The 288,358-nt window shown below is 36.7% G+C and overlaps 1 protein-coding gene, 1 long non-coding RNA gene, 1 other non-coding gene and 1 pseudogene across 11 annotated transcripts; 2 read left to right on the plus strand and 2 right to left on the minus strand.

Annotated features, from left to right (window-relative positions):
- Nucleotides 1-14,560: 14,560 nt before the first annotated feature.
- Nucleotides 14,561-214,706, plus strand: PRDM5 (PR/SET domain 5). Of its 9 annotated transcripts, XM_035702131.2 has the most exons (18): nt 14,561-14,911; nt 36,006-36,089; nt 79,630-79,752; nt 105,644-105,818; nt 108,066-108,240; nt 109,405-109,497; nt 109,770-109,891; nt 113,669-113,748; nt 117,778-117,862; nt 119,155-119,312; nt 140,432-140,525; nt 144,482-144,642; nt 147,360-147,401; nt 147,987-148,080; nt 168,641-168,726; nt 188,679-188,806; nt 201,431-201,535; nt 212,754-214,706. In XM_035702131.2, exons 1-18 carry the CDS (start codon nt 14,819-14,821, stop codon nt 212,776-212,778), a joined length of 1,923 nt encoding a protein of 640 aa, XP_035558024.1. In that variant the 5' UTR covers nt 14,561-14,818; the 3' UTR covers nt 212,779-214,706. The 9 variants fall into 9 exon arrangements, with proteins under 9 accessions (XP_035558024.1, XP_035558023.1, XP_048953152.1 ...); XM_035702130.2 differs by lacking the exon at nt 188,679-188,806; XM_049097195.1 differs by lacking the exon at nt 147,360-147,401.
- Nucleotides 115,015-115,119, minus strand: LOC112642812 (U6 spliceosomal RNA). The gene has a single exon (XR_003125470.1). It is a non-coding gene; the product is annotated as a U6 spliceosomal RNA (small nuclear RNA).
- Nucleotides 165,183-194,587, minus strand: LOC112642724 (uncharacterized). Its single transcript, XR_003125389.3, has 4 exons — nt 194,452-194,587; nt 166,983-167,125; nt 166,650-166,856; nt 165,183-165,403 (listed from the first exon to the last, which is right to left on the minus strand). It is a non-coding gene; the product is annotated as an uncharacterized LOC112642724 (long non-coding RNA).
- Nucleotides 214,707-228,902: 14,196 nt separating the features above from the next.
- Nucleotides 228,903-232,305, plus strand: LOC112642707 (WASH complex subunit 1-like; annotated as a pseudogene).
- The last annotated feature ends 56,053 nt before the right edge of the window (nt 232,306-288,358 follow it).

Below are 288,358 nucleotides of genomic sequence, written 5' to 3' on the forward strand. Positions count from 1 at the left end.
GGATTTCAGGGAGTTGGCAATGGCCATCTGGTTTCGGGGTATGATCTCCCCAAAAGCTACCCAGTCAGTGGTTTTTAGAGCAAGTTTTCACGCCAGCCATCTTGAGATCCTTCACCGACCCCGGCAGCCCACAGTCCACAGAAGCCTCGAGTCAGGTGTCTTTTGTAAAGTATCTATTAGGCTTATGTTATTGTTGTTCTATTAGGTTTTCCATTACTTCCAGTTTTGGTGATTTGTATCTTCCCAGAAAAATTATCCAATTCATGTAGGGGATGTCCAATTCATTGGTGCCAGATTACTGATGGTAGGAACTATAAATCTTGTAATTTTATAAAGATCTTTGAATCACTAATGGTCCTTTTTATGGCCCTTTTGTTAGTTGTATCCTCACATTTTTCTTGATTATAATTGCCCTTAATTTGTCTTTTTTATTAGTTTTTTTTAAATATCACTTTTTGTTTTAATCAGTTCTATTCATTTTTTGTTGTTGTTTTCTGTTTTATTAATTTATTCTTTTACTATTGTTGTATCTGTCCTATTACTTTCTTTGGGTTTATTTTGCTTTTTCCACTTCATTGTTTTTTGGTTAAAAGATATGGTTCAATTATTTTTAATACTTCTTTTTTTTAATAATCAAAGCTATATATCGTTTCAATTAAGTATCACTTTGTTTCCACCCTGTGGGTTTTTGTTTTGTAGGGCTTTCTTTCTTGTTGACAAGTTCTAAATATTTGATCATTGCTGATTTTTTATTTTATTGTTCTGTTCAATAAGTTCAGTCTTTGCGACATAATTTCAGTGTTTTCTTAATTAGTATATATTCTAGTCAGTTTAGCTCGTATGTTCTTGCAAGAGAGATTCTGGGAAAGCTGTGCTGTAGAGGACTATGCTTTGATTTTTATCTTTTGAGTCCAATCAATGACTCTATCTCTTAGAGTTTTTTTCTTCTTTTTAATAATTAAAAAATTAATTGTGATAAAACACATAACATAAAATTTACCATCTTAATTGTTTACAAGTCTACAGTAATGTTAAGGATATATACAGTGTTGTGCAACAAATCTGTTGAATTTTTTAATCTTGGAGAATGAAACTCTATACCCATTAAACAGCAACTCCCCACTTCTCCCTCTCCCTAGTCCCTGGCAACCGCCTTCCGTTTCTAGAATTCAACTATTTTAGGTAGGTCATATAAGTAGAATCATATAGTATCGATCTTTCTGTGACTGGCTTATTTCATTTGGCATAATGTCCTCAAGATTCATACAGGTAGGAGTTATCAGAATTTCTTTTTTTAAGTCTGAATGATATTCCATTGTATGTTTATACCACATTTTTTTTAACATCACCTTTTGGACATCTGCTTTGCTTCTATATCTTACACATTATTTTAAACCCATTTATATTGATTGCAATTATGTCTACGTTTTGACTTTTCCTCTTCTTTGGTGTTTTCTCTTTATTATTCTCTCCCCTTCATTTTTAAAAATTCTTCTATTCTTCAGAATATCCTGAAAATTTTAACACATATATCTAACTTTTTCCTAAAACAATATCTAGAGCAAACTAATCAAAATTAGATCTAAACCTTAACATGTTTTTACTCACCTCTGCTTTCCTCTGCATCCTCCACAAACATATATACACGCCCCTCTTTTGCCGTGTCAACCATGCCAAGAATTTTAAGTCTAGGTTGAAAATCTTAACTGGTTTTTGAAGTTTTACAATCCATAATGATGTAAATTTACTTATTTTTGCTTATCACTGTTAATTATATATCATTGCCTCAGCTTAGTTTTATTTCTCTTCTTGCTGGATCACATCTTTCAGTTTTGGGGGCAATAAATGTTGTGAATCCATCTATATTTGAAGATGTTATTTGCTTTTAGGTTTGATGGTACTTTGGTTGGATATAAAACTCTAGGTTCGGTTCTCTTTTCCTTTATCAGTTATCCATTTGTAGATTTTGTTCATTGTTTTTCTGTGTGTGATATTGCTAATGAGTGGACTCATGAAAACCCGATTCTTGTTCCTTTCTGAACTTTGTGTTCTATTCCTTTTTTAGTATTATTTCTGCATTCATTTCCTTCTGAATGTAACAATGATGGTGGCAGGTTCCTTTTGATGTGAGATTCTATGGCATTTACAAGATCATCCTCTTAACTACTAAAGAAATCAACTCTCTTGACTCAGTCTTGTGCTTCTTATAATAGTACCATAGTGAAAGAGGTCTTACAGCTTTAATGTAAACATTTTAGTCATGAGACAGGCACAATAAAAAAAAACCTCACTAGTTTATAAATAAAGAACAGTTGTATCCAAATTGTGTTTCTGGCAAATGAAATAAGCTGAAGCTACCTGCTTAAATGGCTAAAGCTTTTTTACTAATATTTGTGGAGACTTTGATTTTCCATTTATTTAGTATCCAAATAGCCCTTCCCTTTCTTTCCTTCTGATGTGAAGCATCTCCCTAAAGTTTGCATTTCCTAGAGATGGTTCTCAGGTCCTAGAGAAGACAGTAGAAAACTTATCTCAAAGGCACAGAGAAAGGATGTAGTTTCCTTCAAGGAGTTTTGGGGCATATCAGCCTTTTATCTGAGGTCTAGGGTAATTGCTATCTAAAGTTTCCTTCTTTTTCTTAAGTGCTGGACAGTTCTGTTTCCAGTGTCCTGTTCTTTTACAGTATCTGCAGTCTGAATATCAAAGAGCTGACTCCACTCAACTACATTTTCTTCAATTTCCTTCTTTCATAAGGCCAAAGATTTTCAACCAAGATGGAAATCAAAAGATTCTCATGTTTTAGATTTAGAATTGTGTGTCTTTGAAATATTTTAATGAATTGTTCCACAACATTTCAGAATGTTTTCTTTCCTTCTGGATATATAATTCCATTTCAGCTTGCAAGAGAAGCCCCCCCTCTTGCCTCCTCAAAAATTTCCTATCAGGCTTTGAATATCAACTTCCAGTTAGGCCAACTTCTAACCGTAGAGCTTCTTATAAAAAAATCCTTCCAAATATCTATTATCAGGTTTCAGCCAAGAGAAACAATAGATATTCCTGATTAACACTGACCCCAGTGCTAAAAAAAATTAAAAGTTTTTTTTTCTCCCTTTATCTTTTAAAACAAAAGTATACCTACAGGTGACTCAAAATCAAAACCAAAAATCTTTTTATGACTTAACAATGGATGCAAGCAAGAGGCATTTCCGAAGAAGGTACAAAAGATGCAGTCCTCCCCAGATCCAGGGACACTCCCAAGGAAAACTAAAAGAAAGCAAGACGATTTCTGAGCTGGTAACAGTTGGTAGGACACAAATCTAGACAACAGGAAAGCAATAGCCATTCCTGGGAGGGAAAGGAATAATACCCACTGGGCACCCCAAAACCAAATTCAGAAGTCAGAATTCACAGACCTAATTCTTACAAATGTTTTTCTACTGCTAATTTGAATATGAAAAAGAAAGGTCAAAATGAAATTTAACCTTTCTCTGTGGACTGCACCCTACAGACAGTGATCTCCAACAGCTGACTTTGGTAAGAATTCTTACCCCTCACTGGTTTCCCAGGATCCCATTGTTAAACTAATTAAACAAGGAGACCATTAGACTGATGTGGCTCCAATGCCCTGGTGACCTACATAACCAAACCAAAAGCTAAGCCAGTGAATGCCTCAAAACTATGAAATCAAAACACCAAGGATAAGCAATCACAAGCAGTCGAATAGGCTTTAAACTATTCCTAATCAATGATTTCTTTACTTTGTGTCTACCTTTTCTCTATAAAAATTTCTCCACACCTGTCAGTGAAGTGCCAGTCACCACTTCCTGTTTGGAGCTGCTCAATTTGAATTGATTTTTGCCCAAATAACATCTTAATAATTTCAGTATGTTTCAGCTTATTTTTTAACACTTATCTGCAGGCTTTGGAGCAAGTGGGGTGTACCTATGGATTCCTTCCTTGTTACCAGAATTGAAGGGGAGGAAAAATAATATTTTTCTGAGTTCTTGGCTGAGACCCCCAGTAATAGAAGATAGATTAACAAAAGAAAAACGAACAGAAGTTTATTAACATATATGTACCTCACATACACCAATTTTGGGAGGTTAGCAGGAAAAGCATGGTAGGGAATAAGTTTCCTTATGTGGATTTTAATCACTGTTTCTCCATAAGTAAGCTTCTTGTGATTTAAAAATCACCCTTCTCTTCCTGTCATCTAAAGGGAGACATCTTAAGAATGAAGATTTCCTTTATAAATGTAAATTTCCCTTGCAGAGGATAACTTCTCCTCTATTTTCAGAGCTTCTCCTGTGTCTGCTGTTTCTCAAAAATAATGAGCTTAAAATAATCTTTTATGCCAGGAAAGCATATTTTGAGGTGGCATATTCTGCTACTCCTCAATAGTAAGAAGTCAAAGGAGTCTGTAAACTATTGAGAAACTTTTGTTATAAAGAATTAGAGAAATGGCACAAAAATGGTAAAAAAAAAAAGTATAAATATTAAGTTTATTCCACGTACCAGCCAGTTGCCATTTATAGACATGCAAGTTGTACACTGCACAACCCCAAAGGGAGTCATTGTCACCGACTCTGCTGTGATTGAAGCCCTTAGAAGTATGTAATGTATGACGTGGTTCACTCTGTACTGTGGCACTACCCTTAAAGTGGGATGCTAGATAAATAAGGATATAAAATGTAAGATATAGTATCCACCTTTGAGTATCTGCCTCCCTGCTAAAAATATGATTAGGTAACTATGAGAAAGAAACACACACGCGCACACACACACACACACACACCTCACAATATAAGATAGTGTTTTTTAAGTGCCAAATTAATGAACAGACAACAAAAACTCTGGCACTATAAAAGCAGGAAAGATCACTTCCAATTTTGGTGATCAGAGATATTGTCACGGAAAAGATGAAACATAAACTGGACAGTGAAGGATGGTAGAAGGTAAATAAGTTAGTAATGAAAAGGACATTTCAGGAATGGAAAGAAGGTAAGCACAATATTGAGCTGGGTATGATAGAATTTGAAGAAAGTGACAATGAGTGAATTTGATTGAATGAGGAATCTAAAAGAATACTTTGAGTTCAGGTTAGAACGGTAAGATGGAACAAGGTTGTGGACAAGGTTGGAAAATTTTCAGATTTGCATGAGAGCTACTTGTCATATGGAATACTATTGAGATAGGAAATATTTATCCTTTGAGAGTTGTGATGTTGGTATGAATAAATATTTTTAAATGAAAGCATAAAGCACTCTTTAATTGGTATGTTCTTTAAAACAAGTCAAAACTGTTTAAAGTCAGTTAAATTAGTTTTTTAAGTAGGTTCCACACCCAGGATGGAGCTCAACTCAGGACTTGAACTCGTGACCATGAGACCAAGACCTGAGCTGAGATCAAGAGTCAGATGCTTAACCAACTGAGCCACCTAAAAACTTACTAATTAAATTTGCTATATTATGCTATATTTTCAATTAAATTTATTTAATTACATTATGCTATATAATTAATATAGATTTGCTATATTTTAAATTAAATTTGTTGTATGTATTATGGATTTTTTAATGTCTTCCTTTTAGAAGTTCCACAGCTACTATATAATCATAAGCATAAGAAATATTTTACTCAGCCTACAATAATTTTAAGTTTCATGGGCCAAATTCTCCCCTCAGATGTACTTTTTATAACTCACACTGTAGTGAGTGGAAATTTAGTTAGACTATCTGAGAGCAAAATTTGGAATCACATTTGCAAAGATATTGACTTCCTGATTCATGTTTTATTGAGAAATTGGACATTTAAATTGGCTAGGATTATCTGTAATAAAGGATTTGAACTTGATGCCTTTTAGACATATAGGAAAAAGAAGGAAAATACTGTTTTGCTGCAAGTTGCTATTTTTCAGATTGTGACTTTCATTTCCCATGAAAATATATAAACTGGAGAATTAAACACCTCCATATTTCTCCCTACTGAGCTTGAAAGCTAAAAAGCATTGCAACTGCATGAGTAAAATGTTTTTTATAGCATACAATAATACTGGAACTGCAGGGGACCGTCAGAAAAAGGGAAAGGAAATAAAAGGGTGGAAGAGGAGCATGTATGTGAAATATTGGACCCAGGTATCCAGAATAAGTGAACCATACTTTAAGGTTAACTCACATTATTTCATCTCTACAATCTCACTGTGCAATCATTACAAAGATTTCATATGGTTCTATGTTTTGTTTCTTGTCATTTTTTTTGTTGTTGACCTTAATTTTCTTGGCTAAATATTAGAGTAATGTAGAGTACCCAGGCAAAATTTGGTCGTATGTAGACAGAACGCTGCGAGGGATCTGCTTCTCAAGCTTTGCCCACTCTGGGCACCAAGCTTTTGACAACAAAGCACAGATAGAAGTCATTCAGTTTTACTATTGGTATTTAATTAATCTGGGAGGAACTTTTTTAGTTCTTAATGAAAGATTTAAGATTGTAGTGCCCATCCCCTTAATGAGAAAAACATGCAGTTTCTTCCTCACATCAATTCATAATTTGCTAGGTGTGTAATTTCCTACATATATGTTCCGTTTTGGTACTTGTGCCATATCTCCCCACTTCCTAACCTTGTGTGTAAAGAATCAGTATTGGCCCTTGTGAGTCCTCCTCTGCGTCTATCATATTTACTATGTCCCCACAATCGTTTTCCAAGTTAAAATGTCATATCAAGTTGTACTTTCAGGAACCTCATTGCTGAGTTTCATCTTTGCTTATGCAGTTCCCCAAACATATTGTCAATAGATTATTGACTGCTATCAATTGGTGTTTAGGAAAGGCTTTGTTTTTTCCTGTGAGAGCTCATAGAGAAAGATGTTTTCAGTTTGTGCAAGACTATAGCATTCTGTCTCTAATGTGACTCTTCTGCATTTGTGTTCCCTTCCTATTAGTAATATAAATGCTATGGTGACAGAAATACTCCCTGCAAGAAATACTTTATTTCTCCACAAATTCACTCTACTTCCAACTGGGCAAAAACACAAGATTGCATGGACAACCTTTGAAATGCATTAACTAGGCTCCTTTTCTCTTCTCCTCGCCCTAAAGTACTAGTAGGGTTTACCATATTATTCTCATGCACTGTTGAATTTACAAAGCCTCATCACTTATATTGCTTATTCTTCATGCTCGGCACATTATGAGTTCTATAACCACTTGTTACAGGAGTCTATGATGATCTCAAAGATTTATCTTTTAAATTGGTAACATGTACTTTGAGTTAAAAACTGAAGACTTCTACCAACTTTTAATTGGGAGTATAATCAAGGACTTCAAACTGATAATATTAATAATACACTTTAACTTTTGGAAGGCTTGTTTTCTTTCCCATTGGGAAACACTAGTGGTCTATGAGCCCAGGCAAGAACCATCTCCTACTGGTTCTCATTGGAAAATTTTAGTCCTTTATCTTTCTGGAAGCATCCTTGTCTTAGAGCCAGAATTATGTAGCTGTTACACTATTCCTGTCCTGGGAGGGTGACCAAGGGCTGCCACGTGCCACAGTGCAGAATAGACTCACTTCTGTGTAATTACAGAAAAACCTAGATGCCTTGGTGAAGAACACTAAAGTTTAGAACACTAAAGAACGCCTAACACTAGGCGATTAAACATAGTCCTAATCCATGGTAATAATAATAAAAAAAATAATTTCTGTTAATTTTGAACCAATTTTGTGTCTGGGTTTCTGCAAAGTTAGTCATATGATTCTTACTGTAGTTGTAGGGTAGCTATTAACCTTTCCTGTGGTCTCATGCTAATACTTATCAGCTCCGTGACTCAAACTCATACTCTGATTCCCAAATCCTTGCTGTTTCCATGGCTCCTTACCACTCCAGCAGAGACTGGGAAGCACTCCTAATAGAAAGGAGTTCCCTATGGTAGAAACAAAGGAGGGGGACTATTTTGGCAATTGTGTCTGGGCAAGAGGTTTCCAGAAGCTGTTTTTGTGGGTAGCCTATATAATTTACTACAGATTCTAATATGGTCTGTATGATTTTTTTAAAAACCCTTTTGGCTTCCTTCTGGCCTAAGATTCTTTATGGTGAAATTCTGCAGAAACGTTCAGAGCTGATGACTTGAGGAATCAGCATGATGCCAATTTTTTTTTTCACGGCTACGTAGTGGCCTTCAATGGAGACTTATAATAACTGAATTCCTCAGACAAAGGGAACAGCAGTGCAAAGGCTGGCAGGATCATAATTCATGGAGGAAACATGGTATAAGAGTTTCTGTTATTTTTGCCAGATTATTTACTTTTTTTTTTTTTTATCTTTTCTCCAGAGAATATACCTGTCACATAGCCAGAAGTCTTCCATTTTGGTTTTCCATATGTAGACAAGTTTCTTATAACAATGAATTTAAGTTACCTTTAGGGCAAATCGTATTGGTAACTTTGGGGATAATATATTATTTCTTTATTTTGGTCTTGTATATAATTTAAATACTACACTTCCCAAATTAGGTTTGGCTATAAAAGCTTAAGATCTATAGGCCTACTTGAGCTACAGAAAATTTTGTTGGTGTGTTAGAAATAAGTGACATTAATATATAGCTGCCTAAACGTAGACTTAAAAAAATATATTTTATTTATTTATTTATTTGAGAGAGAGCAAGAGAGCACAGAAGCAGACACCCCTAGACTTCTTAAAGCACGGAAAAACAACGTCTTGAACTCACCTATGGGACTAAATAAAAAACAATATTCTTCATTCATGTGTAAAATATATTAATATAGTCCCTGATTACAACTGGAAACAAAGGAGAGAAATTTATTTTTTTTAATTTTTATTTATTTATGATAGTCACACACACACACACAGAGAGAGAGAGAGAGAGAGGCAGAGACATAGGCAGAGGGAGAAGCAGGCTCCATGCACCGGGAGCCCGACGTGGGATTCGATCCCGGGTCTCCAAGATCGCGCCCCAGGCCAAAGGCAGGCGGTAAACCGCTGCGCCACCCAGGGATCCTGAGAAATTTAATATTAATGATTGCCAGTATTAATTTGCTATGATCGCACACTCAGCCTGATAGGATGGAATTAGAAGCTTACCTTTCTGGTGATGAAATACTATGTGAAACTTCCAGCTGCAGAACATAGAAAGAAATGGTAGAGGGGAAGCCTTACGGAGATCCCGATTCAGAAGAATTACCTCATTGATTGTGTATGTGCCCCTTTTGATGGAGAGAGGTTGACAAGACATGGGCACTCAATTGTGATGTTTATTTGAAATAAGATTTTCTAAGGAAAAGGATGGTCCTTGCCTCTCTGTGCTAAATAGAAGACATTATAATAATAATGATTATTTTACTCTCTGCATTGTTTTAGAGAGTTTATAGAAAATGATCACTTTAAGATTTCTCCTTACTCATTTGGAATGGTATGCTATGAAGGTGCTCCCCACTCTTTCAGAGTTGAGCTCTGAAGTCACCATTTTATTTCAATAAAGGAAGAGGGAAATCAGTAGAACAAATTGTGAGGTTCTAACAAACATAGGAGCATTGGTATTGCTTTTCACTTAATTATTGGTTCTTCTTAATATTATCACTTCTGTGGATTAGAAATGTGTGGATGAGCTAGGCTGTGGTTATAAATAGGCCACACTTCAAAAGACTTTCCAGATTCAGGGAAACTTTCTGTAAAAGCAGAGTCTTATTATACAGTCGGTCACTCTTTGTAGAGGAAAGTCCTTGGAGAATCACAGGACTCGATCTTCTCTTTGACATGATTGAATCCAACTGGAGCATCTGACAACAGAGTAAGTATTATGGACTTTGGCTAATCAAATTTTCTGCCCAGTTCTAGAGGAGGAGTTGGATAGGGCATTGGAAAGGGAGATGAGGGAGGGAGAGTAACAGAGAGAGAGAGAGAGATAGAGAGAGAGGGAGAGAGAGAGAAGTGGAGAGTTCCTCCTCTCCTAAGGTCTCATGGGAAGTGTAACTGGAAAGTGAACCAGACTGCATCAGCAGGAGACAGAATCAAGGGCATAGGAATCAGCCAGTCCTGGGTTTGAATTACCTCCACCACTTCATGGATGTGTGAAAGTGACTATGATTGATCACTTCTCTGGAATTTACTTTCCTTGTGTGTAAAATGGCACTAATAAAATCTACTTTACCAAATTGGTATGATAGGGCTGTTGGGGCTTTAAGACAATGGATACCAAGAAAGTCCAGTTTCTGGTATATAGTAGCCTCAATGCTCGGAAACTATTATCCTTTTCCATTTCTTCCTCTTTCCTTCAGCTTCCCGTTTCCTTCCATATGCTGCTCAGTGAACAGCATTGATTTTGGGGGCCATGACCCACGGATTTATCTTTTGGCTTTCCTTTTCTTTCTTTCTTTCTTTCTTTCTTTCTTTCTTTCTTTCTTTCTTTCTTTCTTTCTCTCTTTTTTTTTAATGTTTTTCTTTTTCTTTTTTTTTTTTTTAAGATTTTATTTACTTATTTATTCATGAAAGACACACACAGAGAGAGGCAGAGACACAGGCAGAGGGAGAAGCAGGCTCCATGCAGGGAGCCCGATGTGGGACTTGATCCCGGGACTCTAAGATCGCGCCCTGGGCCAAAGGCAGGCACTAAACTGCTGAGCCACCCAGGGATTCCCTGGCTTTTCTTTTTACAACATTACTCACTCTGGTCCCAACAGTTTCTAGGTTTCTTCATGTTTTTGGTTGTTGGTGGTTGTTTCTTTGTAATCTCTACACCCATGTGGAGTTCAAACTCCCAACCCTGAGATCAAGAGTTGTGTGCTTTACCCACTGAGCCAGCCAGGTGCCCCAAGGTTTTTTCTAATTAAAGGATTTTATGATTATGTTCTGTTACTGCATACAAATCTTTGGTATCATCACTTAAAACCAAGAGATTAACGAAAATTAAATATGCAGGCTCAGGTTTCAAGGTCATCTTTTTATGGTGCTATTGCTATTGTAGAATCAATGCTAAGGAGAAATGATTTTATTTTATTTTATTTTATTTTACTTATTTTATTTTATTATTTTTTTTAGGAGAAATGATTTTAGAGCAAGAATCTGACAGCCCCACAATGGATTTTTCAGGATTCTTTTTTTTTTTTTTTTTTTTTTGAGTCACACCAAATAAATCTTTATTCTTTTCTTCTCAGGAAACTTGGTTTTGTATTCATTCGCTACAAAATCCTTCTGACTCTCAGGAAACTAAAGACAAATAACCCTCAGTGTTTTTTGTTTGTTTGTTTGTTTTGGTTTTTGTTTTTTTCCTATCAGGCTTTTAGTCTACCATGGCAGTTGGAAATAGTCATTAATAACCAAGACACAATCAAAAAAATTCTTCAATATGTGTGGTAAAATAATTGATTAATACAGAATAATAATTCAAATCTTTCCTTGTAATGAGAAAACAAGGCCTACAGCAGCATAGAAGTTTGAATTCGACAAGTAGAGCTGGCTTTAGGCATATCAGTGAAAAAATTTTGCCTCCCGAAGCACATTTGAAAATAAGGAGAGATGTTTTTTAGAGTCATTCTCTTATGTCAAAATAGTGCAAAATTTTCTAGAATAAGTAAATCAGGTGCATGTAGTACTTTGATGTCACTATTTTGATTTTCTTACTTATTTTTTCAAGACTGGATTTAAACTCTTGATATAAAGCAGACTTTTAATTTCCCATTTTTCAAAGATAATATTGAAAGGTCACTTTTCTAGCTTTTAAAGTTCTAAGAAGTGACTCATGGTACAGTTACTGTCTTACAGGCTTCAGAATCAAATTTCCGGTCAGTATTATGCATTTTGTTTTGGCAAACATGTGTCCTTTTTTATGTGTTGTAATAGAGATTATTATTAAGAGCTTTTTATTACTGGTTTCCATGTTTGAAGCACTAGATCTTCTGGACACTCTATCACACAGATAAAAAGAATGTCATAGTCTTTAATGAAATCTATTATTTGTGTCAGTTTAACAAAATCTCTGACAGACATTCATAAAAGATCTGGAAAGTTTCTCATTTTATTAATTTCAGACTTATCTACTCAAGCATTTAATTTTTACTATATATTTATTAATGAAGATTCCTACATTCAGAAAGATGAGCATTTGCAAGCTGGCGACTTTGCTCCCTAGAAACTTAACACACAACAAAAAGGGAGGTATGCCAAACAAGGGTCATCAGTGAATGAGGGTTGTGTCAGATCAAGACCAGAAAGCATTCCTTTTCCTAATGATCGAAAGCTGTGGAAACTTCTGTGCCCAAAGAGACTGGCAAAACTTTTGATTGAAAAGCCATTGTGGCTTGAGGACCAGAACTGAAAGGCTGTGTCTGACAAAGAACAGTGCTCTGGGGAAAATACCATGAGCCATGCTCTGGATTGTGATCTGGTTCCAGTTGGGCTCAGGGACCTGGTCTGGCCTGGGTGTAGCACTGGTTTAAAGGACCCCAGGGAAACAGACTTGGCCCAGATTCTTTGGAGCACGAGTTTGACCATCTCAGATTAGACTCAGAATTGACTTTTAATCAAGAAATATTTCCTCAACACCTTTGATGTGTTTCAAGGCCATCTAATTCCAAATTCCATTCAAATGAACTGTATTTATTTATTTAAAATATTATATTTATTTATTTAATATTTATTTTAGAGACAGAGAGAGCATGCACTTGCATGCATATGAGCAGAGGAACAGAGGGACAAGCAGACTTCACACTGAGTGCAGAGCCCAATGCCAGACTTGCCCTCAAAACCCTGAGATCATGACCTGAGCTGAACCAAGAGCAGAAGCTTAACTGACTGAACCACCAAGGTGCCCCAAACTGAATTTATTTATTGACTCATTTCCCCCTACAGAAAGTGAAAGAGTTCTTTCTGGGATGGGTCAAAGGGATCAAAACTCAGAGAATAATTAAGGCACTGTTCTTCTCACCCCTGACAAAGCTACTTCTACATGTTTCAAAAAGAGGGTCATTTATTCTATTCATTAAAATCTCCAAGCATTGTTATTATATGATTTTAATAAAATTCTTCTACTTAAGAAATTAGGAACTATTTGTGTTCCAAGGCTTTTCTTAGTCCTCAAGAAATAGAAATCACTTCCATGGTGTGTGTGTTGCTAAAAACAAAACAACAGGCTCAGAATGGAGTCACTTATGCTAAGCCTCATGTTACCAAACTGAGATTCAACTTAATTACTTTTGGCTCTTGTAGAAATGTAATTTTAAACCAATCGGGAGTTGCCTGATGAGCACTAGATAGGTAATCTGCCAGATGGATATCTGCCATCACCTAAAAGAGAGTAACCTTGCGACAGCCAATCTGCATTTTGTTTAGTATAATTTCCTTGTTTCTGCTTTCTTGTCTGTAAAAGTCTTTCATTTAGTACAGCTCCTCAAAGCTCTTTTCTGTTTGCCAGACTGCATGCTGCCCCATTCACAGATTGTTGAATGCAGCCAATAAAATCTTTAAAATTTATTTAGCTGATTTTTTAAAGTGTGGCCTTTAATGTTGTCAGAATTATTATTTTTAATGGTTAAAAGCAACATCAAATGTTTATAGGAACATTACATGAATTCCAAAAGACCTCAGAGTAGAAAACTATCAAGAATATCCAGAGAAATGAGTGGAAAGCTCCTAGTTTGTCTTACAGGAGAAGAGTCTTATAAAATTTCTTTTGAGATGTACCAAACTTTATTAAAAAACACTAACACAAGACGTCTGTTGTTTCCTTGCTGTGATACTGGATTTTATGGTTTCAGGGTTCCCTCCCATCTCTCCTGCTTATGGGCTGGAGATCTGTGACAGGCCTGGTGATTTCCAAGCAAGGTAAGACTCAGGAACGGTGTTTTCTTGGGAAGTGTAAGAACTTCCCTTGGGTTACAGCACCATACAAGAACTAGTTTCCAATGGACTTAAATCGACATTTAAATCTCTTTTTATTGAAGATTTTATTTATTTATTCATGAGAAACACACAGAGAGAGGCAGAGACAGAGGCAGAGGGAGAAGCAGGCTCGGATTTGACCCCGGGTCTCCAGGATCACGTCCTGGGCTGAAGGCGGACGCTCAACCTCTGAGCCACCAGGGCTGCCCTGAAATTTAAATTTTGAATTAACTTGAAATATGGATTATTAGTTGCAGACTGTGTACACCCCCTTTCTCTGGACGTTAATCCCCATACTCACCGATTCCCTATGAATTCAAATCTCTGAAACAATAATTAAAAAAAAAAAAAAGAGGTGCCTAACTGAGATGTGAGAAGGCCCCAAAGTTCCTAGTCCTCAGGGTTGGTTTGCAGTCGCCGGGCAGTGAGCACGCTTTGCCTTCGGAGGACGCCCCCCGCAAGGCCCGTTTCGTTTTGCACCTCCGAAGGGCAGGACTCCCCGCCCGGCAGCACCCCCAGCTCTGCGGAGCCGGGCCGGGGGAGCAGCCGGGGCCGCTCCGGGGTTGGCGGCCCCGAGCTCCGCCGCGCTCCCGGCACCGCTCCCGGCGCGGGTCCGGCCGCCAGCGTCGGGCCAATCAGCGCGCGGCGTCGCCCAGGCCGCGGCGCCCCGGCCCGCGCCCCCCGCGCCCCCGCGGCAGCAATGGCAGCGGCGGCCGCGGCCGCTCCGGGCTGAGCCAGACCCGGGACGAGGAGGGGCCGAGCCGCGGGGGATCCTGGAATCGGCGGGGAGGTGGGGATTCTGGGAGGCCACCTCCATTTCCTCCTTCCCGCCGGCCTCTCCCCTCCACCCCAGCACCCCCAAATGTCGATGTGTCGCCTCCCGGGCGCCGAGCGCTGGTGCTGAGCGGGGCGGGGCGGCGGCGGCGGCGAGAATGCTGGGCATGTACGTGCCGGACAGGTTCTCCCTGAAGTCCTCCCGCGTCCAGGACGGCATGGGGCTCTACACGGCCCGCAGAGTCAGAAAGGTGGGTGACCGGCGGCCGCCCCGCGGGAAGGAAGGCCCCGGCCGGCGGGGCGGCCTCCCGAGCGGCTGCGCCACGTCGGTGCCGGCGGGGCGCGCGCGGCGGCGGGACGCCTCTCCTCACGCCCGCAGGAAGTGAGCCCGGACGCTGCCGCCCTCTTCCTCGCTTCAGGGAGGGAGCGGCGGCGGCGCGTTGGCGGAGCCGCGCGTGGGCGGGTGTCCCCGCGGCGCGCACGCAGCCCCGCCGCCTCCCGGCCCCTCGCGTCTTCCCTTAGCAGGAGGAGCCGCGGCCCGGGGCGCCTCGCGCTGCGCTCCCTGCGTCCGCAGCGCGGCCCCACACCGGCCTAGGCTCTTGCCCTCCCTCCAGCGTTCCGTGGCTCCTGGGCGGTGCCACCTACAGAAGCTTAGGGTCTTTTTCTTTAAGATTATTTATTTATTTACTTACTTACTTAGGTGAGAGAGAGAGAGGCAGAGACACAGCAGAGACCGAAGCAGGCTCCGTGCAGGGAGCCCGACGTGGGACTCGATCCCGGGACTCCAGGATCACGCCCTGGGCCGAAGGTGGTGCTAAACCGCTGAGCCACCCGGGCTGCCCAGCTTAGGATCTTTTTTATTTTTACGATCTTAATTAATTAATTAATTAATTAATTAATTAAGAGAGAGAGACAGAAACACAGGCAGAGGGAAAAGCAGGCTCCATGCAGGGAGAACGCCGTGGGACTCGGTCCGTTTTCTGTGGCTCCTGGGCGGTGCCACCTAGATGAGTTTAGGATCTTTTTTTTTTTTTTTTAAAGATTTTTATTTATTTATTTATTTACTTACTTACTTATGAGAGAGAGAGAGGCCGAGACACAGCAGAGACACAAGCAGGCCCCATGCAGGGAGCCCAACGCCCTGGGTCTCCATCAGGCCCTGGACTGAAGGCAGCACTAGACCGCTGAGCCACCGGGCTGCCCAGCTTAAGGCAGCTTAAAAAAATCCTTATTTTTAGGATTTTAATTTTATTTATTTATTTATTTATTTATTTATTTATTTATTTATTTATTTATTTATTTATTATCTATGAGAGAAAGAGAGGCAGAGGGAGAAGCAGGCTCCATGTAGGGAGCCTCACGTGTTCTGTGGCTCTTGGGTGGTGCCACCTAGATAAACTTAGGATCTTTTTTTTTTTAAGATATTTATTTATTTATTTACTTACTTACTTATGGGAGAGAGAGAGAGGCAGAGACACAGCAGAGACACAAGCAGGCCCCATGCAGGGAGCCCAGTGTCCTGGGTCTCCAGGATCAGGCCCTGGGCTGAAGGCGGTGCTAAACCGCTGAGCCACCCAGGCTGCCCAGCTTGGGATCTTTGATTTTGATTTTCTCTGCCTTAGGATTTTCTCTGACTAGATCCACGTCCCTTCCAGAAATGTGGAGGCGGATGAGCCGGGCAGGCACGTTGCGCTGTATGTACAGGATGGCCTGGAGATGTTGGATGTTGAAAGCAAAGGCCTAGGAGGAGGGATGACTGGAAGTTCCAGACCTTGGAGCTGATGAGAGACCTCTGTTACAGCCCTTTCACAGGATCTGTAAAATCTGGAACCATGAAGGAAGTGGTTAAACACTCAGGGTCAGAGCTGCTGTTTATTGAGTAGATACTTTGGGCTAAGGCCAGAACTTGGAATTTTACCCACGTTAGTCACGTCACCAGCACAACTCCCTGGAGAACGGTAATCCTCATGTGAGAGATGAAAAAAACAGAAGGTCTGCAGGGTTAAATTTCCTGCTGAGTCAGTGAGTTAGGCTTCAAATCCATGGCTTCTGGGCTCCCAAGCTCCTGTTCTTTTCAGCTCTATCCCTGCCAGGTATCCCCACCCCTCCCTGTAACAAATATTTTGAGAAATGCAGGTTTGGGCAAGAGCAGGCTTGTTTCGGAAAGATTCACAGAATGCACCCAGAGACACCAGGATGCCTTTCATCTGGATGTAAATCTCCCTCCACCCCCTCACCTGAAGAGCAGGTAAAGAAAGGTGGACCAGTGCTTCAGGGGCTTCCTTGACAACATGACCTATAAGTATCTCTTAGGCTTAGACTGGAAGAAGCAAACCCCATATTTAGTTTTTCAAATGCGAGTTGGGAAGAATGTGCAGAGGTGAAAACCAGGAGGAAACGCTTGGTCTGAATTCGAGATGAACCGAATAGATGCTTTTGCCAAATAGGTAAATGTCAAAGTCAACATTCTTTCAAAGCAGAAGTTGAAATTCTGCTTTTACTCTTTCCTCACAGGATATGAAAATACCCAAATGGATTTTTCTTGAAAGTCTCAGGCCTAAGTGTAATTACTTAAAAATGAAACATAGTTCTTATTTTTATTGTTATTCATAGATATATATTAAAAAGTTATACAAATATGAGAATTATCACATAATCCCTGGTTTTGGTCTTATTATTTAGGTTTTTGAAACAGCTGGCCAATGTACTTTCTTTTGATACTTTTATAAATTCCAACTTATTTTTCCATGTACTTGGTTACTTGGAAGTTTTTTTTTATTATTATTTTTGGATATAGAATGAACAGCTTCCCAAATCCTCATATATCATATTTTTTTTAAAGATTTTTTAAAATTTTATTTATTCATGAGAGACAGAGAGAGAGGCAGAGACACAGGCAGAGGGAGAAGCAGGCTCCATGTAGGGAGCCCGACGTGGGACTTGATCCCGGGTTTCCAGGATCAGGCTTGTGGCTGAAGGCAGCACTAAACCTCTGAGCCACCTGGGCTGCCCATATTCTTCTATTTTATTATTGCAGTAGTGAATTGTCACTTACCTTTCCCTGGCTCTTAAAATGTCAACATGTAAAACATAGAGATTTTTACCCACATCACATCTAGAATGCTTATCTATATTTTAGGTGAATCTGCAGATGTTTGCACTGCATTCAAATGACATACTATTAGTGACGTAATTTAGTTAGGATCACAAGATACTCAGTTATTGATCATGGATGGGGACACTGATGCCAGAAATGGCCCTGAATTAGACTTCGGCTCCTTTGCCTTCAAAGGCTGAGGACCAAGATGAAGCTGATTTTAGCTGAGTGTTGAGGCTGAAGCTGAATGTCCATGCATTTCATACCTGTTTGGACATAGTTTCTTGATTCTTAAATACTTTCCAGGTTACCTTTAATAGGCCTGTTAGCCATAAATCAAGGATCAAGGGACCTGAGAAGACAGTATTTCAGCAGTTAAAGACCTTACTTTAAATTTTTCATGTTCTTTATTCTAAATAAAATTTGGAATTTATCACCTTATATATGTATGTTGGGAATTATAAATTTTTGTCACACTTTTATAACATAACGCTCATTTAACAATTCTGTTTTTTTTTTTTTAATTTATCTATTTATTTATGATAGTCACACAGAGAGAGAGAGAGAGGCAGAGACATAGGCAGAGGGAGAAGCAGGCTCCATGCACCGGGAGCCCGACGTGGGATTCGATCCCGGGTCTCCAGGATCGCCCCCTGGGCCAAAGGCAGGCGCTAAGACGCTGCGCCACCCAGGGATCCCAACAGTTCTGTTAAAAAAAAATAAACAAACTTGTAGTTCAAGCTATCTATTAATTTCAAATTCAGAGAATCTAATCCAGACTGGTATTGAAGTTGGCAGATCTTTCTAGATGCTCTACTCCCACTATCTGGTTGATTTGAGATTTCCTTAACAATGAAACCCCTTAATCCTTGTTTAGGCCTACCCCCTCTGTTTTGCAGTGATTTGTAAAATGGGGTTCCTGCAGCAAAATCACCCAATGCTCTGGCTTCACACTTAGACCTACTAGGTTTTTCTGTGGCAATGATCTTTTTTTGCAGGCCTGCCTGCTGCCTCTGTCTTTCTTTCTCTCTTTGGAAGAAAGTTTGCATAGTGACAATGAGGTGAAAAGGAAAGGACCTCCCTTCCTTTTCTTACTGTAATGGAAATTAGGGGTTAGATGAGGAGAAGGTCCTTTGGTAGTAGCTATTTCTTTGTAAGCCATGAATTGTTCTTAGAGAAAGAATGGATGAGACTGTTGGAAAGCCTTTGAGTAGAAAAGGGAGGCCTGCCTTCCTTCATGGTTATACACATTGCGATTGGCTAATGATGAGAATAAGGTGGACGCTTTTGCATGCCATGTGCCAGACCCTGTTCTAAATGTCTCCCATGTGTTACCTCCTGTGAGCACAGTTTTAATGCTTCAATAGAGATGTGGAATTTTATATTGTAAAGTACTATGCAGATTAAAATTATTACCCAAAGGTAGTACATTAAACGTACATACAAAAAAAAGTTAAGCAAACACATACCTCACTACATTACATTTTTTATATTGTGACCCTTTTCCCCCTTGATGGCTAATGAGATTAATCAGTGGATGTTGGTGGTTGACATTATGCTTGGAACCCAAAATGTCGAAAGATGAACTGCAGGGTTCCTCCAGGCTCTCGGATTTTGTGATTTTATGGAAAAGGTTAATGCAGGAAATACAGTACTGTAGTTTTATTTCCCTTCAGCTCTGTTGTAGGAAGTTGGTTTTTCTTCCCCTCTGACTTTCAGCCCTTTATCCATATGTGGCAGGCGCTGTGCTAGGCTCTCGGGGTACACAGGTGGGCAAGACAGACTGGGTCTTAGTCCACAAGGAGCTTGTTTTCATGTGCAGGGAGATAGGCAGTAAACAAGTAAAAAAGTAAAACTTATCATGAAGATTATTGTGTTAATTTCAGCCTGTTTATATGGATTGATTTGCTAGGCACTAGATTAGGTGGATGGAATTGCTGAATTAGAGTAGTTTTTAGTCTGGTTGGTCAGCAAAGGAAATAGTTTCCATCCGATCTGAGAAGTGCTATAGACACCAAATGAGGTAGACAACCAAATGAGGTGGTGAAACTGTGTGAGATAAGAGTTGCTCTAAGAGTGCAGAAGAAGGAAAGACCACCTACTGTCATTTCAGTAAGTGAGCAGAAAATTTGGGGGGAATCAAAGAGTGCTTTATGGAGGAGTTGAATTTCTTGGGGTCAGATTATTATTGTGAAAATTGTCTTTATTATTGATCATTTTAACTTCACATATATTGGTGTGACACCTCAAGTATTGCTTGGGTGACAGGCTAGGTGGTGGTCCCGTGATACCGATCTCTGTGCATCTGACCAAATTTTGTGCTCTTAACCTGTTTGTATGGAGTTGAACAGCTTGTACGTAGAATTAAAAAAAAAAAAAAAAAACAAAAAACCCTGAGGCAGTCCTTTCCAGGCTAGCCCTTGTGGCAGACCATATTATAGACAAAGGAAGTTGTTTAAGCATCTCTGCGGAAGCACCACCTTGGACACTGTGGCAGCCTGGAAGTGTCACACACAATCACACATGAAGTCTGGGTTTTCTGTTTACTGTGTACTTGTGTGCATTATCTCATTTTATTGTATATCGGTCTTTGAAGATTTATTATCCTCATTTTGTAGACTGTATACTTGCTGGATCATCATTATTTTTTGTCAAAATTTTTGCAGTTGTCCTATGCTGACCTTTAAAAGTATTTTTATTTTTTGTTTGTTTTTACTTTCCAGTTCATTCTTCACTAGCAGGGTAAAGCTGTACCTGATTGGATATGTAGTTACTTTCCTTTATATCTAGAATCGATTTAACTTGCGTAAGCTGAGCTGGGTTTGTATTTTTAAAAAGAACCAAAGACTAACAGGAAAGCTGAAGAAAAGCCGAAAAGGAAATGACTAAATATCAGTGAAATGAAATTATGTCTCTCCCAGATTTCTAGTCCCCCAGTTCCAGCAGAAGCAGTAAAAAGGATTGCAGGGGCCTATCTATACTGTAGCTGTAGTGAGCTCCAAAGTATAATTCTTCTTTGCCTAGATGACGTGGACCATTTTACGATGACTAACTAGTGAGTCCTTCCCTACCTACTGGTCCTGATAAAATGTACCCATGGCAAATCTATGATGGATGAGTGGTTCCCTTCTAATGAGGAGGAAAAAGTATATTCATAGAAGTAGAAAAAGAACTTGAGAAGTAATCTCATTTGCCCATTCTTATTTTACAAATGATGACACTGAAGTCGGGAGTAGCTTTGCACAGAGTTTTTTTGCAGCTAACAGCTGCCTCTCAAGCTCCTTTCATAATATCAACTCCCTCTTTTTCAAATCAAGGCAAATACCTTGATTGTCTTTGAGGGATTTGCAATAAAGACATTTAGCAAGGTCAAATCCCAAGTGAAAAATACCTGAAATAAAGGTTCAAATCTGAGTTTAAGAAAGGAAAATAAGCGAGAGAGAGAGAGAGAGAGAGAGAAAGAGAGAGAGAGAAAGCAAATTGTATAGGAAAGAAGTTCCCTGAAAAGAAAAGTAAGTAAAAACATAGAGGAAAAAATCACCATGCATAAATGTTAGTATAAGGAGACTGGATTTTGTGGAGTAAAGTGTTTTGTTAATCAGCTTGGAAGGTGAATCTAATGAAGAGACAATGGATCTTTATGCTAGGGCTAAAATTCTGCCAGCGAATGTTTGCTTATATTTCCTGCTGGCTGATGATAACTAATCTGGAAACATAATCAGAGGGAAAATCATCACCACTGATGCCTGCCATATGTGCTATCTCTTTTTTATGTTTACACATTTACACTCTAGGATAGTGACTCAATGCAGCTCTGTATTTCCTGGTGTTATTCTAGATGTTAAGTTGTATAACCCACTTAAACTGAGGTTTTCTCAGAAACTTCATGGTTTGTTTTTTTGTGTTTGATGATAAAAGCGACAATTTTTTCAACAAATATTTATTGAGCAACTGAAGTTGCTACGCACTGCGCTAGTTGCTAGTAGTAGAATGAACGAGGCTGTAGTCTCTGAATGTGTCACACAGTTCATATGCAAGTCCTACAGCAAGTCTGTAAGGTAGCCATTATGATCCTTGTTTTATAGGTGAGGGAACTGATTTTGAGGAACGTTATATCAATAATAAATGGATTTGTCAGAATTTGAACTCAGATCATTCCATATATCCATCTCACCGATGACTTGGCAGAGTGTGTGTATTTGAGTGTGGGGAAGTTACTGTAAATAGGTGGTCTAGTTAGTCCTCACTAAGCAAGGGAGGTTTGGACAGTGACTTACAGGATGGGAGGAAAGTTGACTTCTAGGGGAAAAGCATCCTAGGCAGCAGCTAGAATGAAGGCTAAGATCGGAGTTTGTTGTGTCCCAGGACAAGGAGGCCAGTGCAGTTAGATGAGAATGAGCAGGAGCAGACTATTAGAGGAGGAGGTCAGAGAGCTAGTGAAAGGAAATGTGCTAAGAGCCATATTTCTTTCAGGCCATTGTAAAGATGCCATTTTCCTTTGAATGGAACAGGGAATGACTGCAGTGTATTGAGCAGAGGAATGACATGATCTCACTTGAGTTTTTTCAAGGGTCCCCTCTAACTGCTGTGTTGAGAATAGTCAGCCACAGGACAAATGTGTAACCTGGAAGACTTACTAGGATTTTGTTGCAGTGATCTGGGTGAGAGATGATGGTGGCTTAGACCAAGATGGTTGCAGTGCTGAGTGTGTAGTTTGAAGATAGCAGTAAGGGAGTATGTTGATGAGTTAAGGCGGTAAGAAGGGGAAGGATCAAAGATGGTTTCAAGGATTTTAGCCTGAGGAGTTGGAAGGGTTGACTGATAATCAACAACTGAGATTGGGATAGATTGTAAGTGGAGCAGGCTTGAAGGAGGAGGATCAGGAACTGAGGGGAAAGCAAGTTGATTTTGAAGTGTCTGTTAGACACTTCTCTCTCTGTTAGACAGGGAGAGATGCCAAAGACGATGTGAGATACAGTTGTTAAACTTGCAAATCCTCCATCCCATCCTTTACGCTATTATATTCATCTATTTTATGTTATAAACCTTACGTTTTTACTGTGTTCCCTTTAGATCATCAGTTGACTTTTAGAGCAATTAAAAATAAGACAAATGGTCTTCATTATGTATCTATATATATTTTAACATTTCTGGAACTCTTAATTTCTTTGTTTTGAACTAAATTTCTGTCTGGTTTCATATTCCATATGCTTGAACCATATTTTTTGAACATTTCTAATATTACAGGTTGCTAGCAATGAATTTTCTAAGTTTTCGTTTGTCTGAAAAAGTATTTTGCTATGTTCTCGAGGTTGACAGTTTATTTTTTCACATTACATTATAGATGTTGCTTATTTGTTTTTGCTTTTTGACTTACATAGTTTCTGACAAGAAGTTTGCTCAAAGCCTTTCTGTACAAAATATCTTTTACCCCTCTACTTTCAAGATTTTTCTAGCTTGAGTTTTAAAAGTTTAAATGTGATGTGTCTATGATTAAAAAAACTTGCTTCTTTAATATGTGGTTTGATGTCTTTTATCATTTTTGGAAAATTCTCAGGCATTGTCTATTTAAATATTCTAATGTAATCTTTCTTCTGAGACTCCGATTACATGTGTGTCAGACCATTTGATATGTACTGTCTCACAGCCTTTATATGCTTGGTTCTGCTTTTTCTATTATTTTTTACTTTGTGTTTTAGTTTAGGTAATTTTTATTGCCTTATCAAGTTTATTGACTCTTTTCTCAGTTGTGCCAAGTTTCCTGGTGAGTCTGTCAAAGGAATTCATCTTTGATACCCTATTTATTTCTAATATTTCCACTAGACTCTCCATCTTATAGTGTACATGTCTCAGCTGAAATCTTCTCTGTATTAATGCATGGTTAACTGTCTGTTCTAGTAGATTCTTTGACAAATTAGACATAGTTATTGTTGAAGTCCTTATCTGATAGTTCCAACATCTGTGTCATCTCTGAATCTGGTTCCATTGATTGCTTTGTTTCTTCACAATTGGCTATTTTCTCCTTGCTTTTTTGTATGTCTTATAGTTGTTTTTTTTAAAAAGATTTTATTTATTTATTCATGAGAGACACAGAGAGAGAGAGAGAGAGAGGCAGAGACATAGGCAGAAGCAGAAGCAGGCTCCCTCCAGCGAGCCCAATGTGAAACTTGATCTGGGGATCCCGGGATCACACTCTGAGCCAAAGGCAGAGGCTCAACCACTGAGCCACCCAAGTGTTCCTGTCTTATAGTTTTTTGTTTTTTTTTAATTTGTATTTATTTATGATAGTCACACACACACACAGAGAGAGAGAGAGAGAGAGAGGGGCAGAGACACAGGCATAGGGAGAAGCAGGCTCCACGCACCGGGAGCCCGACGTGGGATTCCATCCCAGGTCTCCAGGATCGCGCCCTGGGCCAAAGGCAGACGCCAAACCGCTGCGCCACCCAGGGATCCCCTATAGTTTTGATAGAATGTCAACATCATTGTGAAATAATCAAGAGTACTGTAAATAGCATTTATGCCTGGAAATATGCACACAATATGCACACTTTTAATTTATTTTTTAATTTTTTGTTGGCTGGGAATTTGGCTCAATCTAGTTAGGAGCTAAGATGGAAAAAAAATAGAGCTAAGATGGGTTTGCTTGCTATTGTTACCTGCAGTGCACCACAGGCTTCAGATTCTTCTAGAATCCCCTTGTATTGGGCATGGCTCGGGTGTTCAAGGATTTTCTCAATGTTTACGTTCTACATTCAACTCTTCTGTCCCTGAATACATCATCATAGAGGCGTTCCTTCACCATGCTGCATTGTTCTTGCCCTTCCCATGGTAGTAGACTGCTGTGTTTTTTTTTTTTTTTTTTTTTTATAGATTCTTTTTCTTGAGATCTCTGTCAGCTTCATTCTTATCTAGGAGTTACCAGCTTCATCTGTAGAAGTTGGGCTTTCTTAACATTTCTCAGTGTATTCTCCATAGGAGCCAAATTTTTGCCTTGTATTAGGTTGGTGTTTTGCCAGGAGAGGGTTTCCTGTCCCCTACCCCAAGGTAGAAATCCTCTAATGGTTATGGTATAAGTTCCTGAGCCTGTATTACTTCCTGCCCTTCTAGAGGCAGTGGATCTTTGTGTCTTTGGTCCTTGAGGTGATAGTGTGCTGCTTTTCTTGAAGTGGCTAACGGCTTCTTCTCATATGGGAGAAAGGGCGGGGCAGGAGGTGTGAGGTGTTGTACCATTCTTGAAGGAGCTGCTATTCTCCTCTTGCATGCCTGCAGTACTGAGGAGTCTCTCTGTCTCCTGTCTGTCCCCCAGTCTTTCTTGTATGGGAGGTTCTTTGGAGAAGAGCCTGCAAATGTGTGTGAACTCCTCTTAGGTCTGGGGCTTCGCTAGTTCTATATGGTCAGGCTCTCTCAAATGCATCCTTTGGCAAACCATTAAAATGTTAGTTGATTTCTTATCTGCTTGTGTGTTGGCTGGCAGTGGTTCCTTCCATGTTCTGTCATGGGTAAGCCAGTGCTCTCCTCAAGAAGAGTTATGATTTTGTAGTTTATTGGCCTTTTGTATTATTAGGATAGGAGTGATACTCTTTTTAAATTCTTGGTGGATATTTAACTTAAAAGTTTTAAAATTAATTGCCTTAAAAAAAAGATTTATTTATTTGCTAAAGACTGCATGAGCTGGAGGGGCAGAGGGAGAGGGAGAGAGAATCTCAGACAGATTCTGCACTGAGGATAGAGGCTGATACCGGGCTTGATCTCACGACCCTGGGATCATGACCCGAGCGGAACCAAGAGTTGAACACTCTTAACCAACTGGGCCACCTGGGTGCCCCTAAAATTAATGGCATTTAAAAAAATTCTTACTTTTATTTTTATTTTGTTTTTCAAGTTTTCATTTAAATTCTAGTGCCTTTTTTAGTGCCACCGAAAGACTCCACTTATTATTATTTTTATTACTTAATAAATCTGTCCAGTTTCGAAAGAGGGGCTTTAAAATCTCCCACTTTAGTTCTTCATGTATGTATATTTTTTGGTGAAAAGTTGATTGATTTTTAAATTATTTTGATAAAATATACATAGCCTAAAACTGGCCATTTTAACCATTTTTTATTGAAATATAATTAACATACAATGTTAGTTTTAGGTGTACAGCATATTGATTCAACAATTCTGTACATTACTCAGTGTTCATCACAATGCGTGTAGTCACTGTCAGTCACCATATGGCATTATTACAGTATTATTGACTGTATTCCCATGCTGTACTTTTTATCTATGTGACTTTTTTTATAACTGAAAGTTTGTGCATCTTTAGTATTTTTATACTTTTCTCACTCATATCTTCTTCATAAATATGTTTTTATTAATATATAATGTTCTGTTTAATACATTCAGCAATTGATTTAATTCTTGTCTGATATTGATGCTATTGCCTTTCTTTGCATCTCTGTGTCTACTCACTTAAATTCATTTTTTATCATTTTGTTTCATATTTTATCATGTAGTTAGATTGTATTTCATAATGCATAATTCTTATTTAATGAGAAAATTTATCTCCTTCATATTTAGTGTAATGGCCAATATAGATAATTTAGTTCTTTTTTTTTAGTTTTTTTTAAAATTTTTTATTATTCATGAGAGACAGAAAGAGGCAGAGACATAGGCAGAGAGAGAAGCAAGCTCCATGCAGGGAGCCCAATATGGGATTCGATCCTGGGACTCCAGGATTACACCCTGGGCTGAAGGCAGGTGCTCAACTGCTGAGCCACCCAGGCATCCCATAGATGATGTAGTTCTTGTCATCTTTCTTTATGCTTATTACTTCTTTTATGTTGTGACTTATTTTGAAATTTTCCTTATTTTGTTGCCTGTTCAAGTCACTGTTCATTCTTTTCTCCCCTCTGATTACTTTGTTAATTCTACTCTTTTTCTTTCTTTCTTTCTTTTTTTTAAAGATTTATTTATTTATTTATGATAGACAGAGAGAGAGAGAGAGAGAAAGGCAGAGACACAGGAGGAGGGAGAAGCAGGCTCCATGCCGGGAGCCCAATGTGGGACTCGATCCCAGGACTCCAGGATTGAGCCCTGGGCCAAAGGCAGGCGCTAAACCGCTGAGTCACCCAGGGATCCCCTCTACTCTTTTTCTTTAGTGATTTACTTACTCTCTCCCTCCTTCACAATATGATGGACATGCTTTTTTTTATCTGATAGCTCAAGCTCAACTGTTTTTCCCACAAAAACACACAGTTTCTTCTACAAGATGTTCCATTACTGTCTTCTTCCCTCCCTGCTGCCACCCCATGCTGTGCAACTTTTGGGATGCTTTTGCCTTCCTGTTGTCTTTCCCCAACAACCCTTGGGTTCTGATTAAATGGTGTCTTACTTAATAGAACTTCTAAGAGTATATCCCTGATATACTTCAAGAATTGTTAGTTAGCCTATATAGTCTACACACCCTGTTAATTGTCACTGATTTTGTGTGTCTATAGGCCAGCTATTCATTTTCTTCTGCCATCCTCTTTCCTTTGTTCTGGTTCATTTGTTTAGCTAGAGACTTTTTGTGATTCCTTTTCACATCATCATGTGGATAATATTCTCTCTGAGTCTGTGTATATCATTGAGTAGCTCTCCTTCCACCTGACTGTAAAGGACTTCCTGACTGGGTAAGTGATTTTCAAGTTAGTGTATTTCTCTTTCAACTCATTCTCTAAAAATATTTAGTTGGGAAATGATGTTTTTTTTTTCTTTTGCCCCACTCTTAGCAGTATGTGTGTATGTATGTGTTTGAGTACTCTACTTGAATTTCTTTAAATTTCCTTGTGCAATTGAGGTATTTCTTTGAATTAAAGCATTCTGTCTCCTGTAGAAGTTCAGTTTTACAGAGTGGTTCTCATTTTTCTGCTAATCTTTCTCTCTCAGGCAGCTGGGCCCCTTTGTATAGGCAGTTTGCCTCGGTTGTTTTATCGAAGCCCAAGATCAGTTATTACAAAACCCTCTGTGGTGTCAGTCCTTCCTTACAGGCAAAGGACTCTGTATCGCCATGGGCCTGCACTGGATAGGCTGTCAATTCTCTGTTCCTTAGCTGTCTGGTCTCCTTGTACTTTCCTGGACTGTAAACATGGAAAAGAATGTGTAGGCTGGAGCCCTCTCCCCCATCTCTGACTTGCAAAATTTTCTCAGCATTTCCAGTCTTCAGCACTGGCTCTTCTGCTGTTTTACAGTTTATTACTTACTCCCCTGCAGAAAATGCTTCACACCAGTTTTTTGCCAGAAACTAAGGCTTCACTTACGTCCAGTTGGCCGTATACTCTAGTTGCAGTTGTTTTGCTCAAGAGAGGCAAGTAGCTTAGGGTTGGAATTAACAGAGGGTGCTATATGCAGGTCATTGTATGTCCAAAATCACTTTTTCCTCATAATTTTCCTGCACTTCCCATTTCATATTTGTTTTATAAGGAACTCCTTTCATAAAGAATGATTCTGGGATCCCTGGGTGGCGCAGCGGTTTAGCGCCTGCCTTTGGCCCAGGGCGCGATCCTGGAGACCCAGGATCGAATCCCACGTCAGGCTCCCGGTGCATGGAGCCTGCTTCTCCCTCTGCCTGTGTCTCTGCCTCTCTCTCTCTCTCTGTGTGACTATCATAAATAAATAAAAATTAAAAAAAAGAAAAGAATGATTCTGTTATATTTTGGGCACTAGTGTATTTCTTTTCCTTGACATTTGCTGTGGTAGCTGAAAGTATTAGAGACAACTACAGTAATCTAAACCTTGGGGATTAGGTTCTCCCTATAACAAGAAGTTGGCATGTAGGTATTTGCTGCTATCAGTTTGGTGGCTTAAGATGTTGAGGTGGAAGTCTTTGCATGCTCTTGGCTTCCAGATGGCTGCTGTAGCTCCAGGTATTATGCTTTTACTTCAGGTGGGGAGAAAAAGAAAGTAACCAACGCCCTAGGGTGTACCTGCCAGCTGACTTAGCCCTCCTATAAGAGCCTTTGTGGTTGGTTTGTATAATGATTTCTGCAGGTTGTTAGCTCTCTTCCCTATTTAAGTGGGAAGCTGGTAAATGTAGTTTTTCTACTTACATACATTACTACCCTCAATAAGGTCAGCATTCCAGTACTAAGGAGTATGGATCTAGCAAGGCAATTGATCTCTGCCCCCACAATCATAGTAGGGACTGGATATTTTTCATACTGAACATAGTAGAGGATTGGATCTTTTTCATACTGAACTTTTTAGAAACACACTTTGTTGAAGGCCTAATTGTACTGCAAGAGCAACACATGCACAATTGTTTAATGTTGAAAAAAAATTTGGTTCTAAGTGGGGACCCTAGACTCCTTCTGTGAAAAATTATCATTAATTCACATATGAATGATGCAACTGCAGATTGATTCACTTCATACAATTTACTTTATCTACATGTATATATTTTTTAATTCACTGAGCCAGTTTAAAGTAAATTCAGACATTATGACAATTTTTCCCCTCAATATTTCTTTAAGAGGACGTTCTTCTAAATAGCCATAATATCATTTTAACATTCAACAAAAATAACAGTAATTTTCTAACATCTTCTAATTCCAGCCCATATTTAAATTGCTCCAGTTGCCTCCAAAATGTTTTTATAGTTGCTTGTTTTTTGAACCAGGATTGAATCAGTGACCACCTATTATATTTGGTTATGTCTGTCAAATCTCTTAATGGTCTCCCTCTTCCTGTTTCCCATATTAACAACAGTGACTTTCTGAGGAGATCTGGCTAATTGTAGAGTATCTCACAATCTGGATTTATCTGATTATTCTCCCAGGGCTTCATTTAATGTGTTTATCTTCTGTATTTCTTCAATTCTGGAAGTTAGCTATAGATTATTTTACTAATTTTTTAAATTTCTCTGACATTGTGTATTAAATATTTCTCTCTACCCTCAGGATACTTTTTACATTTCAATAAATAGTGCAGTGTTAGCAGCAGGAATCGCAGGAAACACTTGCCTCTCTCTCATGTGTCTTTTATCCATTTGCTCTCTTCCTAGGTAGCATGGATCTCCCCAGGTGCTGGGTGAGAGACAGGACAAAGGGGAAGAGGTCCATTCATGTTCGCTTGCCCTTTCGCCCTGGAAGTGCCTGTAGAGTTCAGCAGACACCCCTCTCAAGGTCCTATGGCAGACACTGAGGAATGAAGGGTTAGAATGGTTTACTTCAGATTGCATTATAGTCGCGGGTATATAATGTCTGGTTTTCCCACTGTTAGTAGTGCCAACACGTGGGTAATGTCATTTTTCCATTTAAAGGGACCTTGTGCTTAAACCAGTAATCTGTGAGCTGATACTGTATGAATATATTTCACTATCAACCTGTATCTACTGATTTTAGCATCCATTGATAACCCTTGCCTGAATCAGTTACATTGTTAGGGCTTTCAAAATGGTGATTTCATTCAAATGAATAGTGCTCCTTTATTTACAAATTAGCAGTCTTCTGTAGAGAAGAGTTTTCCCTCTATTTGCTGTTGTCTGGTTTTCATGAACTAGGGTATTGAGAAGGTGGGACAAAATGTTAGTTCTTTCCCTCTACTATTTTTTTAATATTTTATGTATGTATGTATGTATGTATGTATGTATGTATGTATTTATTTATTTATTTATTTATTTGAGAGAGAGAGCACGCGCATGGTTGGGGGGTTGGTAAGGGCAGAGGGAGAAGGAGAAGCAGACTCCCTGAGCAGGGAGCTTGATGCTGGGCTTGATGCCAGGACTCTGGGATCATGACCTGAGCGGAAGGTAGATGCATAAACAACTGAGCCACCCAGGTGCCCCTTTCCCTCTACTAATTTTAACATGTTATTACCCTCTGATGATGGCAAATGAGGTTTAAATTTTTTTCTCTTTCTCGGACAATCATTAAGAATTAATGTGTTTATGTGCTAATGTGTTTCAATCAGTAACTCTTTTATTTTCTTTGATTCTCAAATTGTTCTAAATTTGGCCCCTGGAAGCTCTTTCTAATAGAATTTAAGAGCTGGAAGGAATCTTAGAAATCAGCTACTCCAAATTCCTAAGTTTTATAGATGAGGAAACTAAAGCTCAGAAGTTTGTGACATCCGAATGTGTCCCAGCTAATCAATGCAGAGCAGGGATTAGGATCCAGGTCTCGTGAAGCCTCAGCTAGTGTTCTTTCCACTGTTCTAAGGAAGATATCTGCAGTAAATCTTGCTTTCAACTTCTTACTAATTTTAAGCAAAATGAGAGAAAATGGCCCATGTTTATAAGCATACTTTTTTGTTTATTAAAAGTTAATGTCCAGTGCCTCAGAGGCTGAGTCAGTAAAGGTCTGCCTTCAGCTCAAGCCATGATCCCAGGGTCCTGGGATCAAACTGCTAGTCCAACTCTCTGCTCAGTGGGGAGTCTGCTCCCTCTTCCTTTGCCCCTCCCTATCCTGTTTGTGCTCTCTCTCTCCCCTCTCTCTCTCAAATAAATAAATAAAATCTTAAAAAAAAAGTTACCATCTAGTCCAGTGGGTGGCAAACTGAATAGATTAATTATTTGCTCTGTTTAGAAACAGCAGAGAAGCACCGTTGTAGGCTGGGCAGTGGGCCAGTCTGAGAGGTGAGTTTGCCTGAACAGTTCACTGTCTACACAGTTCATTTTGAATTGTCTTGAACTCACATTTTATTTGACCTGCAGAGTTTTGAAAACTTGGAGTTCATTGCCAGCATGGAAAAGTAGTGATTTCATACACTCGTTTGAGTTGTCAGAGTCTCTAAAACCACTTGCAGATATCTAGCAATGTGAGGTTTCCATTGTGATATAGCAACATTCAGTTGCCCTGGAAAAGCTTAAGTGGGCATGCCCTTCCAGCTTCTGAGTCACTGCCTAATAGGTCCTTTACATGTTTGCTGTTGGATGTCAGATGTTGTGCTGCTTTCTTGCCTGACCTTGTAAGCATTTGAGATAGTGACCCCTTAGATAGCTTGATGGGAAGAATTCTAGGAAAATTCTTGCAATGAAGAAAACATCAATAATGGAGGCACACAGGAACAGCAAGAAAATAGTACGGTTGACAGTTTTCTTGCTGCTAGTAGATCTTCAGCATCTTAATCACAGAGGGTAAAACCAATGAAGACAAGAAGTCAGCCAAAAAATTTTGAAATTTTCAAGAAGACAGTTTGAAAAAGTGGTTTTCTTCCTGTCATTAATTGTGAACCTCAGCTTATGTTGATTATGGTAATGTATATGTATATATAATTTATATTGTAATGAATCATATGAAAAATGTTCATTTGATATTTGAAAATGATAAAATATTGGCAGTTTCGGGATCCCTGGGTGGCGCAGCGGTTTGGCGCCTGCCTTTGGCCCAGGGCGCGGTCCTGGATATCCGGGATCGAATCCCACGTCAGGCTCCCGGTGCATGGAGCCTGCTTCTCCCTCTGCCTGTGTCTCTGCCTCTCTCTCTCTCTCACTGTGTGCCTATCATAAATAAATAAAAGTTAAAAAAAATTAAAAAAAAATATTGGCAGTTTCATATGGTTCAGCTAAAAAAGTCATCACATCTATGTGGGGTGTGTACCCCAAATTTTCCTTTCATAGGTGTGTTACCCAAGCAGTTTTGAAGCCCATTGAGGTAGAAGAGACTTACTCTTAGTTTAGAATTCCTGTGGGAAATGGCTAATGAATAAAGCAGAATATGCAGTAAAATCACAATGATAAGAAAGTGCTGTTTGTGTAGTAGAAACAAGGACAAACAAGGAGTTAGAGAAATGGGGGTAGCAGGTGCTAGGATCCTCAGGGGAAAGCTTCACAGTGAGATTGGGCCCAGTAACTACAAAATCTTCATCTATAGTCAAATATAAAGTATTTTAATTATCTGCAGTGTTTCATACTGTAAGTGCTAAGGATAATTAAGAGTTGGCTATTTATATTTCCATAATCTTGCAGCTACAGAAACTCAAGTGTATTTGATCAGATCATGCTAATATACTCACTGGCATACTTATAAATTGGCCTCCTATATGTTTGTTTTTAATGTCAGTGTTTTTCAAACTGGATGGCAAGCCATTAATGAGTTATGAAATTAACTTACTGGGTCAGAACTAGTATTTTTTTTTAAAAGTGAAGTGAAATAGAGTATAAAATATAGGAGCATGTTGTACAGAGTAAGGGTAGCATTGTTTAAAGACATTTGTATTTTAGTTTTATGTGTGTGTTTCTATGTGTACGTGTGAATATACCAAGCTGAGATATAAAATTTATTTCTTAGTATGGGGTGGAGAAAAAAATTGAAAGCCATATTATTATAGTTTGGTATTTTGAGTTTATGATAGAGTGCTCATTCACTATTAACAGTGAGGCTTTAAAATCAGAGTCCTGATTCTTGTGAATTTTCAAAGCTGCAAGTCTTTTAAATAATCTTGCTAGACATGCAACTAAGCAGTCTTTTTTTTTTAAATATTTTATTTATATATTCACGAGAGTCACAGAGAGAGAGGCAGAGACACAGGCAGAGGGAGAAGCAGGCGCCATGCAGGAAGCCCAGTGTGGGACTTGATCCCGGGACTCGGGGATCACACCCTGAGCCAAAGGCAGATGCTCAATCGCTGCGCCACCCAGGAGTCCCCCAAGCAGTCTTTTAAACTGATTCCAATGCATTTATTTGGGTCTCCATCCTTCCTCTTCAGTCCTTTGAACACTGCTGAATTGATTGATTCCTTTCTTTCCCCCCTCCCAATTTGAACTGCAGAGACAACCTGACTGGCATGGGTAGATCTGTTGCATTGGAAAGTGTGTAACTTAGATTATTACATTCTGCAGTGGTTGATAAATGCTAAATATGTGGATACGTGGAGTGGAAAGGTGAACTTCATGCATTAATACCAAATCCTCAGTTTTGTTACCAAAAACACACCTTATTTTCTGGTCTGTCGTCCTGACTGGCTTTCACAGCAGCCCATCAGTTTCTTCCGGCAGTTCAACAGCCCACATATGGAGTGACTACTATGAGCAAGGCATGGCCAACAGAGTTACTAAATGTTGTAGTTAATGGAAAGTGAGAAGAGGAGGGTGAGCTGCCTGGGCACTGGGTCACATGGTTATTGTGAGGGTTTTGAGTGCTGGCATGGTGAAGCAGATGGTGCCTGAGCAAAATAAACCACTGGTTCCTAAGCCCTTCTGTGATCTTTGCTAGGTGGTTGACTTTATTTTTTATTATTTTAAAAATATTTTATTTATTTATTTATGAGAGACAGAGAGAGAGAGAGGCAGGCAGAGACATAGGCAGAGGGAGAAGCAGGCTCCATGCAGGGAGCCTGATATGGGACTTGATCCTGGGACCGTGGGATCACACCCTGAGCCGAAGGCAGATGCCTTCGGTTGATGCCTCAACCGCTGAGCCACCCAGGCATCCCTAGGTGGTTGACTTTAATCCAGCAACTTACTTAAACTGTTTGATTCTCAGTGTTTTTGCTGTTAGATGGGGAAATTCTCACATATTGAGAATTCTAACATTTGCAGTGTGGCACATAGTGGTTCAATATATATTAATTCCACCCCCTCTTCTTTCATTTTTTTAAAGACTTTATTTGGGGGGACCAGAGAGGGGCAGAGCAGAGCGGGGAGCAGAGGGGGATAGGGGCAGAGGAAGGGGGAAAGAATCTCAAGCTGAGTACCTGTCCCCACCCTGAGTGCCTAGCCTGAAGCAGAGCTCCATCTCATGACCCTGAGATCTTGACCTCAGCAGAAGCGGAGTGTCATACCCTTAAAGGACTGAGCCCCTCCAGGTGCCCCACTTCTTTAATTGCTTGTATAGCTTTTCTTAACTACCATTAAATAATGGTAAGGTCCCATGTTGAGGTGAAAAATGATTACTTTTTAAAGTAAAGCCATCTCTGGGGTTGTCGTATCTGCCTGAGAAGTGATGCTCAGAACCTAGTTTTGGCATGAAGTGGCTAGTGAGGCGTGGAAGGAGGGAAGAGGCAAAGCTGGCTTCCAGTGTCTGAAATTTGCTTGCATATTCATAGTAACTCTGTTACTATAAATAGCAGTCTTATGCTTGTGCTTGGGTTATTTCAGATTATGATCTGGATTTGAGGAATCTCTGTAGCTATTTTTTGTTCCTAAATTAACATTAAAGAATAGGTCTTTTGGGTGCTGCCATTATTTGTAGCTTTTCGGAATCTTTTTATTTGTAAAATGAGGGGCTGGGTTAGTTAGCTCTAATCCCTTTAAGCTTTAACATTTTACTATTTTTCAGGAGTTGGGTTTTCTGCTGTTCACTAAGTAACTTATATTCCTCAAAATGTGGCATTGGTTGGTGGTTGTTTTTGCCTCCAGCAATGTTAATCAAAGTTCCTCTGGCAATTTTAGTTGGCATTTTCTTCCTCTTAGGAAGGGAAGGGGTCTCCTGAAGACTAGGCACAGGCAGGCTTGGAGGACTCTTACAAAGGCATCAATGGCCCAGTGTCCTCTCTGCATATGTTTTACGATGGTCTGGCTGGACGAACTTGACTCCATTGCCTGTCTGTCCAATCTCTGCTCTGGTTGCCTTAGTTGAAAAAACAAATGTCTCTTACCCTGGAGCCTTCCTCACAACTGCGGAGGGCCAGCCACCAGTGCTTCTCACCTGTGAACTTGTCAAAACACAGCTCCCCGCACCCTATTCCCAGAGATTCTGATTTTAAGAAGCCCAGAATTGTGAATTTGAAACAAGTGTGGTTGTTGATTCTCATGCCAGGTGGGCTCTATGGCATATACTGTGAGAGGCTCTGGTTTACAGTGTGCTGCCTCTGCTGTTTGAAAGATTGGCAGGGGAATTTAAACTTTATTTATGAACAGTCTTCCTCTAAGAATGGCAGGCCTACTTTCTTTCTTGTTCATAATTGGGATGAATTTATGATTTTTATGGAAACCAGGTGATTTTCTGCCTGGTGGGCTTGTCTCTCAAGTCAGGCAAAACTCAATGCTTGTCACATTAAGACCACTTGCCAGAGGCCTTGTCAGAATTTGAATGTTAAGCAATTTAACCCTTTTATGTTGGCTCCTGTATTGTGGACTTGGGCTCTTAAACCGAAAACAGATTAAATTGGATTTTAAATATGTAAATATTTTGTGTTGCGTAAATTAGTTAATACTTTAAATGTGTCTCACTCATTGGGCATGAAGGTTTGGAGAAAAAAAAAATTTCCAGAAAAGAAATAAGTTTGTTTTAGTAACTTGATTATTACACTGACCCCTTTTAAATGTAATCATCACTACACAGGGTGAAAAATTTGGACCCTTTGCTGGAGAGAAGAGAATGCCAGAAGACTTGGATGAAAATATGGATTACAGGTTGATGTGGGAGGTGAGGATGCCATTGTTATTTTAAATATTTAATGTGTCTCTTTATACTGTTTAGTGCATTTACAAGGCTAAGTTAATAGGTATTGATTCCAGTTGGCTATTTACACACTGGAATGTTTCAGTTTTAGGGGATCTGAGTAACTTGAAAGTTTAGCATTAAAAAAATACTGTTGAAATATCTTATTAGACAATTCTAGAACTCTGAAGTTTATAGTTGATCATTGAAAAAGGAGTTTTTCATGCATCAGGATGTTTGGATTTTTAAAGAAGCATGTTCTGGTACTGGATTAAGAATTTGATTCCTGTAAATGGAAATTATACTTTCCCTTTGACTTTTATTTCACCACTGCAGCTCTGATTGTAAAGAAACAGTTCTGTGTTCTTTATTGGAATGAAAATACCACTTTAAAATGTACCTTACATATAGTTCAAGAACTGTGACTCTGTTAACAGTCTTTTGCAGTCTGAAATTTCCCTAATGCAGGGATCTGTACATGCAAATATACATTTGTATAAGAATTTTCATCCTAGTTTAGGCCAATTATATTTATTACTGTCTTTTCTAATCATTAGAAAAAGAAGGGCCTGAGGGATAGAAATAGAGAAGTAAAGATACAGAGATTATTGAAGCAAAAACTTGGAAAAAAAAAACCTCAGTTCCAAGAATTGTATTTGGTAGGTTCCAGAGTGGAGTGGGAGCTGAGCTCAGTGTAAATGAGGCTGAGATAAGGAGGATCAGTAAATAAGAAAGGTGTAACATAAAGGGGTAGAGAGTTACATAAGTCTCTGAATGTGTATTTATTAGTTCGAGTCTGAAGAGCAACAGAACCAGTACGATGGAGGTGTATATATATATATATTTTTTTTTCTTTTTCTTTTTTTTTTTTTTCAAAGAGTTAGCTCATGTGATTGTTAGGGTGGCAAGTTGGGATCAAGTTAGCAGTCTTACAGGCTGGAAACTCAGATAAGAGTTGACATTGCAGTCTTGAGGCAGAACATCTCTGGCCAGCTTCAGGTCCAATTAAGGCCTTTGACTAATTGGCTGAGGGCCGGCCATCTGCAGTTTTGGCAGTAATCTACTTATAGTCAACTGATTGTAGGTATTAACGACATCTGTGAAAAAAACAAAAACAAAAACCCACATCTGTGGAATCCCTTCACAGCTACGCTAAGAGTACTATTTGATAAATAACTGGTTACTATAGCCTAGCCAACTGGACACATAAGGCCATTATAGTCTATTATCTGCAAACAAAATATTACTGAAACTGCTGGTGGTGGGGAACAGTGCTTGAGGAAGATTCTTGAAAGGTTTCAACAGTGTGGATGATAGAAAATGGAAATTCATAATATTGTCCTCACCAGAAGTGGAAGATGGAAAATGTTCCTTATTTGCCTAATTTAATGTACTGTTTTGTTTATTTTTATGAATGTAAACATATTTTCAATGGCTTTCATTAGTTTTCTATAAGGTCTTAATTTTCTCAGCAGTTAATTTTTTTAACCATGCAATTTTCAGAAATCAAACATCTGTGTGACAAAAATATAACCGAAATAAGTCATAAATATACAAATATCAACTATTTAGGAGGTTGTTAAGGGCTTTTGATACTTGTTCTGAAAATTTTAGTGTGATGGGTTACTGTTTTGCACAGCTGGTTATGAGATATTGTGAAATAGATAATGATAATAATTTCTATTTTGAAGGAGACACTTGCATATCAGAAACTTAAGTAGGCTGTTTCTGAACTGTTCTGTAGTTGATAGTGTAGCAGCAGATAATCTAGTTTTACATGACCTATTCTCATGGATCTGTAATGTCTTTATATTGGTACCTGTTTTCACACACTGGTTTCCGCATCCTTTCACTTTGCTGCCCAAAGAACTATTGATTTTATGCGTTGTAGGTTCAGGGGATGTTCCATTCACTTAGTGATTGCTATGCTCTTATTTTATTTTTACTTCTTATTTAATATCTGGGTTTTGAATAAGTAATATTTGTACTTTTTATGCAACCCCGAAGAGAAAGAAGAGTCTCCCCTTGATGAACCTGCTTTTTTTCACCTAAGACCTTTGATCCTTTTAGCCCCTTAGTTCATGCGTCCTTCTACTCCTTCCTCTAGGTCTTCCTCCTAATCGGGTTTTCATTTTGGATTGTCAGCCAGTTTTTGCTGTGCTGCTGGGTGGGGCAGGGCAAGGGAACACCTCTCTCAGTGGTTCACCTTTTGGGGGGGGGAAACATTTAAAAACAGTCAACACCTTTTGAATTCCAAAGGTTTGCTGCCTACTAGCTTTAATCCTATAATTTATGAAGTTAACTGAAAGAACTCCTTCCCAGCCTTGAGTTATACTAGTAAAGTCTAATTTTGTTATTTAGCTGTGGAGTTGCAGATTCAGAAGGAGTAGAGGGGGAGGAGGATGACTGGTCCTCCTGCAGTCTTCATCTCATGGAGCCCTTTGAGTCCTCTTAAAGGGAAATAGGAAGCTTCGCCTCTCTGGTGGGTACTTTGAGACTGGTTATTGAAGTCATTTCTAATATGGCCCATAGCTACAAAGTTAACCATGTGCAGCTCCCATTAGGTTGTTCTTCTCAAGTCAATAGTTAACCTAGTCTGTGTATGGTTATGGAACACGAATCAGATCCTTAGGATATTCTGGAAAGTGATACCATGTGAGAAACCATGTAGCATAGCTCTTTCTCAGTGTGTATTTGCACTTTGCTTATGGTGCCAATAGTTCTAGTGGACAGGGCCAGGACCTGTGAACCCTGTGGGTGGCCATTTCACACCAAAGAACTTGGAGGCACCAGGAGCCCACTGGTGTGTGTGAGTCCCTGTCAGTTTGGGATAGGATATAAAGGGATCTAATGGGATCAGTGGGGAGCATTAATACCATCTGCTACAACCTTCTTGGAATAGTTTGGAAATTTATTGATGCCCACGGCTTCAGAGAATTTACCAGCACCTCAGCCTCTTTTTGTGTTGACCACCAGGATTTGAGATTCAGGTCTGAAGAGAGTCAGTCTCATCTGTCCTTAAGACTTGTTGATAACCTCAGATTTTTGTTTTTCTTTTAGAATTAAGTGCTTTAGCAGAAGATCTCTTTATTTCTTGGACCTGAGGCCAATCAGAGCTTGAGGCTATAAACCAGTGTCTGATAAATGCTTCCCATGGATAATTTAGTGGAATGAGCCCAATTGTCTGTATTGTATTCTATTCTGTAGAACAGTCTTTTTGTGTACTTTCTTCCAGGTGGTTTGGAGCTTGAGAATTTCCTTCTAGTCTATACCCGCTCAGACTTGTTCTAAGACCAAATTCCATTCATGTGTGGCTAAAACTCTCAATCATCCTTTGTTTTTAAATCTCTAAGAGCAGGCAGCCCAGGTGGCTCAGAGGTTTAGCGCTGCCTTCAGCCCAGGGCCTGATTGTGGAGACCTGGGATTGAGTCCCATGTCAGGCTCCTTGTATAGAGCCTGTTTCTCCATCTGCCTTTCTGTCTCTCATGAATAAATAAAATCTTTAAAAAAAAATAAATCTCCAAGAGCTTCTTTTTCTATAATACTTTCTTCAGTATTTCAAGCCACAGTTCAAATACCTCCTCTCTAGACTCTAGGTCTTTATGCTTCATGTACATGCATTCCTTTAAATTTTGGCACATATACAATACTATACAGATTATACTTTTTCCTCTCCCAGCCTATTACTCAGGCATTCTAAACTAGCCACTGGTGAATCCAGTGTGTGCTTGAATCCTCCAAACTGCTCTTGCTCTGTTTGCAGTGGGTCTTCCCTTCCTTTTCCAAAGCATCCTTTTGCATCCTTTGGCATCACCTGTAGGAAGTTTTGTCTAGAAACTAGCCTGGTAAGTTCTCAGAACTTGGTGTCATTTGACATTTCCAGTGGAGTCATTCATTCCTAAAATTTACATCACAGAGGTCTCAATCCAATCCCCCTCTCTCTCCTACTCATGCTGGGTCCATGTTTGCCTCTCAGTCTTTGAACAGTTCAAGGTATAGTTGGGTATTTAGTGGTGTGATCTGATGCAGGTTGAGCCAGAATACCATTCTACAGTTCAGTAATAGTGGATGGTCCTCTGTGGACAAAACGTTCTTGCTGTTAGCTAGTTAAAAACTCACATACAGAATCCCAAAGAACTAGGTAGAGCCTGGAGAGTCAAGTGAAATATTTAAATTCGGGGTGATGTTTTTATAGGAAAAAATAAAATCTCTTTTACTTAGTTACAGTTTGATTTCTTGCTATTAAACCTTAGAAGAAAAGTTTCTACAACTTGATAGAAAAGTAATCTCTATGTGTTAGAAAGACAACAAAACAGGGCTTAGCTTTGTTTTTTTAAAAAGCCCATGCTCTTACCCTTAAGGAACTTGTGGTCTTGGAAGGGTGCCAGAATTAACACATTGTAGGGTACATAAAGTATGATGAGAGGAGTCAGCTTTACTTGTATGATTGTGACTTATTGGCACTTAAGGAGTTTTTACATTTGTTTACTTTTCTAAATCTATTGCCTTGAAGATTGATTAGGAAAACATCTTTCATGTCTGAGGCTAGTAGAATTACCAGGGCTATTGGTCATTACATTCTACTAGGTAGCTGCATATCACAAAATACAAAATATCAAATAACCATTGTTTTATTTATTTTTGTCTGCAGAAAAGATTTTATACCTCTGGGTAAATAACATGCTTTCAAAAACATAGCTAGAGAAATATGATTACAAGATTTGTAGGTGTTTGTAAGAATTGTTAATCTCTTGCAGTTATAGTAAATTATTATTTCAAAATCAATGTACATACCAGGTGAACTGGGGCGCCCCTCTGTGATTGAGCTTTAAATATGGTTTATTTTTGAGAACTTTTTTCCCAACCCCCAAACCTTACATACTGGTGATATTTCCTAATTAAAAACCCTTTTCTGTATCTCTCTTTGTTTCTAACCAAGGAAGAATAGATAGGAGCCAGTTGAAGATGAAAATATCTACCTCATTAATGAGCATAACTCTCTTAATTAAGTTCATGGCTCCAGAAAAGCTGTATTGGAGAAGGTAACTGGAACCCCCTGTTAGAGTGGTGGGTTCTTTAGAGTGGTGGGGACTTTATACTCCTCTTCTTAAATCTTTATCTTTGCACTGGCAAGAGTTGGGCCTGAATAGTAGGTTCTGAATATATTTGCCTGCCAACTGTGATGAGAACTGTGGCCTGACTCACAGGCTCTATTTGAGGCAAAATTGGAATGGAGGATACCAGAACGCCTGGACAGCAACAGACAGGTCTGCAGTCTGCTGTAGAGGGCACATCTGAGCCTGAGGGTAGGTCTGCTTCTTACAGCAGAGAGTTGAGCATAGAGAGAAATGAATGTCAGGGTCTCAACAGCCCAATGAAAGGAAGGAACCATGGAGGAAAGAAACAAAAATAAATATATCTTGAATTTCTCTCTCTTCGAGAGGGGAAAGTAAGGAAACAGAGTGAGGGAGTAAGAGTTTTTGATTAAGAATATGTACATGTAGAATTGGTTTTGCTCTTTTCTGATACTGCAAAACAATGAAGCCATTGGGAATCTTTACAGAGAAAAAAATAGGCATTGTTTCTATATAACAAAAATAGGCATGGTAAGTGAAGTATGGTAGAACAAGGAAGGATACAATGGTTAGGCAATATTCAGTCTGATTTTATCCTGAGGGTACAGAAAGCTCTTGTTTTCTTGGGACTTACGTTTTAGTAGGGAAAGTTAGATGTAAAACACCCTTTATAAGTAATACAATGAGAAGTAGTGATGTGGATATAAAGAAAACAAAATAGGGCAAGAAAATTTATGTCAGGGACTCCTGGGTGGCTCAGCGGTTGAGTGTGTCTTTGGCTCAGGGCATGATCCCAGAGTTCCAGGATCGAGCCCCACATCAGGCTCCCTGCAAGGCACCTGCTTTTCCCTTTCTCTATGTCTCTGTCTCTGTCTCTCTCTCATTAATAAATAAATAAAATACTAAAAAAAAATTATGTCAGATAAGAATTTGGACATATTGGTATTCCTGCTGAGAATTACAAAGACAGATTGAATATAAAAATGATTCGTATAATGTCAGAGCTGTTATAGCAAGGAGTACTAGAATGTCTGGGGTTCCAGAGAGAAAACTTGGAGAGGTGAAATGACAACCTGCAGTCTCTTTATACTTGGAAATTGGTCAGACTTTTGCTGATCCTGGATTTTAGACAAGAGTCTAAAAATCTGAGCTCAGCCCATGTTGTTTGAGCATAGAGGAATAGGTAGAGCTTTTGGCAGGCTTGTGAGGTTGGAGTGACAACTTTGGAGATCTAGAAGAACTAAAAACATTCCCGATTCCTCCTCAAGACGTTGGCAGCATTATGAAACTATGTGGCAGAATGTTTAAGTTCAGCCACACATTTTCAAAAAGTGGAGTGTTTTGCAGTCTCATGCTGCTGAGAAGTGGCCCTCAGTGTGTACTGCTTTTAGTTGGAAGCACTACAGTGCTATGCTGTGGGAATATTTTCGATTGAGACTGGCTGAAGCCTGCCACAACCCAGCTCACTCTCTAATTAGTTGGTGATGAACACTTTCTACTCTGCCTGGCAAAAGTCAGGGTAAACGTACTGTGGAGAAACACAATACCTGGATTTTCTAAAGTTTCTTAATATACAATGTCCAGAATTTAATTAAAAATGACTCGATGTTAAAAGGAGCACCTGAGTGGCTCAGTCAGTTGAACATCTGACTCTTGGCTATAGCTCAGATCATGATCTCAGGGTTGTGAGATTAAACCCCACATCAGATTGAGATTCTCTCTCATTCTCCCTCTGCCCCTCCCCCTGCTCTTTCTGTCTAAAATAAAAAAAATTAAATCTTTTAAAAAAATGACTTGATGCTAAGAGATAGCACTATTTGACTAAATCTGAGAGAAAAGCTGGACAATGGAAACTAACAGAGGATAAATAATATTTCAGATATTGATTAGAATTAGCAATTAAATTTAAATTAATTTAAATTAGATTTAAAATGATCATGATTGATATGCTCTAGAAAATGAAGAAAAGAAACATGAAATAACCAGGTGGAAAATTTTTTTACCATAAAAATTGAGATGTATAAATGTCAAATGTACATTCTAGAATAGAAAAAATATAATAACTGAAGCTGAGAATTCAGTATTTGAATAGATATTAGATAGGACAGAGCAAAAGATAGGTTTAATGAAGAGGAAGTCAATAGCAAATATTGAAAATGCAGCACAGGGACTAAAAATAGATACATGAGACAGTGAAAATATCTAATGTATCTGTAATGTTATGACTTTTTAGGATTTGAAGGGCAAGAGGAAGAATATGGGATGTAAGCGAATCTGATAATGACAAATTTCTTGAGTTCTGGGCCTCATGCAGCATCTGAAAAAAAGCAAAATTAAAAAACAGGCTACCTAGATATAGCTTCGTAAAACTGTTGAAAACTAAAGCAATCTTAAAAGCAGCCAGAGAGAGAGAGAGAGAGAGAGAGAGAGAGAGACAGACACCTTACTTTTGAAACAGCAACAATAAAAAGGTGGTAAGACAGTCAACAACTGAATAATAGCTTTAAGGTGATAGAAAATAATTGCTAATCTAGAATTCTATACCCAGCAAAAATACTAAAAAGTGAAGGCCTAGTTCTCTGAGCATCTTCAAATGTGAACAGGTCCCTGTGTGACTGGTTCTTGGGATTTCTCTCCTAGCATTAGACCTAACCTTAAGTCTTCGTCTTCTCTTCAAATGAGCAATGCAAGACCACTTCCAGATCCCAGCCAGAGGAAAAATTTGCCACTCTGGATTCTCTGAAGAGAGGGAAAGAACAGAAATAGGCATTTACATACATAGATATGTAAATTGAAATAGATTTTACAAACAAGCCATTGAGGACGTTTTCAAAGTAGAACAATAGTCTAACAAAGTTTGCAGACCCCTCAAAAGAGGTCATAACTGATCTCCCAAATCCCAAATTTTGTGGTAATGTTTGTCAACCATGTGCAAATGACTACCCTGCTTAGGGATAAGAAGGAAGAGATGCTGAAGTATTTTCTCAAAACTGAAGTGACAGAATATGAAAATATTGAATCATATTATAAAATAGGTTTTATTTTGCTGAAAATCTTTACTTTAAAATACATTCATCTCAATAAAAGTGGGAACCCAATTTCAGTGTTGACTGAGATCAAATAGGAATCTAGGAAAGACTTGATAAAATGTTTATGTCAGATACAAAATAAAGATTTCTTGAAGAGATGCCACGAAAAGCCTCCAACCCTTGTCACCTGGTTCAACCGATGATTTGGATACAGGAGTGGGTGAATTAGGAGACTTCATCAAGATGCTATGTGGTCAGATCTATTAAAGGACAGTTTAGCTTCTTACATGGATGACAGAAAAGGGGAAGGAGAAGAAGCTGATGTTCATGCTGGTAACTAAGACTTGGAACATATCGATAATGAAGAGGATGAGGATAAAGGAGAAGGAGATGAAAATGGTGATGATGTTGAAGAAGAAGAAAGGTTGAATAGGAAACAGGAAGATATATATGTGTTAACAGAATACTACTAGATTCCGACCTCCCTTTTATTTCTTAAAATTTTATATTTTCTGGGAGCAAGTTGCCATCTCCTCTTTTTTCCTTTTGTGTTCATTGCTTTGTTCTAATGAGGTTTCTTTATTTTTTTTTAAATTTTTGATAGTCACACACACACAGACAGGCAGAGACATAGGCAGAGGGAGAAGCAGGCCCCATGCACCGGGAGCCTGATGTGGGACTCGATCCCGGGTCTCCAGGATCGCTCCCTGGGCCAAAAGCAGGTGCCAAACCGCTGCGCCACCCAGGGATCCCTCTTTATTATTTTTTTATCTTTATGATATGATTCTCTACTTATTTTATGGAAGAATATCTTGAGCAAAATACAATGGGAAAATATCTCTATCCTTTTCTGATCCAAGTTACTTGTTATCCCTTTTTGTCTCAAAAATGTGAATCTAGTGGTGTGGAAATAACACATCACCATGTTATTATTGGTGTTATTTCCCACCATGTGGGAAAGAAGACAATTTTTCTCTTTGCCCTGCTGGAAGCTAGAGAGTGTTCATCCTTGTGCTTAAAATCCTTGGCTTTTACTACTTTCTCTAAAAAGCTAGGATATTACATTATGTCTCTATATAAATATGGACATTTAGCATTATCACCATATATAAGCACTTTGTTAAATTTAAAAAATCTAATAAATTGCATTATACTAAAGAGGGAAGGGATGAGTTTGAGATGTTTGGGTGTTTTAGTATTAAAAGGACAGGGGAGAGAATGGGCAGATGCAAGCTTGAAAGGATAATGGCAGTAAGTTATTATTTAGACAACATGACTTGATCTTGGACATGCCTAATTGAAGCTTAACATGATACCTTTAAAATAAAATTTTCTTCTAATGATTACTTGAGTTCTACCACTTGATGAAAAATCATACAAATTGTGTAAGATTTTTTGGAATTGACACTTTCTGTTGTAATTTTGTTACTGTTTATTTTTATTTTTATTTTATTTTATTTTTTTTTAAAGATCTTATTTTTTTTTAATTCTTATTTATTTATGATAGTCACACAGAGAGAGAGAGAGAGAGAGAGAGGCAGAGACATAGGCAGAGGGAGAAGCAGGCTCCATGCACCGGGAGCCCGACGTGGGATTCGATCCCGGGCCTCCAGGATCGTGTCCTGGGCCAAAGGCAGGCGCCAAACCACTGCGCCACCCAGGGATCCCTTGTTACTGTTTATTTTTAAATTTGGTTTTTCTTTTATGGAAAAGGAGAGAAAATAGCTCTAAATCTTAAAAGTATATATATATTTCTTTATTACGGTAAAATTGCATATATAAAGGATTTGATACTTTTCCCTTAGAACAAATTTCAGACCTTCCAAATTTGATTTGCTTAATAAGTAGTTTTGTAAAAAAATTAAAGACAAATAAAGATGTATTCAGATAAACAAAACCCAAGAGACCTACACCAAAGAAAAACTAAAGTAAAGGTAGCTCTTCTGGGAGAAAGTAAATGAATTCTGATGGAAACATGGAAATGCAGGATAGAATAAATAGTAACAGAAGGTAAATATATGAGTGAATAAATATAAATGTTGATGGTACTAAAAATTATAGTAATGTTTTATGGATTTAAAAGTATATACAATTTGGGATCCCTGGGTGGCGCAGCGATTTGGCGCCTGTCTTTGGCCCAGGGCGTGATCCTGGAGACCCGGGATCGAATCCCACGTTGGGCTCCTGGTGCATGGAGCCTGCTTCTCCCTCTGTCTGTGTCTCTGCCTCTCTCTCTCTCTCTCTGTGTGACTATCATAAATAAATAAAAATTAAAAAATAAATAAATAAAAGTATATACAATTTATGTAATGATAAGAATAATTTGAAAGGCAGGAGGGTAACAAAAGGAATCTAAGAGTTCCAAAGTTGTAGCATCATCAAATAAATTGAACTAAATTATCTAAAATAATAGTAAAGGATTGTTTTAACTAACAAGTTAATTAAAGGAAAAGAATGGATGATTAAAGAATTTTCTTAATGCAAAAAGTCAGGCAAGAAGTGAGAAAAAAGAAACAACTGGGTCATATAGAAAGTAAATATTAAGATGGTAGCTATCAATCCAATTAGATCAATAATTATGTTAGATTTAAATGGACTTCAATTAAAAGATTACTATTAATAGATTGAAGGCAAAAACCAGCCTCATGTCCTTAACAGACAATTTTAAAACATAATGACACAGAAATCCTGGAAATAAAAGCATGAAAAAGATATATTACGCAGATGAAAAGAAATCAGATGTAACTAGTATTTGACAAGTAAACTTTAAGGAAGTGAACATTACTAGAAATGAAGAGGGTCAGTACACTAGAGGATATGTATATTTCAAGTGTGAAAGCAAAAACTGAAAGAACTAAAAATAGAAATAGACAAGCACAATTCTACTGGAAGACTCAACACATCCTTCTCAACTACTGAGAGAGTAAGCAAGAAGATAAAACTGGGAAGGATAGAGAAATAATTTGATCAATATAATTAATATATGTACCCTAACTGATATATGCAGAACACTACCCAATGACAATTGATCAAATGCACAAAACATTTACCACAATTAACCATATGCATAAAGCCAGTAGATTTCAAAATATGCAATCCCATTAAAAGTCCTAGAAAGTTTTGATTGGTTGATTGTTTGATTTGGTGGAAACTGATTGTAAAATTGATGTGAAAATCCAAAGGGATATGAATTACCAAGCCAACCTTGAGTGAAAGATCAAAACTGGAAGATTTACACTATCAGATATCAAGACTTACTGTAAAGGCATTCTAATCTAATACAGTAGTATTGACATAAGGACAAGAAAAATAGACACTGTATTTGACAAAGATGTCATCAATACAGTGGGGAAAGGATGGAATTTTCAATAATAGTATAGGGTCAAAATGCTATTCTTATGGAAAAAGAATATCTAGACCCCTTATTCACATTGTATATGAAAAGTCAGTTTAAATGATTATAAATGTAAACATGTCAGGTAAAAACAACGAACCTTTTTGGAAGAAAATGTAGAATACCTTTATGATCTTAAGGTAGGTGGGGGTTTCTTAAACAATAAACACCGTAAAGAGGAAAATGACGCATTCGATAACAGTAAAATTAAGAACATACCATAAAGAGAATGAAAAAGCAAATCACAAAGGTGAAGAAATTTTTAATGCATATGTCTGGAAAGGAATTTGTATCCTGAGTATATTAAGAACTACATTTTGTTTAAAAAAAAAGAAAAATGGGCAAACACTTGAACAGGCACTTCTTACAAGAAGATATCCAGATAGCCAATAAACATGAAGTGATGGTCGGCTTCATTAGTCATCTGGGAAATGCAAACCAAAGGCATAATGAGATGCCATGATATAGTCATCAGAATGACTAAAATTAAAAAGACAGATAATGTCAAATATTTGCAAAGATTATCTGAACCTCATTTACACTGATGCTGAGTTTTTTAAATTGGTACAATCACTTTGGAAAACTGTTTTGTGGTACCTACTAGAGCTGGATATTATACAATGTGGCAATTCCATTAGGCACATTCCCAGTAGAAATTTGTTCATATATTTACTAGAAGCCATATACAAGAATTTTCTTAGCAGCATGATGAGAAGTTGTCCCAAACTAGAAATAGTCCAAATGTCCACCTATAAGTAAATGGTCAAATGCAGTATGGTATATTATAAAACTTTGTATTACAAAAACGTAACATTGAGTGAAAGAAATTGGAGGCAAAGAGTACATGCTGCATGAACTTGTTTATATAAATTTCAAAACCAGATAAGGCTAATTTATGAAATTATAAATCATGATTGCCATTACCTCATTGTGAGGATAGTGACTTGGGAGCAGGAACCTGGAAAGTTTTCTGGGTGCTGTTTCTTGATGTGTCTGCTAGTTATATTGGTGTGTTTACTGTGGGAGATTCATTAAGATTCATTTAAAGTCTGCATTTTTTTTTTTTTTTTGGTAATTATGTTACATTTCAACAAAAAGTTTACTTTAAAAAATAGGGCAGAACAGTGAGCTAAAATGCCTAGCTCATGATTTCTACTTTCTCACTCTGGCAGGGCTGTCAGGGCTGTCAGGTTGTGCTGAGCCCTAAACATTGAGAGCACAGCCATATGAAGAACACCTGGATCAAGAACCCAGGATGAGCACTGGTGTTATGCTAAATGTTGGCAAATCAAACTCCAATAAAAAAATATACACACACAAAAAAAAACCCACCTTAAAGAACCCAGGGAGGAGCAGAGATATCAATACAGTGGGCTGTTTGAAGGCCAGAAACAAAGCCAGCCTGGCTAGTGGTTAGTGCACAAGGGGCCAGATGTAGGGCATGGAGTTAGAGAGATAGTCATAGGTCAGATCACAAGGTTTATTCCAGCAGCTAAAAGATTTGATCATGAGAATGATGTGATCCTATTTATGCCCTGGGAAGAATACTGTGTCTGCAGGGTGGAGAACAGGCTCCTGGAGAGAGGCAAGAGTGGAGCAAGGAGACCAGGTCTGCTACTAACGTCCAGGAGTGATTTGCTGGTGGTTTATACTTGGGCATTAGCAGTGGAGTTGGTAAGAAGTGGTGGGCTTCTGGGTGTATGTTGTTGGAGGTAACTAACACCGAGAAGACTTGCTGATTGATTGTGTGTTGAAAGGCAAGAATTCAGGATGACTTTTAAGTGTTTAGCTTGAACCATATGGGTGGAAGGTGGCGATGGGTTTGAGATACAGTAGGTGGAGAGTGAAAGTGAGGGGATGGGGGATAGGTGGATTACTACATTGTAAACTTTGGAAGACCGGATGTTGTCATATTAATCTGTATCCCTTAGGTCTTAGTACAGAACTAAAACTAATGAATAAAAGTTAAATTCATTTAATAGTATTGAATAAATTATTCATATTTCATAAATATTTTTATTGGGGTATAATTGATATATAACATTATACTGGACTCAGGCGTATAACATAATGATTCTATACTTGTATATATTGCAGATTGATTACCATGAGTCTGGTTAACATCCGTATTCAGTAAATTTATTGAATGTCAGAAATATATTGAATATCAGAAATATATTGAGTGATTACTATAAGAAGTCTAGTTAACATTGATATTCAGTAAGTATATTGACTGTAAAAATGTGTACACCATTTTTACCATTGGCATTCTGAGAAAATATGTAATTTAAAGGATAGAAAAGAAGAAACTGACTCCCCTGCTATTACTGTGTTGGGTTTACCTACTTTGTGGACATTTTTATTTTCACTGTTGTGAATATTGTGGTTTGACTAAAATATGGTTTTCAAAGGAGGTGATTGGTTGAATATTAAACTGGACATTCTGTTTAGATGTTTTTTTCTTTCTTTGCAGTTATTTTGTGATTACAGCTGTTCTGTTGATTGGGAACTTGATTCAGCACCAGCTTTCCAATGTGTTTTAGTTTTTGGAAAAAATGTTTTCAATCATTTAAAATCTTTTATTTTTCTTTAATGTTTATGGAAGTCCTTTTAGGTGTTTGGAACAAAGAAGTTTCTTTACCAAATGTTTTTCTTTTGCAGACGATAACATTTTGTTTTAGGTTCCAAATGGAACCACTTAGTGTCAACATTAGTGGGAGGATACCACCTAGAAAGCCTTGTAGAATCCTGGGAATCCTAAAACAAATGTCATAGTGCATCCCTCCTGATGCTAGTCCTCTAATAAGGGATAAAGCAAGAACAATTGAATATTATATGTCTTCTGGAAATTCTACTTCTGGAAGTCTCTTTTGTGGTTGTCATTTGCCTGCCCTTCACAAGGTGGCTCCTACCTGAGCTTGTCAGCCAACTTATGGCCATTCATCCAAACCTGAGGTATGATTAGAATGATGTTGGGAATCTAGGCTGAGTAGTTTGTTTCAGAAGAAAAACAACAACAAACCCATCCAAACAACTCAATATCTGTATTATTGGAGTATTTTCTCCATATTTGTGATTCTGATCAACTTACAGGACCCCAGGAATTTTGTCCAAAGAGATGCATTTGGCTACAAACAACAGCAACCCCAACTTATTTGAATAATGCGGAAAGTTTTTCAAATGAAAGGAAACTCAATAATAAACAGGCTTCAGGAATAGTTGACTAGGATCCCTGGGTGGCGCAGCGGTTTAGCGCCTGCCTTTAGCCCAGGGTACGATCCTGGAGAGCCGGGATCGAATCCCACGTCAGGCTCGCGGTGCATGGGGCCTGCTTCTCCCTCTGCCTGTGTCTCTGCCTCTCTCTCTCTCTCTCTCTCTCTGACTATCATAAATAAATAAAAATTAAGACAAACAAACAAACAAAAGGAATGGTTGACTAATTATCTTACTGATGTTACCCAAGTTCTTTCCACTTCTTGGTTCTCTGCTTTGCTAATCTTGGTAGTGGCAGGTACTGAGCAGTTTTCAGACAAGGTAGTGTTCATAAGGAACAAAAATACCTTTTCAAGAACCCTCTTTTGGTAGCAGATCCCCCCTAATATGTTACATATCCATTCTTGACCTGTCAGAAGGAAATGGGACTGCTATTACCCAGTCAGGCATAACCTGGAGCTAGGGTAGGTCAGCTTTTTCATAGACTTCATAGGTGAGGGTGGACATTGGAACAAGTTTAATGTTCTTTGAGGAAGGAGAATGGAGGGACTGTGTATTCCTCATGAGAGTGACCACATTCATTATTGGTTCCTTCAGCAGCTGTATCTTGAATGCTTACACCATTCCAGATGATATATTAGGTGCTGGATTTACCTAGAGATATAAAAAATATCTGGCAGAGAAGGTTAGAGCATAATATCTGATAGGGAGTGCACTATGTATATTTTCCATTATTTCCGTATTCTCCAAATGTTTTGATTGGGGAGGCTTTAAAGTCTTTGATAATCAAGTTAAAATAAAAATTCTAGAGTTTGGGGCAAGTATTTCAAGTAAAAGGTATAAAGTAAGGGAGGAAAGTGTAAATGAAGAGAGATGCATATATCAACCAGGTTATGTTTTCAGACATTTTTTTTTCATTACACATTAAGTCACGTGTGACAACATGATGTAAAAAGAGCAATTTACATGAAGTTAAAGTACCATATTTTCTTTTTCTGTGTATCTTCTCTTATAGTCATTTCATGTGCATTTCCATTCCTAAAACTAGTAGGAATTACATACATTTTTATATCTATCTTATTTTAACATGTTCAATAATAATATTGCATATCTGAGATATCATTACTGAGAAAGCCTTGTCTTCTTCACTAATAGTTTACACACAAATGTAGGAGGCATTTGTGAATGTTTTTCTAGCAGCTTTATTGAGATATAATTCACATACCATAAAATTCACCAGTTAAAACATATGATCCAGTAGTTTCCAGTATGTCTATAGAATGTGGAGTCACCAGCATTATTTGATTTTAGAATATTTTCATCACCCCCAAAAGAAACCCTGGACCTATTATCAATCATTTTTGACTATTTTATGTACTCATCAATATCCTATGTAAAATTACATTTTAAAAAGTCATGTTGTCATGTTTCTCTAAATAATTTTCTGAACACTTTTAAGTCCGTATACTGAATGTTCAATTAACTCCTTAGGACTAGTTTCAGGGAAGATATTTCAGGTCCTTAGAAAGATTTCTGAGCAATGGAAGTAGAACTTTTAGCAATCCCAGGAATTTTATTGGGAATTGGTATAAACTTTGGTTTTATTACATAAATAATAATTTTAAAAAATTCATGAAATTAGTGATAATCATATTTCCTATGTTTTTTAGATTATAGCTGTATAATAGAAAAATGAGACATTTGGCAAAATAAGAGAAAATCAACTTTAAGAAAACGCAGTGCTGGGTATTAAAGTAACTGATGTTTGCTACCTACCAACCCTATATTAGAGTTAATAATTCAATTTTCTTTATATTGAGAGCTAAAAAATGAAAGCCAAGGTGGACAACCTGAATAACATGCTTAAATTCAAATCTTTTATATTTCCTCTAAAATGACACTTTAAAAATAACCTATTTTTTTAAATACCCTATTTAACCTTAAGTGTACAGACTTCCACTTTTCAATGTGATAGCAACTGGCTACATGTGGCTATGAGCACTTGACTGCTGCCTAGTATGACTGATATACTGGTTTTTAATTTTACTTACTTTTAAATAATTATAATTTAATTAAAAAAAACTAAAGCAGTGTAAAATATTTTTCTGTTCAGCACTGCTTTATTTTTTGGTAAGGCTACATTTTACTTTATGTTACATCATGTGAGATATTATATTGTGGGTGTGTGTCAGGCATGTGCATTGTTTTTTAACATTGTATAGAAATATATCACCAGTTTATTTAATGTTAGCAGAATAATTCAAGTGGTTTTCCTACATACCTGTGGAACATTGTAATGTGTTTATTTGAATATTTTATATAGGCAGCAAGAGTTACAATGATCTTATAATTGATAACTTTATGGAAATATTTGTTGTGCATTATGTGGTGTATGTATTTTATATATTATATATTTATAGATATCACAATGGTTATTTTAATTACTGTATCAGTACGTTAGTTTTCTAGTGTAAAAAAGTGTGGAAAAAATTTAAGTATATGAAGTATACAACTGAAGCAGAATTGAGTGGAGATGCAGAAACTAGAACAAGAAAAGTTGGAATAAGAATGGAAGAACATATGCCACAAATTTCACAATAATGACAATTTTATTTTCTGTGAATTAAAAAAAGCTATTTTCTTGTAAAGAAAGACAAATTAAAGGTAGTATGAAGAGATATTTTCAGCAACTACAGAATGAATTTGATGACAAGTTTCTTCTCAATATTAAAAAAAGAATTTATGAAATTGGTTGCCAGAAATCATAATTAAGTGTATGATAAAAAAAATATGTTTGATTTCAACAGTATCTGAGAGTGTAATTTTGGCTACTCTAAGGGAAAAAAAAAAAAAACATTTTCAGTTAGATTATAGGAGAAATTGTTATCAAAATTTTGTTGGAAAATTATGAGGAAAAGCCTAAAAGTGAAAGATCAAACAATTGCCTGTGGAATCCATGGCCATTCTGACAATAAAGACCAATTGAGCCAAAGTTTGTGAAATTGTAGATATTTTTCTTTGGCTTTAGATGAGTCCTGTGACATGAGGTACCACCTAGTTAATACTTTCCACAAGTTTGTTTCAAAGAATTTCCAGTTTACAAAGAACTATCAATATGTGGCCTAAAAAAATGAACTGGGGTGTAGACTTAAAAAAATGTTTACATGTTGGTTTTTCATGGAGGATGGCACTCCAGGTTATGATAGATCAAAATATCAATATTATGGAATTTTTAAAAAGAAAGATGAATGTTTCCCATATGGTCTAATTCTACTATATGATATATATTGAAAATATTTGCCTTCAGTTTTCTGAATTAGACTCTATGAAAAGTATTATGGATTCAGTTATTAAATTCATTCATTTATGTGCAAATGATTTTAATCATTGCCAGTTTAGAATTATTAAAAACAGTAGAAGACAATGAATATAATGATTTTGTGCTCTTTGTCAATATTCAGTGATTGAGTTATTGAAGAGTTTTACAAAGATGGCTGTACTACTAACTGTTGAAAAAGGAATACTTGACAAATACTCAATAATTAAAGACAACAGTTTCATTGTTATTTACATTTTCTCACCAATATCGCACTGCATATAAATGAACTAAATTTGAAGCTCCAAGGAAAGAAGAGCATTTTTATAACCTAGCTGGTTGTTGAAATTGAAACTTTCAATAATACAAAACAATAATGTCTTTATATGTCTTTAAAAGTTAATAAATATGCAGATGATTCTAATTGTAACATACAGTGTTAAGTAAACTTGCTGTGTAAAACCACAAGAATGATTTGATAAATGCTTTATTGATAATGATAAATTTAGGCTTTTTCACTTATACAGTCTCTTTGAATTCAGTTTTATGAATATCTTGTTGATATAAAAAGCTAATTTATGTAACTTGGATAAAAGTGGTTTTGAAACGGATACGCATTTTCTTCAAAGTCAAATCAATTCTTATAAAAATGTTGAACCAGTTTTGTCATGTGGATGTGCACATATTTAAAGGTCAATGACTTTTTGGAATGAAAATGGATGTAAAATGTCTTATTAATAACTTTTATGTTGATTACATGTTGAAATGATAATATTGTGAAATGTTAGGTTAAATAATATTTAGATCATTACAATTAGTTTAATCTATTGTTTCAAAGTAACTACTATTAAAATTGCATATGTAGCTTTTAGTATATATTTCCTGGATAGTACTGATGTAAACCATGTCAGGAGTAGCTCATGTAGCTCATGACAGAATTGGATAGTAGCATAGATCATGTTTATGGGGAAAGTTAAATTTATTTTATTAATTTATTTTTAAAAGATTTTTTATTCATTTATTCATAAGAGACAGAGAGAGAGAGAGAGAGAGAGAGAGGCAGAGACTCAGGCAGAGGGAGAAGCAGGCTCCATGGAAGGAGCCCGACCTGGGACTCGATCCCAGGTCTCCAGGATCAGGCCCTGGACTGAAGGTGGCGCTAAACCGCTGAGCCATCCTGGCTGCCCAAAAGTTAACTTTATATTTTAGTTTGTATATCCTTTACTTGAGGATATACATTTGACACTTGATCTTAGCTTCAGCTTATTTCTTTTTCTGTTTTGTGTGTGTGTGTTTAATTAATAGATCTTACTTTTAGGGAAGTTTTAGATTACAGGGAAATTGTCAGAGAAGTGCAGAGAATTCCCAAGTAGCCTCCCCTGCCTTGCCACATACATAGTTTCCTTCCTTCTTATCTGGCTTTAGTGTGGTTCACTTGTTACAATCGAGCCAATATTGATACATTATTATTGAGCCCTGTAGTTTACTTTTGACTTCTTTGCAGTGTACATCCTTTAAGTGTTCTGAAAAAGATGTACGTTCTTTTGTACTGTACATTCTTTTGTGTTTTGACATATGTATAATGACGTGTGTCCATCATTAGTATCATACAGAATAGTGGCACTGCCCTAAAAATCTTGTGTCCTGCTTATTTATCCCTTTCTTCCTTCTATCAGTCATGATAACTTTACTGTCTCTAGAGTTTGCTTTTTCCAAAATGTCATACAGTTGGAATCACATGGCTTTTTCAGGCTGGCTGCCTTCATTTAATAATGTGAATTTTAAGCCTCCTTCATGCCTTTTTGTGGCTTGATAGTCTATTCATTTTTATTGCTGAGTAGTAGTCCATTGTATAGATAGTACCACAGTTTATCCATTTATCTCTTGAAGGAGACATTGCCTCTAAATTTGGCAATTATGAATAAAGTTGCTATAAATATTTGTGTGCAGATTTTTGTGTGGATCATAAATTTTTGACTCATTTGGGTAAATACCTGGTAACATGATTCCTAAGTGTATAATGGGTATGTTTAGTTTTTTTTTTTTTTTAAAGCTTCCACACTGTTTTCTAAAGTAGTTGTACCATTTTGCACTGCTATCCTCAGCAATGAATGAGAGTTCCTGTTGCTCTGCATCCTCCCAGCATTTGATATTGTCAGTGGTTTGGATTTTGGCCAATTCTAATAGATATGTGGTGGTATCTCATTGTCTTAATTTGCAATTCCCTTAATGACATATGATGCTGAACATTTTTTCATGTTATTTGCAGATTATACATCTTGGTAGGTAAGACATTTATTGAGTATTTTGCTTATTTTGTTTTCTTTTTTTAAAGTTTTAAGAATTCTTTGTATCTTTTATATACTAGCAAAGAATTTCTCCCAGTCTGTAGTTTGTCTTTTAATTTTCCTCACAGTATCTTTTCAGAACCGAAGTTTTTAAATTTTAGTGAAGTTAAAATAGTCAGATTTCCCTTTCATTGATTGATGCTTTTGGTATTGTATCTAAGAAAGCCATCACCAAACCCAAGGTCACATAGGTTTTCTCCTATGTTATCTTCTAGGAGTTTTATAGTTTTGGATTTATATTTAGGTCTGTAATTCATTTCAAAAAATTATTTTTTGAAGGGTATAAGGTGTATGTTTATTTTTCTTTATATACTCTTGTTCCAGGGCCATTTGTTGAAAAGAATATCCTTTCTCCATTGTATTGCATTTGCTCCTTTTTAATGAAAATTCTTGCAGATTGCTTTCTAATCAAGAAATGACTTCAATGAATTTGTTTCTTGTGGAGTCATAGGTACAATAAAGTACAGAGATAAAGTTCTACAGAAATTAGCTGCTCAAAAATTGTATTTGTTGAAAACAAATTATTCTACGCTCTATGGAATGTTTAGTTACCATTATGGGAATTAAAAATAAATAATAATATAATATAATCTGGTTTAATATAATACAATACAATAATTATTACAAATAAGTACTATTTATTTGAGATTTCAAATATAACTAAGTGACTTCATTGACATCTGATCTGAAAACAAGGTTGCCAGGCTTTTTTTTTTTTTTAATAATTAAAAACTATTTCCTTATTTTATATTTCTTTTGTCTTGTCATGTGGCCAGTAATTCTAACATAACACATTTTATGATTTCCTGGGCATTAAACATGGAGTTAATATAAATAAGACCATTTTCATTGAAATCATTCAGACAGCCTGGAGTTAAACTTTGGTACCTGGAGTGGAAAAACAACTGAATTGCTAAATTGGAAAGTTATCCCAGGAACAGAATATGATTATCACGGCAGCTGGCCACATAAATGACTGCTAGGCTAAACAAATGTTATCTTGATTAGTTCACTGGCAATTCTAGCTTGAATGATGTGGTATGTGAAAGAAGCCATGATCAGAAATATGGGTGTTTGGGGAGAATACTATTTGCTACTTGTAAAGGTCACGTGTATTTCAGGCACAAAGTCCTCTATTTATTTGGTGCTATAAAAATATAGTTGAACACACCTCATGCTCTCTTATTTATTAAGCTTACGATTCTGAACTCTGAGTTGCTGAACCTACCTTGAGTTAGAGTTAGGATTGGAATCATTTTCAGAAAGCAAGTCTTTATGCTTCTCAAAAAAAAGTATTTTTCACTTATAATGAATTATATATGATATTTCTCAGACGAGGTTTTTCTGGATAGGTCTTGATGACACAACTATTTTGAGTCTTACAATGAATGCCCTATAAGAGTTTGTTTTGTTTTTAAGGATTCCTCTGGATTTGACTGATTCTGCATGACATTGTAAATTCCTCCCCAGTATTTTACTAAAGTTACATAAAGCAGAATGCATCCTAGTTCCTATAGCAACAGACAATGAAGGTGGTTTTTATTTTTCTAAAATTTTATATGCATTCCTTTGTGTCCTGGGGATTCCAAAGACTTGCAGTAAGTAGAATACTTGGATTTTTCAGCAGATGTATCTCCACTAAATAAAGCTTAGACAATTTTAATTTTATCCTGAAATATACATCAGACCTGGAATTTATTTCATGGTCTTAAGTGTGTTCAACCTTTTTTATTTTGTTGGGTCTTTATGTTTTTAGATCTTGTTTCTCTTTAGCTGTTTGACCATATAGTCAGTCTTGCTATAATGTGATGTGTGTGTTCCCACAATTCAATGTGCTATGCAAAATGCTCAATAAAAACTATGAGGCTTATGGGAAAAATGAGGTTAGGGACATAATGTGAAAAAGTGCTCCAGTGACATATAAAATAATATATAAGAATCTAATAAAAATGGTAGTAGTTTTACACATATTAAATGGTTAGGCAATACATAAATACTGTAATAAATATGTCAATTTACTTTTAAAAAGATCTGAAGTTTGCTTGTGGAAGTATTGCAACTGTGAGTTCCAAAGAGGTAGTGGGAGGAGGGTTATCTGAAATTTGGTGGAAGGTTGTAAAACCCAAAATGGATGTGTATGTCTCAGAAGACATGGTAAACTGAAGTAGGTGGTAAATATTTGAGGTAGACATGTTTTGTGTATTTCTCTGTGGCTTAGTTCAACTAGGTGCAGTTTTCTTCATCCACTTAGTGTTTCTGGGAGACAAAATTTGCACAAGCAATTACAAAATTTGTGTTATGCTGAAATTTTTCGCTAGTCACGTTGGAACCCAACTGACATTTTCAAAGCAAACATCATAGCTGAACAAACTGTATATACTTGAAATACTGATGGTTTTGTAGCTTTATGAAGGTGTTTTAGAAATAACTACTTAAATTACTTGTCCAGTCCAACATGGTACCTACTACCCTTTGAACAGCTAGTCCCTGCAAAAAGAAATATCTGGAAGCATTTTCTTATTTAAGGAGTAACTACCAAAACACCCATTTGTACTTTGCTCCTTGTCTACTACTTTTTACTGAATCTGTCACTAACCTCATTGCTCTGTCCACATCACACTTTCCTCTTGCCCTTAGATTAATCATTTCCCAGTATTTCCTTTGATGTTTAACTTCGGCTCAGTTTTTCTATATGGCCAGTTTTCTCATGGACACTTGAGTCCCATTCCAACTTGACTTAGCCACCAGAAACCATCTTCAGCCTTCTTAGTTGCTTTGCTTCTTGGGCGCAAGTAAAGCTGTGGTTTCAGGGTTACCCTTTGAGATATTTGAAGTATCATCACTGGCTGACAGTGGCTTATATTTTTAGTTCTATACCTGGTAAAGACAGTGTGGCTGCTTTATCTCAGAATCTTATTTATTTATTTATTTATTTATTTATTTATTTATAAAGATTTATTTTAATTTTTTAATAGATTTTATTTATTTATTCATGAAGGACACAGAAGGCAGAGACATAGGCAGAGGGAGAAGCAGGCTCCTTACAGGGAGCCCAATGTGGGACTCGATCCCGGAACTCCTGGAATTATACCCTGAGCCAAAGGCAGATGCTCAACACCCAGGGGTCCCATCTCAGAATCATTTTTAGCACAGTGCTCCAAGCAGCCACCATGGATCGGTTGGAATTGGCATGCAAATTGAAAGCTCTTCCCTATTTTTGTTTTGATCATTTTCTGTGTTTGTGTGGTATAGGCTTTGACTTCCAGGATGTCCTGAGCCAGAGCCCTGGGTAGGTTAACAGGTGGATGCAGAAAGTTGGCCACATGCCTTTGGTTACCAGATTTGGCCAAGCAGCCCACTTCACTTATCCCAGTCATCAGGGAGGGCCGGGCCAGACCCTCTTTATATCACCATAGATAGAGAACACTGTCCATGCACTGCCTGCTAGAGAGGAGAGCCTTCCACAGCCCAGTGGTATGACTTGCTGCCTGGGAGCCAAGCAGGTGATTATGCTGCCTGTTCCACTGTCCACACTTAGAGCAGGAGCCCTCTCCTACTTCTTCCTTACAAGGTGCTGCCATTGCCTCATGAGCAGTGGCTCTCCTCTCAGGCCCTAGGCAGTATGTGTACTTTCTGTCAGGGCCAGAGGCTCATGTGCTTCAGAAAGACTTAGAAACCTACAACCAGGAGTAGCTTTCTCAGGTGTACTACAATGCTTCAGTACTAGGCAAGAAAAAATAAATTTTAAGAACAGTGTTAAATAATAATGGTGTAATAAGAAATCTTGTCTTATTCCTGATTTTAGTGTCAATGTTTATGTGTTTCACCATTAAGTATATTGGCTATGATATAAATTGGCTATTATTTTCATTTTGAAATATCCTTTATTCTTAGGAACGTGGGGCCAAAGTGAAACCAGTCAAATGGAGTTAAGTCAAATGTTTCATTTTTTAAAATCTTCTCTTGAGATTTGGAAGCATTTTTTTTAATATATTTTTTAATTTATTTATGATAGTCATACAGAGAGAGAGAGAGAGAGGCAGAGACACAGGCAGAGGGAGAAGCAGGCTCCATGCACCGGGAGCCCGACGTGAGATTCGATCCCGGGTCCCCAGGATCGCGCCCTGGGCCAAAGGCAGGCGCCAAACCGCTGCGCCACCCAGGGATCGCATGGAAGCATTTTAAATTCTACATATTTATTTATCTCTTTTTCATCTAGTAAGTAAAGACAAAGAAAAGATGACATTTTAGTACCCCTGCTTCCAATTCCCCCTTTCCAAGTTTTGTTGATCTGGGATTAAGGTCATTAGTATGGACTTCATATATCAATCTTCTGATTCAATATTAGAATTTTTTACTGTTGGATTTTTGAGTTCCTGATTTTGGTTGTTTGGTCAATTGGGAAAATATTTATCAATGAAAGTAGCTCCAAATCTGGATAAACATTTTATAAAGTGTGGGTAATAGCCCAAGATGTGTGAGGAGCTAATAAGAAAGCACCTACTTAAATTAGATTCTGTCTGCAGTCCCAGAAAAAATAATATACTTGGCGCTAAAAGAAAAGCTGTTCTTGTAGAAACTGTTTATTATTTTTCAAAAAATCATGGAAAATAGGGCAAGTGAAGTCTCCAGTGAGGAAAAGGTAGATTTTGGAAATTATCAGGTTCTTCAACTACAGAGTTTTGGAATGAAATACCAGACACATTGCTTGAGTTAGAAAAGTTGCAAACATCAGAAACCAATGGGGTATAATAGAGCTTGAGTTAGGTCAGGTGTGGTTTTTAATGGTTATGTAAGCCCAGAAGAGGCTTGCAAATCTGAAACTCTGTACCCATTAAACAGCTCCCCATGTCCTCCTCTCCCCAGTGCCTGGTAACTACCATTCTACTTTCTGTTTCTATGAATTTGGCTACTTTAGATACCTCATGTAAGTGGATTCATACAGTGTTTGTCTTTTTGTAGCTGACTTCTTTCAGTTTGCATAATGTTTTCAAGATTCATCCATGTGGTAGTATGTGACAGGATTTCCTAACTTCTTAAAGCTGAATTTTATTTTATTGTATGTATACAGCATGTTTTCTTTATCCATTCATCTGTTGATGGACATTTGGGTTGCTTCCACTTCTTGGTTATTGTGAACAGTGCTGTTATGAACATGGTTGTGCAAACCTTTTCTTGAGATCCTGCTTTCTACTCTTTGGGGTGTATACGTAGAAGTGAGTTTACTGGATCACACAGCTGGATTGATTGATTTTTTTAAGGAACCTCCCTAGTATTTTCCACAGTGGTTGCTTGCATCATTTTACATTCCCACCAGTGGCGAACAAAGGTTCCAGTTTTTCTACATCCTTGCCAAAACTTGTTAGTATTTTTAAAATAAAAGCCATTCTAATGGTTATGAGGAATAGATAATATTTTAAGATTTATGATCAATATTCAAAACCTGTTGGTAGCTAGAGTGATGGACCAAATGCTTATGTGATGAAGTATGGTGAAATGTAAAGTCAATTTTTGAAGTCTGAGGTGGGTAATATCAGACTGGATATTGACTCATATGCAAGTGGCTTAAGGGTTTACTTGATTTATATGGAAATTGTGGTTCGCCGTATTACTTGGCAGCTAGATCAAAAACCCAGACTGCAATAAAAGAAGTGGAGTGTTGAGATCATGGGAGAGATAGTGCTATTGTACTGTGCACTGGTCAGACCCTATCAGGAGAGTCATGTCATGTTCTGGATGTTAGCTATGGGTCTGGAGATTGGTAAACAACGGACATTCCACAGAGAGCAGCTGTACACAGAAGGGGTTTGGAAACTGATCTGTCCGTCAGTCAGTTGAGAGAACTGGAGCTCTTAACCTGAAGACGACCAGAATCAGACTTGTCTTCATAGGACTTAAAATGTTGTCATGAGGAAGATGGTAGAGGTTTAGCTTTCCTGTTTGAGAACAGAGCGAAAAAACAAAACAACACAACACATGTGGGACTGGAGTGCAGCATGTTTCTAATGAACCTGAGAAAGACTTTTCTGACTGTCAAAGGGGTAGAGTTCCCCTTTCAGGGAAGTGTTTGAGCTTGGGTTAGGAGGGGTTCGGAGGCGTACTGTGCAGGATAATCCTCTGCTAGGTGGAAACCTGGCAAGATGGAGCTATGCAGAAACCATTTGTGCCTTCTTCTATGAGCAAGAGACTCTGAGAAGCTAGAAAAAACAGCTCTGTCCACAAAGGGCCTGAAATCCAGTAGTGTCCATTTTTGCCTAGAACTCTGAGCTAATAAATTTTTTCCATTAGAAAGAGTCTGGACTACTGAGTGTCCACTCTGGGGTGATGGTGAGCTATAGTCTTTTTCCAAAGTGCCGCCAAGTGCCCTAACAGAGCCCAAGACCTGACCCACTGCTAACCTCTCTACACTTGTCTTCAGTATTTCCTGCTTCACATTTAACTCTTTTATTATAATTTTACAATGCTTTTACCCCACATGTGTGCCTTTGCTTTTGCTAGTTTAATTGGACTGTGCCCTCCTTTATCCCCACTCCTGTCCCTTATTCCTGCCAGACTGATGTAGGGGCATCTCCTCACTGCTCTCTGAATTCCCGAGGCAGACTACTATTCTTGAGTATCTGTCCCCACATGCTGGACTGTGAGCACGTTGATGGGGACCACATGTTACTGATCTGTGTACTAGTGCCTACTATAGTGCTTGACACGTTGTAGTTGCTTATGACTTTTAGAATAATAGAAGAGTTGAATATTTGTGTTTTTTTTTTTTTTTCAGTTTAGGTCATAACAGTATGTCGTTCTAGAAACCTTAATCTGATTGAAATGTGCAAGTTGAACCTCTCCCTTCCTTTTCCTTCGCTTTCCTCCCCTTTGCTCCTCTTCCCCTTCATCCTCTCCACTTCTTCTTCCCTCTCCAACTCCTCTTTCAAGACTATGCAGTCCCCTTACACCGTGTTCTCATGCAGAACTTGGCAGGCCTTTTCTATTCTGTAATTCATGCATCTGGTAACCAAGCCTGAGTATTTCCAAGACCTCAGATGTATGTGGACCCTAACAGAAATTCCAGATCACTTGTGTGTTGACGTGAGGGTTTTTTTTCCCCAATATCCCAAATGAGGTTCAAACATACCTTGTTCAGTTTCTACACATTTGTCTTTTTATTTACTTGTCTTTCTAGTTTTTTTTGTATTTATGCCAGTCTCCTGATGCCAACCATCTGTTGATTCTTTAATATTATAGCGACGCAGGCTCTGTTTGTATTTAGAGTAGTTTACATTTTTATGTTTGCCAAGACCTTTTGCTGTTATTATGTGGTAAATTAAACATGAGAACAACAGACAGGCTAGAAGTCTCTATGAGCAGCTTGATGTATTTGTATCTGAGTATATAAGTTGTTGTGTGGGTACTCAGTTTTTGGTCTGTTTTAATTAATTGTAGCTCTGATTTAGGTTTACTATAAAAAAGTAGATTTAATGAATTTTTCCGTTAGTTAGATGTGGTATTTTTTACAAATCAAATTGTACCTGAGGAATTCCATGTTTTCTTTTTACATAAATGTGATTAATGTTCATGGACTTGTGTAAATTCCATCTAATGATTTGATCTATAATTTCTTTACTGTATGATAAATGACTATTCTGAAAGTACATTGTTCTTTGAAGAAGTTTTAGTACAGTTTAGATAATTAACATTTTGACATGCATATATGTTACTTTTTAACTTTTGATTAACGGATCATGTTTTTCCAAAATCTTTCCCTTCTGTTAGGCCCTAGAGGTTCATTGAAAGCATATATATTCTTTTGTCCACGTTTAAGATGGCTTTGTACAAATCTCATAGATATTTCAAAACCCAAAAGGGCTTTGTTGACATATTGCCAGAATTTACAAGTTGTCTCCAGTTGTGTATTAATAAGTAGATTGTAGGTGACCGGGAGAGGAATATATTCTTATGTACAGTAAAAACTGTAGATCTTGGTATTGTGTCCTGTTTTTTATCTGTGGGCATCACTTTCAGGTTAAAGGGAGTATGGGAGTAGGTTTTCCACAAAGAAAAATCTGTTTTCTTGAGAGTTACAGTGCTGAGCAGAGTTTTTTAAGAGTACCTACATTCTATGCAACTGTTTACAGATTTAGCATGTTAAGGATCTCTGTTCCCACATAAGTTAGCATGTTTTTCTTTAATTCCATGGTATTATGTTTTCTTTTGGTACCGTTGCCAGAGCACCTGTCATCATTGTAATAAAGTTATCACAGCTCCATGGAGAAAAAGGACTTCAATGGGTAGTCTAATCACTCAGTTTTACCTCTATTGAAATCTGAACTCCAAAAAGCTCTGAAAAATTTGGTTTTCAAATTTATGTATGTATCTTATTTAGCAGCAAAACCTGACTTGAACCTCTGTGAGGTTGTTTGTTTGTTTGTTTGTTTTTTTCTGGAAGGTTGTATTGTAGCCTTTTATTTTTATCCTATTTAGTGACTATTCATACATTTTGTGCAGAAATACAAATGTGTCTGATTATGGGATAGTGTTCCAAACTCTGTAGAAAATGTTATGTGAATAGTGTATGCATTATAGTATCTTTCTAAAATAAATGAAAAAAAAATCATCTTTTCAAAACATGTGGTTAAAGAATTGTGATGTTGTATAGGAACATTTCCAATTTTCTGTTTAGGTAAAAGCTCAAGAACTGTAGGTATTTCCATAGGAGAAAACCGTTAAAGTTAAGTATAATAGGCTAATAATATATGAGTAGAGCAGTAGGTTTTAGAGTCAGTAAAGGACTTTTATTATTGAACATAAAACATTATGTGTGTTTGGGAGTTAGAACATGATAACAGCCACGTGTATAAGTGGTTCTGTCTTGTAGGAGTTCATTACTTCCGACATCCCGATACTGTCTGTTTCACCCAGGAAACGTATTTGGAAGGTGAAGTCATGGGTCTAGTGAGCTGATGGTTAGAGTTTTTGTGTATGTATAGAACAAGTTTTTCTCACTTTTGTGTTAACAGCTGCCAGTGAAGTGAGATATTTCTGGACAAAGAAGGTGTTTTTGTCACTTTGTAATTTTAGGTGACTTATCTTTAAAGGTAGTTTGTTGCAAACTTAAAAACATGCCCTCAAAGAAAAGCCCTAGATTTGTAAGCACACTTTTATAAACTCAAACCAATATTACGTAGTACTTTTAGAGCATCAGTTTCCCCCGACTTCTTCTCTTTATTGTGTTCTACATCTGTATTTTTTAATGGTTTATTGTGCCTTTACAAGGTGGAAAAGTAATAGAAAAATATTTATGGTCAGTGGTTTCCTTATGTGTTAAATTCTTGATGTAAGTTTGATATATCTGTTATATTAATGAAAGTATACTGGAGCTGTATAATAAATATAAAAAAAAACAAACCCGTAATTGAAGGTTTAAGATTTGGGGAACTGATGAAATGGGAAATGTAGAAAGGTTTTTTTTTTTTTTTTTTTTTTAATTTTTAAAGAGGAACTGATTATCTCTGTAACCCAAGAGTTAGCATTAACATTTATAAATAATATATATGTAGTAGGACCTTCCTCTATTGTTTTTCTTCTTTCCTTCATTTAAGACTGAATCCTTTACATTAAACATGTTTATATTATGCTTAAAGGCATTTGCATTATTTTTATGTAACTAATATTATGTAGATTGTCAGTCACCATTTATCATCTCATCTAAAGTAAAAGAAGCAAGACAGTGAGGATCTCCCTTGGTCTGACAGCTTCAAGGAGCTGGAATTTGGCCGACAACCTGAATGATCAGATTGCTACACAGTCTTCCCATAAACTCTAAGCAGAGAATCTAGGCCCACCCATCTAGACTTCTGACCTATAGAACTATTGGATAAGAAATGAGTATTGTTTTAAGCTATCTGTTTGTGGTAATTGTGGTGCAGCAGTAGAAAACTAATACAGATCTTTGTACTAGGAGTCGGGTATTAGTTTTCTGTTTTGCCTGTAACAAATCACCACAAACTTAATGCTTAAGACAGTACCCTTTTCTTTAATCTGTTTGGCAGGTAAGACATTTGAATGAGTTCTCTGCTTAATTAAGGGTCTTACAAGGCCATATCAAGGTGAAGCAAGGCTGGGTTCTCATCTGAAGGTTTCAATGATCAGTTTGCTTCCAAGCCCATTCTGATTGCTGGCTGAATTCTGTTCCTTGAGGTATAGGCCTGAGGTGTTTGTCCTATTACTGTCCCAGCTGACTGCTGGTCAGAAGCAGTGTGTAGTTCCCAGATCTTTTAGGATCCTCTATCAGGCCACCTTGTAGCCCTATCATCTCAGGAATGGAAAATCTTCCTGTCAAATCCTTCTCATGCTTCCTGGTTCTCTCACTTCTCTGTTTACCAGGCAGAGAAATTTCCCTGGTTTTGAGCAGCTTGTGTGATTAGTTAGGCTTCCTAAGGGTATATCCTCCCTTTTGTGATACAACATAATCATAGGAGCAGTGTCTCACTGTACTCACAGATTCTAGCTACACTCAAACTGGAGAGCATTCTCAAGGGTTGAGGAGTCACTCTTAGAATTCTGCTTACCAGTTGGCAACTTGGGACCAAGGTTGTAAGGATATTGAGTTAGTATAATGTGGTGGGCTCTGTCTTGGTTTGAACCCTAGCGTCAATTCTTAACTAGCTGTGAAACCTTGGATAAGTTATTCTGAATGTCTCAGTTTCCTTATCTGTTAAATGTGGTTAATATGTAGCATCCACCACATGGGGTTGTTTTGAGGAATATATTATATATTATGTGTAAAGGTGCTTATTAGCAAAGTGTCTGGCACATAATAAACACTCAATAACTGCTAGCTGTTATTACTACTATTATTTTTTCTTTAAAGCAGGATCCTTTTATGTTTCGGTTTTCATAGAATGAATTTGGCTAAATACAAAGCATATGTTCAGTAAAAGTAACTTGATTCTGATCTAAATGGGAGACTTTCATCATTATGGACTCTGACTCACATGAGCATTTCTCAGATGGAAGTGTGATTGCCATTCCCCTGCTCCGGACAGGGGATATGTGCTTTTAGATGGCCTGGGCCAGGTGTGTGTGAGTGTGTGCCTGTATTTTGGGTCAGTCTCACCCTGTGGATAGTAGTACTAGGTATCCCAGAGGAATGCCTGGGGTCCATGCTACCCCATAATTGAAGGTTTAAGATTTGGGGAACTGATGAAATGAGAAATATAGAAACTTTTTTTTTTAATTTTTTTTTTTAAATTTTTTAAGAGGAAAATTGAGTCCATGCTACTTTTTGGCTAGTCCCCAGAGACATTTCCCCGACTGCAAATAATGTGACTGGACTGGTCCTTATGGTTCTTACGATTTCAAGATGAACCTCAGCAACAACCATTAGAAACTTTGAAAAAAATGTTTATTAATTATGGGCCCTGGAGTGTACATGGCCTGCCCAGGGCCACACAGTGAGGTCACGGATAGAGAGAGAGAGAGAGAGAGCAAGAGTGTGGACCTGGGGTTCTGCCTTTATTGGAGTTGATTGAGGGTGGGATGCCTAGGGTTTTGTGGGTTCACTCTTACTGGTGAATTTAAAACATAAGAGTGGGTGGGTAGAAGTATGGGAAGAGAATAACAAGTGATCACAATGTCAGTTATCTATGTCAACCAGAGCTCTCTAAAAAGAGAACTTTAGGAGTAGGGCAGCCAGGTTCTTTATCTAGCTATGTGACTGTCAGTGTCTTCATTCAAGATGGAGGTCTTTGAAATAGAAGCCGAGACAATAAAATCTTAATGTCAGGCATTTACATTACAATCAGAAAAATTAATTGTTAGGTGCTCACACTGAGACCTCAGTGCATTGGGAAGCGGGTAGAGTGTCCTGAGCTGAGACAAGTTAGCATGTGAAGGCCTTGTATGTCATGCTAAGGAGTTTGGACATTTGACAGGCAATGGGCAGCTTTTTAACAGGCAGTGGTATGAGGAGATGTTGAATTACAAAGAGAACTCTGATGGCAGTGTGAAGAATGAATTTGAAGACAGATTTTGCATCAATGTGGAGAAATACTCAATTACAGAAATTCTATTCGAAAAGTTTAGGAAGCTCTGGTGAAGGTGAGGGTGGAGCAGACTAGGGAAGTCTGGATCAGGTGGTGGTCCTGGTGGATGCTTTTGGCCAGGAGATGTGAGCGTCTGAGCCAGAAGCAGATCTAGTTTGAGTGAGATTGGGGTTTAAGAGTAGATGGGAATCCAGGAGATCATTTGATGAGGGGTGTCTAAATTGATGCCTGGGGAGTATAGTCCACCATTCTGGTTATGCCTCCCAGAAGAAGGAGACTGATGGCATGTAGAGGACCAAAGAGTTCCAGCTGGCAGGGCAAGACTGGCCTTCAAGGGCTCCCCTCCAGGGCGAGTTCTTAGTTCCATTGATTCCCTGGGCCTGGATATATAATACCAACTGCAAGAAAATCAGATCAAGGGAAAAGCCCCAGCTTTTTTTTTTTTTTTTTAATCAGAGAGTATACACACTACTGAAATATTTGTGTCCAAGGTTTGGATGGCATTCCTTTCCAGGCTTTTTGTTGCCAGAGCAATTACTGATGCCAGACATAGCTTGGTCTGTAAGGGGGAGATATTCCAATTCCAGTGATCTGCCTCCTGGCAGCATGAGACTTTTGGCAGCCTAAAAATGAGCTATAGTAAGAGAGAAGCATCTTAGTACAATATAGATGTGTGGCCTCTTTTGAGCCAGTTCTTCTGTTCATATTTGGATGATAGAAACTAAGACCTTTAGCTAGAAATTTTGAGTGAGGGACCTAAATGTTTCAGGAGCAAGTAGAGATCAGCTTCTTGAAGACTTTTTTTCTGAACACTCCTTAACTCAGGTGGTATGCTGCAAATTACCCTTACTGAGACTGTTCTGTGACGTTTGAGGGCCTTCTATGAATTATATGTGAGGGTCATATTTTGCCATCTTCCCATGTGTCATTATATGACTCGAAGATGGAGAGTTGCAAACCATTGGCCAACCAACCTAATAGACTAGATGTATGGACGGAAGATTTGAGAAAAATTGTCTACTTTCCTCTTTGATGCATATAACATATATAGCATTTAGATTTTGTGTTTATGTTCCTTCCTGTAATTACCTGAAATATGCCTGTCTGTATGGTTTTGTCTGCTTTAGATTCAAAGCTTCTAGAGGGTTAGTCTGTTAGATATTCTCCTTTTATACTCTGTTTCTCTAATAGGTACCAATGTTCAAAACTTCCAAATCAACACTTACCATTCATCTTTCATTCTCTCCTTAACTTTTCAATTCCGAAAGGACATTTGTTTTTTAGGTCCCCTTTTTTTATGTGAAAGTTCCCAAGTTGAATGCCAGGTGTATCTCTTACTATTTACTATTTCTTTCATGTAGACATTGGATTTTCAATTTCTGTTAGTATCAGTGAGACTAATCATTCAGGCTTATAGGTTTGGAGTATTTTTAACTTTCACTGGACTGTACCTCACATCGATTTCAAAAGAAGATTATACCCAGGTACTTATTTTGTAGTTACCCATTGTTTTCACTTTTAAAGCCACTACTTCTTTCCAGAGCCTATTGATTCACATCAGAACCAGTCATTGGTATAACTTTTTTCTATAGTACAGTCACATTTTAGGCAGGGCTCAGGTTCTGAAACTATCTCTTAAGGTAAGAGTCTCATATAATTAAGATTGTGGGCCTTGAAAAGGAATGGTCTTTACTATTTAAATTTGTTTTCTTTCTTTGGTATTTTTCCTCAGTTCTTACTTCTTTTGGTTGCACAGATGTAGTTTAATTTGTGTAAGTTAAATATGTGTGCGGTGAAACTATAGATTTTGAAATGACCTTCCGCCTCTTCTGTTGATAAATTTGTATCCCATACGATCAGCACCTGGGCTGAACTCGAGTATCTTGTGTGCTGGGGGTTTCCAAGACTACCCCCACATTTGGAGATTCACTGGAAGCATTCAGGGGATTCAGCATATAGTTTTACTCATGGTTAAGATTTTATTGCAGTGACCTAGTAAGGATAATATAGCCAAATCTTAGATAGAAAAGGCACGAACAGAGTCGAGAAACCCATGTGTGGATTTCCTTATGTTCTCTCCCTCCCAGAGGGCATTCTTCTCTCAGTAATGAAAATGCAGCCACATACATGCGTATTTCTGTATAAGGAACTCCATTAGAAATGTAGTACCCAAAGTTTTTATTGGGGAATTGTAGGTATTTTCTGCCTCATGTGTAGCAGAATCCCAGATTTACAGAAGGAAAGCAGATGTTGAGCATAAACTAAATTGTTTACAATGTCTAGCCACAGTGAACCACCCTTGTCCACTGGGGTGGGCTACGGACACTCTGAGAACCTGAGTTCCCATGTACCAGCCAAGGGCCAGTCTTAAAGGCAGACTTTCTAAGCCTGATAGTCTCATGCCTGCTAAGTTTATTCTTTTTGCACATCTTCCTGATTGGAAGCTTTTTGTAACATACTCTGCTCTACTCTGACATTGACATTTCATGTCGGTCCATTCTTGGAACTTGGCACTGTGTTTTACTTTACACCCGTGTATACTAAATGTTTTTAAATGAAGTTTATATATATATATATCGTGTGTGTTTTTATATGTGTGTGTATATATATATGCACACTTTGTAATAATCAGTATATTGATTTTGTGAGTTAAACAAATATTTGTTTTCTGTTTCCTCATTAATACTGACGATGTTGAGGAAAGGAACTGTCTTCTAGAATTTCATTTGTAGCTTTTTGTAGCACATTTTAAAATAGCCAATAAAAAAATGTACAGGAAACGTTGTTTAATAAATATTTACTGATAAATGTTGTCACTTTTTAGAATTCTTCATCACACAATTATGAGAAGGGGAAAGGATAAACATTAGTAATTGGGAAACATTTGTTATCTTGGGTTCATTCTTACATGAAGATAACTCATTTGGTCTGAATTAAGTTATATATGTTTTAAAGACATGAATAAAGAGAATACAATTAATTTAAATGGATTGAGTAGATTTAGTTTTAATAGCCTATAGGAAAACCATTCACTTTAGAAAAAATCTGAAAACATGATGACTATAGTAGTGGAACTTGGGTTAGAAGATCAGCGTCAAAGGGAAAGTAGATTTTTAAAACTTTTTCTCCCTGTGGACTGCACTCTTCCCTTTGTTATTTAGTGTTTCCATAACCTTTGTCTAGAAGTTTTCAGATACAATGCATCTTATTTTAAAAATACCACCAACACTGTGATCTCTGGATCTTAGAGATTATCACTGTTTTCAACCATTTCCAATGATTTCATGAAATGTCTGATAATTAGAATTTTACTACTTGAATTTGTCTATTATTATTTGGCACATTTTGTATACCCTTTCAATATGCCATAGGGAATGTTTTCCAGAAGCTGACTTCATGGCTTTAGTCTGTGTGAGTTTCAAATCTATATTAAACAATTGGGCAACACTATAATCTCATAAAACTAACTAGATTTAAAGTTTTGTGAATTGTTTCTGATCTGATGGATGTTATCAAACTGTCAGAAGACTTTGACTTTATTAATATGGTTTTCTAATTTGTTAATGAAATGACGCTTATAGAGAAATCATCTGCCTTATGATACTGAAAAAAATCAAAAAGTAAATAAGTCACAAAGTAGTCGAAATAGATGCCACAGTATTCACACAGTAACCCTTGCATATTCTTTACAGAAAAGCCCTAAAACAATGGTTATAATAAGCTAATGTCATGAATTTACTTTACTTTTTTTTTAAAGATTGTATTTATTTGTTTGTTTGTTTGTTTGTTTGTTTATTTATTTATTTATAGAGTTGGATGGGCAGGGTGCAGAGGGCAGAGGGTGAGAATCCCACCAGGCTCCTTGCCTGGAGCTGACGTGGGCTGGATCTTACAACCCTGAGATCCTGAACTGAGCCAAAATTAAGAGTTGGACACTCAATGGACTGAGCCACCATGGTGCCCCTACTTTATTCTTTGTGCAATAAAAAACTTGTCTATCCAGAAATGCCACTGAAATCTGAATACCTGAACATATTTGTAAAACTATAGAAAGGAGCAATGACTACACTGTGAAGTCTGTTTCAGAAATTTAACGTGGAAAAGATGGTGCGCTTTTGACTGTATCTTTCAGTTTATGTCAGTTATTCCATCTTTTAAAAAAATAGCTCAATTTTCAAAATACTTTGAAAGGCAAGGCAAGGCTCAACAAAGGAACACCTTTAAAAGTTTTACATTAAGCCTCTCATTACACTCATAAAATATTTTTGAACTTTAAAAGGAAATAAGGGTAATGGCAGTTTTTAAAAAAGACACATTAACTGAGCTTTTAGTGGATAAAATATTAATTGAGACCATCACTGAATCAAAAGTTTCAACTTCGGAGTGGTCAGTTGAAATCCTATCTAAGTATAGATAGGATTTACTTAGCTATATAAACTTGACCAAGTTCCTCAGTTAAACTTGCCTTGGCATCTGACCCTATCTCGAAAATGTGTTTGATATATACAGGTTAGTTAATTAAAAGGCAACTTCAGCTAAATCTAAGGTGTGGAGCCTAAAAAGCCTTTGTGATTTTAAGTCGCTTCAGTAGACATAATGCCCAGATCACAGATCGTATGGCCCTTTCTATGCCGGATTATGTCCTATGTTAAGATAGCTCTAACAGACCGGTGTGCATCCGTAGAGGACAACCAGGGTAGCGAAAGAGCATAAATCACATCAGAGAAGGAAAGCATTACTTGTCTTATAGAAGACAAAACAAAGACAAGGAGAGACTCTTGCTTTCAGAAATTCGAAGATCTATATGTGTAAGAGAATTGAAAACTACTAAAAAGGGCAGAGCTGGAATTGATGACAGTTGGTCATAGAGCAGCATGTGTCAGTTTGGCAGAAAGTAGAGTGTCGATTCAGCTGAAATGGTATCTGGGTTTGCTACTACCTTAAAGTGGCATCTGCTCTTTCTTCGGGTGTTCAGGTAGAGGCTATTTGAATAGATGTTATATTTTTTTTAAAGGATTTTATTTATTTATTCATGAAAGACACAGAGAGAAAGGCAGAGAGACACAGGCAGAGGGAGAAGCAAGCTCCCTGCGGGGATCCTGATGTGGGACTCGATCCTAGGACTCCAGGATCACAACCTGAGCCAAAGACAACCGCTTAACCACTGAGCCACGTACTTGCCTCTGTGTTTGAATTTGGATCGTGGTGTTTACGATCCTGTTCATGTTTGTTTCTTACAAGAAGTTAGCATTGCAGAAAAATGGTACGTATGTTTCCAGCTCTGCCATTGAAAAAGCAGTGTTTGTGTTAAGGCCTCTGTTGGCCACTAGTGAGCCTCCGATTCCTAATACTTTGTGATTACAGATATCCATTGGTATACAGTACCATCCTGCATCTTCCCCCATCCGATGCTCAAACAGTCTCTGTGAGGTCATGGGGCAGAGTCTGTCATCCCCATTTTGGAGTCAGGACTCTGGCTCAGCTCGGTGAGAGGGAATGACTCACTCGAAGTGATATAGTCAGAGCCTGGGAAATAGCTCACTTTTTGATTCCTAGTCCTGCATTTTCTCCAGAATACTTTTCTGATGTTCTTTCAGCTACACATATTTAGGGCACTAATGACTTGTAATGAAAAACTGACTTAATTTTTCACATCAACCCTTTTAAGTTATTTAACTTCCTGTGTATTATATTCTGAATGCTGTTCAGTTAAAGAGTCTGTGATCTGTAAAAATCTGTGTTTTCTATCGGCTTTTCCGTCTGGAGATAGGGGAGTCCATGGGTCGGGGTTATTAGATAATATGGAGAGGGAAGATATAAACAGATAGGCCTCAGTGATATGTGTATACGTGTGTGTGTATAAGCCCAAAGCAGGCAAGAATTTTTAACAGAATCCTTTGAAAAATCAATAGAAAAAGCCTTGTGCCCTTTGCTGAGAAAATGTAAATCACTACTTTCCTAGTGATGATCTTTGCTGATTTCTGAAAATGTGTCTCTCTTTGGTTTAAATCTGACAACGGTGTGCTGTCAGAATTGATTACGTGAGCAGACTTTTTTTTTTTTTTTTTTTTTTTTTGTGCTTCTAAAGATATCCTGAAATCTGTTTAATTAGACACTGAAGGCAGGGCATCTGGCCTAACTTCAGTTAAAAACAATCAAAGGAAAAAATGCCTGTAATTTAATATAAAAATATGATGCCATCAGATACTCCAAAGATATCCATACCTTAAATATTAGTGCTTAAAACTAGCTTCTTTAAAAAGCCTTATTGAAAGACAGAAGGGAAAATATATTTTATTTAATAAATAAATCATACAACATACTGCAACTTCTCATTCAGGATATTATTGCTATATTTTTTGGAACTGACTGTACTTCACTGCCATTAAATTTTGCCATATGTTAAATAAAATTCTCTTGATTACGTTTTGCCATGTCCAGAGACAAACATGACTGATTAGCTTTGCTGATGTCCTTTTATATAGGGAGTAAAAAATTCCTCCAACATTCGGAATAATTAAAGGAGAATAATAGAGTAAGTAACACTGTAGAATTTTTTCCTGTGAAAATTATCCAAATAATAAATAAGCTCTTCTGTCTATAGTTGACCCAATTTAACACAGAAAATGTTTAAATTTAAAGAAAGAAAATTTATATTGGTTATGTATAGCCATTTTTTTTCCTTTTATTTGCAAGTTAGGATTTTCTCTTATTGAGCTGAATCTTTTTTTGTGATTTCCTCTGTTCTTTACTGGTGGGAAGACAAGATCAACTGTGACTTATATTTAGTACTACTAATCTTTGGTCTGAAGAAAGGGACAGGTCCATAGTAGCATGTCTTCTTGAACACTTCAGAAGTGATGTCAGTAGTATTTAACAGAGTCGAATCTGCGAAATCCCTACACAATGACAATTTTCATTTAATGTAAAGTGGCAAATTCATAGAACTAAAAACAACTGTATGGAAGTGTGAATGTTTTCATTTTTATATGAGGGTTTCTTTTCTTTTCCTTCCCCAACTTAGCTAACCTTTTTTTGTGTAACTAGCTTGGGAGGTCTGTGCAAATCAAACAGGGTTTGGGATCTAGATGTTTTTTACTGCAAGATGAGAACATTCACTTCATTACAGGCCCCCAGGCATGTGGAAGATGATCCTCAGTAGGACAGTAACCAATACACTTCATCTTCATGAAAATTCAAATAAAAGACGATGCTATTTGGAAGACCAGTTTTGACAGGAAAAAAAAAATACACTTTGGCTGCAAAGGTTAGTTAGATGCTGGAACATGATACTAAGAGGAATATCTTCCTTATTCCTTAGACTTTAAAAATGTTCAATTTATTACCTCAGGGTTTGGTATCATTAAAAATAGATAAATGGAGACTTTAATAGTAGCCATCTGTCTGGAGAGTTTTTATTTGGTTTGTCTGGAGAGAGTAAGGATGGCTTAGATTATCTTTGAATGTCTCTTTTCGATATTTCATGAGGGGAATGCTGTGGGTAGGGTGGGAAGATACACATCACATGAGCAGATGATCTAACAGCTTCAGTGAAGTGTTGAAGACTGGGAAGGGGAACGAGGCACTTCAGAGTTGGAGGGAACAGGTAGCCTGCAGAGAGGAACTCAGAAGTCATTTGGTTCAGGGTGTTTTGAATAAAATAAATAGTGGTTCTGTTAATGGACAAAAGAAGTATCTCAGCTATGAATATGTAAGCAACTATATAATACATTGCTGTCTATGACCTTGTTGCTATGAGAATATAAGTAATCGAGAATCGATATGTAAATTTGGATGTATTGAAAGTGACAGGTTTCATCAGAAGTTTAATATAAAATTAAGTGGTGCTTGTCTCCCTAAGCTGTGATGTGGTGTGAGATGGTTATAGACAACCAGAGTCCATACATCTAATGGACCGAAAATAAGTCACTAATACTGAATAATCAGACCTAGTTGGAGGCAAAGGGCCTGGGAAAAAGCTGAAATATACAAAGAGCAAACGATGCCCCTGGTCGAGTGTGCTTACTCTAATAAGTCACAGAGCAATCTTTGTTATGTTTCACATGTTTGAGGAAAGAATTCCAAATGTCAGACACATCTGATATATATTGTACTTCCTACTGGGCGACAAATGTATGACTTAGAAGTAGTTTCTGTAAGTAGTGCTATCCTCTCCAACGGAGATATGTCACTGACAGAGCCATTGGTGTTTCCCTACATAAAATAAGTTGGATTGTGTGGATTCCAACAGTAGTGGTGTTACGGATGAGAGCATCTGTTTATGTGAATGGAGGTCTCAGTCCTCGGATTCCCCAGAAGATTTATGTGGGGATCTGCACTCCAATAAAGATAGCCAGAAAGAATGTAGTAAACGCAAAGCAGTTCATTAAAGCAAAAAAAGTACACCTCAAGGTGGGAGAACAGGCAGGTTCTGAGAAGTGGGACTGGCCCCTAGGTTGTTCTGGGATTGGGTATTACTGGGCCTCTCTGGGCTCGGAGGAGCTGTGATCTGCAGTGAGGTGGTCTCTTAATGGAGGCTGCCTCCAGTCATTTGGGAAACTCCTCCCACAGGTTGGGAGTGAGAGTTTGACCCTCTGAGGTTTGGCAGCCTCTCCATGGTGGGGGGTGGGGGGGAATAGAGGGTTGTACCCATTATGCAGATACATTATAATGAGTCTAGGTGTTACCTTGGGGCAGGGGTGGAAGGGGAGAGAGCATGCTCTACACCTTGTCATTTGATCTGCTCACCCCAAGGTCTTGGAAACTACAAAGGCCATTGTCTTCACAGGCTTTTAATGTGTAGCTTATTTATCACCAGCCTTGCCTCTGCTCCTCTTCCATCATTCCCCTTGAAAGACTGGGGATCCTGCCTTAGGGTGTTCCTTCCACTGCTTCAGTCACCCTTCTGCTGAACAGTTGTAGATTTTAAAATCTGATTCTAAGAAAATTTTTCTTTCAAGTATCTAATGGCATTGCTGTTCGTTCTGCTTAATTTAGCTCTTTGTCAAGATAAAGAGTTTTGTTACTGTAGCTACAGAGGAACCGGGAAAGGAGACTTTATACCCAATTATCTAACGTGATTTATTTAATGATTTATTCACTGTCCTTAAAGAAAAGTGAGTTGATGTCCTCTTTGAGGAGGGGTATAGAGGGTTTTTTCTATCTATCCCAGCAGTGTTTCTGGACACTTCTGACGTTACCCAGTGGGCAGTGAGGGGTAAGCAGCAACATAGCACAGTTTTCAAGTGCCTCCCAAAGGAGATCTCAGTATGAGCTTTCCTAGTGAGAAGTTACAAATTCCCATGGCTTCTCACCTAAACATATGAGATATAAATAGTAGGTGTTTATAGTCCTGAGTTCTTCTTTTAGCAATTATAATATAAAAAATTAAATTTATGCTTCTCAGTGAGGTCTTGCATTTTGTTAGCAAGATTTTAAAATGATTATTGAGGATCCTTTGGCGTTTAAGAAAACAGGAATTGTTTGAGAAACATGGCAGTGAATGTATGAAGACAGAACAGGCAAACTGTATTTTTTCTGGACAATATATGCTAAAATCTTGACATATCAGTGTTTGGAGCTCATGTAGCAGATGTTTCAATGTAACAGTTTTTTGGAGGTAACTTGACCTCTGTAGATGGCTTCCTAGTCTGTACATCAGTATGTGGCTGGACCAGTGCAGTCTGTTTGATGTCCATGCCCCTCATTTTCTTGGTTGCTTCTGTGCCACTCCCGGGGCCTTTCTAATTGCCTTCTATGTGCTGTTCTCTCTGGGTAGGAGCACTCTATCTCCAGCCCTTCACTGGCCACTGGCCGGTGCCTGCCTTCTATAGAGCTCCTCTCAGGTCAGAGAGGCTGTATCATCTCTTCTGAGATTGCTCAGCTCCCCTCACTCTGCCTCCTTCTACTCTGCTTGAGTTGTCTTCACAGCTCTTACCTTTACCTGAAGTTATATCCTATGCTTGTTTGTTCTTAAGTGCTGCAACGATGTCCAGTTCCAGCTGTCTTGTTCACTGAAAGATTCATAGTGCCTTAAGTTGTACCTGGCACATGGTAGGGACTCAATGAACTATGTCCAGTGAATGCATGATTGTCCAAATGGATCATTGGAAAATTCAGACCTTATTAGGCTGACGGTGCTTTATTTTATTAAATGAAGTTTTGGAGATCTAGAATTTGTTTATCCCCACCCCAGGTCTGCAAAGGTGAATTTATATTCTTATATTTGTGTTACTTGGTATTAGAGATCTGAAGTGCTAATCACTCACTCCTTTCCTTCTACCCTGGATTCCAATGGAATTTAAACACATAGTGAGTTGGATGGAGATTGATATATGCATTATTAAACTGAGCACCGCCTGATAACCTACAGTGCAGGGGCCTTGGAGAAGCTCGATTTGAAGCAACTTGGATTCCAGAATGTCCAATGGACTACCCACTCCTTTGGCAGTTACCTCTCTTCCTCCAACTGAATGTTGAGTGGTTCTGACCAGGAGGCCTTATGGCATGAAACAAAAGACAGAGGGCTCACAGACCTCAACAAGCCATGAGCAGGCCATGAAAAGACAAAATGGAACCTATTTTATTTATCTACTAGTTAGAAATGTGAAAATGTGGCTCAGTGGATGTCAGATTCTACTGGTTTCATTAGCAAGTTCTCCTCATATGGAAATGATTCAGGAAACAGGTGGAGAGTGAAATTGAAAGGATTGCTCCAGCTCCACCCCCCTCAACTGGGAACCAAGCAGTATCACCCTCTTCAGTGGGAAAAAGGGGACAGGTTGCAATTATGGTTGTCCCCTGGGTAATTGCAGTTGCAACACGTATATTAAAATATACCTACTAACAAATAATTTTAACCAGAAAAGAGCTATCAACACAGGATGTTTCTGAGAGTTGCTTGCGATTGTGAGTCATCTAGACATCTGCCAAATAAAATAGGTTCTATTTGTACGTATGTTTAAGGGGAAGAATGGATGTTAATCCAGCATCTATTCAACACCTGTCAATAAGAAATGTGTATCCTTATGAGAAAATATCATATCCTACTCTTGATAGGTTTAGTATGACTAATACTAACTTCATGTACAAACTCAGGAGCTTTTTATTTTTCAGGTTCGTGGGAGTAAGGGAGAAGTTCTATACGTTTTGGATGCTACCAACCCACGACACTCCAACTGGCTTCGCTTTGTTCATGAGGCACCATCTCAGGAGCAGAAGAATTTGGCTGCCATCCAAGTAAGTTTATTTGCTTCTTATTTGTACTATGTACTGTGAGAGGAATGAAATAATTTATAACTGCACTCCCTGTTTTAAATTTATTCCCAATGACCTGTATCAAATAACAGTAACTAACTCCTAAAGCAGAGAAATCTCATCTATTCAGCATATGCAGAAAAGAGTCAAATCTAGTTGTAAATTTACACCAGATCATTCTCTTTATGAGAATTCTTGAGGGAATGAATTACATGGTCTGATATTGTCCTTGATAGATCTTGTTTTCAAGTACTTTTGATTCATTCAGTGAACATTTATTGATAGTTTCTTTATTTGATGGTTTATTTGGCTCATAGTACAATATTCTTTGTTATTATTTGGGAAAGGCTTGATGGAGAAATTTTACTTGGGTATATACTCATGACTAGATTTTGAGCTTCTTGAGGATAGTGTATTAGCCAGGGTTTCCCAGAGAAATAGAACCAAAAAGATCTATGTATCTGCCTTTCTGTCTATTTATATATCTATCTATCGAAAGATGTATTCTAAGGAATTGGCTCACGTGGTTATGGAGACTGGCCAAGTCCAGAATATGCAGAGCAAGTGTCCCACTTTGAGTCTAGAGACTACGGGCTGACGTAGAAGAACCAGTGTCCCACTTTACACACTGTTAGGCTGGAAGAGCAGATATTCTAGTTTGAAGATCATCCAGCAGGAGAATCCTATTATTTGGAGGAGGATCCCCCTGTTGTTCTGTTCAGGTCTTCAACTGATTGGATGAGGCTCACCCACACTGGAGGACAATTTGCTTTAGTCAAGTCCATCTATTTAAAAGTTAATCTCATGCCAAAACACCCTCACAGAAACACCCAGAATGATGTTTGAACAACTATCTGGTGATCCTGTGGCCCAGTCAAGTTAATACATAAAATTAACCATCCTCAGTAGGAATCGTATTTTATTGAATTCCATATGCCTGTATCCTAGTCTAGTACTGCACATTACATTGGGCTCTGATAGAAACTGTGAGTTGAACTTAGGTGATTCCTCAGCAGAAATTCAGCCAAGATGAGAAAAAGTTAAGCAAAAAGTTTTTAGAGGAGTCCTCTAATTAAAACTCCTTGATCAGATGGTTAACAGAACAAAGAAACATTGCAATTTATTGGGAAATTGGTTGATTGCATGTGAAAGCACAGCTCCTGGTACCTAAGCTGCAAAAAGAAAAAGCAAAGCTATGGTTGGCAGAAGTGAGAGAGAAGGAAAAGAAAAAAGGACGTAATATTTCTTTAAGAATTTACCATGTGTGGGGAGCCCCGGTGGCTTAGCGATTTAGCGCTGCTTTCCACCCAGGGCGTGATCCTGGGGACCTGGGATCAAGTCCCATGTCGGGCCCCCTGCATGGAGTCTGCTTCTCCCTCTGCCTCTCTCTCTCTGTCTCTAGTAAATAAATAAATAATCTTTTAAAAAAAGAATTTACCATGTGTATTGTTCTAGAAGCTTCATTGTACATCATGTCATTTACTCTGATCAGGAAGACTCTGTAAGTTTAATAATTTGCTGAGAGTTATGCTGATTTCACTCAATTCTGAGTGTAAAACCCACAGTCACAAGAGGCAAAACTCACAGAATTAGGTTTTTTTTTTTTTTAATTTTTTTTATTTATTTATGATAGTCACAGAGAGAGAGAGAGAGAGAGGGGCAGAGACATAGGCAGAGGGAGAAGCAGGCTCCATGCACCGGGAGCCCGACGTGGGATTCGATCCCACGTCTCCAGGATCACACCCTGGGCCAAAGGCAGGCGCTAAACCACTGCGCCACCCAGGGATCCCCAGAATTAGGTTTTAAAGTAACCAGAAAGGATAGTCATCTAGAATATTCCATTTCCTGATGTTATTAGCTAACAAAAGTTTTCCATACAGATAAGCATTGGATAACCAATGTAATTACTATCTTTTTTTTTTTTTTTGTCTAGATAAATGAGAGATGCCTCTTACCAAAAGGCTAGATTGGGCTGGAAAATAGGATCTTTTTGGCAGCTGGAGATACTAAAGCCACTTTTAGGTTATTCATGACATACGTTGATCCAACCACAAATTTCAACTGATCTTTTTAAATGTGTATACATTAATTTTTTTTAAGCATTTTGTATTTTTTATGGCTTCCTGATGCAGTCCTCTTACAGCACCTCCAGCGTGACCTCACAATTTTAATTTACAAACTCAGTTCAAGTGTCTCCTTGTGAATGTTACTGATATCAAAAAGCCTACATGTAGACACATGGAATTTACTTTAGGCAAACCCACTGTTTTGTGTTCTTTCTTTATTATGTGTTTTAGAGAATGTTATTCTGTTTAAACTACATTTTTTTCTCCTTATGCTTAAATAGTAACTCTAACCTTTGCTCAGATGCCTTTTGTTTGTGACCTTTCTTCCTATTGGTGGTTATTTCTGTATCATCGATAACACTCTACATTTGCCCAGACTCCCAAGGTATTGCCTGCTCAGCTTTGAGTTCCCTTTAACTATATATTTTGCTTGCAGTGATCCCTTTAGGTAATGGAATACTATGTCGGTAGGTGTTATCTCTACTTTTTTTTACCCACATCACTCCTCGAGGCCCTATTTATGTATTTCTTTATATGGGAACCATCTGCACGTCTCTCTTGTTCAGTAGCCAGTGTTGTGAAGACTCACACAGTTCTCCCGGTCATTCGGTCATTCAGTGTAGTACCTGTCTTCTGCTATGTCAGGTGCCCTTCCTTCCTTGAAATAGAGTAGGAATCTACAGAAGATGACTGTTGGCAACTTTGATACTCTCAGAAATTATTGTTTGATTTAAGAGGAGGTGAAGTGGGGGTGGGATTGGAATAGGATTCATAAACTAGAAGATCTGTGAAGTTTCATATTCAAATTAATTAGAATCTGTTCAGAGGCCACTCTGAGAGTCTTTTGGTGCACAAGTGATGACAGTGTCTTTAATTCCTTTTAACGTTATTTTGGCTTTTCCTTAGAGTGGAATTGAGTACACTCTGTGTTACTTGCCACAGAACACAGTATGGATCTTTGTTCTCTCCCTTGGTGGAACGTCTTTTTTACTTGAACGGTAGCTGGAGTAGCAGACTGTTCAGGGTTCAGAATCACATCTGAGCTGGGGGCAGAGGACATTATAGTTGGGTCACAAGGCTGACAGTGATGTCAGCCTTCTGATTCAGCGGAATAATCTCCTGAGGGTTGCATTCCAGAAACATTGAGTTGGTAGGAGAAGATCATAATGTTTCCTGCATAACATTATGAATCACTTACATTCCAAATTGTATCTGAAATTTGGGGTATTCAGGAAATTTTTTATTTGAGCTGTATGTCCCAGGAGTAGAGTAAATGAGAAACATTTGTGGCTATGTGGCTTGCTTGGTGGAAAACGTCAATAGTTGGTCCAATTTTTTTGGACAAGGGATTAAGAATTTGAAGTCTGTTTTGGCAGAGCATTGGAACTCCTTTTTGGAGACTTAGTTTACTTGTGTTTTGCAATTTATTTGATTTTGGAAAATTTGCTTTGGAGATGATGATTTAAATATATGAATTATTGAAGGGTCTCATAAGCAAAAAAATTCTTCCCACATGCACACATTTCAGAACAATTAATTGAACTGTATGTTCAGACTTCTGAAAAGTATTTCCAACTGAACCAGAAAATTCTGAGTGTGAAAGATGTGGCTTAAAATGAACCAAAAGATTTCTTAGGCCCCATAAAAAAATGGGTGATTCTTATTAAGTATTAATTTTGTTACACCAAAGGAAAAAATGTTATATTTGAGGGAATATTTCACCTCCTCAGTATTTTACAGGCTTTTAAAAATTTCTGATCTTTTCATAGAAAATTATTTAAGTACAGAATTATGTTATATAAAGTCAAGACTTTGAATTCTTGGAATATTTTAGATATATTGCTACATCTCATGTTCTTAAGGACATAGTTCCAGGCATCCCTTCCCTGGGACTTTTTTGCAGTATATTATCAACATAAATGAAAAGGTGGCTTGGTGTTATAAGAAAAAGGAGCATATGGAAAAACATTTGGGTTTTTGGTACACCTCATGAGGGATGTCAGGTTGTGGGGATGGACTGAATATGATGAGAGAGTACTAGGTATTAAGCCAAACTTGTGATGTCAACGAAGCTTTGTCCCAATTCTGATGTCAGTTTAGTTTTCCCATTACCAGGAGAGCTATTTTATTACATATTATTTTCTCTCCTTTCTCTGCCTTGTGCAAGGATGGATAGTCTTAGGCAGTTTATCCTGGAGTCTTCTGGTGACACATGATATTTCAAAATGGCACAGCTGAGAGATCAAATGTGGATTTCCTGTGAGAGAAGCAACTTAAATGTTTTTGAAGCATAGACAATACTTTCTCCATTGTCATCCAGACACCGAGATCCACGATCATATTAAATGATTTTGATGCAGCATTCAGATCACAGGGGCACCAACCTAGCAACCAAAAAAAAAAAAAAAAAAAAAAAAATTATCAAATGGATTTTTCATTTATATCAAAAATTATAGTTTTCTCTAAATCAGTTTCTTTTCTGTTTTTTTGTATCAGATTTATATAAATGTTTTTTTATAATATTTTCTAGACTCTGTTACAGAATATTAAGGAGGAGCTGTCTAAAGATTTCTTTAGTAATACCATAATAATATCAGTTAAATAACTTCCAGATCTTTTAATGGATTATCTTATAGGAAAGTACATATTTGTCTTTCATTAGGTAAAAGTTTAAAATAAGTTCAATTACAAGCAGTTGGTCCTATGAAATTTTAAGTACTAGCCCTACTATGGCTACATATTCCTCTGGGAAGTAGAATTATTATATTACTTATAAATAATATATTTTTTAATTCAATTGTAGTTTATCAGCAAGTCAAATGAATATTTATAGAAATATCCTTAAACTGTATAAGTGATAACCTTGAAATACATCAGTTAATCCTTAATAATGATGATGGTGATGACAGCTAACACAGAATATGTACTATGTGCCAGTAAGTGGTCATGTGTATTATAACCTTAATATGTACCATGAATATGTGAGGAAGGCGCTAGAATCGTCCCCTCCTTTGTCAGGTGAGGTTGCTGATACAGAGTCTAAGTAACTTGCCTGAGCCACAGGGCCATTGAGTAGCTGGATAGGAACTGAGGCCAGGTGCTTTGTCTTCCCTGTCCACCATGTAAACCTCTGTGCTCTAACACCTTAGAGTTAATTTGCAAAAGAGCAAACACAGATTTTAAAAGCCTTCCATGCTTCTGAATTTACTATTTAGATATTTTTGAAACTACTGTACATTTGCAAAACAGTTTCATTTAAGAATATACATATTTTAGAGTTATTTAGAACTTATGTTCCTTGATTTTTTTTAAGTTCTCAAAACATCCTGAATTCATTCAAAAGCATTGCACCTTCTTTTATCCAAAAGTCATGCTTAGGCAATATGTGTTTTAGCCTCTTTTTCCCTTTGGTGAGGGAAATTTGCTTTGTAGAAGGATGAGGAAAGGTTAGAATCAGTGGACAAAACAAACACATGATATAGAAGTAGAAAGAATGCATAACTGAGCCCAGTTTGGATTCTGTTAAGAAAGGCAATTTAAATGCCCAATTTCTGGCCCTGACCCTTGTTGGCTGAACACTTCACTTGATGCATTCATTCAACTGATAGCTCTCGAGCATCTGCTGTGGGCCAGAGCCTGTACTGAACACTGGATATGTTATAGTTCAAAAGATAATCTAGTCACTGTTTCCATAGTGGTAAAAATAATCTTGGAACTTTTCCTTTTTTTGTGTGAATTAATGATGATAATATCTACCTCATTGGATTTTGTGAAGATTAAATAAGATAACATAAGCAAAACACCTGGCCCCTATGTGTGCCAATGTAAGTTAGCAAGTATTTTTATCACAACTCTGCCATGTGTATAGTTTTTGTCTCTGTAGCTTTGTTTCTATATAAAACAGAGCAAACTCTGTTTTATTTCTCTAACATCGCAAGGTAGCTAGTATAAATTCCAAGCATGGCAAAGACATTTTAGTAAATAATCACCAGTCAAGGAACAACATGCTATGTGGATGACAGTCTTAACGGGCCTGCTCCCAGTTATGACAGCAGCAGCCTGTGCCCTGCTCCTGGGCTCCTCAGTTGTTGGATGCACAGGGAAGCATGTGTTTGCTTAGGCCACTTGAATATTGTTTACAGGGGCCATCGTACTGGCTATGGCTGGGTGGCCTGTCTTCTCTTTGGAAAAGTTACTAGGACTTTATAAATGTTAAGAAATGTCCTGTAGGAAAGATATCTTGTGCTGTGCAGAGACCTTTATTAGATATGGTGGTTTGGCAACCTTAGAGATAGGTTTAAGATCATTATTATGCTAAACCACTTTCAGCTTTTTAAGAGAAGCAGGTTTTGTGCAGGCCGATTGTTTCTTAGTCAATGTTGTGCCTGCTGTAAGCTACCTTTCCAAATGGGGAATGCTGGATGTTAGTAGGTAGGGTCTTTAGAAATCATTTAAAGCGAGCCTATGCTTTCATAATTTTTAAGCCGGTAAAGTCTACTGCTGTGGCATCAACCAAAGAGAAGCTAGAGTGTTTGTTTCCTAACTGAGCTGTGGCCTTTGTTGACAGGATTGGTGATACTGAAAGTATGAAATAGAATTTAAAGTAGGAATTCTGCGAAATTCTGGGAGAAAAAGTGCTGAGTTCGATTTTATATTTAAATTTATTATTATTACTGATTTAAAATTAAATTCTATTTAATTTCTTTTTTTAATATTTAATTTCTAATTTAACATTTTAAGTGAATTTGAAACAAAATTGTTTAAGATTTTCCCAATACCTCTAGAATAGAAATCTAGACTGAGTAATATATCCATGGGCTCACTTAGAGAAATGATTTACTTATATATGTGTTTTTGTCACTGAACTGAGTTCCTCAAGAACTGAACTGAGGAGCATAGAACAACTGCTTATTTTCCCACTGCCCACCCTGGCAGTCGGGGCTCAGTGAATGCTGGGTGACCTGGCCTCCTCCGTTCCCTTTCGTTTCTCTCCTGATGCAGTACACCTAGTCCAGTGTGCCTTTTCAATTCGGAAGAAAGCTTATGTCTCTTTCCTTGGAAATCACAGAAAGCAAATGCTTCCACTTGAACTCTGGTCTGCTGTTCATGTGCATGGAAGTATTTGGTCTGGCAAAGTGTTACATTTTTACCTTGGGATTGCTGAGTATGTCCTGGTATGTGTGTACACATTTTGGTCTACTGTGTAAGTATCTTATCTCTGAGCCAGAAAACTGTGTGGCCAACAGCATCTTGTTGTTAGATCGTAGATCTTTTTACAGTTATTACCACAGATAATCAGAGCCTTCGATTAAGATACCCCATTGACTAAGAACCTGGCAGTCCTGTCTGGACTACTCAGAAACCTGGATATAGAACGGTGAAATGACTAAGCAATGATGGTATTTGCTGCGAGGTTCTTTTAAATTACATTTAACAAATGTAATAATGAAAGATTAGTATTTAAAAATTAATCAACATTGCATTAAATACACTGAGACTGTGCTTTATTGTTACAAGGTTTAAGAAGAGATATGGTAAAAACTAAAAAGGAGAAGGTTTAAAATCTTTTGTTGCTAAAAAATATGATGAAAAGAGGAGGCATTTGTGTTAGATTCAGTAAAGCAAATAACATGAATACCTCACTTATCAGAAGAGGAAATTAAAATAATATATATACTTTTAAGTGTTAAATCTAATATTTAGACAACTAAATTAAGCATACTACTCGTTTCCAGACAGAATTTCTTTGTGTTTGAACAGAAAGAAGAAAATGACTTTGTTTTTGTTTTTTCTTAATTAGAGATACATTTTTTGATGAGTTTTAGATTATTTTTTAATGATTGGTATTAAAATATTCAATAAACAAACTGCAAAGTGAAGTTAATTTAATGCACATAACATAAAACACTTGAATTAGCTAGATTTAGTTCTTTATGAAGGAAAGTTGGGTTTCTAGGGAAATTTTTATTCAAAGAAAAATGTATTCCATGTAGTAACATGAGTGGATTCTCATAAAAGATGCAGCCACTACTTAGCCATACAAAATAAATTGTGAAGTTCTGCATTCCATCACTGAATTAATAAAATATTCAAAAGAAGGTTTAAAGTTTGTCTTATAATTTATTTTTATATGATTTACATTTATAATTTATATAATTCAGTTAATGTAACCTGCACAATAAAGATATATTCAGCTAAGTATATTAAATTATGAGAATTTGAGAAACAAGCTCACAGAACCTTAAGAAAAATGTTTCTTAGAACCTTAGGAAAAATGTTTCCTAGAGCTTTAGTCATCCCTAATTGTGTCTTAGCCCTCTTTGGAAATCTCACATGATTCAAAAAGACTGCTTGGAGAAAGGAAAAAGGAAGATGAGTTACTGAGTTGTAGGCCACTGTCTGTGGTGCTTTATTGCATCAAGAGGGTAGAGAGTTTAATAGAAGAGTTCTAAAATGTGGCCTTCCCTTTTTTGGAGTTTGTTTAACAAGAGTCTAAAAAGTAATTAAATATATTATTATCGTGGCTGACTTATGTCAAAACTATATACACTATTATACTTAATTAAATGCATAATCAATTGACTGATGTGTCTATTATTTCTTAAGTTGGTATTTAATGGACGTTTTATTTAATTCATCTCAGTGGGCAGAGATTAAACAACATTTCCTTATTTCTTTCCCTTTGGTGAACCAAGTCCTTTGATGTATGGCTGTGCACAGTTAATGGCGGTTTACATGTCTGTCTGTTCTATTAGTTTGTTTTCCTTCTTTCTTTCCCTTTCTTCCTTCCTTCCTTCCTTCCTTCCTTCCTTCCTTCCTTCCTTCCTCTTTCCTCCCTCCCTTCCTTCCTTCCTTCCTTCCTTCCTTCCTTCCTTCCTTCCTTCCTTCCTTCCTTCCTTCCTTCCTTCCTATTCTTTTTGTTTTTCAGAAAGGAAAAAGGAACAAAAAGGAGTATGGTCATTCTTGCTGAGAGTTTACCTGACTCTTCCTCTAGCAATAACATGTAAACCAAGTAGGCTTTTGAGAACTTTCCTTATGTGACTTAATTCCATGTGCCCATTTGTAGACTTTGGAATGTAGTGTGCTTGTAAATAGCTTTCCTGATCTTTCTTCATTTTTTTTTCTTTATTAAATTTAAATGCATATTATTGGATATTTATATGCTTGTATTAAACTTTTATAAATATATTTTGCTTTGTTTCAATTCATGGTAGGAACAATGCCATATTGTATACAAAAGTGATATTTAATAATCCCTTGAAATACTTTGTACCTTGCCATCCAATAACACATATGATTTTTTTTTCTTTTTTTTAAACTGTAACAGGAGGAAGTAGGTTAGGTTCTTTTTTTTTTTTTTTTTTTTTTAGGTTTTATTTATTTATTCACGAGAGTCACAGGCAGAGGGAGAAGCGGGCTCCTCAAGGGGAGCCCAATGTGGGACTCGATCCCGGGTCTCCAGGAACAGGCCCTGGGCTGAAGGTGGCGCTAAACCGCCGAACCACCCAGGGATCCCCAACACATATGATTTTTAATTCTGTTGAGATCATCTAAATCCCATAGGAAACCCTATCATAATTTTAACCCTAAAATGTCAATAAACAACTAAAAAGGTAATGTAAATAACACTGACACCGCACACTCACACTCAGTTATAGGTGCACTCGTTCTCTTTCCTTCCTCCCAGCAGAAGTGTCTGTCCCCTCCTCTTTCTAAAGATCAAGCTTGTGTACCTCCTTCTGATGAACATAAGTGATGAACACTTATGATGTAGAGCATCCCCTCTCTTCACTTGATATTCACCCTCTGACACTGATTATCATTGTCATTGATATTAAACATTCAGATTTTTTCTTTTCAAAATTGTTCCCTCTTGATTCTACATCCCCTTTCGTCAGGGATCCCCTCTTTCCTTGAATATGCAGGGTCTCCAGTTTTCTCACCTCCAATGTGCTCCTCTGCCCACACTGACCTGGCTTCTGCCCTGAGCCTTCTAGTGACTCTCTCCCTGGCCACCATGCTCTTTGTGTCACTACAGGACTGTAGGCTTTTTGGACCTCCTTCTGCTAGATCTGCTCAGTGGCATTAGGGGTTGTTGACAGTTGACAGATACCTCCCTCTTGAAGCACTCTCTTCCTTTGACTTCACTGAAACCATCTCTTAGCCACTCATTTTTGTTCTTTTTGTTTTAGCCTATACTCTTTTTTACCCAGCTATTAAATGTCTGAGTTCCTTCCACTTGCTCTACATTTGCATTTTCTCTTTTTCCTTTGCTAGATTCCTCTGTTCAGTCATCACATGGCCAAGAAACCATCCTTGAACTCCAGATGAGATTAGCTCTCTCCATTATATACTCTAGTAGTAACATGTTCATCATTGTCCTTGAATTCATCAGGTTATTTTCTATTTATATGGTGGTTGATTAATGGCTTACCCCTAGTCTGTAAGCTCTTTGAGGTTGGGTACTGTGCCTACTTTATTTTACTGTGTTATACTTAGTCCTAGCATTACTCTTGCACATACAGGCTCATTTTTTTTTCTCAAATGAATTATTTATCTACATAAGAAGTATTTCTTTCTTCATTAAAATAAAAAGAAGTAAAATTAAAAACTGTTGATATTGAGTGATTATTGCTCTGAAATTATCTGAAGGTTATTTAATGTTACATTTTTGTCAAGGTTAACATGTTTTCATTGACTAGAAGGTATATCAAGTGTCCTTTAGTTTTTTATCAGATAGATTCTATTGTAGCAATATAACAGACATCTGAAATTTCAAGTTTGATTGTATTAGTCTGGGCTCTCCAGAAAAGCAGAATCAATAGGATGTGTATATATATGTGTATGTATGTATGTAAAGACTCAGTGTAAGAATTGGCACACGTGATTATGGAGGCTGACAAGTTCTGAGATCCGCAGGGTGAGCCAGCAAGCTGGAGACCAAAGGGAGCTGATGCTTTACTAGTTTGAGTCTGAAGGCCTAAGAACCAGGAGAACTGAGGGTATAGCTCAGGTCCAAAGACTCTCAAGCTCGAGACACAACCAGTGTTTCAACTTAGGTCCAAAGGCAGAAGAAAGCTAATGTCCCAGTTTGGAGGCAGTCAGGCAGGAGGAATTCTCAGGGGAGGGTTAGTCTTTTGTTCTGTTCAGGCCTTCAGCTGATTGGATGAGGCCCACCCATGTTGTGGCTAGCAAGTTCCTATAGTCAGTCAATGAATTCACATGTTAATCTTATTTGAATATATTCTCATGGATACACTCAGAATAATGTTTGACCAGATATCTGACACCCTATGATTCAGTCAAGTTGATACATAAAATATACCATCATATTGATCAAATGAACAAAATTTATTATAGATTTCTACTTTTTTTTCTTTTTTTCTATTTCATTAGGGTGAGGTGGTTGCCTTATAATTTTCTTCAAATGCTGCAATTGACAAGGCACATTTAGATTTTTTTTTAAAGATTTTATTTATTTATTAGAAACAGCAAGAGAGAGAGAGAGAACATGAAGGAAGGTAAAGGCCGAGGGAGAAGCAAGCTCCCTACTGAGCAAAGAACCTGATGCAGGGCTGGATCCCCGGACTCCAGGATCATGAGCTGAGCCAAAGGCAGGGCATATTTAATCTGTGCTTGACTTTTCAGTCACTCCACACATCAAAGCTGCTCTTTCAGTCTCCTTTTCTACAACTTTTCTGCAATACCCAGTGTTCTAGCTAGGTTTGTTGCTTACCATAATCTAAGCTACGCTTTGTAATACTGTGACTTTGCTGACATTGTTTACCCTATTTTAATAAACCCACTCCCTCTCAATCTTGTCTTGTCCCAAACTTACCTAGTTTTCAAGGTTCAGAGTGAATCTCAAACAGTATTGTGAAACTGCCTCTAAGAATTCCATAGCTGCTGCTCTCCATGTAATTGTTTTGGTCCCTTTTACTTTTTATGGTAATTTAACCAGTTCCTATTCTGTTTCCACCAAAAGCATGTCAAGTCCTGCAGAGCAGAAACTGGTATTGACTTTCTTGTGAGTGGTGGGGGATGGGGGGGTCCTGCAGGATGGTGCACATGATGTGCTACAATAAATGCATTGAATGAACATTCAGTTTCTCTCATAGGTTTTTGAATTGACTTTTGGTATGTGAGTGGAGTGTGCTTGGCCTGATTCTGGTTCTCTTTCCAGGAAGCACATCTGCTTATCTAATCTGTCCTCTTATTTCCAGTTGGTTAAAATACTCTCAATTATTGGCTAACTTTTGAATTCTTAAGAATTTGTTGGGAATGGGAACTTGATTCCTCAATCCTTTTTCTAGCAAGTTCCACTTTCCTGAATGACATTCTTGCCTTTATCATCGTATTAATTTAAAAGAAAATGCCAGTTATTTTTCTTAGTTTTTAGTTCATTGGGTTCTTTGTGTCTGGCCCTCAATTAGCAAGGTGTTGAGTCAGGTACTGAGATTTCTACATAGATGAATATGATGTAGTGCCTGCCCTCTGGGAGCAAGCAATCTTTGGGGAAGGGAGGAGGCAAGGGGAAGGAGAAGTCTGTGTTTAGTGAAGTCTCATGCCATTTAGAATAATGTATATTTGGGGAATGATAATTTATATGTAATTTGAGGATACAATTCCTTCCCCCATGGAGTTTACAGCCCAGTTGGGGGATGCATCTAAATAAATATAGATCAGGGTGGTAAATACTTTGATAGGGATAGCATAGTTGGTTAGGGAGGCATGTTTGGGGAATCTGTTGCTCAAATTTGGTTATATAATAATTTGGTTGAAATTCTCTTTTCTGATGTGATATGGACCAGTACTTGGTCAGGTAATAGAGAAAGTTTGTGCTAGCAGGGAAAATAGAATTGATATTTCAACCATTTAATTAATTTAAGTTTTATAAGTATAGTTTCATTCTTTAATTTTTAAAATTTATGACCTAAGACTTCTTGATTCTGACCATAGGTTTTCTCACTAGAGTTTGCAACCATATATTTTTTTATAACTACTCCTTATAGTATTCAGTTTTGCTATTTTTAAAGTAATATGAGTAAAGCCTCTTTCTTGTAAAGCAACTGGAGTGCAAACTCCTTCCAGATTTATGATTTTCCCCCGTCTTTTATAATTGCTTTGCCTTCTGTAACTTGTCAATTTTTTTTTATAGATTTACCTTTGAGTCTTTTTAAAAATATACAGCTGATTTTCTTAGAAACAATTGAATTTTTTCATACTCATATATCTTTGGTTTATGTAATATTTGGTTAAGTTATCAATTAAAATAACTAGTACAAATGACATAAACATATATGGGAACACACACAATGGACTCTTGCGACACAAGCATGCTAGTCAAGGGATGAGGACAGAGGTGTGCCAGTAAAGCAGAGCGCAGGCTGCTAACTGAGAAGACTTTGCTTTGGACATCATTCGGCTGATTTGATGCAGTGTCAGGTAAATCTGGGAATGAGTTAAGTGGAGGCCAGTTAAAAAAGCTTCCGATGTAAAATAGAGCAAATATGCTCTGGGAACACAATATGCTCTCTAATTGCTTGTCTATAAAATAGCCACTCTGTTCTCTGTGACATAATCTTATTCTAAAGTTTCTCGGCCTCTCAAGATTGATAATTTATCTAAGTAAAATAGCTGAAGTATACTTTTTTTTTTCCTGTGAAGAGTACCTGTTTCCCAGGATCACATCACATGTTTTCTGTGTAACAAAATTTTCTTTTTATTCTTCTTGTCTTTTTTGTTGACTTTTTTTTCCATGATGTCAGATTTTTTTTTGTAAGATGCTTTAAAGATTACTATCTTTGCCTGAGCCCATCAGAAAAAGATAGCATATATGTTAGTGATTTGTGATTGTTGTTTTTTAGTTATGGACTTAGTTTTTTGTCTAATATAGTATCTCATTCCTAGGAATTCTATTAAATTGTTTCCTTGCTGTGTGGCTGATTATTAGCTGTGATTAGAAACCATCAGAGACCATTTTAGTGGCACCTAAGTGGCTCAGTTGGTTAAGCATCTGACTCCTGATTTCAGCTCAGGTCATGATCTCATGGATCCTGAGATTGAGCCCTGAGTAGGACTCCACACTCAGCAGGGAATCTCCTTCTCTCCTTCTTGATCTCCCTCTTCCCCTCCAATTTTTTTTCTCTCTCTCTCAAATAAATAAATCTTTTTAAAAAAGAAAGAGAAGAAACATTTACATTTGTTTGAAACTTCATTTTTTAATAGGACCTGATGAATGTGCTGTAAATATGAAATTAACTTATTTTGCACAGTTCACTCTTTTAAATACACCTGTCATTTTTCTGCTTCACGTGAATTTCCTTGATTTCAAGATGTTTAGTTCTTACCAAGAAAATAATTTTAAAAGTATTACTTTGCTTAAGTCATTGTATCAGCCAACTTTTGCCAAGAAGACTGCTTAAACAAATAACCTTAAAGTCTTAGTGGTTTATTGCAACAAAGATTTAGCTCTTGTCCATGCAAGTGTGGGGTACAGGAGGCTGTGACTCTTCCCAGCATTTGGTTCCACTTGATGTGTAAAGGAACAACACTTATCAGAGACATGCATTTTTCTGGCAGAAGGGAAAGAACAGTCACCCAAACATGACGACTCTTAAAGCATTCTCTTGGACATGATTCACCTTGCTTCCAGTCACATTTCATGTGTCAATACAAGTCACTTGGTCAAGCCTGATACAGTACACACCTCTCACACACACCACTCTGGGCTAGATCACAACTTGGTACAGTCCCCCCTCCTGGGATGGGAGCAAATAAATAGGAATGCAATGTTCTGTTACAGTTAGGTCTTATTTTAAAGATTTTTGGTTTTGTTAGAGGAGTATTAATAGATATATTTTGTGAATCTTACTGTGGAAATAATTTTTTCCTGCTATTTCTCAGCTTTATATTTTGAACTCTGTGGAACTGATGTTAATATACAGGTTGAGGGATCCCTGGGTGGCGCAGTGGTTTGGCGCCTGCCTTTGGCCCAGGGCGTGATCCTGGAGACCCGGGATCGAATCCCGCGTCGGGCTCCCGGTGCATGGAGCCTGCTTCTTCCTCTGCCTGTGTCTCTGCCTCTCTCTCTCACTGTGTGCCTATCATAAATAAATAAAATAAAATAATTTAAAAAAAAAAAAAAAAAAATATACAGGTTGAGAGTGAATTAGGATTTTTGTAAGGAAGAATTAAGTGAAAGGATATTAAATATGGAATTCTTACTTCCTACTTCATTATATTTTCTTTTCTCCACCTTTATCACTTGTCTCCTTCTCCTATTGATAATTGAGTAGGAGTTTAAACTTTTTTCATCCATCTGCTATAGTTTCAATTTTTAACTTTAGGAATTTTGAAGATTATTTCCTATTGTATTGATTAGTCATTAGTCATTTTGGCTGAATAATCTGACGCTATTTACTACCTTTTCAATACACTAAATTATGCCTTTGCCAATTTCATAGTCATGTTTTTTTTTTTCTTACAGCATCCACATGTGGACAACAGTCTGCCAACAAGTAAACAGAAACCAAGTTAAGTCACAGACAGGTGCAGCTGAAATACCAAATCACCCATGGCCTTTTCTAGAGTTATATTTACTTGTGCACAGTGGGGACTATATTTCCTTACAAAACAAGAGATAGTTACATTTGCTGTTTTGAAATAGCAGAACTGAACCTCAAATGCATGAGATCATGAAATCTCAGCGGGGTATGGTACTTGAAAAGGGACAGTGGGCAAGTTGTCAAAGAAAGTGGAGATTTGTGAGTGATGCTGGATGTTGGAAGGAGATAGGAAATTTGAAAAGTAGATACATCTAGATATCCAGGAGTAAATGTTTTGTGATAGTGATCGAATCAGAAAGAATTAGACTGGAAGGCATTGTGAGTTTATTTGGTCCTAGCTATTGCTACAATACAGAAGCAGTTGCACTGGTAAAATCTTATCAAATGGTGGCTTACATTATTCTGTGTAATTTCAGAGACGTCCTCTCCCCCAGTCTTCCAAGATTGTGTATTCTACTTTTTCACTGTCATATCCCACTTAAGTGTTTTTCTTAATTCCATACCAACTGTCCTTTTCATAGGGTGAGGTCTGAGAGGGGCAGCAATGATCACATCATCCTGTATATGCATTTCTCTTTAACTTCGTTAAAGCTCTTGGGAAAGATGTTTTTTCACCTGTGATTGAATCTAGTTCTGTAAGGGATGAGATGATAAAGTCTACCTACACAATTTTACAGATTAAGTGAAAGAGTTTCAAAGATGATGAGACTCGCCCAAGGTGAAAGGGCCCAAATGGGAAAGCCAAAGCCAGAAGAACAATCTTGCCTCCTAATTAAGTGTTCTTACTTTGTATATGGCATATAAGTGGCAATTTCATGAGTATATTAATATCAGATGTACATAACAGAATATAAGTTTTTTCCTGCACATAAGATTGAGGTAGCATAGTAAATAATAGGTGTCTGGCCAAAGAAAGGAAATTATTTTGTGAGTCATTGAAAAGTAAGCAGAAGAAATAAAAGAAATATATGAGGACAAATTCCCTTTAGCTGTTAAATGCATTGGGTTGTTTTAGGCTCCTTTAGGAAATGTTTTATCCAGTAAAATTGAAAGCTATATAGATTAACTCATTCTACTTCACTCCTGACCTCACCATGCCAGTTCTTCTCATGGTTCTAGTTCTAGACTGGCTCTAGGATTTGCTAAGTTTGAGCTTTACAATTTATTTATCATCACTTAGTCTCAATTTTCACATCGGTAAAATGTGCACTGCTTGGAGGTGTTCTTCTGGGAGATGGACCCAGATTTTTTTGGATTTTTTAATCCAGAATTACTCTTTTAGGTAGGTGCTATTGATCCTATTTTTTAGGTAAGGTAATAAATGAAGTTAAGATAACCTTTCCTGAGGATACGTTGCTAATAAGTTGTATACCAGAATCCCAAGTCAGGTCTGTCTGATTCCAAGGCAGAGTCTCTCTGTCCAGTGTACTTGGAAATGCACTTGACATTTCCATCCATCTCTCACAAGGTTACTATGATAAAGTACGTGAAATTTTTAGAAAATTGCCAAGTGCTATATTGATGCGAGGTATTGTTGTTTCTTTTATGTGTTCTTAGCCACTTACTGGAAAATAGCAGTATGATCCAAGGCATAAATAAATTTTATATTTTCTGCTTTATGGATGAGGAAATTGAGGCCCATGGGATAAGGAAGGATATCTACATAGGCTGAAAGTAGCAGAGTAGTGTCAGTTCCTAGTCTAGTTCTAAAGCCCATCATCCAGTCTCTCTCCTTATTCCTCTCTAGACCTGAGTTTTTATTCTAGCATAGGGGTGGATTCCATCACTATGTACTGATCCTGTGTTGGAACTTCCCAATCAGCTAAGACACTCTAGCGAGGTAAGAATAGGTTACTAGTATGGAAAGAGGTAATGACATTGATGATAGTATTGTTTTTAGACTATATGCATACAGGTAATCATTCAAACTTCATGACAGTTGGATATAACACTATATGGCAACCCTTCTGTACTTTATGGATTCAGAATTGGTTATTTTGGTGCATTAGGATTTTGGCAGAGCACCCGCCTCAAGAGAATACTCTGTAGCAGCTCTACCATATGGCACTATCTCCAGTTTTCTTGTTGAATCATCCCAGTGAGGTTACTACATTTTTCTGGGCTTGTTTATCTTCATTTTCTAAGTTTGTTTCAAAAATCCTAACAATTAAGATATTCAGAGAAGCCCTTGTATGTGTAAATTTGCCTGTAAATCTCAATTCTGCATGAGATGTTACTACCAAAATGATGAATCTAATAAAACTGTAAGCCACCATGATTTTTTGGTGTCATTCAGAGAAACAGATCAACATTCTCCTGTTCTTTACTTATTTGAATAGATTATCAGTCCAAAGGAAGAACTTTGCAAGTAGTTTGTTACCTAAAATGATATCTTTTTTGGTTGGGAATTATGAATAACTCTTTGTATATTTGTTGAAGAATAGTAGTTATCTTTAAAAATGGCTGAATTTGGGTTATCCGGGTGGCTCACTTGGTTAAGCTTCTGCCTTCAGCTCAGGTCAAGATCCCAAGGTCCTGGGATCGAACCCCACATGAGTTCTCTGCTCAACGGGGAGTCTGCTTCTCCTTCTCCTGCTTGCCCCCAACTCATGCTTATTCTCTCTTGTTCTTTCCATCTCAAATAAATAAAATCTTTTTTTAAAATGAATTGATTAATATTCTTTGGCACCTGAGTGAAGGACCACGTGAAAATATGTTGAAATATACAGAGAAGATAAAGATTCAAAGCAAAAATCTGTAGTTGGTGTTTTATTTTGAAACTTAAGAAGAATTATTATTATTTTTTAACAGGAAATTTTCCTTTCTCTTTTTTTAAAAGATTTTACTTATTTATTCATGAGAGACACAGAGAGAGAGAGAGAGAGACAGAGACATAGGCAGAGGGAGAAACCGGCTCCATGCTGCAGGGAGCCCGATGTGGGACTTGATCCCAGGACTCCAGGATCACGCCCTAAGCTAAAGACAGACACTCAACTGCTAAGCCACTCAGGCATCCCAAGAATTATTATTAAATAGTGTAACATCTGTGAGTGCTTGAGGGAAAGCTCTATTACCTTGGACTCATCCTTGAACCTTTTACTCTCATGCTGCATGTACATTCTGTCAGGAAGTAACATCTGCTTTCTCTTCAGATCATACTGATTACTTCTCACCATCTCCACTGTTTCCCTGCCATAATCTTCCCAAGTCATCACTATCTGTGACCTGGCTTATTGTAATAGCCTACTACCAAAGTCAAATAAAGGAAAATATCAGTAAACTTTTATTAATAAGTGTTTTTCTTCTGTAGACACAAACATCTTAATATGCTTTTTTACTATCCATTGTTTGTAAAATGTTGAGCAACTGTTATGATACAGCTAATGCTGTGGGCAACACATGTTAATTCTTTTTTTTTTAAATTTATTTTTTATTGGTGTTCAATTTGCCAAAATATATAATATCACCCAGTGCTCATCCCATCAAGTGCCCCCCTCAGTGCCCATCACCCAGTCACTCCCACCCCCCGCCCACCTCCCCTTCCACCACCCCTAGTTCGTTTCCCAGAGTTAGAAGTCTCTCATGTTCTGTCTCCCTCTCTGACATTTCTCACTCATTTTTTCTCCTTTCCCCTTTATCCCCTTTCACTATTTTTTATATTCCCCAAATGAATGAGACCATATAATGTTTGTCCTTCTCCAATTGACTTATTTCACTCAGCATAATACCCTCCAGTTAACACATGGTAATTCTTGTTTGTTGCCTTGAGGAAATTATCTTTGGGAAGATGAGATCAACACATATTAGAATTTCACTGATCATATGAATTAAATGAAGAAAAAACAAACACTGAAACAGATTATAAGTGCCCATCAAAGTTAAGGCATTTTATATAGAAAAACCCCTGGAACCTACATGCATTTAGTAGATTAGAGATGGTTTCATGGAAAAGTATGAAAATGAACTGTGCCTCAGATGATGATGATGAAGTGTTGTAAGAGAGGCCAGGTGGTATCTTTGCAGTTGTACTAAGGCAGGAATGAGTCCAGTGTTTTTGAGAGGAAGTATACCAATTGGACTGAAAAATAGGCAGGTTCGTTTGAAGGATATTTGAAGATGAGAGGACAAAGTGAGTTCAGATTATGGGAGTCTATTTGATAAGCTGTTGGAGCCATATTTGGGTTATGGCTGATTCTGTCTATTGAGAATCTTGAGCTGGGGCTAGAGATTGGGGGATGGACCCAGTAAATATTATTGATAGAAATTCTTAAGTAGTGTTAAGAATGTGGTTTTGGAGAACATGATGGGTATAATTAGGGTGACCAACCATTCTGTTTTGCTCAGAACTCTTCTTAGTTATAGCTCTGAAAGCCCCGTGTTCTGGGAAACTCTTCAGTTGCAGACAAAGCAGATGCCTGGTCACTTTAGATATAGTTCAGACAAGTGGTTGGGATCAGAGGTTCAAACCAGAGTGACGCATTAGTATGTTAACAAGCGAACAGTGCGTGACAACCAGAAATCCAAAGCAATTCAAAGCTCTGGGAGGCAGTCAGTAGAATTGAATTATATTTTGGCTGAGATCAATTTGGCCAAATGAAATTTAGTCAAAAGCAGCATTGTCAGAGGAACTTTATTTGACAGTTGGGTTGAAATAAATTTGAAAATAAAATGAATATTTTAACCACGGGCTTTCAAGCTTTACATCATGATGATAATAATAATAGCAGCTACCGTTCATAAATGTTTATCATGTGCCAAGCACCTTATTCCTTAAGACCAGTCTATAAGATAAGCACTGTTATTTTCTCTATCTTGCAAATAAAGAAACTGGTGTTTTGAGAGATGAAGCTGTTTGCACAGTTACACAGCCAATTAATTGTAGAAAGAGACATTGAACCCTAGCCAGCCCAAAGCCCAAATCTGTTTAGTCACTATGTGGTACCACTTCTTGCATCAAGTTTATTTATCAAAGTCTGTTTATTATTTATTATTTTTTTACTGCAAAATAACACCTGTTAATTCTAGAAAAATTGTAACATATGGACTAGCAGAAGAACATAGTAAAATATGTACAACTGCTTCTACTTAGAAATAGGCTCTGCTATTTGCAAATGACATATCAGATAAAGGACTAGTATCCAAGATCTATAAAGAACTTATTAAACTCAACACCCAAGAAACAAAAAATCCAATCATGAAATGGGCAGAAGACATGAACAGAAATTTCACCAAGGAAGACAAACGTGTGGCCAACAAGCACATGAGAAAATGCTCCGCATCACTGGCCATTAGGGATATACAAATCAAAAACACAGTGAGATACTACCTCACACCAGTGAGAATGGTGAAAATTAACAAGACAGGAAACAAATGTTGGAGTGAATGTGGAAAAAGGGGAATCCTCTTTTTTAAATTTTATTTTATGTATTTGTTCATGAGAGACACAGAAAGAGGCAGACATAAGCAGAGGGAGAAGCAGGCTCCATGAAGGGAGCCTGATATGGGACTTGATCCCAGGACCTTGGGATCATGCCCTGAGCCAAAAGCAGATGCTGAACCGCTGACCCACCCAGGTGTTCCCAAAAGGGGAATCCTCTTACACTGTTGGTGGGAATGCAAGCTGTTACAGCCACTCTGGAAAACAGTGTGGAAGTTCCTCAAAAAGTTAAAAATAGACCTACCCTATGACCCAGCAATTGCACTACTGGGTATTTATCCCAAAGATACAGATGCAGTGAAATGCCGGGACACCTGCACCCCAATGTTCATAGCAGTAATGTCCACAATAGCCAAACTGTGGAAGGAGCCACAGTGTCCTTCGAAAGACGAATGGATAAAGAAGATGTATGAATGGAATATTACTCAGCCTCAGAAAGGACAAATACCCACCATTTGCTTCGATGTGGATGGCACTGGAGGGTATTATGCTGAGTGAAGTAAGTCAATCAGAGGAGGACAGTCATTATATGGTTTCACTCATATGGGGAATATAAGAAATAATGAAAGGAATTATAAGGGAAAGGGGAACTGAGTAGGAAAAATTAGAGAGGGAGACAAACCATGAGAGACTCCTAACTCTGGGAAATGAACAAAGGGTTGCTGAAGGGGAGGTGGGGAGGGGGCTGGGGTAACTGGGGTAACTTATCTAGGTTGTATTCTGTTTACCAACACAATGAAAACCACTGGTTGAAGAATATTTGCTTTTCGGGTGCCTGGGCGGCTCATTCCATAAAGCATGGGACTCTTGGTATTGGCTCAAGTAATGGTCTCAGGGTCGTGAGATTGGCCCCCCCTCCTATGGTGCTGCTAGCTCAGCGGGGAGTCTGCTTGAAGATGCCCTCTCCTTCTGCCCTCTACTCCTCTGACTCCCACTCATGCTCGCTCTCTCTCTCTCCCTCTAAAATAAATAACTTTTTTTAAAAAAAATTTGCTTTTTGAAAGATCATGTTGAACAGCCTTCTTTCAGCTAAGGCAATTTTATTTTTTTATTTCTTAAAAATTTTACGTATTTATTAGTGAGAGACACAGAGAGAGACAGGCAGAGACACAGGCAGAGAGAGAAGTAGGCTCCATGCAGGGAGCCCGATGTGGAACTCTATCCTGGAACTCTGGGATCACTCCCTGAGCCAAAGGCAAATGCTCAACCACTGAGCCACCCAGGCATCCCAGCTAAGGCATTTTTTTTAATGTTTTTTATTTATTTATGATAGAGAGAGAGAGAGAGAGAGAGGCAGAGACACAGGCAGAGGGAGAAGCAGGCTCCATGCACCGGGAGCCCGACGTGGGATTCGATCCTGGGTCTCCAGGATCGTGCCCTGGGCCAAAGGCAGGCGCTAAACCTCTGCGCCACCCAGGGATCCCTAAGGCATTTTTTTAAAAAGACTTTATTTATTTATTTGAGAGCGAGAGATTAAGCAGGGGGAGGAGCAGAACGGGGGAGAGGGTCAGGCTGACTGTGCTGAGCACAGAGCTTGACAGGAGAACCTAATCTCAGGACCCTGTGATTGTAACCTGAGTGCAAACCAAGAGTCTGATGATGTTCAACTGACTGAGCCACCCTGGGTGCCCCCAGCTGAAGCATTTTCAACAAAATCACCTGGAGCCCATAACAGGAACCATAAGCAGGACCCCAGACTCCAGGCAGAGTTTAGGAAGGGCTTAACTCCTAAAATGTAAATGGAAAGGGTGACTCTAAGGGAGGGAACTATGTTCCGGAGAATAAGCCACAAACTCCATGACCAGAAATTGATAGCTAGAATAAGAGAGGTAAATGTCAGGATCAGAATACCAAAATAGTCACCAAAGCTGGAATACCAGGGCAGAGCCAGGCTAATGACAATGGGGACTTGCTGAGTTCCCAGGATGTTGGGTCAACACCCTTTAAATCCTTGCCAAAGGGCACAGAATTAGGCCTGGGGGTGAGCCTACAGGTGAGGAATATTGCCCCAAGAGCTGAAAAGAGCTCCAGGGATTAGGAATCTGGCAGGTTCTGACAATGGGAAGTTTTGAAGGTGAACAATATAATGAAGAGTTGTTATGTGATTAAATTAGAGAAGTTTAGGGATATTTCTGAAAGCTATTGTGGTAGTGAATGAAGGGGGAGATTTTGGGCAGTGGTAGGAATTATATTTAGAAAGGTACCTAGATATTTCTATTAAATAAATAGATTGGAGAAATATCTGTAATGACATTTCTCTTCTTACCATATCTTGGCAAACAGACAAAACATGTGGTTGGTCCTTGGTGGCTATAATGCTATTATTACTCTTACTAAATTGAGGTTTTAACTGGTATATTAAAATTTTCTTTTGTTATGGAGCCCCTAAATAGGCATGCTGTGTCTTATGATTGCAGTTTAAGTTAATGTTACCATGTTTTAAAATTAAAAATTATTATCTTTTCTTGCTGCTATGAAGGCCATCATGAAACTAATGATTAATATTCTGGAAAGACATTTCAATTAAATTTCTTGGGTATTGATCAGATAAGTATTAAGATTTATGATTGTCTTCTGAAATTTTCATTAGGTGAGTCCTTTGTTGCTTTGGGTAACTCTTAGTAAGTGGTTTCCAAACCCTGGAAATTACCACTTTGAGTTAATTTAGAAAGAGACCTCTCTTTTGCTGAGTGTCTGTGTTGTTTTTTGCTTATTTTTGTTGCACAAAAAAGTAACAATTATATAGAAGTTAATTATATTCTTAATTACAAATAACTTTGTAGTTTCTGGAGGTTTGGAATTAAAACACTTCCAAGGATGCTTTAACTATTACAGGAACATCCTTTAATTAAGTGTAGCTGATGGTTAGATTTGCTTCAGTGCTTTGAACTTTTACATCAAGCCTTTCTTGCCCAGAAATGATGATTATGATCATTTCTGTCTCTTCCATGGAATTTTCTAATATATATTGTTTTAAAAATTACTACAATTCTGTTAATTGTAAAAACCAAAACAAAAAACCCTAAAACCGTATTGAATATAGACTACTTTTTCTCCCAGCCTCCAAATGATAACTGTTAACAGTCTGATGCATATTTTTCCAACTTTTCACAAGGATTCTGCTTGTGTACACACACATACACACACACACACACACACACACACACACACACTATAGGTTCCTCTTCCTCCCCTCCCCCTTCTCCCACTCACCTTACCTCTTCCCCCTCCTCTGTCTCCTCCTCCTTCACAGGAGTGTGGAGTGTGGTGATAATGCCAAGGGAGAGAAGGCTTTGTTCTGTGTTCTCTCCCTTATTGAATCTCACTCCTTAGTGGAGCTTACTGTCCTTGTCCTTTCCTCCCCTTGCCTACCACCAAGGTTCAAAAAATTCAGGCTATGCTTTGCTTCTCTTTATCCTCAGCAGCCAGACAAGGAACTCCCAGAACAAATCCTCAACTATGTAAAAGACAGCCGTTCTGGGTGTTTCTCTTGGGGACAGCAAGCTAAGCAGCCCCAGTTCTGGCCTCCCTGGTGATTGGCTGAGGGCCCAGCGGGGTTTTGTGTACCAGTTCATTCCAAGTGTGAAGTTTCTCTGGGGTTTCCTTGGGAAGTAGGTTCTTCTTTGTAACCTTTTTCTTGTGTCTGTTATGGGTTGAGATTTCTTCTGCAGTGGTTATCTATCATTTCAACCCCGATTTCTAATCTTCTAGACTTTTCTAAAATTTTTTGTGTGTTGATAATGGAACTTCTTTTCTGCTCTCCTGTCATTTTAGTGGAATTTAGGTACACATGATGATTCAGTCAATTCTTTGAACCTCTCAGGTGCCTGATCTTTGTTCTCTTTCTGGACCAGGGTTTTGGAAATTCTTTGAAGGTTCGTTTGCAGTTCCCCTGTCTAATAACGTGAAAGTTCTAGCTTAATTTTAATATTCTAGTTTAAATTTAATATTAATCATAATTAGATCACCGATAGCATATTGTTCTCTAGATGCAGAAATGACACCATTACTTAATAAACTTCTTTTTGCTGCATTTACAGGCCTTGTCCACAAGATGTTACTGCATTGGGCAAATTAATGATGTGAAATTCACTTTTAGAAAGTTAGATAATTAGCCTTTCCTTTGATATATATTAATGTCACTATTTGTAATATATATTTGTATTTTATTTGCCAGGTAACTGAATATTGTCAGTTTCCTTTTTCAGTATCTAAATCAGTTGGAAATGTAAAAAAAATACCAATAGTAATTTTTAATGGGCACCTGGTACTCAATGTATCTTAAAGTGATTTCTTTTTTTTTTTAATTTTTTTAAATTTTTATTTATTTATGATAGTCACAGAGAGAGAGAGAGAGGCAGAGACACAGACAGAGGGAGAAGCAGGCTCCATGCACCGGGAGCCCGATGTGGGACTCGATCCCGGGTCTCCAGGATTGTGCTCTGGGCCAAAGGCAGGCGCCAAACCACTGCGCCACCCAGGGATCCCTTAAAGTGATTTCTTAATCACTATTAGAAACAAATGAATAGGGCAGCCTGGGTGGCTCAGCGGTTTAGTGTCTGCCTTTGGCCCAGGGCCTGATCCTGGAGACCCGGGATCGAGTCCCACATCGGACTCCCTGCATGGAGCCTGCTTCTCCCTCTGCCTGTGTCTCTGCCTCTCTCTCTCTCTCTCTGTGTGTCTCTCGTGAATAAATAAATATATAAAATCTTTTTTAAAAAAACCAAATGAATGGTTCAGCATTTTTAAAATTATCGAGATATTTTTGTCATACAACAGCATATTTCTTAATTTTGTCTCAGGAAGGAGAAAACATTTTCTATTTGGCAATTGAAGATATAGAAACAGACACAGAGCTTCTGATTGGCTACCTGGACAGTGACATGGAGGCCGATGAGGAAGAACAGCAAATTATGACAATGATCAAAGAAGGGGAAGTTAAAAATTCTAAAGGACAATCAACAGCTGGCAGAAAAGGTATTGCCTCTAACTGGGATTTGAGAGAATGGAAGTTGTAGGGGAAATAAAGTTTGAAGTGGGGTTGAATTATATAGATGCATTATAATAAGGTGTTGTCAAGATAGTTTTTGTCAAAACTACTGTCAGAGAATACCCAGCTGTAAGCCCATCTTTCTTCCAGCAGGAGGGGAGAGCTGGGCGAGGGTGATAGATGTGCCTGCAGGACTGCTATGGTCAGCACCAGCTCCTGGCTCTCACTGTTCCTACTGGTCTGCTGCGGGGGCGAGTAAGGAGGATTTTTGCCCTCCAGCACTGAATCTGCCACTAATCAGGCTTGTAACTGAGCAAGTCACTGACTTTTGGAGACTTTACTTTCTCATCTGCACACGGGGAATGGCGAGTGCAGAGGTATAGAGAGAGCACTGCTGCATGGGCCCTATGGGATTATTCCTGGGCCCAGGATCCTTAGAAAATCTGTAGCTTCTGGAAATCTCTCTCTGTTCTGATTGTAGAGGCCTGCACTATTGTTAGGTTGTTTCAGTCGGGTAACCAAAAACAGTGTGTTGACTCTAAGTTTGACTTCCTTGGATCAGTCCTGCAATCCAGGAGATGTCTCTTGTTTGCCATCTGCTGGGGAATAATCAATTATTATGGAGATTTGTTTCTGTTACGTGGTGTTTTACTCCTGATGGGGTTTGAAAGAAATATGAATGATGTTATAGGTATTGAGATTTTGTAATAGGCTGAAATTTACCAGAGAGTATTTTTTCATTTTGTGTAGTGAAGCCACTTCAGAAGTGACACCAGTTTCTTTAGTCCTCATGGTAGTAATGTCTTTCATATGAATTTTCTCTTCTAACTGTATGTTACTGCTGGCTGAGAAAGTGTAAGCATTCCCCGTATTGCCAGCTTATGCTTCTGTTTCTTTATTTTACTTGGATTATGTAAGGGGAAGATGTAGACAGGCTTTTTCTTCTTTCAAATATGCATTTTGCTGTTTTGAATTTCAGACTTTGGGTGATGTGGATTATTTCTGTATTTCCTTTTTTGGGGTATTTATGCAAATTACAATATTATTGACTACATTTCCTATGATGTACTTTTTGTATTCTAAATACTTTTTGTATTTACTTTTTTAACGTCACCCGCCCCCGCCAGGTGTGTTATTATTGTGTCCACTGTTTTAGCTTAAAAATGAGTCTCTTGCTTACCTATTATCCCAATTTTTCTTTAGTCAACAAATATATAATTCCATTACTTTTGTAAAAACAATCCACAGAAACTTAAACAGATTTTTAAAATATATGAATTAGGTACTTACATTATTGTTATTTTTATTTTAGAAACCAGTTTTTATTTAATAAAAGCAACCCCCCAATAGAAACCCAAAACACAGAACAAACTGACAACACAAAAGAAACAAAAAGTGCTCAAATGTCAAACAATAGAGAGTTTTAGTTAAGTAAATATAGTACCTTACATTTTCTTTTTTGAATTGAGAAAATGTCAAATGAAAAAAAATAGCAACAGATGAAATTGCATAAAAAGTATGATCATAACTGTAGTTATTCTTAGACTGTGTATACAATAGAAATGGACAAAAGACAAATCGGATGTGAGAATATATTAAGTGGTTGTCTCTTTATTATGAGATTATTAGTCATTTTTACTTTCTTATTTTCTAAATCTAATTTTATTTAATAATCAGAAAAAATCTGTAATGTAAATAGTGCACTTTGAGAGATTTGGGTGAAGCTGTGACAGTCCATAGGGACTGACAAGCTAGAGACACAGTAGAGCCTGACTACACCTGCCATAATGAGTGCTGTTTTTATGACCTTGGTCTTTTTCACATATATGTGAGATTCCCCTTGGTAATTCCACATAGTTTGCCTTGGTTGGATTTTTTTCTCTTTGTGTACTCAGTGAACTCAAGATGACCTGTTTAAGGGAAAACTTTTGCTTTCTCATTCGACATTTGTAATAACTCCTTGATGTAAAAAGTTAACATGACAGGGCAAATTAAAAATTGATTTTGATTTTGTATTAATTTGTTGACACACAAGAGAAATGAATTAAAAGATAATGCATTTTTCTTTGGTGATACTTCTATTACTTTTCGTGGATAACATTATTAATACTGGTAGAGATAATAAACATTTACTATTCTGATACTATTAAACACAATTAATTTTGTTTTTAAAATGAGGATAAAATTGGCTCTTAATTTTTGTCTTATAAGTCTGTTTCCTTGTAAATGTGCAGATTGCCTTGGCTGTAAAGAGGACTATGCTTGTCCCCAGTGTGACTCGAGTTTTACCAGTGAGGAAATTCTTGCTGAGCATCTTCAGACATTACACCAGAAACCTACCGAAGAGAAAGAATTTAAGTGCAAGAACTGTGGGAAGAAATTCCCAGTTAAGCAGGCTTTGCAAAGACAGTGCGTACAGCAAAGAGTATCTAAAATTCTAAGTTAACACTTTTTTAACTATTCCATTTGATTCGTTTTAGTTTCTAACCAGTGCGTGAGTGCGTGTGTGTGTGTGTGTGTGTGTGTGCTTGTGAAACAGAGGGAGAGAAGAAAATGAGCATTCTGTATTGTCATTGTCATTAACTTCTCTTTTCTTCGTATAACATGTTGATTTTTGAAATCTCCTGATTATGAATTTCAACAAGTAAACATTGTTTATGGTAATAACTCTTTGCCCATTTAATTACTTGCCATTAAATATCAAGCTCATTGGCTTCCTAGTCTGAAATTCAGTTATGCATAATTTAGTTAGTGCTTGGAGGCTGCAGATCAAGTTTTAGTTTTCTGCATATGATATCCCTCTGAAATCAGTAAAAGAAAAGTTTAAGAAATGGAGAGGGTTCAGAGTATAAAGAATACAGCGACATTTTGGGGAAGAAGCACTGTTTATTTCATAACAGTGTAGGAGGAAGAATATTAAGATGAATTAAATGATACCACACATTGCTCTGCACACATTATTTTGACTATTTTTATTAATAGCATAGAGTTATCTTTTTACTTAAATATTTTTACAGTGTCATTAATAATTGAAAGTGAGTAAATAGATACATGTAATTTTATTTTAAGAATATCACCTTGTGTATGAGCAAGAAATCTTTCATAGAGACTTAATGTTTCATCTTTTTAATCATTAAAGTAAAATTCTGAAACATGCTATATTTTATATTAAGATGATTTTCATATATGCATCTACTTGGATTATGAAATTTGAAATGAACAATTCCTGCTCAAAACTTAAACTTTTATAATAACAAGAGATTCAACATTTGGAAATTCTGTCCTAGGCTCTTGAAAAAAAAAAAGCAACAGGCTATATACTTTTCAGTGAATAGACTTTACAACTGCATTCTAGTCAGCTTTTATTGAAGATACACCAAAGATTCTTTTGCTGAGCTGGGTCTTACAGTTAAATGAGGTACTACTAAAAATTTCAAAGGCCAAAAGACAGAATGAAAACGAGATCACAAAGAAAATTTTATTTAAAGTAGATTTTCATAGGTTTTTGTCTTATGCTTCCAGTTTTTATTTCTTTTTGTTTCTTTCTTTTTTTTTTTTCCTATTTCCCCTTAGTGTTCTTCAGTGCACAGTGAAAAGCAGTTTGAAGGATTCTTCACGAAGTTTTCAGTGCTCTGTTTGCAATTCTTCCTTCAGTTCAGCATCGAGGTTTTGTGTCTGAGTTCTCAGATGGCTGTTATATAGTTGTGGGTCATTTTTAGCATGCGTGCTGTCCGAGCTTTGTTGCGATTTAGTATCATAGGGCTGCTGGGGGAATTTAAGTACTTTCCTTTTCACCTGCTCAGGTAATGCATGAAATGACCCACAAACTCTGCTAGAGAGCATGCATTGCAAAAGCCTGCCATGATTAGGCTTAAGAATTACTTCGATAGATCTTCACTGTCTCTTCACCCTTTTCCCCATTCCTGGTTGTCTTGCAGTTTTGAGCAGCACCAGGAGACCTGCCGGGGGGATGCCAGGTTTGTGTGCAAGGCGGACAGCTGTGGGAAGAGGCTGAAGAGCAAGGATGCCCTCAGAAGACACCAGGAAAACGTCCATGCGGGTGAGAAGTCCCTGCAGGGTCATTTTTAAAGGGGCCTCCTCTCCCCAGGCTGCAGTGATCTGTTTATAATTCTTGTTCTTGAGGAGAGAGCTTGCTTTTGCATTGTACTCACACAGATGTGAGGCTCTGGCTGTCGACTTTTTTCTTTCACTGAACACTATTTCTTTTTCAAGTTGATTTCAGTAGTATTTGTCATTTTTCCTTGTCTGAAGTCATCAGAGCCAGAAACCTAAGCTAGAACCTACTTGAGCTTGGTCGGCAGGTGTAGTAAGAATTAATATTTTTAAATAACAATTTAAAGGTGAAATGTGAACTCAGGGTACTCTTGTGCCTTAATATTTTTACAGTGAAATTCCATTTTTAATTTATATTTCTCCTATATTGGAGAAAATTACTAACTGCATTTTGACATGGGAATTGAATGTATTTGGATTAATAAAGCAGGTACTCTGTGACTAATGGCCAGCTAAACAATAAAACAAATACAGATTTGACTATCACTTAGATTGTATCTGTTTAGCACATGGTAAAAATGTAGTTTGGTTTAGGGATAGAATCTATTGCCCTGAGTTCAACAGATGGCTGTATCATCAGAGTTAACTTTTTACTTCCTCAGTATCTTTTCCTTAAAGGAGGCTGATGTTTGTGGAACTCCTCATATCCTATGTGTTTCTGGGAAATGTGTGGAAAAATGTTTTTCTGGATATGAGGAAAGTGGGTTTCTCTTCTTCCATCTTACTTACTCTCACATCCAGAACAGGATAATCAGTACTCAGCTTCTGTATGCTCTGTTTGCTCATTTTCCAAAAAGTATCTCCTTTAATGTTAAAGTTGTATAGAAGCCAGTATTAGTGTGACTACTGGCTCCCACCTGACATCACTGTTTGGGCTGCATATTAAGTCTGAGCTGTATATGAAAGCTCTAGGTGGTAGAAAGTAAGGCCTTGCAAAATATAGCTTCACAATGATATCAGTAGGACTTTGTAGTGTTCTGACTTCTTTTTTCCCTTTAGAAGAATGTGTGGCTGATTTAGGGAAGATGGCATTTTTCTGAATTCATTATACTTGGGCCTTTCCTATGCTTATAAAAGGCAAGCATAATTTTTTGATAGACTTGTCTTGATCGTTTTTTTTTTAAGCTGTTATGTTTAAAATGCTGTTCTTAATTTTCTCCATCTCTGTCTGCAATGTATTATAACAAATCTTTCATGTCATTTTTAAAGTTAACTTTGCTGAACTAAGTAAAAAACCAGATGCATATTGAAACTCTGGAAACTTGCATTCTTGTTATTGAGCATGTGGTTTTCAGGCTATGCTATAAGCATAATTTCTTTGAGGCTTCTTGTAATTGGCCTTGGATATTATAATATTACTGATTCTGGAAACTCATGTGACATTGTAGGAAATAATTTATAAAAGGAAGTTTTTAATATTTCTGTTTCTATGTGGAAACATACAAAATATGGAACGTACATATTTGATCAGGGATTACTATACATAGCTTTGTTGGGATTAGTACACAGTCTGTCTCTCATTCACAACTCTCTCTTCTCCCCTTTCTTCTGTGAGATACACAGACATTTGGAGAAAGAATATTCCACCTTCAGAATAGCAAACAAAGCAGTGTTCACATGCATGACTGTAGAATGTCTGGGAGCATACTTAACACACATTGTACTGAAACTCACTCAAGTCACTTAGGTGACTCTGTATTCAGTGCAATTGTATTAATTTCTCATATGTCTCCTACAGTTGTAAATAATGTGTTCCCGCATACTTTTGTAAGTTGAATCTGAAAGTAAAAAATTCAGACTTACCTGAATATAGCAAAACTAAAATAGTACAAAGTCTAGTTATGGCTTTGTAGGTGCTGTTGTTTTTCAACCTAGGGAAGCTGGAGTCCTAAGGACCTTCACAGTTACCCAGGAGGAAATAGGAAGTGAAGGGCTGACTTCCTTTTTTTTTTTTTAGGGCTGACTTCCTTAACCCACTTCCATTTTTTTTCTTTTGCTTAGATTCTGTGGATGCTAGAACTGAGAGTTTTTGTATTTATGGGAGATAATATCTATCTACACTCTCAGGCACATTGTCATAAGCTTTTAAAAATTTTTTTTCCTCTCACAGAAACTAGTATTTCTGTTCTAGGATGAAAAACAGAAAGGCATGAGGAGAGAAAAGGTTGAAGAATAGGGATGGGGTTATGATGTATTTATTGCCTCTGATTCTGGCTGCAGGGACAGTGGCAGGAAGATGGAGCTAAAGTAAGAGATGTGGTTGAGCATGTCTCAGTTCTTTCTTTTCTCCCTCAGGCTCTCACTTAACCATTTGGTAAGGATAGGGTCTAGTCTCAAGGACAGCTGGTACGAAGGATAAAATAGAGCAATAAAAGACTATGGATTGAAGGAAGTGACAGCTAGTGGGAGCTAGAAAATATTCTTTCTCAGTGCCATGTTGTGTATTCAGTCTATATGTACAGAGATACTCATTTTGCTTAGGAGAATTTTCTCCTTTAATAGCCATATTTGCTTGTCAGTCACAAGGAAAAATTTTCTTGGTTCTAATATTCAGTATGCTAAAAATAGTGTATTATATGAAATAAGTAACTTGAAGGAGACAAAAATTCATAATTTTCTTTTTCTAGAAGTGTTTTTCTTTCATAAGCACAGTCCTATGATAAAAGCATTTTGTAATACTTTTTAAAACTTATTTTGGATTTTTTTCAAAATAATAGAGAAATGGTGGAGTAGATGGGGTTGAGGTTGGGGCAGGGATAGTCCTCGACTTGTCACTGTTGGGGCCAGGTGATGGATACATGGTGATTCATTGTATCATTTGTTTACTTTTTGTATATTTAAAATTAATTAAAAATTGAAAAAACATTCTAGTTATTTGTGGTAGTTCACAGATAATACTGTTATTACATCATATTTTAAAAACTGTTTTATTGAGTCTTCATTTCTAGAACCACTGTTGAAATTTGAAATATGAAATAAGCTACTATAATCACTATGTAAGAAAACAAAATTGTATTTTAATTTGTATACTGATATGAATACCAGTATAATGTTTTATTTTACTTGATTAGATTTTATTCTGATTTTTAATATTAACACGAGAGTGTATGCTCATAGATTCTATAGGAATCTAGTGTTAGAAAGAATAATCTATGAATTATATCTTAGAAAACCCAGATGATTAAATGAAATATTAAAATTTAAAGCAATTAGCAAAATCAACTTGTAAGTTAATAAATCCACATTTGTATAAATATATTTGATTAATTTCAAGTGAAATTTTTCATGTAATTTGTGCAAAACTCTTTTAATTTTACATTAGTTTATGGAAAAGTGAAAGACCTATTTTATCTATGTAGAAGGTGGTATATCATGGTGAATATTTTTCAAATTTAAGAAGAAAGAATTTAGGGGCACCTGGGGCGCTCAGTGGCTGAGTGTCTGCCTTTGGCTCAGGGTGTGATCCCGGGGTGCTGGGATTGAGTCCTGCCCACATCAGGATCCCTGCAGGAAGTCTGCTTCTCCCTCTGCCTATGTCTCTGCCTCTCTCTCTGTGTCTCTCATGAATAAATAAATAAAATCTTAAAAAAAAAAAGAAGAATGAATTTAAAATTCAGTTTTAATGGATATAACACTGAAAGTTTTGGAATTCTAAGAGGATGAAATACCTGTTTAGAAATTATATATCACCTAGAAACATTGTATCTGATGTTCCTCTTAATATTCTCATTTAAATCATGATGGCATTTTATTTGCATTTTAGGAGATCCTAAGAAAAAGCTCATATGTTCAGTGTGCAATAAAAAGTGTTCTTCACCATCAAGCCTACAAGAACATAGAAAGGTCAGTAAGATAAAGATTAATGCTCATCAGAGTATAAGATCTTTTAGCCATTTATAGTGTCAGCCATGAAAATTTTTAGTTGATTTTTTTATTGTAAAGCCAGTTCTTTGTCATTAATTTATACAGTAACATATTCTAAAATTTATGACTGATATGCAGAAAAGTAAACTCTTGTAAAAATATATTTTGAGTTGTTTCTTGTTCAGAGTTAGTAGAAGTATTTCTCCAGTGCAAAGTATTAGGTCTAGCTGAGCCTTTCACTGCAACATGTCACTTTAGTTTCAAGCTTTGTTAGTTGCTGTTTGCTCAGGAAATACCATATATTTGATGAAAACATACAGTTTTGTGTATTTATAATATGCTCTGCAGTGGCATTTAGCTATTAAAATGGATGCATAAAAAATAAAATGGATGCGTAGTATAGTTAAGTCTGGCAAAACAAAGACAAGAGCTTCATTATTTTGAAGAACTTAAAATAACGTACAAGTATGTCAAAGTGTTGTTAGCAGGGAAAATGAATGCTTATATTAGCAGAAAACTAATTTAATACATTTTGTAATAAGCATAAAGCTTTTAGCTATTTTAATGTGGAAAGTCAACCTGAAAAATACATTGTAGTTATTAACCCTAACAACATTAGTTAATAGAATTTATAATAGAATAGAACTAAAGTAGAATTTAGATTTTTGTTCTTATTATAGCCATTTAGAAAAATTAGTATTATATCAAACTATCTTATATTGTAATAAATATGGATGATTATTTTTAATTTCACATTTTTTTCAGAAGATCTATGAACATATTTTCTTTTAGTGACAATATTGAAGAAGAGAGGAGATGGTACTAGTGAATGTAAAATTTTACTTTTCTTGTGGTTTACGAAATGAATTTATCTCTTTATTTGTATATTGGTATATTCCAAAGTAATCTGATGGGCTTTAACATTCATATGATATTCACTCTAATAGCTCTAACCATGTGGCATGGATTTAATCTATAAACACATGAGATAGTTAGATTGTAAAGATGTCTGAGGTTATATTTTAAATGTTGGGTGAGTTTGATTCTTGGGAAATAACGTAACAAGTAGTGGAAAGTGAGGATTTTGGGTGTCATCTTTGGTCCCTAACATTCCCTTTAACATTGGACTCCTGTTCTCTCTTTTATTAAATGTGACTTGGGATGATCTGTGCCTTTTAATTTTTTCTCTAAGTGCCATGAGACTTTTTTTTCCAGTTTCCAAATGGTTTTCTTATAGTTTTGTTTAAAAATATGGAACACTTGAAGAATTTGTGTATAATTCTTGTGCAGGGACCATTGCTAATCTTCACTGTATCATTCCAATTTTAGTATTTGTGCTGCTCACTTCACCTGTATGGCTTCAGAGACAAAAAGATTTAATCCAATTGAGTAGATATTTTCTAAATATCTTCTTACTTGTATGTATTTCTGGTCTGTTTAAATTTTAAGAAGTTAAAAATGTTTCACCAAATAAAAGATTTTACCAAATAGGATGTTTCTGCAAAGTTGGTTGTGGGGCAAATTTCTGAAAAATGTTCTCTTTTCCATTTATTTTTTTATAACATAAGAACCTTTTCTCCAAGGAATATTTGGTAGCTATTACTTGGTGATGGTAGAACACAGTACTCCTGTTATCTCTGCAAAATGCAAAAACCTTATTAGCTCAATGCTTCCTTCATTACAGAATAGCTCCTCTAACTTAGCCTTTATGAATCCATAGGAAGCTTTTACTGACTCCCATTTTTGACTGTATTCCTAAGAGTTGAGGATGTTGAATGTCTAATAGAGCTTGGATGCAGTATTTACCCTTGCCAGTAGAGGGTGCCCTATGAACATGCCAAATTACATTATAGTCTAGAAGAGTATCTTACATTGCTCTATACTATCCTATATTATAATAAAACATACTATGATCCTTTTTGAAAAGTATTTAATTAGGAACTTCAAATTGTAAGTTATTACCCTCCATATCAATTAGTAAGCTGGACATTTTAAAATTGTGCTTTATTTAACATTAGGCATAAATAAATCATATTATCTATCATTTTCATTTGAAATTTGATTGCTTTATTAAGTTTTTTTTAGGATTTTTGAAAATAGTTTTGGCCTTAATTTTCCACTGTAAGTAAGGTGGTCAATGCAAAAATACTTTCAGGTACAGTGAAATTTTATAATGATGAAAAAGTCCATTCAATTGAATCTTTAAAAATAGTTCATGTTTCAGGAACCACTAGAGTTAAGAAGTGAATGGTACTATTCTGCAGTATTTTATTTAACAGTTAACATTTTATATATGGATGAATGATTTAAAAAATTTTACATACTAACATAGACTTCATATTAAAATGAAAATAAACTAAATATATTTTCATTTATGTATGATTCAGAAGGCATATCATCTTTTTAAGGGCATGTTGTTATAAAAGGCATATATTACAGAAACATAAGAGTTTAAGAATATAAATCTGTTCTTACTATCTTTAAGTAAACATTACATATAATATCTTGCTCCTTAAACATAGTTGTTCAACCAAAGCCACAGAGAGGGTCTTTGATGACTGAAGAGGCTGTCTTTAAAATGGCTCAGGCTGAAAGTTTTTCTTTTGTACTCTGTAGTGCTTGCTTTCTGAGTACTAATGCAGTTCCCACATTATTTTCTGAGGAATCATAGTACTCTCTGGACTCCATATATTCACTAATTGAGATTAGGTGGCACTGTATGTAAGCAGAGGGCAGACATTGTTCTGCTTCTGCCTTGTTTATCTCCCTTTTCTCTGCTTTTCCCAAATGAGTTTCCTGACTCACCAAGAATCAGATCTCAAGGAAGCAGAAGATGGGTTGGAAGTCTCAGACTTGCCGTATGGTTGGCCGTAGAATTAAGGCACAGACTGTAGACCTGGGATCTGTTAACTTTACCCTAGCTTTTGTTCCCCTGCCTTGTCTCCTCTTTTCACCCTCACTGTCTTGAGTTCATCCATGACCACTTCTATCAAGGGAGCCATTTACCAGGATACCACTCAGTCCTCCACTCTTTACTCATTGCTGTACCAGTTTATAGTACTCTGCCCTGACTTCAGTCTACAAGGCCCTAGTTATTCTGCAGGAATAAGCATAGTACCTTGGCTTTCTGCAAAAGGGCCTTTGCTTGTCTGGTGTTTAGTATTGTGAGCTTTACTTTTACTTTAATGAGGTTGAAACATAAATGTAACTTTACTAAAGTTCTTTTTGAATCTTCTGCAAAACAGTATGATGCTCTTGTTCATTGCAGTGATCGACATTTCTAATATAAGACTTCTTGCAGTACATTCCTCTTAGAACTTTGTGCATTGTTTCTGATAATAAGCTGGGCTTCTACTTTTCATACCACCTACGTGATTTCTCTGATTTAGTGTATGAGAGGGAAAGAGCTAAACTTAATATCCAGGTGTAATAATTATTTAGCCAGTTGTTTGTTAAGATTATACTCCTCCTCTTCTTTCTTACTATGGTTTTTGATCTTTTCTTTTTATTGTGGTCTTCCTCTCATGGAGGAATTTCACTGTGAGCTAAATGTTTTTCAGAATTATATATCTTCTTGCCTTTCATGGTAATTAAAGTTTTGCTCTGCATTGTATACATTTAAATTTAAAACCGTTTAACTACTGTAAAGGTAACACTATTGCCTAGAGGTTACATGTTTTCAAATCTAAATTTATGTCTAACAAAAAGAGTTAATGTAAATTAGGTAGAAATTTTTACAGAGTGTAGAAATTTAACATGCACCAAATAGGTCAGCTAATCACATATTTAAATAGTGTGCTACAATCTTTATTTTCTTTTAATGATATGTTTTTACTAGGTAACATGTTCATTGCATTTTCAGCTAATATACAACAGTGTGAACAAATTAGAACTGAATTATAATACATAATTTTTACAGTAGAAGCTACCTTCGTGTTTATACTTTTACTTGAGCTCTATCTAATTTATTTGGCTTTGACAGTTAACTGTCCACTTAACCTTTTACAGATTCATGAGATATTTGATTGTCAGGAATGTATGAAGAAATTTATTTCAGCTAATCAGCTAAAACGTCATATGATCACTCACTCAGGTAAAATATTTATTTTTCCATTTGTATTAAAATCACTATGAAAGATTCACTTTGTCATTTTCAGGAGCTCTGAGAGTAGTAATCAGGAGACCTGGCTCTTAGTTCTAGGTTGGCCAAAAACTAGCTGTGTGATTTTTTTTTAATTTTTTTATTTTATTTTAAAAATTTTTTTAGCTGTATGATTTTGAACAAGTTACTTATTAGCCTCTCTAGAGTTCTATAAAGCCAAGGTGGTTGAACTAAATGATATCAAAGTCATATCATTCAGATGACCTTCAGAGTCACCATTTAATTTTTAATCTTTCTGAGCCTTAGATTCTGTTCTTTATCTGTGAAAAGGTATCTACCTTTCAAAATTGCTGTGAAGGTTAAATGAGATCATTATGTATTGTGCTAGTGTAGTGTCTGACTTTTTAGGAGGAATTCAACAATTATAGCTTCTAAATTTCTAAATTGCATTCTAACTAAGGTAGCAATAAGTGTTCGTGAGAAATTTATAAATACATTTTGAGAATATAGGTTTTTAAAGCCGTAGTTTCATTTTAAGTCAAGTTTGAGTGATAGGTCTATTATACAGTTTAAAAAAAATAAGATCTGAGAATAAATTTTGCTCTGTGAAATCTCTAGGGTTTAGAATGTCTATAATTGGAGGCCATTGAAGTCAGAGTGTTTTTGAATATCTACTTTGCTTGGAGACAGATAAAGATATTTTGGCAAATTAATATAGATCACACACCGGTGGTCTGTTCAGATATGCTTTGTTTGAAACAAACAGTAATTTTTAAGTCTAATGGTCAACATTACATGAACATTGCATAAATATGGATTTTATACAACTTAAGTGTGTAGTCTTTGCTGAGAATTGAAGCTGTGCCTGTATCGGATCCACTTGTTTGAGTAGGAGGCAGGTCTGTCGTTTACTTTTTTATTGCTGTCAGGCTACTCATGGCGTTTGAAGTTGTATCCCTGGTTTAAACTCATGCCTATCAGCAGAATTTTCATCTGGAAGTAAGATTTTTTTTCCTTGAATTTAGTTTTCGTCCTCACATTTAAGCTATTTTATACATGTAGTTTACCATATAGGTATATTAAAGAACTAGCTCACATTTCTTCTGTGAATAGGCCCACATATCTAACATAAATGGATTGGTAAGTAGATTTTTTTTTCAGTTGTTTCAATCATGTCTTAGTTGACTTATCCATAAGAAGTAATATATGGTAAGGGTATTTCCCTTTTTATCCCTTACCTTTATATAGATGTGAGATTGTCTCCACTCATTTTTTTTTCACAGAAAAACGACCCTATAATTGTGAGATTTGTAATAAATCTTTCAAGAGGCTCGATCAAGTGGGCGCCCATAAAGTGATACACAGTGAAGATAAGCCTTACAAATGCAAGCTTTGTGGAAAGGGATTTGCCCACAGGAATGTTTACAAGAATCACAAGAAGGTAAAACCTTATTAGTATTAGTATTATTATTTTGCTGATCTGATTTCTCATTGTTTATTTTTTAAAGAGGTTTTCGTATATCTGGACATGCTGTACACGTGGAATCCTTAGAGGACGATTTTGCTTATATTTTCTACCTCCTCACTCAGGCCACAACCCTGTCTGGCCTTGTTTCTGTCTTCCATACTCTGTTGAAACTGTTCTTTTTTTTTTAAATTAAGATTTTATTTATTTACTTAAGAGAGAGAGAGAGAAAGTAGGCATGGGGGGGGGGGGTGCGGCAGTGAGGGATAGAGGGAGAAGCAGACTCTTTGCTGAGCAGGAAGCCCAATGTGGGGCTTGATCTTCGGACTCCGGGATCATGACCTGAGCTGAAGCCACCCAGGTGCCCCTGTTGAAACTGCTCTTATAAGCAAAGAGTCATCCAGTATTTCCCAGTATTGTATTAACTGCAAAGTCTTTTCTTCTTTTCCTTTTTTCTATAAAATTTGACACTCTTGTTCATGGTACCTTTCCTGAAATTCTCTTTATCTTTGGTGTATAATTTGCTAGGTGTTGCGCCAATTTCTCTGAACACTTTCATCTCTCCATCCCGAGGAGGTTATGCTGGATGCGTTGGCTGTGGACCTCTTCTGTGTTCTCTGTGTCAGCTACATACATGACTTCTGTCATCAACTCTATACCAACAAATCCCAAATGATTTATTTCTTTAACCCAGGCTTCAAACTCACATTTAGGTTTTCTTTATTTGATACTTAACTGGATATCTTTCTGACTTAATGAATTCAGCATGTCCCAGGATGACCTTTCATTCTTTATGCCCAAGATAACCTCCGTTTTGGAGTTTCCTCTTTCTGTTGATGACAGAAGCATATACCTATCCCTATCTGTTTTTTAAGTCTTAGACCCTTTCTAAGATTAGTAGCCAGTTCTTTTTTAAAATTATTTATATTTTTATTTTGAGAGAGTGAGAGTGAGCAGGGGAGGGGCAGAGGAAGAGAGAATCTTAAGCAGGCTCCATTCCTAGTGTGGAGCCCAACTTGGGGCTTGATCTCACAACCCTGAGATTATGACCTGAGCCAAAATCAAGAGTTGGAAGCCCAACTGACTAAGCCACACAGGCATACCTAGAAGCCAGTTCTTAAAGATTCTACCCTCTACATTGCCTCATCACCCTCACAGTCATTCTTTCCTTTACCACCATCTTATCATCTTGGTTATTGCTCACCTTCATTACTTTAATACCCATTTAATTAGATTCTTATTACTTATTACTTCCCACTTATCCATCCTCCCAGATATATTGTCCCACAGTGCATCTCTGTCACTCTTGTACTCTAATATTATAAGTAGATTTGCAATGGTTATGTAAATTATAGTATATGCATGTTACCCTGTCATCAGAGTTCTCTCCCCATGGCCTCAGCTTACTTTTCTAGATTTTTATCGTTTTCTCTGCATTAGTCATAAGACAACTTGACATTTGCCTTCAGTCATCATGACCTAACTTCCTCTTTTCTTTAAACTTTTTATTTTATTTTATTTTATTTTATTTTATTTTATTTTATTTTATTTTATTTATTTTATTTTATTTTATTATTTTATTTTATTTTATATTTTATTTTATTTTATTTTATTTATTTTATTTATTTTATTTTATTTATTTTATTTTTTTATTTTATTTTATTTTATTTTATATTTTATTTTATTTTATTTTATTTTATTTTATTTTATTTTATTTTATTTTATTTTATTTTATTTATTTTATTTATTTGTAACTAAACTCGATGTTCAATGTGGGGTTTGAAATCATAGCCATGGGATTAAGAGTTGTAGGCTCTACCAACTGAGTCAGCCAGGTGCTCTACCCCTTGCTATTTTCTGATAGGACTCCAAGTTATAATCTCTTTAGTTTTCTTTATTAATTCCTATTTGCATTTCCTATGCTTTACCTTTACTCTGGTTCTTGTTTCAGAATGTATTAGTTTTATTTTATTTTCTGTGCCTAAGTAATATTCTATTATATACATAGTGTATTTTGCATGTTCTTTATACATTCATCTATCCATGGTCACTTAAGTTGTTTCCATTATCTTGGCTATTGTAAATAATCATGCAATGAATGTAGGGGTGTGTGTGTGTACATGTTTTTTAAATTAGTGTTTTGTTTACTTTGGATAGATATCCATATGTGGAATTGCTGGATCATATGGTAGCTTTTAATTTTTTAAAGAAATTTAGTAGTTTTCCATAGTGGTTGTACCAGTTTACATTCCCACCAACAGTGTATGATGGTGTTTTTTTTCTACATCCTTGCCAACACTTGTTTCTTGTCATTCTGATGATAGCCATTCTGATAGATGTGAGGTGATATTTCATTGTGGCTTTGATATGCATTTCCCTGATGATTAGTGATGTTGAACATCTTTTCCTCTTGGCCATCTGTATGTCATCTTTGGAAAAATGTCTAATCTGTTCAGATCCTTTGCCCATTTTTAATGAGATTTTTTTTGTTATTGAATTGTATATGTTCATTACATATTTTGGATATTAACTTTTTATCAGACCTACGGTTTGCAAATATCTTCCCCCATTCAATAGGTTGTCTGTTCATTTTGTTGATGGTTTCCTTTGCTGTGCAGATATGTCTTAGTTTGATGTAGTCCTCTTTATTTTGCTTTGCTTATTTCTGACTTCTTATCTTTGGAGTCAGATCCAAAAAACATTGCTAAAACCTATGTCAAGGAGCTTACTGCTTATGTTTTCTTTTAGGAGTTTTATGGTTTCAGGTCTTATGTTCAAGTCTTTAATCCATTTTAAAATATTTTTTGAGTACTGGGTAAGATAGTGGCCCAATTCCATCCTTTGCATATGACTGTCCAGTTTTCCCAACATTATTCATTGAAGAGACTATTCTTTCCCCATTCTATATTCTTGCCTTGTCTCTTATAGATTAACTGCATGGGTTTATTTTTGGGCTGTCAATTCTGTTCCATTGATCTCTGTGTCTATTTTTTTGTTAATATCATACTGTTATAAAAAACAAAAAAAATCATACTGTTATGATTATATAGCTTTGTAGAATAGTTTGAAATTTGGGAATGTGATAACCTCTGACTTTGTTCTTCTTTATCCAGATTGCTTTGGCTATTTGAGGTCTTCTATAGTGCCCAACAAATTTTAGAATTATTGTTTCTACTTCTGTGAAAAATGCCATTGGAATTTTGGTAGAGATTGCATTGAACCTATGTAAATTACCGTGGGTAGTATGGACATTTTAACAATATTAATTCTTCCAATCCATGAGCATGGCTTATCTTTCTACTTATTTGTGTCCTCAGCTTTTTTCATCAATGTGTTACAGTTTTCAGAGTACAAGTCTTTCATCTCTTTGGTTAAATTTACTTCTAGGTATTTTATTCTTTTTGATGGAATTGTAAATGAGATTGTTTTCTTGATTTCTCTTTCTGGTAGTTTCTTATTAATGTGTGGAAATGCAATGGATTTTTGTGTGTTAATTTTGTATTGTGAAACTTTATTGAATTCATTTTTGTTCACAGCTTTATTAGTGAAGTCTTTAGAGTTTTCTGTATATAGCATCACGTCATCTGCAAATAGTGACAGATTTACTTCTTCCTTTCAATCTGGAAGCCGTTTAGTTCTCTTACTAAATTGCTTTGGCTAAGACTTCCAGTATTATGTTGAATAAAAGCAGAGAGAGTAAACATACTTGTCTTGTTCTTGATTTTAAAGGAAAACTTTCAGCTTTTCATCATTGAGTTTGATATTAGCTGTGGACTTGTTATATATGGGCATTATTATGTTGAGCTACATTCCCTCTATATCCACTTTGTTGAGAATTTTTATCATAAGTGGATGTTGAGTTTTGTCAAATGCTTTTTCTTCATCTGTTTGAGATGAGTGTATGATTTTTTAAGTGATTTTAAAGATTTTTTAAAAATTTATTTATTCATGATAGACACAGAGAGAGAGAGGCAGAGAGACAGGCAGAGGGAGAAGCATGCTTCCTGGAGGAAGCCCAATGCAGGACTCGATCCTGGATCCCGCGATCACACCTTGAGCCAAAGGCAGATGCTCAACCACTGAGCCACCCAGGCATCCAGAGCATGGGATTTTTATCTTTCATTTTGTTAATGTGGTTATAATATTGATTGATTGGGTGACCATCCTGAATCTCTGGAATAAATCCACTTGATCATGTATATGATCTTCTTTATGTATTGTTGAATTCAGTTTGCTAATATTTTCTTGAGGATTTCTACATCTATTTTTTTCTGTATATTGGCTTCTAATTTTTTTCTGTCCTCCTCCTCCTCCTCCTCCCCCTCTTCCTTTTTTTTTTTTTTTTAATGGTGTCCTTGTCTAGTTTGGGTGTCAAGGAAATATTGTCTGTGTAGATGGATTTGGAAGCATTCTCTCCTCTTCAATTTTTTGGAAGAGTTTGAGAATGATAATTATTAAATCTTACTGAAATGTTTGGTAGAATTCACCATTGATACCTTCTTGTCCTGGACTTTTGTTTGTTGGGAAGTTTGGGTTACTGATTCAATCTTCTTAATGTAATTGACCTATTCAGATGTTTTTATTCATGATTCATGATTGAAAGATTATTTTGGGGAATTTATCTATTTCTTCTAGATTATCTAATTTCTTGGCATGTAATTTTTTGGCATGTAATTTTTTGTAGTTGTGTGATGATTTATATTTCTGTGGTATCAGTTTTAACTTCTCCTCCTTCTGATATTGTTTATAAGAACTTCCTTGGTCTCTTATTTCACTGATTTCCGCTCTGACCTTTATTATTTCCTTTCTCCTCCTAACTTTAGGTTTCATTTGTTCTTCCGTTTTTTTTTTTTTTTTCTTTTTCTAATGGTTGATCTTTGTGTTTGATATTATTTCAATCTTTCTGGTTTTTTTGAGATTTGCTTTGTGGCTTAACATGTGATCTATACTGGACAATATTCTGTGTGCACCTGAGAAGAATGTGTATTTATCTGCTTTTGGATGAAATGTTCTGCATCTATTAAGTACTTCTATATGTAATGTGTTGTGGAAACCCGTATTTCCTTGTAGACTTTCTGTCTGGATGATTTATGCATTGGTGTAAGTGGGGTGTTAAAATATACTACTGATCTAGTATTGTTATGAAGTTTTCCCTTTAAAAGGTCTATTAATATTTGTTTGTATATTTTGGTGCTTCTGTTTTGGGCTCCTATTTATAAATATTATACCTTCTTAAAGGATTGGTTCCCTTGTCCTTATGTAATGCCTTTTTTGTCTTTTATTACAGTCTTTGTTTGAAGTCTATTTTGTTGGATATCAGTATAGCTATACCAGCTTTCTTTTCATTTTCCATTTGCATGGGATACATGTATTTTCTGTCACTTCATTTTAGTATGCCTGTGTCCATATTTCTGAATTGAGTCTCTTATAGATAACATACACCTGAGTCTTATCTGTTTTATCCATTCAGCCACTGTATATCCTATAATTACAGAATTTAGTCCATTTCCATGTAAAGTAATTATTGATAGGTATGGACTTATAGTCATTTTGTACTCGTTTTCTGGCTGTTTTCACAGATTTCTTCTGTTACTTCTCTTTCTTACCCTCTGGTTTGATAACGTTTTTTTAGTGTTATGTTTAGATTCCTTTCTCCTCCTCTCTTTGTATATTTGCTATGATATTTTCTTTGTGATTACTGCGAAGTTCACATATATCATCCTATGTATATGATAAACTCTTAAGTTAATAGCTAATTAAATTTGGACATATCCCAGAACTCTACATTTTACTCCCCTCCCTTATGTTTTATGTTCTTGATGTCACATTTCACATTTTTATGTATCCCTTAAGTAATTATGTAGTTAATTTTATTTATTTATTTATTTATTTATTTAAATTTTATTTATTTATGATAGTCACAGAGAGAGAGAGAGAGAGAGGCAGAGATATAGGCAGAGAGAGAAGCAGGCTCCATGCACCTGGAGCCCGATGTGGGATTTGATCCTGGGTCTCCAGGATCGCGCCCTGGGCCAAAGGCAGGCGCCAAACCGCTGCGCCACCCAGGGATCCCTCCCTTAAGTAATTATGTAGTTAATTTTATTACTTTTGTCACTGCTAACTCTGGGAAATGAACTAGGGGTGGTAGAAGGGGAGGAGGGCGGGGGGTGGGAGTGAATGGGTGACGGGCACTGGGTGTTATTCTGTATGTTAGTAAATTGAACACCAATAAAAAATAAATTTAAAAAAAAATTTTATTACTTTTGTCTTTTGACCTTCATACTAGCTTTATAAATGATTAATCTATTTTTACTATATGTTTACTTTTTTCAGTGAGATTTTTACTTTTATATGTTTTCTTGTTCTTAATTAATGTCCTTTTCAGCTTAAAGAAGTCCCTTTAACATTTCTTTTAGGTCAGGTTTAGTGGTGATGAACTCCTTTGCTTTTGCTTATCTATAAAACGCTTTCTCTCTTCCTCTATTCTGAATGATAACCTTGCCAGGTAAAGTATTTTTGATTGGAAGTTTTTTCCTTTCAAACTTTGAATACTTCATGCCACTGTCTTCTGGTCTACAAAGTTTCTGCTGATAGCTTTATGGGGTTTCCTTTGTATATAACATATTATTTTTCAGTTTTTAAGGTTCTCTCTAAAACTATTGACATTTTAATTAGAATGTGTGTTGTTTTGTATATCTCACTGGGCTTCATAGACCTACATGATTGTTAACTTTGCCAGATAAGCAAAATTACTAGTCATTATTTCTTCAAAAAGTTTTGTGTCACTTTCTTTTTCTTCTCCTTCTAAGGCCCCAATAATGTGGATGTTTTTTCTGCTTGATGATGTTCCATATGCCGCTTAAGCTGTCTTCACTTTTTTAAATTCCTTTTTCTTTTTTCTGCTCTGTCATGGTGAGTTCTGTTACTTTTGTCTTCTAGCTTGCTGATCTGTTCCTCTGCTTCATCCAGTCTGCTATTGAGCTCTTCTAGTATGTTTTTCAGTTCAGCTATTATATTCTTCAGTTCTGACTTCTCTTTGGTACTTTCTTATATTTTCTATCTTGTTATTGTAGTGTTCATCTATCCTTCTGACTTCAGTGAGCATCTTTATAATCACTATTTTGTTTTCATACTTTCACCTCTGATTTTATTTGCTTTTCCTCTCTCTCTCTTTTATTTTGTTTATGAGTCTGAACAAAAGTTCATCAATTTTGTTTTTTTTTTTCAATTTTGTTAATTTTTTCAAAGAACCAGCTCCTGGTTTAATTGCTCTGTTCTATTTGTTTGTTTGTTTACTCTCTATTTATTTATTTCCCCTCCAATCTCAATAATTTTCTTCCTTCTATTGGCTTTGATTGTTCTTTTTCTGGGTCCTTTAGGTGGAAGATTAGTTTGCTTATTTGGGATTTTTCTTGCTTCTTGATGTAGGCCTGTATTGCTGTAATTCATGGGCTCAGAAGTGTAATCCCCTTGATATTGAGATTACACCCCTGCCCCAGACATTCAAGAGGTATTCCATTTTCGGGCTTTGTGTGCTTACTGGCTGTGGTAGGAATGCAGTGGAGGCTTAGGCATTGGAGCACTTGCCTGGCTGGCTGCGGCACTGCTTACTTATTGATTTGGGTTAATTTATTTTAGCATGCTGTTAGGTAACCTGTATATAATATGTTTTACAATAACTTGTTACTTATTTTTCTCATATTATTTCATTGTAATTATAGTTATTTCAATATTTATTGAGACTTCAAAGCATCATTCTTTCTCTTTTAAATCATTTAAAAAGTTATGACATTATTTCAGCGTTAGCCTAAAAGGAAAAAAAAAGTTAGATTTACCAGAGAATAAAAAGGGTTGATTGATAGTGTCCCAAATCGTCTCTGCCTAATTTCTTGCTGACTGCCCTTAGGTTTAACTCAAGCATTAAATGATCAGGGGCAGGACCACATTCATTACTGCTGCTTTGGAATTGCATGACTGTAAAAAATTATCTGGCTAGTTTCCTGCTCAGTCTCTGGAACTCTCCTGCTCCATTCTTTGATGAAACTGATCTACCCACATTTACGAGTTTTTCAGTTTGGCTTATGTTATATGCCATATGGGAATTTGGCACAGGATCTTTGCACCATCTCTCATACATTCAGCCATAAATCATATGAAAGTAATAATGATGTCTTGGGAAGGATAGAGATAATGATGCCTGTAATTTCCAAAGTGGAAAGCACATTTAATCTGTTTGCTATAGACAAGTGTGCTTCTCACTATTAGGATCCTAGAATGTATTTGGTATGGTTAAGTGAAAGAGTCTGAAATATTCTCCAAGAGTTAATGTGAAAAAAAGCAAATAAACTTTTTCTTCCATCATTATTCATTGATGGCCGGTTGGGAAATTGAAAAATAAGGATATGCAAGGAAATCAGAAAAAAAAAAAAAAAAAAACCAAAAGCATTTGAGTTCAACTAATTTCCATCATATATATAGCAGTACCAAAGGTTGTTATTTTAAATGAATTAATTACTGTTTTGATTTCTATGGTTATGTAACTTTTGTATTTTTAATATACTTAACTTTATTCATTTTAAGGTCAGTTCTGCTCTGAGCATTTGGATTTGCCTGAAAAACCTATATTATCTTTCAATCTGATTATGGCAATATCAAATTTAGAAAGGGTGATTTTGTTTCTAAAACTTAATTACTTGTTTCATCATTTTGCCAATTACGTAGGCTGAATAGGTCAAAATTTCCTCTCCCTAATCCTTTCTGACAAATATTTGACCTGATTACTAGTTTAAATTTTTGGACCTAGCTAAAATAGTTTCTGTTTATCTAGATCTAACTAGATCTGTAAATCACAACTGGACAGACACTTCAGAACTACAGGTGCCAGAAACTAGTCAGTTAGTCTTTACCTTCCATTTTGTTCCTTATCAAATTTATTGCAAAGCAAACTTGAGATAAGGTTTATAGTGCTTCCCTCCTCCTGCTATAGGCAGGATATCTAGATGGACTCAGTCATCCTGGATCATGAAGCTGGCACTATAGGCTTGATGATGGAGATGAATATGAAGAAGTTTTGTCCTGATGAAGTCATAAACAAGCTTCTGGGGACAGAGGTATGTCTATTCAAATAAAAGACTTCTTTCTGACCATTTACATATTCCTTCAGAGATGAATTTTAGAGGCCTATAAGGAACTCTGTTCATACCTTTTCCTATAATAATTCCATTGGGCCTCCTATACTATATCTCATCTAGTGATTTCCAAACTTTGGGCCAAGACCACTTTGTGTCTTGAAATCAATTTGTCATGAATAGCTATTAAAAAATACAATAGAAAATATAAAGGTGAGGGCAATCTAATAAAATAATACATGTGTTTGTGTGTGTATGTGTATGTGTGTTGAGTTTCAATATAGAAACTACTTTTTGGTCATGGTCTGTTTGACACACATTGCAGATCAGACTTTGCCCATGTAAAATGTTATTAAACCTCTTTAAAGCAAAGGATAACTCTCTCCCTAAGGAATCGTGGATTAGATTCTAAAACCATATAATATATAGTATAAATTTTATATAGCAAAAAAACTTTAAAAATCTTCCAAAGACGGTGCCATGTTGTAGACTGAAAGAATAGTTCTTTCGTGGTTACTTTTTCCTTTAACTTTGTACCAGATTTCTCTTCTTTAGGCATGCTGTACATGAAGTAGTGACTCATTCATTTAAGGTGCTTTTTGATAACAAAATTATCTATTTTTGTGTTCTGGAAGCACATTCACAATGATGAGGTGCTCACACCAAGAGTGGCATGCAGGAATTGAACCTGACAGAGGGAAACAAGAGATGGATATTTGTTTGAAGCTTATTTAGCTGATGGCAATTGCTTATTCTATTTAAACTATTTTTTCTAAAGTGCATGATGAGATAGCACTGTCTACATAAGCACTCTATTTTCCATATTAAACTATAAGCTTTGAAGATAGACGCTATACTTAAAATTCATAGCACTTATTGACCACATTGTGCTTTGAATGTGGCACATGTTTTCTGAATAAATAAAATCCATGAAAAGATTATCACAAAAAACTAAGATTTAATGTTCTTAGTTAAGTAGTTATCAAAACATGAAAAGTGGTTTTAAAAATATGTATACTTGCAGTACATTTTGTCACATTTGCAGTGTTTTTCTGTACACTCTTCCTAACTTTTGATTTTATGAGGATCTTGGTGGTCTAGTGATACACTGGGAAATCTTGATTGTATTCTTTGTATACTAATTGAGTTTACCCAGTCTGAGATACCTAAGTACTACTCTTTAAACCTTTAATTTGAACTGTTACAATTCTGAAATATACTTGACTTGGTGTTCAGTTACTGCCAAATCAGTGTCCCCCTTTATTCTTGGACTTCAATAGAGAAACCTCCCTCCTAGCTTGATTCTACTCCCTCCATTCTCCCCACCCCCAAATATTAACTTAGGAGTCATCAACTGAAGACTGTACGTCCTAGTGTTTGCCAGAACCATATCATTGCTCAATGCCCTTCAGAACTTCTTCGCCCCCAGCTCCTGTGGGCCTTTGCCTTCTAAAACCTCTGGCCTCTAAGTCTTGTCTCTCTGCCTTAAAGCTTCAGACTAACACTTACCTCCTGAGCTCATTGTTCAGTGGATATCTGCTTTGCTCTCTGCTCTGCTTTCTACCAGCCCAGCCCAACCCAGTCCAGGGTTTTGAACTCCTTTCACTTGACCTGCCTGGTCAAATATACATCCATAACACTCTTAAAACCACAATGCTAGAAATAATCAAGGAGAGAAAGGTGACTTTTTTTAAGTTAATTTTGTTTTTTTGATAGTAGATATCTTAATTTATTAAGAAAATACATCTTAAAATCACATAGGAATGCATGGGTCTTCAGTTATACAATTTAGATTGTAAACCCTGACAGCACCCACCTTCCCTAGTCCTCTACAATTCCAGTCCCCTCCCCAGTGGATACTTTTTGGGACTTTCTTAAATATATTAACTAACTATACCCATTATTTGTACAAATTATTAATTATGACCACATCTAATACTATATTCAAACACTGATGATCCTAATAATTGGATATTTTGTACACTGAGTAAAATATAATTTTTATTCTCAGCATAATGCCGTTGACATACTTTCTCACTGTTTATAATGGGTCAGAATGTGGAAAATTAGAAACGAGAAGGTGGGAATTGTTTGTGTTTGGGTGGCAGAATTGGAAAGATGAGGCTAGAAACTGGGAGGAGTGATTATTGGAAAGAGATTCCAAAGTGTTAGATTAGATGTGAATTTTTCAAGTGCAATGCATACTAGCCATCTCCTCCATTGCCCCAGTCAGATCTTCAGTAACTTCCACATGTCACTCTGATGTTTTGTATAAAAGGACATTCTTCTGGATAGAATATGGAGAAAAGCACAAGAGTTTAGCTTTTCTTCTGAGAGATAAGTATATTTAAATGTAAATGGTTTTAGGACATAGATGTCATTCTGGAACCACTTCTTTGCCTTAACATTATGACTTGGAGAGTTTTTCAGGTAGGTTCATGTAAAGCTACTCATTTTTGTATGACTATTACTATTTTGAGGAGTAATTCAGTAAACATCCTTTTACATAAAACTTGATAACCATGTCGAGTATTAGTGCAAATCTTACTTATGAAATTTATGTAATAGTTATTATTAGCAATTAATGAAAACTAGTTTTCTTTAATAAAATAGTAGGTTTTCTTTAAGTTTGGATATCTCCTGCCTGACTGCCTTCTGAAAAAGCTCTGCTTTCATTTAGCAGGGACTAAAGTCCCCCTTTATCTGTACCATCAACATTTGATTTCGTTAGTTTTTTTTTTCTTCAGTCTGAGAATTGAAAAGTGATATTGCATTTAAGCAATTGTTAGTGAAGTCGTGTTCTTTTTACAAATTTATGTTCCATTTACATTACTTTTGAAAAATGCTTGTAGGTACTCTTTATCCACTTTTCTATTGGATTATTTGACTGTTTTCTCATTGGTTTCTAGGAGCGCTATATGTATTATGAATGTTAATCCTTTGCTATGTTTGTTTTTAATATTTGTCCCCATTTATCAACTTGTATCTTTTGAATAAAGGATTTACATTTTTATGTTTTGAAGTATGACATGGATTATGAGTTGTATGGCTTCTGAGTATATGCAGCTTTTGAGTTTTGTGTCTTATTTAGAAAACTTTCTTATTCCAATACTATGGAAGCATTCCTCTTTAAAAGTTGTATTATTGGGATCCCTGGGTGGCGCAGCGGTTTGGCGCCTGCCTTTGGCCCGGGGCGCGATCCTGGAGACCCGGGATCGAGTCCCACGTCGGGCTCCTGGTGCATGGAGCCTGCTTCTCCCTCTGTGTCTCCGCCTCTCTCTCTCTCACTGTGTGCTTATCATAAAAAAAAAAAAAAAAAAAAGTTGTATTATTTTCTTTTTAAATCGCACTTTAATCCTTGAAGAATTTTTTAAGGTATGGAATTAGGTCCTGATTTATTTTTGTTATTTATTTTTTTAGGATTTATGTATTTATTTTAGAGACAGAGCACGAACATGTGCTGGGGGAGGGGCAGAGGGAGAGGAAATGGATCAGAAATGTTTTATTCTTTCCCCTTTTTGGTAGAAAGAACAGGAAACAATAACATAACTCATCTTCCTCTATAATTATAAATTAATTCTCCACTACTGCTAAATTTCATGTTTTTCATGTATTAAAATATATTATTTAGCCATAACGTGGAGATCCTTTCTTTATCATTTCCACTTTTACCCTACCTGAAATTTTACCAAGTTCAATTGACTCATTTCCTAGCCCACAGGACCTATTAGATGAAGATTAAGTGAAGGAGGAATTAAAAACAAAAGCAAAACCAAAACTTAGATTAGCAATAGCCAAAAGATGTGTGATGGCTCGTTACAGCAAGAGAAGATAAAACATAAAACTCTGTGACTTATAGATTATAGTATATAGAGGAAATTTTTTATGAAGGCAAGAAGTATACCTGTATCAACTCTCAACACATAGGGCAATGAATTTTTTAATGATATCAACAATTTTAGTGAGTTGGTAATATAAATTTGGAAGCTAAGTTAAATTAAATGGGAAATTATATATTTTTGAAAAATACTCCTCATACAACAACTTTTACAAGTCAAAACCACAATGAAATACCACTTAATACCTGTCAGAATGGCTAGCATCAGAAAGATAAATAACAAGTGTTGGTGAGGATGTGGAGAAAAGGGAGCCCTATGCACTGTTAGTGGGAATGTAAAGTGGTGCAATCACTATGGAAAACAGTATAGAGGTTTCTTAAAAAATTAAAACTGAAAAAATACCATATGATCCAATAATTTCACTACTGAGTATTTACCCAAAGAGTACAAAAACATCAATTCAAAAAGACATATGTTCCCTGTGATTTACACTAGCCAATATTTGGAAGCAATCCAAGTGTCCATGGAAGTGTCAATTGATAGATAAATGAATAAAGGAGATGTGGTATATACACAATAGAATATTACTCAGCCATAAAAGAGAATGAGATCTTGCCATTTGTGACAAGTCCTGGAGGGCATTATTCTGAGTGAAATAAGTCAGACAGAGAAAGACAAATACCATATGATTTCACTTATATGTGGGATCTGAAAATAAAACAAATGAACAATTTGTATTATACCAGCAAATGCCACAAACCTGAATCAATGAAAACTAAAAGTGCACAAATGAGAACTGTATGTTATAATTAAAATATGCTGAAGTGCAGTATTTTCAGTAGAAAATAGGCTTTGAACCTAATATCCATCTTAGATGTTTTATATTTAAAATTAGAAACTAACTCTAAACTCTGATCTTTTGATTTAGTTTACATCTGTATTCGTTGAAAATTAGATTAGTCTTTATAAGGGTTTCATTGAGAATATGTCCTCTGGTGATCTTGACACTTAGATGATTGGACGGTGGCTTAAATATACATACACAGCACACACACACACACACACACACACACATGCACACACACATTTTATTCTCTGTCCATCCAACTATCTATCCATCTTGTCTAGACAAATATTTGAATCTTGTTATTATCTTATTATATGTTAGTTTTTTATCTTATTATTATTATCATTATCCTATTTGTTAATTTCTAGGGATTTATATTTTAAGAAGACAATTTCTAATTCAATAACTAGTATTAATTTTTAGATAGTGTAATTTTATATAGGATTAGAATCTATAAAATCCAACAATTTATTATTGTCTATTTGTCTGTTTGTGTTTTAGGTATCTACACTTGTTTATTTTTGGATGGTGCATAAAATTCAATGCAGAATTATCAATTTATTTAGCCATCTGGCATACCAAACAAGTCATCCACTAGAGAAGCTGGTATAATAGCTGTGAATTATTCCATATGAGTTATAAAAATTAGGATGCCTACTTTTATTCAGGAAATTCTGCTTTACAATTCCTGTGATGTGTCTGAAAGCCATATTTTCATGAGGGAAGCTACAGGTGTCTGTTACCTCAACAGTTCGTGAAAGAACATGGTTGCTGTTTCCATATATTCAAAGAGCTTCGTTGTGGTAGACAGAATGTACTTGTTCTGTGTAACTCTAGGCTTGCTGTAATAAATGGTGGCCATTGTAGAGGCAGAACTTTTAAATTAATGGTCAAATCGGCTAGCCTGAAGTGTCATATGCTTGAAACAGTATTGATTAGAAGCATCCTTGGTTAGAAATATGAGATAGCATGTTTTAGCAGTGATATAGAAGGGAAGACTCCCTTAGTGGGAGTCTAAATTGCTGCCCTCCAAAGAAGAATTCTGCAAGTCTATGATTATTCCTTCTTTTAGCAAATTCTTTTGCCTTAATCAGGGTATAAACTTGAGGCTTCAGTAGTTGGCTCTGTCGAGTTAGGGCTTTGTACTAATGGAATTGTGGCTTTCAAGCAGTGGTTGTGCTTGGCTATGAAAGACTATACTTCTGTAACAGCATAACCTCAATTTTATAATCTTAATTTATCTGTGTGAAATGAGCTACCTTTTCCTGTGCTGAGCTGATTTCTTTGATAGCTTTCTAGTTTCCATTCATTTTTGTGAGGAGGAAGCCCTTTAAGGAAGCCAGTTATAAAGCTGACAGTAAAAATTTAATCCACAGACCTTGTAAACAGCCAGATGACACAAATTTTGTGCGGCCTTAGGTTTATTATGTGACCCAGTGGGATAGTAATATACTTATGATATGCAGACTTTGGATTTCAATAACAGGACTCTTAAAAAAAAAAAGAGTAGTTCTGACCTATGTATCTCAGGAATATTTTCTCCAAATTTTTATCTCTAGTTATTTCCTCTGAATTTTGAGAGTTTTTTTGCTTCGTGCATGACCCAAAGAAGAAATATCATTTCCAGTAATACTGTTACTACAAAGCAATATATATTGGTATAGGGTTATAATTTTTAATTGTGAATGGGTCTGATGAAAATTTTATTCTGTTCTCATGAAATTAGTGTTTGGCTTGTGTAGCTGTAAATGTGCTAATTTGCTGAATATTGTATAAAAATTATGTTGAAAACCTGAAGCATTCTTGAGACATTTTATTAGGTGTTATAAATAGTGCAACACATTTCTTACGTATTTTCTACATCTGCAACAGCAATCAGACTTGGTGCATAAGAAGATATATGGTACAATGCATAAAATGATATATGTATAGTTCATGGACGAGTTCATCTGTTATATCTGTGTCATCAGTGACTTGGCATTTAAGTAGGAGAATGTTGAAGTTGAAGGATAATACAATTAATAAATCAGTGAAGGAACGCCTGGGTGGCTCAGCGGTTGAGCGTCTACCTTCGGCTTAGGGCATGATCCCAGGTTCCTGGGATCGAGTTCCGCATCGGGCTCCCTGCAGGAAGCCTGCTTCCCCCCTGTGCCTGTGTCTTTCCCTCTCTCTGTATCTCTCATGAATAAATAAATAAATCTTAAAAATAAATCTTAAAAAAAAGTCAGTGAAAAGTTTGGCACCCTTTATAGATTAAAAATTGAAGCATAAGCACCTTGTAAGTAGCTTAATTTTATCCAATACTTGTACATTATGCTGAGACTTTGACAAGTCATGCCATCACAACTCAGTTGGTGGTATTGGAATTTTTTTGACAAAAATATTTATTCATCTGGCTATCCACTAACAGCTTACTACTTAAAATAGCTCTTGACTTCAGGCCATATCTGATCATTGTGGTGTTGATTTGATTAACATAGGTGTTAATGCTGCCCCACGTTATTTAATCATCAAGCTACTATATCATAACCACAGGTTGCATTGTCCTAGATTTGGAAAAAGAGCATGAATTGACCAGGGTGGAATATCATATTTTTGGAAGACTAATGCAATCCTTTGTTCCAATATGGATGCTCTAAAAACATAAGAGTTTTTTTCTTTTTGTAATAATATCATCTACTCTTTGTAGAAAATTAAAATATCAAAGAAAGGTATAAAGAAGAAAATGAAAGCTCTGTCAAATACCACTTTCCACTTTACTATGAAAAACCTCCCATGTTTTGTAGGACATCTTCCTACACCCTCTTCTATAAGTGTGTATATATGCAGCATATAGTATTCTATATATGTTTTGCATTGTGCTTTTGACACTCTAAATATGTAATAGGGGTTTTTCCATATCAAAATAAATATACAATAGCTACTCAGATTTAATTAACCAGGTTTATATCTGTTGATGGGCATTTAGGAGATTTTTAAAAAACATTTTATTTATTTATTCATGAGAGACACAGAGAGAGAGAGGCAGAGACACAGGCAGAGGGAGAAGCAGGCTCCATGCAGGGAGCCTGATGTGGGACTTGATCTCGGGACTCCAGGATCACACCCTGGGCCGAAGGCAGGCGCTAAACCACTGAGCCACCCAGGGATCCCAGGAGATTTTTTTTTTTTGAAAAGTTTTTGCTTATGTAAAAATTTGTCAGATATATGTCTGTAAAGGGAGTTGGCTAGCCAAAGAGTATATGCATTTGTCATTTTTGTCACTAGAGCCACACTGTCACTCAGAAGAAGTACCTTCCTGGTTACAAGATACGAGGTTGCTCGTTCTTACCCTTTTGTCAACAATGAATGATATCCCTTTTCCTCACCTTTGCAAATCTGATACACCACAGAGAGTATTTTTCTTTAATATTCATTCTCTCATTGTATTCACGGCTTTAAATACTAACGCTATATAATCTGACATCCCCAAATGTTATACACTATAATGCAGACTTGAAATATTCCACTGTCTACTAGACCTCTTTTAATAGTCATTTGAACCCACTCAAAACTGAACCCCTTACCTTCCATCAAACATTTCTTGCTTGCTCTTTACTTGTATTAGTTAGTGGCTGATCCATCCTACCATTACTCCCATCACAATCTTGAAGGCAGGCTTTTCTGTGTCTCGTGCTTCAAATTAAAGCCTCTCTACAAAACTTGTTAACTTTCATCATATATCCAGAAATATACTACTTCTCTCATGTTGGTGGCTACTGCTCTGATATCGGCCTTATTTATCTCTTGTTTGGTTTATTGCTATGGCTTCTCTGGTTTCTCTACTTTCCCTTGTCCCCCTCTGTCCTGTTCTCAGCACAGCTACCTTAGCATACTATTAAATGGCAAGTGAATCATACCACTCAACTGCTCACAACTCATTTGACATTTTTTCTCTTAGTCAAAGACAACATTCCTGCAATGGTCAACCAGGCCCTGCATTATATTCTTCTCCTTCCCATTCTTTTCCCTTTTGACCTTATCTCCTCACTTCCATGCCTCTTCCACTCTCTCCAACCACCCTAACCTCCATGGTGTTTCCTGTCCAGATCACTCAGAGGGAGATATGTCCTTACTCCCTCACTTCCATCAATTCTTCTCTCAAGTCATCTTCTGAACTAGAATTTCTTTGACTACTGTTTAAAATTGCTGCCCTGTTCTTTGAAACTTTGCTATCCCTTTACCTTGTCTATGTCTCTCCATACCATGCATTTCATATTTTATCATTTGTTAATGTCTTTCTCTCCTCAGAGCTCCATGATAGCAGGGACTTAGTCTTGTTTTTACTGCTATATCCTCAGTGTGTAAAATAGGACTGGCACGTGGCACATAGGGGCATGAAGTGCATAGCATGGACTGGGCACAAGATAAGTAATGAGTGAAATTTCAAGAGTGCTATTTGGAGGAAAGCACTTTTCTCTGGAGTGTTCATCTTTTCTTATTAATGTGCTGTGACTCTTTATATTAACGGTTTATGTTGCATATATTTTCTTTGTCACCAAACATCTTGCTTTGCAGTTTTAATTTTAATGCTTTCTCTCATCTAAATATGAGTTTCTGCCAGGAAACTGTTAGAAAGTCTTTCCCTGCCCTGCAAAGTATTTAAAAATTCTCTCATATTTTCTTCTAGTATATTTAGGGTTTTATGCTTCACATTTGAAAAAAAGCTGAGTTGAAATGGCATTTATCGAAAGAAAGAAATGATAATATATCCAGCTTAATTTTTTCTAAATGTCTATACAGTTGCCTCAAAACCATTTACTATACAGTGCATTGCTCTCCTACCAATTTGAAATGCCAAATTTCCCATACTAAATGTCCATATATTTTATGTAATGGAAGCAACTTTTTCTTTGTTCTATTTTACTCCCAGCTGTCATGTTCGTTTATGTGATTAAATGCATTTGAATAAGTGTAGTTTATCCCAGATTTTAAATATTTGTTCCCCGTATCCTTTCTCTATATTTTTTATAACTGAAAACAGCCATGATTCCTTTTTCACCAACATTATGTTAATAGGTAATACTTAGATCTTGAATATTATAATGTACATTAAACTAAGAAAATGTTTAAATCTGTATGCTCTAGAAAGTAATTAATAGATTTTATATACAAAATTGTTGACAGTATTTTCCTTTGGTTTGTCAGAATATGGGCTTTTTTTACCCTTTTGTTGTATTTTTGGAAAGTTTCTAGAGTAAGTAGTCATGTTATTAATAATATTTTTTGGAACTTGAAAAATGTGGTAAGTCATATGTAAAGGGAAACTGGTGAAATTGTAATAAAGAAGCCAGGAAATAAAAGAGACAGTTTTGAGACAGCTCATGGAAGAGTGGCATTTCAATATATGGACACATGTGACAGAGGTAATTCCATGCTGTGTCTAAAAAATGAAGACTCAAAAACCATATGAAAAGTCCAAGGTTGAGTAAGCCAATATGAGGTATGATTGAGTGTATTGATAGAAAATGAGTGTAGGTTATGAGTTTGTAAAGGTACATTAGGACCATGTTATCCAGCAGGATATCTTAAATCATGTAAAGTTTGCTGAATATACATGCCTAAGTCACTTCCCAGAATTTGGTTTACAGGGCCTCTAACAGTTAATTTGGTTAATATTGTTAAATAGGAACTCCTTGCCCCATTGCAGTATAGTACACACTACAAAAATTCCAGAAGGAAAGAAGTATACTTTTTGTAATGTGGGTTGAAAATTGAAGTCCAGAGTTCAGTTTTTCATAATATTATTAGCATTAACTAGGAGAACAATAAAGAATCTGGGTGTTTGGGACTCCTGGGTTGCTCAGCAGTTGAGCCTCTGCCTTCAGCTCAGGACATGATGGCAGAGTTCTGGGATTGAGTCCTGCATCGGGCTCCTGCATGGTGCCTACTACTCCCTCTGCCTATGTCTCTGCCTCTTTCTGTGTCTCTCATGAATAAGTAGTAAAAAATCTTTAAAAAGAATAAATAAATCTGAATGCTGTGAATAAAGAGCTTTATTTATTTATTTATTTTTATAGCAAATGTATCATAAAAACATGAATTAGATGATTTTTTTATTATAATTAGAGAATATAGTTCAATTTTGGTATTTTGGCATTTATGAGCATTGTTATCTTGCCATGCATTGTAGAATAGGATTTTATACACTGACTTGTGCCAGACAGGTTAATACTGATGTGTAATAAAAAACAAGTGAAGTGAATAAGCATAGTGTTTTGTTGTGTTTTTGTTTTGTTTTTGTTTCTAAGCCTTAGATCTAGCAGGTAGTTTTCTGATGTTTATTGCTTATCAGTGAGTTTTTGTTTGTTAAGTGTTTAAAGGTGCTTGCTGCATCAATGCTTTTTGATCCCTGGCAAGGTGCTGAAACTCTTTGAGCCTTACTTAGTTTTCTCGTCTGTAAAATGAGGACAGTAATAGTGTTTTGTTCATCAAGTTACTGGTGGAATTAAGTGAAACAATTCATGTAGTGTTGAGTGTAGCAGTGAGACAAAATAAATGTTTAATGAATGTTACCTGGTTTAATTATGAGTAAATGTTTTAGTTTAATTTAGGGGGAAAACTATATCTAGGACTAAAAATCATTGGAAATTATTCAATGGAGTTGAGGGGAAAAGATGGAAACTCTCCTTTTTACCAGTTTCCTTTCATTATGTTGAAAATGTTGTACTAGCAAGAAAGTTCAGTCTTCAGAGAAATTGTATATCATTTTATTCTGCAAAGTAAATCTCGAGAAGTCTGTGTGTATTCAGATTAGCATTTTGAGATTATAGAAACAATTTCCTTTATTTTTTTGAATATTTTCTTTATTTATTTGAAATAGAGTGAGAGCAAGAGAGCATGTGCGAGGGTGGAGGTGGGGGAAGGTAGAAGAGAGATAGAGAGAGGGGGAGAGAAGCAGGCTCCTCTCTGAGCAGGGAGCCCAATGTGGGGCTCAATCCCAGGACCCTGGGATCACACCCTGAAACAAAGGCAGACACTCAATTGACTTAGCTACCCAGGTTCCCTCCTTTATTATTTATCAAATTTATAATTAATGTGAGAATTTAAAAATACAGTGATTTTTCTCCTGTGAACATGGCATATTTGTGTTTACAGTTTTATGGTGAAAGAATGTCACCAGAAGAAAAAAGATATTGTCTACCTTCCCTTTCCTCTTCCACATCATGAATACAGGCTCCATTTGTTGTCATGACTAGAGGATTCCAGACTCTCCTGACTCACAGTTTCTTTCATCTGCAGACCCATTCTGAAGAGAGACCATTCCAATGTGAGGAATGTAAAGCTTTGTTCCGAACCCCATTTTCTTTGCAGAGACACCTGCTCATACATAACAGTAAGTCACAATACAAGCAGTTGAGGAGAAACTGAATGATCTCAAACTTCATTCTTATAACTTTTGAGAATCTAGACATTATAGAAGTGGACCCATATGTAGTTATGTGATCTGCTTTTGCATATAAAAGGGCTGGTAATTCTGCCTTTTGCCTTTTCTTCCTTTATTGTTACTTTATTTTCCTATATTAAGATAACTCATTTTATCAGACATTTTGTTTTATATTAGTTCTTTCCACTGTTTAAAGTTTGTATATAAAATCTTGTCTTATGTTCAGTAAGGTATCTTTGAAATTTGTTCTGAAATAGACATTTTTGTTCCCTTTTAAATAAAATGATTAAGGAAACATATCTGACCCTTTAAAATATGCAGATGTCTGGCATGATTTTATTAGTTCACAGACTTTTAAAGTTGAAAAGATCAGAGTGCACATCTAATTTAACCTATTAATTGAGGGGAATAGAGAAAATTGAGACTCAGATAAACACGGTGACATACACAGGGTTCTAGCTCTGGAGGTAACATCCAGGTTCCGATAGGTGCTTTTCCTAATACTATACACTGCCTTTGGCTTCTTACTTCTTTTGGCAAGAGCATTTCTTTTATTTTGGGGTTGAGTTGTACACATACTCACCATGCAAATTTGTGAGGCAGTTACACTCGGAGCTATATTTAGAATACCACACCTTATACCCACATCATGGCAGGATACTTTCCATCACTTTATTTCAGAGAACATGCTATTGCTAAGCTGAGTTTTAAAATGGGTTCTGTGTTCGGATATTGAAGTAACCGGACATTTGCTACATTACTGTATCTAAAATTAAAGAAAAATGGCATAATGTTGGTAATATTTGTATTTACTGCTTTTGAGATGTTTAATCAGTAGAATATCTTCGGAAACAAGGTTACTACTGCTGATTAAATTTTTAATATTTCTGAGGAATGCAAAACAATTAATCAGTTGTGACAACTGTATAGATAAGATAGTATCTTGGAAGAAATTTTCTCTGGTACAGTAGAAGTTCTAAAATTCAAAATAACAAAAATATTAAAGTTTCAAAAAGTGCTGAGTGGTAATGATCATGACAAAATGCATCTTTTCCTACAAAGGAGATATTGTTAGGGTCTTGCCATCCTACATTTTACCTTAAAGCTCTGGAGAATTTTCAACACCACTTTCTATTTCCTTATTAAAGACAGATATGCATTTGAGAAATAAAATTTGTCATGTAACAGCAGGAACTTCCATCTCATTTTGCTATCATTTGATTAAGAAAAACAATCATTATGAGATGAATGGATTTTAGAATAGGGATTGGGACAATGAGCCTCATTCATACTATTAAGATTCCTGTGGCCAAATTGGGCCTAATGCTCCGGAAGTTTTTCTTTGGATAGATGAAATTTTATTTTCAATAACAGCAAGAAATTTTTATTATAAGGAATCTACTACTTTTGTTTTCTGCTAATTCTCGTAAACTTGAGACATAGGATGAAGCAGCAGTGTAGACTGTGCCTCTCCATTCTGTATATAATATAATGTTGATCAGCACATTAATCAAAGGCTTTCTGAAGCTGCACCAAGACAGTTGGCTGGAAAATCAGCTTTGTAATTGAGTAAGTGGGCTATTGAAGGTAAAGTTAAATATCAGATAAGGCTAGTGAGCTAAAAAGATGGGAAAAAACAGTAGTGGGCAGAATAAGACAAAATATTAGATGTTACCTTACACAATATAAAAATTATAACGTGTTTAGCTTCAAAACATGCAGGCTATTTTAGAAATTTATATCAGCACTCTGGCTCAAAATATGAAGAATAACTTGTCATAATTATTTTGGAAAATATTGCTATTTTCTAACACACTGAACACCAAAAAGCAGGTTACTAGCTAGCTTCTTGGTTTTAAGATAGGAAAAATCCTATCTTTAATCCTATGTTTATTTCTTTAAGGCAAAGAAATCTGATAACATCAGATAAAATCTCATCAAAGTTAAAAAATTCTGATAAGCTTAAAACAAAGAAATCTGGAATTAAAATTTGAAAGAAGGTAAGGACTCCCTTGGTATAGCTTAATGAGGTCTTTGTATAGGAATCAGTACTTTGATTCATGTGATAGTTTAATGGAAATGCTTTGGTAGGAGAAATCTTGAAGGATTGCTTTTTTGTTTTGTTTTTGTTTTCTAATTAATTTTAAAGATTTATTTATTTTGAAGGGGTGGGGGAGAGGGAGATGGAGTGGAAGGGAATCCTAAACAGAACCCCCACTGAGTGCAGAGGCCTAATCAGGGGCTTGATCCCAGGACCCTGAGATCATGACCTGAACCAAGACCAAGAGTCTGACATTTAACCGACCGTGCAGCCCAGGCACTCCTTGTTTTTGTTTTTTAATTTCTTTTCGGCCCTGAGTTGTTTTGGTATTATTTATAGTCATATATTGTTGACATTCTCTTTTACTCTCACTTATTATACATATTATACAAATAAAGTATTTAAATACATCTAAGAAGATATATAAAGTAGGTTATAGCAACTAGCAACTAGCAACAAAAGTGCACAAAGGCAACATATAAACATAGCACTCAGAATCTACACAGTTTGTGCATGGTTTGGATGTGACTTTGTTCCAAGCATCAGATTTCAACAGAGCTTTCAAATATTTTAAGTTAAAGATTCATAATTCTGTTTTTGAAGGGTAATTTGTCTTTTTCTTTTTTTTTCCTTTTTCCTTCTTTTGTCCTTCCTTCCTTAAATTTGGTATGAAGAAATAATAGGATCTTCATGTTTCTAAATCTATGCTAGTTATAATGGAGGGAAATTAGCAGAGTTTGGTTGAAAGTGAGGTAGTCTCTTATTTCATTGTAGAAAGTTATATTTGTCTTAGTGAATATAATATGTGAATCTATGCTAATATCATTGTTCTTTAAAAAAGGAAAATATATTCAAATACTAGTCTGTCTTACTTATATAATCATGTACTACATGCATTTTATAACTTCCTGAGAGATAAAACTGTCTTCTAATTGTACATATTTATCACTTAAAATGTATTTAAAATAGATGAGTGAAGGTTAGACTTTAAGAAGACCTGTAAGGGTAGCATTATATAAAAGTTTAAAAAAAAATGCCATACCAGACATCCCCTAAACATAGTTTGTGGAGTTGCTTTCTCTGCAGTCCTATGCTATAGAATGAGAACAAGGTGAAAACCCTCACAGTTACCCAGGGGCGTAGGGGGTAGAAAAGGATAGTTGCCCCAATCCAGCTGTGTCTCTGAGAGGCAGCCCCCCAACCTGTGTGAGAGCCTGGAAGTTAAACCCTTCCCCAGTGAATAAAAAATTAGCAGACCAAGGACCATGTTAAGGAGTCCCTAGTCCAACTTCCTGAGATAGTGCTGAGGAAGGAAGGGATGTTGTAGCCCTCTTGGCCTAAAGGGGGGCTCACCCATATCTGTGTGCCCTCAGGGGCTTCCCTCCCCATTTTGCTTCTTATGACCCTGTCTGCCTGTCCCTGTCCCTTAAAGGCCATAAGAGTTGTGGTGGGTGTGAGGAGAGTTTAGGATCCACCCCAAAGGCCATTTACTCTGCCTGACAGAAGCCTTTTGTCACCACAAGAATCTACTTACTTCAGACCTGACACCCTGCCTTAGAAATATATACTTTTAAAGAAAGTTCATTGTTTCCTTTAGGAAATTAGCTAATTGAGTCTCCACATTTTCCAGTTAAAGAGGCTGAGAACATAAGAAAGTTAAAACACTTCCCACTGGTCACAGAATGAATTAGCAAATATGGAATCAAAAGATGTGAAAAATTACCTTTTCTGGTTATGATAAATTGTTAGTAATAAAGCTAATGTTTTGGAGGAAAGCCACTATATCTGGTACCCATTAGAGGGAGTTAACATCACCCTGCTATTGCATCTGATCTTTCTCTTGTTTGACTTTTTCATTTCTAAGGTGAGAGGACTTTCAAGTGCCATCACTGTGATGCTACCTTTAAAAGAAAAGATACCTTAAATGTTCATGTCCAGGTGGTCCATGAAAGACACAAGAAATACAGATGTGAGCTGTGTAATAAGGCATTTGTTACACCTTCAGTGCTTAGAAGTCATAAGAAAGTAAGTAGAAGCCTTCTGTGAGTTTGAATGGATTATATCCCTCAGCAATATGGGCATGATACTGTGCATTATCCTGTGATAATCAATTTTATATTAATTAATCAACATATTTACTCAAAATGACAAATAAGGGATGCATGATTTATATGAGCTCTTCAGAAAGTGTTGTTCTTTATAGTTTTTCAGAAGAGCTATATAATTGGGATGAAAGTGAACCTAGATTTAGGTGTGGATTTTGCATAGCCCTGAGCTATGATGATAGATGGGTTGTATAAAGTAGTCAATGCGGAGGAGCTTGTCAATTTTTGTACACTTTTGGATTCATGTGGAGTTTTATTTTAAAAATGAGTAGTGCCTTAATTTTATTTTTCAGAGCTAATTCAGATATTCATTGACAAGTTATTAGACTGACCTCTTTTCTAGTATTGGAATGGTTCTTCATCTTGGAACTCTAGGACTCAGGGAAGTTCCTAGTATAGAAGAGGGACTTGATAAGTATCTGCTTCACTCAAATAAAATGATGTTCTTCCTTATGTTGTTTGGGAGATAATCTTTTTGCATTATGCTCATTACTTTAGGCAAATCAGGAGGTTATCTTTATTTGCATTGTAAGTACATTTTAAGTGTGTTTTCAAAAATAGCAAAATTCATAGTGTAACAAACACCATTAAAGGTTTTAATGTGGGCTTTAGAAATGACTGTGAAGTGTAATAGATTCTGCCACTTAGTGTATACTGCTGAGTGATTATGAAGAAGTGACTCCTGCTACAATGTGACTTTTATTTTGGTACCTACCTGTAGTAATAGCTGGGCCAAAGGACTGATTTGAGGAACTTTTTTTTTTTTTTAATTCGATTTGAGGAACTTTCTATTCTCATGTCTTTAATGATAATTGTCTTCTTTTTTCAAATTTCATGGGAAGATAGTCTTTCAGATCTCTTTGCTTGAACTACTTTTCTGCATGAATTTAATAAATTTGTGTCACATTTTAATTGTGGGAAAAAATAATACATTTTCAAAGGAGATTGATAGTCATTTATCCACAATCACAGATTGTCATAGAGGACATTTTGGAGAGCATTGATCATTTTTGTTCATACATTTATCCAGCATTATGGTTGTAGTAATCTGTTTTCATGCTTTATCTATATTTAAGATATTTTACTATTGTACCTTAAATGTCTTTTAAAACCATTGAACCAAATTCCCATACCTAATAATAAGCTGCATTTTTGAATTAAACTAAAGAGCATCTTAATTCTTTTCATTAATGTCGACTTAATGTTGTTTAGTTTGGAACTTATATTCCTGACCAGGAACTTAGGTCATGTAAGTCAGCAATGAAATACTTATGTAACAGCAAAAGAAATTCTGTGGGTTGTATAAAGATACTGTAAATAAATAGGTAGTTGCTTGTTTGGAATATCCAATGTTGTAATAATAGATATATGCAATTTCTAAACAATCTTATACTAATCAAGAAAAAACTGTTGTATTTTGCTGCTTTTGTCAGGGAATGAGAAGAGTATAGGTCTGCTATATGTTAAAATGTTATACCATTTCCTTTAAAATGAGCCATAATGGGGAACAGGGGAGTAACGGCTCTTACTGTAAAGAATGTATAACTGTTTTAAATAAGAACTTGTAGTGAAAATGGAAAGTTAAGTGCTTGCCAAATGCAGAATCAAGGAGATGTCTGTTGTAGCCAGTGTCATTGGCTAGTGTGGCAATTGGTTAGACTATATTTCTTAAACTTGAATATAATGTGAATCATTTTCAATGGAAAAATATTTAAAAGGACACTGATGTTGACTAAGGCATTTGGTTTATAATTCTTTTAAGAATGACAAATATAATAGTGTATATTCAAATACAAATTATAATTCAAATATGAAAAATTTCAAATTCAGTACCAGTAAGGCTGTGAAACTAATTATATCAAAGTTAGCAATTAATTTAATATGGAGAATATTTTGCCAAATTGCTTGCTTTCTGAGATTGTCAGGTGATGAGGTAACTGCCCTACCCCTTTTGCTCTATGCCAGCCTGTGTGTTCCTTCTGGGAACACATTACTGAAAAAAAAAAGAAGCCTTTCCTCTTTTTTATACATTAGCCCATGGCAGTGCCAGTAATTTGCCCAAAAACTATGCAAACACAGGCCCTGGTAACTGTTTTGTGGTGGTAACCCATATGATCCACTGTGTACTTTTATTGACGTGTAGGTCATCATTGAAAAAAATATTAAAAATAGGGGATCCCTGGGTGGCTCAGTGGTTTAACACCTGCCTTTGGCCCAGGGTGTGATCCTGGAGACCTGAGATCGAGTCCAATATCGGGCTCCCTGCGTGGAGCCTGCTTCTCCCTCTGCCTGTGTCTCTGCCTCTCTCTTTCTCTCTGTGTGTGTGTCTCTCATGAATAAATAAAATAAAATAAAATAATATTAAAAATAGTCTCATGGAGAATGTGCAGATATCTGAAGTAATTTCTTTTTTCTCCCTTCTTTTTACCTTCTCCTAAGTTTGAAAAACAATGGGACTTGAAAAGTAGCTCTGACCCCTCATTTATTGGAATGACCTATTTTGACGGTGGTAGAATAATTGGTCTCCTCATGAGATTGTGAGATAAGTTTTAAAAGCTCCATCTGCCTCCTCTTTTGGGAAAGGTCACTCTTTTCTTTGAACTAACATTCTGTCAAAATTCACTTTTGATGATACAGATTCACCTATCCTTGTGTGGTTGCTTTATGCTGACATTAGAGGTATGTTGAGGGCAAAGATGTTCTTTCAAATTGACTACTCAATTAACACCGGCTAATTTTAAAAATCAAATCAAATATATATTTCTTTTTGCTTTGCAGTAAAATCAATCCAGTCAGGCAGGCATAATGCAAATAACAGATTACTTTATTGAGATTAATTCTGTTCTCAAGAGTTAAATACACACAAAGAATGTGGAAAATGCTTCTAAGGAAGTGTTTCTTGGCAGCAGTCAAGGGCAGCTGTAACCCCATTTTGATTATGTGGTTTTGCCAGCATATACTGGTTTTGTGTAACTTAATCATTTTTACTTGGGGGCTCCATAAAGGCTTAAAAAGTAAACTGCAGAATTATTTTCAAATTAGCACTAATTCATGATTCTAAGGTTTGGGGCTTTTTTTTTTTTTTTTTTTTTTTAACCAGTGGGAATATTCATGATAAATTGTTTAAAATCTCATTGTGATATTAAATCATTTTAATGAAACATAATCCTGGAAAAAAAGGATTTACCATTGTCAGAGGCACTTAATCATCTTTACCTAAATCTTTATATTTATCCTGAACCCTTTTTATTCCTTTCCATTTAGACACATACAGGAGAAAAGGAGAAAATCTGCCCTTACTGTGGCCAGAAATTTGCCAGCAGTGGTACACTGAGAGTTCATATCCGTAGCCACACAGGTATGTAGATTGTAGTTGGTGATGAAAACAACTTAAATAAATCAAATTATTTTAAGATAAGGAATATTGTAATGTTACAAAATATCTCACAGATTAAGAATTAATCTTGGCTCTTTTCCTTAAAATTTTATAGAATCCAGTTTCTTACTTTAGAAACCTTTATTTAAAATTTATTTAAAGTTTAATTTCCCAAGACAAGTTAGCTATCTGAAATGGAAATAATTTGCTAATGTTTAATTGTGATATAATTGTGATTTACTGTATATTCTATTCTAATGAAGAAATAGGGAATAGCAGTTTCACTTTTTATAGAAGGCTAAGTACCTCCTCTTAAAATTCTTTCCTATAACTGGCATCAAATGTGTCTTTTTTAAACTTAAAAAGTCCTTGGAATATTGCTTGAATACTGTAGAACTTTATTGGATGCGAGTGTGATGCCACCATAATGTCCAGTATGCCATGGATTGCTTCCTAAAAGATTCCCTTCCTTTCCTACGACTTTTTGTTCAATTTCTCCCATGAAAGAGGGTTGTGCCCTAATGAAGAATGAAGACAACTAAATATTCATTTTTAAAAATTTAACTGACATAGTTGACATAATACTAGTTTCAGGTATACAAATAGTGGTTTGATAATTATTTATATTATAAAAAGTTCACCATGAAAAGTATAGGATAAGTCTAGTTACCATTTGTCACTATATAGTCATTACAATATTATTGACTATATTCCCTATGCTGTACTTTTCATCCCATGACTTATTTTGTGACTGAGGTTTGTACCCCTGAGTCTTCTTCTCTTATTTCACCCATCTCCTCACCGCCTTCTTCTCTGGTGATCACTAGTTAGTTCTCTATATTAATGAGTCTGTTTCTCTTTTTGTTGTTGTTGGTATTTGTTCATTTGTTTTTTAGATTCCACATATAAGTGAAACCATATATTTGTCTTTCTCTGACTTACTTTACTTAGCATAATACCCTCTAGGTCTATCCAAACTGTTGTGAATGGCAAGGAATTATTCTTTTTTCTGGCTAATAATATTCCATTGTGTATATATGCCACATTTTCTTTACCCATTTATCTATCAACAGATACTTTCATTGCATTGCCTCTGTATTTTGTCTCATGTAAATAAATAATGCTGCAATAAACATAGAGGTGCATACTTTGTTTTGAATTACTGTTTTTTCTTCTTTGGGTAATACCCAGAAGTACAATTACTGGATCATAGTTATAATCATTTATCACAAGTACTTCCATTTTTAGTTTTTTGAGGAACCTCTATACTATTTTCCAGTGAGGCTGCATTCCCACTAAGAATGTACAAGGGCTCCCCTTTTTCCACATTCTCACTACTACTTGTCATTTCTAGTCTTTCTGTTACTAGCCGTTCTGATTGATGTGAAATGTTATCTCATTGTGGTTTTGATTCGCATTTCCCTGATGAATAGTAATGTTGAGCATCTTTTCATGTGTCTGTTGGCCATCTGTATGTCTTCTTCGAAATAAGATCTGTTCAGGTTTTCTGCACATTTTTTTCATTGGATTACTTGTTGCTTTGGTCTTGAGTTGTACGAGTTCTTTACATATTTTGGATGTTAATCCCTTACTGGGTATATCATTTGCAAATATCTTTAAACAATTAAATATTCTTGAAAGAATCTTGTCTGGATTTTATCTATTGTGCAGAAAAATACTTGAAGAGACTTGAAAAAAAGTGTTTATATTGATAGCCAGATTATTTTACCTGGATCTTCATGATTTTCAGTAGCTGGACATTATATGGTAAAAGGTAACTGGATTACATTGCTAAAGCTTCCTGTTTTTAAAAGTCATAGTATTTGACTTTATGATTATATCCCTAGTACTTCACAGAGTAGACATCTAGCCTGGTAACTATTTTGTGATGATGAAATTGTAGTTTAAATAGGTCAAAGAATAAAAGTACAATTATTATGCATAGATGGAGGAAAGGACAGCAGTGGAACTTAATTTCTTATTCTGGAAATTTTTTAGCTAAAGCTAAAAGACATAACATCAAAGTAGTATTTGTTAACTTAAGTAGCCTCTTAAAAACTTTTAAATAAAACCTATAACCAAGAATATATCAAACGTTATACATGATGGCTGTAGAATAATGGGTGCCCTAAAGAAAGAAAAAGGAGGTCTTGCTTAGAAGTAGCCAGGGAAAGTGCAGTTTGGGGAACAAAAACAGAATCAGAGAACAACAAAAATAAAAGCGAGAAGCAAAAGGAAAAAAGTGGTAGAGAGCCATGTGGAGGGCAGGTGAACTTAAAATCATGCCAGAAGCTTAGCACTGTGACCTGATTACACTGAAGAAACCAGTAATAGATATAACTTCTTATGTTATTGTTTTCTCCTCTTCTTCTGTTTTCCATTTCTTATAGGATATCATACTGAGAATTTTATGTTCAGTATCTCCCTTTCCTTTCTTTCAAAATCCTAAATCCTTGAATGTGCTGAAACTTTAATAATTTATAAATATAATCTTGAATGACCATTGATAAGGAGGTAATTACTATCATGTTGTCTGACATACTTTTCTTAGTGTATTACTCTTGGAAAAATGCATTTTTGATGGGAAAAAAACATTTGGGTGGCTATGTTCCTGATTAACCTGACCTTTCTTAATAAATGCTGAAAGGACAACTTGGTTGGAAAGATTATTTTCAGTGGTGTTTTAAATTCTGAACTATGTGTGTCTCACTAATTTCTTTCTTAAAATTAAACCATAAAGATCTCCAAGATAAACTTTCAAAAATTTAATTTACATTGTCACATCAAAAGTTGTCCTTGACGTTTTAAATTATTACTATCTTCCCTATTAGACATAAACCCAACTTGTGCTTAATTTTTAAGTCCAAAAAGAGATCACAGCCAGTAAATTTTGTTTGAAAAAGGAATATTATGGGATGCCGGTGTGGCTCAGCAGTTGAGTGTCTGCCTTTGGCTCAGGGCATGATCCCGGTCCAGGGATCAAATCCCACTTCAGGCTTCCTGTGAGGAGTCTGCTTCTCCCTCTGTCTACGTCTCTGCTTCTCTCTCATGAATAAATAAATAAAATATTTAAGGAAAAGAAAAAGGAATATTGTCCTGTTCCTTGAAGAGCTGCTAAAAAAAAAAGTAAGTAAAGCCTGTGTATCTAATATTGAAGAGATTGGTTAAAGAAATTATGGTATATCTATAAATTGGAATATTCTGTAGTCAATAAAAGCAGTATTATATATTAGTATATCATATATTAGTTCACATGAAAAGAAATAAGAAATACAAGTTACAAAAACAAAATGATATATTTTATAAAGATGAAACATTTATGTAAAAAGGTCTTAGAGGTTAAATACTAAATTATTAACTGTCGTTATTTCTTTGTATTATAAATAAGGATAATTTGAATTTTCTTCCTGATTTTCTTTTTTTTTTAAATTTATTTTTTATTGGTGTTCAATTTACTAACATACAGAATAACCCTCAGTGCCCGTCACCTATTCACTCCCACCCCCCGCCCTCCTCCCCTTCTACCACCTCCTAGTTCATTTCCCAGAGTTAGCAGTCTTTACTTTCTGTCTCCCTTTCTGATATTTCCCACACATTTCTTCTCCCTTCCCTTATATTCCCTTTCACTATTATTTATATTCCCCAAATGAATGAGAACATATAATGTTTGTCCTTCTCCGATTGACTTACTTCACTCAGCATAATACCCTCCAGTTCCATCCACGTTGAAGCAAATGGTGGGTATTTGTCATTTCTAATAGCTGAGTAATATTCCATTGTATACATAAACCACATCTTCTTTATCCATTCATCTTTCGATGGACACCGAGGCTCCTTCCACAGCTTGGCTATTGTGGCTATTGCTGCTATAAACATCGGGGTGCAGGTGTCCTGGCGTTTCATTGCATCTGTATCTTTGGGGTAAATCCCCAACAGTGCAATTGCTCGGTCGTAGGGCAGGTCTATTTTTAACTCTTTGAGGAACCTCCACACAGTTCTCCAGAGTGGCTGCACCAGTTCACATTCCCCCCAACAGTGTAAGAGGGTTCCCTTTTCTCCGCATCCTCTCCAACATTTGTGGTTTCCTGCCTTGTTAATTTTCCCCACTCTCACTGGTGTGAGGTGGTATCTCATTGTGGTTTTGATTTGTATTTCCCTGATGGCAAGTGATGCAGAGCATTTTCTCATGTGCGTGTTGGCCATGTCTATGTCTTCCTCTGTGAGATTTCTCTTCATGTCTTTTTCCCATTTCATGATTGGATTGTTTGTTTCTTTGGTGTTGAGTTTAAGAAGTTCTTTATAGATCTTGGAAACTAGCCCTTTATCTGATATGTCATTTGCAAATATCTTCTCCCATTCTGTAGGTTGTCTTTTAGTTTTGTTGACTGTATCCTTTGCTGTGTAAAAGCTTCTTATCTTGATGAAGTCCCAATAGTTCATTTTTGCTTTTGTTTCTTTTGCCTTCGTGGATGTTCTTGCAAGAAGTTACTGTGGCCGAGTTCAAAAAGGGTGTTGCCTGTGTTCTCCTCTAGGATTTTGATGGAATCTTGTCTCACATTTAGATCTTTCATCCATTTTGAGTTTATCTTTGTGTATGGTGAAAGAGAGTGGTCTAGTTTCATTCTTCTGCATGTGGATGTCCAATTTTCTCAGCACCATTTATTGAAGAGACTGTCTTTCTTCCCATGGATAGTCTTTCCTCCTTTATCGAATATTAGTTGACCATAAAGTTCAGGGTCCACTTCTGGGTTCTCTATTCTGTTCCACTGATCTATGTGTCTGTTTTTGTGCTGGTACCACACTGTCTTGATGACCACAACTTTGTAGTACAACCTGAAATCTGGCATTGTGATGCCCCCAGATATGGTTTTCTTTTTTAAAATTCCCCTGGCTATTCGGGGTCTTTTCTGATTGCACACAAATCTTAAAATAGTTTGTTCTAACTCTCTGAAGAAAGTCCATGGTATTTTGATAGGGATTGCATTAAACGTGTATATTGCCCTGGGTAACATTGACATTTTCACAATCTTAATTCTGCCAATCCATGAGCATGGAATATTTTTCCATCTCTTTGTGTCTTCCTCAATTTCTTTCAGAAGTGTTCTATAGTTTTGAGGGTATAGATCCTTTACCTCTTTGGTTAGGTTTATTCCTAGGTATCTTATGCTTTTGGGTGCAATTGTAAATGGGATTGACTCCTTAATTTCTCTTTCTTCAGTCTCATTTTTAGTGTATAGAAATGCCACTGATTTCTGGGCATTGATTTTGTATCCTGCCACGCTACCAAATTGCTGTATGAGTTCTAGCAATCTTGGGGTGGAGACTTTTGGGTTTTCGATGTAGAGTATCATGTCATCGGCGAAGAGGGAGAGTTTGACTTCTTCTTTGCCAGTTTGAATGCCTTTAATGTCTTTTTGTTGTCTGCTTGCTGAGGCTAGGACTTCCAGTACTATCTTCCTGATTTTCTGTGTTTTAATATAATAAGTTTCTTGAATAACAAAATATTTAAAATACATTAATATTATGATTATGCAGGTCACTGCTATTATTAGATTTATGCTAAATTATTTAGGTACAAAATGTTTTTGCAACTGATTCTCAAATGGACCAACAGAAAGAAGTGCAAAAGAATGTGATTATAAAAGGGAGAAATGAGAATGAAAAGCAAATATGGTGACATTAAACCCAAGTATGGGTATATAATACTTATTGTACTATTTTTCCAAGTTTTCTCCATGTTTAAAAATTTTCATAATTAAAAGTATGTGAGTGTTTTATTCCAATGAGAACAACTGAAGGGATGCAGATGCCAGCTAAGTGCCACTAAGAACCGTTTCCTGAATATCCAGCTTCACAGCTTACATCTTCTTCACATGTCCCTCAAAGCCTAGTTCTTTCAACAGGAAGACTTTCATTCTTTGAATATAAACAGACTTGTTTTGTTTTGTCGCTTATAGTCATGCCGCTCAGAGAGAACTCAGATTCTCCTGAATAAGCAGAACTTAATTACCGCATGCTTAGTCATCTTCTTGAAAAGGGAATTCCATGAAATTTGCTATTGGTATAGAGTTTTTAGAAGTTTTTAAAAAATACATTGTAAAGTATATGTATTCTTTACAAAAGAAGGTTTAAGGAGTTGATAAGGCTTACCTAGTCCTGCTGTTACCCTACTATACATCTTACAGTGGTTTCCCCTCGTTTTGTGCAAAATGACCAGCCCTTACCTATCACGCGACTCATCAACTACCAATTCCTCTCCCAGTTGACATTCCAGCTCACTTATTTGGCTCCTTTCACTTTCCGCCAGTCTTCAAGTAAATGCAACTTTCTCCGTGGTATGCTACCTGACCATCCCTTACCCCCACCGCATTAAGTTGATGTGTTCCATCTTGTACTTCTCTCAACATAGCATGCTTCCAAGCACTCATACTTCTTGAGTCACTCATAGGTTCTCTGTTCCCTTAGAGCTGTGCCCGTATCTTCTGACACCTTACTTGTTTACTATTCAGAGAACTGCCTGGCATAGAGAAAGAACCTAGCGAATGCTTCTTGAATAAACAAAAGAATCTACAAATACATCACAGAACCTGTGGGTTAGTGGAAGGAATGCTGGCTTCATAGTGAGAAGTCCTGGATTTAACTATGATTTGAATCAACCATAAAATCACTTTTTCATAAAATAACTATAAAGTCATGGAATTCACTTTGAAAAATGCTCGAATCGAAGAATAAAATTGCTAAACTCCTCACTTTATTAGCCAGACCTACCTCAATATGAAATTGGGCCCTTTGCTCTCCTTTCCATTCTTTACCTCATTGCTTCATCATGCTATTTGTTGGAAACAATTGTATAACAAAGAATACTTAACAGCATGGTTTAAGATTTAGCTCACCAATATATATAAAATTACAGTACTTAAATGAAGGAATAAAGAACAATATTTGGCCCACTAGCGCTAAATCTACTATAACTCCTTTTAACTTGGAATTGCCTAGGTTTTCAAATTCTTATTAGAAAAAAGGTAGAGTAAATTGGCCCTGACAAATCCCCTATCCATTTTGTTTGACAAGGTCCACTCTACAGGAACTGGAATAATTACAAACAATTGTGTAGTATATTATAGTCTCTTGTTATTTGTAGCCTTTCATCTAGTAGATATTTGGGGATCCCACTTTTTTACTGTTACAGAAATATGTCTTTTCAATTATGATTTTATACTTACTTTGCATATCTGCTCCATGACTAGATTCTGAGCTGATGGGCAGGACAGGTCAGGCTCAGGTTTTTAATCAAGTTTACTGAAGGGGAGAAGCTCTTTCAAATACTATCTGAGTTAATCCTTCCACCTAGTGTGATAGGTTTCTAAGACCATTCTCATTTTCTAGATGAGGAAGCTGAGATTCAGCAAAGCAAATGACCGGTCTAGTCAAGGTAGTAAGATCCAAATCTTTTAACTTCAAATTCTATCTTATTTTTGTGTTATCTCTTCTTCTTTTGATGTACAGCTACACAAGTACTGTACAGTTGTTATAATTACCACAAGAATTATACAAATTCTGTAAGTTATCCAGTATAAAAGATGAAGGAATGAAATTCTAAAAGTCACATATTATTTTAATTTTATGGAAGTTTTATCTTTTAGAGTCAAATGGAAGGGTCTGTGTGTGTGTGTGTGTGTAGCATTCATGTGTTTATTGTCTCCTGAGTCGACTTTACAGTGGACAATAACATACAGAAAAAATGATGATTAAATTTAATTTCTCGGATTTTTTTTTGCTTTTATTTTTAAAGCAGTTTTAGATTCACAGTGAAATGAAGAGAAGATACAGAAATTTCCCCTGCCCATCAGCTTCTCCCTGACACATGTATCCTCTCCCCTGTTATCAAAATCCCCAACCAAAATGGCGTATGTTCTACAATTAATGAACCTACATTGACACATTAGAATCATCCAAAGTCTATAGCTCACATTATGGTTCACTGTTGGTGTTGTACATTCTATGCATTTGTACAAATGTGTAATATGTGTTCAATAATATGCTATTATATGGAGTACTTTCATTGCCGTAAAAGTCCTCTGTGCTTTGCCTATTTATCCCCCAATCGTCAATGCCTGACAGCCACTGATATTTTTTTTGACTCCATAGTTTTGTTTTCCAGAAAAACATTTGATATTTACATAGTTTGACATTTTTCAGGATGTCATATAGCTAGATGGATTACTTTTTTACTTCTAGGAAATTATTATTATTGATAGTTGGGACTTTTAGTGAGATGGATGTACATTTGAATATACTGCAATGTGATAAGGTTTTTATAGAGGTAATGATAGTCTTATCATGGTTTTTCCATTATGTTGAAGGAGTCTATTTCATTTTGTTTTTATTGTATCAAACTATACATCAGTATTTTGGGAAGCCATTCTCTTCCTTTTAACATCAAATAACAGTAAGTTTTATGAAGACAAAACAGGACTCCTATCTATATTTCCTCCTTCCACTTTGCCAACTGGTATCTTTCATCATTTCCTATTTAACATAGTGGTAATATTGCTTTGGGGAGTATGAAAGGCATTCCTTCATATTAATTTTCTTAGAACAGGTCTTATTATTATTATTGTCTCATGACTAATGGTCACTCTATAAGACAATGGTAACTTAGCTATTTGATTACTACCTTAGTTCTGGGAGGAGTCTTAGTATTTATGTCTCTGTTGTAATTTTTTGTTAGCAGTGTTCAAAAAAAAAAAAAACATTTAAAAAACTCCTCCAATTCACATTTTGATTGGTTTTCTCCTTTACTACCATAAGTAGCCAACCAGCTGTATACTTGCTTCACCTTCTTTCCCCTCCCCCTCTCCCAACTCCTTCCCATTACCACCATTCTGTACTCTAGGGTGAAGTCTAACAAGTTTGTTTTTCTTCATTAACTTGGAAAATGTTTTTTACAAACTTTGTATCCACCTTCTAAAGTCTGTTCATTCTTCATAATTAGGTGATTAGAATAAGTACATTCACAGCAAGTATGCACATGGCTTTTGCTTTTATAGATTATTAAAATAAATACTCGGGATCCCTGGGTGGCGCAGCGGTTTGGCGCCTGCCTTTGGCCTAGGGCGTGATCCTGGAGACCCAGGATCAAATCCCACGTCGGGCTCCTGGTGCATGGAGCCTGCTTCTCCCTCTGCCTGTGTCTCTGCCTCTCTCTCTCTCTCTCTCTCTCTCTCTCTCTCTCTGTGACTATCATAAATAAATAAAATTAAAAAAAAAATAAATAAAATAAAATACTCTTCACTTTTAGAATAGAAATGAATTTAATAAATTTGCTGGTTTAAACCTCTTAATTGAACCCATGCCCTGCAAAATACAGTGATTTGCTAAGGTTTCACTGCTTATATATTGTTCCTCTAGAGCTAAACTAAGGCTTAAACTTTGTTCAGTATACACATTGCTGGTATTTTAAGTTCTTATTCTAATTTTTACTATTAACCTTGGACTTACATATTCCTTCCATGATGTTTGATGATAATTTCTGGTTGATATATCAACCAATTGAGGTTAATAATCTCGACTTTGAAGCTTGAGGGTCTGTAGTTTGTTATTTAATTCCACTTCTGGAGAAACCTTCCCACCACAAAGTCAACTATCTCCACTTCTTGTTATTAACTACCTAGTTCCTATCCTATGTATGGATCCTGGAGTCATAGGATAGGCTTTCAAATTCCATTTTATTTTAAATCCTCCCTGCATGAGCTTTTTAGTCAGTTGCTTCACCTCTTCAAAGCATACTTTCCCCACCTAAAGATAAAGGGTAAGAATAGTCCCAATGTCGTGGTACTGCTTTGAGGGACAAATGAAGGTCTCCATCAGGAACCTTGCATAGCGCCTCGCCCAGTGTGCGCATGTGCTAGTATTAGCCATTGCTGCTATGGTTGCCATGTGCTTTGCCATCATTATTCTTGCATGTATTTACCACAGTCAAGCAGCATCCCTTGATATATGGTATGACCTTCTGTTCCTAGTGTCATCATCATCATCTTTTTATAACCTGTAGCAGCAGAATACAGATCATCTGTAGAACGTTGAGGAGGGCTGGTGTGGGGTGAGTGAGGGTGCATGTCCTGTGTGTCACCATCATTGTCGCTGAAGGCGAGTTTTTAGGTCTGTGCCTGGCAGGCAGCTCTGTAATTTATCATCCACTTTCCTATGCTACAGTGACAGGGATGGCACTCTGTGGGTCAGTCGGCATAGTAGAGCACATTCTCCTGTTGGTTTATAGCTTCTTAGGGTCAGTGAGAGCTGGGGTTAATTCCGCAAGGGAATCCATGGACTGTGACATGAATTCCATCAGTTGTTCATAAATTATGAAAGAAATTCTAGGAACTGCTTTTGGGGTTTTAAAGCTCTGGGCCAGAAGGTTAATTACTTGCCTACAGTTCCAACCAACTTTCCGTGTTAATAGATACCGGCTGTGTTGGCCCTTCTGTTCCAGGCTTGCTTGCACACTGTTGTTTGAAGGTAGCAATAAATCATTGTCTTAGGAAACAGTTAATTTTTTTAGTAAATACCTGTGATCAGTTTAAAAATAAAGGATTGGTATATAATAGTTTGGTTATACTTGCATTTTATCCATTGTTTCTCTTTTTGTAAAGGAATTTATTCTTTTTAGAATATTTTTGTGCAAACTTACAAAAACAGTAACTATAATTATAAACAATAATAAGAGGATTAACAATTATTAATAAATACAAATAGACAATTAGCAAGGTAATTATGAACACAAATGAAAATTTGAGGCATGTTTTTCACATTTTTATAAGGATTAGATAACTTTCCTGTGTTGAGAGGAAGAGCTTATTTTGCTCTATTTATTTTCTAAGTGGTTAATTACTAGCAAACATTAGGCCATATTGAATGTTCTCTTACCTGCAGATAAACTAAGAGTTCACAGAAGAGTTGAGTGTAAAATCTGCATAGAAATAAATTATATTCTCAGCATCACACTTTCAGAGCCTTAGATTTTCCTCTAAGAAGTCACTCATAGATAAAGTCTTGAACTACATGACTTTTGTTCTCTGTGTTATTTTGACATTTCAGATCAGTTTTGAACACTGACCACATCATAGGAATGTAGTGTTTCTTTCCTTTTTTTTTTCCCTTTCTGTACTTTGTTCCTCCTGGTTTTGAGTTAGTACTAGACAAGCATATATAACAACTTAGAGAGAGGGAGAGACATCTATTTTGATTTTCATTAGTAGTGTTATTATCTATTTTTAATATTTTTCAAAAATATCAAAGGTTGTAGTTTTTAATGCAAAAACTATAATGCTTATATCAGGGTTTGTCAGAGGGCAGATAGAGGCACTGTGGGAAGAGTGAGGGAGTGGTGACAGTCATCTTGGAAAGTTGCATCATAAACCAAATGAATTAGTAATACAGTCACAAAGACTAACAAGAGGGATTATTTAAAATATTGTTTAGTAACTTGCTTTATATCCTTCTTCATTTGTTTTTTGATACTGAGATCTTCAAAAATGGAAGTGGCCCAGGCAAACAGTTTTCATCTCAACATCTTTATCTATTTAGTACATTTCTACATATTATGAATAGCTACCTCTGTTAAATGTGAACACCAACATTGTCCTTTAGTTTAGGAAAACTCAAGAGATTTGGTGTCCTCAGATACTTGCTTCCTCCTGCCATTGCTACCACTTTCTCTCTTGAGAACAACATCTCCGTGTGTTGTTTTCCTGTAACTCCCAAGTGTGCTTCAGGGCTGGGGAAGGTTTTCTCCCTTTTCTAGTCTGAGGGTAAAGAGAATCATTTTGGGGATTTCTTGCTGCTCACAGTTATATACTCTTGATTCTTCCTTGCTGGCACAACTAGCAGGAAGTGCCTCTGTGTGCAGGCTCCTTGAGGCTTAACTACTTCATCACTCCAGGACCACTGTTCACAGACTGTGCTCATAAATATGAGGCTAAGTAAAACTTCTGGTAGAAATTCCTAAACATGGGAAACTGCTGGGTGGAAGGATTAGTTTTCCCACTGAAGTCTGACTCCCTACCAACAAAACCCAATCAGTAATTACCTTCTCTTTCTCTACTTCCCTACCTTAAAGTGTTCCCTAACAACACAGTCATGGGGAGAACTCATGTAGAAGTTTTTCTTTCTTGGTAAGAACCTTTAAAACTTTGCCAGTGTCTGGATTATTGAGGTGTTTCTCCTATCTGTGAGGCAGTCAGTGTTACTTCTGTCAGTGTTCGCATGAAGGACTTCATGAAGGTGTCCTGATCCCTCAGATAAATCACATGTGATGGGTGTCACTTACACACCTGTTTGATGAAGCCAGAGCATCTTGAGTATGGTGTCTTTTACTGTCTCTTCCTAGCTCATTATATATTTCTAATCATTCATTAAACCCTTGTCCTCTTTTATACTGCATCTTGTATTCTATTTTGTTTGCATCTGTAAAACTCAGTTTTTATTTTGCCTTCAACCCATAAGTAGTTGTGGATCTTTACTTGAGATTAGAAAATTAGCAAGCACATGGCTCTATTTTTCTGCTTCCCTATGAACTTCACCTCATTGACTTAGCATCTCTTCAGAGATGAAGAATGGGGGAAGCCCACGTGGCTCAATGGTTGAGCGTCTGCCTTTAGCTCAGGCTGTCGTCCCGGGGTCCTGAATCGAGTCCCACATCGGGCTCCCCACAGGGAGCCTGCTTCTCCCTCTGCCTGTGTATCTGCCTCTCTCTGTGTCTCTCATGAATAAATAAATAAAATCTTAAAAAAAAAAAAAAGAAATGAGGGATAGTTGCTATACCTCTAAGATTCGTAAGGAAAAGAATTCTTCTTTTACTTTTTTTGTAGCTGCATTCATAGAACTTTGCATTAAGAAAAAAAAGCGATTTGTTTTGATTCAGGTGGCAAAAGTATTTTGAGAAGTTAAGGTCTCCGCATTCAGTAAATTTTGATTTTTGTATTTTATTTCCCATTTCCTTCTAATAGTAAACTCTTTAAACTTTTAAAAGTAGTGTGTCTCTGTAAATACTCAAGGAGAAAATGCCAAGTTTGGAATTTCTTGCCTTTCTTTCAAAGAGGGTGTCGTTGGGCTTAACTTCTTCAGATCAAGTGAAATTTTGCAGGATTTGATTAATAGGAGCATTCCAAGAGTAACAACGTGGGGTTCAGTGAGGTCAGTGGGGTTTCATGGCTCTTTTCGCTACAGGAAAAAAAGAAGTATTTCAATTCATAGAAAGGTGCCAAGAATGAACTTGAGCTACTCCCATCTGTCAGGGTAGCATTTCACTTCTCTCTGTGGTGTACTTTTAGTTTATTAGATGCTCCATAAATTGAGGGGATTGGAATGGTGAAATTGGAAAAGTGATTGGGAGGTACTTGCACAATTATATTTTTTGTTTAATTTTTATTTAGAATGTGTTACTTTGATGTCTTACAACAATTTCCTTAGTCCACAAAAGCAACAGAAGCCAGTCCCATATTTGTGGAAAACAAATTTAAAGTTCTAAAGAATTCCCATATAGAGCTTATATTTTAAAGTTCAACCACATGGAACCATCTTATTTTTCATGAAACATACACTTTCAAGGTATGCTTGTTATTTAAAAGTTGCCCTCTCCAAAATTGATTTTTGTTGGAAACAAAGACAAAGTCAAACGTAAAACTGTGGCTTCAAAATCTTTAAACCTTATTTAATTTAATTATCTAAATATTATTTAATTTGGATTCATTGAAAGTGGGAGTTTAACTTTATTCCATTTTAAATTACATTTTTGTATATATGTATCTTTTCAGAAAAATTATGTGAACTCTCTGAAATCTCATAGGCTTTAAAAATATGCTGACAAAATAAAAGTTAAAATTATTAAACTGTTTTCTGAAAATAATCTGTTTTTAATTTTACTCAAAATGTCTTAAAGTGTATACATTATAAATTAAGCTTTTTTGCTTGTTTAAAATCTCTCAAAGCATAAGGCCCATTTCTTTTCAAATTCTGGTAAAATACATAGACCATAAAATTTATCATTTTAATATTAAATTAATTTAATTTATTAATTAATAAATTAATAAAATTAATTTAATAAAATTTTCCATTTTAATATTTTTTAATTTTCAAGGTTGATCATGATCATTATTGCTAAATTTGCTGCATTCGTTGTGTTTAGTAGTTTGGAATAAAATTTGATCCCTTTTATAGAGTGGTCAATTCCTTAAATTAAATCCAGGGGTTAATAAGAATATCAAGGTTTGCAAGATTTTATTGTGTTAATTTCAGATTATATAAGCATAGATATTAAGGAAATATTTGTATCAAAATGTTGGAAGTTGAGGTGGTTATGGGACAATAGATGGATAGTCAGTGGTGCTATGGCTTTAAGATCTTTTATCATGAAGATGCATGCTAACCTGCACTCCCTTCACACATTTTTAAGATTCTCTTTTAATATTAAGAATAATGTGTGTGAATCCTTTGGTGAGGGTTAGACTTCTTTCTGATATCTTTAATTAAAATTATATTACATTAAATAATGGTAACATCAATAAATTATAATTCTAATGACATATATTAAACTAGAATTGGATTTTTTCCAGTTATTTTTAGCCATCTTTGCCAGTAAGTGGTTGTTGTCACAGTGCATCATCTTCTCTTTAAGACTCAAATAACTTGAGAACCAGGCTAGACTCTGTAAGGTGTTCCATGTGGCATCCAGATGTCCTCTCTCTTACTACTACCTGCATCTAAAAGGCCATCTCCAATTTTTTGGAACTCTTTTCTGAACATCGTCCACCCTCCTCCCTGCACATTTCAAATACTTTGAAGCTAATTCCATCTCAGGTGTGCCAGCAGTGAGAATTTGGAGGCACTTACTTCAAGCCCAGGAGCTTAAATAGTTTTAATTAAATATGAAGAGTTAAAAAAAAAAATAAGCATGTGCGTCAATTATGTGAAATTGGCATCAAGGATTGGCATTAGCATTCATTTACTTCTTTTGCCTTTTGTAACAACCTTAGCTCAGTCTATGGCCCACTCCCACAGAGGTCTTCCTTAAATCTATCTTCTTCTTTTATTTTCTTCATATAATTTATCAGTATCTGAAATTATCTTGTTTTTCTTTACTTTTTCTTGTCCTTCTCACTACAGTAGTTAAATTGAAAAGGCCGTGACTTTGTGAATCTGTTTGCAACTGCATTCCCAAAGCCTGGGACAGTAACTATGTGCTCAAAAAATATTTAATGTATGACTAAATTAGTTTCATGGAGTATCTATCTACTTGGCGGCACTTTTGAAAATCAACTTAAAATCAACCTCCTAGGGGCAGCCCCAGTGGCTCAGAGGTTTAGTGCTTGCCTTCCGCCCAGGGCATGATCCTGAAGACCTGGGATCGAGACCCTCGTCAGGCTCCTCGCATGGAGCCTGCTTCTCCCTCTGCCTATGTCTCTGCCTCTCTCTCTCTCTCTCTGTGTCTCTCATGAATAAATAAATAAAACCTTTTTTAAAAAAATCAACCTTCTACAATTGCCATCAATGCTTCTGTTTGTTTCTTGATATGTTTGAAGAAAACACAAATGGATTTTAATGCTTAGTGTTAGAACATAATTTAAAGAAGTGAATGAAAGAACTCACCTATTTTCTGTAGTTAAATAAAAACTATTTTGCCATTATCTACATGTCAAAATTATTTGTGCTACTATGGTCATTAAATTTGACTATTGGTAGTTAAATCTCATAGATATTTGCCAGTATTGTATTTACTTTCTAAATATTGAAGGTGGTTACCTATAGGTAGTTATCAATCCATAGCTTAATGTTACATTAGTAGTTGCATTCACTTGTGACCTGCTTTGAGACATAACACACATTCCTAACCTGCCCCCTACTTTTTCCTGGAGAGCTTTGATAAGTAAAAGAATGCTTGAATTTACTAGCCAGAAAGATCTGGTTAATGTTAACTGCTATTGCAAGAAGCAGAGTTTTTGTCAATAACTTTAGAAAGCCTAACTTAATTTACACAAAATTCTACCCATATTATTAACTTGTGTAATGGCATAAGAGGTAAGGGTTAAAATTCTGATTCCACCATTTAATAGTTATGTTATCTTGAGCAAAGTACTTATCCTTTCAGTGGTGGCTTACTCTCCTCATTTGTAACTAGGGATAGAATATCTAAATCATAATGTGCAAGAATTAAAATTGCTAATATACCTTAGGCATTCTGAATAGAACAGAGCTTCTATATGTTTCAGCTATTATTTCCATTTAGATTGGTTTTATCTATACTTTTTAGCTAATTATTAAATTAATTAATATTCATGTTAGTCAAAATTTGAACATTTTAATTAGCCTAATCAAAATGAAGACAGTGTCTAAATCAATCAGAGATATTAAAAAATGTAGTTCTTAGGACACCTGGGTGGTTCATTTGGTTAAGCGTCTAACTCTTGGGTTTCAGCTCAGGTCATGATCTCAGAGTCGTGAGATCAAGCCCCATTTCGGGCTCCACACTCAGTACAGAGTCAGCCTGAGATTCTCTTTCTCCCTCTCCCTCTGCTGCTTGTCCCCACTTCATGCACTTTCATAAATAAATAAATAAATAGATAGTCTTAAAAAAAAAGAGTAGTTCCTTGGATTTGCCTCAGATTGTACATCAGAACCTGTATATTGGTGGTGTTCAAGTAGGAAAGAGAGATTGATATTTTCAAGGTTAATTCAAATTGAAGATTGTTTCCTCTTTGCTCCAGAATAATTTTATGTGTAGACATAAATATTTCCTAGAGACGTACTCCTCAAAATAACTTGAAATAATGAAGGAAAGTGCATATGCATAATGTGAAAAAAGCTAAGATTAACAGCTTCGTTTGGTATGAAAATTATGCAAATAACTTTAATAGTTATTAGCATGTTGACTTGTACATATAACCTTCAGCTTCAGGTTGTGTGGGTCCACAGATAGGTTTGTCCTCAGAATCTTCAGGGCCAGATTCCTTTAAAGATGCTCCAACCAAATGGGTAGAGAAGGTAGCAGTTTAATGTACAGTGTAGGCTGATTTGCAAACCACACACTGTAGATTTCAAATGAATTTTATTTATTAAAGCCATTTACCCAGTGATATCCTTTAAAACTGCAGTTATATTCTGGGAGGTAGAATGAATGAGTAGGGTTGGACTTAAGTTTCCCAAACATACCAGCTCATATCAGTGGATCTCAGGGTTGGAGTAGGGAAGGGGCAGAAATTCAGTCCTCTAGAGGTGCCAGTTTCTCTTCTGGATAGTTGACATAGGCCTCCTGGGCAGCAGAGAAATAGACATCAGTGAAAATAATAATTTTCAACAGTATGAGTCAGATGGCTGTATTAGTTTGCTAGGACTTCTGTAACAAAGTACTACAAACTGAGTAGCTTAAGCAATAATTTATTGTCTCGTGGTTCTGAAGGCTGGAAGTCTGGGTTCAGGGTGTCTAGAGGGCCACATGCCCTCTGAAGGCACTAGGGAAGAATCTGTATTAGGTCCTGGCTTCTGGTGGTTCTCTGCCTTGTGGCAGTATCACTATGCTCTTTATATGGCATTCTCCCTCTGTGTCTCTGTCCTCTCATAGCCATCTTCCTATAAGGATACCAGTCCCATTAGATGAAGGATCCACACTACTCGAATAACATTTCCAAAGACACATTTTGAGGTACTGGAGGGGTTAGGACTTCAACATATGAATTAGTGAGTGGGGCATAGTTCAATTCATAATAGTTAACCATGTATTTTTATTGTCCTAATTGGGACACTGGAGAAAGTGAAGGGAGCACTATTAATCATTGTTCTGGGATAACTAGCATAAACTGAGACTGCCTTAGGCAAACCTGAATATATGGTCACTGTCCCTATGAGATAGATACAATTTATCCCATTTTTCAGAGGTTCATTGAGGTTGAATAACTTCCCCAGAGTTATAACTAGAAGGAGGACAAGTTATTCAAATTCAGGACAATCAGATTCTAAAAAAAGGAGAAAATCTATGCCTCTAACAAAAGTTAACATTTTCATGTCTATAGAGAAAATTTCCGTATTATGACACTAGGTAAGGTAGGGAGTGAATTTGTTATGCTTCATTCTCTAAAATTTCTTAACTATATCTCTTTCCCTGCTTGATCACCTCGGCTATCATGAAAGAAAATAATAACCTGGTATATTACATTAGACTTAACATAATTTACCAGATGGCTGCGAGTCTTTGATTTTTGTTTGCTGGCTATTCTTTTGGTATTTGGAAAACAAGAAGATAACTAAAGCTATACGAAGAGTCTAGTAATGAACAACTACATTTTGTAGGCTTGCTAGTAAATTTCTGAAATAACTTTTTGGAAGTGTAAACCACTTTACTATTTTTATCATGCTTTATTTGTTATCGAGGTTTGATTTGTTGATTGATCTGTTAATAAATAAACAGTTTAGCATCTTCATTATCCATCACTAAAGTAAAACAAACTGAAAATCTAAAAGATTACTTTTCATGCTTTATGAAGAAGGAAATAAAAAATTACCTGGAATTAAATGATGCAGTAGGTACCACCATCAGCAGTAGCATTTTGCTGTATTCTTATTTTTTCCAGGGGGGGTATGCATGGTAAAGGTTAGATAGTGAAGAAATTGATAAATGACAGTTGTTGTTACTATTCCTTCTACTGCCGATGCTGTTGTTACTGGTACTGCTATTAATACTATTTTCATCATAATCAAGGAGCAGAATTCTAGAAATATCAGAGAAGGGCAATCAATATGACTTAAAGACTGGATGAAGAGGGCAGTGAGTTAAAGGAAGTATGTTGGAGGCTAAGTTTCTTATTTGGTAACTAGGTGACCGTGGTATAACTAACCAGGACAGGATATACAGGATACACAGGATCAGGAGTTGAAGACATGAATTCAGAATGCTGTATTTGAGTTGTTCATGGGATATCCAAATGAAGATACCTGGTTGACATACGGCTATCTCAAGACTGGGTCTCAACAGAGAGATCTGGAATTGAGATAAATACATATTATCAATTTAGTGTTAAATAAGATTATATTTTCATAGTTTTTCAAATAAATTGGACTCTATGCCTTTATTTTTCTGACAATGAAGATGCACCTTCCTAAGGTCGTTATTATAATAAGGTGAAAAATTCCAGATCCACTTACCTAGTACAGAGGTTGATTTTTGTCTCACAGAAGTTGGCAAGTCCAGATAGTTCTTTAAAGAGTCTTGTTTCTGTTTGCACTGCCATTGTTACTTTATTTATTTATTTATTTATTTATTTATTTATTTATTTATTATTTATTTATTTCCATTTTGGGTGGTTTTCATCATTTCACAGTGCCTGATTCAAGGAAAGAGTCCTGGGTGCTCCTTCCTCAGAAAGGCTGGGGAAATGTGGCTCTGCTGGGGGCTCCTCTGCATTTGCTCCCCCACGATGTTACTGCTGAAAACATACAGTTCATAGACAGAGCAAGGCCCCTGAAGAATGTCCCTGTCATCTCATGAAGGAGTGTCCTGGATTAGGGACAGGCCAAGGAAGACTGATTAAAAGGGACCATTAGAGCAACGAGTTCATTATTGACCTGATAGGGGAGTTCTCTGGAATAACTCAAGTGATACCTGGATTGAAGGAGAAATAGAATCAAATGGGATATGAAGGAGTAAAGGACTAACATGTGCTACTTGGGAAAAGCCCTGTCTCTGAGGGACAGGAAAGCCAGATAGGAAGTTTTACATTTTCTGAAGGCAAACATTTTCGTGTATCCATCTTTGATTGCAGGGTCTAGCATCCTGCCTTGAATGTTAAATGAGAGAATAAAGAATGGTGATTTTACTTTTCTAAATAATTAGGCTTTGACTAGAGGGCAGCTTCAGATTCCTTCTGCAGACTAAATTTTGTCACATTTTTGTCATTTCACAGATTTTTTTTTTTTAATGTGTTGGGTAAACAAAATTGGCTTGGCTCTTTTCTTAAAAAATGATCTCTAGATGCAAGGTACTCCGTTATATCAGTAAGTATGGATCAGTTATTAAACTACCAGTGATTCTGTTTAACATTTACCAATTTGTGAAATTATTTTGAAACTCATAACCCCATCTAAGACAGATTATGAAATTTTTCTTTTTAAAACAAAGAATCAATAAACCAATTAAAGACCCCTATCATGAGTAACACAGTGACAGAATGAATTGATTAATATAAACTCCTTTTCAGAGATTCTTAAAATCTGAAGATTTAATTTGGGCTCAAACACTAAAAGGAATATGCAATAAGCTTGCTGCTGGCAAACGTTTCAATCCTGGAAGCTGTCTGGGCTCAGTCCCTCTCTGCAGGAGGGAAAGGCACAGTCCATTGCCCTGAAATGCTCATGGTATGTCAGCCCAGCTGTGCAGGGAGCCTCTTTCTGGCAGTGCAAAGAGCATACATGGTGATTAAGATATGAGTTGAGGGAGTGATGGCAGGGCTTGCTTTGCTATTTTACTTTTTTTCTGACCTGGAGACTTCCTTTGCAGGTGAGCGTCCCTATCAATGCCCTTACTGTGAAAAAGGATTCAGTAAAAATGATGGACTGAAGATGCATATTCGTACTCACACCAGGGTAAGATTATATTCTGTCTCATTAATATTTATTATAAAACTATACTTGTTTTTTTTAAACATATTTAATTGGCATGAAAAAATAAAAGTGATGTATCTTAAATTACATGTTTATATTTATGATGGATATTTGGGGATACATTTTTTTTTAAGACAAAACAATGAAAGAAATAAAAGTCCAGACCTCGAAAGTGTCCCAATTCTTTGACTTATGAATAAGTGCTTAGGAGTACTAGGAATTATAAATGGCAAACTGCCAGATAAATAGATCGTGACATTTTAATACTAAAAGGTATAAAAGACGCTGCCTTGCAGAGCATTTGCCAGTGAGAGGAACATTCTTGAATGGAGGCGTGTGACCACTAAGTAATGCGTATGAGGAAATACATTTTCAAGAAAGATGTTAAAAATAATGTCAGTTATTAGAAGGGGCAAAAAAAAGAGAAAACAAGTCACTGCTTTACAGGTACTGCCTGTTACGGCCTTCCACTGGACTGTCGTCATTCACTTACATACGGCTTTCCCATACTCAAGCATCTGCCTCACCTGCTATGTAAAAACCCATGAGCAGTTCACCCTCCAGGCAGCTGCATTTCTTAACTATTTCTGTTTAGAGCACATTAGATACTTCATATGAACTTGCCACGTGGAAATCGGATGTTTTAAATAGTTCTTGATTTTACTTTTCCCATCTTTTCACTGCATTATCTTTCACACAGTTCCTTTTCAGTCTGGCCTTTTAAAGGTGCTCATAGTCTGGACATAAAGGACATATTTTTCCAGCTTTTAAGAGACATGCTTAATCCCCTAAGAGTAATTCTAATTTAGGCCTTTCCTGGATTTCACTTTTTACCTTAGCTATAAAATAAAAACTAGAGAAAACACATAATAATAATAATATCCTTTCCAGTATAATAATATTCTAGCCTTCCACTTCAGTTCTGTAGGCCATAAAAGATACCCTCAGAGGCCCTGTGAAGAAAATAACTCTTCTTGTTCTTCTGGTGGAGGACAGAAACAGCTTCTGTACTCATTAAAGCAAATCCATAGCAGGTTTCTCCTTCTGGTTTATAACACCATATTTATATTATATGAATATTAGTAATTGGATTATTTACTGAGTATAAAATTACTTCATAAACTATAAAGGATTAGACAAAGATGACTACTTGTAATGATATGACTTAAATATATATTTCACAATGAGCACTTTTTTTTTTTTTAAGATTTTATTTATTCTTGAGAGACACAGAGAGAGGCAGAGACACAGGCAGAGGGAGAAGGAAGCTCCATGCAAGGAGTCCGACGTGGGACTTGATCCTGGGACTCCACCATCACACCCTGGGCTAAACCACCCGGGCTGCCCGATAGTGAACATTATTAAAGAGATTTAAGTTAGTTCACCTAGGAAGTTATCTTACATGTGTGCAGTTTTCATAATGGCATTAATAATATGTTTAAAGATGCCAGCATGCAAGCAAAGGAACCTTGGTTCCTGTCATCGAAACAAGTGATGTTAACCAAAATTTGGGCACGATGGGAACCTAATATGTTACCGCACATGATTACCGATGATAGACATGATTATACCACAGAAGAAAATCACTGTAGGAAAAAAATACTTTCTGGGTCCTCTCAAGAAAGTGTGATATTTCGGGATGCCTGGGTGGCTCAGCAGTTGGGCACCTGCCTTTGGCCCAGGGCGTGATCCTGGAGTCCCCGGATCAAGTTCCATGTCAGGCTCCCTGCATGGAGCCTGCTTCTCTCTCTGCCTGTGTCTCTGCCTCTCTCTCTCTGCCTCTCATGAATAAATACATGAAGTCTTTAAAAAAAATAAAAGAGAGTATGATATTTCCAGTTCAATTAATCAGTTTTTACTTTGCCTTAATATAAAGTTTATTAATGAGACTGATACAAATAGTGGTAACAAATACAAAGACAACTAATCCCATGCCAGGTACTAGTCTGGGCTTTCACAAGCATTTATTTAAGAAGCCTCACAGAATTTATATCCCATAACTTGGTAATGAATTAAAAAACCCTTTTAGGCCTCTGTAAGGTAGATATTCGTGTGATCTCTTTGTAAAAAATGAGAAATTGAGGCGTAAGCAGGCAAGGAGCAGAATTGAGGTGGGAACCCAAGAAGATGGGCTGCAGAATCAATCCCCTTACCTACCACACACATTTGCCTTTTATTTACTTAAATATTTTGACTCTAACTGACTGAATACTTTCTTGTATATTTTTAAACTAAACGAACTGCAGTAATGATCGCAGATATAAAAGCCTTGTGTTCATTTGAATATTTGAGCCTTACTTCAAGGTTCCTGAAACTGCCTCGAGGTGTCCAGGGACAGGTGGTACCTTTTAGCAGCTTTCAAGCACTAACTGCAGGGAAAGAAAACAAACCCCAGCTTTTGATTAAGGGCACACTCTACAGCACCTCAACTAGAAGCACCCAGAATTTTAGGCCGAATCCCATATGATTCATGGAGAACTCCAAAGGAACAGGGTATTTTCCCTTTATTACTTTGGTTTTATAGGACCAAATACAAAAAAAGATATCTCTACATTTGGATCATGATGCATGTCAGTTTCAGTTTTGTATTCACATTACATTTAGTATTTAGATAGTTCTAATCCTAGACGTTTTTGTCCTATTTCAAAAGAATTTTAATTCTGTTACAGCAACAACAAAAACTATACTATTCAGCATGTTACATCTTTGAGAAGTTTGAGTTAGTCTGCACAAAATGCCATGCCTTGCCTGCACCCTCAGATTTGCATTCTGTGGTTACTGCATGGATGCCTCAGCGAAGGAACACAAAATCCTTTCATTCTGGTTATTGTTTATGGGGTCCAGTAAGGGCTGCAAGTGTGGGAGACAATTTTGCTAAAATCCACATTATACTAAAAGGCTGAACAGTCGTTGGTCTTTTATGGAGAGGCCATGGCTTAAGTCCAAGGCTTAATTTCCTTTTATCCATTTCCTTCAATATATTATACATTCTCCTTATTTTTAGTTTTCAACACTTTGTTATGCTAGATGTGTTTTTCTTTGTATCCATCCTGCTTGTATCTACAGTTTGTTATTAATAGCTAAATTTTGGAAAATCCTCAGCTCTTTTTAAAAAATTACTTCTTTGGTCCCTTTCTTTCCTTCTTTTTCTTAAGGGATGTCAAGTACATGTGTTACACTGTTTGATGTTGTTCCATAGCTCTTGGTAGTTCTCTTCTGGTTTTGTTTTGCTTTGTTTGTCTTTTGATTTTTAATCACAGTGTTTTTCTTCTTGTCTCTGTGTTTCTAATTTCCATTCATATATTTTCAGTTTTACTGAATTTTTCCTCTGTTGTTCCCAGTCTGCCTATTGAAGGAGCTCATCTTTGATACCATGTTTTTCATTTCTAGCATTTCCATTTGGCTTTTTAAAAAATCACTTCCATGTCTCTGTTAAAATTATCCATTTGTTTGTGCATGTTGTCCACCTTTTCACTGGATTCTTTAACACATTAATTATAATAATTTTAAATATTTAAAATTGATACTACCAATTTAAAATAACTATAATTAATATGTTAAAATATCTGGGCCATCCTTTGATCTTGTTATGTTGTCCATTCTGTCTCTTGATATGGGTTTGTGGGGGGGGGGTTGCTTTTTGTGTGTCACACAATGTCTTTATTCAATGCCTATTACTGCATGTAAAAGAATAGTAGATATCAAGGGAAATATTATTTTTACCTGGAAATAGGTGCACCTCTTTTTTGGCCTGACCATTAATGTGAGGGCTTGAGCTAATCTAGTCAAGAGTTGAACTAGCTTTGGGTTTTGTTGCTGCTATAGTTATCATCGGCTTTAAGCTTCTCCTGTAGTGGTAGGCTGCTATTTCCACGTTCTTACTGGGAGGTCTGGATGGTCAGGGGTTTTCTGCAGTAATTCTCTGCTACCAACAGACCCTGTATACCCTTGCTGCATACGGTAGAGGTTTGTCTGTCTGTCTGTCTCTCTGCCTTTGCCCCTTTACTGGTTATAATCTGCTAGTACATGTTACTCAACATGAGATGTGAGTGGGGCAGAGGGCTCTCTTGGCTCTCCTGCTCTGCCAATAGGGTGAGGCAGGTGCTACATACCTGGGCCTCTGAAATGGAGCTTTCTCAGCATTCCTACTGTGATTCAGTGGTGAGCAACTTTTACCTCTGCATTAGTGCAGGTCTAGAGCTGCAATATCCTAGGCATAAGCTACATGTGGCTATTTAAAATGTAATTGTAATTAATTATAATTACAAGTAATTGTAATTTCATTAAAATTAAGGCTGATTCATAGAGCATGTAGCTTGTGGCTCCTATATTGGATAGCACAATTAGAAAAATTTCCATCATCACAGAAAATTCTACAGCACAGGTCTAGAAAGACAGGTGGCTGAACTTGGCCTTGTGTCAGTGGAGAGTTTTGGGCATTAGTGAGGGGACTATTCTTTTTCTGGCAGCAGCAGACCTCTTCTACACATCATTGTGGACCTTGGGCAAAAGCAGGTCCAAGAGCCCCTCTCCTTTGAGTCATTGCAGGGTACGGGGCATGGGCAAGGTTCTGTTCTTCCCCAGAGGCAGAGCCCTTTACCTGGGACCAGAGTTTACAAGGGGTTCCTATATCTCTTTTAGCAAGTTGATGGCTTTTGCTTCCTCACAGAGATAAGTTACAAGATATGGCAAAGACAGAAGGCATTTGTTTTCTGTGTCAGAAGGGTCTGTAGCCGTGTGCTTATTCCCTGGCAGTGCTGGTCACTGCCTTGCAGTCCATGAGGGGACCAGAACACAGATGAGTTCCTTCTGGTATTCCTTCTCCACCTTGAAACCTTATCAGGCCCTCCAACCCTCATCACTGTCAGGACTCTCCAGCCCTCTCAGCCTGCCCCTAATCTTTCTCAAGGGCACCTGGTAGAGCCAATGGAAGAGAAGCTGTGAATGGTTACATTGCCAATGTACTTGGGTTCCCATGATTCTAATCTGAACCATCCCCATAGCCCACAGTGGACCTTTAAGAATCCTTTAAAGTTCTACTTATTTTCTTCCTACCCACTTAGGTGACACCCGCCTCATCCTCTGTGTTGTGACAAAGGGGAAACAGTTCTCCTGTTCCATCTCTGTGGCATTCAATTCACCTACTTGTCTGGAAAATACCCCATGACCTTAGGTTCAAAACAATGATGTAGATTATCCAGCATTTTCTTTTTTTTTCTGCTTAGGGTAAGAGTGGTGTTCTTTGTGTTTTTTGTTTTTTGTTATTTGGTTTTTTTCCACATTTTAAAAGCACTAATTTACCTTAGCTGTCTAGGTTTGTTGGGATAATTTCTTGTACTTAATGTTTCTAGATTAATTTCTGTTTGGTAGAAGCAGAAAATCTTACACTCCATGACCAGTTAACACTTCTCTTTAGTTAGGGAAGCATCCTTTTTACAGGCCCATGTGATTGAGACCATCCTGTTAGTTTTGGAGAAAGGGGTTCTGTTTCCCAGAATGTGGAGAGGTCAGTCTGCCTCAGGGCAGGGCTTGGCAGGCCTCCCACAGGACAATGTATTATGAACCATTTCTCATATCTCCTTATCTACTTTCTCTCTTTCCTATTAATGGGCTCTTTTCTTTGCTTGGGTGTTGGAGAAGATAGCTTTTTGTGGGGAGGAAGACTTCTTTTGCACATGAGTGGGAGGAATTCCTTAGTTTGGACACTGTGGCTTCAAACCAAGTCTTTCTGAAACAACCTCAAAAAAGAAGTATTAATTTTCCCAGGGATTTTAAGTTTGGAGATGCTCCAGGCTCTCTGGCAGACCCTCCTCTCCTTATCTCTGTAGTCTTTTGTATAAGAGGTCTTCTTGGCCATCCTCAATTATATCTGAAGTAGATATCTTTATGTGTAGTATCTCAAGTCCCAAGTTAGTACATTACACTTAGGAACAGAAATCATCTGGAAATTGTGGGCCTTAGGTTTTTTTGGGGTTTTTTTGACCTTAGGTTTTTATTGTCTTACACACTTTGAGCCAAGACACTGACACTGAAATAGGGCACATGGTCATGAATATCCATTGTGTAAATACTAGGTTCAAAAGGAATTGTTTTTGTAACTATTTACTACAGAAGGCTTCACATCTTACTTAATCACTTTTGATTTTCAAAATGGAAAGCACCTAGACCAATTAGAAAGTTAATTCAGAGAGTCTGCCTTTTGAACCCCACTTGGAAACCCATTTAGTCTACACAAGATCCAAGATCACAGCTGTTTCTCCAGCCTTATTTGTGGGAATAGCCAGAAGTGTTCTTACAAATATGAAAATGCAAGTGATTGCCCAGGCTTTTATGTTGTTTTATATTTTGTTAATTTTCTTTCATGAAACTTCCTGTCCCGGGTCCTCAGGTAGTTCAGGTTTTGGGTGGGCGGGCTTTACAGACATACGTCCTTCACACTTTCTTCTGACACCATGCAGTGAAACCCTGTGTCTCTAAGGCCAGACTGGAGTGGGATGCCTCAGAGTCCCCTGGACATTAGGCACTGCTGAATTTATCTGGAGCCTTTGGGGGTGGTATACCAATGTCGCGATTTGAAAACTATACAAAAATATCTGACCAGAGCACCCAGCTGGCCCATCATGTGGATGCAGTATAAGCATGATGTTGAAGGAAAGAGAAGAGTTAATTCATTACGGGAGGAGATACTGAAGGCGGAGTGAAAAGTGGAGACTAAGAGGAAAAAGAGGCAAGAAGAATTTCCTCAGCTACAGGAACACTGCATAGGATTTTCATAACCTTGGATGAGAACAGAAAGGGGTCTTTTAAGGGTAAGAACCGGCTTGCCATCCTCATGAACACATTATGAGGCATTCATTTAAAAAAAAAAAAAAAAAAAACTAGAGACAGATGCAGAAGCAAGCCTGTTGAATCAGGAAGGGAGTGAGTAAATTCATTCCAGGAAACACTAGAGAGAGAGGGTGGTATTTGAATTGAGCTTTGAGGAATATAGAGGAGGGCATGCTAGGCAGATGTAACTGCGAGGACAAAGAGAAAGAGGTAGTTGCTACACATCCCATAGGGTGGGGCCTCTCCACCACGACTAAGTCTGAGGATGCACGTTGAAGTCTGGTAGCGGTTGTGACACGTTGGGACTGAGGAGTTGATATGAATCCTGGAAGCATGTTGGTTTGTGTGATGTGTTTTATTTTGAGTAGAGGGATGATATGATTAGCTCCCTCTTAGAAAGACTGCTCTGAAGATATCCTCAAGTACGAATGAAAGGAGGCCATACTGGAGGCCATACTGGGGAGACCAGGCAGGACAGAGGCAGGAGCCAGCTGCACTAGACAGGGAGCCCACACCAGGTGGCCGTTGGACTTAAAAGTAGGAACATATGGGCAGCCTGGGTGGCTCAGCGATTTAAGCGCCCAGGGCGTGATCCTGGAGACCGGGATTGAGTCCCCACGTCGGGCTCCCTCCATGGAGTCTGCTTCTCCCTCTGCCTGTGTCTCTGCCTCTCTCCCTCTCTGTGTCTATCATGAATAAATAGATAAAACCTAAAAAAAAAAAAAAAGTAGGAACATATATGAGAGACACTTCTGAAATAGTATTGAAAAGGTTTAAGCATGTACTGCATGTAGGTGGTGAAGACTACGGAGGAGTCCCAGGTGAACCTGGGATGCTTGGAAGGGACACTTCAGGACATGGTGGTGTTCCACACAGAGACAGGAAGATGAGCTAGTTGATTTAGAGATTTAGATTTAGAGTGTTTTTATATCTAGAAAAGAGAAAGAGATTAAGAACAAATTTAATTAACTTTTAAATGTTTATTATGACTTGAGAGAAAACATTGAAATTTGTTCTTATTTTTTATTTTTCTTAATTTCATGAGCTTTTGTGCTTGTGGGGGCAAAAGGGTATGGCCCATTGCCACTATTTGAAAACATCTTTAATTTGGTATTGGAATTAGTAAACCTTGATTGTTTCTACGCATATTTCCTGGGGAATTTTAGATGCCTTACAAATGAATCATTTAAGATAAATGGCTTTGAGATACTATTGTATTTTATTTGGCTTAGAAAATACACCTGCATGAAATTGGACATTCTTATTCTATCACGGTGAGCTGCCTTTCCTTTGTAAAAGGGAAAATCAGACCATTTGAAAAATAACTTCCCTTTCAGGGACTGACAGCATCATTTTCTCTCTTCTTCCCGCTTTCTTTTTTTGTGAGAATCCTTTTTGAGGTTATCAACCCAGTGCCTCCTTTTTTAAATTTTCTGTGCAACTATGCTCATGAGCTAGGCAGCTCCCTTAGAATCATCAGCAAAGAAACTTTTCTGTTCCCTGGTTAGGAGTACTTTTCTGGCACATCAAATGATGTTCCCGATTTAAAGTAGGACTTCTGGTCCAGGCATTCTAGAATATGATGATTGGTTCTCTGGATTTCTCTAGGCTAATATAGTAAGAGATGAAAACTTAAAATAAATTGGATTTCATACTTTTGACAAATTTATTGGGTAGGTAAATTATCTATAGGAAAATGGACAAAAGTCTTTTGTGGAGTTAAATTCTCTTTCACTGTATTTAGGGTTACAAGGGTAGCATTACATCAATGTGAGGGACTGAAGTGGTCCTCAGGCATAAGATGTGATTTTTCTGCAGACTTTCTTTTAATGGTACTTACATTATCATTCATCATTTCTATACCTAACTTGGTATTTTGGGAACAAACAAACCTAGAACCATTCGCCTAAAACATAATGTATGTTCATGTGGTAATGGTGTGTTCAAGATGGTTGCCACCAGTTTTTTCCCTTCTTGCCTAGACATCCACAGGGCAAGTCTAACTACCCTTCCTTTGAGTCTGGGCTGGTCACAGTGGCTTGCTTGACCACTAACAGCGTGCAGCAGAGTTAATATTCTAGGAGCTCAGAGGCTATAAGAAACTGGAGCTTTTTGCCTGTATCTCTTGGAATCATGCTGTGAAGACCGCAAATCCTGTAGAGACATCACAGACAGGCCCTCCACACTACAGCTGACACCAACTGCCAGCCCTGTGAGTAAGCCATTTTGGACACCTAGCCTATTTGAACCTTCAAATGACTTCAGCTCTAGCCAGTTGACTGCAGTTATAAGAGAAACTGAGAAGTAATGTCTCCGTAGCAGTCAGCCCACAAAACCATGTCAGTCCACATTCCATCCACAAACCCAATCCACAAAACCATGAGAAAGAACTACTTATTTTATGTCACTAGGTTTGGGGATGACTTATTATGCATTAGTAGGTAACAGAAACAAGTGCTAAATATTGCACCATGCTGAATAAGTACAATTTTAATTGTATAATATGCTTCTGCATTTTAAAGTGGTTGACATTTCTGGACAAAGTGCTAAAGTAAGCAGATACAATTATGATCCTAAACATAAGTTAGCAGTTGGATCATGATACCATCATTTAGCAATGGGAACTATATTTTGTAATTGGGAAAATATAATTTTTAAAAAGATGGTTTAAAAATTAGTACTAACAATTGTTTATAAAAGCATATGCTGTTCTTGAAGAGGATTCAAAAAATCAAGAAATGTATAACCTTTCAGGCTCTCATGATACTTACATACTACTTAAGTTCTTGGATTCAAAGTCTGGTGGCAAATCTGCTTATGTAATACTAAACTTTAATGAGAGCTTTCCTTTAAATAGTAGGCCCTGTAATTGGTGTCATATTGGGACTGCTGAAGTGAACAGGCTCATCACCATCATAATATTCTCTCTGCAATACTTTTTAGAAAGCTAAACGACAGCCAAAGAGTCTGACGCTGAATTATCTGGCAGCATTACGATCAGGAATGCTACCTATTTGGGGGCCTCTGGTGTATAACTCTTTCTTGCCTTTGGAGCTAGTGGCCTGGCAAACACAATTATAGATAGTCTCCACTCAAATGTAATTATTGTGAGTAGACAGTAGGGACAGTTCCTATTTAGGACTTTCTTCCTGATTAGGACACTTTCTGACTGAAGCTCTGGAAAGTACACAAACCTCAGTTTTTGAATTTAACAAACTTACTGTCATAATTTGTTTATGTGTTTCTCTTGTTTAGACCTTGACTTCCACTTGGACAGAACTCTTACAGCTCTTTTTCCTTAGCATCTGTGTGCCTGGCTCCTAGTGGTTATCAGACTTTTGAATGAATGAAGTAAAATTATATCAGAAGTAAACTATTAATTTACCAAGGAATCTATAGCTAAATAAGATATATGAATTCAGGAATGCCTGGGTGGCTCAACAGTTAAAGCATCTCCCTTCAGTTCAGGGTGTGATCCTGGAGTCCCAGGATCGAGTCCCACATCAGGCTCCCCACAGGTAGCCTACTCCCTCTGCCTACATCTCTGCCTCTCTCTGTGTCGCTCATGAATAAATAAATAAAATCTTTAAAAGAGAGAGAGAGAGATGAATTAATTCATACATTTATTCAGCAAACAGATGTTGAAGGACTAGCAGGGTGCTACAAACTGAGAATACAGCAATAAACAATTTGACCACTATCTCTACCCTCAGTAAGTTTGTCTGTTTATGATAGGAAGTGTAATTCTTGCTTAGTCAGCAAGAATGTGATGGATCATGGAGTATATATAGAGGATATAATAATAATAATGATGATAGTAATAATAATAGGAGGCTTCCAGGGTGAGTAGAGGGGACAGACAAGGAGGACCGTTGAGAAGTCCTAGAAGGTCTGTGGCCTCAGAATTTTGGCTTTGTTGGATTCTGCTAAACACTTTGTTTCTAGATGATTACTGGCCAGTACCAGCCCCACTCTGATTATCAAATTATTTTGTTCTTAAATCTCAGAGATCTCTTTGTTCTCTGATTCAGTGATCCCTTAGACTCATCTCAACTTGCCAATAAGTTTTGATTATTCTCCCCAGGGAGTTTTAGGTAGGGATAGGGAGTATTTCAAGAAAATACTCACAGGCTAACCATCCCTGGAGAAACAGCAAATCCTTTTCTAATGGCTTTTTCCTAGGATCCATTTGGTCTCTCTTCTTTTTCCCACTGCTCAGGTGCAAGGAATAAAATAACTGTGCTTAGAATCAAAAGGTCTCATTTCCCATCCTCCTTCCAGACCTGACAGGAAAGTTCTTCTCAGCATTTTAAGTGAGCAACTCTTTCCTGCCCCAGCAGGGTACATGAAGACAGATATAAGTGCCTTTTTAAAAAAATTTTTCATCTGTCACATAACGCTCAGTCTGGGACTATTCCCACAGCAGGGTTGATATTTTGACTGAGTTATTAGTGAAGCTTTGAGCTTACAAGTAATGTAAAATTCAGACAGATTTTCATTTGAAGAAATTATTTATGGAATGTTTGGTTAACTGATTGATATTACTGTTTTCCTAAATGATGAGAATAAAATCAAATCCCTGTGTAGTAATTTGTAAATCCTTATGATGACAAATGGCCTTTCTTAATTATCTCACATAAAGTCTTAAAAATTAAAAATGAAAAGAACTTATCATAGAGGTTTCCATGACAGTTTCTATTTAACTTTGCTTGACAACGACTTCAAATATTTGTTGCATATATAGAGAACTCCTGATTAATGAGACATTCTTTGACCAATGTGGTACATTTCTAATTGCAACTCTAAGACTTAGGAGAGCATATGTTGAGTCTCACTGGCCAACTAAATTTTATTGAGCCAACTTGTGTTATGGGAGGGTTAAGAAAAAGTTCTAGCCCTTATAGATTCTGGACAGAGCATTCATGATCACATGGAGCATGGCAGGGACCATGACAGAAGTATCTCCAGGGTACTGTAAACCCACATATGCCTCCTCTTAGGAAAGAGTGCAGGCCAACGAAGGTGTCAGGAAAAACATGGGAGTTAAGTCCATGAGAGTAGAAAGCTCATTCATGAAGTCTCCATGGAAGAAAAGAACATGGTTGAGCAGCAGAACATCCTCCAAAAAGAAACTGAGAATAGGCAGCCAAAGAGGCCGAAGAACCAGGAGAAAAGAGATGGCATCAGAGCCGAGGGAGAGGAAGTTGTAGCCCTGTGTGCGATCTTCCTCTTGGAATTTTGTGATCTCCACAAGCAGATTACAAGTTCTGAAAAGCCTGGGAGTAAAGACATCTCTTGTTTGTTTAACCTAGCATTTGCCAAGATAATTTAAGCAGAGTAAGTGAGAGAGAGAGGAAGTGAATGTGTGTGGGGGGATGTATGTATGTTCTACTGCATCTCACCAGGACTAGAGTTCTACAAAACACAACTTAAGAAATGCTGGTCTATTCCATCCCATGTATGGCTGCCACAGTAATACTTATAAAGATAGATTTGATCATATGTTTTAGTTACCAAAGAAAACAAAATAAACAGAAGCAACCCCAGCGTAGCTCTTGCTGCCTATAGACTGGCACCCAGACAGTGTAGCTCAGGGTGCCTGGGCCCTCCGGTTTGTACCATCTGCCACTCCCCAGTTCAGCCCTTCTCTCTCTGAGCACACACACACACACACACACACTGGGCTTTGGCCAGTCTGGACTATGTCTTTATCCCAAAGTTCACCATGTTTTTCTGCTTCAGTGTGTCTTGATGGTACAAATAAAATAATCCTTGTTTTCAGGCCTCTTTTGTTTTCATCCTCTCCTCCCTCCCTCTTCTCCCTGTGGAGATTTTAGCTTCTTAAAGCTCCTGGTCAGGCATCACTTTCTATCCAGCCTTCTCTGCCACCTCTGCTGTGGACATACTTTACTGATACGTTAATCGTACTATATTCATTCATTTTTTTCAGTTTTATATCCTAGTTTTCCTTCTTTAAAAAAAATATTTTATTTATTTATTTGACAGAGACAGAGCACGGCACAAGCAAGGGGAGCAGAGAGAGGGAGAAGCGAGCTCTCTGCTGAGCGGGGAGCCTGATACAGTGCTCAATCCCAAAACCTTGGGATCATGACCTGAGCTGAAGGCAGACACTTAACCGACTGAGCCACCCAGGCATCCCTAGTTTTCCTTTTCTCTCTTTTTTCCTTAGTGTTTATCTCACCTATTTAATCTTTTAACAACATAATTTTACATCTTATTAGTACTTATATAACTTTTCTATAGAAATGGATCTTCATTGATGTTGAAGGGACACAACTTCTAAGACTTGTTCTTAGCCCCCAGGAGTTTTCTGCATACCCAGAGGGGAGACAGACACTCACATTATTAAAGCAGATCTTCTTTGAGAGAGAGGATCAATGTGTGACAGGAATGTTGGAACGTGGAAAATATAGCAGCTCACTGCCCGAGGGAGACCAGATAGAGTTCACTGAAGAAGTTTGAATTGGGTCAGAAAACAGGAGTATGAGTTTTCTAGGGAAAGGAGCAGAATTGGGGGTAGGGCATGTCAAATCAACGGAGTGCTGTGTGTAAAGTTATGAACTTGTGCTTTGTGAGTTAGTGAGAAGCCCATTGGTAGAGCCCGTGGAGTGTGTTGGAGAGAACTGGAGCATAAGGTGAGAGACTAAGCAAGTTCCACAAGACCACCAGCAGATTTCTGTGCTGAGACAGGAAAATACGATTGATTCCATAGGCAGTAATAAGTCAACACAGGCTTTTGTTTCCCAGGTGAGAGAAAGAGGGAAGAAGATAAGCAAGAATCCTATGTGTTTTCTGCTTACAAATACAAAACTGTGAAATAAAGACAAGTGTTCACTCCAAGCAACTCTATCCCCTAAACTAAAATTTTTTCAATATTTTTCTATCAATTTTTATACAAAAACTGTCATTCATATTAAGGCTAATAAAATTATAACTCGATTGCTAAGGCTGTAGTTATTCCTATTACTACTGTTAGAACAAAATATAGGGCACAACTGTCTCTTCATTCCCTGTGGCATCCTCAGTGGAAACCTGACATATTGTCTTAGGGTTACTCTATCTAGTTAAACTTGTTCCTGTAATGGCTGGATCAGAGTGGTATCAGAGAACTACTTCATCTCCCTAGCTTGGGCAGCTCCCTTTGCGATAATAATGTGGTTATTTCAGAGATGTCTACTCTGAAATAACATGCCGTATCAACAAAGAGTATATGTACAGCAGTTTGCAGATTTAGCTCAAATAAAACTCTATAAATATTTAGCATTTCAGCCAAGTGATGATTGCTGCTTCGCTACCACTATATTATCTTTAGACTTTAATAATATATTTCAGGATTTAAAGGAAAGTACATCCATGTGAAAGAGAATTTTTCTTTGTTTTGAGATAGGCAATATACAATTAATTTTTAAAAGAGATGGGACCATTATTCTTAGAAAAGTAATACATTTTCTATACTATTTTCTCTCTGGAACAGAATTTTATATTCATCTTGCAGTCTATTCAGGTACTTTAATTACTAAAGTATCATAGGAGTCTTGAAATAAAGGACAATCTATTTATATGAAAATTCCATTAATGAATTGCAAGAACAATGCTTATTGAGGTTCATGCATAACTTCCTTTCTACATAAAATAACCCCAGTTCTTCATAATTTGTGTGCCTTTTTCAGTTTTGAATTACATTATTTATGTGCCTATTAGAAAATAACCAGAAAGCTGGTTAATATAATATATAAAATACTCTTATTGAATTTTTATTATGAGCCAAGGATGACAATAAGCAAGATCTTATGACCCAGGTATAAAACCTCATGTTACTAATGGGGGAAGTAAGGTTTAGAGAGGTTAAGTAACTTGTCCAGTCCCATGACTAGAGGGCACCATAAAGATTGGAAATTAAAAAAAAAAAAAAAAAGATTGGAAATTAGATACTTTTTTTCACTATAGTCTTTATTCCTTATTACTAAATAGATATGTTATCAAAATGTTTTAAAGGATTACCTACCTACCTACCCACCTTCTACAAATACTCCAAGAACACTGGTGCCGAATTCTCATTCAGTTCAAAAACTTGCTCTTTGGTTCCATTTAAGTCCACTGCTGCCCTCTCCTCCTTCCCCATTGCAGGGTCCCCAGGGTCCATGCTGTGAAGTGTCCTGCTGGAGAATGCTCCAAGATGACTGTCACAAAGACCTGCCTCATCCAAAACTATTCCACAGTACCAGCACGACCTCTACAGGCATTTTCCCTTTACTTGCACTTTTTAAGCTATTTTCAGTAAAATACTGTTAATATTTTGAAAGCCATCAGGAAGGGATGTTTCATGTTCCTTGTAATCCATTTTAATAAGTACGATTTCAGTGTAGGGCAGATTTACTCCTCACATTTTACCTGAATGTCTCATTGGCAGTTTCTCTGCATCATTGGACATTAAAACAGCGTTTTCAATGTAGGAACCTTTCAGATCTTTGAAGATTTATTTTAGGTATACTATTTTAGGCTATATTAGATATATTCTTCCAGGAATATACATCTAGGCCAGGATTGACTCCCAGGAGGACACAGGATAACGTTGATATCAAGGCCAGTGGTCAGGTTGAGTGTATTATGGTTTTGAGAGACCGATTGGGCCTCTCAGCCATACTTCATCTTAAGGAGGTTGGGAATATTTTTTAAATGTTTTGATTTCAGTAATTCTAGATAATAGACTGAAATTTATTCTTAAATTCATGGCAGAAGCAAGGGCCTTTAGGAGAGAGGTCATTTATTTTGGTTTCAGCTTAAGTTATAGTTATGGATGTACCCTTTTTCTCCATAAAAGAGGTGTTACTCTTTGATTTCTTTATTTTCCACTATAATCTATGAGGCAGTTAATGGCTCCCTATACATATACATATATGTATATACATATGTGTATCATTACAATCTGACCCAAACCATAATTACATTGGGGTAAAAATCTGTTTCCCTGAGAAACATTCAGGCTCTGGCTATCTCTTTTCTTCTCTTTATGATTGACACTAAATCATTATACTCTGTATCAGTCATGATTCAGTAGAGAAGAAATCGCCTCCTTCTGGGGTGCTAGAGTCATAGCTGCTAGGCAGGCTTTAGCCACACTTCCTGAGGAATATTTAAATGGACTGTTTGTAAAATCCCATTTTTCCTTCAGTTCTCATCTCAACTTCAGTTCTCAATTGTTAATTATCTTTTTGGGGTCACAGATTTGGATATTTTCCAGTGAAATTATATTTGTTGTGAATATTTTCTATTTGGTTAGTCTACTCATTTTAGGAAATCTGTAATGTGGATATTATCCTTTCTTATGACTTCAGTTCTTTCCAGAGAGTATTTAAGTATGAATATCAAAAAATTAATACCATGGGAGCATCTGAGTGGCTCAGTTGGTTCAACGTCCAACTCTTGGTTTCAGCTCAGGTCATGATCTCAGGGTCATGAGATGGAACCCGTCATTGGGCTCCGCGCTGGGCTTGGAGCCCTCTTAAGATTCCCTCTTCTCTCTCTGCCCTCTGCCCCTCCACACATACACTCTCTCTAAAAAGGAAAAAGTACCACGACTCTAATGCCACTTAAGGCAGAATATGCAAGTGGGCCGGGTGTTCTTTGCTGCAAACTTGAAAGATAAAAGATCCTACAAAAGAAATGAGTATAGAAAATTCTATGATGTCATGTGCTTACAACACAAAAACAGAAATCACTTAAAGAATAACACAATTAGTCATTTTATGAATATTTGGATACTACTAGTATAACTAAGTGTTCTCTGAAATAATCATTGCATGGAGTCAGAATCAGAATATATGATATAAGTATATAATTATATAATATATAATTTATATGTAACAAATATATATAAAATAAGCATATAACTGTATGTGTAATACTTATAATTTTATAAATATATGAACATAAAGACATTTGTAATTTTATAAATATGTAAATAAAATACTAATAGATATTACTTTTTTCAGCCTTGTTCCCTATATGAATATATGTTTAAGCATGTAGATAGAAATAATAGGAGCCAAACTGAGAGCAATTTTTCAGTGAATTTTTGTCATGAAATGTTATTTATCTGTACTTGTAAGACCTCTCAGAGGTATTGTTTTTCTAAAGCTTTTCTTTTGCCTCGTTAAAGTCCACTTTACAATGATTTTGATGATGCTGAATGTTTGTGGCCTTGATGCTAGATTGTATCAGAAGCATAGGACAGATTACTAATTTGAGATTTGGCATTCAGAAATCATGAGGTGAAGGAATGGGCAAGAGAGCCTGGAGGTTGGTAATCGGACCCGAAGCCCTTCAGAGGGTTAGTGGTTGAGCTAAAGTTGTGAGTGACAGAAGCCACTCATCCAAGGACTGATTCTTACGGCAGAAAACAGATGGTCTAAGGTTCTTCAGTGATCTTTCCAGAGTGTATAGTGCTTTCTGCCTTACCAAAAAGTAACAGACACTTGAAAGCCTCCTTGAGCTTTAGGACTCCCCTTGTGGTTCCCTGACTGGGTAGCCACCCAGCCCTAAGGCCTGGACTTATTCCAGGTCTCAAACATCCCAGAGTGTTCATGCCAGGTACAGGCTGGATCCCAGGGCCAAAACTCAAAACATCACTGGGGACAATCCTAGTGGTTTTCCTATGACTAGTCTCAATGTGCATTACATTGAATTAATTTGAATTAAGTCTATTTAACTCAAACTTTTGTCATTATCACGTACATCGTATTCACCTATCTTTACACAACTATACCATATTTTATACACACACACACATATACACACATACACCTTTCTTATGTATGTGGCTATTTCAGCTACTACTCCTATTCAGTGAGTGAAGATATTTGGTTCACTCTTCCAGTACAAATTAAAAGCAACATTTTGCTGGAATGTGATGTATATGTCCCCTTTAGATCTATTATTTATATATATATTGTATTTATATATATTTTTATATATGTATTTTATATATTTATATATTTGGCTTGTAGAGGCAACAGAAGTGAAGGAACAAAAACCAACATGTGTTTTTAGACATGTAAGCAGCATACCAAGTCATTGCCCAAAAAATGACATTCATCTGCAATATAGTCTTTAACATGCGGGACAGTTTATCACCAAGTAATATATGACTCAATGGCTAAATTGTGAATTTTTAAAATATTAAATTCTGTTTATATTTCCTCATTGGCAGGACATGAGTTAGTTCTCCAACATCTGTCCTGTTAAGAGCTATTGCCAGTGCTGTGACTGGTATGCTCAGTGTCTGTTTCTTTTCTCTCTTTGGAGAGAGGTCTTTGGAAATTGGTTCTGTACTTAACTTGATAGGAAAAGAAGTGCCCTCACTGACCTCCCTCTGAGCACTTGGGCCTCTTTGTGGCTTGGTTCCTTTGTGTGCATAATGAAAATCGTGTTAACTGAATCTTCCACCAAATGTATGATTTACATTGATTTGATGTAAAGGGTATCTAGCTACTAGTAGAAAAAGTATTGGAATGCCTGGGTGACTCAGCGGTTGAGCATCTATCTTTGGCTCAGGGCGTGATCCTGGGATCCTGGGTTCAAGTGCCACTTGGGCTCCCTGCAGGGAGCCTGCTTCTCCCTCTGCCTATGTCTCTGCCTCTCTCTCTCTCTCTCTATGTGTCACACATGAGTAAATAAATAAATCTTTTAAAAAGCCTATTGCCACTGTAAGTATAAAAAGAGAACAAAATTTTGATCTAAGAGATCATAGTGACAATTCTTTTCTTCCATGTTCGCATACTCTGAAGGGGCAGTTATAGCTAAACAAAGGAACAAATACAAAGAGTAAAGACATCACATAGGATCATCACACAGGTATGCAAAGGAATGGTTCAGAAATGAGATCTGCGACTTTATTAGGTTTTCTGTGTCTTGGAATGTAGTGAAAACAAGGAAATTGTCTCAATTCAAAGGTTTTCTTTTACCTAATATGTTCTAAGAGAGAATGAGTTGGGTATTTCTGAGTAACTCTGAAATTTACTGTTTGTACTTATTTGCTCTCTCACGAGGAAGAGTGTAGGCAGACCTTGTGTTACAGAATCTTTCCTGCTTAGTATATTGTCCTATCAAGTGGTAGCTGAGTGAATCTACAGGGATGATGCCTATAGTCCCTAGATGATATATAAATGGGACCTTAAAACGGGCCTTAATTCCTAATTTCAGGTGGTGCTGACATGGCATCATCTTGCTCTTTGCTCTTCACACTGAGGAGATTTCCTGAGATGTGGGGCATTCAGGGCTGAAACTGGACTAGTCCTAGGTAAATGGGGACAATTGGTTATACTAGTCAGAGTTCTTTTTTCTTTTTTTTTTAAGATTTTATTTATTTACTCATGAGAGACACAGAGAGAGAGAGAGAGGCAGAGACACAGGCAGAGGGAGAAGCAGGCTCCATGCAGGGAGCCTGACACAGGACTCGATTCTGGGTCTCCAGGATCACACCCTGGGCTGAAGGTGGCGCTAAACCACTGAGCCACCGGGGCTGCCCCAAGAGTTCTTAAGATAAATTAATGAGAAGTCTTTTCTCAAGGAATATACTGAATCCTAAACAATCAGAAGCTAGCCAGTGAGATCACCATTATATTGGAAAAAAAAAAAAAGGCAAAATCTGATTTGTACTGGTTACCATTGATGACGATAGGTCATTTTGTTTTGAGGGTAGGAATGGTATTTGGTAGAAGGTAGGAAGTATATATCAGCCTGCAAGTCTGTGTTATACCACCAGAGATTACAAAAAGTTTTCATAAAGAACTCAGCCATTTGTGAAAGAAGATTGAGCTCAAATTTACCTCCAGAACAAAACCATTCAGATGAAAAGGGGAAAGAGTCAAGACACTCATTTTATGAATAAAAATAATGTTCTGCAGTTGCCTTTGGGTTAAAAATATTATGATTATTTAAATTAGGAAAACAAAAATGTTCCCATTTATTACAGTAATTCTCTCGTTTGTTCATTCTTTCTTCCCCTTTCTCTCTTTTTCTTTCTCCCTTTCTTTCCTTAATTAATTAATTTATTTCTCTCTCTTTCTCTCTTCCTAACCTTTTAGGCTGACGGACTTTTTGTCAAAACATTGTATGACTTGAGCACATTCAAATCTAGCAAGATCTTTGCCAGGACAACCATGGGCTCCTCACCTGTGCAAATAGACAGGCTGTTTTATTCAACATTTTTGAGGTTTGAAGAGGGCAGGTTTATGCTACTAGCTCGCTGCCATCTGTGGAGTGTGTTGATTCAGAGATGTAATTTATATTGATGATATGATTTCCTCTGACTTCTCCCTGTGCCTTGATGGTTGTGTTTCACCTGTTGACATGAACTTGGCTGAAATGAATGCTCCGTTGGCCATGGGCGAATTAGTTGCATGTGTGATAGCACCTTTCTGCTGTGTTCTTATTATTTTCAAAGTTGTGTAATGGGATAAGTATGTTATTCCTTTAGAATTAGATATCCCTTTTCTAGGACTTTGCATTTACATAATTCCTTTCTCCTACAGACCTCTGAATAAACTTTGTAGTTTCATTCAAAGATGGATTACACTTGCCACCATCACATATGTCAGAAACCATGCTTGTTATTTTTGGAAGTAGGCAAGTTGAATTAAATCAATTCTCTGTGGACTAATTGCATCTGCTTCTTAAAAGTGAGAGTCTGTGACTATTTTGTGTTCTCACCTTACATTATTCTTTGTAGCCTGTACCACTATATTATGGCCCCTCAATTGACAGGGATATTTGGTATTTGCTGCATATTATATTTCAAATTATGTAGCCATAGAAACTGAAGGTTTATGGACAAGTAAACCTCAACTCCATCTACTCTGTCTGCCCTTTTTTCAAATCTTTCAGCCTCTTCTTGAGGATAAGGACCATGTCTCAAAACTTTGTCCCCTACAGTTCCTACACAATGGACACTTTTGCTGATGAATTTACCCTCAATTACACCATCATCTAATCATGGGGATTATCTTGATTGTTGTCAGATCACTTGTAAGTAGAACTAGAAACATTTAAACTAACTGGTAGGTAGGCTTAAAGTACTAGTCCAAATATAGAAAATACTGGCTTTTTAAAGGAAGTAGGTAATATTTTTCTTTCTCAGTTTGCTTTTGGTCGTACATTATTGGGTCTTGGGACCAAATTTTTCAGAAATATCCCATAGTTAAATGAAGCAACCTAGAACGTGCAAAAAAAAAAAAAAAATGAGGCTGTTTTAAACTACATTGATTTTCATTAGCAAATTTTTAGGATACGACAAAAATGTTTAAGACAATATGTAACAAAAGAATAAGGTAGTCACATTAGCATCCTATGCTCTCACAGCTCTAACAGTTTGTTTTTATGATTGGCTTCACTTCTGATTATTATAAGAAACTCAGAATTTTTGGACATTATATATATATTTATCAAAACGTGTAGGTATAAATATTAGATACATACATACATTTATCTTTTCTATATGTCCTTTATATTTTTATATTTATTTCTCTTCTATTCCCTTCTACTTCTTTCCCTTATATTTTCTCATATTTTTGTTCTAATTTACTTTTATATTTCAGAGTTTGATTTATAATTTTGAAAATTGGTGAGAATAACTTTCTCCTTATTATAAAATTTTCCTGTTCATATGATTAGTCTTCTTTTGTAGGATTTTTGAGAAAAAATATCTAAATAATTAGTCATTATGCAGGGAAATAAATCGTTTCCCTTTAAATAATTTAAATAATAACACTCTTTCACTTAACCAGCATTGTTTTTCTTTCAAGGATTACAAAGAACATTCCTTACAATGCAAAAATCTCACATTGTTCTCAGAATTCTTATCAGCAAATATATCTTCAGCTCCTTTCTAACTTTTTTCATGTGTATAAGAAAAACACTGCTGTCCAAAAGAACACTCTCCCCCATTTTTAGGACTGAGGCTCTTAGGCCAGGTTTTACATTGTCATTTTTTAATAGCTAGCCGCTGACTTTGAGTTTCTGATCATTGTTGTAGCATTGTGCTTCAATCTGAGCAAGAGGTTTCTCTGTCATTAGCATAGGGCCGTTGGAATATGGTGTGATGATTGGGAAGATAGAGACTGAATACTTTCATCCCTAAGTAACCAAAAGCCCCATTGAAAGGGTCTTAAATGATAAAGATTATAAGTCACATAACAAGAATTCAGAAGTAGGGCCATCTCGTGGTTGGCGCTACAAGATCTTCAGTGGCTCGGATTCCTCTCATCTTTTCTGCTGTCCTCAGCCAGCCCCTCACATGCTACCACGTGGCTGCAGTAGCCTAGGCATCAAGCCCATACATGGTCAGCCTCAGCAGGCAGGAGAAGTCTTTCCCAGAATCCCCATAGACTTACTTTCTTGCACCATAACCACAGCCATGGGACATGCTCCAATCTGAACCCATAACTGAAAAGGAAATGTAATTGCCATCATTGATGTAGCCCAACAGTTCCCAAACGTGTGTCCATATTAGGATTGCCTCTGGTCCTTTAAAAGTGCCAAAGCTCAGGCCACACCCCCTAAGCAATGAAATCACACTCTCTGGGGGGTGAGTCACAGGCATCAAGATTTTTCGTTGCATTCCCAGGTGATTCCCACGTGCAAGCAGCTTAGCCTCATCAAGATTCTCTCTCTCAGCTGGGCTAGGTAGCCTCCTCTTCAAGGAAAGAGTTTGATGTGTAGGAAGCCACACACAAGGAGGTCACTACAGACAGACACTGGCCCTGAAGGAAGCATGCCATGTTTTGAGTTTAGCCTTGGCTACCCTACAGTGTAACCTCAGTCATATTTTAAAACTAATACTGCATCATCTGCAAGTGAGAATAACTGTGCCAAATATACAGTATTGCTTAACAATTAAATGTAAAAAAAAAAAATCCTTAACAGTTCCTAGCACTTTATCGGCCAACATGAAGTAGACATTCTATTAACATACACAATAGTGCCTTGGTAGGAGAGCATCAGAGGAAGGGGAGGAGAAATAGAAGTTATCGTTGCTGTGTTGTATTTATTAGTAGTAGTACAGTTATTACTTGAGAGGATGGGGGATCAGATTATAAGTTCTAGCTTCTAGTTGCACATTAGGAGCACCTCGGGAGCTTTAAAAAGGGTCCGTGCCTGGCCACACTCAGACCAGCTAAATCAGGCTCTCTAGGAATGGAGCCCAGGCATCAGTGTTTTTTAAAAAGATCCCTGGGTGATTCAGACATGCAGGCAGTGCTGCAGTCCATAGGCTGGAGACTGGGAGAGAAGCAGAGAGAAATGTAGTTATGTCAGTTTGCCTCATTATTCCAGATGACCAGTCCGAGTCACCAGGGTAGCCCCAGGGAAACGAGGTTTTCGAGCTAGTTTGGACGATTCTTTGCTTGCTTTATGCCAGACTAGCTCTTCTATCATCTCTCTGCAAGTGCTAGAGCTTTGTTCTAGCCATTTAACTCGTATGCATTATTCTGTAGGCCTCAAGAGTGGATTAAAAGGGAGCTAAGTGCCTTCTTGTTTCTATTTAAAGTTTGTATACACTTTAATATAAGAATTATATTCTATTTACTGTGCTTATTTTTAGTTTTCTATATGTGAATTGTGCAATCATTCTCCTAGTTTATAGAAAGTGTGTTTTCCATTAGCTACAATGCAAAACCAATTATGGATGTGTTATGTAGAAACCTGCTCTAAATATTCTCCTAGCTTTCTGTAAGCTTCGCAAAGACTTATAATTTTTAGGTGCATTGTTTACTAGGACATGGGTTTGTTTTGTCATATGTTGAAAGATCACACCAGCTATAAAAATAAGATGGTGAATAAAAAGTCACAAAAGCTATAAACATCTGTAAAAGAAGTTTTCTAGGCAAGGCTGCTCGTTAGAGGGAAACTCAGTGCATTTTGATTGTGTGCAGCTGGTGGCACATGAGCTTTCAGAAACGGGGCCATTAAGAGTTGCTGTTAGATATATGGCATGCTGTGCTGTGGGCCATAGATCTGTCCCCTCAGCTGTGTGTAATAGCAGCCTGTGTGGCCACACTCGAAAAGCCCCCTCTAAATTTCACCTGTGACTCTATTGCAAATTGGTTATTTTATGGAATTGGGTAGTCATCTTTTGGTTACAAAACCAGTCTTATGAAGAGAATTAGCTGGCTTCTAGTAAAATGGAAAAATCTGGAAATATCAGCATGGACTTCACAGTTTCTGCCACCCTGAAGAGCATGTGTCAAGGATGACCTCGGGTCAGTGTCAGGGCCACTGCAGGATGCAGTGGAAATAGACTTGGAGGGGAGACATATGTGCTACTGACATCTAGTGGGTACACAGGACAGCTCCCCAAAACAAAGCATTATCTGGCCCTAGATTTCAGTAGTACTGAGGTTGAGAAACTCTGCTCTAGACCACAGTGGAGGGCTCAGGCTGTGCCTTGCCTAAGGAAGATTTGACAAATGGGTCTTACCAGAGTGCAGGCTGACAAAAGTCTAAGGCTGTTTGAACATGGCCTTCCCTTATATGAGAGTCTCTACATTCTACCTTGGAAATGAGTGAGACATTTTGTAGATGGAAGAGTAGAACAGTTAAATGACTTTGCCCCAAATGCTACAAAAATGTGATGCTTTTGTATTAGTCACAAGTTTTCTGTTTCCCCTCTCCCAGAGTTTGCCATGTGCCCAACAGGAGAAAGTTAACTGTTGCTACAGCTGCTGAGAAAATGGGGAACTAGAAATTTATAAAATTTCTGTTTATTTAGAAATTTCATATTTAAGAAATTCACACCAAATCTCTGCTTCATGAGGTTTTTAAGATTTTCTTTTAAATTTAGAAGTAGGGAATGATCATCTGGCAAAAGTCATCATTTTTCTGAACTCTAGTGGGGAAATCTTAATAACTAGAAATATTTAGTCTAGAAAAGTTAATCAAACGAAATTAATTTGCAACCAATGATAACTTTATATCCTAACATACGTGTGTGTGTGTGTGAGAAAGAGTGACAAAGAGACTTCTTTCCATATCTGATTCCTCTTCAGTGAGCTTCTTCTCTCAAATTGTATTTGATGTTCAAGTTGCTCACATGTAAGTTATTTCATTAACAGCATGGACACTCTGGCCTTGTTATAGCTTTGAGCAAGACAAATAAAGGAAAAGTTTGTCCATCAAATATATCCACATACTATGTAACAACCAGAAAGCCAGTGTTTGGCTTATAGATTGAGCCCTATCATAAGCCAACTGTGTTTATACATGTTCAAAATACCACAGGCTCTGCTAGTCCTCACCATACTCACTAGTCAGCTTGTTTTAATTGCTTACTGATTCTTATTTCTCAATTTTATTGGGACTCAGGCTACCACTGTCACAAATGCCAGCATTCTATGACTTCCTTATACTATTTACCTTGACTTCTGACTACAAGGAGAAAAGCTCATTTGTTATATTTTCTGTTTTTTACTTAATTGGGCCTAACATAAAAATAACCAGAAGTAATATTCACAATATCTACTGGTGACATGCAGATAATCTACCCATGATCCATCCTTGGTTTTGGTAATCTGTATAATGGAGGTCATGCTTCTTTCCATCCTGGCAAGCAATCCTTTAGCTAAAGTAAGAGGAAAGCTCCAAAAAATATCTATTTTAAAGAACTTCAACATCAAGATCCCTCCAGGATTTATTAAAAATATAACTTTGTTTCTAAAACGATTTTGAGATTTAATTCAGTTGATGTTGGAAAAAATATAACATTTGAAGCTTTTTTAAAATACAGATGGGCATTAACAACACAAAAATAGGACTTTTTAGTAGCTATATAACAAGGTACAGGGTATAGAGCTCTATAAATCCTACCTTCTGAATGAATTCTGCCAAATGCTTTTTGATTAAAGGCGAGCTGATTAGACTACTGATTAATTCTACTTTTTGACAGATTACAGTTTAACTGACAAATAGATTGCCTCCATTTAGTAATGATTCCCCAGTTATGATGACAAAGGACAAGGTATTTGTCAGTTAAACTGTGTAATCATTCAGAAACAGAATTAATCAAGGACCTAATCATTTTGTCTCTGGTTAAATCCAGCTAATGAGTTAAAATGTGTAATTTATACTACATATTCCACTCTGAAACGGTGTTACAATTTCCATGATATTTTATTGCATCAGATTTTGTGCCCATATTAAAGATTTTGTAATGGAGTAAAAGATAAAAAGGAAGAGAAGTAGTGGAGGATTAATGTTATAATGATGATACTGTATGAGTTCTTCGTGGGGAAGGAGTGATGGGACCTTTGGAAGTCCAACAATGTCCAAACTTGCTTAAACACTTCAGCCACACCATCCTGCAAATTATTTTCCACTGTATACTTGGGAAGGTAGCAGATAACCCAGCCTTACCTCTGCTGCCTAACCTGCCAATAAGAACTCAGACTTCCTTAGCTTTCTGTGGCATGTGGCCTCTTGTTGTATCAACTCCTGTACAGTTGCCTAACTGCTGTCATCCTCAGTGAACCTTATGATAAGGGTGGGCAGCAAAGATTAGAAATTGAAGTTCTCTTCCTTCCTTGCACACAAGCATGGGTTCTTCTGGACTGGGAAGTTAGGGCTGAGAATACTTAGGAATGCTCTAGAGACAGCATAGTTTTTTTGTTTTGTTTTGTTTTGTTTTGTTTTGTTTTGTTTCATGATTTTTAGAGAAAAGGAGAGGAGGAACAAGTGTAAGTGTCTTTGTACCACTCAGCTTATTCTCTGGGCCCAACTATGCTCACCATGTGAGAGGTGGAATTTCTTTCACATGGCACACTAAGAGTAATTGGAAAGAAATTAGTAAAGAAGGATGCAATTTTGTTTTGTTTTTATTTTCTGAAAAATAAAATATACTTTTTTTCTTCCTATTTCAATTAATTTGGTTTTCTTAAATTTGAGATGAGTGACCTGTGATCTTCTGGCTTTGTTTCCAGTATACAAACTGTTTACTGGAACAGGAATTTTCTCTAACACATGCTTTGGTGCCATTCACTATAAATTGGAGTCTTTTCAGGGATGCCTGGGTGGCTCAGTCAGTTAGGCATCCGACTCTTGATTTCAGCTCAGGTAGTGATCTCAGGGTTCCATGCTCAGTGAAGAATCTGCTTGGGATTCTCTCTCCCCCTTCCTCTATCCCTCCCCCCACTCACTCATGCATGTGCATTCTTTCTCTAAATAAATAAATATTATCTTTAAAAAAACCTGAAATCTTTTCAAGGGTGTACATTAAAGTTCTTTTCAAGGAGCACTATATGGCATTGTGACCAAATCTGTCAGAAATTATATCCTTCCTTGCAATATCTTCAAGAAAATTGTATATTGTTTAAGATTTAGGGATAAGAGAGATGGACAGACATGAAAGGCAAACATGGCTTCTTACTGTACTTTGCTATAGCCTAAAGGACTCAGAGGACCTTTCTTTCTAGACTGACATAGAAGTGTGATTGTAGAGCCCTATGTGAACTGATAATCTTAGGGTAAAACCCCACGGAATCCTCAGCTTCAAATGGTTCTTGATAAAAAGTCCAGGCAAAGAGAAAACTACTTCACTAAATGAGTCCCTTTTACATCCAGGCAAAGAGAGAACTACTTCCATTAAATGAGTCCCTTTTACAACTATAATTCTCAAACTTATTGAATTGGAAATTCAATGAATTGGAATTCAATTCCTGTTGGCAGGAAAAATTGAAACCCCATTTTTCCTGCCAACACACACATAGAAACACTTGATAGTTGTACTTTTAATGTCTTTTATAAGAGAAAATAAATAAGTGAAGGTAATAAAATTTCAGTGACATTTGTAAATAAAGTGTATTGAAATAATCACCAATAGTATTTATAAACATTTGAAAAATATCAATATATGAGTGGGTGAATGTGTGTGTAAAACATTATTTATTCAATCCAAGCCAGTGCATAATACACTTTTGGGTTTTTGAAAACTTGTGATAACTATAAAACCCTTATCCTTTTGCCAGATTCCCCATACACTGGCTCAGAACCTTTCTTAGTATCCATGGGGCACTGTAGGATGCCTACCTAGACAGTACCTGCTAAGAAGAAATTTAGGAATTAGAGGGGTGTTCTTAATCAGTGATGCACAGACCGTGTTTCTCATTGCCTTTTGTTCCTGGAAACTTCTATCATTCTCTTAGGAAGTCATCCAGATACTTGGTCTTGTCTTCGGTTGTTCTCTGCCAGACACTTAGCTGTCACTGCAGCTGCCATGGTGATTTACTTCTTCGCAAGATCTTGTTTTATAGATAGATTGTAGGGAGAAAACCTTCCCTTTTTCCTTTTCATATACATCATATTGATATATCCTTATATGTTTTTAAAATACAAGTTTAAGTAAACATTTGGATATAATAAAAGTCCCAGCAACTCCAAGAAATTTCTGATTTAAATACCTACAACTACATTTTCAAGTTGTTTGTTTGTTTGTTTGTTTGTTTGTTTGTTTGTTTTAACTGGGCAATATTTGAAGAAATAATAGGCACCGAAGGTCATGTGATATGTGAAAAGAGATTTTGTTGATTTAGACTAGATGAAAAAAGCAGTAAACATCCTATTTTTTGGACTGCCAAGAAAATGCAGTGTTTTTCTATTACTTTGAACAGTCCTTTAAAATACAGAGATCCTATACAAAACACATCCATGCTGGACTTGTGGGGAAAAAAAGTAACAATAATCCCCAGAATCCAACAAAGCAAACTGAATCTGAAGGCCAGAGTGATAAGGTCAAGTTGAGAATGAGAACACCTTCAGTGTGTTTGCCAGTATCCGTAAATTCAAGATTTGGTTTTCAGTGGTGATGGAAAGGGAGGCAAGCTCTGGATTTAGGTTATAGGACAAGATGGAACCACATCCAACCACAGTGCTGGGACCCTAGAAAAGTGATACTCAAAATGAAATCAGGGACTGGAAATAATCTGCCTTTGGCAGACAGAGATGCTTAGGACATTGAACTGTCTCAGAGTAATTGCTGGCTAGAGAGAAAGAGTTCTCCTTCGAGTTTGTAACCACAGTCTTTCCCTCAAGTGTGTTTAGAGTTCAGACCTAAAATACTTCCCTGACCAGAAAACCCTATAGCAAGAAATAAACTTAAAATGGCCTTTGATTGATAGCATCCCAGAATGCCTGGCAGAAGCAAACACAAATGCTGTCCGGAGGGACATACCCTCAACCTAAGGGTCACCGGATTTTAACAGATAAAGACCACCAAACATGAGCCCATAACTCCAAAGAAACAAGAGCCATGAGCAGGAGACAGGAGAAACCACAAATAGCAGAATTAGATTTCAAAAAAACTTAAGACAATGATTTATCAGATGAGGTAAATTATATAAATGTCTAGCATATTTTTTAAATAGCCCTAAGCAACATGAGTAAAAAATAAGATTTTATCAAAAATTAAGCATAATTGAAAAGAACCAAATAAAAACTTACAAAAGCTTAAAATATTAATGGAAATTAAAAACTCAAATGATCCGATTAACAGGTTCCTACCTGAAGGTAATTGATAGCTGATTCTAAAGAGTTTGCAAATGGTGCAATACAGAGAGATGGAAATAGCTAAGAGATGTGAAAAATAGTCTGTTATACATCTAATTGGATTTGTAAATTTTCACTTAATAACAAATGAGAAATAAAGTCATTTTCAATCAAATGTAAAAGAAGAATTTACCATCATCAGGTCCTCTGAAGGTCAGAAAGCATGAAAAGTCAAGTAATCATTAAGAATGTATAAAACTAAACCATACTCATGTGTTAAATAATAATGATTCCATATCAAGCTTTAAAGCCAAGACACAAATAAAAAACTTACACATAACATGTGAGACAGGAGCATTCTGCAGGACTCGTTATTCAGTAGGAGGGAAAACATACAGATAAACTTTAGATTGTGTTCAATGTACGTGATAGAACTGTTAAGGATAACCACTAAGGGGATAGAAATAGTATTCATAACTTCTATGATGATACAAGGGGAAAATCATTAATCCAAAACATGTAAGAAAATATAGGGGGGGGAAATGAGAAGCAAGATAAAAAGCAATGCCCAAAATAAAATGATGAAGTATATTCACATATGTTTTTAAATATATATATTAAATATATAATTAATAACAAATATTAATAGATAAATATATTAGTATATCATAATGGTCATTAAACTATAATAAATAGCAATGAATATTAAGAAGCAGACTTGTCTTTTAAAAAGGTGATATAAGGGAAGGTTAAGAAAATCCAGTTGGGGTACTTTTTATGGGGATACTCCTCATACCTAAGAATAGACTGTTTAAAAGTACAAATATGAATATACCAGGCAAATGCTTATTTTATTTATTTTTTTCTTCCTTCTTTTAAACTAAGGTATAATTGGCATATAACATTATATACATTTAAAGTGCAAGGTATTTATTTATTTGATACATTTATATATTGCAATATGATTACCACCATAGTGTTATCTAAATTTCCATCATGTTATATAATTACCTTTATGACTGTGTGTATGTGCACGTGTATGTTGAGAACATTTAAGATCTAGTCTCGTAGCACCTGTGAAATAATACTACAGTGTTGTTCACTATAAATCACAATGCTGTGCATTAGCTCTCCAGAGGATGCTTGTCTTCTGCCCTTTGATCAACATCTCCCTTATTTCCCCACCCCTGGCAAATTTAAAAAGCTTTTATAGCTATATGAAGACTAAATTAATTTTAAAATAAAAAAGAATTATTACAGATAAAGAAGATCACTTCAAATTCATAAAAGGTCCTATTTTCTAGGAACATAATTATTTTAAACTTGTATACACTCATCATGTCCCTCATAAGTCTCAAAATTGGTAAAATACAGTGATAGAATTATAAGAATGTACTGGATGTTGGAGTGTAAAAGTGCTTATCCACTTTGTAGAGTTTGGCCATTCCTAGAAGAGTTGAAGTTGCAATCCCACTTCTAGATACACATGCCACAGAAATTACACCTACCTGCATTCAAGTATACAGTGTACAAAAAAACCAAAGCAACATTATTTGTAAGAGTGAAAAATTGAAAAACATGAACTACCCATCACTGGATACTATATATAAGCAGATTGGGGTATAGCCGTTGAATGTAATATGATATGGTATTAACAATGAATGAGTAGAAACTACATGTGTTCACAAAATGAAATTGAGGGCTAGAAGCTCAAAAGATAATGTTGAGCAAAAATACATCAATTTCAAAAAAACTCACAAAGTTTGCATACAGTATGACACTATTTAAATAGGTTTAAAAGGCAACATAATATTATGTCTTACTTAGAGATCCTTCCATACATGGGCAGCAAAAATATAGAGAAAAGCCAGGGAATGATAAACTCCATTCCCAGCACTAGTGGTCACCTCTGGGATGTATACAGACGAGGTGCTGAGGTACTGCACTTAGGGAGTGGGGGTGGGGGTGTGTTGAAAGTCACACCTGTACTGGGCATGTTTGATTCCTTAAGACCTAGTTGGTAGGCACACACATGTCAGTTTGATTTTGTAGGTCTGGAAATTTTTGTAATACTCTTAAATACTAAGGAGAAAATATGCATGGAATTTATCTACATAACAGGAAATTAAATACACACTATCTCAATCTAAAAAAACTATAACATTTTTGAAGATGTATCTGGAAAAAATTTTACTGCAAGTTTACTTTAAACAAATAGTTTAATTTTCCCCAAATCTTTTTATTTATGCACTGTTTAGTAATGGCCAGCTGGGTTTGTTTGTTTTTGTTTGTTTGTTTTGAGGAGGTGTTTTAGTGGAACAATTTTTTTTAAACAATTTTAATTTATTTTGCAATTCTTTCCAAGTGAAAAGGATGGTAATGTAAGTACCTAGTATCAAAGGTGGCTAGGGAATGTGGACAGTTTTTCTTTCTGTAGGAATTTTTTCTTTTTCCTTAAGAGTCTGTGACAAACAATTTATAAATATGCTTCATTTAAGAAAGTAGTTTAGATTTTAGAAAAGAACATTCTACATAGGATAGAAAGATTGGGCAATAGAGATGAAAATCTTAAATCACAGTTGAGCTGTATTGCTTTTTATACATATCCCCAATATCTGATGGAAATGTTGTTCTGAAGTTTTCGTTCTCTGAGATAGTAAGCAGTTTGCACCATCTAGATCAGGGATCCCAAACTCTCTTAGTCCGTGATGCCCTCTTAGTGTCAGTAAATTTTTGTGGCCCACCAAGACCAAAAGAAAACCTAGAGTTCAGTTCTTTTAGTAGTTAGATCATGTCAGTCATTCACAACCTAGCTTTGCTAAGGTATGACTTAGTTAAAAGAACTGCAAGGTGCCTGGTTAGGGGCCCAACAGGTTAGGTGTCTGCCTTTGGCTCAGTCACTATCCCAGGGTTTTGAGATGGAGCCCCAAATCAGGCTCCCTGCTCTGCGGGCAGCCTGCTTTTCCCTCTCCCTCTGCTTTTCCTCCTGCTTATACTCTCCCACTCCCTTGCTCTTTGTCTGTCTCAGTCTCTCTCTCTCAAATCAACAAATAAAAATAAAATAAAAAATAAGAGAACTACAGTACATGTTGGAACTATGAACTACCACGAGCAAGTGGTTCAGTTTGTCAGGCGGACACTGAGTGTTGCTGTTTCTCCTGAAAACTTAAAAGAAAATAACTCATGGCACTGCTCTGGATTGGCTGCGGCACCCTACAGAAGCTCGGTAAAATATCCCCACGCGTATACCTTAGTGAGGAGGGCTCTCAGTTCACCCAGATTCATGGCGATCTCTTTTCGTTGACTGCAGGAGAAGCCATACAAGTGCTCCGAGTGCAGCAAAGCCTTCAGCCAGAAGCGAGGCCTGGATGAGCACAAGAGGACGCATACCGGAGAAAAACCTTTTCAGTGTGATGTGAGTTTGGTTTCTCTTTTCTTTCCCCAGTGTCTTCCAGTAACAGATGTGTGTGTAGCGGGTGTGTCTGGGTCTGTGCAACTATGTGTATATATATGAATGTGTGTGTGTTTTGCAGTGCTGGTCATTCTATTAATGCCTTGTGCTGCTTATATCCTTTGATTGTGTAATCCATGTAACCACTTTGTAGTAATTCTGTTCATCCTAGTTTACTGCAGCAAATAAACAGAATTTTTTTAGGGCATGCTTGCAACCTTCTTTAATGTAATTGTGATGTTCTCACAAGGTGTAAGTGCGTGACGACTCAAGGCAGCTTTCATGTGTCCACCCAAATCTTTGACAGGTTACTGACAGCTAAACCAGAGATGTAATTGATCAGAGCTATTATTTATTTTGTTATAGCCTAACCATGAATTTCTAAAACATAAACAAACTCCTTTGTTTAAAAAATATTGCTAATTGTTTAGATTTTCTGCTTGTGACATTTGAATTGAAATGAAATTATCAACATAGTTTACACTATTTATGAAAGGAAAAATACAACCACTGTCAGTAAAATCAATCTGAGTGTTAATTAATTAAGGAAAGAATTGGTTTCTTGATGAACAGTGTCACAATTCTGTGTAAGATTGACAGTTGACAGAAGATTGACACAGCTTTAGGGAAAACATTATTTCTAACACAAAAATAGCAAAAAGAGTATTAATGTAGTTCAGCAGAAGAAGAAACATTAAAGTTGTAGTGTGTGAAATTGCATAGTATAGAATTCTCTTTAAAATGTAGAGGGAAACTCAGTACTTAGTCCCATTGGCATATCCCAACGGAAAAGGTATGGGGTAAGCAATCCACATGAAAGGAAACTCACATACACGAGATGTTTTCCTTGTCCTTCCATGAAACTTTGGTGGTAAGGTTAAGGCAACAATGTACTCCCAGTGAGCCTACTCATAAAAATACCTGTATGAACAGTGAACTTCTTTAAGGCAAGAAGTACTTGTGGAGAAAGAAATGTACACATGTAGAGCTCTATCCTGAACTGGAGGTAGAGCGAGCCCCAGCTTAATAATTTGTTGGTTTAATTCATTGGTGCTTTTATTGGAAACATTTTTTTTATTATAGACAGAACCTGTTTAGATCACTTAATTGTACAGCTACACAAATAACTGACGGGAGATAGAAAATAATATGAACTGTGTATGGACACCTTCCTACCATCACATTCAACTCAACTTTCATTTATGCTAAATATTTTTGTTGACTACTTCCTAAGCTTAAGTGGACCATAATGTTATTTTAAAAAAACAAAAACTAAAACAAAAAAAAATCCTGAAAAAACCTCTAATGTTACAGGCATGATTTTTTCTTTTTTTTTTAATATTTTATTTATTTATTCATGAGAGACAGAGAGAGAAAGAGAGAGAGAGAGAGAGAGAGAGAAAGGTAGAGACACAGCAGAGAGAGAAGCAGGCTCCATGCAGGGAGCCTGATGTGGGACTGGATCCTGAGACCCCAGGATCACACCCTGGGCTGATGGCCGCGCTTAAACCACTGAGGCATCCAGGCTGCCCAATTTTTTTCTATTTACTTCTATCTCATTTATTTCTGTCACATTTTCAGAACTCTCTGATCCTTATCTATGGCTCAAACTGGTCCATTGAGTAGAGCTTTTAATTTAATGCCTTCAAAACCTCCCTGAAATGCAGCCTGCTCGGTAGAGAACTGGCTGTCTTTGTTCCAAAATTTTATGCTCTTAATTTACTCATTCTGGATAGAAGTCAGCCTTTCTCACCCACCCCCCAGTATTTCTCCTTCCTAAATAACATTCAACTCCATTATTTCCTCTCAGTTTCTACTCCCACTAGCAGTGCGCAGCCTGCACCCTCCCTGTGTTTTATTACAGTCCATCTCCAATATATGTGTTCTTCACACTCCCAAGGTAATGATTTTTTTTGAGATGAAATTCACATAACATCAATCATTGTAAAGTGAACAATGCAGGGGCACCTGGTGGCTCAGTCAGTTAAGGATCTGCCTTCGGCTCGGGTCATGATGCCAGGGTCCTGGGATCGAGTCCTACATTGGGCTCCTGAATAGAGTAGTCTGCTTCTCCCTCTGCCCCTCCCCATGTTTGTGCTCACATGCCTGTGCATTCTCTCTCTCTTTTTCTCTCTCTCTCCTTCTCTCTCAAATAAATAAATAAATAAATAAATAAATAAATAAATAAATAAAATCTTAAAAAATAAAGTGAACAGTTCATTGGCATGGAGTACATTTACAATGTGCAACCATATCCTTATCTCATGTCCAGACATTAATATTCCCAAATAAAATCCCATGCCAATTAAGGAATCATTCCCTACTCTACACAGATCCTGACAATACTAATCTTCTTTCATTTCTACAGATTTACCTATTCTGGATATTTCATGTAAATGAATCATACAATATGTGACCTTTGTGACTAGGTCCTTTTACTTAGCATAATGTTTTTAAGGTTTATCTACATTGTAGCATGTGTCAATACATCATTCCTCTTTGGCTGAATGATATTCTGTTGTATGGATATACCACAATTTGTTTATTCATTATTGATGAACATTTGGGTTGTTTCTCCCTTTTGGCTATTGTGAATTGCTTTGAGACTAACAGGTGCATACAAGTATTTAAGTACCTATTTTAAATTCTTTGAGGTATATCCCGAGGAGTAGAATTGCTTGTGTCATATGGTGATGACTTTTCAAGGAATTGCTTTACTATTTTTCATAATAGCTGCACCATTTTATATTCCGGCCAGGAGTGCCTGCAACTGCCAGTTTTTTCACATCTTTGTCAATGCTTGTAATGTTCTGCTTTTTAAAATTATAGTCACCTTAGGGCGAGTGAAATGATATCTCCTTGTAGTTTTGATTTAAAGTTCCCAAAGGATTAATAATATTGAGCATCTTTCTATGTACTTGCTTGTTGGTATTTGTATCTTCTCTGGAGAAATGTCTGTTCAACACCTCTTCCCATTTTAAAATTTCGTTGTTTGTCTTTTGTTTTGTTGTTATATTTGTCTTTTGTTTCATTGCTATTGTAAATGATTGAATGTTAAGAGTACTTTGTTAATTCTAGATACTAGACTCTTACCAGATATATGATATACAAATATCTTCTTACATTCCATAAGTTGTCTTTTCCCTTTTTAAATAATATCCTCTGATGCACAAAACTTTTCAATGTTAAGGGCACCTGGCTGGCTTAGTCAGTAGAGCATGAAACTCTTGGTTTGGGGGTTGTGAGTTTGAGCACCTATGTTGGATGCAAAGATTATTTAAAAAAAATAACATCTTAAAAAAAACTTTTCAATGTTGACATCCAATTTATCTGTTTTTTCTTTCTTTTTCTCAGCATACTTTTGGTGTCAGATCTAAGAATTGCCAATTTTAAGGTCATGAAGATTTACTCTCATGGTTTTTTTCTAAGTTTGATAGTTTTAACTCTTACATTTAGGTCTTTGACCTACTTTAAGTTAGTTTTTGTATATAGTGTGAAGTTGAGGTCCATTCTTTGCATTACTTTTCTATCTTTCACCATTCAATGTGATGTTATGTGTGAGTTTTTCATAAATATCCTTTATTATGTTAAGGAAGTTCCCTTCTATCCTAGTTTTCTGAGTATTTTTATCAAAACAGGGCTATTGAATTTTGTCAAAGGTTTTGCTTCATTAACTCCGATGATCTTTTTTTTAATCTTTTGTTTTATTATTCCACTATATTACATTGTTTGATTTTATAATGTGAAATTACCATTGCAGTCTGGATAAATATCATTTGGTCATGACTTATAATCCTTTTAATATACTTTAGAACAAAAGTTTTTGTTTTTTGTTTGAAGATTTTTGCATCTGTATTCAAAAGGAATATTGACCTATATAGTTTTCTTATAATATGTTTGTCTGGCTTTGTTATTAATGTAATGTTGCCTTCACAGAATAAATTAGGAAGTGTTTCCTCTTCTATTTTTTGGGAAAATTTGAGGGGATTAGTGTTAATTCATCTTTAAATGGTGGAATTTATCAGTGAAACTCTCTGGTTTCAGGCTTTTCTTTGTTGGGAAGTTTTTTCCTTGACATAATCTCTTTAGTTGTTACGGTCTCTGGAATTTTTCTATTTCTTCTTGAATCAGTTTTGGTTATTTGTGTGCCTCTAAGAACATGTCCATTTCATCTAAGTTATCTGATTTGTTGGCTGCCATCAATATGCTATGAAGGCACAAACACGAGGTGTGTCCTTCCAGTGTCAGCTCTATTCAATCATAAAGCCAAGTTATTTTTTTAATAAATTTACTTTTTATTGGTGTTCAATTTGTCAACATACAGAATAACACCCAGTGCTCATCCCGTCAAGTGCCCACCTCCGTGCCCGCCACTCAGTCACCCCCACCCCTGCCCACCACCCCTAGTTCGTTTCCCAGAGTTAGGAGTCTCTCATGTTCTGTCTCCCTTTCTGATATTTCCCACTCATTTTTTCTCCTTTCCCCTTTATTCCCTTTCACTATTTTTTATATTCCCCAAATGAATGAGACCATATAATGTTTGTCCTTCTCCGATTGACTTATTTCACTCAGCATAATACCCTCCAGTTCCATCCATGTCAAAGCAAATGGTGTGTATTTGTCATTTCTAATGGCTGAGTAATATTCCATTGTATACATAAACCACAACTTCTTTATCCATTCATCTTTCGGTGGACACTGAGGCTCCTTCCACAGTTTGGCTATTGTGGACATTGCTGCTATAAACATCAGGGTGCAGGTGTCCCAGTGTTTCATTGCATCTGTATCTTTGGGGTAATTCCCCAGCAGTGCAATTGCTGGGTCGTAGGGCAGGTCTATTTTTAACTCTTTGAGGAACCTCCACACAGTTTTCCAGAGTGGCTACACCAGTTCACATTCCCACCAACAGTGCAAGAGGGTTCCCCTTTCTCCACATCCTCTCCAACATTTGTGGTTTCCTGCCTTGTTAATTTTCCCCATTCTCACTGGTGTGAGGTGGTATCTCATTGTGGTTTTGATTTGTATTTCCCTGATGGCAAGTGATGCGGAGCATTTTCTCATGTGCTTGTTGATAAAGCCAAGTTAAATCACAATTATAAAGCAGGTTCAGGATTCCAGATCCAGGGACAATTTACTATGTGATTAAAATTGGCTTCTTACACAGCACACAAAGCAGGACAGAAGACAAGCCAAACACACCAAAAACAAGAAAACATAAGGCTACAGGAAGTTAACCAACCAAACTCGAAGTCAGTCTGTGGGCGCTCAGTTGAGATAAGGCCTGGATCTGGTCCAGGTCAGCTCCTGTGGCACTTACTGCTTCTAATGTTCAAGCAGTGAAGGATTTTGGTTCTCTTCGGAGATCAATGAGTAGAGCCTTTGGTGACAATTGTCTTTTGTAAGTGGTCAGAGAAGGAGTCTGTTTCCTGAATCAGTGGTGCTGATCTGCATCTCTGTCCCTTGTTCTGTGTGGTTTCATACACTACTTCCTCTGCATCCCTTGTTCCCACTGCCTAGCATTTACACACACACACACACACACACACACACACACATGAACACTCACGTGCATGCACACACACAGATGCATACACATGACATTTGAGTTGCACTTGAGTGGCATGAGCAAAATTGTAAAGAAAAAACTGATGTATGTTAATCTTGGTTCTTTACAATTTTGCTCAAACGCCACTTCATTCATTAACACTAGGCTCTTAGGCCTGGTCATGGGATGACCATGCCATGAAGCTCCCCCGGCATGCCATAGCTATTGAACTTCAAATATCTTTGCTCTTATCCCTATGGTGATGACTTCCAGATCTCTCTTTCTCCTGCCTAGATCTTTCTTCTGAAATTTTTTGAGGCAAATTTTTTGAGCTGCCTGTCACACATCTCTCCTGTGTTCTAGATTGAAATCAGTATCTCCCCCAGTATTGTCAGTCACTGAACATGATCCCTATACATCTCTCTATAGCTATGTATACATCTCTATACATCTCTCTCTGGGCTCCACCATGTCCAAATAACCCAAACTAAAGCTCTGAGCCACATGCCAAACACCTTTCCTTAAGCCATGACCAACAGCATCATCTAGTTGAGCTTCTGTTGTGAGAAAGATCTAGTGATCCAGTTTGTATATATTTTCTCTGATCCTCACTACATCCCAGAGATATCCAGATGTTTCCACCTATCTGAAGCAACTGAGTCTCACTGAAGTTGAGTGACTTGCCTCTTCTCCACTATTTACAACTGGCCAACTCAGGATTCTAGGATTCAAAGCCAAGTAGCCCCCATTTCAGTCCCCGTAATTCCTGACAGTCTTCATTCTGTATATTTCTCAAACTTATTATCCTCTCTAAATTTCCTTTAAAAGAGAATAAAGGTTTATTTACTTATTCATGAGAGACACAGACTGAGAGAGAAAGAGAGGCAGAGACACAGGCAAAGGGAGAAGCAGGCTCCTCGCAGGGAACCCAATGTGGGACTCGATCCCGGATTCTGGGATCACAACCTGAGCCAAAGGCAGGCGCTCAACCGCTAAGCCACCCAGGGGTCCCTCCTCTCTAAATTTCCATTGCCACCTTTACTCCTTTCTTTTTCTCATTCTGACATCCAAACCAGTAGCAAATCTGATTGGCCCTACATTTAAAATAAGCTGAGAATCTGAACACTTTTCATATCTCCCCAGCAATCAGCTTAGTGTCCTGCAATAATGCAGTAGTTTCTTAATTTATCTGTCTTCTACCATTGCTCCTCACAGTCTGTCCTAAGCTGCCCACCCCTGAGTCAGATTTTATATATTTTAGGTGTAGGTTGTATATGTATTATATTTTACTCATTTGCTTAAACCCTCTAATGACTGTTCATCCCATTTAGAGTGAAAACCTAAGTTTTACTATGGTCTAAAAGTCCCTACAGGTCTGTACCCCCATTCTCCTACCCCAACCATTGTGACTTCACCACCCATGTCCACCTCACTCTGGCCACATCACTTCCTAGCTGTTTTTCAGACACACTAAGTAATTTCCAATGAGTAGGGGCTTTTGTTTGTTTGTTTCTTTTTGTTTGTTTTGTTTTGTTTTGGCAGCTTCTCTGGCCTGAGACCCCTTCACAGGTTCCTTTATGGCCTTCTCCTATACTAATTTCAGTTCTCTGCTCAAACTCTTCTCTTTCTTATTTCCATTACTTTCTTAACCCCCACCCATATTCTTCTCCTTCATGGCACTTACATCCACCTGAAATCTCACATATTTGCTTGTTTAATTATTTATCATGTATTATAGGTTCTGTGATGACAGTTTTTTTTTTTCTTATTGTCAATTGCTGTGTCCCCAGGTCTAGAACCTTGCCTGGCAGATAAGAACATTTAGTGAATATTTTGAAAAGCATGAATCAAGGAGCACTATCTTAATTCATATTCAAATTATTTCTGTCTTGGAGTGGAATAATCGTATTGGCCTTGCTGACTCCAGTTTCATATTCTCCAGCTTGCTGACTAAATGGTATTTTAGCTTTAGCCTCTACTTAGAATCCTTTAATTAATTCCCACTACTTGCAGAAGATGCTTCCAGTTTCTTCTTATAATTACCGAGATCATCAAGGTTCGGCTCCAGCTTCAATTTTAACTTCTTTTTCAAGTTATTCCCTTATTTAAATTTATTTCAATTTGTTGCTCTAATAATATGTTTCTTTAGCCTTAGTAAACTGTTTTCAGTTCCCCACATGAGCCTTGCTTGTCATACCTCTGTACTTTTGCACATTCTCTTCCCTCTCCGTGGGATATCATTCTCCACCTTATGACATGAGAACACCCATACATCCAGGAAGACTTGATTGCATTCTCATCTGTTCCTTCTCCTAGCATTATGTTCATGGCATTGAAAATATTTCTTTTTTTTTTCTTTTTTAATTTTTTTTAATTTTTATTTTTTGAAAATATTTCTTTTTAGTACCGGACTCCACAGGGCAGGACAGAATGCTTTGTCGTTCTGTTGCTAACTGAAGTGACAGGCACATTGCATGTGATTGATAAATATTAACTGAAGATTTTTGTGTAGAATTCTAATGTTATTTCTCAAGATTCTTTGTTAAATGTGTTGTTTCACTTCACTTTAAAATAAAATCAGTTTACTGCTGCCTTAGAGAAAGAATAAATATTTTCCTATTCTTTGGCATGTGAATTAATACTAATTTGAAGTAGGTTGAAGGGTTGGCTAAGAACTGCAGGTGGAAAGAAAGAAAAGGAAGCATCCCTGTTGTACTCTTTGGATTCTTTCTTGTTCTCTAGTAATTCTAAAATGACCATGAATGTCCTCGCATTTGACTGATTTATGCAAAACATTAGTTTCAAATTTCTTAATGACTACATTTAAGTTTTTTTTTTTTTTAAAAGATTTTATTTACTTATTCATGAGAGAGAAAGACAGGCAGAGACACAAGCAGAGGGAGAAGCAGGCTCCATTTAAGTTCATGAAAACGTGATGTGTAGGTAGTCACTTTCACAAATGTGACATCAGCTGCTTCTACTGACATTTAATCCTCTACCTGACCCTCATTCAACAATCTCTTGGGTTGTTCTCATCCCAGTTCCTATGTGGAGCTTCTACGACTTCTTAATTCAGTGTCATTGTCAATGAAGTCAATGACTTCAGCGTTTTGCTCAACTTCCTTTCATTTCTCCAGCTTGCTGCTGCTGTGATTTCCCCATGGTGACCATGTAAATGAACTTGAACTTGAGAGTTCAGCACTGGTGAGCTGAACTGAGAACCTCCTTTATATTTTCAGAGGTTTTTATTTCTTAAAACATGCTGTCAGCCAGGCAAATGTCAACTCACATATCTTTCTTTATTTGAAGTTTGAGTCTTTAATAATGGTCTGTCCTTGGGGTTGTAAAGACTATGAACCCAGACTGCGTGGGTTTAAGTCCTGGAAACCACTACTTAGTTCTGTGACCTTGGGAAACCTGCTTGAGACACTGATGTCAATGTGTCAGTTTCCTTCTGTAAGATGGGGTTCATAATACTAGTATCTGCCTAAAAGGACTGATGTGAGGATTGCACAAGTTAATGATTGTGAATTGCAAAGAATGGTTCCTGGCACATAATGAAAGCTGATATTAGCCCTTCGACCTAGTCCCTGTGCTGAACACTGAAATGAGACAGTGAATAAGACACTATGTCCTCTGTGCTCACAGAAGTCACATTCCTGTGGGGTACAGACATTGAACAAATAAACCTGAATAAATACCTAATTGCATTTTATGATACAGCCCATGAATAATTTAAAAAGGGGGGGGGAAGCATAAAAGAATACTTAAGGTAGAAGTCTCTGAAAAAGTAGCTGTAAGGAACCTAAAATATGAGAAGGAGTCAGCCATGGAGAAGAGAACATTCCAGGCTCAGGGAACAGCATAAATCAAGATCTGTAGGTGGGAAGGAGCCTGAGTATTAGGGGAGGTAAGAAGGCAAGTAGAGCCAGAGCATAGTGAGAAAGAAGGGAGGCAGATGAAGTTAGCAAATTGATGGGCCTTTCAACCATGGCAAGGAATTTATTTTGAATCTACATTCAATGGGAGGCCAATGAAGAATTTGGTATCTGTTGTTTATTACATGAAGTTTAAAGAAAGAGCCAGGTAAATAGAAAACAGGGGGTACATTATAATTCTTTGTTATTTATGGTAACAAATTTTGATTATACTTACAAAACGTTTGGAAATGTAGAAGTTTTTTTTTTTTTTTTTTTTGTTTTGTTTTGTTTTGTTTTGTTTTACTTGAAAATAACCTCTATAGTACCTTCTTCAATTTCTCTGGAGTTGTTTCACATGCTTTGGTATGTCTACATTGCTCACAGGACTTTTCCTATCTATCAAACATCTATCTTTCTTTCTTTAAGGCAATAGATATTTATGGAATGACTACTCTTGCCCTAATGTTTCTTAGATTAGTAAGGAGACAGACATAAAAAAAATCACCCAATAATTAATTATATTCAAGGTAAGTGTAATAAAGAAAAAGGAGGGATCCCTGGGTGGCGCAGCGGTTTGGCGCCTGCCTTTGGCCCAGGGCGCAATCCTGGAGACCCGGGATCGGATCCCACGTCAGGCTCCCGGTGCATGGAGCCTGCTTCTCTGCCTGTGTCTCTGCCTCTCTCCTCTCTCTCTCTCTCTCTCTCTCTGTGACTATCATAAATAAATAAAAATAAAAAAAAAAGAAAGAAAAAGGAAAAGCTACTATGAAAGCATTTAACAGAGGACTTCTGGAAGACGGATCATATAGGCTTCCCCAAGGAATCAATAAGAGGAAGCTACATCATGAGAAGTGGGAAGGTACTGAGGCAGGAAGACCTTACATCTTCTGTGTTAATTTAATATATATTTTTTAAGATTTTATTTATTTATTCATGAGAGATAGAGAGAGAGAGGCAGAGACACAGGCAGAGGGAGAAGCAGGCTTCATGCAGGGAGCCCGACGTGGGACCGGATACTGGGTCTCCAGGATTACGCCCTGGGCCGAAGGTGGTGCTAAACTACAGAGCCACCTGGGCTGCCCCAATATTTTTAATTATTAGACTGTTCATGTGTGTTGGGCCAGGTGGCGATGTAGCAGAGCTTATATGAAGTCAACATATTAGATGCCTTAGTAAAATGAGTGTATATAATAAGACATAAAGAATTGGAATTGTGGGTAATAAACTTCCACCTAGGATGCTTAAAGCAGTGTTATTTTTTACATCACAAATAGGACTAAATTGAAGGGATCACTGGTGAGATGTGTCTTGTACTATTTATGTCATATGGACAGATGCCCTCTGGGCCATCTAGGGATTTTGTTTATGAGGTTTAATATGAAATTGTCAGTACACTCCATCATGGGAAGAAAGATATTGTTCCCAAGGAGTTGTTTCTCTAGACATGTTTAAATACAGTAATAGAGGGGAAGACAGAGTGGTTACGGTACAAAGGATACACACATTAAATGCATCGGCTTTTGGTAACTATAATTAATTTTCTTTACCCTTTAGTTGGGATGTTAAATTCCATTTATTTCAAGCAATTTCTGCTCTTATGCCCATCAGGACATACTTGGTAATAGGAATATGCATAATGTATATTGTATAAATGATAAATTGGCATATCTTCAGATTTTTCAGTATAATATAATTGGTATCTTTGGATCTTTTCTAGGTGTGTGACTTGGCTTTTAGCCTAAAGAAAATGTTGATCCGACACAAGATGACTCACAATCCCAATCGTCCACTGGCAGAATGCCAGTTTTGCCATAAGAAGTTTACAAGGAATGACTACCTCAAAGTGCACATGGACAATATCCACGGTGAAGCTGACAGCTAATGGTAGCTGTAAAGGAATTAAACCATTTAGAAGGGCTCCTAATATGAAACCCAGATTTCTCTCACCTGATTAGCATAGCAGAAGTATCTAAAAGTAATTCACTGGTCTCATAGTTCTTATTTGCCTACCTTTAGAGTTTGTAGATGCTTATGCAAAAAAAAAAAAATTAAAAAAATAGAAGAAGAAAGAAGGAAGGAAAATAAGTCCTACTTTACCAAAAAAATGGTACAAATGGAAAAAAAAATTCATAGCCTTGCAAAATATTACTTGTGCTCTGTTTTATAAAATAGAAAAAAGAGTCATGGCTTTCCTTCTTGGCCACCTCTCTGTAATGAAGTTTATTAATAAGCTCTTTATTAGGCCTTTTTACTTTTTTGTCATCTTTGTGTGTGTGTGTATGTGTGTGTGCATGCATGCACATGCTGGTCATTACAACTGGCTATTACTGATTTAGCCAGAAAGAAATTAATATACCAAAATATGTCATTGCAGATGAGGTAAGGTCAAGAGTTTTTAAAATATTAAGCATGATAACACAATAAAACTTGCTATTTTATGAAACAGACCAAAAGTTAATCTTATTTATAGCTCCCCACAACAGTTCAGTTTAAAATAAAGATGTGTTTAAGAACTGAAGCATCTATTGAATTGTTGCTCATTTTAGACAATTCTTAAGAAACATTATTTCCTCTCATCATTCAGATGCAGACATTCATGGCCTGCAATACTTTCACAAGATCTATACAAGACCATACACTTAAATATATATCAAACTGATCATAATGAGTTTTTACTAGTTATCTTTAGGAATTAACAATATACAAATATATGTAACTAAAAATTAAAACAAAATTGGTTCTCAATATGTGTTGATTGACAGAGTGTCTGCACATAGTGGCATTACAATACTAATTATGATGAGCCCTTTACCTTCTCATTCCATAAAAGTGCACAGGACATGTTGATGCAGATATAATAGAGTCCTCAGAGCATTAACATTCTGTTTTGCAAAAGACATTTCCCAGAATCTTGGCAGTAGATGATTCTGAAACACTTTTGAATTACCCTCAATTGTCCTATATAATTAGGAATCCAGAATAAAAAGTACAAATCTGGCAATTGTTATGATTGAAATGATCACTGATGCTTAAGGGAAATGGAAGCAAGAAGCTTAATTTCTTCCTTTAGGTTATATTTCAGTAACATACTTGATAGCAGCACATAATGAGCAACTTGTTTTGGGAGAAGGTATGATAAAATATAATAGTGATGTCAAAATAGCATAAAGAAATCCAAAAACCAGAAGAAAATCCAACTGAAGTCCAAATCATGAAGTTTTCTACTTAGAGGTCAGTCAAATAAAGGAAGTATAATTTAAAGGAAGTTGGTCCTAATGATTTAAGTAAGAAGAAAGGTTATCTGAAGACACAGTTCTTTGAAGTCAGGAATCTTATTTTAGAATTATATTTTTGTTCAGTTCCAGTTTTAAAAAGAAACCTAAAGATTCAATATAGAGATTTAAATTCTGTAAAAATACTAAATTTGAAATTCATCAGAGAGAACTTTAAAAAATATAAATCTCAGATTATAATTTAGAAGATATCTAAATATGGTTGTATGTAGCATTTTTGTATCTGAAATTATAGACTATATTTTATAAAAATAGATTTTGGTCTTGTTTCTCACTATGTCGTTTGTTTCAACAGTATGTTTTTAGATCGAAAATGTTTTCGATTTAACGTGACAGTGTGCATAATATCATTTGAATATAAAAGGACAGCTGTAAAATTTGGTAGTGTGTATTATTTAAACACGTTCTGCTCGTTCCTTTGAATGCCACCTCCTCTCTGTGGGATGCTTCATATCCTGATTATGTGATGAATGTGAAATTTAAAAGGAAGCCAAATCCAATTTTGTATAATCTCAGTGACCCACAGTTTACAGGTCTGGTGTAATTGGAAATTACCCTTGAAACCATGTTGTCATCATGTTGCAGCATAAACTGATGAGGAAGAGGTGCGAGGCCTTATCAGGCTAAAGTTTCATAGTCAAGGAAGCTTTAGAAAGTGGTGTGGAAAGACCTACTGGTCCATGATATTTTCTTTTCAAAGCATTGAAACCAAAACAAATCCTTAGAAGACTATGTGCGGTTACCTTTATCCAAAAGGTGACTATTTAAAAACATTTCAGATATATTAGTATTCACATTCTACAATCTTTAAATCATTCGGCAATGTCAAAAAATGAGAATTGATTTTTTAAAGTTCAATTGAGAAATTAACATAGTCACTGAGGCAAAGTCCTATTGGCAAATTGAAGTATAGGTACCCACTTTGAAGTATATTTCTCTGCTTTTCTGCTATAAAAGATTATGGCTCAAGTACTTTCTTGGGAACAGGCTAAGCTCTCAGATACTCATGAAGTCAGGGCTATGTTAATTTTAAGAGGTATTCAATAGTATGGGTAGGTTCAGGTAGCCTCTTCTAATTATCTTTGTGTATTAACATTCAAGATATTTATATATTTTGAATTCCTTCTTGTCTTACAATCACAAGCTTATATTATTTTCAATCTTGTTTCTTCTTTTTTTGGGGGGGGGTGTTGTTTTTGGCTAGATGGGAAACTTTATTGGTTAATCATGATCAACAGTTGCAGGGTAAAAGTATTCATTGGTGATTCATTCTTAGAGTTATACAGGATAGTTAAATGCTGCTTTTTAAAAAAAGCTTTTATATATTTATTTTTGAGAGAGAGCACACGCACGAGCAGAAGGGAGGGGCGGGCAGAGGAAGAGGGAGAAGCAGACTCCCTGTGATATGGGACTCCATACCAGGATCCTGGAATCATGACCTGAGCTGAAGGCAGACACTTAATGTACTGAGCAACCCTGACACCCCTAAAATGCTACTTCTAAGAAACATATTTCTTATATCGTGTGTGTGTAAGTCTGCAGAGGATCATTTTTATTCAGTGCTTTAGGACACAAGTACCTTACTTTGCTCAAATTCTTCTGACTGTTGCAGCCAACTCATTGGGTAAGTATGAATGTGGATCACAGGTCTTACAAACCTTAATCTGTGCATGAAATTTTATATGCTTCTGTGTCTCCCAAAGCTGGAAAGGAAGGAAGGAAGGAAGATAGATACTGGAGATATTCAATTGTTTCTTTCACAAATCTAAACATTACTTATGAAAATTCATCTTGGGGCTTGTGAATATATGGAGATGAGTGGGTTAGGAGGAAATGTGCCTCTTTAAAACCATAAGATTTTATCATTAATATTGAGGGGTATTTTCATGTATATAAATGTAGCATTGTAAATATAGCAAAACTTCAATAGCATTCTAGTTTTTTAATAAATCTGTATAAATCATTGCTGCAGTTGGTGTTAGCATTGTATTTTACTATAAAACTAATTAGCACAGTATAGTAAAATCCAAATGAACTTTTTAAATTTGGTTTTGACAAAGAAGAAAATATAATTTCTCTTACTCCCAGTCCTCATGCTTTTATAGTTTACTTAAATCTGGTTTCTAAATCTGGAAGATATCTCTAAAGTTAAGCAAGTTGGTCTCAGGGCAATAAGAGAAAACAACTTGCTTACATCTCATTGTCATACATAAACAATATGTGAAAAAGAACATCACTTAAAACCAAAGAAATCTGATTTATAGAACCATCTCTGAGCAAAAATATCCTGAAGTTCACAAATACAATGTAAGGGTGATAAAACGTACAGCTAATGTTTTAGGTATTCCTTTTCTCAAAAGTGCTTCATTATCTTAATGTTGCCCCAATCTTGTATCTTTCCTGATACAAAAAATCATCATCATCATCATCATCATCATCATCACCATCTGTCTCCAGGGAGTGGATTTGGAGATGATACATTCATTTAAATTTGATCTCTCAAAATCAACTAAGGTACTAGTTCTTTGGAGCTGACTCACATAGCTTTGACTACCTTAGGCTCAAAACTGTGTTATCACCCCCCAGGTTGTTAATTTGTTGTATGACAAAATATAAAACTAACTCCGGAGCCCTCAGCATAGGGCTCCATGTCAAAATATTCTAAATTCCCTATGCTCATGAAATAGTACAGAGTGTAATAGCTGTCTTATACTAATGGTGCTGCTGATTGAATGTTCAAACCTTTAAAAAAATGCTTAACAGACTACCGTAAAACAAATATTTGTATTTGTTACAAAACCGTCTCCCTAAATATTGACTAATCCTGTAAACATTTGGGCAGTTAGAATAAGATGTTATTCCTTGGGCCCATGCCACCCTGACATATTACATAGCAGAGGGAAACTCAGATTTTAAGTAATGTTGATAATTTATTTATTTATTTTTTAAATTTTTATTTATTTATGATAGTCACACACACACACACAGAGAGAGAGAGAGAGAGAAAGAGAGAGGCAGAGACACAGGCAGAGGGAGAAGCAGGCTCCGTGCACCGGGAGCCCGACGTGGGATTCGATCCTGGATCTCCAGGATCGTGCCCTGGGCCAAAGGCAGGCGCCAAACCGCTGCGCCACCCAGGGATCCCTAATGTTGATAATTTATATGCTGAAAATTGAGAAAGAATGTGGGGCCACTGAAACTTGATTATCTAAATTAATGTAAGGGAGTTCATATGCAATATCACTGTTCTGACAAGAAACGCTATAAACTTACTAGGAATAATTCCACTTAGAAAATGCACACCAGAAAATCCATTTGCCTTTACAAAATAGTATAAAAATGAAAAGAATCCTGGCTCACAAGGAGACATTTGAAAGATTCCATTACTTCATTTTTAAATTTTGTCTTCTTGGAGAATATCAAATAATGCTCTTTTCTTTAAAGTTAATTTTGTCTGACATCTTTTGCATAATGTTTGGCTAATGTACCTCCCCCCCCCCATTCTTCTATTCAAATCTGTTCTGTGAGTATATGTAAATTTTAGATGTGTTTCTAATAAACAACCTATGAGAGGATTTTATATTTTTATCCTGTCTGACAATGCTGTGTGCTTTTTAGGCTGTGATGATGAATTTGGCTTGCCTTTCCCACAGTCTCATGTAGCCTCCATTTGGATGACTGACTGGGCTTATACTGGAGTCTGTACTCAGAGAGAAATATGCTCCTTACACCCTACATATGAAATTCATCATCACCAACGTGTAAATCTGATAAATGCCTGACACTGTAGGCATAATCCAAGACCCTCCTTTGTATGGTTCTCACTGACCCACGGTAGCTACTGATGCACAGCTTAAAGTGAGAGAGAATCCTTGAAAAATATTCCAGGGGCTTTGATAGCATGGATGCAAATATAACTGCTGAAATCTGAACGAATACACTACTCTTAGTGGGATTTCGTTGTTGAAACAATATATCTTCTGTTCATTCTTTAATATTTGATAAAGCAACCCATAAAAAAGGGACGTGCATTGGCTTCCAAGTCCATCTGTCCATTTGTCTATCATCTATCTATCTATCTATCTATCTATCTATCTATCTATCTATCTATCTTTTTCCTTTCTAAAGTAAAAGGATTAGCCAGCATCCAGAAAGTTGAAATTGCCCTTGATGAAAAGAGGGTCTGAAATTAACATCTATGACATTGAAGCAAAATATATAGTTCCTATGTTAAGTGGGAATTTAAAAGTATGGTGATGAGGAGCAATATCACTTTATTCTAAGACTTTTATTTGAAGTGGCAAACTGATGAGTCTTCTATGGAATACTACGTATAGTAAATAAGACTTCTGAAAATTAAATTTTGTGAAAATTAACCAGTCACTACTTTTGACAGCCGTAAGTCTAGTTTTATTATCGAAATCTAAGAAATCCTTTCCTGCCTCACAGTTTTGGTAATCAGGTTTATCTCACTAGGTGAAATAATCATTTACAGCTCATCTGCTGCTGGGCAAATAGAGCACAGGGCATACTCCAGAAAACGAAATAAAATAGAGCAGTGTCAGGCACAACAAACACACTATGTGTCCCCTTCAGCTTTTTCTGCTCTTTTCACATAAAATTCATTTCTTACACTGTTGAGCTGCTTCATAGCCAGTGTATTCTCCAGTTTCACCTTCAGCTGGGCTTTGAGAGTGACAAGTTGGTATTGCTCCCGGACTCAAATTATGATATTTAGGATATTAAGTTGCATCATTTCTGCTCTGACTATAAAATACGAAATTGAGGCAGATGAGTTTAGTTGATTAGTGTATTATTAGACTAATTTGCAAGTTGAGCCAATTAGCTTTATACTAATAAAAACTATTTTATACGCCTCATCATGCCAATCCAATAAAGGACATGGAGCTTGTGGCTTACTACAGATCCTGAGAAAGAGAGTGGCACAAAGTCATAGGATTATTAAAAGAGGAATTCTAAGTGTATGTCCCATAGACACGAATACAATACTCTACTAAAACGTGATATGTTAGAATTAAAATTTCAGGTAACAGTATTGCAATGTAGGAATTCATGTGTCTTTCCTAAGATTTATATAGCATTCAGATTAAACCCCCATCTCCTGACTTCTCTTTCTCTCTTCTCTGACTGGAAATCAATCACATCACACATACAACACCAAATCTGAGTCTGAATTTGATATATGTTAATTTCCTTAACAGTGGAATAGATTTAATAGCATCTACTTGTTGGCTTTGTTGTAAGAAATAAATCAGAAAATGCATTCTGCAAAGGATACCTGGCATATAGCTGGGGTCCAAGAAATAATATTGCCCCAGTGTTCCACCAAGTAATTTCCTTGTCATCTTGTATATGCTATCAGGAACTTCCACTACTCTGCAATATTCCAGCTCATACCTTCAAGCAAACCTGTCACAAGCCAAATTAGATAATATGTAAATTGTATATCATTGGTATAATTACACTGATAGAAGCATTTCATTTGGGAATGTTTTCAAAAATTTTTACATAATGTATCAGTTTAGCACATTCTGCTTTAACAAAATTACCTATTTTAACTCAAGCATATATATAAGATAGTTTTGTTAATGCCTAAATTATCAGGTGTTTTTTTATTGTGCTAAAACTATATCTTGTTCTTATCTTAAAATGTAATCTAATCAATAATTCTGATTTTATAAAACTTGAGCTGCCTCTTCATTAACAAAGTAGAAGTACCCAAATGTTCAAATAGGGAACAGCCTTATTTTTTTATAAATTTATTTTTTATTGGAGTTCAATTTGCCAACATATAGAATAACACCCAGTGCTCATCCTGTCAAGTGCCCACCTCAGTGCCCATCACCCAGTCAACCCCACCCCGCCCACCTCCCCTGCCACCACCCCTAGTTCGTTTCCCAGAGTTAGGAGTCTTTCATGTTCTGTCTCCCTTTCTGATATTTCCCACTCATATTTTCTCCTTTCCCCTTTATTCCCTTTCACTATTTTTTATATTCCCCAAATGAATGAGACCATATAATGTTTGTCCTTCTCCGATTGACTTACTTCACTCAGCATAATACCTTCCAGTTCCATCACGTCGAAGCAAATGGTGGGTATTTGTTGTTTCTAATGACTGAGTAATATTCCATTGTATACATAAACCACATCTTTATCCATTCATCTTTCGATGGACATGGAGGCTCCTTCCACAGTTTGGCTATTGTGGACATTGCTGCTAGAAACATCGGGGTGCAGGTGTCCCGGTGTTTCATTGCATCTGTATCTTTGGGGTAAATCCCCAGCAGTGCAATTGCTGGGTCGTAGGGCAGATCTATTTTTAACTCATTTAGGAACCTCCACACGGTTTTCCAGAGTGGCTGCACCAGTTCACATTCCCACCAACAGTGCAAGAGGGTTCCCTTTTCTCCACATCCTCTCCAACATTTGTGGTTTCCTGCCTTGTTAATTTTCCCCATTCTCACTGGTGTGAGGTGGTATCTCATTGTGTTTTGATTTGTATTTCCCTGATGGCAAATGATGCGGAGCATCTTCTCACGTGCTTGTTGGCCATGTCTATGTCTTCCTCTGTGAGATTTCTGGAACAGCCTTATATTATTCATATTTTAAATGACATACCTCAAATAAAACAAAAACATAGCTGGGTGTTAAAAGTAATTTAATTGAATCAAAAACCATGAATTAAATCAAGTATATACAAATGAACACTAATATCTCTTTCCTGTTTAAACACATTGAAAGAGGAAGGAATTTTCTGAGCGGATTAAAAAAACAGAAATGACTAATCTATTATGGCCAAGTTCAGCTATTACTTTGAATGGAAAAAATAAAGTATATAACATGAGGTGAAAAATAAGCCCAGATTTCAAAAAATGGTATAAATCAAGTCTTGTTATTCATACAATCATCCATTATTTATATAATAATCGTGAGATAGTTTTTGAATACCGATTTTCTTAAGCAAATGAACAGGAGTGAAGTATCCTAGAATTAAGAATAGCCTATTAAATAGCATCAATAGAGTATATAGAGAAATTATTGCAAATAAAGATTCTGAAATACCTTGGTAAAAGAAAACAATCTTCCCCACTTGTTTTCTGAAACATATACAACCAATATGATTAATATTTTAATTATTTAATTGCAAATGTTAGATATGAGTCTTGTTTCAATTAAACAAACTACAGTGGTGAAACATCAAGGAAAAATGCCTCACTGTGGCTGATGAAGGGAGCCCAGACAGCTAGAAATGATAAGGAACATGAAAATCTTGAAGATATGACTTTTCCATAACTTTCAAATTTGCATTTGATAGCCTTCTCAGGCTCTGAATCCTACAGTATGTTAGGGTCTCTGGAAAATAATAACAACTGATTTTTCACATTCTCTTTGGCATTACTGTCATTAGAGATTCCAGGAACAGTGGATTTGCTTTCTTCATCATTCATTTGGGTCTCATACTTTGTAAATTAGATATGTTCATGAAACTGGTCAGAATATACCCCTCTATGTTGCTGACAAGGGTGTTGCTATCTTACAGGAAATGTTTTATCAATTAAAATACCTTGTCTTCTATAAAGGGAAATATTAAATGCTTTAGAACTTCTGATGTAAAAGGACCTGCTAAATGTTGAGGCTCACAGGACCTAAAGTTTATGTTGTTAATTGTTACAATGTGTTTTCCAAAGGAATTTTCTGGACCAAACATCAAGTGTTAACTGCTCTTTTCCCACACAAATCCCCATCGTAGATTGTTACATCAGTGAGTCCCAGTGAATCATGACTCATGGCATCCACAAGAGACCTTGTGAGTTCTCTTCCCACATTGACTCTGGCTTGGCTTGTCACATACTTTGGCTGCTGGGACATATACAAACATAATCAAAAAGCTATGGCTCACTTCTTGGGAATATTGCCAACCTCTATCATGTAAAGAAAGACAGGTTAACATCTTTTAAGGATGAGAGAACACATGAAGAGAGAGACCTAGCCATTCTACGTAAGCTAGCTCTTCATCAACCTAGCTGGACACAGTCACGTGCGTTAGCATAGGCAAGACCTGTAGAAGAACCTTCCACCCAACCGATTGAATCATGAGAAATAATTATTGTTGGAATTCTTAAGTTTTAAGGTGGGTTGTTGTAAAGTAGCATAATACATTCAGAAACTAGTATATAGAAAGGGATTTTTACTTTAAAAAGCTATAGGCTTTGAGACTAGGCACTGGGCATATAGGTTGGGAAAAGTGGCAAGTAAGCTGCTGGCAGAAGCTGGAGGATTGGCAGACAAATTTTAATGGATGCTGAAAAAAATGTTGAGGAAACTGCTACTGTAAGTTTGAAGAATGGTGATCTGTGTTTTTTCATCATAAAACAATTTCATGACTGTCCCTGTAGTAAAATGGAAGTTAGAAAATTTGTACCTAATAAACTTGTGGATCTAACTTAAGGAGATTTCCAATGAAAGGATGACTTCTTTGTGTACGATATGAAAAGAAATGAACTAAGAAAGGATAGTTAAGTTTGCAAATAATTCAAAAGAAATATGTATCCAGGTCTTGCTGGGTTGAGGAAAATAGAAAGGTTTTACATTTCTAATCTCTCCAGCCAGGGCTTTTTCTTTAGCCAGCAGAGTAATAAACAGCCTTTCTCAAAGTAAGAGACAGCCTTAGGGAAAAAATCAAATCAGAAATGTTGTCTATAAAAGCCTTCCTTAAGAACTCAGAAGGACTGAAGATGGTGCCTCATAGGCCCCCAGTTCACCTAGACAAAAAACATTTCTAGGAATACTAAGAACGTTGTGCCATGGCACTTTGTCATTCCATGCAAAGTACAGAAACATGTGTCTGAAAAAGAATTATTGATGTGGCACTGGGGACACGGAGTAAGTTCCAACTAGATTCATAGAATATCCAAAGAGCATCAGCTTGGATTAAAAGGGACTGTAGTCAGTTCAAAATGAAAAAGCATCTGGACACCAACATTCTATGGGAAGGAAACAGACTGGAAAAACTATTCAGTTATTCAAAAATTTCAAACACAGGCCATTTCCTATGGAAAAGGAAAGACCTCCCTGAGGATAGAACACAAGAAGGAAAACGATTGATGAGAATCACTCTTATAGAACAGACCCAGACTGTAATCAAGAAAAGTACCTAGGCCAGCAATGGAAGCTCTGACAGCATGTGTCCAGCTGGATTTCAGAATTTTCAAGGATTTGCTGTGTGCCTCACTCCAAATTTGTCATCTGTAAATGGAGACCATTTTATTTTCTTATAAGACTAGTGAAGTTATCTATTTCATCTTGGGTGAGTTTTAGTAGTTTATGAGTTTTGGATAATTGGTCAATTGGACAATTTTATCTAAGTTGTCACTTTTTAAAAATATTTTATTTATTCATAGAGACACACAGAGAGAGAGAGAGAGAGAGAGAGAGGCAGAGACACAGGCAGAGGGAAAAGTAGGCTCCATGCAGGGAGCCCGACGTGGGACTCAATCCCAGGTCTCTGGGATCATGCCCTGGACTGAAGGCAGCACTAAACCGCTGAGCCACCGGGGCTGCCCCTAAATTGTCAAATTTATGTGCATAGTTGTTGAGAGCATTCTTTTATTATTGTTTTAATATCTTGGAGTAGTAATGATATTTTCTCCCTCATTCCTAATGTTGATAATTAGTTTATTTTTTCCTCTTTTTCGTGGTTAGTCTTGCTTAGGAGGTTAACAATTACATTGATTTTTTCAAAGAACCAGGTTTATTTATTTATTTATTTATTTATTTATTTTCTGTACTGTATTTCATTAATTTATGCTCTTACCCTTCCTGTTTTCTTCCTTTGGCTTGCTCTGGAATAACTGCTCTTCTTTTTCTGGTTGCTTCTGATAAAAGCTTAAATTACTGATTAGAGACTTTTTTCCCTAAAAAAGGCATTTAATGCTGTAAATTTCCCTCTACATTCCACAAATTTTGATATGTTATATTTTTGTTCAGTTCAAAATATTTGCTAATTTTCCTTCAGACTCACTTTAAAAAGTGAGTCAAGTGTCAAGACCATTCAAGGCCTGTGATTTGTTTAGATGTATATAGATTAATTTTCCACTACTTGAAGACTTCCTGTAGCCTTTGTATTGTTGGTTTCTTGAGCCAGAAAAATACTTTGTATGGTTTCAATTTTTAAAACTTTTGTAATACTTGTTTTATGATCTAAGGTATGATATATCTTGAAGAATGTTCCATGTACACTTTAAAAGATGTATTCTGTTGTTGGGTGGAGTCAGTTCTATAGAGTCTATAGTTAAATCTTGTGTTACTGATGTTAATTCTTTTGTAGCCTTCCTGATTTTTTCTGTGCTAGTTCTGTTTATTATGAGAGAGGAGTATTGATGTCTCCAATTACTGTTGTGGATTTGTCTTTTTCTTCTTTCAGTCTTGTCAATTTTTGCTCTATGTATATATGATGTTCTACTATTGGGTGCATACTTATTTAGGAATGTTTTGGGTATTGGGGGGAATTGACTTTTTTATTCTTAAGTAATATTCCTCTGTATCCTTTAGAACTACATCACCAGATTTTTTGGGTCTTCAATTTACAGACAGTGGATTGTCAAACTTCTTTGCCTCTATAACTGATGAGCCAATATCTTACAATAAATCTCTTACTAATAGAGAAAGAGAAAATATGAGAATGAGGTTTCCTCTTGATTCTGTTTCTCTGAAGAACCCTCATTAATACAATATTCTCTTTCTTTGTTGAACATATCTGTTTTTCCATTGTCTTCGGTAGTGCTCATATTGCTAACCTTAAGATTATTCCAACATCTGTCATGTTGGCATTGCATCAGTTCATCTTCTTTTCCCATATGAGTTGAAATTTTCCTGGTTATTTGTTTTGTAATTTTGCATTGTATCCTGGTCATTTTTATTAATATTAATAAAATTATTAATTAATAATTAATATTATGAGACTTTGGGTATTGTTTAAATCCTGCGGAGAATGTTGATGTTTTTGTTCAATCAGGCAGTTGAATTGGTTGCATTCAGGTCACAAGTTCCAATCTTCCTTGGAGGCTATAGTTCCAACTTTAGTTCCAAATCAGTTTACAAATGTTTTGCAGTGCTTTTTGCAGTGCTATTTGGATCTACTTCATATGTGTGCCACTCTGTAGTCAATCTTGGACCTGTGTGGTAGCATATCATTATTTCAGCTCTTAAAATTTTTGCCACATGAAGTAGGGTCAGATCAAATTCACAGTTTAGGAGTGGGCCCAAGAGTTTATAATCAACTTTATGAGGTTGCTTTTCTGAGTTCTTGTCTTTTCACAACCTTTCTGGTCTTTCCAGTTCCCTAGAGCTCCTCATTTTGGTCTCCAACTCCATATTACCCCACTCTGCTGTGTACTTCTGCAACTTCATGTACTTCCACAGTCAATTCCCAGGACAAAGGAAGAAGCAGTGAGAGAAGAGTTGGACACTAGTCTTGTTATGGAAGCATCTACTGAAAAGGGAGCACATTTTTATTCTCTCAGGGTTTTGGCTCCTGCAGTTCCCTTTTTTCTGGCTGTGTCTCATCACCATGGGATTACTTAGGGGATGGAATATGAGAGAACAGAAGGAAAAAAAGGAAAAGGGGGGATTTCCATACTCTCTCTCAGTTTTATATGTTTCTTTTCCTGCTTTGTGCACCAGAACTAGTGGGCTTCTATTTGCCCTCCAATGCCCACTTTATTTGTTCAGGGATACCAGGGGGGGAGTAAAATACTATACCCACCATAGATTTATTCAGACTTGAATTCTGATCGTCTTCCCTAATCCACTTGCTATCATTTATGTTTCAGATTTCTCAAATAGCTGTTCCAGACAGTCTGTCCAGGTTTGATAGTTATATTCAGTGAAAGAGGCACTCTCATTCCATTTTACCTAGAAAAAGAACCCCTTTCCTCTCTTTGAAGGGGAGTGTCTATTGCAGTCATCTACCCCTATCTCACTATTTCATACTGGGTTAATGGGAATAGATACCTTGTCCTTTTATTCAGATCTCTGGATAAAGAAGAGTTGCATGTGGGGATCCTCAATCACATATGCACCAGATACAGATCATGAAATTATGGACTCAAAGACCAATGCCATCCACATTTTCTCTAATAATCTAATGCCTGTAACTTTGGTTCAAAGACTCTCCATTGTCATGAATGAACCTTTCTTAGACCTACCTAGAGTCTGAGGCCCCTACCACCCAATTCCTCTTTCTTACTTCTTTCAGAGGAAGAAGTGACCTGACCACAATCTGAATGTGCTCCATGCCTTCTCTAGCTATCTCCTTCTCTTTCTTTCACATTTTCTCTAAATCTAATACCTGTCTCAATCCATCCTGAAAACTGCTTATGGGAAGACAGAAAAGAATACAAATTGTGGTAAACTGTTACTTGATGTAGCATGCCTCTCAGTATCTAACCCCTTGTGTAGTCCACCGCAGTAGTCAGAGTTCTTCAGAAAAATAGACCAAAAGGATATATACTTAAGATTTAAGTATATACCTAAATAAATAAATAAATATATATAATATATATATTATAAATAAATATATATATGTTATTTTAAGGATTTAACATTTACAAAGGAACATCCATAGCTGGATTTACCATCCTCGAGGTATGTCTTCTATTGCCATTGAGTGTGTATGAATATGTGTGTGCTTATGCATACACATGAAAAGCTTTATACAGAAATGTCCTAAGAGAGTTTTAGTAATTCTAATCGTTTTCTTAGATTTTTATCCCTGGAAAAATTATAATGGTCTTAAAATGAGTTTTATTTACTATATTTCAGAGAGCTAAAGGTTTAAGAGTATCTTTTAAAATAACTGACAAGATCCAGCCTATAGAGGTTGGCTCAAATTATTTTTTTTAAGATTTTATTTATTTATTGGTGAGAGCAATAGATCATGAGCAGGGAGAGGGGCAGAAGGAGAGGGAGTAGCAGGCTCCCCACCGAGCAGAGAGCCTAATGCAGGGTTTGATCTCAGAACTGCAAGATCATGACCTGAGCCAAAGGCAGACACTTAACCAACTGAGCCACCCAGGTGCCTTGGCTCAGATTATTTTTAATGTCCTTTCCATGTGCTGTATGACAGTGGATTTTACAACTTGAGAGAATTTGGGTAAACAGAATTTACCTTACAAAATTTAAGTGGAGAACTCAACTATTTCTCACTAAGAAAATTGCAATTTCTAAAGTCTTTATTTTTTAATTTAATGTAGCATTTCATTAGTTAAAAAAAAACTGCTCAAAGAGTTGCTGGTTTCTAATACTGAGATTCCATAGAAAACAAAATATACTAAATTCTAGAGCAACTACCATTACCAGAAGTAATCTTGCCAGTGTGTTGAGTGGTTGTGGTTATTTGTAGCCCCATTTCCAGAAGTCATCCTTCAGCACATACTTGCCCAAGATTTCCTGCTAAACCATCAACTTAAATATACACATACTACAAACTTCCGTGATATTGATCATTTTTATAGTTTTTTTTAACTTTATTTAAATTCATTTGTCAACATATAGTATAACACCCAATACTCATCTTATTTTAAGTTTCTAAACAATAGCTATTTTTAATTAGTGTCAACTAATCTAGAAGATATTGGAAATATGACTGGCAATTTGGGGATAACCTGCAGGATAACCTGCGTTTTGAAGTCATGGAGTCCAAAACAGCCTGGAGTTTTTGCCTCTTGTGGTAGAGCTATGTGTGCTGTTCCAGTTGCTTCCCATCTGCAGGTAGCATTTAATTGTGAAATGGGTTATACTCCTTAGTTCTTATCATACTTCTCTTCTGCTGACCACCCTATGCCAAAGTAATGGCTGTAACCAAAATGGAAGTTAAATTGGTCCATTTTGTTCCGGTCTAGCATATTAACTCAAGTATGACTTGAATGTATCTTTCAGATATAAGTGCAAATGAGCATAAGTATAATATTATTGATCCTATAGCTACTCAGTGTTAACTCAGCAATGAGAGAGAGCAGTAGCAGAGGTTTCCAAAATATAATAATTCCAAAATAAAATCATTTGTAATGTGATTTCTATCTTTGTATACAATTGGATATAACAAAATTGACTCTATTGGGAATGGAAAGGGCTGAAACAACCCACTATAGAAGGGAGGTAGAGAGGGGAATGATACATGAGAAGTTTCCAACAGGTATATACTATACCATTCTGAGAGTCTGGCAATAAATGTTTAGGGCACTCATGTTGTGGTACAGATTGGAAGCAGCATAAGTAACATTAATACTATGCAGATAGGCAGAGCCTAGCAACAGGAGTCTGGGAAAAGATTGAAAGCCAGTTAGCTTCATGGAATTGTGCTGAACTGCAAGGAGCAGATCCCCAGATGCGGAGTTAAGGTTCAAGGACGGTGTGTCAACAGCTAAGGCAGGGAAGATTAGCTGGAGCTTATGTAGACAGTGTCCTGCTAAAATGAGGCAGAAACCGTTTAGTCCTTCAGATTCAGCAGATGCCATATCAGGCTTGATATGTGGCCATCTCTCGCCTACACCATGCCAGATGCCACAGTCTCTGGGACCTGCTTCATCCTAAGAACCTGCATGTATGGAGACCAGTGTCTGAGCTGTTGTTTAGAACATGCAGCAGTGAGATATTGCAAATCTTTGCAGTTGCCACGACTGATTTCATATGAAGGATGATTCGGTTTAGTCCTTAGACTCTCAGAGCATCCATCTAGGTCATGCACTTTCAAAGCTCAAAGTATAAGTTTCCCAACTGTCTAAATATTATATTTTCATCCCTGTAATGCTCTGAATCATTTTGTTTCCAATGCAGCCCACACTATTCACCATCAGCCACCCTAAGGCCCTGCAGTATACTGCCCTAACCATTCTCCTGTATCTTCTGCTACTGTCTCTCTGTTGTCAGCAAGTTCTCCTCTAGCTTTCGGTTTCTTCTGATTTTGTCCTTCATCCTCCAATTTGGCTGATACATGTCCACTTGAGTGATGGATGCTTTTTCTCTCATGTCTCACAAACCTCAGAGCCAGTAGATGGGACTGGAGCCAAGGAAGGCAATGTTGGTTAAACATTTGAAAATCAAGGTAACTCACCACTCACCAAAGAAAATCAATGTAATCTACCATGTAAAAAATAAAAATGAAACTATCATCTCAGTAGACCCCGAAAAAGCATTTGATGAAATTCAACATCAATATCTGATAAAATTCTTGGCAAACTAGAAATAGAATGGGCTTTTCTCAATCTGATATAGACCATAAGCAAAAATCAATAGCTAGCTAGCATCATACTTCATGGTGAGAGACTGAATGCATTTCCCCTGAGATCAGCAATAAGACAGGATGTCTGCACTTACCACCTTCTATTCAATATTGTGTTAAAGGTTCTAGTCAGTGTCACTCATAGACAGGAGGATCATCTATATAGGAAACCTAATAGAATCTACAAAAAGCAATTCACTAATAAGTATGTTCAGCAGGTTTGTAGCATACAAGATCACTATACAAAAATCAATTCTAGGGATCCCTGGGTGGCTCTGCGGTTTAGCGCCTGCCTTTGGCCCAGGGCATGAACCTGGAGTCTGGGGATGGAGTCCCACATCAGGCTCCTTGCATGGAGCCTGCTTCTCCCTCTGCTTGTGTCTCTGCCTCTCTCTCTCTCTCTCTCTCTGTCTCTCATGAATAAATAAATAAAATCTTCAAAAAAGAATCAATTCTATCCCCATATACTAGGAATAATCAGAAATGGAATTAAAAATGAAACTGAAAGCAGCATTAAAAATACAAAATACTTTGGGAGAAATTTAGTAAAAGATGTGCAAGATCTAAAAAAAAAAAAAAAAGATGTGCAAGATCTGAAAACTATAAAATATTGCTAAGTGAAATTTTAAAGGACCTAAGTAAGTGAAGAGATATGCTTTGTTGATGGATTGGAAGACTCAATATTGCTAAAATGACAATTTTTCCCAAATTGATCTATAGATTCAACACAATCCTGTCAAAAATTTCAATAGGCCATTTGGTTTTTTTTTTAAGTAATTCTAAAATTCATATAGAAATGCAGACGATCAGGGGTGCCTTGGTGGCTCAGTTGGTTAAGGATCTGACTCTTTACTTTGGCTCAGGTCATGAGCTCAGGATCCTGGGATTAAGCCCCAAGTGGGAAATATGCACTCAGCATAGTGGGAAATATGCACTCAGCAGATTTTCTCTCTCCCTCTCTCTCTGCTCCCCCCACCCCCACCCTTAAATAAATAGGGAGAGGCGGCGGCGCGCAGGCCCCGTGACTCCGGTGAGGACCCAGCACTCGTTGGCAGGGCAGACCTATGCAGTGCCCCTCATCCAGCCGGACCTGTGGCGGGGGGAGGCCATCCAGCAGATGGCAGATGCCCTGCAGTACCTACAGAAGGTCTCTGGAGACATCTTTAGCAGGATCTCCCAACGAGTAGAGCTCAGCCGGAAGCAGCTGCAGGCCATTGGGGAGAGGGTCTCCAGGCCAAGATCGAGAAGATTAAGGGCAGCAAGAAGGCGATCAAGGTGTTCTCCAGTGCCAAGTACCCAGCTCCAGAGCGCTTACAGGAGTAGGATTCCATCTTCACGGATGCCCAGGACCCAGGACTGCAGAGACGCCCTTGCCATAGCATCCAGAGCAAGCACCGCCCCCTGGATGAGTGGGCCCTGCAGAAGCTGAAATACTTCGCTGTGTGTGTGAACACCAAGCCAGAGCCTGAGGATGAGGCCGAGGAGGGGCTTGGGGGTCTTCCCAGCGACATCAGATCCGTCAGCTCGTTGCTGCTATTCAACACCACTGAGAACCTGAACAAAAAGTATGTCTTCTTGGACCCCCTGGCTGGTGCTGTAACAAAGACCCATGTGATGCTGGGGGCAGAGACAGAGGAGAAGTTGTTCGATGCCCCTTTGTCCATCAGCAAGAGGGAGCAGCTGGAGCAACAGGTTCCAGAAAACTACTTCTGTGTGCCTGACCTGGGCCAAGTGCCTGAGATTGATGTGCCATCCTACCTGCCCGACCTGCCGGGCATTGCCGATGACCTCATGTACAGTGCTGACCTGGGCCCTGGCATCGCCCCTCCGCCCCTGGCACCATTCCAGAGCTGCCCACCTTCCACACAGAGGTGGCTGAGACTTTCAAGCCAGACCTGGAAGATGCGGAACTATACTAACAGCACCTACGCCGCCGCCGTCACCACCCCCACCTCCCCCAGCCCCAGCTGTGCTGGTCAGCGCTCCCCCACCCCCACCCCAGGCCATAGCCTCCCCTGGCCAAGATGCCAGGGAGGACAGCAGTGGCAGTGTGTCTCCTTCAGCTACCACTCAAGGAGCTCCAAAGGAAGTGGTGGACCCCTCCAGTGGCGGGGCCACCCTGTTGGAGTCCATCCGCCAGGCTGGGGGCATAGGCAAGGCCAAGCTCTGTAGCATCAGGGAGCAGAAGCTGGAGAAGAAGAAACAGAAGGAGCAGGAGCAAGTGAGAGCTACAAGCCAAGGTGGGGACCTGATCTCGGATCTCTTTAACAAGCTGGTCATGAGGCGTAAAGGGATCTCTGGGAAAGGACCTTTGACGGGAGCCAGTGAGGGGCCAGGAGGAGCCTTCGCCCGAATGTCAGACTCCATCCCACCTCTGCCTCCCCCACAGCAGCCACCTGGAGAGGAGGATGAGGATGACTGGGAATTCTAGGGGCTCGGCTACCCTTTCCCACCAAACTCAGGTTTAGTTACTGCCCTCACATGGACACAGCGGGGTGAGCTGCCTGGCCTGCAGGTCTCTTGGCCCCTGCTTCCTGTGGAGGACTGTCCCAGGCCTGTGCCTTAAGGAGCTAGGTGGCCAGCTTCTGAGGGCAGGTGGCCGGGAGCAGGGAGCCCTTGTTCTCTGCCTGTGGTCTCCTCCAGCTACAGACTGAAATAAATACATGAATCAATAAGAAGTATCATGCAAGAACCAAGTGTAAAATAAATAAATAAATAAATAAACAAACAAATAAACAAATAAATAGAAATGCAGATGATCAAGAAAAGCCAAAACCGCTTTGAAGATTAAAATGAAGGACTTTAATTTCAAGTCAAAGTAGTCAAGAAAATACAGTATTGACATAAGCATTAGACAAGCAACAGCATAAAAGACAAAGTCCAGAAATAGACTCACACATATATTAAGGATCAATTTTTCAATAAAGATTCAAAGGAAATTCAATGGAGAGAGTGTTGTCTTCTCAGCACGTGGTGCTGGAACAATTGGATATCTGCAGAGAATCATGTGAGTGAAACAGCTCAAAGGCAGATTGATACATTTGACTTTATTGGAGACTGAAAGGCAATGAACAGGGAACAGAACAGCCTCGCCATCCTTAGTATGGTTTTGAGAAATGGTGAGCAACTCCTGGAAAACTTCCAAACACATCGAAGAGCAAAATAAATAAGGCAGTCATATCTCAAGTGGTAGTTATGTTCCTGGAAAAGTTAGTATATATTAAAGCTATACAAAATGATTCATGTTTATAGATAAGATGAAATTAGGCTCAGATAATTAGAATAGTGGCTGGTGCATAATGTACATCCCATAGAGGTTATTGAACAAATTAAAGAAAGGCTGCTTTCTGACTAACTTCTTGGGACACCTCTTCCACTTTAAACTTTCTCAAAAGCTGTGAAAGGTAATGGTGAGATGTTTCAGATCTCAATCACTTATTTAGGGACATATTTTACTCTGGGAAATCCAACCCCCCTGACTTACCTTTCCTACAATATTATAAGCTGTAAGAGCAGGGATTGCCAGTCCTGAGCAATAGCTCTGGGTTAATCTCCCCGCAGAAAAACCTGCCCTTTACCCTGCAGGAAGACACTACTCCCTTCCACGGAAAGACAGCACATTTCAAAATAATAGGAAACCTTCTTAAGAGTAAGATGTAGAGCTCTATTAAATTTGATTGATTGGTTTTCACTGTAATTACTCACTTAATTTACTCACTAATTTACTCACTTGTCCAGAGTGTCCTCAGCCTTTTCCTGCCACGAGCCCATGCTCAGTTGCAATTTGTTCGGCTGCCTGCTACAGGAAGTAAATCAGAATCATTAACAAACTTCAGCGTATTTCAAACAAAATCTCCCCTTGAATATCAACTGTATCAACTTTCATACTAACTATAATTATTTCGATCATCTTGGTCCCCATCTCGAACAATGTTTGAAGACTAATTTCACTACTTCTTTGCCATTTCTATACAATTATCAAATTCGATAAAAGACAAAATACGCAAGAATCCAGAAAAATAAATTTTATTGTTGAGCAGTGCATTTAATACATCTTATGGGGGCACCACCAGTTCTGAAAATATCACAACCACCTAGTGGAACCTGGAAGCTCCTGACCAGATAAGGTGTGGAGTTAGTGGGGAGGTAGAGGGACCTCTGGATGTATACTTTAGCAAGAGTAAATATTAATACAAGGTTTCAAAACATAACATCTTTTTTTCTTTTTCTCCTCAGTTTTAGAAATAATTGACATGTATCACCATGTAAGTTTAAGGCATATGACATGATGGTTTGATTTACATATACTGTGAAATGATTACCACAAGAGGGTCAGCTAACATCCATTTTCCCCTTAGGTATGAAAATAAAGAAAAAAAATTTCTCCATGTAATGACAATTCGTGTAATTTACTCTCTTAACTTTCTGCATATGATTCAGCAGTGTTAATTACAGTCATTGTGTGGTACATTAGATCCCTAGGCCTTATTTATCTTATAACTGGAAGTTTGTATCTATTGATCACCTTCCTCTAATTCCCCCTCCCCACATCTTTCACCCTAAGTAACAAGAAGTCTGATACCTTTTTTCTATTAGTTTAAATTTGTTTTCTTTTAGATTCCACATATATGTGAAAACATACCATATTTATCTGTTTCTGTGTGATTTATTTCACTTAGCATAGTCCTTCAGTGTCCACCCAAGTTGTCACAAATGGAAAAATTTCCTTATGACTATAATTAACACACCTCATGACTACAGCTTTATAGTATAGTTTGAAATCCAGAAGTATGATGCCTTCTGCTTTGTTCTTCTTTCTTAGGATTCCTTTGGTTATTTGGGGTCTTTTGTGGTTCTATATAAATGTTAGGAATGTTTTTTCTACTTCTATAAAATATGCCATTGAAATGGTTATATGGATAATATTGAATTATACAGATGGTATTTGGTGATATTGACATTTTAACATTAATTCTTCCAGTCCATTAGCATGGGATAGCTTTCTATTTATTTGTGTCTTTGTCAATTTCTTTCATCAATATCTTACAGTTTTCAAAGTAGAGACCTTTCATCTCCTTAACTAAATGTATTTGTATTTTTTTGTTCTTGAAGCCATTATAAATGGGATCAACTTCTCTATTTCTTTTTCAGAAAATTGATCCTTAGTGTATGGAAACACTACTGAGTTTTGCATGTTAGTTTTGTATCCTGCAACTTCATTGAATTTATTGACTAGATCTAACAGTTTTTTGGTTGTGTCTTTCGCATTTTCTCTATATAAAATTATGTCATATGCAAATAGAGACAATCTTACTTCTTTCTTTCCAATTCTGATACCTTTTATTTCATTTTCTTACCTAATTGCTCTAGCTGGGACTTCTAATACTATGTTGAATAGGAATGGTGAGAGTGGGCACACTTGTCTTATTCCTGATCTTAGAGGAAAAGCTTTCAACCTTTTACTATTGAGTAGTATATTATCTGTGAGTTTATCATTTATGGCTTTTATTATTTCGATATATATTTCTTCTGTGCCTAATTTGTTAAGAATTTTTTTTATCATGAATACATGTTGAATATTATCAAATGCTTTTTCTGCATCTATTGAGGTCCTCATATGATTAGTTTCTTTCATTCTATTGATATGATGTATTACATTGATTTATTCATGTATATTGCACCATGCTTGCTCCCCAAATCCCACTTGATCATGATGTATGATCCTTTTAAGTGCTGCTGAATTCAGTTTGCTAATATTTATTGAGTGATTTTTTAAAAATCTATATTCATCAGGAACATTGGCCTGTGGTTTTCTTTTTTAATAGTTTTGTTTGTTTTTGTTTTGGTATCAGGATAATGTTGGCCTTGTAAAATGAGCTTGGAAATGTTCCCTCCTCTTAGATTTTTTGGAAGAGTATGTGAAGGCTTGGTGTTAATTTTTAAAATGTTGGTAAATTCATCCATGAAGCTGTCTGGTCCTGAGCTTTTCTTTGTTGAGAGATTTTTTTATTACTGATTTAATCTCCTTATTAGTAATTGGTCTATTCACAATTTGTATTGCTTCCTAATTAAGTCCTGATAAGTTGCATGTTTCTAAAGAATTTTTCCATTTCTTTTATGTTGTTCCATTTTGGGGCATATAGTTGTTCATAGTAGCCTCTATGGTACTTTATTTTTCTTATATTCTGTATCAGTTATAATGTCTCCTTTTTCATTTATAATTCTGTAAATTTTCATCCTGGCTGTTTCTTCCTAGGTTAATCTAGCTAGAGGTTTGTCACTTTTGTTTATACTTTCAAAGAACCAACTCTTAGTTTGGTTAATCTTTCCTGTTGCTTTTCTATTCTTTATTTCATTTATCTCTTCTCTAATAATTATTATTTTCTTTCTTCTAACTTTGGGCTCAATTGGTTGGTTTTTTTTTTTTTCTACTTCATTAAGATAAAGAGTTGGGTTGTTATTTGAGTTTTTTCTTGCTTCTGAAATATAGGTATTTATTGCTATGAACTTCCCTCTTATAACTATTTTTTATGGCATCCCCCCAAGGTCTGGTATGTTGTGTTTCCATTTTTGCTTATCTCAATAAAGTTTTTTTATTTCCCTTTTAATTTCTTCTTTGACCTATTGGTTGTTCAGGAAATTGTTGTTTAATTTCCATGTGTTTGGGATTTTCCATTTTTCTTCTTGTTACTAATTTCTAGTTTTATGCCATTGTGGTCAGAAAAAATACTTGACATGATTTCAATCTTTCTGAATTTGCTAAGACTTGTTCTGTGTCCTAATATATGGTCTATCCTAGAAAATGTTATGTGTACTTGAGAAGAATGTATGATCTGTTGTTGGATAGAATGTTCTCTCTATATATTTTTAGGTCCTTTTGGTCTATTGTGTTGTTCAAATCTGTTGTTTTCTTATGGATTCTCTGCTGGATGATATCAATCCATTGTTGAGAGCAGAGTGTTAATGTCCCCGGCTCTTGTATTACCGGGGATTTTTTTTGTTCTCATTTGTTGTTCTGTTTTGTTTAGTTCTGTTAATTTTTGCTTTATATACTTAGGCGCTCCAATGTTGGGCACATAAATATTTATATTTTTTAAGATTTTATTTATTTATTCATGAGAGACACACAGAGAGAGAGAGAGAGGCTGAGACAGAGGCAGAGGGAGAAGCAGGCTCCATGCAGGGAGCCTGATGCGGGATTTGATCCCGGGACTCCAGGATCATGCCAAGAGCCCAAGGAAGGTGTTAAACCACTGAGCCACCCAGGAATCCCCAATATTTACAATTGTCATGTTGATGTATTGACATTTTTATCATTGTATAGTGACTTTGTCTCTTTTTACCATTTTTAAAGCCTATTTTAATAAGTATAGCCACCCCTGCCATTTTTTGTTGTCATTGTTGTTACCATTTGCTTGAAATGTCTCTTTCCATCCCTTTACTCTCAGTCTATGCATGTCTTTAAGGCTAAAGTGAGTCTCTTACAGGCAACATATTGTTGGATTTTTAAAAATCAATTCAGTCATTCTTTGTCTTTTAATTGGAGCATTTAATCTGTTTATATTTAAAGCAGTTTTTGATAGGTAAGACTTACTATTGCTGTTTTGTTGTTTTCTGGTTGTTTTGTAGATCCGTTCTTCCTTATTTCATATGCTATTTTCTATTGTTGTGTGTTTTGATGTCTTTTGTTATCAGTATACTTCAATATGCTTTGACTTCTTTATTGTGTTTTGTGTAATTTGTACAAGATTTTCCCTTGTGGTTATCATTAGGCTTATATAAAATATTTTAAACTTATGATACCCTATTTTAGACTGATAACTACTTAATTTCAATAGAATTCCTAACATTACACTTTTGACTTCTCTTGCCTCCCACATTTTAGGTTCTTGCTGTTACACAGATACACATACATACACACACACACATTTTATAAATATAGTGTAAATATGATAATAACAGATTATCATAGTTCTGGTTATTTTTGCTAACTTTGTGGGTTTTTATTAAAACTAGAATTGTAAGTGAATATGCACCACTGTCACCACATTACAGTGTTATATTTTCTTATAATTTACTAAATTTCCTTAAGATTATTATTCTGAATTCTTTGTCTAATATCTCATAGATCATCCTTTCTTTAGGTCAGTTACTGGAGTTTTATTAACTTCAGTAACTTTCATTCTATTGATATGATGTATTACATTGATCTATTCATGTATATTGCACCATGCTTGCTCCCCAAATCCCACTTGATCATGATGTATGATCCTTTTAAGTGCTGCTGAATTCAGTTTGCTAATTAGTGGTATCATATCTACCTGATTTTTTTTTTGATCTTTGATTCTTATGTTGGTATCTGTACATTTGAATAACGGGGCTTCTCTTCCATACTTTACAGGTTTGATTTGGCAGAGACAGTTCTTCGCCTGTCAGCTCATTTTGCCAGTGTGTCTTCTGGTAATGTCATTAAGCATGAGGGGCTTGCTCTTATGCTCTGTTTTGGGGCAAGGCCACTGTTCAAACTCTGAGGAGAGGGATGGGGGCAGGGAGTTGAAGCGTGTGCCATTGGCTGTGAACAGTTGCACAGAGTTTGCTGGTCTGGTTTTCTTCCCAAGTGAGACTGTGGAGTGAGCTCCATGGTTGCTTAGATTTTCTGATTAGGCTTCTTAGATGGTCAGGACTGGGTAACTATATTCAGTAGTACATGGGGACTATTCATTAGCCTTCTTAGGCAAGGCAGCAGGCTAGAACCCAGGGCCTGTACCACTCATTGTTTGGAGACTCCAATCAGGCCAAAGTGTGCACTGAATTCTCCAGCCAAGTGAGCCCACTAATTTTGTTCTGCAAATGGGGGAAGCCTTGAGCTGTGCTCTATGGACTATGAAGCTTCCTTTGTACTCAGGTTAGGCTCTCCAATTAGACAGGCTAAAGGCTGTATTCAGTGATGAGCAGGGTTACAAATTAGATTCCCTGCCTCATCGTAGAGTGAGAAGCAGCTGTAAACCCAGTAAAGGTCTTTGTCATCTTAACTCAAGCCAACCTGCACCCCAAGTCCCCTGAATGAACAGGGCCATTGGTTTTGCTCTGCAAACTATCAGCTGATGCATATTATGTTTATTTATTTGGTATAAACCTTCCATTTTCCAACAAGGATTTAGGTAGCTTAGAAAGGATTTTATTTGTGGAAATGTTTGATGGAAGTTAGTTAAGAGTATTAAGTAACTGGAAATCACAAAAATCCTGGGGTAGGCAATAATATTGCATACATCATCTGCTGGGTAATATGGATTTTCTTGTTTCAAAAAGATAGAAATAAAAAAGGTTCTATTCTAAGAGGCTTCTCATTAGAGAAAAACTTCCATTATTCTCCATGTATCAGTTTTTAATTTCCACTAATGTTTATGTATTATTTAGTCAATCAATTGTCAGGTTTTTTTTTAGAGGTAAAACAATCTACGTGTTTCTGACTCTGATGGGTACAGAATTCAATGTTACATGTAAATCAGTTTGAGCTCATAGATCTTTGCATTTTACACATTACTGAAGAGAATAGAATATAATTAGGTCTCTCTTTTATATGTGTTGCAGCTTGTCTCTTTACTAAATCATTGCTTTTGCTACTCACTTGTGTCATTATTTCTGCCATCTTCATTGTGTCTCTCCAACCTAGACTGAAACATTTACTCTAGCTTTGATGAAATACAAGAAGTGGAACTTGTTGGTCAACATGTTAGACAAAACAGATGGGGAAGGAAAGAAGTGCGTGACATAAGATATGCAGAAATTTGGATCTCTCCAATTAATCATGGTTCATAGCTGACAAAAAGGTGACAATAATTGATGTAACCCTTTGAGAAACAATCTGGAACTTCAGCACCCTGGGAAATCTTGTTCAGCTTTGCTCAGCTACCACTGAATTAATGTGTGTTATAAATTGCTACTCAGAGGGGCACTTCATAAAATCAGAGTTTCTGGAACAAATCCCACACCATGAAACATCCCAGAAATCATCTATTTCTTTTCTGGCTTCACACTGCTCAGTGTTGTGTTACCTACTATAACAAGCACAGTCCACAGATAAAAGATGGAAGGGCCAATTTATCTGCAATGCATTTTGCCAATGGAGGTAGTCTCCATAACTCAATTCAATCCCTAGGAGGGTTACATGTTAGCTCAAAATGTCTAAACTAGTTGCCTGTTTGGTAGCATGCAATGCTACATGCATGCCCTTTACTGCCTCAGCAGCTATAGGACATGCAGCCCTCACTCTTAGATGTAGCCTCAGTGTAAGTGACTTCCCCTCAAAAGGTGACGTAACTACTGACCAGGCATTTTTCTCCTTGTAAAAGGTGGGAGTTTACACATAGGCAACACTTCCAAGTTCCACACCTGAATAAGGCAGTTTAACACAGATCTCCAGAGCAAGCACAAATGTATGAAACATGAGCCACTGGAGTTGCAAGAATATATTACTATTTTTATTCATAGTTGATTTTTAACTAGAAAAAAGAAAAAGCCTCATTATTTTGCAATACAGAGAGACACTAGTCTCCTTACTGAATCCATATATTAGAAAGTCACATGTCATATAAAGCAAATGAAGTAAGAGTTCCACAATGTGGAGAGGACTGTGGCATTCTCACTAACTCAGTGCTTTCAGCATCTCACCAGGCATTGTAATTAAACAGATAGATGGATTGTTACCTAGTTTTAATCTTTGTACTTTGCAAAATAAATACGTGCTTAAAAAAATCTCTTTAAGTAAATCATGGATTACCAATAATATCAATAAAGCAAGTAAAAGCAACCAAGAAGGAAATGGTAATACTGACAATACTATTCCTAGTATTATCTCTTTATAGACCACATTACAAGATAAGAACAATGATTACTAGTCAGATCTTTTGAGTACAGTAATTTGAAATTATCTAGAAGACTATTTGAAATTAGGATTTAGATCAGTTATCATTAACTATAGCTAAAAGACTAAAACTCAGATAGTGTATTTCAAATTTAACTCTTTAAGATTTCTAGTTTATGTAACATATATGTAATATATATAATTTATAAAATATGAAATTTTTTGTGAATGGACATATTTATTGAAGATATATATTCAAAAATTTAAGAGATCAACTACATATTCAAATATAAATAATTTTTTAATATTCAAAATAAGTAAAGTGTAGTCAAGCATGAAGGATTGTTAAGATTTTAAGTATTCTAGGTGTTTAGCTCTAAAGTTATATTTTTATGTCAATAAAAATTCAAACTGAATTTCAATAATCACATGGATTTTCTTTCCTTCAATCCTGAAAACCTAAAAGGCTATTTAAGCAGCCAATAAGAGTCATAATCAGATGGAGCAAATATTCACAGGTAGAGGGTCTTAACATTAACTTACTAACCTAAGATTAAGGTGAAGACTCCCAAATCCCATGCAGAAACCTCAGACTATCTCTAAGCCAAAAATCAAACCAAAAATTTTATCAACAGAATATTAGAACCAAGACTGTTTTATTGTGAACTTGGGTGAATGTAAGAATGGACTGACGTACATTGCAGAGTGGTGAACATTGGATCAAACCATCACCCCTACCATCATCACTAGGAAATGACAATGCCATCACCTGCAAGCAGGCCATGAAATGAAGACGAGTAGTAGCTGTAACCTCTGTCCCCTGGATACTTTATATGTGCTAAAGCTCATTTTACTCTCACATCAGATAATGAAGTGACCATTGTTATGCACCTTATACTGATATGGAGACCGAGGTTTAATGTGTTAGAGTGATTTCACAGATCACTGAGCTGACAAATGTCAGCTCTGATATTGGAATCCATACTAGAAGTTTGGTTCTGTCAGAAGCAGGATCAGATGTGAAATTCAGAGAAATAAATATTTCTTCAATACGACGAAGAGTTCAAAAGATGTGGTCTGTCAAATATTTGAATGGGGTGCTTCTAGGGGATGGCTTCTCTCTTTCTGGAGACAATGATGGAGTGATTGGGTAATTTCTATTCAGTAATTTACAGAGGGGCATTCAGATGATGGCTACGGCTTGAGAATATATGTTCTCTTTCACTATCCTCTCTCTACACCATGATTTTATCCCACTAAACCTTTCTTGAGATTTCAAAGCTTTCAGAAGGCAAAGGGTATTATGTTTACTATTACAATGCTTAATAATATCTTCACTCACACCAATACACCACATCATTTTTAAGACAAGAAAAAATCCTAGGACTTAAAATTATTATGGTTTTGCTAATGTACAATTTAAGGGAACATTTATTTGCTATATAATTTTGGGGAAAAGGTCAACTGTTTCTTTCTTTTTGAAGCTCAGGAACTAGTTATTGCCATGAAATTGGTTAAACGTGTATCCGTAGAAGGTAAATAAATTTTTAAAATGCGATTCATAAAAAGCTCATGCGAAAGTAGGCACTTTTTTCTCAAGTGATGAAGATGCAGTTGTCATAAATAATTAAGCACATTTTTTGTGAGCACATTTATACAGAGCAATATGGATTTATTATACATAGCACACAGATATAGATAACACGTATGCATTCGCATACGTAACATATATGCCTTTAGAAAATGATAAGAACTGAAAACTGTTAAGAACTTTGAAGGGTCTGAAATTTTACCCTACTTACAACGTAACAAACGGACCTCCTGGTTTTAGGGACGCTGGCAGAAGACTTGAGACTCCCGGGTCAGAGACAAAAGACAGTTTATTACTCACAGCAATAGCAATAGCCAGAGTATCATCATGTTTGCACCGATTCCCCCAAGTCATCTGGGATATCTTGAAGAAGACCAAGTAACACCTGCATGTTAGAATTGAGTAAGGGAAAAGGAACCTTGAGCCTGGGGAACCAAATCTTTTAGAGTGAGCCGCCAGTCTATCTGCCTTAACACTAAAGGGAGACACTTGTTTTCATTAAACTGGACAGTAATCAAACCTACTCTTTCCTCTGGAGAGAACATGATTTCTCTCTTCCAAGGGTGTCTGCTAAACAAACACCCTTGAAAAGATATTCCTGAACAAAGGGAGGCAGTGCCTGTGTCTAAGACATGCAGAAATTCAGGAAACTCATGGAGCATTGTCTCCCAACACCACCAGAAATATTTATTGTCAGCATTTGGCTTGGAAAGGGGCACATGGCACAGCACTTGTGAAAATCATCTGGACTTTGATCCCATAATAGCCAAACAAAACATTAAGACATGTTGAACGTATGGACTTTTCCCATCATATTTCCTGGAAAGCACATGTTTCCTATTCAGGGGTCAGTCTGACACATTTGGTCCTGGAGACCATCGCAGCTAGACTTGTGTCTGCATTACTTGCTGCCTGGGATCTCTTCTGCCAACCTGCCCTCTGGGACCCCGCAGAAGGGTGAGTAATGGAGCATTAAATACCAACAATCTGGCTATCACAAGGACTTAATCTCTTTAAGCCCCACAGGGATCTGGGGAAACATCAAAATACGCACACCAAATGTGACTTCCATTGACTCCTTAGGCAGAAGAGCCTAAAACACCAGAGCATATGAAGCTCAGATTGTTTTTCTTATAAATGGCATATTAAGACATCTTCCTCTAAGGCAGCAACATGGGAGAGTCAATGCCACACTCCCCATCAGGGCACCAGTGAACAAGGGCACTAAGTGGAAATAAAGTTTGAAAAGCCCACATTCAATGAATTTATCCAGAACTTTACAAACTCGGATCCAGATTAGAAGTATTTTAAATTTCAGCTTACAATGTAGTCTTGTTTTGTACTCTGAATTACATATTATGGTGATGGTTGGGTGCTGTGGGGTGCAATTATTTTTTCTTAATTCTAATGGTCTCTGATTATGACCCAGAGTCCGATGGAAATAGCATAAGATCTGAATTGTCCAAGGTTTGAATCCTGATTCTATGCAAATTGCTTATCCTTTATGAACCTCAGTTTTCTCATTTGTAAGTGGAGACAATTATTTATTCATATAGGACTGTTGTGGAGATTATTTTTTAAAGGTGCATTTAAAACAATATAGAATGCAACACATAGCAGGTATTTAAGATAGCCTTCTAGAGCAGCCCAATACCCAAGGCTTGTCTTTTTTTTTTAATTTTATTTATTTATTCATGAGAGAGAGAGAGAGAGAGAGGCAGAGACACAGGAAGAGGGAGAAGCAGGCTCCATGCAGGGAGCCCCAATGTGGGACTCGATCCTGAGACTTCTGGACCACGCCCTGAGCCGAAGGCAGGCACTAAACCACTGAGCCACCCAGGGATCCCCAAGGCCTGTGATTTGTTTGCATTTGGGCAACTCACTCTGTAGAGATAGAAAATTTTATGTCATGGGCCATCCAGCTAAATACACAGATTGCCTGCTTCAGACTAAGCTGAGTGAAAAAAAATAGCTGATAAAAACTGCCAGACTCGCTTCCTCTCCTGAAACCATAAACTTCTGTTCAAGTGCGTGTTTATGTTGTGATCTTTGCGTCGTGAGGGGGGGTGGGGAGAGGAGATATTTGAGAAGAGCTGCAGCAGCCCCTCAGGTAGGAGATACACGTGGAGAAAAATATGATGATGACCTGAAATCCGTGAGGTATCCCTTGGTGTCAGCTGTACACCATCAGCAGCAAAGATGTGTAGGTGTGTGATTAGCAAACGTGCTTTAATGTGGATCTAATTACCATATGCCCCATGGATGAAATAATGTTTCTAGCCTACATTATCTACCCACATTTACAGTATAAACGAAACAGTGTTAAGTAATGTGGTTTATTTCATCAGCACAGGCCCTTCTTGTCTCTTCGAAGACAGAGCCAGTCCTGGCTCTTCATTGGGTAAATGCAGTTTGTAAACTCTTCTTGTATGGTCCCATGCAGTCTTCAATGTTAAGAATTTGGCTTTGTTTGCACAATTACTATTCTTTGTATTTTATCCTAAATCCCCATGTGGAAGAAATATGTTTAAATACAGCTTACTGGACATGTTTTCTAAAGATGCATTAATAAGAAAAATGTGATTCAAATGTGTCAGGGAAGGCTTATTTAGAAGATGGTTCCCATTAACATAAGTACAATATCCTACATATGTCATGTGGCATGATGATGTACTCCATCATTTTATTCTAAATATTATGGCATCTGATTCATCTCTTTGTCGAATTATGACAGTAAAACATAAAGTAAAATATTTAAAGAAATAAATGATGAACATTATCTATTTTACAATATTGATGTTTCTTCAATAATCACTTCTGATGATCTATTTAAAATGTCTATTGTCAAATTTATTGACACATTCTTCACCTAAAACTATTTATTATAGCTGAATCAAAATAGGAAAAATTTTTTCCATGCATTTTCTTTATTATGTAGACATACATGTTTCAATGTCTTTCACTAAGTCTGTGCTCAAAAAATGAGTCAATTAATGAGCATCCAGAATAGTGATAAATATTCTAGTACTGTCTACCATCTATCTGACTTATGCTATGTAAAACCCAACATAATATGCTATATATAACTCAACATAACCTGGGTTCGATCTCTCTCACCCTCTTTCTCCTCTACCCCATTCTCTGTCATCATTCCTCATTTATTCCCTTTCACCTCTCTTTTTATTTATGAATTCCTTTAGGGCAATGAATAAGTTAAGAATCCCAAGACCTCATATTTATATTTTACTGATTTAAACTACAAGTGTTGACTATGGTATTATATTATCCTTTTGTCTATTAATTCCAATTATCCTCAGTAATAACATATTGACTGAATGGATTATGGTTGTAAATCTTGCCTAGGACAAGTTAAGAAAATAGGTTGAAAAGTTGGGCATTTTAGTTTTTATATTCTATTAGTGGATTTGAAAAATAAATCCCTTTGCAGGAACAAGGGAATCAATAATACCTACTTGGGCTAAAATGTAAATGTCTCCAAAGCCCAAAACCATGAAAGAATGTCCTTGCACCTAAGTTTTACTATTTAGCATAAATGTTGAACACTGCAGTTATACCATTGAAGGAAAGAGCTTGCCCTGGTTGCATATGATATTTTATTGAACATAGAGCAGATGTAATTAGGTAATAGTATTAATATAATTGTATTTTTATTGAGTAAAAACATGAACATTATCTCTACTTTGTTACCTTTATTCCTGAGATCCGTCACATAGATTGTTCAGCAATGATAACACCAAGTTGAAATCATCTATAAAAAATGGCAGGTTATGCTCTACCACCACTACCAGGGCTCATATTTTCTTTTATAATAAATTTGATAGAGTCATTTAGCTTCAGTATTTTGATTTGACTATGAATTCTCCTTATATGCTTTTTTTAAGTGTCTTTAAAGCACAGACTGCCAAGTAAATTAAATTCAATCTAGTAAATACAGAGAAAATTTTTGTGTCTGGAGAAGTTATAGAAGTGACGCTGGAAGCAAGATGATGGACTAGGAAGCTTCAGGCCCTTATTCCCCTACAGAGACACTGAGACAACAACAATATACATACCAGATCATATGTGTGAGAACTGTAGAGACCAGTTGAGACTAGAACATTCAGTTCAATGTAATCCCAAGAAAGGATGCTGGTGACAGGGGCATTATAACTTACATTTTGGTGTCTTGGATCCTTAGCTCTGGGGAAAATCAGCCACCCTATTTCAGGATACTCAAGTAACTCTGTGGATGCATCTAGGAGGAAAGGAACTGAAGCTTGCTGTCAGGAGCCATGTGGGTGAGTCACCATGAAAGTGGATTCTTCAGCTCCAGTCAAGCCTTCAGAAGACTACAGCAATGCTTGATACCTCATTGCAAACTAATGAAGATCTCAAACCAAACTATCAAGCCAGAGTGATTCCAAACTTCTGACTCACAGAAAACATAGGAGATAATACACTATTTATTCAAGGCACTAAGTTTCACAGTAATTTGTTATATAACAGTAAATAATTGTTATGGTTGAATTGTATCCTTCCCAAGTTCATATGTTGAAGTCCTAACTTTGTACCTCAAATAGTGACTGTGTTTGGAGCTAGGTCTTTACAGAGGTAATAAAGTTAAGATTATGAGACATGGAGGGACCTAGAGGGTATTATGCTGAGTGAAATAAGTCAATTGGAAAAGGACATTCTATGGTCTCATCCATTTTGGGAATATAAAAATTAGTGAAAGGGAATAAAGGGAAAGGAGAGAAAATGAGTGAAAATATCAGTGAAGGTGACAAAACATGAGAGACACCTAACTCTGGGAAATGAACAAGGGGTAGTGGAAGGGGAGGTGGGCGGGGGTTGAGGTGACTGGGTGATGGGCATTGAGGGGGGCACTTGGCGGGATGAGCACTGGGTCCTATGCTATATGTTGGCAAATTGAACTCCAATAAAATTTTTTTTTAAAATAAAGTTAAGATTAGGTCATTAGAATAGGTCTTAGTGCAATAAAATTGATCTCCTTATAAAAAGAAATTTGGAGACAAACATATTTACATGGAGAATGTGTATGTAAATGAAGACAGAGATTAAATTGATGCTTTTACAAGCCAAGGAACACCAAAGATATCCAGCAAACCATGAGGAGTGAGGTGAGAAGCATGAACAGATTCTCTCTCACAGTTCTCAGAAGGAAGCAATTCTTCCAACACCTTGATTACAGATATTTTTATTCCAGAACTGTGAGGCAATAATTTCTGTTGTTTAATAATTTTTTAAAAAAAGAAGTGACACTAGGTTAAATATTTTGTGTTGATAAATCCTCATTTTTAAAACCCTCCTCATACTGAAAATGATAGATAGCCCTGAAACTACATTTCCTAGACTCCCTTACAAGCAGGTTCCATAAGTTTTTAATAGCGAGAGGCACTCACAGAGGTTTGTAGAGCAGATAAGAAAGATGAGGCATGCCTTTCCAAGTGGCTGCTATATAGTCAGGTGCAGGGACTTCAGCATATAGGCAAGGTAGGTGCATAGCATTTGGGTGTCTTCCGGAGAATTGCCCACTAAGATGCTATAGACCATTAAGGTCATTGTTGGTGGCTTCCCTGTGATCTCTACAGTTTTGAATTTGCTAACGGTGACCTCCCTGACCTTCACTCCCCCACATCTTTCAACCCCTGGGTTGTACAAGCTTCTATATATCTTTATTTGAGCACTTCCTGTTGAACCTATCTAGTGTGGTCCAATTTCTCTGACCGGCCCATGACGGACTAATACAAGCACTGTCATTGCCCTTTAAGATAAGTGAGCTGTTGTACATGTGGGTATATGTGTATATGTGTATGTGTGTATAGTGAGTCGTTGAGAAAGGTAGTTTTTAATCCATTAAAATACTTCAACTTACCATTTTATTTTTAGTTCTTCTACCAAGCACATGAAATATTTTACTCTTTGTCATAAAAGCTATGCTATGGCACATGCACTCTAAGATCTGATACACTTTTTTTGAGAAGGTTGAAATCTAGTACTCTGAACCTTCAATATTTCAGAAACTTTAAACAACAGCATAGTTGGGGAATGCTGGGGCATTTTGAAAGATATTATGTGCCCTTAAGAAACAGACTTTTTGGGTAATGGCTATAACACTCGACTCTGTTATATGTCACAGTAAGACTAATAATTGAAGGTGAAGGAAACTGACCCTAGAAATAACAAGAGACAAATTAGACAGAATATATTGATTTCTGATGCAACAGATGGCCACCTGATGGAACTTTTTATTTATAGAAAGTGAAGCCAAAGTATTTTTCAAAGGTATTTTTTAATGATCCAACTATTAGGTGAACAAAGTTTTTAAAAATTCAAAACAAAAAACAAAAAAAATAAAAAAATAAATAAAAATTCAAAACAAATGTTACTAATCATTTGGAGTCTGGATATCACAGTTCACAGGGTCACTTCTAAAACTTACATTTAGCCTTCTGATCAATGCACATTGGCTCTGTATATATATATATATATGTATATATATGTATATACATATATATATATATATTTTATGATAGTCACACACAGACAGAGAGAGAGAGAGAGAGAGAGAGAGAAGCAGAGACACAGGCAGAGGGAGAAGTAGGCTCCATACACCGGAAGCCTGACGTGGGATTCGATCCCGGGTCTCCAGGATTGTGCCCTGGGCCAAAGGCAGGCGCCAAACCGCTGCGCCACCCAGGGATCCCGACTCTGTATATTTGGACAAAAAGAATGCAGAGTGGCAAAACCATAAACATCCTCTAACCTCAGAAGGGCAAATAGATTATTAAATATTCAACATATTTTTTTTCTTTTCACTCCTAGATGTAGTTGGACAACACCAATATGTTCTAAGTGATAATTTCCCAGATTTAATGTTAGATATAGTATTTCAGGGAAAGTTAGAAATCCAGATTTCATATATATTAATATATTTTTTTGAAATAGAATCTACTTATTTATAGATTTTACAGCACTTCTTGTGCCTAGAAAGACATATCCATGGGTTGTACATGGCTTGTGTGACCTGCCAGTTCATAACGATTTTTTTAAAGGATCTCAAGCCAGAATGAATAACAAAGACATAAGCACTTTTTCTGGTCACCTAAGTTCTCATTTAATAATAAGAGTCTATTTCAAATGTTTTTGAAATCACATGCAAATACGATAAGCAACACAGCCTAGTGCCCTACAGCTTAGACTATGAAGTCTGAGGGACATCACTCAGGCTTTGCCAGTCAACTACATGACCACAGGAAGGTTACTTAGGAAGTGCAAACTTCCTAAGGAATTTCTTTAAGGAATAAATAAGATTGTGTAAGTTGCCAGCACCTGGTACATAGTAAGCACTTAATATCTATTGGCTATTTTAGTTACCAGCATAACTACAAACAAACAAAAAAGACTTCTACAAGTCTTGCAAAAGGAAACATTTATTTAACAAGGTTTTTCTTAATTAAGTGTTTTAAAAAGGGGAACCACCTATTTCCTCTTCTTTTTCTTCTCACTTGTAATCTATTTTCTGATACATATCCTGGGGCTACTGTAGAAACTAATGTAAACTCTTTGACATAACTTTCCAGCTGGCAGTCTCCTTGATGTGATGTGGGCTGATGGGGTAGTGTGATTCATTATGCCTAAATAGTATAACAAGTTATGTGAGAAAATGAGTAACATTGCTATTATAGCGATCTCAAGCATCAAAAGTAGTAGTAGTATCTTTATCTGTGAATGGACAATCAATGAATGAGAAGCATATATATTCTGTTTCACTCTTGAAAGTCATAAAGCATTATTTTTCATATCAAACTAAATTCCATGTAAATCGAATGGTGTTTGGAAAATGATGGTTTGGCTTTCTGTAGAGAGAAGTTTACTTCAATTTGATCTGCTAGAAATCCAACAGCCAACCCAAGATAAGTAAAGCCTGAATGGCCATATGTAGGTATCTCATGTAGTTTTAGAAGTGAAACAACAACAAAAACTGACTGGTAGGTACAAGAAAGATGAGATAATACTATTTAATCCAGAATAATATTGGGCATTCACAATAAAGGAATGAAAAATCACCGTGATAATATTTGCTGTTTCCTTTCAACCTGCTTGATTCAAGAATTCAGGTTAAATCTTCCCTACCACATGTACCAGAAACACAGAGGGATTTTCCTCTTATATTCACTATGGAGACTGAAAGAGTCATAGAAGGTAAAATTTATAAAAATATGGGGCCCTTTTATGACTGGATCCCCCTGAAATTCTCAGACTTGCCCATGCTGAGCCTCTAGAAATGCATTAGTTACAGTTCAGGTTTCTCTACTTTGACATTGATTCCTATAGAGGTTTCAACTCATGGGTTTCTGCTCCGGTAAATTGTGATTCTCTATGTCTGCCTATCTTATCTCTCCAGTTTTGGTGGGGTGATTGGTCCTGTGACCTCACTTCTCTACTGGATTTAAGAAGAGTTGTTGACTTTTCATTTTGTTCAGCTTTTTATTTGTTGTTAAGATGGAGGCAATTTTTAAACTCCTTGCCTACTGGACCAGAAACTTTAAGTCAATGTAATATTTTTTATCTTTGTGAATAATCCATGGCCAAATTGTCAGTGTCTGAAATAATTTCAGAATTTCTGGTCAGTATTTTTTAGCATAATAAGAGATTATTCCTCACTATGCCTATGTAGAAGTAAATTACAAGTGTATTATTAGTATTCATTGAATTCAAGGAATTGGGGACATTTCTCATAGTCATGGGAGCCCGGGAGCAATCCATTTTAAAACAGAAGCAGAAAACCCCAAATTCTGCTGGTTCAGGTGCAAAATCTGCATATAAGCTGCACAGAGTGGTGTAGACTCACATTTCACACATCGCTACGGCACCAAAATCTTTGCCTTAGCTCATCTGTATGGCTCAGCAGGTGTCCCTATGACTAGGAGGAGGGAAAAGCCTGAGATTGGTTGACCAATGATTAATATGTATGATGTATAATGTAGAGAGGCAAATGGAAAAATGGAATGCTAAACAGAGTGGTCAAGGAAAGGCTGGAGTGAAAGGAAGGCCCCCAAATGGCTGCGCTTTGAGCAATGTAGCTGCTCAGCCACTTCACTTTGTGAGAGAAGTGGTTGGATAATAGACATATACACCAATTCATAGGCAGTTAAAGTTGGCTTAGGTGGTTGGTCAATGGTCTGGATGCACCAAGATTGGAATATTGTAGATAAGGGAGTCTGGGGAGAGGCATGTAGAACTAGGTATCTAGGGAAGTGGCCACAAAGTATGAAGCTATTTCTCTTTCATATTAATGTTCACTACAGAAGAGCCATTAGTAACAAAAAGATAAGATTATGTTATCAGTAGATGTCAACCAGTCTCTGCCCTCAGTGCTTTCACAATGAACTGATGAACAGAACCCGGTAATCACAGCAGCAGAGGCAGAGCTTATTCATGGACACTGTCTCACCAAGGCTGCCAGTTGTAAAGTCTAGTCCAGTCTAGAAACCAACTTTGAACTTCCGGTATAATATCACTGCTCAGGGAAATTAGTTACTTGATGACAGGTTGATGAAAAGGGGCCCTTTCCACCGTGGAAAGGGCATTTATTTAATCTAACTTGGATACACACACACACACACACACACACACACACACACGTGTGTCTGTATATTTTTTTCAGATATGGGTTTGCTATTCTTTTTTTTAACAATACCTCAGCCAGAACTACCACTCAGATGGTCACAGATTGTCTGATCTACCAATATGAAATCACATATAACATTATCTCTGGTCAAAAGAGAAGAGATAGTGGGTACAAAACCATGGGCTCCACTGGTCCCACCACACTGCACTAAACAGAAGCTTTCAGCCTAAGAAACCAGTGGGACAGTTTCTAAAGTGGCAGCTAATGGAACTTGGAGATGACACCCTACAGAAATGGAGTATTGTCCTTAATGCAGTATACTCCTTAAACCAATGATCATTATATGATCTTGTGTCTCCAATGGGTAGAACACGGGAGTAGAAGAACCAAAAAGTGAATGTAGTTGTGAACTCATTTATCAGTACTCTCAGTGAGCAACTGGGGAATGTGTGCCATCTGTGCCTATAGCTTTAGTCTTTCTGAGTCTAAAAGCCCTGGTTCCCAGGTTGCAGGAGTGGGGATACTTATACCAGGTAACATAATAGTGAATAGTCCAGTGAATGTAAAGCTGCAGTTGCCATCTGGTCACACTGGCCTCTTTATGTTAGTAAGCCAGCAGGCAGAGAAAGGAGTTAGCATATTGGCAAGGGAATATGAATTAATTATCATAATGAGGTAAGACTGCTGCTATATAAATGGGGCATAGAGGAATGCGTTTAGCACTCAGGTATTCCACAGAGGCACCTTTGCATTTACTATGCAGTTTTAACTGTAAAAAGGCAAGTAGAGCGACCACAGCCTAATAAGGACATGATGATCTGGGCCTTAGACTCCCTGCCATGGAAGGTCTGGTTTGCCCAGGTATACAAAAACAGCTAGACTAGGAGTGCTAGTCAGGAGGGAGGGGAAATTGGAAGGAGTGGTAGTAATGAGGATGGAGATAATAAGTGGTAGTTAAATTTCTGTACCAAGTATAAAGAGTGTAGTTGGAACTTATGATGAACCCAAATCCTAAAGGAGTTAGGATTTGCTAATGGATAGAAGCAAGTAGATCTGTGTTGTGCACGGATGACTGTGGAGGATATTGTTGTGATGTGGCCCAGTCTCTCTTTCTTGGGCCAAAGAAAGCATGCCCACCTGCTTTTAGTGTTGGCAGGTAAAACTCACGGTTGCCTTTTTGCCAGAGCATTGTTTTCTGCCATTAGGCTGCTGCTTTGCCTGGGAGGTTCCATGCCCCATATGTCCCTCCACGGGGAGTCCTAAAACCAATGACTAATTCTTGTGGAAATAAATCAGCCCCTTGACTAAGGAAGGGGGCAAATATGAAGAGCAAGCTATGTTCCAGAGCTCCCTGTGGGATCTGAGTGCTGGTAGATTCCATCTGAGAACAGATCTTTGTTTAGTTTGTTGCCCTGCCTTGTTGCATTTCTCTCATTCCACTTCTATTGAGAGTGCTCTTTGAATAAATCACATTTACACAGGTATGCATCGAGGGCTCCGATTCTTATCTGGGTGAAGAAGAGAAAGAGAGGGGCGGGGGGAAGAGAACGGATCCAACATGGTACCAAGAAATCTGGTATGGGCAGCTGTGGGATTGTTTAATAAAATGAGAAAAGACTAAGAGAACAGACATGGAGTCAAGTGGAAGTCAGACCTTAGGTTTGGTACATGTTACATTTTATATGTATTTGGATTGTCAGGTGGTTTGATACATAGATCTAGAGTTTTGAAGATATATTTGGGCTAGAGATAAAAAATGGGAAGTCCTTGGTATGTAAATGGTAGAGACAATTTCCTTGCAAAAAGCATATGTAACAAAGAGGGATTTCATCAAGTAAAGTTAGAAGTTAGATAGAGGAGGTTATTTTAAAGTCTGAGATGGAACAGCTACAGAGATAGGGAAAAAAAAAAAAACAACAGAGTGTGTTATCTTATAAGCCAAAGGAGGAACACTGTGCGGAAAAAAGAGACATTTGCAAATTGTCATGGTGCCAATATGTTAAATTAAGTATGCTGAGTACAGAATAAAGTGCCTTGACTTTTGAAATATATAGGTTTTTGATGATTATGAACGAGAAATTTCAGTGAAGTGATAGGGGATAGCAATGGGATTGCATCAGCTTGAAGCATGTACTGATGATGTCTTCCTCCTACCTGAGGCAAACATCTCTGGAAGTTGTGATAGAATTCATACTGATAACAAGGAGGGCAGGTGGTAGTCAATTTGAGGATTCAAGATCTGAGATTCCCATACAGTAGCTTCTAGAACACTGTTGCTCCACCGGCATGAAGTAGCATAAAAGGGAGTCTATCTAAATGAGACACACAAGTGTCTCTTCCTTTGCTTCGCCTTAGCTGCCCCCTCTCCGTTTCCTGTCCTTCTAAGACCAATTGTCTTTTTCCTCTTACGTTTCACTTCAGGGCTTCACTCTCAGGGATATACCCTGGACCTTAACCAAGCTGCTTCTATTAAAAAATCTTTCAATCCAATTTCTCCTTGTCTGATCATATCCTGTATCATGTTAACTCACATAGATTACCCTATTATGACCATTCTTTAAGTCAGCCTAACCTCCAGCCCAGCAACCTGCCATTGTAGGTATAGTTAAATACCTTGCAGTTAATATTATTAAAATTGCAAATGTAGTTGAATACTTTGAAGTTAGGGTTTTTGGTTTTTTTTTGGTACTACTTGTATATAAGAACAATTATATCAGCTGGTCTTGTGTAGTCAGTTTGAACATAAAGAGAATGTATGAGGGATCCCTGGGTGGTGCAGCAGTTTGGCGCCTGCCTTTGGCCCAGGGCACGATCCTGGAGACCGGGGATCGAATCCCACGTCAGGCTCCCGGTGCATGGAGCCTGCTTCTCCCTCTGCCTGTGTCTCTGCCTCTCTCTCTCTCTCTCTCTGACTATCATAGATAAATAAATTTTAAAAAATTATCAAAAAAAAGAAATTAAAAAAAGAGAATGTATAATTTATTTATTTCTCTTTCTCTACTATATTGCATACAAACGAAAGTCACATTTATCTGAAATACAAGTTATATTACTTGTTAGCATTGCTATTGAATTTTTTTAAGTTAAATTTGCCAACATATAGTACATCATTAGTTCCAGATGTGGTTTTCAATAATCCATCAGCTATCAAAATTTAAAAAAAAATTAAGAACGGCTAGGGATAGAACAGTCTTAATGTGAAAATTTTCTTTTCCTTTTTGAAGCACAGACACTAAAACTTGCATCTCATGATAGCATCTTAGTTTGAAAAGAATTTTCTTCAAGCTTCCTTTTGAACTTTGAAAGGGAGAACCAAGAAACCATTTGTCTGTTCTTGATAGTTTCTTCTTTTAGATTCTTTGAGCCACTTCTAAAATTTTCCAAATAGCTTTGACAAAACTTTCTGTTATTAGCATATATTAATGTTGATACCAATAGCATTAATATATCACAAAACTATATAATAGATAATTAATTGTATCTGTTGCAGATATTAGCTTTTCTTAGCCTTAGCAAAAAAAACCCAGGCTGATAGCAGGGATACATCCAGACTTGAATTTTGTTAGGATTAAATCATTTGATATTTTGGGATGTCTTATAAAGAATATTCTAAGGTGTCACTATGATTTAATTATTCTAGGTATGTATTATATTATTAATTAGGATATTATCAAGTATTGATAATTTGTCATTTGTCTTATGCAATATTGTTCACCTTTATCTTTGTGTGTTTAAAAACCACGTTGGGGCACATGGCTGGCTTAGTTGGTAAAGCATAAGACTCTTGTTCTCAGGGTTTTAAGTTCAAGTCCCACATTGAGTATAGTGATTACTTAAAAATAAAACCTTAGGGCTGCCTGGGTGGCTCAGATGGTTAAGCATCTTCCTTCAGCTCAGGTCATGATCTCTGGGTCCTGAGATCGCGCCCCACATTGGGCTCCCTACTCAGTGCGGAGTCTGCGTCTCCCTCTCCCTCTGTCTCTCTCCTTGGCTCATGCTTTCTCTCTCTCCTTCTCTTTCTTTTCCACTCTACATCCCTCTCTCTCTAAAATGAATAAATAAAATTTTTAAAAGAGAGATGTAAATATTCCAAAAATAAAATCTTAAGACACACACAGGGCATAGGTACAAGAGTAATAAAGAAAATTCACATTGGACAATAAGTAAAAAAAAATATTGTCAGCAAAGAAAACAAGTTTTGTCTCAACATATTATAAATACATACTTTATTTGGCAATCACTCCTAAGCCACAATAACATTACACTTTTCCAATATTTTAAACAAATTCACTCTTACTAATCAGTGATGAAAAAGGTATAGAAGGAGGAGGACTTTAGATCTACCACTGACGAAACACTCATCAGTGTTGCTTTCCTTGCCAGAAGTGCAGGTCATGGGAGATCATCAATACTGGTGAATAAATACATGGATAGAAAGTGCCACAAAAAAAAAAAAAAGAAAAGAAAAAAGAAAAAAGAAAAGAAAAGAAAGAAAGAAAGTGCCACAACATTCTGGACTGTCTTTGGCTACATATAATGCATTTTGTTAAACAATGAGATGAAATGGATTCTCAAGAAATAATATGCTAAAGGATCTTTAGTGGCTACCGAATAATAGTAAACTGGCTTGCCATTTATGAAGAGAATGTATTTAATTGGAAGAGTTAGATACCAGATTAATCTATATATGTGTGTGTGTGTATGTGTATATATCGCAAGTGTGTTTATTATGACTTTTTACTATTGTCTTAGCTCAGGCTTCCATAATAAAATACCATTGGCCTGGTAGATTACAAAACAAACATTTATTTCTCACAGTTCTGGAGGCTGAGGTCTGGAATCAGAATGCCAGCATGGTCGGTTTCTGGTGAGAGGACTCCTGGCTTACAGAATGATCACTTTCTTGCTATTTTTTGTGTATGGAAGAAGGAGAGAGAGAGAGTTCTGGCTTCTTATAAGGACACTAACTCTATTAAAGGGTCCCCTCCTTCACGACATCATCTAAATCTAGCTACTTCCCAAAGGCCCCACCTCCAAATACCATCACATTGTGGGTTAACTCTTCAACATATGAGTTTAGGGGGGGACACAAACATAGAACCCGTAACAACTCTGTATCTTCTTTGAAAATTAAGGGCACCTGGCTGGCTCAGTTGGTTAAGCATCCAACTCTTGATTTTGACTCAGATGAAGATCTCAGGGTCATAACATCGCGCCCTGTGTTGGGTTGCACATGGAGCCTGCTTAAGATTTTCTCTCTCCTTCTACATTCCCCCTCCATTTGCAATCCTTCTCTTTTTCTTTCTTTCTTTCTTTCTTTCTTTCTTTCTTTCTTTCTTTCTTTCTTTCTTTCTTTCTTTCTTTTTCTTTCTTCTTTCTTTCTCTTTCTTCTTTCTTCTTTCTTTCTTTTTCTCTCTTTCTTTCTTTCTTCTTTCTTTCTTTCTTTCTTTCTTTCTTTCCTTTCTTTCTTTCTTCTTTTTTTTCTTTCTTATAAATAAATAAAACCTAGAAAGAGAGAGGGTGAGAGATAGAGAGAGAGAGAGAGAGAGAGAAAGCAGAGAAGGAGAGTGACAGGGAGAAGCCAACTCCCTGTTGAGCAGGAGGCACATTACGAGTCCTGATCCCAGAACCCTGAGATCATGACCTGAGCAGAAAGCAGATGCCCAACCGACTGATCCACCCAAGCACCCTCTTCCTCTCTTTCTTAAACATTTTTTTTTTGATGAGCAGATGAACCTGCCATCTCTCCATCTATTTTTAATGTGAATACCCAGTATCTGTTTGCAGCAAGACATCAATCCAGAACTAGTGTTTCTGTTCTAGAAAATAGAGAATGCAGAGCAAATGACTTTTACAGTATGAAAGCCATGATCAGGGACAGGGGTGGGAGCACATGTGTTATGTCATCTTTTGCTTGGTGGTTTCATGCTATTTTTAAACACCAAAGGTTATGTAATCTTTTCTATAGTGGAACTTAGCACTGTACTTCTACTGTTCTCACAGACCACAGAGGCGAGCATAATTACCTAATGATTTGCATGTTGCCTGTAGGTAATACTAGAGTTGGCTTACGGTAGAAACCCACTCGCTTGGGATTTGACCTCTCTGATGTCTGGCCCTGTGTCCAGACTCCCATCCCTTCACACACAACCTCTGTTTGTTAGCTCTGGGGCAGCCTATGACTCACCAGTCTTTAGAGTAATATTGTCGCTGAAGGAAATGGCAGAGTGGTTGGAAAAATCTATCAAAGTTTCCATTACTTAATTTAAAGGTTCTAGTGAATCTGCTCCACTAAGGAGATTGAATACTTACTGGTACCTAACCTAGGAGATTTTCAGATGCTGGTGGTATTCCTTTAATACCAGGCCTTACTTGGTGAAGCTTCTAACCCAATGTCGAATTTCACCCTCCTTTTACCCTCTAGTCATTCTAACAGGATGTAAATTTATTTACAGCCCACCTGTAAATTTATTATCATCTACTACTAAGTATCAGAGCTAAGCTGGAAACAGGATTCATTTCTGTGACCTGCAATTGCAATGTGGTTGCTGCTTAGTGGCTTTTATTTATTTATTTTTAAGATTTTTATTTATTTATTCATGGGAGACATAGAGAGAGAGAGAGGCAGAGACACAGGCAGAGGGAGAAGCAGGCTCCATGCAGGGAGCCGGACGTGGGACTCTATCCCCTGTCTCCAGGACGACACCCTGGGCTGAAGGCGGCGCTAAACCGCTGAGCCACCCCGGGCTGCCCAGTGGCTTTTCAAATCAGTTGCCTGGGATGCCTGGATGGCTCAGCAGTTGAGCGTCTGCCTTTGGCTCAGGGTGTGATTGGGTCCAGGATTGAGTTCCACGTTGGGCTCCCTGCATGGAGCCTGCTTCTCCCTCTGCCTGTATCTCTGCCTCTCTCTCTGGCTTTCATAAATGAATAAATAAAATGTTGAAAAAATAAAATAATTTCTCAAAAGGGACAGCTAACAAGTTATTTGGCAAAAACCCATCTTTTCAACATGGACATCTTTACTCCTCTCTTCACTCTGAGATCTAGGTGATTTTTTTTTTTAATACAATGGGTAATTTGAAAATATTTTGAGGAAGAAGGGAAAACACTTCCAGAATTTATATGCAATGCACTAAAACTTCGATCTACTCAACTAATGATTGTAATATAATAATGATAATGACAGGTAACATTTACAGAGTACTTCATATAGATAACCATGTTTTGCCTATAAGTTGTTATGCATTATTTCTAAAATTAAGGTTGCAACATCCTCAGATTTTTGTTTATAAATAGAATGTGTGTGTTTTCCTGTGTGATATAGCATGTATCTTTAAGAGTACATGAAAAATAGTGTATATTTTAGAAATAGTTGTGAAATGAAACCCCATATAATTACTATCCAGGGCAAGAAGTAGAACATTGCCACTGCCATTGGTATCTCTTATTATTGATACTCCCTCACAGAGTTTAATGATGATAATTCCTTTGCTTTTTCAAAAAACCCATCTATACCTACATTCCCCCATCATGCTTAGTTTGCCTATTTTTGAACTTCCTATTAATAGAATCATACTGCAGGGGTTTTTTTTAGGGGGGGGTAATCTGTTATAAAATTTCCATTGTTGAGATATATCCATGTTTTGCATGATGATAAGTTCACTTATTCTTTATAAATAATATTTCATTATATAATTATGCCACAGTTTATGACATGTCTTGACTATTGATGAAATTTGGGTTGTTTCTAGTCTGAGCTCTTGAATACTAATACTATGAACATTTTTGAGCATGCATCTGGGAATGTGTTTCTTTAGAGCAATGTTTTTCCAAATTTTAGAATCAGAATCATTCGTGTTTTTAACAAGTTCTCTGGTGATGTTGATGCTAGTGATCCCAGAGGCCACACTAGATCCTCTGATCCAGGATGTATAGCAAAGACTAGAATTGCTAGGTCAGCAGAGAAAAGTATCATCAATCTTACAAAATTATCTCAGTTTTCCAAAGAGGTTAGACCAATTTCTACTCCATCAGGAGAGAATGTACAATCCCATTGCAGCTATCTAAGACTGATTTATCGGCTGCCTTATATGGTGGGCTTGCAATATACCTTACTGTGATTTTAATTTTATTTTTATTGTTGATGAAGTTAAGTACATTTTAATATATTTGTTGGCCATCAGAATTTATCTTCTGCCAAGTTCCTGCTCAATTCTTTTCCCTAGTTTTCCTTTTCTTTTTTTTTTAAACCTATTGCTTTGTAGGAACTCTTTATTTATTCTAACAGTAGTCTTTGTTAGTTACCTGTGTTAGAAATATCTTCTCCTTCTCTGTGGTTAGTCTTTTAATTTACTTTACAATATACAATATGCCTTAATAACTTGAAGTCTTACATTTTAATGTCATAATTTTATCAGTTTTTATTTTGATGCTCTTGTGTCTTATTTAAGAAATCTTTCTTCATTTGAGATTACAAGGATATCCTCCTACACTGCCTTCTGAATCTTTAGAGTTTAGCCTCAAATTACTTGTAAGTGATCCCATTTTTTTTCTTTTTCTTTTTCCTTCTTTCTTTTCATGTGGATAATCAATTATCTAGGGACTGTATTTTGAAAACTCTATCTTTTCTTCACAGATCTGCAATATCAACTCTATCATACAACAGGAGTCCAGGGACACCTGGGTGGCTCCGGGTTTGAATGTCTGCCTTTGGCTGGGGGCATGATCCCAGAGTCAGAATCAGCGGATCAAGTCCCACATTGGGCTCCCTGCATGAAGCTTGCTTCTTCCTCTGCCTGTGTCTCTGCCTCTTTCTGTCTCTCATGAATGAATAAATAAAATCTTAAAAAAAAATAGCAGGAGTCCATATGTGTGTGGATTCACCCTGGGATCTCCATTCTGTCAATTGGTCAATGTTTCTATCCCTTCACCAATACCACAGATTACTCATTACTATGGTTCAGGGATTAGTGAACTTTATTCTGTAAAGTCCAAATAGCATATATTTTAGGCTTTATGGGCCTTATAGGACATGTGTAGTCTGTCTTTCTTTTTTTTTTTCTTCTAACAATTCTTTAAAATGTAAAAAACATTTTTATTTCAAGGGTTGTACTATATACTAAAACAGGCTGTGGGCCAGACTTGGCCTGCAGCCATAGTTTGCTGAACCCTGCTAAAGGTTTATTTTAAATTTTTGTATCTGTATCAGTTAAGTCATTGCCACAAAAACACAGTGGATTAAAACAATAAGCATTTATGTTTTTTCTCATGAACCTCTAAGTCAGAAGGTCTGCTATAGTTTGGATAGGCAGTTCTGGTGATTTGGGTTGGTTTCTGTCAGTTGATATTAAGTTGTTTTGAAGGTCTTCAGGTGACACAGTTAGTCTCAGTCTCCTTCAGGGTACCTTGGGCTTATTCACAGGGCAGCTGCATGTCTCTGAGCAGAGATGAAAGCATGCCAAGTATCTTGAGGCCTAGGTGCAGAACTGGCCCATTGTCACTTTCGTTGCACTCTACCGTGCAAAGTAAGTCAGAAATCCAACTCAGATGCAAGGAGTGAAAAAAAGAGACTCTACTTTTTATTGAAAGAATATGCAAAGTCATATTGCAAAAGCTAAAAAAAACAAAACAAAAAACCCCCCAAAAAACAGTAAGTTTCAATTTATTTACCAAATACGTAGTTGAGAAAATTCTCCTATTGTGCTATTTTCATGAAGGCATTTGAGTTTAGTCTTGAAGTATGAACAGGAGTTTGTCATGCAGAAAAAAGGAGGAGAATCATTTGAGTAGATGGAAAAGCTTTTCCAAGTGACTTGATTGCTAAAGAACCTTTAATGTGCAAGGAATGCCAAGCAGCTCTACAAGTTGGATGAAGAGTCCGAGGATCATAGGAGCCAAAGATAAATTTAGAAAGGTAATTTGGAGATGATATTTTGAAAGTACAATGAATGAGGAATAGCGAATTATCAGATAGATATGAAAGATAAGTAGAAGAAAGAACCTATGATACATGTTAAGTTTTCTTGCTCAGGTGCTGTGAGTGGTAAAACGATTCACCAAGATATAGGACATAATGAAGAAAAATTGGGAGGTGGGGAAAAGAAGAGTAAGTTCATTTTTTATACACTGAAGTTAAGCTTGACAGAAGGTGTATGAGTAAATAGAAATCTTTGAGACAGTCTGCTGATTGAATATATGGATCTGGGTCATTGGAATTGATAACACTCTGATAAATAGATTGGGAAATTTACCAAGAATCAGTTCTGGGGAACAGCAACATCGTCATATTATGGTGGGGTATTTTGATTTATTCTTTCACCTTTCAAACCTTAATTTTAGAATTCTTTGTAATTTGTAATGCCATGTGAAAATATTGTACAGTGGGCTTCTCAAATTTTAATGTGAATACGTGTGACCACAGATCTTTTTTTTTTTTTTTAGATTTTATTTATTTATTCATGAGAGACACAGAGACAGAGAGAGGCAGAGACAGAGGCAGAGGGAGAAGCAGGCTCCATGCAGGGTGTCCAATGCAGGACTCAATCCCAGGACTGCAGGATCACGCCCTGAGCCAAAGGCAGGCCCTCACTCACTGAGCCACCCAGGCATCCCATGACTGCAGATCTTGAAAATATGCAGATTTCAATTTAGTTAGTCAGAGGTGGGGCTGAAATTCTGCATTTTTAATGAATTCTTGGAGGGTGCTGACAATGCGGGTCTACAGACTATGAGTAGCAAGTTTATATACAGCAGTTTTAGTTCATGATGTTTTTAATCAAGTGACATTTACTAATGTTTGTAACAGATAGTAGCTAAATTCAACCACACAAATAAAAAGCCTCTTTAAATACCTCCCATACCTTAATAACACCCAGGTTATATATCCTACCACAAGAATGAGCAAAGAAATAAATCTGAGCAGTCCTGACCCTTGCTCCAAATGTACAGAGCATGAATTCTCTTAGACAGGCCAAGGTGTATGTGTCCACATGTGTTAGGTGTCTTTGACCCAACAGCTGTCACTAAGTACATCCAATGCTCAGGAAACAGTGGGGTAAGTGATCGAATAGTCAACAAGGCTAAAAGTCAAGCGTAGATACAGAAATTGATGTAGAGTGATTTTTGCCACTGGAACTTAAACTGGCTGTGTATTCCTCTCCTCTAATCAGAAGCAGCTTCCCTTCCAGCTGTACCGGATATTCTGTTTATTCACTTTGTACTTTAGTAGCAAGTGTCCTTAGTGAAAACTTCATTTCCCAGCATATCTTCAGGGATCTCCATTAGACTGGTAACAGATTATCACCATCTGTTGGTGATTATTTCACTATGTAACAGCCTGATCTAAGAGACGTGTCCTCTTTCACCAGCAGAGCGATACCTGGGGACAACTAGGTCAGGCTCAAGAGGAGATGCAAAAATTACAGCTGGGTGTAGATAATCAATATTAAAACAGCCGGCCGGTTTCTACTTCTATTCTACACAATTCTTTTGCAAAATGGAGACGATAGAGTCCTTTTCACATTTCTATTTTCTGGAATCTGAAACAGATTCAAGAACAAAAGAGAACCAATGTCATTATATGTATATGCCCATTTGGGGGCATGTACACTACTGATAACATTTGGAATATGATTGTACATTAAATAAGAAATAATTCGTATGACATCTAAATAACTGCCCAAGAACCATCTGTCTATATTCGCTCATTAAAACGAAGTATGTTGAGTTTCCAGTGATAGGTTTGTTCTAGGTATGGAGGCTATTGTAGGCATAAAGATAAACGATGAAAATACCTGTCTTCATGTAGCTTACATTATAATTACAGAAGGCAGACAAACTATAAAATAAAATATTTAATATGTTAGTGATAAATGCCATGGAGAAAGAAATAAGGGATATACGTTAAGAAGTGCTAATTAGGAGGAGGACTTACTTTAAATAGGGTGTAGTATATCTCTGGACACTCATCCTTTACCCCAAATATAGATCTATTTAAGAAACATTTCAAAGTTATCATTTTGGATATGAAAAAGAATATTTCAAGTGATGATGGCAATACCCTGTTTTTTTCAGTGCAAGAATGGAAGGGAATAGAATTTTTCATTCCCTAGAACAATGCTAACATGCATAATGGCATAAGCTGCAAACAACACTTTGGGGAGATGTCCAAGGTACTGAGCTCAGGATAATTTGTAGAAGAGGCAACCTCCAGCTGCTCCTTGTCAGTCAAATAATGAGACTGTCTAAGTCACTCAGCTTTATCCTTTCTCTGGGGTGGAAGCTTCTAGAAACATCAGCTAAGCAACTGTTTTGCGAACATTTTTATAAACTTAAAGAAAACTAATTACTAATCCTGTAATGAGTAATCGTTTACTTTTAGTCACTTCCTGATTGAAGATGTGAGAACATACTTTTCTGTAAAAAGCTTTACTAGGATGCCTGAGTAGCTCAGCGGTTGAGCAAATGCCCTCAGCTCAGGGCATGATCCCGGGTCTGGGGATTGAGTCCCACATCAGGCTCCTTGCAGGGAGCCTGCTTCTCCATCTGCCTATGTCTCTGCCTCTGTGTCTCTCATGAATAAATAAATAAAATCTTTAAAAAAATAAAAAAGGAAATAAAAAGCTTTACTTTCTTAAATTAAATCTCAACTTAGAGGACATTCTACTTTAGAGTAGTAGAGTGAGATAAATAAATCGGAGCTTAAATCTTGACTGTATCATTTAGAAAATTGGTGACTTGGGAAAATTGCTTAATGTATTTGTAAAATGAATATTATAATGCATACTTCATGGGAGAAGATTTAATAAAATAATACATATAAAATACCTCTTGCTGCACCTGGATAATAATAATAGTTTTTAAAATGATAGATTTTTCTTTTCTCTTCTCTACTGTTGAGACAATTCTCCATGGATCTCTTGTATTTGTGTACATCTTGTAAGCACAACTAATGACAACTTTTTAGGCTTGATTATCCCTTCAAGGATGTTTATGTAATGCAGTCTTGGAAGTTCTAGTATTTCCTTTCATAGTAAAGGGAAGGCATACTTACTATTTACTATGATAAAGATAATATCTCCTTCTGGAGAAAAGCCTGGGCATGCTTGCTTTTAGCCTATAACAAAATATTAGTGTTTCCTAAGCTTGGGGTTCCTCTTTTGTACCATGACTTACCGCACGTACCATTGATGCATGCATCTGGCTCTCGCTACATTGCCTTTTGGGAACTGAAGGTCAGGAAACTGGTACAAAAGTGATGATAACTCTGGTTACTAATATTATGGCTAATAAACTTCTCTTTGTGTCTGACCCAGGATTCTCAGGTCTTCTACCTATATGCATGCAACTGTGATAGGCTAATTGGCTAGCTTCTGACTAAAGTAAAACTCTTCACAGACCCCTCGCAGTTCTTGAAACTCACCCATTTCTACTCCATTGGTTCTCTATATCATATACAGAAAAATTTTAGTCCTCATAATTTAATCAACATTCTTATTTGGCTTTAAAGGTTAATTGTTACAATGAGAATCAGAGAATTTGAATGTGTCAGTTTTAAAATTTAATAGTTAGACTTCAGATTTAAAATGGGTTCTCTCTTGTAGGCTTTAATACCATCTCTCCTAATTTCTCACAAAACTAATTATGAAGTATAGGTAATGATGAAAACACTCATAATAAAGACTAGAGATAGAAATCAATTCATTGCCAGAATCTGAAAATGTTCATTAACAACAGGTTCATTCGAAGAAGATTGCACAAGGCAATGTGTATCCCATATGGAGCTCATCCTTCTAGAAAACTAACCATTTGACTTAAGGATTTTAGAAATCCCTTCATTCTCTCTATGTCTGTGCACTGGCTCAGAAATTCAAGTATTATACCAACCAGAAGAGTGAAAAGCGTCTTTTTAATGTGTGGATGGTGTTTTCTCAGGAGAGCCAGAGTGCTGCTTCCTTCATCCAGCCCCTCTGTTTCACAATTGTGTCTTTCTTTCTACATCCAATGAAACTGCTAGACAAGTTTGTGTAGGGCTTGGGGCAATGGGCAATGAGCAATGGTGAGCAATGAGGCCAAGGAGGGACTTCCAGTAATGCTTTAAGTATTTGAAAAGTGGAACAGATCTAGGAAGTCTTGTTGTAGGAGTACAGACTAGGGAATTTGTTATCACATACTGGTTTCTATACAGTGTTCACAATTAGGCAGTAGGAGAAAGAGCAGATTTTAATAAGGGCAGAAGAGCCATGGTAGTTGAAAAGATGGTAGACACCAGTGATCTAGCTAGGAGCTGTGCACATTAACGTACAAAAAGGAAATAGAGTATTTCTTTGAATGTTCAGAACAAATTCATATCTCTGAAAATATTTCAAAATAAGAACCAAGAGAAAATGCTACAAAGATATTTAGTATTCTTTATAGGCTAACAGAAGATATAGAGCACAAAGCCACGCATATAATCACAGAATAAAAATATAAGCTTTATAAAAGCAAGTCTTATTAATTCATTACTGCTGTTTCCAAAAATCTTGCTCAATAAATACTGTTGAATGGTGAATAAAATAAAAGTCATAGATGATAGAAAGAAATATTCCTAGCAACTAAATATAGAAACTAATAAATCTGCAGTAAGGAAAGACTAATGACTGGAATAGTTATTGAAAGTAAGAATGAAAGACTAAAAACTGGAATAGTTATTGAAATTAAGAACAAAAGCACAAAATAGAGACATAAAAATAAGCAAATGGACATACTTCCCTAAAATATATGTTAAAACATTCTTAGAAAACTTAAAATTATGCCTATTATAGTTAAAATATGATATAGATCTTTTAATTCCAGGGGAAGATAAACCAAAGATATGAGTCAACACAAAAAATATTTTAAGATAAGCAACAGAACATGGTTCGTGCATAAAGGAACAATCTGTCTGGTAAGAGACAATTATATACAGCAAAATATACGATCTAGTATGATAATTTCCAAATAATAATTCCCAGCTTACTATGTTAGAGAAATTGGTGTAGTACTGTTCAAGAAGGTGACATGTTAACTGTCTTGACAGATGAAGAGTATTTCATGATGGGAAGGATATTCTGAAGAATGTAGGGGAATTCCAAATAATTTCAAGGGTATAACGTACTTAGGAAATAGTGTTTGGTATGACATGAATAGAAGATACATGAAAGAAAATTGTAGGGAAATAGACTAGAACAATTTTTCCCCTATTGAATATATATATATATATATATATATATATATATATATATATATATGTGCATGTGTAACTTTTTTGAAGTTGAGGAGTGAGTTAGCCATCGTGATTTCATAGAATGTAATGTGGTATAATTTTCACTGTTGCCTTGAATCTGTATTCAAATATTTTATCATTTTATTTGTCTACATTTTATTTCCTGGAATAATTTTTAAATATAAGTATTTCTTCTACTTCTTGCAAAGTATAATGAAGAAACCATCGGCTTTGGAGTTGGAGAGACCTGGCATACAATTCACAGTGGGATGTTGACTTTGATCAAGGCATCGAGCTTTATGTAAATAAAGTCATTTTAATTTGGAGAGAATAGTTTTACTCTATGACATAGAAATTTTGGCTTAAGCCTTTGTAATCTACCGTTGGGCCTGACACACGAGTAGGTACTTAAATAGGTGTTATTTTCAATAGTTACTGTGTGTGTGTGTGTGTGTGTGTGTGTGTGTGTTTATGTCTTCTACATTGTCGACCATGGATCTCTATTAGTAGTAGAATCTCTGGAAATATTATTTTGACTAAATTAATGTCAGTAGGAAAAGAGGCCATACATGATGGTTAAGAGGGCACAATCTGGAAACTAAATGCCTACATTTGAATCTTGGCTCTGCCACTGTCCAGCCATGTGATCATGTGGCATGTGGCTTTACTTCTGTTTCCCCATCAGCATAATGGAGCTAATAAATACTCACCTCATAAGGTGGTCATATATTAAAAGACTTAATATATGTAAAGCACTTGGAAAGATGCCTGGAATGGAGCAAGCACTTAACACATGTTAGCTAGTATAATTATTAAAAAACTAGAACATGCTCTTGATGGTGGTTTCTCAGATGTTTCTTATGTTTAAACCTCTGTGGTTTTTAAAGTGTTTTCCAGACAAAATGAAAGAGAAAAAAAATGCTCTGTGTGGTTACCAGCAGAAGTGTGTATTCCTCATTCACTATTGAAAAGGTCTATATTGGGATGAGCACTGGGTGTTATTCTGTATGTTGGTAAATTGAACACCAATAAAAAATAAATTTATCATAAAAAAATAAAAAAGGGATAAAAAAAGAAAAGGTCTATATTATATTGCTGTGATTAGGTCTAAATCCAAATTTCTACATTCAGAAGTAAGGTCTTCTAAGTCCACTGTTAGTTTGAAAGACATCTTAATTATAATATGTCATACCACATATGATGGGAAGGATGTTCTGAAGAATGTAAGAGCATTCCAAATAATTTCAAGGCTATAAGGTATTTAGGAAATGGTGTTTGGTGTGACATGAGTAGAAGATACATGAAAGAAAATTGAAAACTTAGGTATTGTTAATATCTAAGTTCCTTTATCTGAAAAATAGTCACAATAATATCTACTTCTATATTTCATATTAATCTGCTAGAATTAAATATAATTATGTGATACCCTTCTGCCTAATTGAATAAACATCCTATTAGCTATTTTATTATTATCAATCATTTTCAGATTATCTCCCAATTTGCTACCTCATAGGCTGTTTAGCATTTACGAATAATTATGAGAATATGGCTATTGAATCTAAAAGCCAAGACTTTAACTGGTTTCCTGTTGTGATCTAGCACAGCACCAAAGCAATCCGGTGCACTCCTACTCATTGATGAGGAAAGGCTATAAAAACTTTAAATATGTCAATAACAGGAGGAAAATCTTTTTCAGAGTCTCCCATTCTGCTCCAGATATTTATTTCTTTCGAAAGAAGAGAAAAAAATAGGTCTTAGTTTCAATTGGATTTTATCTGATAGTGATTTAAAACTGTACTTTCATGTTTCTATTTCTCACATTCCACTTATTGCTTTATCCTTTTTTTTTCTGTCATGGTGTTCAGTTAGATGAGAGACTAATTCTTGACTTGATTATAGTCATCATTTCCAGGTATGAAACTTTTGCATCTTTTATTACAAATTAGCCCAGTAGCTCTTTTCTCCTCATGGACCCAATTTTCAGTCTATTCCTCTTACTGAGTGCATGTTGTTTACTCTGCATGGTGAATATTTTATACTATATGCTATGGAATATTTAATTCAGCTACAATGTCTGATGCCATTTGATTTTGACTATGAAACCTATAACATTTTTCTCTCAAAAATTCAGAATTATAGCATACAAAGTAGTACTATGAATGTCCATATAGGCATCATGTTTTTGAGACAAGTTCTATGTTCCCAAATTAGTTCTGTCATTAAAAGTAAAAGTTCTTTCAGACTAAAGTTATAACACAGAACAAACATCTATACTATGACCAAAATGCCTAATTCCAACTCAAGAAAAGAATTAATAATTCTCATTAGGGATATTCATTTTTTACATTATGCAATCTCTCAATTGTGAAATCTATAAGAATATACAGCTTGAAACATTTACTCAGAATTATAATTCGTGCACAAAAATCTTGTTTAGAAAATCAAGAACATGTATTTCCTCTCCCATTTTTGTAATGTAGCTTTATTTGAATAGTGTGAAAATAGATTAAATAATTACACATGGAATAAGAGTAAGTTTGGAAAAATATAATTTTAAAATGTTTTTCTATCTTTAAATAATAAATATCAAATATCCATTTTCTTCAAAGTGGAATTGCAATAGGTAGGTCCACATTGCTTTTACAGACATTATTAAAACATAATCTCAAACTCAAGGAAAGTTTTATGTAAATGATTTTTTTAAACCTCCAAAAATTTAAAATTCAACTCAATTTATTTTTATTAGATGGGATCCTGGCTAGTTTCCACTTCCTGAGACTTTTTATTCTGAGTTTATTTTTAAGACTAATTATCTTCACCTACATAAACTTCCTGGATTTCAGAATACTTAATTGGCTGGTCAAGTGTCTCTGCAATCCAGATGAAAGTTACCTATCATGCATCCTCAAAGGGACTCAAAATTCAGACCAGATGCCATCTACTCAAGGGTACAGGAGGAACTGAAGCATTAAATTGTTGGCAGTATCAACCAACATGTGTAGCTCATCATCGCAAACAAGTGTTCAGCCAAAGGAATGGTGTATTGTCATTGTGACCTGTATAAGTTGGAAAAGTTCCAGAAATGACATAAGGTATTGTGCATTAATATAGAGCAGGTGGCAGGTAGGCACCCAAGGTAAGCTAAGTGAATGTATGACTTACTCTGGAAGTTGACCAAGTTATAGGCTGACATAATTTCGATTTGTAGGCAAATTCTTAGCAATAAAAACAGAGTGCTTGCGTTCAGATTCTCGTTATTCAGAAGTTGATCTGGAACTTATACAAAGACATTGGATTTAAAGTGCTTTAAGCCATTAACTGTCATGCAAGATTTTCCTGTTTTATCATAAATTGAGAATTTCAGGATAATTCATATTTTTTTACATAAAGGAAAATAATAGTAATTTTATACCTTTCAGGGAAGAACAGAATCTTACTATTTGCCTTTTAAAAAGTAGAATGATAGGGCAGCACCAGGAGGTACCCACACAGCCAGGAGATGTTCCCATATGTCCAATCTGAATAATCTAAAAGAAAATTTCACATCCTTTCAGATTTCACAAGGCTCAAGGAAACGTGAAATATTTGACATTTTCACCTTAGTGTTTTCACACATAAAAGAGACACCTTTCAAGGGTAAGTAGCAATTTTTCTTTTCCTGTTGAAAGCTAGTTTTGCAACTCAGAGGGAAAATAAGGAAAAACGTTGCTTTGGAATTTTCTGAAATGATACGACTCACAAGCAGTAAACTGCAATTCCACTGACTATTTCTGCAAATAGTCAGAATCTTAGCTGTTGAGTTGCTGAGAATTTAGAAATTATTCCTTTTAACCAGTCAACCATGTATGTGAAAATCAAAAAAGGTGTAAAATTTTTGCATTGACAGAAGTCAGTTCTTTCAGTCTTAGTTATGCATTTAGTTGTCACATAAGTTTTAATTGGATAAAATTAAACTCCTTATTTTCAATGAAACTAGGCAAAGTTTTAAGTGCGTAACAGCAACTTCATTCACTGTGGTTTTGATCCCTTGGAAATGAAAGCCAAGGTGATTTTTGCACATATGGATGCTGTTTTTCAATAATGAATTCAGGGACAAGGTGAGGCTGAGATTTGAAGATACCAGGTGTTGAATATAGAAAATTTGCTGCATTTCTAAGCAAGGATGAGATTCTGTGAGCACATAGAGAGCACCCACAGTAGCAGTGGAAAAGACTAGTAAATTGCAGAAGGCTTTCAACACCAGACAGAAGAGTATATATTTAAACCATTAGTCAACAGGGAATGATTATAGGGTTTAGGAAAGGGTATGGCATGATTAGTGGTGTGCTATTAGGGAGAGCATTTTGGCAGCAGTGTGTAAAATAGAATGCAAAAGAGAGAAATGGGGACTGGGTGATGTGGTTCTGTGCAGGGTTTGAACATCAGGCACTGGTGTCTCACAGACATAGGTTTGACTCAAGCCAAGTATTCATGAGTTCCAATGTCCCGTTTTGTACAGAATTTGAGCACCAATCACCCCCTATGGAGGTAGCAACAGAAGCTGTGCTATAACTGATCTTCAGGATTCTGAGTCTAATTCTTATAGGGCTCCTCTCAGGTCCCGGAGTTCCAGCAGCTCTCGATGGGCCTCTCTCTCAAGCTCCTTGAGTCTGATATTCCCAATCTCCACCATCTTCTTCTCTGAGACCCAGAGGAACTATTTCCTGCAGATGTGTCTGGATTACTTCAGCATCCTCTTTTTGCTTTTTCAGGCCTTCAGAGCATGTATAAGCCAATTTCTATGCTAAATCCCTTTATTGTAATACTTAGTGGGATTTCCATTTTTCTGGAAACCACTGATAGAATGAGGGCAAACAGACATATAATTTCTGTTGATAACTTGGTGGGAACATTGCAGTGTAAAAGTGTGGGCATGGTCAGGGAAGAGAAGTAGCTGGATGTGGTTAGACAATGTAGCTAAACAAGGAATATCCTGAAAATTAAGCAAGGAAAATTAGAGTGGGATTTCAGTGATGTATTAAGGGTCTCATCAGGTATAAGCAATACTGATTTCTGTAACTTGTGTTATCCATCTCAAGAATTTCCTCAAGAACACAATGATCCAGTGCAACTCTTAAAATGTGATAGTCTTTAAAAATACATGGAGACTCAAAAGCATCCCCATCAGGGTAAGTGGCCTATAGGGCCATCCAGGGAGATGTGTAGTAGGCAGATGGATATGTGGTTCAGAGCCTCATGAGAGCAATACAAACTGGAGATATATATTTTTTTGAAGTCATCAGTATACAGATCATAACTGAATTTTTGGAGGTCATTGAGGTCACCCAGAAAGAGGTCAGAGAGTGAGTATCATGCTTATGGCTAAATATGAGAAGAAGCAACAGTTTCCATTACTTTTCATTACGGTCTCTGTGCTTTAAACAAATCAATTTGATTTCTATCTCTCATGTATTATTTACTAATCCCTGCCTGTAACCTTGGAATAAGGTTATACAGACCTGGAATAAGGTATCTGCTATTTCCAGCAATACTTGCTGTGAAGACAACGTCAGATAGTAGAATAGGCTTGGGCTTAGGTCCTAAAACCTTGGGTTTGATGTGGGGTTGACATAAAGTCATCTCTCTGCTTCCTAATAGTTAAGAACTCTTCAACCTCAGGAACTTCCTGTTTTCTCTTGTGTAGTATTAATATTAATAATAATAGTTTCCTCTTGGAGTTGTTGTATGCATTAAGGGTCACACAACAAACATTAGTTGACAGCTACTAAATGCAGATTGCTGCTAGGTTGTCACTATGGGTGAAAGAGAAAGAAGAATGCACATTCCAGCAGAGGAGACAGATATACTATGAGATGAATATAACACAATATATAAAGTGAAGCGATAGGGCAGGGGAGGATTGACAGATGACGTTTTAGCTGTTGAAGCTGAATCTTGAGCAAACTTCAAGTTTAAGTTAACTGAGTGAAGATGGAGGAATACAATACTGGGAATTTAATGTCAGATTTTCATAAAGAAGTTTTTTTTTTTTTTCCCCTTTGACTACTTTCTTCTAGTCCTAGCTCAAAATTCACCTATTTCAAAAAGATTTCCTGAGCTTACTGGTCATCTTTGTGCCTCCCTTAGTCCTTTATTCTAATTTGGTTGAATATTATATATATATATATATATATATATATAGTCATTTTGCTTTTATGGATATAATTGATAATTGTCCTTATATCTTAGTAGGTAGCCCTATTTTTTTTAAATAGAAAGAAAATTTACTTGGGAAAGTTATTGTAAGTATTCTTTTAATGTTTCTAACAGTGTTCAATATAGTAAATATTTGATCCATTTTAAAAAACTTTATCATATAAATAGCAGGTTGAATGAAAAAGGTATTTATGAAATGATTCTTAATACATAACCATTTTGTTCTTACATAAATCATAGAATATAAAAAACTAGATGGTCACAACATTGTGGCACAAGTAGTCTCCACATTGTGGTAGGAAATGATGTGAGTGGAGGAGAGATTTTGAGATGAGAAAGTCATAAAAACTCCACAGACAACTCTCTTCAGAGGTTTTGCTGTGAGAGTAGCAGAGAAATATGATGATACTTAAGGGGAAATAGAAGGCATGTGGGGCTGTTTCTTTTTAATAATAAAACCCCCAAACATGTTTGTGTATTCCTGGGAATATTCCAATAAAAACAATTGATGACACAGGAGAAAGCCCTGCAATCTTTGCAATCATCTTTTCCATCTTCTGTAAAATGCAGGGTCTAAATTTGGAGATCATCAAGCTATTTTTAGGTTAAAAACTTCTGTTCTATGATTCTTTCTTCTTTTGTTTTTTTTTTTGGGTCATTATCCCACACTGATATGATTGTATAACTATTATAATGTTAGTATTTAAAGATAATTAAATTCTTAACAAAATAGGAAGTAAACATATAATAGAATGTTGTTCTGATTTTATATTGGTGATTATTTCAAATCATGAAAAATAAGACTTTCCTGCTCAATGACATCTCTCAGAGATACAAAACAGGATAGACCTTTCAGAATAGGTGACTCAAGAAATCTGAATCTAAAGGGAACATATTTTCAGTGAGCTAACCTGATGACTCAGGCAGGGTTATTTTCCTGTACTATGAAGGGGAGATGTGTGATAAGCCTATGTCTATAGGGACTACTACATAAGCTTTCATCTTCTCACTCTCAACATGAGGTAGACAGAGTACCCTACTTTTCAGGAAAGTGCTTCACAATCTGTGAAAAGAAGGGGCAAATCCCTTGACTTTAAGTAAGACAAGCATGCGTTTTTTTTTCATCCATGGAAGGGCAGGTTGGCCGTGGCATCTCCACTGCATTGACGGCCAGTGTTTTGCCTGCAGGTTTTTATGTATGGGTGAATCCAACTCTCTAATCACCTTATGTAGCAAGAGACTAAGAACTCGATGTGTGCATCTTAGACATGAAACAGGACCTGCTTGATCCATGAAATGAGGAAGAAGAGGGAGGAAGAACAGTCTCCCTCTCTGTGCTGTTTTGGAAACTCTGACTATTGTAGTGTGTCCCCCAAACCACACTCACCTTCACCCCCAAATTATGCTTCACAAAGAGGCTGATGCAGAGCAACATCATTGAAAATATCCTCACATGATCAGTGGTTTCAATTTGGAATCTGGTGCTGGTTTATGGAGGAGATGAGAAGGAAATTTTTCCTATCCTGGGGATTTTGTATGTTTTTCTGTCTCTTAGATTTTTTTTCCCCTTAAAATGTGGTTGTGAAAAGCAGATGTTCAGTAAAGCTGAAAGTCTTGGAAATATTCATCATTGCACGGTAATCCAATACCTTACGGTGTATACACTGTCTGTAGTAGCAAAATGATCTTTTTTCTATGCCTACTATGGAACTGTAGCCATTGAACCAACGTAAAATATGCCCTCTATATTTAGCCTGCATTCAAATCCATTTATTGTTTAAAGAATATCATGCAATGCCAATTAAAGGATTTTTAAATTTTTCATAAATCAACTGCATATTTATTTTGCTGACTACAATGAGTCAGATAAGAACACTAAAAATTAAATTTCTGTCCCAAATATCACAAAATGAATATCAAGGTCCCCTTAAAAACTTACTGAGATCCCAACTTTACCTCTAATAGCAGTGTCCAGTGACTGGCATTTGGCAACACATAATGAAAAATCATTGTAACTGCTGTTTTGGTGTAGCATCATGGAGAACTAAAAAATTCCAGGACCTCAGTCATAGCCCATTGTTGGAAGGTGACCTTGAACTTCATTAAATGTTCAAAATCTCTCACCTACTAGCAACATTCAAAATGTGAAGTGTTTGTCCAACTTTGATAAAACTACCGTTACTTTCTGATATTTGTCTGTATAAAGTATACGATTCATTACATTGGATTTATATTGAAAAAATAAATTTGAAACAAACATTTTGTTATGAACAGCAGATACTGATGTTCATAACTGGTTTCTTAAATACTGGGTAACCAATCAGTCATTGATATATTAACAAGTTATTCATGCTGTTCTTGTTTTCACTATGAAGTAAATTTTTAAAAAGCCCTTTGGCTGGGGTGTCATGTGATATTGTAGTGATACAGTGCTGATAATAGTTTCTACTGGGGAAACATAGTAGCTGTCTGCACATTCACCAAAGTAATAAATAAGCAAATTCCCAGTTTATACATAGTCTTTCCTCAGTTTGCTTTCCGAAAATTGCTTTGAAAGTTAATTAGAATCATATAAAATATACCCAGCATGCTAGTCCCTAAGAACAGCACATAACTGGGGAATATTTTATCAAAAAAGCAGAACTTTTATTTACTGGCTTAATTTGACAGTGTACTTCTATGACTGCCACCCAGTCTTTCTTGAGTAACCTATCCACCTTCCTTCCCCCTTTCTCTGTACCCTCCACCTCAATTTAATTTTATATTGGTGCATCAACCATTGTTGAGAGCTATTTCTGCTCTCTAATTTTAGCAATATTATTTTGACTATTTGCATAATGCATAACAACCAAGATAGTGACCCATCCCAGAATGTGTTCAGTCCATGATCCATGATTTGACTTTACTTATCAATCAGGGCTTATTGTTCTGTAGACCTAGTCCCTATGAGTCATGATCATTGTATACTAAATCATGCAACATACTGTTTCAAGCTAAACCAGCAATAATTCTCTTGGATGCTTACTTATGCCACAGAACAACGAGGGCTATGTGTATTCTATGCTATAGGCGGATGAGTGCTTGAGGTGTGTGGGCAGCAGGCAAGGGAGGGCTGTAATCAATGGAAAGAGGGACAAAAAGAGGCAAAAATGAGTGACTTCTGTGGGTCTGATTTTATAGAACGATCAATTGCAACTTTTTTCTAGATGCCACTCTTTTAAGAATCTGATAAAAGCTATGGTTAATTCTTTAGATTAAAGCAAACATGCATATACACTAATTTTTTTGCACACAATCTCTGGCAGTTGTTAGGTCTCCAGAAGTTTCAGGTTAAGCACCCCTGTTGTGACCAATGGGGGCAAGGGTTTCTGAACAAAAACAAAGATGGGGATCATTGAGTGGGAATCTCTAAGAGAAAAACAAAAGATAGCTATTAATGAGCAGAAGAAGCAAAAGGGTTTATATAAACTTAAAAACAATGGGATTAAAGCAATAATGGCAAGATTTAATGCTAATGAGAACTGCAGAGAAATCCTCTGGAAGTTTTGGTATCTTATACAGAATTAACAGTTAGGAAAATTGTTCAGAACTGGAACATTTTCAGAACTCACCCTAAAGGGATACAATTTTGACAGACTTGTCTTGGCAGACTCTTAAAAGGCTCCCCTGGAGGCTGGCGTTGCTGACCACATCAGAATCAGAATTAGCAGAGCTATGGTAAGACAAGTTTGTCACCTTGGCTTTGGGATCTACTTAGAGAATAAGAAAGAGGGACTGGGGTTTAGACTATGGGAGGTGTGCTTGGGCCACAGTTGAAAATGGGCAGTTTCAAATATCATTTAGCTATTCAGTGTAAAGGGATGCAAGGTGGGTAGAGTAGGGGGTCCTCAATTGAACTGAGGCCTGGACATTCTTTGCAAAGCTTGTTCCTACACCCTGATGCTGATTTAGTGACACAAGAATTAAAAGACTCAAGTCCTACCTCTGGATATATCACAATCTTGTTTTATAAACTTGAGTAAGTTATCTTACATCTCTGGATCTCTTTTAAATGCTCAGTTTAAAAAGGACCACAGGAGGCCTAAATGATCTTCAGATGATCTCTAAAGGGCACAGGAGGCCTAAATGATTCCTTTTAACTCTAGAAGTCTATGGTTACTGCAGAGAATGAAAATCGATGGGAAAAAGAACCACACTATATCAACAATGCTTTACTTATTTTCAAAAAAGATTTCTTATGCCTACTCTGATGCTTTAGCTATGTTGATTAATAATTTTAAGCAGATTAATGTCATAGATTTCATAAAATAGAAGAATGAGAATTCTCAAACAGGGAATTCTTGACAATTGTGTGTTTCTAACGGCAGTTGGAAATCAGCAATGGTAGTTAACTTTTTAAAAAGCAAATACTGCATTTATTTACTCTCTTTGCTATGTGGAAACTTACCACTGCCAGTTTCAGCCACAGAACATTCTATAAGAAGCACTTGTGGTTTCCAGATGAGGGTGAGTGGATAGTGTTTTCCAAGGCTGCTTCAGGAGTATCTGAGATATGTAAGCATATTTTGCATCTTGGCACAATGGACTTGTTATGAATTCTCTGTGCCTGGCTCTCTGTCTCCTACCCCAATTATTACCTTCTTATTTTGGCAGACTAGAATGACCGAGGATTCATGTGGGATGAAAGAGCTGGTTCCAGTGGTCTCGGCAGTGCCTCAAGTCTTCCTTTGGGTAGATTCTTTTAGAATGAGGCTGGAAGTGCCACTTGGAGGATCTGATTCTACCCTCCACATTAAGCAAAACCCCACTCCATCCGTGTATCCTCAACTGGAGCCTGGGTTCTCATATGATGCTTATTTTTTCTTAAGTGGAGCAAAGCTTGTGCCAATAAAAAGTAAAGAATATTTATTTTATATTTATTTAAAACTGATGTATACTTTGTATGTGGCATTTAGTAGGACACTGCTCAAGCCACACTTTGGAATATGCATCCTTGTCAGTCCAGGCTTCTTGTTGCAAATTTCCCAGAAAATTGTCCTATAACATTTTAAACAGAAAAAGGTTAGTTGTCATGATTGCCAAAAAGCTATTTTTGAGGGGGCATAGTATCTGAAGTCCTTTAATTCACTTGATGGTTCAAGTCAGGGACAAACACTAAAAGTAATATGAATTCAGACTAAAACAAGAGACATGAGCCCATTCTCCTCTCTATCGGACATATGCCTTTTCTAGCAGTGCCTGACCTGGGTTTTCTGGGTCTCAGAGGAGTCAAAAATGCAGAATTATTTAAAAGTATCCGTTACTCAATATGCATACTGGTTACTGACCATAGTCTGATTAAGTGAAAGTATCAGTTTTCTAATGTGGAAAGCCTATACAATCATTTCTTAAAGGAAATCCTCATATTCCTAAAATTGTTAGTTCCAGTTGCCATATTTAAAATGTGCTAAATATGGACACATGGAAAGAAATTCAGAAGACCATGAACAGTGTCTACCTTGGTTAATAGAGTAGAAAGATCACTGGGCTTTTTTGTTGTTGTTGTTGTTAGAATACTTACATTCTGGTCTCAGTTTTATCACCCATTATGTGTATGGTCTTGAAGAACTTATTTTTTTATAAAATGGCATCTGAAATGGTGGCCTACTGTGGTAGGCAAAATTGTAAGATGCTCCCTGTGATTCCCACTCCCAGGCATATATGCCCTGTATAATCCTCTTGAGTCTTGTGGGACCCATGAATACAACGAAATATTACTCCCATAATTATTGATATTATATATTATGTGAAAAGATGAAGAGATTGTAATGTTGTAATAATAACTAACCTTGCAGAGAAGGATAATGACAGGAAGAAAGCAAAATGAGACTCCTAGGTGCAGACAATGTTTTCTTTCTTGATCTAGATACTGGTTACCTGGGCATGCACAGGTTATATAAATTCACAGAGCTAAAATATGTGTACTTTCTGGATTTTATTGAGTTTCAGTACAGCATTATAGCATTTATATGTACTTTTATCTTATTTTTAAAGATTTTATTTATTTGAGAGAGAGACTGAGAGAGAGATCATGAGAAGTGGGGAAGGGCAGAAGGAGAAACAGACTTCCCTACTGAGCAGGGAACCCAAAGTGAGGCTTGATCCCAGGACCCTGGGATAATGACCGCAAATGAAGACAGATGCTTGCTTAACTGACTGAGCCACCGAGGTGCCTCTATATGTACTTTTAAATAGCTATTTTTCTTTCAAACTCTTCAAAAGTAAAAGTATCTAAATGATAAAAAGCAAAATTATTTTAAAATAGTCGATATTAATTTGTTTTGAAAAATTATTTACATTTTATTAAATATTTTGATTAAAGTAACAGCATTTTCAATTCTAGCATTAAATGTTCATTTAATTGCTAGTGAAATAATTTATTTTGTGCTTCATGCATTTTGCATCTAGTTCCACTTATATTTAAATTTAAGAGTAATATGATTTGTGGAATATTGCAAACTATTCTTCAGCCACCATCTGCAACTGATGTGAGTTCTATACTAATTCATGAGTAGTCACACATTCAAAAATTGAAACACAAAAAGGAAGAACACAGATGCTTGACACTACTATGAAATGGTACTTCATTATTCAAGAATCCTAGTATCTAGAAGGAAGCATTTTAAAATTAATTACCCCTTTTCTTTCCTAAGCACTGCTATCACCCCAATTTTTTCCAACCAGCAAAAGCTTTGCCCATTTCTGATATTGGCAAATGAACAGTTCAGCCCACAAATCTTCATGGTGTTCAGATGCAGTCACCTGTTGTTACAAGGACATATGGGCTAAGATGTGAGAAATATTTCTCTGGGGTCTGAATAGTTTCAGAAATGAGAGAGGATGTTTGGAGTTCCAGGTCATATCCTGCCAGCACTGGGAGCAGGTTCCCATGTGCAGAGCTGCCCATATGTTCTTTAGTAAATGTATTTATTCCTTTAATTTGCCTCTGATATGTGTGTTCTCTAAAGTGTAGAGCCAAAGCAGAAGCCTTTTTTGCCTGCGTGTAAGTTTGGGACTACCTGACAATGTTAAAGTGTTTTGAAAATTCTAGCATTTTGAAGAGTAGAGATTCATAATATCATTAAATGCTTTAATAGAGGAAGCAAATGTGATTTACTGCATGAAATAATGCATATCTACTAACTACATCCTGGAAAATTATCCATCAGCATCATCATAATTATGCTTTGCATTTAACAACAAAGTGGTATTTGTTTTCCTTCCTTGTCTAAGGTACCCATTATATTTTATGGTTTATTTTCAAGTTAATATATTTCTTAGTGAAAGTGCCTGCTTCTTAATATTTATCAAAATAAGCCAAAATGTTTTTGTCTTTCTGTATGTTCCTTTCTTTCATCATTCACATTGTAACTAAAATTTTCCCACTATGAATTTCTTAGAAAAATCCTTCCTGCTATAAAATATTGCTCCAGTTTCCTAGTACTGAATATTGCTTGGCTATAGAGAAAGGTGGCTCCTTTTTAAGGTAGTTTAGCATGGATAGTAATTAGGACACTTTGAGTAAGATTGCTTTTATTTTTATTTATTTTTTGTATATTTTTTTATTGGAGTTTGATTCGCTAACATATAGTATAACACCCAGTGCTCATCCCATCAAGTGCCCCCCTCAGTGCCCATCACCCAGTCACCCCATTGCCCCACGCTCTTATTTTTAAATGAAAAGTTTCGATGATGTTATCACTTACTGAACTCTTTGATTACAACATTAGATTCAGCTGGAAAGTTATATAATTGGAAACTGCAATTCATGAGGTCCTGCTCTGAGCAGTTGTTCCTACCATTACTACTAAATATAATTATAATAGAACAGTTCTCAATTTATTGTGCCTCTGCCTTGAGTATTGTATAATAAAGACACGATTGTTAATCTAATAATTTGATAACAATTTGTGAGATGATGGTAGTGATTTCAATATAAATGAATTTAGTGTTCTATTGTAAATGTTTCTATTAGGAGAGAAGAATCAGAAAAAAAGTTACTTTTTACCACTGGATTTCATGGGAAGCTAAATTGTCAAATAATGTCTATCTCTTTAGAATTGGATGCTAAAAAAAATAAAAATAAAAAAAAAAAAATAGAATTGGATGCTGCTTCTTTTAGAGGGAACAGAGAAATCCTATCAGTCCCTAGAGGTTATATTTATATAAGAATGAAATGAACCTAATTATTTCTCTACCTAATCTCTTATAACATGGAATCTCTTGATATAAGCTATAAACTATAAAAGTTGTGGTAAATTAAAATTTTATTTATTTTGGTTTTAGAATCTCTTTGAAATGTAATTGTAATTTTACTTCACACAAATTTAAATGATATAAAACAATTCAATGAATCGCTTCTATTTTAAGTAATGTTGAAGTTTTGCTCTTTACATGCAATCTCATTTTTAAAAAAATAATGTTGTGCTCTATTTATTAAAGAATAAGAAAAAAGAAAATCTTTATAGTGTCAACCTTGGACTGAGCACCAAAGGTGGGGCATTTTTCTATTTCTTCAAATATTTGTTCATTAGATTTTTTTTAAACTTTTGTTGCCAAATTAAAAAATAATATTGGCTGTAATTTGGAAGATGATACATAATTATAAAATAGTATTAAAAAACTTCTCTTCTTGGTTATGTAAAAGGATGTAAAAGAAATCAGCTTAGTTATCCGCATGAGATCAACTAGAAAAGTAGACTGTGAACAAACATTTTTTAGACTTTGGATAATAATAGGCAACTCACATATTCATCCCCAACAGAAGAAGCAAAAGTGATGCAAGTCCTATAATTATCCTCCATTACTGCCTGGCGAGTTTCTTGGCCATAGTGAAGAGGTGGGGATGGGAAACCATAACAGAGCCTAGAGGTCTCAATCCTTTGAGGAAACAGAGATGGATTGGGGATACTAAATCAGACAAGCAGAGCTGAATACCAAGAAGAAGAGATTTGTACAGAGGGAAGTTGTACTAAAAATCTGCAGATGGGTCTCTCAAGTTCTTGACCCAGTCCTGACATACACATATATAGGTGGAAACTAGCTGAGATAGGAGAATCACATGAACAATAAGAGCTAAAATAATCCCCAGAGTTTGGATGGCTCCAAACTCAGAAGACGTCATCAGTGAATTCTATCAGATATTAAAAGGAAACCAATCCTATATAAATTTCCAAAAAGACAGAGGAGACAAAACATATCCGAAACATTCTGAGTCCCAAATTAGCCTGGTACCAAAAACAGGAAAACAATTAAAGAAAATTAAAGACTAATATTCTTCATTAAATGGGCACAATCATCTTTAATAAAACATCAGCAAAAATATTATAGCAATATTTAAAAAAATGGATGACATCTCATGATCTACTAGGTTTATTCTAGGTGGTAGTAGCAAAGTTGTTTCATTTTGAAATCAGTCAATATAATTCACCATTTTTAAAAAATGAAAAAAAAATATATAGATGAAGAAAAACCTCTGGCATAATTCAACATCCTTTAACTCATGCATCCTGATAGATGACACACAGTTTCATTTGTTTTGTTACTAATCTGTCCACTTTGGTTCGGTTTTTGTCAACCAAAGATTCTATGAGAGAATTAAGCCCAAATATTTTGAGGCAAGGCTTGGCAAATTTTTTTTGTAAATGGCCAGATGATAAATAATTTATGCCATTGTACCTTGAAAGAAGCCATAGAAAATGTGTAAGCCAATGGGTCTGGCTGCATTTCGATAAAACTTTGTTTAAAGACAATAAGATTTGAATTTCAGTAATTTTCATGTAACACAAAATATGCTCCATCTTTACTGTTTTCAACTAATTAAAAATGTAAAAAGTTATTCATAGCTTTAAAAAAAAAGATGGCTGTTTGGATTTGGCCTGCAGGCTATATTTTGTTGACTTCTGCTCTAAGATATTCATTGTATGTAATAAATTCATTTATCTCCTATGGCTTGAGCCTATACCATTCTTAGAAGAATTGAGAAAATTATTCCCAAATGTGTGTTCTTTCACTCAAATGTGGTATCCTGATTGAGAAAAGTTGCATCCTATCACTAGGTTTCCTTACTGTGAAGTTACTTCACCCCTTTGCAAAGTGCGTTTTTTGGGAAGAGATACTATGAATTATGTAAATATCCCTTCACATAAATAAACTTTCAACTCATTCATCTAATTATTTATACCTGTAAGGACTTGAGATTTCCTATTTCATCTAATGAGTTGTAATCTGTTATTACTTATTTTGATGCTTCAATTTTTCCTGATTGGGCCATTCAGAACCCATTCATGCTGGCTTTTTCTTTTTGACATCTTTTCATTATTCTTTGAGCATTTCCTTTCTGGAAGAACAAGATTTTATAGATTCATCTTCAACTTGCTGATGCTTGCTGCTGCAGCAGCCCTAGAATTAGCCATTTCCCCCACAAAACATCTAGTTCCTTTTACTAAAGAATGGGATTTAGAAGTCAGTATCTGAGAACTAGATGTGCATATTATTATTAGGGTGTTGCTGTACCCAGTGGTACGATCAGTGAGCAGGCATCTATGTGTGCTTACATCTGTATTTTTTTACCTATCTATCTATCTCTATCTCTATCTTTCTATTTATGCCATCTATTTGTTGAGAGATAATACCAATTCTATGCCAATTCTGTATACGTGTGATCATATAATACCCAATACTACATGGTTCATGCTAGTTTTCTCCCTTTTGTATACTTAATTCTGACAGTGAAATACTTGGCTCCCATTAAGCAATACCCTTATATGTCACCAATCTCTCACAAATGTTGCCATCACCTTACCCATGGAATGCTCTTTCCACACTGCTTTCTTCCTATGCAAGGATGTGCCCCTGCACAAATGCCCTTTCCACCTTTTTTGAGCTCCATCATTCCACATCAGTACATCTCTCTCGCCTTTGTCAGAGTTTGATACCCTATGTTGGGTTGCCTATGCATGTATTCCCTTCTCAAACAGCTCAGGCTTCCTGTCCCATGTGGACCCTTCAGAAAGGAATACAGTTGATACCTTGATTTTAGCCCACCAACATCCATTTTGGACTTCTGAATTCTAGAATTATAAGATAATAAATTTGTGTTGTTTTAAGCCACCAGGTTTGTGGTAATTTGGTAGGGCAGTGAGAGGAAATACTTAATGGTTCTGCCTCACTTAATTGCTTTAGGACTGAATTGTTCGGGAAGGGAAGGAAAGAGGGAGAGGGATATAAATGCACGTTTTTAGAATCAAAATCATAACCCAGGGCACCTGGGTTGCTCAGTGGTTGAGTGTTTGCCTTTGGCTCAGGTTGTGATCCCGGGGTCCTGGGATCAAGTCCTGCATTGGGCTCCCTCTGCCTACTTCTCTGCCTCTCTCTGTGTGTCTTTCATGAATAAATAAATAAAACCTTTAAAAAAACCAAATAGATAATGTAATAAGATAAATACAAAATAGTAATATTAATCATAACAATTCCAAGCAATGGAAGGCTGATTTCAGAGATATTCGTGGGCCAGGAGGAGCCTCGTAGCATTGCTCAAGTCATATTTCTTAAGTAATCAAAGCTGGAACACTGCCAAGGTCAAAATCTCTCTTATACATGTAGTGTGTATATCCTTAGGTATGATGAGGAATAGAAAACTCCTTACAGATAAAAAGGAATTGTCATTTAAACAATATCATTCAATGTCTACAGCCTTTCTGTTTATATTGTCTCATTTAATCCTCATAAATGAGCTCTCCCCATATTATTTTATGATTAGTTTTTGAGGCTCAGAGACACTAAGAAATTTGTCCGTGAGCTGGTGCTTTATGGAAACTGAAGAACAATAGTGTCCTGACTCGACGAACAGAGCTTTTTTTCTCTACTGAGACATCCCAAACTCCTGATTAGTTGTGAAATTTCCCATTTATCTCTTGCCAATTCATTTCCTACAGTGATTCTGTAACTCTTATTTGATTTATCTGTATATTTAATTTGCTCTTTTACTTGTGGTTTGCACTCACTCAACAAGCCATGGATACATTGCTGAAAGACCTTAGAAAGTGCAAAAATGGTTCTTAATGATAACACTTTTGGTTTTTCTTAAGCTAAATCTACTCTGCCTGTTACTTAGGTGCATTTTCATTTCCAGTGCTCAGGAGAGAATGTGGTATACATTATATTTTTAAATTCTGCTAAAGGGAAAAAAACCCATAATTTTGCAATGGAAGTGAATGGCCACCCTGTGGCTTTTCCATTAAAAGACTATTGAAAGCCAATTTAATTCAGTTTAACTGCACTCTAGCATCTTAATAGTTGTAATAAAGAAAGTCATAAGGATGTTCATCGTCTCTGCATAATCTCAATAGCTCCCTCCAGAATTTTAGGGGAAAATGCTTAAAATTAGCAATTTACTTTCAAGTTTTGTTTTGGGGGATGGTTGTGTACCCTAAAACATGTATACTTAGCTTTTGCAAAATATATTTTAAATGATAAGGAATTACTAAGTTCAAAGAAACACATACCCAATATTTCTGAATGCATAAATTTTTTTTCTAATCTAGGTACAGTGTTAATTTGAGATTTATTTATAACAATATTTTTTTAAGAAAAGTATTCTAATATCATACTGAAGGGGATGAGAGATAATGGAGTTTCACTTTAATGAATAGCACCATAATAGTCATTTTATCGCAAGGCTATTTCTTTTTTTTTATAATAAATTTATTTTTTATTGGTGTTCAATTTACCAACATACAGAATAACAACACCCAGTGCTCATCCCGTCAAGTGCCCCCCTCAGTGCCCGTCACCCATTCACCCCCACCCCCCACCGTCCTCCCCTTCAACCACCCCTAGTTCGTTTCCCAGAGTTAGGAGTCTTTTTGTTCTGTCTCCCTTTCTGATATTTCCCACACATTTCTTATTTCCATATCCAAAATGCCAATAATGGCGCTATATGTTGGTATCAAAATTATACTTTCTGTTTGAAAGAGAAATTGAAATAAATTTATTTTAATCCCAGTTAATTTTGAAGCAATTTCATGGAAATGGAGCATCCTTTATTTGTACACAATATTAATAAAGATAAGGAATTGGGACTTTGTGTTTTGCTATTTTGCCTTAAAGAGATTGTCTTGGGTCCAGAGACTCTCCCTACATGCCATGAAGCCTGTATGTTGATGGTCAGATTGTCTTGAGCTGCTCAGGAAACCAAAGTTCTAACAGAAAAATAATCAATTCCAATGAGAAAGAGAATTATCAAACGTACGGTCAAAAGTTCTGTATTCTCTTCCTTTCCTCTGAGAAATTAAAAAAAAAAGTCAGAAGATGATTCCATTAATATAAAATCAGAACAAAAAGTGTAGGATGATTGTTAAAAATAAGTCAGTGAGCTGTGAGTAACCTAGTAAGCCATTCTTCTCAGTTCCAGAGAAATATTTGCCAAGACATCGAACTGCTGGTCTGCTGAGAAAACTTGAGCTATGAGCCCCCTACAAATTGATAAATTTGAACACGTTTAACCTTTTTCTTGAAAGTCAGGATAAAAATAACAAAGTTTTTCTAACATTTTATTATGGCGATTTTCACAAATAAAGCAAAATTGAAAGAATTTGACAGTAAACACCAAAATATCAACGAGGTTATACCATTAATATTTTGCTATGCTTAGTTTTATTACATTTCTGTCTGCATATCCATGCCCCTCAGACAAAAAAGAATATATATGGCATGACACTATTTACATAAATTTCAGAAGAGCAGGCTCAGCTAATCTATGATGTTAGAAGTCAGGATGCGGGCAGCCCGGATGGCTCAGCGGTTTAGTGCCGCCTTCAGCCCAGGGTGTGATCCTGGAGTCGCGGGATCGAGTCCCATATCAGGCTCCCAGCATGGAGCCTGCTTCTCCCTCTGCCTGTGTCTCTGCCTTTCTGTGTGTGTGTCTCTCATTAATAATTTTTTTTTAAAAATCTATTAAAAAGAAAAAAGAAGTCAGGATGCCAGCCAGGCCAGCAGAAGAGTCCTTGAAAGGGTCCATATGGAACTTTGCACATGATAGTGAAGGAGGATTTCGACCACCTCCATTTTGACCTCAAACTTTCTAATTGATTAAGTTCTTCAATCAGCTTATCTCTTAACTCAGACAAAACACCCAGCAGGCATAGCATCCCCTGAAGGGTACCCCTTTTCACTAAACCCTGACTTGTTTCTCTGCCTTCGAATCTTGTCAGTGGCAAATGGAATCTTAGTGGCGAATAACATGGGTCTATTTGGGAACCCTGTGCTCTTGCTCTCCTCTAACCCGGCTACAATAGTGTCTTATTTCTTGATGTTGATGATACTTTCACTGGGGTGTTCCATCTGTGAAAATTCACTGAGTTTATATGTGTAATGTGCACAGTTCCAAATGTTATAATTAAAAAAAAATACCAAACAGAACTATTATAAAGAGATTAAGCTCATATAATAAAATACAGAGGTCATCAGAGTAAACAGAAATCAAACAGAAAAAAATACGATATATTTTTTTTATTGTAGAGATGTTCAAAGCAACCTAAAACTGGAAACTGGAAGTAAGGGAGTGCAATGAGATACACACCAAATATGGATCAAAACAAAACAAAACAAAACAAAACACTAGTATATTTATTTTCTAACAATTACTCTGGCTCATCCAGGATTAAATATTCTAATTGACATTAGCCTCCCCTTACACCCATTTATTTTACTCATAATTCAAGTAGGTTAAAAATTGGTAAAGATATCAAGGCGAACATCCAATAAAGGATATGCATTCTTCCCTAGCATGAATGGGACATTTTCAAAATGATCACATACTAGACAATAAAACGAGTATGTCAGTAATCCTCAAACATCAATAAAACAAAGATGACATTCTCTGACCACAATACAAATTAATTTCACAGATTTTATTTATTTATTTATTTTAATTTCACAGATTTTAATTTTAAATCTCCAGATCTTTATCCTGAAAGCCATATACTTCTTTATTCAACTGCCCACTCAGCATAAACATTTGAATGATTAATAAACATCTCAAACACAACATGGCTAAAAGTGAGCACCTAATTTCCCCCTGCCAGAGTTGCTCCAGCCATAAGTTTCCTTGTCTATAGGTTCTTAGGCCAAAAGACTTA

The sequence above is a fragment of the Canis lupus genome, chromosome 19 (genome assembly GCF_003254725.2).
Source record: "Canis lupus dingo isolate Sandy chromosome 19, ASM325472v2, whole genome shotgun sequence".
NCBI classification, from domain to species: Eukaryota; Metazoa; Chordata; class Mammalia; order Carnivora; family Canidae; genus Canis; species Canis lupus.

Excerpts from the sequence above, each read along its gene's own strand:
- PRDM5 (XM_035702130.2), top strand. The coding sequence starts at position 14,819 with ATGCTGGGCATGTACGTGCCGGACAGGTTCTCCCTGAAGTCCTCCCGC. Across the intron at positions 36,090-79,629 it reads ATTACAGGTTGATGTGGGAG|GTTCGTGGGAGTAAGGGAGA; the intron begins GTGAGGATGCCA and ends TTTATTTTTCAG. Across the intron at positions 113,749-117,777 it reads GCCTACAAGAACATAGAAAG|ATTCATGAGATATTTGATTG; the intron begins GTCAGTAAGATA and ends AACCTTTTACAG.